Source organism: Pezoporus flaviventris, unplaced genomic scaffold, assembly GCF_033815535.1.
Source record: "Pezoporus flaviventris isolate CSIRO_AGI_PZ_B2104156 unplaced genomic scaffold, CSIRO_AGI_Pfla_v1 ptg000007l, whole genome shotgun sequence".
Classification (NCBI taxonomy): Eukaryota; Metazoa; Chordata; class Aves; order Psittaciformes; family Psittacidae; genus Pezoporus; species Pezoporus flaviventris.
In genome coordinates, this window is record NW_026892555.1 from 33,003,911 (window position 1) to 33,292,268 (window position 288,358).

A 288,358-nucleotide genomic window follows, 5' to 3' on the forward strand; every position below is an offset into this window, starting at 1 on the left:
GGAGAGTTAATACTAACTATAGCAGGCCTTCAATTAATTAAAAGCTGTACTCAAATTGTGCGATTCTTGCTAGATATGCCAATGCAAGCCTGAGTGACAAGGGCAGTGGAAGTGCTCTAACTTCTTAAAATGGATCTTAAATTAAGCAGATAGTTTCATTCTCTCAGGCTACAGACACAGGATCCAGTAGATAATGCTCAAGGTATAAGCACAGATCAAATCTCACTGCAACAGCAGTATACAAAGGAGGAGAAAATAAGCAGTCAAAAGCATGCTGACCATGCATTAAAGAAAAGGCACTTGAAAGCCCCCATTTACCCTCGTTTCAGCCGGGAGTACTGTTCTCAGCGTACAGGTGATGCAAAAATAACTCCTGAGGATTGCGTCAAGCATCCATCCACAGTATTTTAGATAAAGGTGAGCTGATGTGCTAGAGGTTAACTGCACTGTAGGCATGCCTGCAGTGCTCTGTGGAGTGAGGTATCCTGAGGTGTGTCTTGAGGCAGGGAAGAAAAAGTCATTACTTCCGCAAAATGGCACATCACCCAATCTAGTGAACTAGGATGCCCAGAATTTTGTAACACTGAGGTAGGTCTGGCTCAGGCACATCATATTGATTGATTGATGGTTTGGCATCACATCATATAGGCATTAGCTGTTCTACATATGCAACAGATGTCTGTAGTCCTAAAGAAAAATTCTTTCGCATGTAGTTACTGATAGTTTTACTAGATTAAAATCAGCCAGGTGTCTTACCTCACTGCTGACAGAGTTTTGCCCCCTGAATATGGAAGCAAACTCTTCCTTAATTAGAAATCCAGGAAGAATTTAGAGCAGCCTCAAACATAAAAGCTTGAGGACAGCTTTCACAGCAGCTGCCCTCAAGCTTTTATGGACATCAGTGAGACTGCACAGCTCTAGGTGAGGATAGATCACAGCTCTTGAACACTTGTTTATGGGAAGAGAGGGAGAATTTGTGAATATAACAGCGATGCTTGGCCTTTGCTAAAACAAATGTTCTCAATGGCTGAGGAGAACAACAAATCACAGAAGCGAGAATTTCTTCTGGAGAAATAAACATTTTTCAGTTGGGTGGGGGGTAATATTTTTTTTTTTTTAATCAACCTTTGAGAATCTTCTGGGTGCAGCAGCAAAACTGTCTACAGGAAAAAATAAATCACTGTCCTACAGTTTACACTCTGGCACAAACTTTTTAAACTTTGACTCTCTTTATTACGTTCTGAATTAAAACATTTCTGCTGAATGTAGTGATTTATTTATATTTTTGCTGTTTCTGTTGGCATTTTATGTTCAGACATTTTTTGAAGTACTTAACACAAAATAAACTCACATGCAGATAACTTTGGAGCAGCGCAGTACTTTAAAAACCACATGTTTACAATAAAAGAGTGAGAGCTTTGAAATCAAAGTTAAGCTCAGGGTAAAACTAGGAAGAAAGTTAGAGATGTTTTTGTGTTCATGAGTGTGATTCTTCCCAAGTAGGGCCAAAATTCTTTTCTCATCAAAAATGACTTAAATCTGGACTTTCCCCAGTAAGTCAGTGAAGATACTTCATGTACGGTCATCTCAAGAAAAGCAGAATCTGAGCCTCTGTTCCCACTCTTGGTTTAGGTAATGGAAAATCCCAAATGCTGAAGAAATTGAGCCCTATGGATAAAAGACAGCTACCTAAGACCCGAGGTTTTCATCTTTTCACTCAAAATGTGTTCACTGCCTCTATCCGTGATTTCTGTACATTCTGACTTTGTAGTATATTGCAAGGGAGTTTTGTAAGTGAAGGGAAACTTTAAATAAATGTCTTTTACCAGCTGCATTAAAAATGTGAAATACGTGATATCATATCAAGTCTAGGCTGATATGGAACAACATTTTTCCCCCTTACATTTTTGGCAGATTTGTATTATGTTTTCATGGTGGGAAAATGACTGATGAATGGTAAAAACAAAAACATCATTCATTGGTAGCCAGATCTTTTCTGGAAAAATATAAACTAAGCTAGTGTTCTCTGAAGATTTCATCTTGCTTTAATTATACCTTGAGAAAGTTAAAAAAGTTAGGCAGGTATCAGCTTTAAAGATGCCCCACATTTTTTAAACTCTGACCGAATAACTAAGAGGCATATTTAGTGTGTAACTCACCTCATTTGTAGTTACCCTCGTCTGGTTCGTTCCATTCAGAACTCAGTGACTGGAAGCTTTGCCTGCGTTTTCTGTTCTGGCCACTTGAGGGAATCAGTCTGTAGCTGTGGTCCATAATTCTTGTTTTTACACTAAGGAAGTAAGAAAAATTATATTTGTTGCAGAAGTTTTCCAACTTTACTTCAACATGAAAGACATCACAAAGCACCGGCTCAGAAATAAATTACTCCCTACATACTAAATATCCAGGAAGGGGGAAAAAAGGTTGATAAATGAGAGTCTTGGGAGTTGCTAAGTGAGGTCCCTGCACACAATTTATGATCATGCACTCTTGGACTTCAGAATGATTAATACAGCTAATTCTCAGTAGAATAAGAGCTGTTTTAGCCCAGGAGAGAACTGTACGCTGTTGTTTATAGAAGCAGATAACATCAAAGTGGCCCACTGCTTGTGTTAAGCAAATAGAGAATTCTGGGTCAGTGCAAATTAATCCTAAAGGAGTAAGAAAAAGTTCTTAATGACTGTTAGATCAGTGTGTTATCACTTTCCATACTACCAAAAATGGTAGAACTGTTAATGAGAATTACAAATGGCCTCACTCACCACAGTGTGCTGGCAGCCGTCTACTGGCATGGCCACCATCAAGTCATTTGGCAATCTGTACATATGACATTTGTTAATGAAGTGAAGACGATTTAGGCAATTTTCTGAGATATTTGAGCCACTGCAAAATGGTCTTTTGCAAGAAACATGCAGAGTGTTTTACGCTGCAATTATCTGGGTGAATTGAGACCCTTAAATCCCTTATCTTCTATTCGTACAGTAAGATCCTGTTTACAGAAATAAATTAATGGAATTTACACATGAAGTAACTGGGGGGGGGAAGTCTTGTTGGTTGTGTCTATTAAGCTGTGTTTTCTAGTTCAAAGGCAAGGGAAGCACAGAGTTTAGCTTTGTTTAGAAGAAATAGGTTGCATTTCACATACTGACAGTTCCACGGTTAACTACAAATTGCCTTGGAAGCATTATTTGGTTCCCTTAAAGTACAATTTAACAGCTAGACCACAAGAAGGTCTAGAAAATAAACTTCCTTTATTTGTTTTTAGCAGGTGGTTCGGGTTTTATTGGTAATAATTTGTGCACCTCTGAACATACCCCAGCACATCATAATTCTATTCCAGTCCCTCTGACGTGATCTACTTGCCACATTATGGGATGGGGCAGGGCTGTTGACAGGAAAAAAGTGGGAATAGTCTGTAAGGGTACCATGGCCTTGTAAGCTGTAACCTTGTTAGCTGTGCTGGTGGAATGAAAGGGCAAAAGTCTTCTCAGTCCCTGTTGGCAAATCCATGCCTGTTTACAAGTCACTATAGAACGCTATGAATACACATTAGGTGGGTGATTTAACTCTCCCACTTCAGTTACTGTACAATTATTTTTCCATTAAATTTGTTTTTAAATAAATTGTCTTGTTTCACACAGGATCATTATGCCAAGAAACTATTTACATAATTATTAGGTCCTCTGATATATTGTCCTCCTGTACAGTCATCATCACTCAGCAAAGTTCACAGATACATCTCAGTGCTTCTCGGAATACTTGGCCTCGAAAGCAAACACTTTTCAGAACTGCAAAAGGAGATGCCTCCCTTAACTTACATCTTTCCTGACTACCGCTTTATGCCTGGGGTGCATCTTTGGAGACAGAGACTTCTGCTGATGTAAACCAAGGATGTGAAACACCCCTGTGTGTACACAGTGGGAAAACGTTTGTCCTGCATAGGACACAACCTCTTTTTTTTCCTCTCATTGATACTCTTACTTTGGAGAGTTTTTTGCTCAGGGGATGCAACAAAGTACAGCTGTAGCAGTCTTGCTTTATTCTAGCATCAGACTTCCCCAAAGACCTCCAAGATCTTTTTGTACATATCTGAGTGGGGGGCAACCCAGATCCATACATATGTTGTCTGAAGTAAAAGAGCCAACTCTTTAGCAACACACAGAGGGGTTCGAGCTATTTGCCAAAAAAACTGGTTGGTGGGAAAAGCTGCCTACTTCTGAAATTAATAGTCTCCCAAAGGAGAGTCTATTAAGAAGGGAAGAAATGCCCCCCCCACAAAATGAAAATATATCTTTTTTTCCTCTTTTTAGTCCTTCTCACTTAGTTAGTTTGAGGAAGGTAAGCGGCTTTCCCTTTCACCCATGGTAAATCAGTCGCCTGACCTGGAGGGAGGTTACCTGAAATTACATGGGTAAAAACTGCACAGCCTGTGGCCTTTGTCCTAGGGAAAATGCCCGTAGGTGGTTCTAATGCCCACACCCCCATCATTGCTTAACCAAACCATTCCTATTTCATTTTTTTAATCTTCTCAGGGGAGTCTGTCCCTTCTGCCATTTAATCAGCCTTGAGGTTTCCCTCTGAACTCTCTCCAGTATGCCTACATTTTTTGCTGGTATGTATCTGGAACTAAACACAGTGTAATGAGCGCAGAACAGAGCTACAGTGTAATGGGCACACAGAAAAAAAACCTGTGTCTTTGGGCTTGGGTAACCACTGTCTAGCAGGGTTAATTTGTGAAGTTTGTGCTTGAAAAGGCAAACTGTGTTATTTTTCATTTGCAGATAAATTTCTGAAATCTTTCATCTCCACTCTAATTCCTAAGAAAGAGGGGAACAAAAGGAAACTACTGAGTGACTGCTTGTGTTTCGGCTCCATCTGCCTCTCAGAAGACTGTGTGCAGACCTAATAAAATGCTCTGTAGTCTTTCTTGGTGCCTGGCTTGTCCAGTTCACCCTTCCTAGCATCATACAAGTAATATGCTGTGCAACTGGCCACTCTGACAGCTTTCATGATGCCAAAGTTTATGGCAACTGTAAATCTATTAAGCCACAATTTGCACTTAATAAAATGAAACAGCAAGTAGTTAAATGAAAGCTCAATCCTAAACTGGAGAACATTTTTCAGGAAAAGTCATTGAGCCTGCTGTTGCTACTGCTGCCTTCCTTTGAGAAATTCAATAGTGCAGATTGAGGAAACCTGGAGAGAGCTGGCTATTCCTTCCTTCAGTTCGTAATTGCCCCATAGACCATTTAATCATCCGCAGATGAAACAAAGCCTGTGCTGTGGAGTCCCGGAAGGGCAGGCATGCGCTTATCAAACACTTCCTACCCACTGAGCAGAGCTGGGAGCTCATCCCGATGCCTCTGAGCAGCCCTGCTGTCAAAGCAAGGAGCTGAGAGCAGACTGGCTCTTCCTGCTGTCACTACACCAGCCTTCATACTTGCCTTGATTTTATCACACTAAAGTCTGTGCAAGGCAGTTTTTCAGGAATGGGGTTTGGAGAAGAGAAGGAAGCTCTTTTTGCGCAAGAAGGCAGGCAGACACGGAGACACCCACCAGGACAAGAGCTGCTTGATGCTGTCGTGACCAGAAGAGATAAGCACTGAAAGTTAAATAAGAGGAGAGATAACTTACTAGCTCTTGTAAAACACTTTCCTCTGTTAACTTTAAAATGTCATTCTTCATACCCCTGGCTCTGTCTCTGCTCCATACTGTGGCATTTCTGGGTGACCAAGTGGATGGCCCTGTTTCACAGATGAATAGTCTGGTCAGAAACCATATGCCCGGTTTCATTAACTTGAAGAAGTAAAAAAAAAAAGCCTGGCCAGGGGAGGCACTGAGAGCTCGAAAACCTGATCCATCATACTAATTGGTTTGGAATATTAGCCTTTAGTTGAGATTTGAAATCCGTTTCCTCCTGAATGTAGGCAATTTGCTTAACATCGCAGACACTATACATAACCACGTAGAGCTTGACACTCTGCTCTCAACTCCTAGCTCATATTTTCCAGAATACACCAAGAGAATGTGGCACTTGAAATAGAGTTACAAGAACTGGCTGTTCCTGGGAGGGCATCTCTGGGCATGTATCTTCCCCCATCCAAAACTTTTGTCTGGAAGAGTTATGAGGATTTTTAATTCACAGAAAAGGCTGAGTGCTGACTAATGCTTGCCAATTAAGTTCAGCCCATTGAATCAACAGTTTCCTGTTACCTGTTCCTTCAGGTAGAACAGCGGCTGATACCCCTGCCCTTTCCCAGGCTTCTGTGCAGGGACCTTTCCTGCCTGAAAACAGTGGGGACACCTGTTTTCCGAGCGTGGAAGGCCAGCACCTGAAATCCTAGGAATGGGCCTTCTATTGAGAAAAGGGTGCTTGATAAGGCAGCCACTGTGATAGGCAGCGGAAATTTGATGATGAAAGGAGATGCCTAATAGATTAATCTGGTGTGATTTGCCAAAACACAGGGTTTTCTGGAAGATTATCCACACTCGCAATAGGAAGCCCTTTGTTTTGTAAAAGTCCCCACTTATCTTGGTATTCTTTATCTCAACAAGAAACATAATGGTTTACTTGTTTACATGCATGGCAGATATATTCAGAGCTGGGCTTAGGAACTGTGAACTCCTTTTCATTCGAAATGGTTCCAGCAGGCAGGTTATTAGCTGAGGGGGAACAAGCAGTTGGACACACATAAAATTTAAATCTGCCTTGCTTAGATTGGCAAAAATGAATGTTATTTCATCCACTGGGAAAATGTTTTACTTCCTGCTCAAATACTTTTGGAAGAAAATCACAAGCTCATTTGTAGCCATCATATATGTATGTATATATTTTTTTAGAGTTAAGTGGTATGTCTACAGAAACGTATTTGTTACTGTATACCTGTTATTTTCCACTAATATTAATTATTTTATTACCTTGTCTTTACTTCTTCAATTTTACTTTGCTTACTATAAAATGTGACTGATGGCTTTACTTTATTTATCCTGAATGTGTGGCTGGAACCTAGCCCTTGATGTGCCTTGGATAGAACTACTTTGGTTTCTGGAATTGATTTTTAAATACCTTACACATCCGGGACTGCAGAACTACCAAAGCACTGTGCTCTTGAACTCTGAAAATAAACAAAAAATATCGTGTTAGAAAACAGCTTTATTAAAGCCTGTTTTAACAATCTTAAAGCAAAAAGGTTTTTCATAGAGTGCAATACTAAGCTTGCTGGACACACAACATACATGCTGTACAAAGGCATGTGCAGCAAGTATTAGAGGAGCTGGAGCAGGGGGTTTTGACAGGGTTATTTTTCTGTGCTCCTCAGCAGTAAGGATATTGTGTGTACCATACAGATTCTGAATCTCCTGCAAAGGCAGCCAGTTTCCATAGCATAATAAGTAAGTACAAGGCAGGGGCTCCCTTCAAACAAGACTAAAAGAAAGGGAAGGCAAGTAAGCAAGCTCCTCGCTCTGATGCCACTGGATTAGTTGTGTGGACCTACCTCAGCTACCCGCTGCAGCCAGTACAACACTAGGGAAGGAACAGAAACTATAACGAGGAGGGAAATGGGGCTGGAAATCTGATAAATCCATCAAAAAGAATAGATCTCCAAAGATTTGCCTGTCTAGACCAGTGGACGGCTGCGAATGGGAGTTAGTGGCTCATGCAAATGGATACAGTGTAATGAAAAATTACCATGGAGTAATGTTTGGCATAGACAAAGGATTTTATTTTACTTGTAGGACATATTTTATGGTTTATGAAGACATTGGAAATCTACTTTCTGTTTTCATCTTCCATAGTCATAGTTTACATTACTCATTTTACAATGTGTTCGGGCACACATTGTACTTCTTTCTGTCTGCTCCAAACCTTCCTATAGTTCACACTGCACTTAAAGCCAAGTCCTGAAATTCAGCATAGTCAGGGCACAGCTGAAACTGAGAAGTACAGGGAAGATCTTCAGAACTTGCTTGGAACTGGTGTGAAATCAGCATGATCTTTGCAAAATTTCTTCTTCAGGCTTGCAGTGTCCATAAAACCCCTAAGGTAGAATCAGCAAGCAGAATCAAATATGATTCCCCCCAGAAAAAGACAAAAGCTTTCTATTGTCATTTGTTAGTTAGCAGGACTGCTTTCAGAGGAAAGCCCTTAGCAAAACAAGGGCGACAGCTATACTCTTAACTGTAGCAGTAGAGACAAAAAATGGTTTCTTAATGTATTTCTTGGCACTTAGTTTTTTTCTTCACACTTCCTGAGCAATTGCACTTGCAGTACTTAAAAAAACATTAAAATTCAGGGTGGTGATTAAGACATTCTAGCAAAGGTGAGGTGATTAAACATCTCAATGTGCCTTTTAAAGCACAGTGCTTCCACTACAAAAATTAAAACATCTCTCATTAGGGTAAGTATGGTAGGCCTTATACTTCATACCACTTTTTCTCACTCCATTAACGTGAATATAATAGTATAGGTTTCTAAAAGGCTCCTTCATTTTTTTTGGGGGGGAGAGGGTGGGAGATATACCTTTAGAATTGGTTTGTTCATGGGGGGGGAGGGGGGAGGGAATATGTTAGCAAATGCATCACACCCATTTGTTTGTATTGAAATCTTATTGTTACATCACCAGACAGTAAAAATAGGGTATTTCGTTTTCTATAGATACTAAATATTATGTCTGACTACAGCTTCTGCTTAAAAAGTACCTTCTGGACTGGGCAAGTTTCTGCATGCACACTTGTAGATGACCCGTGGCATTGTAACCCAGCCTCAGGCATAAAATTTGCCTGGTGATGTTAGAATACTTTCATTATAAGATGAGTTCTACGAACAACATTTGGTTTTATTATGTTTGTTTTAATGTCAGAAGCAAAAGAGTCTATGCGCATCTCAGGTCTCCCGGAGGAACATGTCCTTCCTTGAGAAAAGGAAATACAATGCTAAACCAAAGAAGTGCTGCTGCACCATGAAGGATGTAGCCTTTCTGATGAGCCATGCTATAGCATGGTGCACTCCAGAGAAATCTACAGCAGTGTTTCAGATAAGACCAGAAGTGCATTTCTGAACAATTCTCCCGGTTGCTCCAATTTGCTATGCAAATCACTGTTCGCAGCACAGAGTGTCCTAAGACCATATTCGATAAGCATTTTTGGGGATGAAACTAAGCCAGATGTGCTCCAGGACTGCACCTAATGCACTCCAACAGCTAACAGGTAGCTAACAGTTCCCAGACCCAGGCACAAACTAGCCCAAAGCAAACCCCCTCTGGGACATGCCTGGTCCTCTGTACCAATGGGTTTGATCCACTAATCTGCTCATACCAGCCTGTACTACCTGCTACTGTATGCATAGCTTCTGTAACCAGCACTAATTTTGCCATATGGAAGAAAGTTTATGTGAGTGAAAACACAGCAGTGGATTTCAGAGCAGATTAAGATCTCCTGGCTCAAATAGAAGTGTTGGAGGCTGAACGGGTGGTTTGCTGAGGCGCAGGGCTTCAGCTGAACCGAAGCATCTTGGTAGACATATGGAGAAAGTCCTGAAGCTTCCACACAGGATTGTTTGCTTCACACTGCTACATCCCATCAAATCTGTCTCTTCTCATTACAACAGACATTTGTGGGTGTGACTGAACAAAAGAAAAGGCTCTGCCTCAAACCAGTACCCTGTGAATGTCCATCACAGTGAAATATCTCTTAAAACTGCACGGAAAGAATAGTGGGGAAAAAATGACATGTATAGCAATAAAGTAGCAGGCGATGGCACATTTCTGGGTAGTGACACAGGCCCTCAGCATTTCTGGTTCGCCATTAGAGAGGGGCAAGACAGTCATTTGCTTCTGGAAGCTCATGGGTTGCTTTTTTGCTTTGTTGCTCCAGTTAGACTAGTAAAAGATACCAGCTCTCCTTACAAGCCTTGAGTCGGCTGTAAACTTAGATCACCCAAGCTACAACAACAACAGGACAAACTCCGCATAGTGCAAATGTAATTTGCAGGGTCAGCATGAAACTGATACCAGCTCTTGGATGAAGACAGAGCTATATATGTTGGGTCACATCCATGGAGCTGCCAGCACCTGCTAAGAACCTTCAAGAGAAGCTGAAGCCAAAGTGAGCTGAGGTCACGCTTCAGGCATGCCAGGATGGATGAAGTCATTGTGTTCAACAACCCTGGCTAAATGTAGTGGCAATGTATACATATTGCAAAAGCACAGTCCTCTGTCCACCCTCTGTTCCAGTCATCCTTGGTCCTGCTTTATGGAGGGTATGCAGGAAAGGTAGACTTTTGGCTGTATGAAACAGCTACAAAGTTTAATTTTTTCTTGTTAGATTAAGTACAGACTTTGTATACATGGCCAGAATTTAGCCCATCATATTTCCAAGGTTTACCAGAAGATATTAAACATGTCTAAATTCACCTTTGAAACAGATGTGTGAAGTGTATGTTGCAACATGCATTTATTTCTACTGACCTCCCAAATGCAAAGACAAACATTGCAGAAATCTTTATGGAACAGACGGATGACTTTAGCATTGTCAGCTCTCCACCAGTGGATCTGAAGAAACAGAACGTTTATTGCTTTTGGGTTGCTGAGATTTTTTTGAAAGAAAATCTTGGATTTTTGGCAGCTGTAAATAAGCCTTCCATTCAGACAAAAGACTTGTTGTTTCTGGTACTCATCCAAAGGATTAAGTACAATATAAAAAGTAATATACTTCTGTCTGTACCTTAATGCCAATGAAGAGTGTATGCTCTAATTTTGTCCTGTTCATCTTTATTTCTGGATAGATTTGTCATCTTTTGCCTCTTTGCTGATCTTCCTTGCACCACAAGAGGACGTGGCACATGACATCTCTTCACTCTCTTATTTGGCTGTATGCATCCAGGAATTGGCACTGTAGCAAAAGGTCATGAGACCTATAAATTAGTGTGATCTTTGTGTAGAAACTCATACTCTTTCATGTTAGAGGGACAGCTTCCATTATCTAGTTAGGTGTCCAGCATACCATAGAAGCAAATGCAGCTGTTTCATTTTGGAGCCAGTAGACTGTTCCCATCATCAGTAGCAAAATGACAACTGTTGGATTTATCTATCTGCTTGTCTCCTCTTTCCTATCCCTGATTTACTGTCCTACCCATGGCTCATCACTACCTGTGAAACTGGATGGAACTATTTTCAGTTATTCTCTGCAGAGGAGTCACCTTCCTAGTTTCAGCCTTGTGAGACTCTTTACTTAAAGCCAAGTCACCACTGGACAAAGAGATCCCTCCGTCTCTTCTCTATCCTTCTATGCAATGCACATAGCAGAAGGATATCAGTTGTCTTCTGCCAGTTCAAACAAAGGCTGTTCAGGAGGAACGAGCATTCCTATTGCCATCTTTCTCTCCCACACAAATGACGATCATTTATAGCAATTTACAATTATACAGCTTTGGAAAATATATATTGGAGGAGAAAGTGTTGTTTTAAGAACTATGTGGAATTTTCAACATAAAACTAAGAAAAGCACAGGCAATTTTTAGTGGCAAAATGTTTAAATCCCTACATATTTGACAGATTATTCCACATGAATTACAATGATTTGTTGTAAACGTCACCATAGCAGCTACGTATAAATATATACAGTCTAGTCTGACTTCAGAATAAAGCAAGGTTTGTCTTTGTTACCTGGTACACCACCAAGACTAGAAACATCCCCTTTGTATTCTTGAGGAAGGAGACCCAAGGTTTGCTTTTCTTTCTCTCTTTTTCTTTCCTTTTTTTGAGGTAGGGTTGTTTGGGGTTTTTTATTCATTTTAATAGTGAGAAAATTGCCATGCAAGCTAGCCAGAGAATGTTGGCAGTTGCACATTGGATAAACTTGAGGGGTGAAATCTGAGAATGCCAGAAACAAAAAATAAGTATATTGTCAAAAACACAAACTTAGAATTGGTAGCCACCCTCCTACAGATGGCAAAAAAGGCCACTTCAATTATTTAGGTTGCCAAAGGATGAATTAGAAAAGGAGAAAGTGAGCAATGACAAAAGAAAACCTTAAGAAGACACTGAGGGGAAGAGAAGAGGCAGTGAAAGGAGCAGAGGAAAGGAAGTACCGAGCAGCTCCAGAAGCATTAGGAAATCAGAGGTGGACAGCAGAAGAGCAGTGATGGAGAAGCAGAGGGAGAAATTCCTTTGGAGAAGGTGGCAATCATCTTGATGAAAGCACTGCAGGAAAGATGATGCAGTTGGAAGCATATGAAGGGGCAGTCCCCAAGTCAGGGAGTGAAAGGGAGGTGGAAAAGACAGAGGCTGTATGGGAACCTTTCTGCTCTGCACATGGTCATCCCCACCTCTGCCTCTCTGTCACTGGCTGAATGGAGATGTCAGACTGCATGGCTGTTCATATAGCTGAGGTCTTAATCACACTCTTCCACAAAGAAATTATATTTCTTTAGGCACATCCCGAGAGCGAAAGAAACCTTTGTTTATATTATTGTGGCTGTTGATCGCATGCTGAAAGCAGCGTCTGAACAAGCTCCTCCTCCACTTAGGCTGTTAACACTATTCATCTGAAGGCATTTGAAGGTAGTGCCTTAGCTGGGGTTCAGGTCTCTCCAGCTCCCAAACAGTCAGTAGAACAAGAGAGGTTGCTTCAGGCAGCAATTCAAGGCTACCAGCACAAGCTTCTTGTCTTGACTTGCCTCAGAACACCACTTATTTTTCTCTCTGGCCTGTTTAGGGGACCTAAGGAGCCCAATCCCAAGAGGGGCCGTGCTCCACCACCAAGACTCCCAAGCCAGCTCCAGATCTCTTACACTGAAAGCAAAGCCTATAGGTAAAAAGAAGTTTAGAGCTTAACCTCGCATGTCTGTCAGGGTTCTTTTTTTTTCCCTTTTTCCTTTTTTGAATGACTCACTTCCTAAGCACTTTTCATTTGAATTAAAAATGGTGTGTACTTCAATCACCTGCAAATTTGAAAATTCTTAAAATACATGTGCAAAATAATAGGAAGAATTGTAAAGCTAACACATGCGTTCAGCAGTGAAGAATATGAACAGAAGTTTAACATGTTGTCCTTTGAAAGAAGTTAATATTGTATGCACTGGTGTGGAAATACCATAGATCCTGTTTCAGTTGAATGACTTCATTGAAAGAGCCATAGCATCAAGATCGAATGCTACTATTTATTGAAAGTGATAAATTATCCAAGGATTATAGTTCATAAACATAAGACTCCATGTCTAGGAAAAAATGTATTCCATGTTTAGGAAAAAAATCTAATAACTACTTTAGGTATATTTAAAAACAAGCTGTTCTGTGAGTAACAGAGCCTCATCCCCTGTATGGTTGTGTCTTATATCGTTTATATGTTACTGCTGTATTAGCCCTAATTCATCTCTCACGTCTCTACTTGATAATCCCTTTTGGCAAGAGGGAGAGCACAGCCTGAAACTATGGGTTTACTGGTGAGCACGCCCATACGTGGCCAGGAGCATATGTCCTGCATTGGGCCATTGCCAGGCAGAAGCAAAACTGGCTTTGCCAAACAGGGGCAACGCTACCTGGAAGAACAAACGTGTTTTTTTTCTTCCATCCAGCCACAAATTTTCATGGCAGTTATTGGAACTTAACAATGTTAGGAGTTCTCCTCCTCTGTCAAATGTGGTTGAAATTGGCCTGAATTTTTGTGGGGACAGGAGCAAGGAAGGGGGGGAGAAATAGAGAGTAAGAAAGAAAACAGGGCTAAAAATAACAATGTTTGGATTTTTCCAGGCCATTTATCCTGGAACATTAAAAAATGTAATGTGTAAAATAATACCTTTTTTTTTTTTCCATTAAAAATGCAGAGTAGCAGACATAAATTGATTATTTTTATTTTGATCCGGCAATATACTTTCATACACATTGACAGCTGCATTTTCTTCAATTCAGACTACATACACTTTGAGCTCTTTATTTTTCATCTCCCAGAAGGATGTACAACACCCTAGGGAGTCATTTGGCCAGTGGGGAGAAAAACATTTTCTAGTGTGTGGATTATTATGAAGATAAGCCCACAGCTGTGTGAGGAGCACATCGATAGAACCACATCTGTTTACATCAGCTGAGGATCTATCACTTATCTGTAGCAGTGTGCATCCCAAGATAGCTTAACTGATTTGGACTTAATACTTGATTACATGGTTATTTTAAGAACTCTGCAAGGACCCATAACAGAAATCTTAACTGTCTTCAGTAGTTTTGCCTAATATTTGCTGTAGGTCCCACAACTATTACTGATAGTATGTATTAACAAACTAAAAAGGCTGGTTTTAATACTCTGTGCCACTCTGTTCACACTACTCACCAGTGACATTTTAATTTTGGGGGAATTAAGACCCTTTCTCTAAAGTAAACAGGCTCAAAGGCTGGTCCTCAGGCATAACTGGCAGTGCCAGAAGTCGGAAGGATATTCAAGTGTTACATGCTAATGCCAAAACTAAGATTCAGGACAGCCCCCATTGCTTTTGGCATTCTGATGCCATGGCTAAACATCAGTTGTTATTTCTGAGAATATTATCCTCCCTTAAGTTCATATTTTCACACTAGTTTTGATTTGGCTTACTGCATCTTAATTACAATTCTGTTCTCTTTTCCATGTCTGTCTCTTTGCCTATCTCCATGGCATTCGATTAAATGCTAGAGAGGTGCAAGACACCAGAGCAGCATGTGGTGGATGAAATGCAGATGCTTCTAGTAAAGCTTTGCTGTTGTGTAGGTTGTAAGTTATAGTTTTCATCAAGTGTCACTCAAAGGAAATAGGGTTACCCATGTACACATTTATCTCTGACTTTCCTCTTGGACCTCCACCTTTCTTTCTTTTCTTTTTTTTTTCTGTCTCAGTGTATCTCTACTGTTCTGTTGCTCTTGATTCTTTACAGAGTGGCACCATTTTATATATTTAGTTATCTACAGTGAAAAAAGCAAAAGAAAATGGATCACTGTAAATACTCGTTTTGCAGAGACCTGTAATGGGCAAATGGCCAAGGAAATTCACTCCAAAGTCAGCAAAAAAACCAAAACTTTTAAATTTCAAGGCTTCCAATGCACATCCGTTTAATGTTAATTCCACCAGGAAAAACATGGATAACTTAGAAATCTAATTACATTGACTTTCAGGGGTGATTTTTAGTTGCTGTCACTCCAAAGCCAGCAATACATGCTCCCAGAATACAATCTTAATGCTCATAGTTCCTTGTTCTCATTTTTAAAAATTAATGACAGTGCATCTGCCCATAATCCACATCTCAAGATGCCAACATTTTCTCTTCTTTTTTCTTTTTTGTTCCCACAGGAATGTTGGTAGATGCATGGAGGGGGCTTAGAGTTTTGTTCAGATCAGCTTTTTACATAAATACTGTTTCATATTGAAAAAGAAGAATCATATGTATGAAGAATGAAGAATGAATATAGGGGAAAAAACTGTTTTGTCTGTTCTTAATTTATTACACATTCAGTTGCTTTCTGAATATATCATATGGGCTATTGTACTCCAAATACACTTTGCAGACATCTACCAACACAATAATCAGTTGTGTTTACATTACAATCAGACCTGACTCATGCCTGTAAAGTCATCCCATTTGATGTATTTACACACAGACTTTCTTCCTGCTCTTTCTCCAAAAGACCACATAAAATGCAAGGAATGGCTCATAAGTTCTGAAGTAATATCTGCAAAAGATGCAAAACATCAAGGTAAGGCTGCTGCTTAAGACGGAAGAATACTGGTAGTTAGGATTAGGAGGTGGTCATCTGTAATCTGACTCTAGAGGAAAAGATGGGGTACTCTTTAAGTGCATTTTAGCACTAGAAACAGGAGAGAAAATTGAGCAGTGACCCTCAGGCACCCCATGTCTCTTTCAAGGCTGTGAACCATGCACAGAAAAATGGGTTCTTAAGAAATTACAGAAGAGAGCAAGCTCCCACTGCTTTTATGTTTTTCATAGTGGTTTAAAATCACTGCAGACAAATGTAATGCTTGAATGTGCAGGAGCTGAAGCTACCTGTATTCCAAATGTCAGTCAGCTGGATTTCAACATGTGGAAATTATGACTGCAACTGCTGATCTGTGTGAACAGGTTTGCTCTTGTATGTCTTTCAAATATAGGAATTTTTGAACAGGAATTTTTCATGAAATTCAGATGAAATACCATTTCAATGAAAAACGGGATAAAGAGGCAAACAATGAAAACAAAATTACTTCAGGTACAGACAGCATCCAAAGCACTTAAATTGCCTGTCCCTAGTCCTGACACAGTACTTGTGTGGCTGATGTGGAGAAATTGGTATTTTTATTAGACAGCTCTAGAGCAGCCCTATTTAATGACTTGAAAACTGTGGAAAACGTCACCCCCTCAAACACTTCCCAGTCTACCTGGAAGGCCAAGTGACTTGACCCACATTCCAGCAGTGTACTAAAGAGCCTGTGCCATTTGAAGCACAAATGGTCCCCCTGATTTGACTTAAAGCACTAGGAAGAAAAATGAAACAGGCAAAGATCACAAGGGTTCACAGAAGTGTGAATTCAGTGAAAACTACCCAAAGGCTGGATTTAACTGGCAATCACAATGCTGTTTTGTCAAGTCCAATAGCGACTCACCATGCTAAAAATCTAAATGCAACAGTACAGCAAAAAAAAAAAGATGCGGTCAGGAAAAGCATCACCACAACCTCACAAGCAGATATCTGCCATGGAAGCGCTAAAATAAGCACTTTGCCAAATACTTGTTGGCAAAGACAACAAGTTTTCATTCAAGTTTATAAAATGAGGAAAAAAAATCACTAGGACCTATTATTTGTAGCTCTTTCCTCCATAAATTCTGCCTGTATGAATGGTACCATGCACATTGTTTATTAACATTTTCAATTTGTGAAGTTTAGATTTTCTTCCACTCTGATCCTGGAGCATACTCTGCATCAGAAATACTTTAGATGAAAAGTAAGCATACAGAGTTCAATAACAGAAACATCACAAAATTACAATTAATTTATGCAAAAAGCCATAATAAACGCACATCACAATATTGTAGTGTTGGGAAAAACTTAAAAAGAAACATAAAACAATAACACTCTTGCACAGATTGCCTTTTTTCTGTATTCTTTAAATGTTTCAATTTCAAATTTCAAAACGCTTTCCTATGTCAATGACAATCTTAATAAAGTCCAATTAGTTCCACAAGGCACTTTCTGATGCACAAGCCCCCAGCTTGATTGCGGTGAATGGTGGGTATTTCCTGTGTTTAAGTCCACATATGGATTGAGTAAGGCAGTGGCAGAGAGACTACTGTTTTCCTTCACTACATCTTCATTTCTTTTTCACAGGCTAAGCCTTTTTTGTTTTTCCTGGCTCTGTTGTGAAAACACTGACCAGAGTTTTGGCTCATAGTATTGGAATACAAGGCCAAAACAATCCTCTGGAAACCAGTGTGGCAAAATGTATTTTAAATCTATACATTCACCATTCAACCATGGGAGTAACCACGCCCACTGCCCCACTCTGTGGTTTAAAAACAACATGGGTTTGCCCCCAGAACAGTTTGATTTATTTGACAAGCTTTTTCAAGCTGGGTATATCAACATTTAAACTGTTCTGAGGCTTGGCTTCCTACGTCACATGTACAGCAAGTATTAAAACACACTCTAATCATTTTCTGCCTCTATTAAACTAGACAAGGTGAATGCTTTGTGCATTCTGTAGGATTTCTTTGAAAACCTGTCAGTCTCTCCAGACAAGCTACAGTGATCCTGTATTTTTTTCCCCTCAAAAACGTACCTCTGAGATGTTTTAAATATTATCCTTGTTACATCCTTTTTGGAAAATACATCATTATAATAAATCATAGAATTACAGAACGGTTTGGGTTGGAAGGGACCATGAAGATCACCCAGTTCCAAACCCCCTGCCATGGGCAGGGACACCTTCCACTAGACCAGGTTGCTCAAAGCTCCATCCAACCCTGGCCTTGAACATTCAAGGGATGGGGCAGCCACAGCTTCTCTGGGCAACCTGTGCCAGTTCTTCACCACCCACATGGCGAAGGAAAATGTGTAGAGCTAATTTCCATTCCTCACATACAGAAGTCCAACACAAAACAGTAAGAGATGACACTTTTTAAGGATTTCTTCCTAAACCATAGCATAATGCACAAGTACCCTGTGACGCTGCAAATTATTTTGCTACATTGTCAGGTCCCTGAAGGGATTCTCTTTCCTCAGGGTGAAGTAGGAATACAAACAACTCAGCTGTAAAACTGAAATCAGGACAACACCAATTTTGCACACATGATTGGGAAAATTAAAGTACAGAGATGGTGCGTGGTAGTTTAAATGATCTGTCAAAACACAATTTAATAGTTTAAGTATCAGGATGTAACTCCCCTGAACCAGAATTCCTGTATGATTTACTTCCAGCTTTTTTCATCCATTTTTTTGTATTGGGAACTACATCACTGAGCCAGGCCTCTGCTGGTGTATGTCGCATGGACATGATCTATAAAGCAGCCACCTACAGAAATATATGCACAGGCACACAACAATTCGGGGTAAGTGGCTCAAGTGGTTCAAGGTAGAACCACCTATAAATGATCTGTGTGACATTTGAACCAAATTTAAATATCCCACCTGGATTTACTCCCAGACTGCACAGCGGGAATCAAAGAGCAGGCCAGAAAGTGCCTTTCCTCGTTAAATAAAACATAAACTTCTCAGCCAAACCTGTTTCATTGTGCGTGCTGCAGAAAGCTTTACAAGGGGGAGGGGGGAATATATATGTTTGTGGATGTAGCGACACGTTTTACGGTTTCTCTTTTATCTCCCCCAGCCCAGGGCTCTCCTGCCCCTTTTTCCACCCGGGGTGAGAGGGAAGCGCGCCGGCCCTAATTGAAAGAAAAGCACAAGCAATTAGAGCTTGTGGGGGGGGTGGGGGGGCACCTCTCGCTTGATGGGCCGCTGCTGATGGATGTCGCACCGGCCCCGGAGGCCTCCGCCGCCCCGGCCCTGGCGCACGTCGGCGCCCGGGCCGGCGGCTCAGCGGGGAACGGGAGGTCCCTCCCGGGGTTGCTCACCTTGGCACGAAGCCTCCAGCCTCCTCGGGTTTTTTCCTCCTTCAACGTGTTCCCGTCGGCCTTCGCCATAGAAACTGTAAAACCCCGCTGGGGGGTTTCCAGTGGCTAAAATAAAACTTGGGGGGGGGGGGGGGAGGGGAAATTATATGACATTATGTAATATATACCATTTTCCCCCATATATATACACATATATAGGGGCGAGGAGGGATGATAGGAGTACCGTGAAGCAGCTTTTCGACAAACCCCGCAAAGCCGAGAAGCAAGTACTAGGGAGATGGGAAAGAGGGAAGGGCGGACGAGAAGTATCAGCGGGAGTAGCAAATACCTTGGTTTTTACTCCCAGACACCATAACTTGTTTTACGATTAGTGATCTGTTTAAAGATTTGTCCTGGAAGTACTTGATATTGGGTTACAAAAGGTTACGTTAATTGCCTTAAGCCATAATGACCCATGAAGGACTGAAAGGACTTATAAGGAAAACACGCTTCTTCCTCAAAGAAAATAAAAATAAACCAATAAACAATAAAATAATAAAAATGAAACATAATAAAAATAGAAAAGAAATCAAGAAAAAATAATAAAAATAAAGGATAGAGTAATTAATAAAATACAAATTTAAAATTCCATCATAACAATGAAAACAAAGTAAACTAATAAATAATAAATTTAAATAAAATAATATAAAATATTTTAATAGAATATAATCGATTAAAAAAAAAAAAAGAAAGAAAGAAAAGCAAAAGGTGGAGCGCAGCTGGGAGGGTGGCGCTGCCGAGGCTCCCAGAGGAGGCAGAGAGGGAGAAAGAAGGAGAGAGAGAAAGAAGGGAGGAGGCAGCACCCCAGTCCCAGTGCCCTCCCGGATGCTCCTGGCCCCCGCCTGGCAAGGCCACTCCGTGTGTCGGTCCCGGGAGCAGCTGCCCTTTTTATACATCGGGAATTAAATGTGTCTCCTAATAATCTATAGTCTCATTCGCCGGGGCAGAGCAGACAAACAAAATTGTCATTCCAAATGAAAAGAAAACAGGATTTCTTAACAGTGTTTAGGAGGGTGCACAGCGGGGCATATTTTCTTTCTTACTGGCAAGAGTTTGTAACTAGATCCTTTAACATTACTGAGAACTTGAAAACATGAAACAAAAGTATTGATCCAAGAATTCGCCGAAGAAAAGTATCAAAATACGCACTGGTTTGTTTGAATTTAAGGTTTTTTTTTCAGGTTATATCACACGTTTACGGGGGAAGGTGGAAGCTTGCAACACAGCCCTGGCATGCCCCATTCACACATACGTGGAGGAAAGTGTTATTTGTGTTGTTGAATTTACATTATGGTCCCTTTAATTGTATCAGCTGCCAGGTAGACCTAGGAATAATGGCATTTAAGAGGGAAATAGAAATCATCTTCAGAAGACTGCAACATAATGGAGGAACCTAATTAATTTAACCTTGCAGTCTTCCATAATGGCTGCACTTTATCATTTCCACAGATGGAGCTTGAAGGAATTACCACCGCTATTTATCCCAGCATACATCCCTGCTTGTGGTTAGCCGAGGGCAGATTTCCCACTGAAGATGCATTTCTCCACTTGAGGGAAGCGAACTCGAGCCCTGGCAATAGCGGTGAAACTTGCTGGTATTATATGGGGGGGGGGACGGGGACGACATTGCAGAAAATGCACAATATGTGTCTCTTTATGGTTTTATCAAGTGACACTGGAAGAAGACAGTGTTTCCTTGCTTACCAGAGCCAAGACTTTTCCAACACTATTTCAGTTTCTCTTCCTTAATTTCCTCCTCACTATGTTTTTTCTTTAACAGCGTATCTTGCTAACATTTCCTTTTCCCTTTCCTTTCTTTTTCCATTTCCTTTTCCTTCTATTTTCCTTCCCTTTTCCTTTCTTTTTCCTTTCCTTTTCTTTTCCTTCCCCTTTTCATTTTCTTTTTCTTTTCTTTAAAAACGCAATACATGCCTGTTTCTAGATCCGCAGAAATAAACCAAACACTTCTAGATGATTTGCAGTGTTTACAGACTTTTTATGCTGGGGAAACCTGAGCAGACTGGAGGTGAGCACGCCTCCACACACAAAACACAGCAAAAGCCGGATTATTTGGACAAGCTGATTGTTTATTATCTCAGGAAATAATGCATTTTCCACGCTGTAGGATGCTGGGGTGCACACAATCAAGTCAGTCGTGGATGTCGGACCGGAGTCGGGACGGGAGAAATCTGCTGTTTTGCGGCTCCGGGCTGTGAGGGAATCCCTTTATCCCCTTCAGTGAGTGGTACTAACCTAAGAATAAACTACGGCGATTAAATGCTCTGCACTTTTACCTGCATAGCCTGGATCTTTAAGAGTGTTGTTTGGACACTTTGAGGCGGATATTTCTCACCCCGAGCAGCCGGGACCCGAGGCGTTATCACACGAGTACATTTTCGGCATGGTTCTCTCTCCCGCTCTTATCCAAAGAGAAACTTGGTCGGTGGGGCGGGAACAAGGATAGTTCTGCTTTCGGTGTGCAGCAGCTGTGTGAGATGGACCCTAAATAGTATTGCCTTTTTTGCCTATTTTTAGGTTTATTGACATCTGGGGTTTACTGTTTGGGTTTGGGGATTTTTGCACACTTCCGAGTGCTTGGCAAACAAAACTCTCATCCTTACACCCAGACTTTGTCCCTGACCCAAATGATAACTTGATACCGTTCTTATACCCTGCTATAGAAAGTGTTTCTTCTATTCCTCTTCTGCATGGAGCAGAGTGCAAGAGAAGTCAAAGTACGCCCGGAGGAATGAGGGCTGCTCTTAGAATCCGTACCACTATTAGTTGCTACAAAGCGGTGAAGGCGAACGGCAGCCCCGGGCTGTTTGTGCCGTGTCAGTTTAGGAGGGTGGATTTGGATCCAAACTTCCATTTATAAACCTGGCAAGTATGAGCAGCATCAGCTAGCGGTGCGACACCGAATAGCTGTGCGGTACGGAGCCCTTGGGTGTGCTGTCGCCTCTCTCCCTGGCCCTTGGAGCCGGCCCGGAGCTGCACGGCGTCACTGAGAGAGCTGTGATTTGGGCTGATGACGTGCGCCGTGACGGTAACCCAGCTAATAGGGAGCTGATGATGCCGTTGCACTAAACAAAGGAGGTTAACCCTCTTGAAGTCCTAGTCATTGGCCACGCGGAAATAACCCTGTACATCTATGTGTGTATAGTCCCGTGGGACAAAAATATGGAACATGAGGAATAATCGGCACAGAAATTAGTGCAGAGGATTTCAGGCTGCGACGGGCAATAGCTGAAGCCTGGGATTCGGGCAAAAGAGCGAGGCGCAGCATCGCTATCTGCACGGCATGTTAATCTGTCAAAGCAGCTGAAAACGGAGGGAGGGGAATAAATAAAAGAAAAAATCAAAACCACAAACAAATCTAATAATAAAAAACAGAACAATCATGGTCGGTGAAGCCCGCAGAGTCACGGCAGCACCTGCTCCCTCCGCTGCAAACTAGCTCCGCAGCCGGTCCCGCGCGGCTCCACGTAGCCCCTCTCGCTATGGAGCCCGGGGCTGCAGACAGTCTGCCTGTGCCCCTGCGGCACTGGCGAGCAGAGGGAGATCCCTGCGGTGGCCCGGGGAGGCGACGGGGATGCCGACATCTTCTGATGTTAGTGATGCTGTCGCTGAGGAATTTCAAGTTTTGGTTGGTGACTCAGGGAAACGCACCTAAACAAATAAAGTTTTTAAACCAGCAAAGTGTCGCTACTAGAGAGATAGAACACAAACCCCAGAGGGAAGCCCGCACACTGCGGGGTCCCCCTTTCCCTTTCCCCTAGGAGATAAGGGAGGGCCCCCACCGCAGGGCAATGGGCAGGAGGAGAGCGGCCACCCCCTCGCTCCGTGTTCTCCCGCCTCGACCGCTCCTCCTCTCTCCGCATCGAGGAAATCTGTCGGGACCCAGCAAGGACTTTCCTGTTTACCTGGCCCCGGTGGCCTTCGCTGGTGCTGGCGCCCTTGGGAGTGGAAAAGGAGGGGGGGGGGGGCAGAGGACAGGGGAAAATGGTGGCTGTGAACCAGGAGACTGTAAAGCTGCAATTGCAGCTGCTGCAGTCAGGAGCCGGGCTGTGCTTGCCCTGCATCACGGGACAGCGCTGCTCCGCGGGTGCAGCAGCATCCTCCCTCCGCCTTGCGCCTCTCCGTCCTGAAACCCCCTGAGGCTGAAACCTCCTCGGTTCCCCTGCAGAGGTGACCTGCAGCCAAGGCGCGGGCGATGATGCTATCCCCAGACCCCTTTAGCTCCCAGGCCGCACTCAGGCTCATCTGGTCTCTGTTCCCATCACAAGCCGCTTATGCAGAGCGGCGGGGCCAGAGCAGGGTTGGCCTGGCCCCAGGTAGGGAGCGTTGTGGTGCAGAGCGGCTGCGGCTGCGGCAGCGCTGAAGCTGTGAACGTCTCCTCTGGTACTTCTCACCAGGCCAGGCCGGGACGGGCTGCCGCCTGGGATGGGCGCTCCGTCCGGAGGGTGGGCTCCGTTTGTATGGGGGAGATCCCCTAAATCTTCAGATCTCCTGTGAAAATTAATAAAAACGCACGAAATCCTAGACAGTCCATAGCAACTGATTTTTATCTACCGTTTTACGCGCTTCATTATCCACCTAAATATAACAAACCCGTGATTTAATGTAGTTTACGGAGACCACAGGCATTTTTGGCTTCCCTTAGCCTTTTCATTCTAGCACTGGCAATGGGCTGACTTCAGACTTCTCTCAACAGTTGAATATATCTGGGGGTTGGGATAAGACCAAGGAGGGAGAAAAAGGGCTGCGCTCAATGTAATTGTCTCGGTGCTTCTTCCAACCCACTCTGGGAGCCCCAAGCCCTACAGACCCCGTATTTTTGTGCATGTCCCCGGACCCTAGCTCTCGGTCACCGTTCCGCCCCGACGGACAGATTCCCTGGAAGCTGGAGACCGCGACCGGGCTCAGGGGAAGGCGGGAGTTGGCTTTAATCAGCGTTGTCAGAGAACCAGAATCAGGTGTGGATTTGTTTCAGGCCATGTTTACATCAATCAGTATTTTCGTTACAATCTTGTCAACAGTTTTAATTCAAAGCGTATGAGAAAGCCTGAGAAATTGAGCGGTATAAGGGAGAGCGTTATTTTTAGAAAAATATTATTAAACGTGGCTGAAATATTTTGATTGCACTGGAGGTTAAGTTTTTTCTCTTAGCTTTATCGGCAACGAGATGGCTCGGTGCGGGGCGTAAGGCCGGTCTGTGATTTTAGCGACCTTCCTCCTTGGCCTGCCGATACGGAGGAGCACACGGTCTCCGCCTGCCATTTCCCTCTAAATTCAAGTTAGGCGCAGACATAACCACCCGTTTTCCCCAGCACTGGCAGCGTCAACTCTTGCGCGCCTTGGGGTACCCCGCTTGCAACTCCCGGGGGACTCGCGGAACCCTGCGCTCACGCCGTCACCCCTGCGGAGAGGTGCGCAGAGGAGCGCAGAGGAGCGAAGAGTATCTCCGCGAAGCCGGCTCAGCTGCCCTGCTCGGAAGGTTAAATCCGCCGGATTAAAGGCTAACCCGAGAGACAAGCACTCCTACCTGTGCTGCGCTTTGGGTTTAGCTATTTGCGCGGGGCCGGGGAGGTGCGGCTGCGCGGCGCGGTGTGGTGCGCTGCGTGCGTCTCGCCGGCTCTTTTCGCTCCCGCTCTCCGGCATCCCCGGCTCACTTTTCACATCAAATAGGCCATTAACTTTTGATCCTGGCTGTTACATTTCAGGTTTCCCAGTGATGTTTCCTGCACACCGAGCCCCCTCCCCCCCTTCTGTCCCACTTCACGTTTAAACACGACCCGGTAGATCTGAATTTCTGTCGAAAATATAATTTTGAACATATGCACTCATTCGTCTCTTCGCGCTTGGCCTCACATCGAAATCCCCCTCGGAGGAAGGACCTAACGTTTTAGATGTCCCAGAAGAGGCTTGAATTTTTGGCTTGCTTACGTCTTTCAGCAAGCGAGTCAGAATGAGACCTATTAAAATACTGACTAATGCCTGCGAAGACAATTTCCATAACTTCAAAGTCCTTACGCGACTGTTGCCAATGGCTGCGATAAAGCCCTGGGAACAGCCAAAGGGGATCAGAGAGACGTTAGCTACTCGTGTTTAGGACGTTATTAGTGAGAGAAGTTGCTCCTGCTTTAATGCAGGATAGGTTTGGGGTTCTCCCCGCATTTGATCTCCCAGTTTCCTCTCTTGGCCGTAGGAAACAGCTGGAGTGACTGAATGTAGTGTCGAATGAGCGCCCAAATGTGCTACAAAAGGTCCCCTCTGCAAGACCATGGGATCAGCAAGGGTGGGTGGAAGGGGGTGTTTTCACACACGACTGCCCCCCCGGTTTCTGCCCACCAGTTGACTCCCCAAACCCCCGTTGCTGGGGGATGGGGCGCGGAACCCCGCTGTAAGTCCCTGGCACGTCCCTCGGAGTATCACTCCAGGACCATGTCCCCGGGGGGACCTCAAGCCGCGGAAGTCCTGTCAAAGCAGTCGGGGAGGGGAGAGTTCTAAACAGAGGCGAGTGGGCTGTGCTCACCACCGGCCTGGTGCAGCTTCGGGCCCGCGGCAGCGGCTGCGCGTCTGCGGAGCGGGGCGGGTGGAGGGCACCACTTCTCCCTCCTCCCTGGCTTGTCCCCAGCACGTCTGCGCGGTCAGATTTGATCGCGGGATAATATTTACTTAAAATTCGCCGTTTCATTAATTTTCTCGATAATAAATTTACTTTATGGAATATTTCCAGACATGTGCTCAGAAGAGGCCTGAACAAATTCGGCGAAGGTAATCTTAGGTTCAAACGTTTTCCCCGAGATATACAAGAACGTGTTTCGGTTTTTTTTTTCCCTTCCAGAAACATGTTGCAATGCCTTCATATCCTTTTGTTCATTAAAGGAATACTATTCTTTTATTTCTTTCATCCTTTCAGCAAGTGTTTCCCACCACACGAGTTGATTTCATTGAAGGCATTTGAACATCCTGTTACAAACACAATTCTTTCTAATATACCAAGTAATTTTTTCTACTGATCTTCATGAGGATATAGCAATGGCAGATAAGCAAGACTTACATTGTCAACAAAATGATTAAATTTGAGGAACCAGCCTCTCAGACTGCTAAGAGTTAAATCGAGCCACAGTATGTTACAGAGAATGAGGAACATCAAATATATACAAGTTTTCTGAGATCCCCAAACAAGACACCTTTGATTAAACTCCTCTGATAAACTGCAGTTCCAAATTTGCAACAGTGACTCTCCACTTCACTACTTCCACAAGTGGCCTAACGCAAAAACAATGCACAAGTTCGTGTTTGCAGTATATGACCTTAAACAAATGGATTGTCCCCCTGAATGGTTGAGCCTCCCACTAATAGCTGTGTTATATACACTGGCTTCTCCTTCCAGGCCTTTGCTGTTGAAGCACCTTGTTTACAGTTGTAGAAAGACCAAAGCTAAGGATAATATTCCATTTCACATGGAATTACTCAGTTTGGAGGTCTTAATGAACAAAGGCACAACACAAATTATTGGCGAGTTTAAAATATAAATAGGATTTCACTGATAATTTAGTTTATAATCTGGTTTTAGCCAGTTATTTCACGGACGAAACTTATGTAAATCTATGTATTCATAGTTATATCTGTGAGTAGTTTTAAAATTACAAACAGGAGTGCTTACATTCCTATTAGATCTTAGAAAGTATCAGAGGTGAATTTCCAGATACTGAAAAAAAGTTCTTAAAACTCCTTGGAAGTCAGAGGGACTTCTAACTCTGATCTGGGGAGCATGGGGAAAGTTTCTGTCTGCAGCCATGCAATTACCAGGTGATGAAGCTGGAAGATGATCTTTTTATCTGACCCACACCATGTTAAGTGGCTGCTTTTCCCACATCCCTCCATCTTTATCAGTTTTGGATAAAGATATTGACAATATAACGGAGTACCAGGGAGGTACTGATGAGCAGCATGGCAGAGGGAGAATTATTTAAAGTTTTATTTTCTATGTTAGCATATCATTTGCAAGGTGACAACAAACACTGGAGGTATTGAGAATATAAGTACTACAGATGAAAACAGTTTATTTTGGGAAGTCAAAAAAAAACATAACCAAGAGTTAGAAGATTAAACAGATTCACGTTTGAATGGACTATTTGTTACTTGTCCACTCATGGGATCTTCTAAAGGGGTAAGAGAAGGTCTTTTTTTACAGTGGCTCCCCAAGATGTGTTACAGGTGCCAGCTTGTACTGGATCCCAACAGCATCTGTCTCAGAAATGTTTCCATGTCCCATTAGAAACCATTACTGAAAACACTTTCTTTGAATGTGGTATTTTTATCTAGCAATACAAATTTTACTTTTAATGACATCTCGATGTAGCAGAGATGTAGCTCAATGGCAGCCAACTCTGGAACAGCAAAGCTCAAGTTTCATTTGTCCTTCTTTGTGTGGGTGAGTCAGATTTAGGGTCCTGGCAGTGCTTTTGTTCACAATGCTGTGCCCGAGCAACATCTAGCTTGTCTAGCACAGCTGTGTACATTGTGCAAGGGACTAGGGGCCACAATACTAAGAATGCCCATCTGGAACAGAATGAATCCCAAAAGACTCCAAAGCAGAATAGAGGATGTTTACTAAGGAGGTCCCGTTTTATACTCGCCTTCAAGGATGAAACTTCACTTAAGTAACATAATATTTTAGAGACTCAATGTATGCTTGCATCACTTCTAGACAGTTACAAACCACAGTATAGACTGAGTGCTGGATTGTTTCTTACTCATCAGGGCAAAGAAAGCAGCATGCTACAGTAAGACCTGACACAGAAGGAAAAAGCCATGCAGATAGGGCACAACAATGTCTCCTAATGAACTCAAATCCTCGAGTCTGTAAAACCACATTGTATTCTGGAGTGATGAATTTTGTATTTGGACCACTAACTCCATTGAAAGAAGTATAAAGACAGCTCCCTACCGGCAAAATATCTGAGGAGGTTACAGAATGCTGTTTATTCCAGCTAGCGTCTGAAATAAATTATGTTCCAGAAATTGGCTCCTGAGACTTCTATTTCAGATGAGAATTTGTAGAGTGTGCTAAATCCTAACACTTCTGGCTAGACTATAGCCTTCATAAGGATTTGCCATTCATCATACTTGCCAGGGGCTCTCAGATCTGGAAAGGTGCTTGTTTTGAGGAGTGAAAGAATAACAGAAAAGAAACTGCTTACCTTGGAGCTATTGTCAGTTCTCAAAGGCACTGGTATTCCAAATTTCAGGGCTCTGAGCTGTTAGTCCTACTATGTTTTCTTACTACTCTTACTGAAATTCGTTAGCTATACAAGGAAGACCCAAACTGGGTTTAGATAACACTATAGGTCATGTAAACCACTTAAAATCTGCTGCAGATAAGGAGATAATGGCAGCAGGTGATCTGACAGCTCTTGGGGTGGGAGGGAGATTTCACAACTTGCTTTTACTCCAGTGCCAATAGCTGATGCTTGACAACTCATGAGCCTGGACTCAAAGAGGTAAGATGGCAATCTGAATGCTGTTTTAAATGTTTTGTTCTATAAGCCATGTTTATTAATCACTCCTTTTGATTAATATGGTAATTATGTTAATGTTTTACTCAGTGCTTGAATATTATATAGGCTTTACTTGATTCTTCTCACATCAACAGCACAAAACCCTGCAGAAAGGGAAAGCCAACACAAACACTGCAAATCTAAGACAACCCAAATCACCCATCACTATGGTGTCCAGAGCTTCCTATAAGGTCTGCTCTTTTACTTCCACAACTAGGCTCAGGGCTCTCAGGAGAGCATAGTCCTCCTCGAGACTTTGTTGCCAGCATTCTCACATGCCTGTGCAACATTTACTCTCTGGAGCAGAGTTTATATTTTATTCTGAGGTATCAGCCACATACACCAGTATGGTTTCTGAATACCACTTGCTCAAAACCAGTAAATACCTAGGAAGTATAAATCTTCAATTTTTTACCAGGCAAGATCTCTAGGTGAAAAGGGAAAGAATTTGGAGATAGGCTTCGTCCTACACCTCACTTGGCTTCAAAGCAAAGGCTTCATCAAAGAGTGGATAGTGAGCCACCTGCCCAGTAAAAGACCATGAATTTCTGAAGCAACTGCTCTTGTACAATGTAGAATTTAGGCTGCACATATCTATTCCATGAATTCAAGGGAAAGTATGTTGCAGAGACCCTGTTTTCCTGTTTGTTTCCAGAGATTTTTATGGATCCACATGTGCTCTTCTCCCTTTCATATTGCACTAGAAGGGAGCAAGTGGACCTCTCTTGAGTCTTTCTTATAATCTGTGGACTACGATTTTTATAACCCATGGATCCCATTCTCCCCTCAAGTATGTTAGGACAATTTAATATGCTTCCTTGCAGTATAAAAATGCTCAGCTGTGGTAGTATAATCTGTTATTTCCCAATGTCATGGGTCAAGGTGAGTTTGGCTACTGAATTTAATGGGAATTAGAGTAAGCTCTGCTTAATATCCTAAAATTGTGTTGAACTAGAAATGGTCTAATAAAAATGAAATATATATAGACACGTACATAAATATTCCACAAATCAAAATACAGCCTAAAGGATCAATTTAGCTTCAAAAGGATGTGGAGTCCATTTCAGCTTGCCAGTTTGTATGTAGCCTTGTGCTTGACAGTTTAATTAACTCTCACCCTCTAATTTACAGGACTGTTACACCAGAGAAGAAACAAGTGTGTGTGTGGGGAAAGCCCTTAAAATTGTGAAAAAGCAAGAATGGATTCCAAGTGACTGGGATCCTTCAGGACAAACATCTAGATATTCTAGTGATTTAAGTGGGCTGAAGTACAGGATGTCTGTGGCATCACTGGTGTATCTATGGTTAAGGAAGATTGTTAAGTGCTTGTGGGAACATAACTGCCATTTCTCTAAAGGTAGGTATATTTTTTACTTTCTGAAACCAGCATACAGGCAGACTGTGAAGAGCTGGAAAGGGAAAATAGCAGAAAAGTACGTCCTGAAGACAAGTGTCCAAAATAATGGAAGAGCTTGAGGCAATGGCAACTTTCTTATTTTGACTTCTGGTTTAAGAAAGAAGAAAAGGAGGAGGAGGCCTGGACTACAATGTTCATCTTTACCATACAGGTAAAAAATCAGTGATCGTGCTGCTTCTGTGTTGGAGCAGCTTGACAAATTGAGCAGGGCACTCATTGTGTTACACTCAGGAAACCATGCTTCACACTTCATGCAGGGTCTAAGTTCAGACCTCCAGGGTGGGCAAGAAAAGAATGTTCTATCACTGTTTTGCACTGGCTCTGTACCTGAAGCATAACACACACGGAATCATACACATGCTTTCTCTCTTCATAGGTAATGAGGAGGGGATGACGTGCATACGCTCTGATTTTAGTGATGATCCGAGCTCCGTGGGGTCAGGTGCCATTCGCCTAGCACAGCGTCTCCCAGAGCAGCATCCCCATGCTGTCCTTGATGTCTTGACTCATTCTTTGCCCTCCCCATCAAGGGCAGCGCCGGATGACTCCCCACCGCGGTGAGCAGCGGTGTCAGATAACGCCCTGCGGCCGGGACTGCTGCAGGTATCCCCCGGCTGCCCGCCCTGCAGCCCCACGCTGCCGAGGAAGCGGCGGCGCTCCAGCCCGCGTCTTTAACCCGCAGACACCCCACGCATCCCCACAGCACTGCAGGAAGCCGGGATTCCTCAGGGACCATCCATCCCCCCTCCAGCAGTGCTGTCCCTCTTAAAAACAGATAATCTAAGTAAAGGACGGAGGGAAGCTGCCGGAAGAGGTCGGCGGCGCTCTCAGTGGGCCTCGGCGAGCCGGGCGGCGGGCGGTGCGGCCGGGCAGGCGCGGTGTTGCCTCCGGGCGAGGCGGCGGCGGGAGGAGGCGAGGCGGAGCAGGCGGGAGGGCGGGCGAGCGGGCGAGCCGCTCCGGGGAAGTTTCCTCGCCGCCGCCTCCCCGAAACCCCTCCCCGCCCAGCGCGGCTCCGCGCTCCTCGCAACTTACCGCCGGGCGCCGCTCCTGGGGAACCTCCGGGCCCGCGCCGCCGCGCCGGAGGCCCCGCGGAGTAAGTGCGCACGGTGCCGAGCCGGTGCCGGACACGTGGGTGCGGCGGGGACGCGCGGTTCAGCCCCGGGCGTTGCGCAACGGCGCTGGGCTTGAGGTAGAGGGAGGGAGGGGCGAGGCTGCGGGAGCGCCGGGGGTAGGGAAGGGAAGGGGCAGCAGAGCTCGGCTCGCAGGGTGCCGCGGGGTTCCCCTGTGCTGGCCGGGGAACGCCGGGCGCTACGGCTCGTCCTCGGCGGCCTCGGTGCGTCGGGTGTTTTGTGGCAGAGGGTATGAAAGTGCGAGCGCTGAGTGCGGCAAGTGTTCGGGAAGGTGTCCAGGGTCCCCGATGAGGAGCGGGCAGCTCTTCCTCTGATGGAGACAGGCGGCCGATGCCGGGGCACCGATAGCCATCCCAATCCCACTGCCAGCACAGCACTCCGGTGAGCCGGGCACGACCCCCTGGGGCAGCCGCCTCCCCGAAGGGAGCCCGCTGGCTGCTGCCTTCAGGGTGTCTAGGGTAGGCGGGAGGGATGGAGGGATGCGCTCTTCTTCGCACATTCCAGCACCTTGCTCGGGACAAGGAGGGCGCCGAGCATCGGCCGCAGGGAAGTAAGGGGCACACGCACAGGTGTGTGCCTCAGCTCGGCTCTGGGGTTTCCACTTTGCCCGCTGCCACCTAAGCCCTTCACAAGGATTATTTTTATGGCTAATTGTGAGATGATTTTTGTCTGTGTTGGTCTTGGAGGCAAAACTTTTCTGCTGGAAATACTCTGTTCTTTAAAACTGTAACTAAGTAGTCAGTTTTTCTATCACAAAGTCAAATACCAGAGTTTTGTTCAATTTTTAAAATATAATATTAGACTTCCCTTCGCCCCTTTCTTTCTTCTTTTGGGCTCTAAGGAACATAGCGTTGCATTTAAATTGCAGAGGAGTTCACACTGAGTCTTAGTAGCAGAGCACTTTCATGGTGACATATGCTTTAGCAAAATGCAGTATGAACCACAGCACTAGGCAGTTGCTACATTTGAAGGCTCACACTTTCCATAGTATTTTAAAATAAAAATATGGTTATATGAAGATAAATCAGTCATTCAGTGCTGTGAGAAGTTCTTAAAAAAAGAGACTGTGGTGTGTGGAAAGTCCCTATGAAACAATTCCAGATCAGAGCTGTTCATTCTCTGCCAAGAGCTGTGTAAGCATGAACCATAATGAGGGTAGTTGTAGGATCACAGAGTAGTCATGGAGCAGGTAGCCTGGCTGCATCAGAAAATAAAGAGACAGAAGAGCAATATGTATGGAAATGTCCCTAATTGAGGACTGCAGCTCATGGAGGTAGCTGGCATATCTTCTAGACTGGTCTGGATGCGGTGTGCCCCCCCCCCCGAGCTTTGTCCTAGCTTGCAAGCATCATATTCTAGCATAGATTTCTGTGTAAGGTAAAGTGCAAGTATCTGCATCCTTGAACAAACATTTAAAATTTATGGATTAGTCTTTCTGAATGGCTTGGCAATCTTCACAATGGTAGAATTTGTAATAGCATCAATAGAAATGCTTCCAACCCATCTAAGTAGACTCTAAGTCACTGGTTCCTCACAGCTGTTATTCCTCCCAGGCCTGATGTTTCATTCCTGATTTTCTTCTTTACCTACATCTTCCCATGAATTTAGTCATTAAAAGGGTAGGAAGAAGAAGGAGGAAGCAAGTTGCTGTTTTCCCTGTTTGTGTCCTGCTTGCGCTGCAAACCCTGTAGTTGTGGACAAGGTGAGGGATAGACCCTGGCAGGAGAATTTGAAAATCTTCAAAGGTCATTTGAACAGTTTCTCCAACTCAGTTGGAAACTGGGAGCCTCTTACATCCTGTGATTTTAGAGATTTGAGGCTATTTTCTTTGTTTCTTTAATTCAGTTACTTAATTACAGAATCCAAAAATACTATTGCTCAAAGTAACCTTTCCTTCTAGATTTAGAGAAAGAAAGGAAGAGCGATACACAATTGAGAGATTAAATTAAATTAAGAGGCTTGAGGATTTTTTCCTTCCTTTAATTTTTACTCCTTTTATCATTTAATCTAATACATTGACCATGATAAGATAATGATTTCTGAAATGTCTGGACACTTTTAATGCTCTTTCACTCTCTTTTTTTAACCTCTTTGTGATACAGCATCTTATCTCACTCTGTCTTGGAGTGCTAATCCTACTGCATGGCCATAGAAAGTAAAATGGGAATTTACTATTGAGTTCTATGATCCAGGCCACATTACAATGAAAAGGCTTTAGTGGTTGGACCAGGGAAGATTTGCCCAGATTTCATGGTGTGACAATGTACAGTGGCTTCCTGGGAGAGGCACCCACAGGAACAATTCTTAGGGAAGCCAGGGGTGCAGCTGCTGCCCATACCCAAGGCAAGACCTGGGTGGGTGCATGGGCCGTGCAGGCAGTACAGGCAGCCAGTGCTCCCTGCCGCAGCCTGCTGTGATGGGCTGCCCTGAACTCCCATCCCTGTGAGGTGGGTCTGCAGTTTTGCACCTCTCCCTATAATGAAATGAGCTAGGAGAAAGCTCTTTTTATTTATAAGAATGGAAATTGCGTGTAAAGTCCTTAAAAATCAAGGAGGCCACAGCTGTCTTTCCTGTGCTGTTTCCATAGCGAGTCGCCACTACAACTGGCCTAATTCCTGACTTTTCTGAATTTTAATTTCTCAGTTCAATAGCTTGAGCTCTTTATCATCTGAATATTGAAGGGGATCCTATAGTTCTGTGTGAATAAAATTTTTTTTTTGGCGTTTAGGTTATACTGTTCTCAAAAGAAAGTGAAACATTATGTTCAGAATATTAGTGGAGTTCACTCTTTATTATGAAATATTATTCATTATAACTTAGTTATAACTTTGACAAATGAAGCAATAATTCATCTTTTGTAAAAAATGAAAAAATAATGTTATATGGATAACATCTGTTGTCTGTTAGATTTTTCACACTTAATATTTTACTATAGCCAGTAATATATAACAATAATCATAGAATCATAGAATAGTTAGGGTTGGAAAGGACCTTAAGATCATCTAGTTCCAACCCCCTGCCATGGGCAGGGACACCCCACACTAAACCATGCCACCCAAGGATCTGTCCAACCTGGCCTTGAACACCGCCAGGTATGGAGCATTCACAACCTCCCTGGGCAACCAGTGCCTCATCACCCTAACAGTAAAGAACTTCCTCGTTATATCCAATCTAAACTTCCCCTGTTTAAGTTTCAACCCATTACCCCTTGTCCTGTCACTACAGCCCCTACAGTTTCATGTAATTACAGTTTCATGTTGAGTTGTGATGGTGAAAAAATATTACAAGAGTATTAGGATAAGCAAACTCATAAGAAACATGGCTGTTGCTAGAGGACAGGTTGATTTCGTAACTTCAACTGTGTTTTGCTCTTGTGGGTTTTGTTTGTGTCATAAATGTATATAAGAGTCATTCTCATTGGTGGATATGGTTTGGAGACATGGAGAATTGAAACTAAATACTGCTGTTTGACTAGGTGCATTTTTTGCTGACAAAGAACACATAATGCATCTTCGTGTAATTGTGTAAGCAGAACCTATTTATCAAGGTTCCCAATCCTGAAGTTTTCTGGTTTTAATATGTGAAAAATGTTGAGTTGCTGAATTCATTTTCATGAAAACAGAGTCTGGCAGAAATCAGAGGAAAAGAATGTCATCTGTCAAGCAAGAGATCTCACAAACCAGCATTTAAAAATGTTTTTTAGCATTGTTTTCCAAGGAACCAAGAGTCTTACAAATGCTCTTACAATCATTTCCCTCTCCTCCCCTATAATATTCACATCAATTGTCCAAATTTGGCAAAGATTTATTGGTGGGTTTTAGTTTCATAAGAAGTGACTGCTGGCTAGAGAAAAGAGGTCCTCGCCAGTGTCTCCTCCCTTGACCATCACAGAGTATGGATAGTGTCACAGGGAGCCAGGCACCACTGTCCCGGGGATTATACCCTGAGAGGCAAGAGTGTGAGGATGTAGCACAGGGACATGAAGGAAAGCTGGCATCATTGTTAAGTAAATTTAGTATCACTCATGGTTTAAAATTATCTTTCAATTAGTGAATTGTTATTTCTGGTCACCATGGGTCAGGCTTCCAAAGGTATTTAGGTGACTAAAGGTGCACCTGGGTGCTTGCTGTCATTCATAAGGGTGCTTGCAGTATAAACAAACAAAAAACAAATAAACAAATATGTGTAAATGGCTATAGATGTTTAACCTGATGTGGTGCCTTTAAATATCCCATTGGACCTCCCATTGATAGCTTTGACAGTTCAGTGATACAGCCTTCTGTTTTTCTCAGGCTTAGGACCATTCATTCTCTTTCATTTGGACTTTAACAGAGTTTGGGAGATAACTGATTCTCATAGATGAGTCCAAATGAAGAAAATAGACTACTTGCATCTACTAGTGAAACTCTCACACCTATGCAAGTAGGTACCTTTGCGTATGATGAGGAACAGAAGCATCTATAGATAGAAAATATGAGTTCTGGCATTTGATCTGCTGTAAGGATTGAAAATAAGATGCTCCTTATACCATGTGAATGTTGTGACTCATCAAAGAAAATTTTGGTTGACCTTAAGAGACGGGGAAGTTTTCATTGTATGGTAGGTAAATAAGCAAGCAGCACCCTTAGCCTTGTTGATGAGGAGGTGAGGAAGGTCACGTGTACACATATTCAGCTGGTGGTTGATCCATTGTGAATCCTGGAAGCACCACTCACGCAGACACACCAGAGCTCTGGCCGTGTGCCACACGAGTGCAGGCACACTGCCACAGCACCAAGGGCAGGGTGAGGCCAGAGGCAATTTGGTGTTTCTCATCAAGCGTGGGACCTCAGCTGACCCAAACACAGTGGTCAGGTTCCCCTGCACCGAGAGATGCCAAGACTTTGGCCTGTGAGTTTCCCAGCTGAGCGTTAGCTTTCAATAGCAAGGATGACTCACTTGGAACCATGCATTCTGTAGCTCATCCTATTTGGGTGTATTTTTCTGCTCTCTGGGATACTGTGGCTTCCCCTGCTGAAAATGCTGCTGGTAGAGCTTCTTACTTGAATGCTTTTACTAGCTTGCGGGAAGCCTAGGCATTAATGAAGGTTATTATAATTTCAGACTCAAACATATCTATTTTTTAATTAATGAAAGTTACAAAAAAACCCTGATTGAAATAAAACATAGTTTCACCTAGAGGAAAATTACTTATAATTGCTCTGTGTAAATTTTAAAACCTTTACATGTGACTTGTATTAATTCTACCTAACAAACTTTGGCTTGTTTGCACTGAATTGTGCAGAAGCAGTACAGTTGTTTGTTGTTAGGCCACAAACTTTTATAGACTGCATATATTTTACAAACTACTTTAAAAGCTCATGTAAAATAATAAGTAATACCTTACCTTTAATCTAAATTTATAATAGGTGTAGAAAGGCTTCCTAGAGCACATATATAATTATTACTCATTATAAATGTTGTATGGAATCACATGGGTTGAAAGTAAGCTTTTTGTAAAGCATCTTACACTTCTTTCCTGAGCTAAGTAAGTATACAGTTGCATGCTATGTTTTGTAGCTCAACATTTTTCTTTGATGCAGTTCATATACTTTATTAACCATGACACTTACTCTAACAGCGTTAACTTGTGGATCCCACATCTTTTGTGGTCTCTCTGATGCATGAAAAGCTAAATAAATTTAAAAAAAATGGCTGTTGCATTCTGGTTTTCTTCTCGTTATTCATGCTACATAAATAACCGAGGGAAACTGGGGATTCTTATAACTTTCAATAATAAAGATCCCATGGAATGCTAAGAGCAAAGCTGTATAATCCTTGGTTGAGGCACAAGAATTCACACTGTAAATGGTCATTTTATTAATTTTTGAAAGCGTAAGTTTCCCTTATGTTTTCACCTTAAAAATATTCTTTATTTTCTGTCCTTTCTTTGCTGAACAGTTTCAACCTATTTTAGATACAAATAAAGTTGATCACACTGGATAGTTTAAACTTCATTCTAATTTTGTAAGTCATTAAAAAAAAAAAAAAAAAGATGTTGGCAAGCAAGTTGCCAGTATAATTTTAATGATTTTAACGTTGTTCTACAGTTTGACTTCCATGTGTATTTAATATTTAATGAAAAATATGATCTTTTGCTATGTTTGGAGAGCTTTGCTTTTAGAATAACATTATTGCTCTAAAATTATATATAGAACCATAGAATAGTTAGGGTTGGAAAGGACCTAAAGACCGTCTAGTTCCAGCCCCCTTCCATGGGCAGGGACACGTCCCACTAGACCATGTAACCCAAGGCTCTGTCCAACCTGTCCTTGAAAGCTGCCAGCGATGGAGCATTCACCATGTCTTTGAGCAACTTGTTCCAGTGCCTCACTATGCGTGTGTGTCTCCCACTTTGGCCCTTCGTGGAGTTTCCTGACAGAGGCATCCAACTGGGTGCCTTTGCAAGGGAGATGAGCTCGGCAATCTGCCCATTGCTGGCAGCAGATTTCATACGTGATGCACATACTCGCCAGGACCTCATTCCTGTTCACATCTTAAACCATTTGTGACCATGGTAGGTCAAGGAAGCAACACAAAGACTTTACCAACACTGTTTCTGAACCAGTTACATTTCAGTTTTAGAACTTGCAAAAACAGTGATAAATTATTAGCTTAGTTTTTGCAGTTCTCCAGTATGAGAACTTAGCCCTTCTCAGATGCTTTGGGAGTTTTGATCATTACATTGTCAGGTTTCTTTTTCCACCTAAGGAGAGGTTTCTCTCTTTGCGTTTGACCAAGTTCCAAAACTGGGGGATCAGAGAGTTCTTCTGATCTTGCTGAGATTATCAGCTGTCAGACCCCCACTCTCTGATAAACATAGCAACAACTTTTTGCCTTTGTCTATTTCTTCAGGTTGGAATTTTCTGTTATTCTCATTCCACTTTCTTCAAGTGGCTTAGTCTGAATAATTGTGCTAATCAGGCACAAGCATTTTTCAAGGTTGCTTCCACTTGAATGGAAGATATTCCAGGTTAGCAATTTAAATTAGCAAATTGTTCATAAACAACTTGGAGAATGAGGTGAAGAGTAGTGAGGGCAGACCGTGAAGAACTGCACAAGGACCTTACCAGACAAGTCACTAGACAAGAAAATGACAAATGAAATTCTGCAGAGATAAATATAAACTGTTAAACCTTAACCAAATAGTTGTATCTGTACATGGGAAGTGATGGGCACTGAGATGATGCTCACCGTTCAGAAATGAAATCTCAGCATCAAAGAAAATTCCAAGAAAATTTGTTAAGTGCTCAGTAAAGCCCCCCAAAATCGATGTTCAGAATTCTTAGGAATCCCGGAAGTTTGCGTGGGTTCATAAGGAGGATGGACAAGTACTTGAGCGAGCTGTACTGAGGGTTGCTAGCCAGATGGACTCCATAAGTCTGAGGAAATCCTCTGAACTGAAACAGCAGGAAACTGGAAAGATACTGGGGAAATGGCATATGCTTGCTCTGTTCTTGCTCTTCTGTGTCCAGTCATGGCTGTCATTGGAGGCAGCACCAGGAGGCTTGTTGGTCTGAATCACTATTGTGGTCCTTATGTTCTCAGAGCCCCTTTTTTTCTTGTTAGATTTAATTGTATATGGGAGACCTAACACAAACTCTATTGTCACGTCATTTCTTCAAGACATACCTACACTTACAGTGTTGCAGCAATTTTGTAGATATAATCAGGATTCAAAAAGTAGAACAGATATGTTTCCCAGGTTGTCACCAATATTATTTGCTTGCGCTCTTTGCTTTTAAAGTGCTTCCTTCCATCCTTCTTTCTTCTTCCTTGTGCTCTTGAGTCTCCATTGTTGATCTTGTCCAGCACCTAGTGAGATCTCTGGGTAAGTAGAAGCACCTCATGTTTCTTTACCAGAAATACTAGTTTTCAGTGAAATTAAAAACATTAAGGAAACAGTTTAGGTTTAAATTGACTTTTTTTTTTTGTAATCTTTATTTTAAAGTTAAAAGTGATCACATAGCAAAAAAATCTAGATATTTAGTTTGTATTACTGACTTCAAAATAATGAGATTACTTTGTTGCTGACTTTGGTGAGTGTAGGTGCCATGGGTTTTACATATGTCTGTTGAAGACACTGGAGTCCTTGTCCTATATTTATATAAAGGAAAGCTTACCAATAAACCAATAAACTTAAAGTTTTTCAGCCCTCTCTCCCTCATGTTTACTCCAGCCACCAGTTCTGAGACTCCATGCATTTCTGCTCAGTCCTATTGGAAAAAAAATGGTCTGTTGAGGTGGATATGGATGTTTATGGTGATGCAGAAGTGTTGGCCAGTTGTGCAGAGTGCATTACCTGAAGGCTGTGTACGCACAGCAAGGTCTGGGGCTGGCACAGAGTCTGTGTTTAGGTCAGTGTCAGCACTGCAATTGGTGTGGGACATCTTCCAGCAGATGTGCATGTTAGGTCCTGCACATCTGGGCACCTAGCTGTTTTCTGGAGTCCCTGAGGCTTGCTGTAAGTCAGGATGTTGTACAGAATTTGCAGGCATTCCAGGCTGAATCAGAGGTGGTCTTCAGTCACAGAGCTGGAGTTAATTGCTTATAAAGCTGCTGAAAAGTCCCTTCTAAATTTAATTTAAAAAAAAAAAAAAAAGCCCACAACCCTCTTCCGTTTTATTTCCTTTCTCTTTTTTTCTTTCTTTTTTTTTTTTTCCTTACTTTCCCCATTTTGGTTTTTAGCTGTTACACTTGGCAAGTTTCTTTCCTAGCATTTGGAAATAATTGTTTTCTAAATGCTACCAGGTTATCTGCCAAATTTAACGCCTTAAAAAGGAGCGGGGGTGGGGGAACAAGAGACCTACCTGGGAATGGAGCAAATGTAGGGAGCTTTTAGCAAGTGCTACAAAGGAAACTTCCCAAATATAGCACCTGAAACCAAAACCATTGAGTTCCCTAATTTTAACTGTAAAATACCGCATGCTATCATCTATATGGTAAAAAGAGACCCTTTCACAGAGGGTCTCTTTCTTTCTTTCTCCACCAAATGATAAAGCACGTGTGGATTTTATGTTATTTTTTTTCTTCTAATGAATGTGCATGGTTTGGGGAGATACAGTTTTGTCCAGGTGTTATTAGAAAATCCTGTCAGTTCCTGAGAAAGTGTGGTCAGTCTGACAAACTTTTTTTTTTTTTTAAAAAGAAAGAAAAAGAAAATAAGAGCAAAGCCGTATCCCTTGTCTTGGAGATTTTGCAATGGCATCATCTACCGTGAGGTTCTAAGACAGAAACATTTTTGCTGGTGGCACAGGAACAGGAAAAATGTCTAATCCTTTCTTCTTGGTGATGGAAAGTGTAAAGTAGTGGAAGATATTGTTGTGTTCCTGCTGTTTCTGATCACGGTGAGCTTTTGCAGGGGCTCACTGCAACTGTGTGCTGCAGCAGCCCTGGGTTGGCTCAAAGATGTGGGTGTTAGTGGTAGAGTAGAGCTTGCATGAGAAATGCAAAGTTTTTATGGAGAACAGCTTGGCAAGTGAAAGAAATCTGGTTCCTTGTCCTTAAACATAGGTTGTAGGTGGAGGGAGCCAGCTATGGCCGGTTACTTGGTCACCCTTGGTCAGTACTGTCTATGAAAGAGACCACCGTCCGCTGTTGCCTCCCAGCCCTGAGAGATTATTTCACAGTGCCTCTGAATGCATTTAACATCCACTTCCCATGTAGTCAGACACTCACTTTTGTCAGGTTTTGAGGTGAGCACTCAGATGGGGACAGCCCTTACAGAAAAGGAGCTTACTGAAGTCCTAGCCACCTCCACAGACCGGCCAGGGAGTGGCTGGCAACTGCCCTGCACCTGGCTCCAAAGGCTCATGTTCAGATCCATGTGTGCAAGGAAAATTGTACGGTGTTGGATGACGTTTCAGAGAGAAGGGAATAAAATCCCCTGTAAACCACTTTCTGGACTTCTTTGGTCTTTGTGTTTTGTTCTTTTATTATTATTATTATTATTGCTATTATTTTAATTCTTTTTAAAATGGTAATAGCTGTTTAGAAAAGGGACTGCAGGTTATCATGCCTGACCCAGCAGCACTTCTTTAGCTGGTGGGACTCTAAGTGCTACCATAGTGTATTTAATAATAATAATATTTAACCAAGCAAATGACTTCCATAGAAGTAGAGGAAAATAAAAGGAGATATGTACTTTCATGACTTCCCCTCAATTTAGATCTTGTCTTTTTCAATCATTTGAAGTTTTTTCCCTCATATTCAATGGCATATTTTGCATATAACAAGTCCTCTGTAATAGATACTCTACGTAATGTAGATGTAATTTTTGATATATTAACAACTCAAGGGAATTCAATTAGTTTTTGTAAAGCTTTACTAAAAGTTAAAAATAACCTAAGATGACAATTATAATAAGGATAACTAAGTTGCTCTTGTTTAAAAGTTGAATTTTTCAAAATTAAAATTACTTAACTACATTGTAAATCAGCTGTTCTGTATTAGCATCTAAGCCCTCATGTTACTGCTAACTTGATTCTGCTGCCCGACATCTCTGGTGTCTGCTGAAGAAAAGTCTCTGCCCCTAACAGAGTGTGTGGGTATATATAGGGCCCCTTCTTAAATTTTTTTTGCAGTGACTTGGAGGGTGGATTATGTCAGAGCACAATATGCAATAGAGGGCTCTTTTGACGCTGGTGTGTTATAGGAATCTCTCCCAGAGAGAGAAAATGTTCGCTACAGCAGCTTTTGCAAGCTAGGATGCCTAATTACGGTTGAACTATGTTATACACTAAAACATATATGCTTTTTCCTTATGGGCTTTAGTAGAAAATGCTTTTTAAATGTAGACAATTACCAGTCTTGGTAAAGTTTTCTTTCCATTAGTAACAAGAGCACTGCTGATCTGAAAAGCTGTCAGGTCATCCACATACCAGCATTACATCAATTGACTTTTGAATATTTTTCCATTAGAAAAGGCTCCATTTTATTCCCTCGCTGAAGTGGCAGACTTTCAGCTTGTGCGGTTTTTCCATTTATTGAATTTTGCAATAAAAGAGTTTTTGAAACAGATGTCAGTCATTGCTTAGGAGTGGGGCATTGTTAGAGAACTATTTTCTTCTGCTTTTTGCTATTATTATTTTTCTTTCAGTGTTAGGAGAAATTCTTGTCCTTCCCCTCCCTAACTTTAATTATCACTTTTTAAAGCCTTAAATAATTTTCAAATATATAATCTGGTGTAAGCACAAATATGAGCACCAAACCCAGAGATTTCATAGAAACAGTTCAGATTGGCCATTGTTCTCAGCAGGAGTGGGACTGGATTTGATCTCTCAATTGTAAACCAGAAAGAAGGGAGTGGATGCATTACAGAAGCATGGTTCATATTAGCATCTTACTCAGGGTGTGGAGTGGACCTGTTAACACTTTCTTAATGTTTAGATTTTATAGAAGTAGCTGATGTGTACAATGAGTAGTGTCCAGTATGGATTTGTTGTGCACAGAGCAACAGGGCTTGAAGGGATTTTAATTTTTTTATTTCTTGCACGAATCCCATTCAGGTAGAAAGATACAGAATAAGATTTCAGGATCCCGATCCTAAAATATACGTGCTTCATATACACAGTGGTTTTAGAACAAATTATCTTCAGGCCATTAGATCTCCGCTTGTCATAGATAAGCAAAATGCTATTCACATTTTTAAGGGGGATGTGCGTATATATACACACACTCCCCCCTAAAATCAGGTTTACATTTTTAGTATTCTTTAGCAGCCTAACAGGTTTTCTAATGAGAATTTCAGTTGGGCTTGTTTGACTTATTTGAATGTTTAATTCTGAACTTTAAGACCATCACAACCTTTTATTCTAAAGAAAGTTGGCTATGTAAGGAAACCATATTTTGAACTGATGTCTGTTTGGGGGGGGGTAAACCTTTGTTAATTCATCTCGGCACTTCACTGTTATTTTTAACATCAAAGAACACCATTTTGGAAGGTGAGAGAGCACAAAGCATCCCATATTTATAATTTATAGGAACTAGGACTGTGACCTAATGTAAACTTGAAGAGATTTAATATAAAAATATCTTTAGCTTGAGGGCAACGGTTTGAAAACTTTGTGGATTTTCTTTTTTATCCTGGCTCAATCTACAATCAAATTTCTTTGTTGTTATTTCCTCTTAGCATTAAAGTACAATTGATGTTGATAGATATCAGGGAGAGGCTGAACTTCCCCCCACCCCCCCAAAAAAAAAAAGGGGAAAAAAAAAAGAAAGAAAAAAGAAAAAAAAAATTAAAGATGTGTTGTTGGCACAGAAAGCAGCGGTAGAAGAGTTTCTGGCTGCCTTTTATTCGTCTGCTGACAGCAAGCACAAGGATCTCGCTGCCTGCTTTTGGCTTGTGTGGATTTGCAATAAACAGCTCAACTATATATTTATTTTCAAGATTGATTCAATTCAGTGAAGATAACTGCTCCCGACTTGTGTATACTTGTTAGTTAATGGAAAATCACAGATGTAAAGATCAGCTCTTCATTTCATGCCAACAAATTAATACGGTGATGTGGTACTGTCTTTTCCACAGGTGTGTGTGTGCTAGGACTGTCTGAACCTCCCTGTAACTAGTACCCCATATATAATTTGGAAGAAGAAATCTTCAATGGAAGACCCCCAGGGAATAAATCAGAAGTCTGTAAGTAAACAACTTGTCAGTCCTGAGGAAAAAAGTCATGGTTTTTAAGTGGTAATGATTTTTGTTGAGACCAAGCAGCTGGAAAATCTTAGAAAACTACATGTGCTTTTAGTGATTTGAAGCAGTGAATGATGAAATTCATTGAGAGGTGGAGGTACTAAAGCTGCAGAAAATATGTATAGATTTAAAAATACTTGTCTTCATCAATTCATGTTACGAAAAGCTGGGTGTTGCTTTCTCCAAGATTCATTTGGCTTGCTGCATTTGTACTGTTAACATTTTGATCTGTTAGAAAGTTTTTGTCTCATTATTTGAAGTTATTTCTCTTTGCCTGTATGAATATATGCAAATATTGCTTCTAGGAGAAGGGGGTACAACTCCCAGCTGCAAAGTCTCATGAACGGTGGCAAAATTTGTGTTTCTTAAAAAAAGATATGTTTCCAGCATTGTTGTTTCTTGTAAATGCTTGTTTATAAAGTCAAAATAGAAGAAATTTTGAAAACTATCACACGTGGTTAATAATATTTTAAAATAATACTTCATGTTTGGTCAAATGATTAGTGTGTGTGCTATGGATTTTTTAGTTTTGTTTGTGATATCATTTTTGGCACTTGGTGAAAATCAAAATGCTACATGTATGTTTTTATTCTGGATTGTTTTAGCAGAAACAGTGCACAATGAAATTGCCTTTTTTTTTACCAGTTATAAAATAACTCCAAAAACTACTATTCAGTAAATTCGATTAGATTTATTTCCTGCATTTTCTTTCTTGTTTATTCTCTACATCTGACAGTATTCTGCATCATTTCAGTCTTCCCCTTGTATATCCAGTTTCCCCAGTGCTTGTGTTAGTTTTTCACATAGCAACAGAGTAGAAAGAACCAACCCACCTAATAATAAGCCTGTTGTGTTGCATGTTTTTCTTACACTTTTGGTCCAGTGTCTTTTTTAACTGTGTGAAGCAATATGGCTTTGATTATTTTCCAATGTTCATTTGTTCCACAGTCTGTCTCTATGTGTACATTTGGGTATTTATCCATTGCTGCTACAGCAATTTGTGGAAAGGACCAATTCACTCCTAGAGAAAGGGGTGGCCATGGTTACTGACTGGTGCTAAACAGGGATGGTCCTGTTTGCAGATGCAGTCCCAGAGCTTTCAGCACCACCCAAGCTCAGTCCTTCTTCTATTCAGGATCAGGCTTTCCTCTATGCATGAAACGCCTTTCCACAAAGCTGTTGGGATTTTCTGTGGCTTCCACTGCCATACTGCCTCTCTGTACACTCGGCATAGCCTGGGCTTCATGTGCTGCAGTGGGTTTGGGTCTGGTAATTGTATGCTGGAGCTGTATGTAATGACAAATGTAACTGTCATTTAACATAACGGGAGTATTAAGGGAAATATTTGTTCATGGTTTGGCACCACCAGCACTCCTGTTGGGGTTATTCACTCCATTCCTTCTTTTCACCACTTAGTCCAGAGAGCCTGTAAAACACTTCATCTGCTCAGAATTTCCCTTCACGTTACCCAAGTGGGTGGTAGTCATGGATGCTATCAGGATTGTAAAAATTTAAATCAGTAACTGCTGCATTGACAAGCACTCAGGCTTCTGTAACTCAGGCAAGGACTGAACAGCCGAAAGGTATATGACACAGGGCAGAAGTACTACTGTGGGGTATGACTCTTTTGATTGCTGTGTCATCAGATAGGTTTAAAATTGGGCTATTAAACTTGTGAATCAAATCCTGCAATTAGGCATCATTCATAACTGGACCAGTTGCTGTGTTTGCAATAGTGAATTGACCAACACGGGGATTTCGTAAAAGCAGTAGTCAGAAGGCAAAATAATCTCAGTGAAAATAAAGAAGATGGCATGAACACTGTTTTTATTTAGTCTGCTCCCTGTGTGCATACAAGAAAGAAAGAAAGAGAGGGTGAGAGAGAGATTAGCACTCTGCAATTACAACACAAAACCCAAAAGCTGTTTGGGATTTAGCAACTCCTAAAACCTGGAGGTTAGGACAAGAGAAAAACTTTTCTCTAAGTGCCAGCTACAAGGTACTTTTATTTTGGAAATGGCCAATGCAAACTATGCTGTGGAAGCAGTTTCAAGTACATGTGGGTAAGGGAGGACCTTTATTCAGCAGCTGAGAGTTGAAGGTGTATAATGTTTTAGGAAAACAGAGCTAGATGGACAACAGAGCAAGTACCAGGAGAAGGAGAAAGGGAAATAAAAAAAAAGTTTATCAGATAACACTATAAGAGAGTCGATGAGTATGTACATTGCCACGGTCTTTGGCCAAGACTTCTCTGTTGAGAAGGAGGATGATGTTTCACATGGGAATGCCTGTTAGTGTCTAGTATGGATTTATTGTGCACTGACAGCCCATCAGAGTTAACACATACAAAGGATACCATAATAAGCCCAGCAGGTAAACGTCTGCACTCCGTTACATTCATACAGCTAAGAGGGGATTTTAGCATCCAAGCAACACTTTCATCACCTGGAGAAATGGTCCAAATGGTGCTGTCACGTGTTTGGTTCACATTCTTTATGAACTGACTTGTAAACTGCTTGCAAACTTGAACACTGCATCTGCCCTCACCTTGCTTTACTGAGAAAAGAAGCATAACACAAATCTGAGGCTGGCTAGACAGAGGATATCAGTGTATTATCCTGCCTGAAAAAGTCACTGATGCTAACTTGCTTTCTTTCGAAGTCCAAAAAAAAAGGCTTTCAAGCTTGTTTTCTAATAATATGTGCACCTATTAAAGATGGTCCATTTGTGTTTTGTCAAACTAAAACAAGTGGTGGGTTATTTTGAACTTGTATTTCTTTATTAATAAATTGGTTGTTAATTTCAACCCAATTTGTCAGTGAAGCAGAGATCTCAGTGATAACAAAGAAGTTATAAATTCCTACAACTGGACTGTCTCAGTGTCTGGGCTGTCCCTTCTAAAAGACTATCAAAATGCCGTGCTGTTCACCTCACTGACCTTTCTGTGGAGGTACGTCTTCATTTGATTGACTTCGGAGCAAAAAACCCATGAAATAGTATTATTTGGCTTGCTGCTGAAATCTGCATGTCTGATACATAGCCAGCATGATTTCACTTTGAAATGCTATGCATAGGGTTGCATAGCTCATGCTCTGATTTCTGAGTTTGTGAACTCTTTTCTTCATCATCCTGAGGAGACTTCTCTGCCTTCTTCACTCATTTGCAATGAGTCCCACCTGTCACACATACCTGAAAAGAAAAAAACCCACATCTTTTAAAAAATATCTTTGAGGTGAAAATGTCAGTTTGGATGTTACAGAAATTCTGATTATAAGGAAACTGAGAATGGGTAGCACTACATCTTATATGAAATTGGTTTTAAGAACTTGGTGAAATTATTGTGGTTTATGTTTGTGGTAGGCTTAATCTCTGCCAGCCCCAAACTTGGCATTGTCATGACTGCATTGCCCTAGAAACCCTCTAGAAGGTTTCTTCATCTACAAACATGACAAACATTGATAATCAGAATATTCTGGTGTGATATGCTTGATGTACATAGTATGTCTGGGTTAGGGGTACCCTGATGACAAATTTTTACAAACCTCCAAAAGGACATTTTAGAGGTAAGCAGGTATTTTATTTAGTTTGATTTGCCTATTGATTTTTTAAAAAATGTATGGATTTTGATTTATTTGCAAGATTCAGCACAAGGAATTTTTCATAAATAAATACTAGGATGTTTTAAGCAATTACCCTCTGGGAATATTTTGGAGAGTATTCCTCCTCCATTAGTCTCTGTTTTGGTAGCAATGTTGGGTTATTATATAGCATAAAATATGTTTCATTTCTACCCTGACCAGGCTTCTAGTTGAAAATTCTCATTGCAAAATTGTACACCAAGAAGTATTTTTCAGCACCGAGTATTTCTGATGATGGACTTTGCCCATCTGGAAAAACAGAGCAAAGACTTTGAGGCCCTCAGCAGTCAAATTAGATCCAAACAGTGTGTACCCAATGAGCCAAGAAAGGATGTGCTCCTAGTCTGCTCCAGCAGTTAATCTTCTCCGATTCCCCCTGCAGTCCCCAAACCTCAGCCTTCGGTTGCCTCTCTGGGCAGCCTGGCTGCATACTTCCAACTTATTGCTCCTCCCAGCTGCCCGTGGGTCACAGCTCTCCTGCTTACCCCATGCCATGTATTGGAGAGCAGGGCTTGCACTGAAAAGTCACCTCATATCTAACGGGAAGATGCAGAGCGAGTAGCTGGTTTCAGCAAGAAAAGCAGGGGGGAGGTGGGGAGGAGAGGGGGAGGAACCAAACCAGAAAACATCCAGCACCTGGCTGCAGCAAAATAATGAATTTTGCAGCAAACATCCGAGATTCTGTGGAATCTTGGAAAAACGCCAGACTCCACGACCACAGAAATGCTGAGTCCATGGGGCCCAGACAGAGATGGCTGGGGCAGTTCACATCTCTCCCTCTTTGTTTCGAGCTCCTTGCAGTCTTAACTGAGGCATCAGGTTACACTCTTTTCACATTTTCAAGGTTATCTTCACTACCAGAAAGGGTAGAAAGTCCATTCTGTTTCGAGGCGAGCTGGGGTTCAGTGGTGTGGCTCTCCAGCCCAGGAGCCGTTTTAGAGGCCATCATGGCTATGCCCGTGGGCATGGCCAGTGACAGCCGGACACGACTTCCTGCTTTGAACAGTGACATCAATGGCATGTTTGTCATGCTGTCACATTATGTGTTTGTCACATCAGGGGACCAAGTCTATGAGGAAAATGGGTGAAAAAGCAAGCGTTTTACCTCTGGTGAAAACTCATAGCAACCTGTGAAAATCACCTATATTGGTGCTACCTCAGTTTCTCTCAAAGGCTGGCACAGCAGTGTACTCCCTCCTGTGTCCCCTTGCTATTCTAAAGAAATGTATAATGTGCTTCCTTTTTAGAAAGCTCTGCAAGGCAATAACCAACAAGCACCATGCAATTGCAATCTGTAACTCAGCCTGTAAAATGGAATTGTTGCACCCTTCCCACTCCCCTTCCCCTCTCTATCTGCAATTGGTAGGATATTGGAAACATAAGCCACAAAACCTTCTTACAACACTTGGTGTCAATAAGAGTGAAGAGGCAGAACTAGCTGATATATTTAAGATCCTCACATTGAAATGAGCTGTTGATAGGCAGTCTATAACTGCTTAATCAGTAACTATTACTAGATTTTTTTCTTTAAAGATATTTTAGTGAAAATATTCTGGAAAATTGTAAGCTGTTTGTGGACAGTTTGTTATTCACTACAAGCTATTCATTCAGCTGGGCTTGCAATAATACTACGGAGGAACTCTTGATACTTATAATGTGCTTTTCCTAATGGGTGGCAGAAACTGCAGTGCTGTAGGCAGTGATGCTTGCAGCACTGACAGAAGTATATCTATCCACAGCATATAGTGTTGGGCACATCAATCTTTGCAGAACCAGAGCCTTTAGGCATCATAGCTCTAATTTTTAATGAGTGTTTATAATTATCTGCCAGTGATTCTAACAACTAATCCTACCGCCAGCATAACTCTCAGTGCATTTTCCGCACACACCCATCTGCACTGGCCTTATGGTCCTGGCTTTAGGATTAGGGCAGAGACCTTGCAGGGATTTTGTTGGGGTCCAACAGATACCACCAATAACCTTATAGCTACAAATCCTCTTTGAGGTGAATCTTTGTCTTTGTTAGGGTGTGAGACATTTTTAGATCACCTTGTAAAATTGGGTGTATAAAAAATACACAGTCCGTCTGACTCTTTCCAGCCTCTATATATAGTTCTGCATGAAGTCTCATGTTGAAAGTCCTGATGAAGTTGTAGCTTAGCCCTTAACAGTAAAAAGCAAACTGCCAGTGAAGTTTATTTTCTTTTTTCTAGGTTTTCTGGACCATTGTTCCTCTCGAGGAGCCATGTTTGTTAGTTTTGGCTCCCTGACTTTTCTTCCTTGAGGATAAACTCTCCTTAGGCAGTTGTACAACTATGCACTAAAAGACTGCATAGCAGTTTATTCACAGCACAAGCTCCAGCAGAATTCTACTGTGTGACTTCCTGGCTTAATAGGGGGTGCATCTGTAATGTAAATGCCTACTTGATTTTGTGGAAAACCAGGAGGTTTTTTGTTTGTTCTTGTAAAAGATTCCTGCTGGAAGCTTGACTTTAAAGTTGGCATCCAGCCTTCTCTGCTGTGACTCGGATACTGATCTGATTTTGTGCTTTCATTGCCATTTTTATATTTTAAAATTTTTAATTCAACATTAGCTTTGCTTACAAGCTACAGAGCAGAATAAAATTGCATTACAAACATTGTAGTATTAGATTTTATCACCATTTATTTCTTCTTGTCTGCCCAGGGATTTCTACATGTTCGGTAGAACTAATTTGCAGTCAGACACTGAGGTCTTCTAGAAGGCCAGCAGGCTCCACAAACTAATTTATCCAAATAACCAATCCCTCATAGGCCAACCATAGAAGGACACCAAAATGGTCTAAGCAGGCAAAGCCCGCTTTTGAAGTCTGGAATGTTTTGACTGACTTGAAACAGGCGGCAGGAATGAAGGGATAATTTTCAGTGACCCGTGGGACTTTTTTGGCATTTTCAAATATTAGGTAAAACAAAGAGAAATTGCTTGTTCTAATTTAGAAAGACTTAGTGATCCGGAAGGTAACCAGACTCAGAATTGAGTACTAAGGTATAGAGCTGAAGTTTACTCAATACATTGAGGGTTTGCATCTGGGTATATAGTATTTACACACCCACACATACACACGCTGCTTTACTTATACATGCACATACCTAAACTGTTTTTTGAATTTCACTTTTATAACAAAGCTTGAGTACAGTGTATATCCATGCAATATTAAGTGAACTACCTGAAACACTGTTCTTATGTACATACTGTTTTTCTTGAAACAATCACTTCTAATTAGTAGGATGTGTTTCTGTTGCTGCCTCAAAAGCTGGGATACTCACTCAGGTGCCAAGACTTACATGCCATACCAGTTTTCTTACACCCCCTGTCCTGGTGCCATTTGAGTAAACGTAGAAATTAATATAATTTTTCAGTTTTCCAGTCTAACGTAGTCTTTCAGACCTGATGCATACAGGAACCCACAATTTTCTATGAACACTTCTAAGGAGAGAAAGAATATGAATAATTAGGAGCAAAATTAAAACGTTACAGATCGGGTTCTTCATATTCAGCTGCAGCTGCTTGAATGTGTGTCTTAAAGACAGTATGGAGCAATCATCTCATGTATTTCAGCAACTCCCTTAGAGACATGCTTTTGTATATTTTGTCTCAAAATTACCAAGCAGATTTATGTGATAGGTCCAATCCAGTAACAACACCAGTGCATCAGTACATCCAGTAGCAACACCAGTGACACAGACCACCTTCAGCTCTTTGCTTCTTCCCCATGATGTTGACTGACAGATAAATTGGAGCTTTCTAGCAGAAAGGACATTGTCTGTATGGAGGAATCACTAAGCCAGTAGTGATGCTTCCCTACCCATGCTTAATGGAAGTATGTTTCCTTAATGCAGTATTTTGACAAGGATTTTAGTCACCAGCTCACCCTTTTCCATTTGACATCCTTGGTGATTCTTGGGAGCTGTAAAGACACAAAGCACACAGTTAAGGGAGAGAGTAAATGCCATCTCGTGTGCACTCACAGCAGGGTTACAGGTTTAAGGGTCTGTAGAGATCTGTGGGGATCACGTGTGTGTCTTGTCAACTTTATGGATAGAAATTTTAAGCTGGCAGTTTAAAGTTGGCCCTTAAAGCACTGTGGTATTTAGTTAGCTATAGCTGCTGATGGTACTGCTCCTACAGACACATCAAACTCATGGATTTAGTTTGTCGTTTTACATGGGATGCTGAAATATAAGTTCCTCCTGATTTCAGATTTCTCTGAAGTATTTGTGCTTAGTATTGTCCTATGGCAATAGACAAATATGATAGGATGACAGAGAAATCCTGTTCAGTGCAGTTTTCAATCTTATATATGCTGACCTCAGATTAGTGGATTTCAGAAACATGATGTTTAAATTAATGTTATTTTGGTGTGAGTGTATATATGTGTGTCTGTGTGTGTCTGTGTGCATGGAATGTATTAGATTAAATTAAGTTATGTTCCAGCTTTTACTTGAGGAATATAATTTTGTTAGTAGTTAATAATGTTAATGCCACGATTTTCTCATATTATGTTTACATATATGGCTACAATAAAATCAAATTATATTTGCTGGGGGTAAGATTAGTCAGTCAAGGACCTATTTACAACAGGAGAAATTAAAATTCAAAGTTTGTAGGAAAGAGATTCTTCTCTCTTTCTGTCTGCCTTGCTTTAGCTGCATTGTCTAGACTGTCCTAGAAGTCATAGACTTGCTGGTTCTGCAATCTATGTGCGTGGCACAGCATCAGAGTCTGGCAGTGAGCGAGGAGGCTTCGTAGGCATTTCTCATCAATCACATAGAATTTGTCATTCTGACATTTTTGGCATTCAAAGCCTTATATTCTGCCATCAGCATTCACATAGGGTGAACTTTCTATTGTACCAACAATGCACCTAGACAACTGTGCAGGGCAGCAGATGGGAGAAAATTTCTTCCCAGCTCCTATGGTGATCAGCTCATACCCTGAAGCACAGGATCTGATTATCCTGATTTTTTTACAGAGCTATAAATGTTAATGGTCATAAGTCAACGAATGAAATTGCTTGAAGATAAAAAATAGCTAAGTTTTTTCCCAATCTGTTTTAAAATGAGCAAGTAGGAGAAAAAGCAATTTCAGGCACACTTGCACACTCCTTACACAGTGGAGTAATTTAAAAATATAATCTAAGTGTTAGATTTGATCAGAATGAATGGGGATTAAAAAAGAGAGAGCTTTTAGAGTAGGCAACCACTTTTAGGGTGCTTGTAGATTCAGGTATTGCTCTTGCTGAATGTGTGTTTTGTCCTGTAGATATTTTTAGGAAAGTAAGCATGATCTAGTTTTTATTTTATTTTTATTCTTAATAACTGGACATATTTTTCATGTTTGACCACCCTTTTAGGCCTGTAAATAATTTAAAAGATCTAAAAGTATCTCTGTATTCAGAATCAACGAGTTAAATGCTTGTATGCTTTGCTTTCACCTTCAGTTATTTGTACATGAAATAATAATCTAAATTTAGGGATGGCCTGTTTCACTTCTATTTTTCTACCCTTGTTTGAAGTATGTTTTGAGAACAAGGTATATTTAGTGGTAGGCTGATAGGTACATCAGATATGTCATTTGCAACATTTCTGAAAAGGAGAAGGTGTAAGATCTGTTTTATTTTTCTCTGGTTTTAGTAAGTCACTGTAAAAGCTAAGTGGCACATCAAGCAGGTTTATATAGTGCAGACATTGCATAAATCCTCTGCTCAGTCCCTGGAAGGGCTGTACGCTGCCATTATGCTTTCTATAAACAGAAGACAAACACACTGCCAAATCCTTGCAGCACTGGACACCAGCTCTTTCTGTTCTTAGCTTGTCTTGTTTATTGTTACTCAAAGACTCTTATTTGCCAGTACTGCATCTGCTTTTGGTCGTCAGGAGCAAAGAGTATCTTGCACTTCTTGGTACGTGGACTCTCCATCTTCTCAATTTCTTCTCCATCTGCACTTTTAAATAAAATAATTAGATAGTATTTTGGTCTGACTTTGGAGAGTTAAGGACAATAGCTACTCAGGAGCAAACAATTCTGTGGTTCTGGGGCTGGACAAGGAGACAGGAGCCTTGTATAAAAGCTTGGAGAACACTCAGATTTGGACTGGCAGAGAAGAGCAAGAGGTATGTGAATGTGGGTAAATTGAGTTAGACAACCTAGCTTGCTGTTCTGCATCTAACAGGGACCAGGAGCAGACATTTAAAGAGAGCAGGAGAAATAAAACAAATCCTGCTTTTGATAAGATGGAAGATATAGACAAACCGTTGTGTTTAATGCTATCCTTCATGAACTTGCTTTTATTTGGACATACTTATACTTTGAACCTTGGTGTTGATGAGTTCCACAAGCTAATTATGTGTTTTTTAAGGAAGTCTTTTTGTTGTTTTACACTTGCTGCCTGCAGTGAAAACATGGGTTTGTTAAGTTTTCCTGACATGAGAAATAATGAATTGTCAATCTCTGTTTGCTTCCTGCAGTCTCTTTCCTGATTCTGTAGACTTCTGTTGTTCTCATGACACAAAGGTGTCTCTTCCAAGCTGAAGAGCCTTTTTTTTTTTCCTGAGGCTGCTGGTGAGCTTTGTGTGAGAGATTCAAGATGTGAGCACTCTGGCTTTAGGGTGTTTTCTGTTTTACTCTGTCTTTCCTTCCTAAAAATGCTTAACACTATATGCACCCTTCTGATTGCCATTGGCCACTAAGCTGTTGTTTTTAGATAATTACTGGCAGCAATTCCGAAATCTTCTACCTTGGGAACAGGAGTTAATTTAGCACTTATCTGTGCACATCCTCAACTGGAGTTGTCTTTTACTTTGCATTTATTAACAGAGAATTTCTTGTAATTTTCTTGCACTTGTAATGTGTAGTCACCATAATATCAGTTCTTTGTAGGCAGCTTTACTTTGAGCTCACCCAAGTAGCTTAGCAAATTTATAAGCTTGCTGTTTGCCATCTTTTCCAGAGCATTTATGTTTAATAGAGCAGGTCGTTTCGGAATTCCACTGGTAACACTGTGAAAACTGCCCACTTACTCTGTTCCATCCTTTAAATAATAATTCATGACAGACCTTTTATTTTACCTTGTGACAAATTGTTTAAGAGCTTTTGGCTTGTGAGAGCTTTTCAGAAATCTAAATATACTACATTAACCAAATCATCCTTATCCAAATAATCATTAACTCTTTAGAGAAATGATAGTAATCTTGAAGTTATGGCTTCTCTTTACAAAGCCATGCTTTCTCTTCCCCATTACATCATATTCCCGTGTGCCCACCAATTCTTTTGTTTATTATAGCAGCTGATTTGATCATGCTTCCATTGTTTTAGAGCTCTTGAGTGAACTCTTTGGTCTGGATGTTTTGTGCCTCTTCATTTTGTTAATCTTCCCCAAAGCTTCCTCTGTTAATACTTTGGTTTAGAGTTGTCAAGGTTTCTCTTCTTGCATAGTAAGTATCATGCAAATAATTCATTCATTCTGCAATGGTCCTGTCTTTACTGAGCATTCCTTTATTGCCACAGGCAAATGTTGGCTTTTTGCATGTTTTCCATGAAGTCTACATTAATCTGAGCTAACAGCAAATGGTTCTTTAGGGTTTTTTGTTCGGTTGGTTGGTTGGTCGGGTTTTTTGGTTGGTTTGATTGTGGTTTCTTTTTTGTTCTGTTCTGTTTTGTTTTGTTTTTTCCTATCCTGCATTCTCATGGGTTAGCATTTGAATTTACAGAACATAAGCCTTTTCCAGTTTCAGGTATTTAGCTGTAATGTATGGTACTCGGCCTGTATAATGTCTTTGGACCCTCAGCATCTGCTCCAGCAAAGCCTGAGTCTTCTGCAGCTCTGCACATGTCAACTAGTCCTATGCAGGTGTCTAGGACATCTAAAATAGCACTGGAGGCTTTGTCTGAGCACCAGAATTGTTTGCTGTATCTTTTTATTTTATTAGTCTTGTAAAGTAATATTTAGTAAGTTTGTCTTTTTGTAGTCTTGTCATCTTTGCAGAGTACAGAATGAATTCAAGCTCTTACAAGGGTTCTTTGCTATTTTGTATCTATGTGACTTTATGTGTCTCTGCATGTAGACAGACTTTTTGAGGTTATTTCCTTACAGCATAGATAACTACAGAAATGAAGCTGCAAAACAAGCAGAGTACACTTTTTGTTATGATTTGAAGCAACAAGTTCTCTTTATGAATCTCCCTTATCTGTTTCCCAGTTTGTTGGGATTTTTTCTTTGTTGTTGCTGGTTTGGTTTGGTTTGGTTTGGTTTTCTCAGAAGTGTTCCGCTTGGGACCAGAGCATCCTGTGGTGATGTGTAAAGCTTTTGTATGATGTGTCAGTGAGAACATGTATGATGTGTCAGTGAGAACATGTATGATGTGTCAGTGAGAACATGTATGATGTGCCAATGAGAACATGTATGATGTTCTGTGAGAACAGAATTTACTACCCTGTGGTAATATTTTCAGTGGGAGATTTTATAACCTGTGCAGACAGGACAGTACCACACTAGGTGAGATCTGAGTAAAGCTTTTTGTTATTGTTAGGGTTGTTTGAATAGTTAACCCAAACAGACTGTCACCAGAAAGAGCTCCCTTCTCCAGGTGAGAACTGAGGTGACAAAAGTTTGCTTTTCACGCAGTGTGCAACACATTTGATGCATGAGCTGAGTAGCAGAGCTCATTACAGTGAGCAGTGGAAGTGTTGATATAGCTGTGGTGAACTAAAAGAGGTAAACGAGGTAAGATTTGCAGTAATCTTACTAAAAATAAAAGTGATGAATAAGAAGTTGGAAAATCAAAATCAATTTTAGGTGCAAAAGCGTTCAGAACTTTTCTCACTGAATGTATTCACTAAAAGGAAATGGCTTTGAAACTGAAACTCTGTGAATTTGTGTTGAATTTGGGTCAATAGTTTTGACCAAAAAAGCCCAGAAACTGAGGGTGCTGTCATCACTTGTTGCTTGGGAAGATGTGCTTCCATCCCCTCTTCACTCTGTTCTCTGGTAACAGTGCTTTGGGATGTGGTCATGACTTACAGTGTGTGTTGGAGCAGAGAGGAGAACGAACACCTTACCCTTGCAAGCGAGTGTCCTACCCACTTGACTGCAGGTATTCTGAGGGAAAGGTTTGAGAGCAACTTGTTCCAGCAAAACAAGAAGGAAGATGCTTTCATGGAGGAGTTCTAGCTCTAATCAGGCAGAAGTGGGGTTTGAGTCTTATTTTGCCTTATGCTTTATGCTTTAAAGAATAACGGTTTTAAGCTGAAAGAAGGTAGATTTAGATTAGGTATTAGGAAAAAATTCTTCACTGTTGGGTGGTGTGGCACTGGCACAGGTTGCCCAGAGAAGTTGTGGCTGCCCCATCCCCAGAAGTGTTCAAGGCCATGTTGAATAGGGTTTTGAACAACCTTGTCTTGTGAAGGCATCCCCTGCCCATAGCAGGAGTTTGTAACTAGATGGATCTTTAAAGTCTGCTCCAACCCAAGCCATTCTATTATTCTATGATTCTTTGGGTCGTAGGATAGTCAAGGATGTAAGAAACATGTGCTCCAGCTACCTGTTCACCCTTCTTTTGTGATCTAATCTTTTTGTTAAAATCTCTTTCTTCAAAATTTTATTCTCCCCTGGCTAGTGAAAAATTCTGTTAAAGTTCTGATTTTTGGAATGAAGGGTTTGACAGATAGGTTTTGGGAGAGTAAGGACATAGCCTTCCAGTAAAACTCTATTCTGAGCTGTTTATTTCACATTCTTTTTGGAACCTGTATCTCACTGGGAAATAAAAGTCAATTTTTGGAGACATTCCATTATTTATGTAATATTATTTTAAAGTCAGTAGTCTTGAGATTTAAATAAAAATATTTATTATTATCCTTTATATATAGGGAATGGTCAAAGACCCATTCTGAGGGGCACAAAGAGAAAGAGAAAAGCATGTTGCCACACAAAGAACTTGCAAATTTAGTTTATAGCAAGATATGATGGAAGAGTAAATGTTAGACTTGTAAGTCCATCTGTTCTAAAAGCAGCTTCTGAGAGCTGAATGACAATTTAAAAAAAAAAGATTAATATTTTTTATTAAAAATAAATATAATTAATACTGTTTAATAAGTAAGCCAGTGACTTTCTTTTCTTTTAGTTGAACAGATGTGCTAACTGAAGATTTGCTCTAATACAGGGCTTTATTCTGTTGTTAAAGATCATTAACCAGTAAGATCCCAGGTAGTTCAGCCACCCTGGCTTCAGTGTGCACTTGGAGCCAGTGCCTGCTGCAATGTTGCTGGATAAATCCTAGAGCCTGGGACAGAAAAGCAGAGTCTGCATCACCGTTCCTACCCTCTGTAGCTAGGTTCAAAGCAAATCACTTAGAGTGCAAGATACGGGGTTCTGCTCTTACCTTGTCCACTTTATTCCTTGTCTTTCCCATCTCTGTTGACTTCTGTTAAAAAAACCCATGTCCTAAATAACCAGCATGATTCTTTTAGCAAGTCATATATGAACCCTCAACTGCAAAGCTGCTAAAATCTAAGTCTTACATTATCTTTTGGTAGCATAGTTTGGTAGATCTGACAGTGGCAGATCATAAGATCAGCTTGGTCAGCAAATTACAATTAAAAGTGTGCAGCAGACACAGAAGGTGTTTTTATTTTAATTGTGGTTCCTTCTCCTTTTGTGTTTTCTTATTTTAGCTTGAAGAAGGGGAGACTAGACACCAGCAACACAGCAGCTCCAAATCCCTTTTCTGCCTCTTCCTGGGCTTTTTACAGAAAGGAGTTAATCCCATGACAGTTGGATTATAATGACACCACAAAAAGATTTTTTGTACCCACCCCTCTTGACCTCCCTGATGAAATGTTTTGGCATATAAGTGGGAAGAGAGTAAGAAGTGTTAGCAAAAGGAAAGCAGCATGTAGTATCTTAATATTTGTGTTAACTTTGCTTAAAGGTTTAGACAGTCTGTGTGGGGATTGATGTTGGGGCGGGGGTGTGTGATGGCTTCTCTGTCCTTGCAATGCCAAGATGTATTGACTGCTTGTCACTGTGTAGTGAGAAGGGTCACACTAACACCTTTGACTCCCTGCATCTACTACGTTTTACAGCTGTTATCTGCATGTTATGACATTCAAAGTGTTGTGCAGGACGAGGGTAGGGTGAGCAAGTTTTAAGGGGGAGGAGGAAGGTGGGAACTGCACTGTGTGGTGCAGTGGTTGAGTGGGTAGTAAAACGCTGTGGAAGAAGACTCCAAACTGTCAGAGAGGCAAATAAGTTTGGAAGAAAGTAGGACAAGTCATTTGCTTCTGCCTTTTACCTCTAGATGAAGGTGCTCCTCTACACACCTGCCTTTACTAGCCTTTGTCATCTATGTTTTCACATTTACTAGCACAGGACAGTAATTTTTTTTCAGTTGAGGTCAACATATGACCAAGGAATACACCAGCCAGTGCCTGGAAAGTTATTTATGCCTCTGAGCTCCCAACTCTTACACAAAAATGCATGTTAAGCATTTTCCCAGAATGACTTTGAGAGATATCAGTTATATACCCACCTTCTGCTGATGAGTCTTATATCTACTTGCTTTCTTCACCCCAATGTCAAATTTACACTGACGCTTTTTAGGTCATCCTAAATCCTTTCCTTAAGCACTGGTACACCTTTGGCTTTCTTCCCATTCACTGTCAGCTTGTGCTAATAATAATCTGTGGATCTCAGCTGTTTTTGTCAAAAGACCAGTGCTCTTTTGCCTTTTTTTTTTTCCTTTCTGCGCTCATTTTATTCAACTGCTGATGTTTTGTACTACTCTTGTCTCTCATTGTCAGTGGCTAAGTATGAAAATGTTATTCCCTCCAAAGTGTGCACATGGTGTTCAGCATTAGGGACAGCTGCTAGAAATAGAAGTTGTGTCCTTCTTGGTTTTGCTGAGCAGTTGTAGATAGTTCTGTGTCAAACAAACGCGGTGGGAGATTTTATGTAGTTGTTACTGCTGTTACCCAGAGAGGATTACAAACTTTTGTTATGTTTTTTATTACAGATGACATTTACTGTCACAGTGTTTTTGTCTTAATATTTTTTCTTTTTATGGGGTTTTACTTGGCAAATGTTTCACTCTTAAGTATCTTTAATCCCAGATCCTTGCATGATATTAATTTAGAGGTGTTAATATTCTGCCTGCAGTTCTTGCACCAGGCTGAGTAACTGTGACGGTTAAATTTATAAATCAAAAGGAACTGTCAGAAACAAGTGGTGCTGACAAATCCAATGTATTTTGTACTTTAACATTTGTTTTCTGCAAGTCATTTGTAGGTATAAAAGCAACATTTGAGTGAATTAAGTGCTAGGACCTCTTACACAGGACCTGTGTTAGTCTGCCAAGAAAAATAAACATGTCTGTGATGAAGTGTGTGATGGTGGTGTTAGCCGAGCAGTAGAGGCTCTTGGAGGGACGCTGAACAAGTACTGCTGGGATCACAAACAGACTGACCATGGGGAGCGCAGGGGCTGGGCTTCTGAACCAGATATTATCTTTATTAAGCGCAGCCTTTAATTTTAATGATTATAAAAGAGTTTAAAACATTGTTATTTTTAAAGAGTCCTGAATCTGTTGAAACTGAAGGACTAGATTAACTGGCTGTAACATCCAATGTGTTTAATCCCAAATCTTTGTTATCCCAGTGTGCCCAAACTGTCACTAGAGTTTCATGATTGCTCTGCTGGCACTTTTTAAAGATATAAGACTTCAGGGAGGAACAAATTAAAATTCTCTCTTTTTTTTTTTTTTTTTAATTGTCCTCGTCTATTTGGATACAATGTTTAGGTGGCAAGGAGAGTTTTGTCAGTAAGACCCTGACCTGACATTGGGATGTATGAATTCTCTCAATGGCTGTCCTGCAAGCTGTTTGCATGACTGCAATGATGTCATGTAGTCTGTCTCTGTCTATTCTTTATCTGCAAATCTGAATAGTAATGCTTTCCCTCTCGTCATATTTGGCTAATTAATTTGAGCTAGTTGTAGTAAACTTGTGTTAGGTATAGAAGTTGCACTAAATATTGTCTTGCAGTCCTGAGTATTGAATTTGTGTTTCCTTTTGAAAGTCAAGTGAGAGAGTGCCAGACATTAAAGATGAAGCTTTTGCTTTCAGTAACAAAAATGATGAAGCTAAAAATATTCCTATCGAAATCTCTGTGTAAATGCTTACAGTAACTATATTCCAGTGGACAAACCCAAAACACAAAGGGACTGACCCCTACGCGTTTGTAGTGAAAAAGATCTGAAGTCCAGATTTGAACACTGTATAATCTCTCCCTTTGAGGGGAGTGGGAGTTATGTGTGCACAGCTAAAGCTTGAATTTGATCCAGAATTTTCTCCTACACTCTGTAAATGCAGTAATTTCTCCAAAATCACATTCTTCTGTATGTTTTCTCCCTCTGTAAGTACACACCCATTTTATCATAAGAATGTTACATACAGTCTACAAAAAATGTATGCTTTTGAAGTATTTCAATTCTAGAGCAATAATTTTCTACAGCAGACTTCAACATTTTTAAATACTAAGTACATATTTAAATGGCACTGTTCAATGCTTTCACATTTCTTTGTTCTCATCTGGTCAGAATATAGAGTGGTAATATTTTGTGATAACCTAAACTGTAGAATATGTTTAGTAATTTTTAGTCTGTTGAGTAGCTCAATTAATTAATGTGACGTGGTACTGAGAGGCAAATGAAGGAAATGCCAGGATAAAAAAAGCAAATTTTGAACTTGTTCTTTAACTCTTTCTTTCTAACATAGGACAAAGTTAGGAGACTTAATTTTAGACATCTGCTCCTGCTACTGTGCACAGATGATACTGTATGAACAGAGAGTTACGTGATACAATTTTAATAGCAGCAAGAATCTTTTATCTTGTAACTTGATGGTTTTTTAAACAATGCAAATTTTAGATCAAATATTTTAAAGTGGTAAATATAAAGGTAGTTGCCACATGTATTTCTTATATTTATTTTATATTTAGCTGTGGTTCCTCTATTAATCTTTGTTTCAGACATTAAATGCCTTCCTCATGACAGCTGTCCATTCACTCGTACCATGACTACTGGCATGTTAAGTTCAAAGTGGAATGTCATGGAGAATGTGGATAATATATTTAGTTCCTGTCACCAGACAGCACAAGGCACCAGTGCGTCTCATTCTCAGAGGGGGAAGCCAGCTACTTTCACTGCAATATTTCCCTTCAGTTAATATAATTTGGGGTTTTCTTAGAGGAAGCAACAAGTCTATCAGCATTGTTTTTGCTGTAATCTTGTGTTATGAGTACCTGAAAGAAATGTTAAAAAAAAAAATAAATTTAAAAGCAGTGCCAGAAAGAATATGTACAAGAATGTATGTTTGTTTTTCAATGCTTTTGATATGTGCATGCCAAAAAATAAGCTGTAGCTGGAGCAGATGCAGGAGAACTCTGGGTCTGAATGATCAGAAGCAAGCCATTTTAAAACAAATTATAGAAGCTTATGGAAGAGAAAACTTTCCCAAGAGCATAGTGAAAGGCTTAATCCATATTTCTATAAAATTGCAGCTGTCAGGGTTTCTTTTATTACCCTAGAAAAATGCTGTGTCAGGTGTTACGAAGAAGTTTGGCCATGCATTCAGAAAATTAATAGCTTCCTTACATCAGATGTGTTAAATAGAAACATGTCTGGTTGTGTAGCCAGTTGTCACATTTTGATGTTCCTATTGAAAGTTATTTCTTTTACTGTATAATTTATGTTCAGTAATTAAGCTGTGAGGAAAGAGACATTTTATTGGAACAGTGATCTTCATGCACATAAAAAACATTTATAGGATGAGATCAATGTTTGCTATGCCAGTCTTGCTGTATATCATGTCAGGTGCCCCTGAGAGCAGTTGCCATTCAGTCACACAGAATTCCAGTGTGGAACAATAACAAATTGCAAATTTGCCTCAAAGAAAAAAAAATGGTATTGAGAAATTAATTTGTATCCCTGATAGATTGTCTTCATTTTGTCAGAAGAACAAAGGGGTCAGTAGAAATATCTTACACTTATGCTCTGAATTTCAGTAAGTTCTTCCATGTCCTAACATGCTTTCAAGCTTTCCAGAGCTTTCATCTAACCATTAGATGGTTACAATTTACATTAACAGCTTAAACCTCTGGTTTTATGGGGCTGGTTTCTTCATTCTCTGTTGTGATTAGCATACTGAAAGCTGGTGCTGCACTACTCTCACGGGGAAATATTTTTTCTCTTGTGTGTAATTTTCTATGCTGAACGTGGTGTTTGCTGTCTCTTATTCTGTCACTGCACACCTCCAAGGTGAATCAGGCTTCATCTTCTCCTTATCTTCCCACTAGGAAGACAAAAAGAGCAACGATTTCCTATTAGCCTTCTCCAGACTGATCGAACCCAGTTCTACCAGCCTCTCCTCATATAGCATGTGCCTCTAATTGTCTTGATAGCCTTCCTGTTGAGCTTATTCCAGTATATACTGGGACATCCAAAACTAGGCACAGTACTCAAGATGCATTCTCCCAAATGCCAAATAGAGGGGAAAAATATTCTCTGACCCACTGCTTGCACTTTTGCTAATACAGCCTGATATGCTTTAGTCTTACTTTTGCTGTTTTGTGTTCAAATGCTCCACCCAGTATCCCCATCTTTTTATGCAAATCTGCTATTCTCCCAGTCAGCCCCAACCTGTGCTGTCACATGGAGTTATTCTGTCCAGGCATGGGACTTGGCTTTTCCTTTTGTTGAACTCCACAAGGTTCCTGTAGGCCCGTATCTCCAGCCTGTCAGGGTCCCTCTGATGAATAGCAGCCCTGTCCTACCACTCTGGGGGGTTGCAAACCTGCGAACTTTGCAGTCTATAAGCTTGCTGAGGGTGCAATACCATCCATCTCCCTGCTTAGTAAAGATAACAAACAGTATTGGCTGTATTATCAATCCCTGACAGATGACATTGGCAACCGGCTGCCAGCTGGCCTTTATATGGCTGATCACAAACTTTAAACCCAAAGGTTCAGCCAGTTTTTCCACCTGCTTTATCTTCTACTTATTTGTCTGAAAGGATACAGTGGGAGACTTGTGGACTCTTGTCCACAGAGCCAGTCATTTCATCATGAAGGCAGTCATGTCAGTTAAGCACAAATTGCCCTTGCTAAAACCGTGCTGACTGTTCCTAATTATCTTCTTGTCCATTGTGTGCCTGGAAATGGCTTCTGAGATTTGTTCCATAATCTTTCTGGAGACTGAGGTTAGGCTGACTGGCCTGTATTTTCCAACAATCCCCTTGTTCTTCTTGAAGATGGTGTGACATTTGCCCTTTTCCAGTCTTCAGGAATCTTCTCTGATCATTATGACTTCTCAAAAATGGTCAGTGGTGCTGCTTTTCTAACTCTTCTGCAAACTTAGGCCATGCTTGTATTACTCCTCGTGAGTAGCCTGTCCCTGCCTTCACCCTCTATGTGCTTCATTTTTGTGGTTAAGCTTAATCAGGAGTGTCTTTTTCATCCATGCTGTCCTTCTGCCCTTCCTGCTCAGCTTCCTACATGTTGGAAAGGACGTTGCTTTGGGGATGTTGCCATGGAGGGTCAGCCAGCTTTCTTGGACCCTTCTACCCCTGTTGAATCATGCCGAGCAGGTCCCATCTACTGTTCTGAATGATAAGATTTGGATAGATGACAGAGTGGGCCTCAGTCATAGTCTGTAGGATGAAAGTGTTCACGGTAACTTCATGTTTGCTTCTTTGTGTGGGATAGGTCAGAAGAGAAGGGAGAAGATTGTAGATCTGGTCTCCAAGCTGGAAGTAACTGTGAGGGAATGTGGAGAGGAAGAAATGGAGGTACATGATTTTCATTGAGGATGACTATTGATGATAACAGCTGATGATGATATTAGCTAACGGTGTTAGCAAAATGAATTATAGAGCTGAGATTTGGACAATCAAACACAGAGAAAAGGGTTGCTACAAAGAGCACATGGGATTTATAATGTTTTTGAAAAGTCCTTTAGCACTGGAATCCACAGGCTCATAGATCAAATCTAAAAAAAGGTAATGATGAAAGATCTGCCAAAATGCCCCCTCCTCTTGTCTCTTTTCTTCAGAATAATTTATTCTGTAATACACCACAAAGACAAGAATGTATTGAGTTGTTATTAAGTTCTATATAACTAAGGTAATTGCATATTATAAAGCAGTAGCCTACATTATCGCTGTTAATTTCCTTACACAACGATGGCATACTAGACCCCAACATCAATTAATATTTCTAATCTGTCAATTCTTCATTCACATTACAACACTTCTTTAAAACAATCAAAAAACAACAGAGGAGTGTGTAGATACTCTTATGCTTATTCTATCAGTATTTTTGGAACAATATGTATATGATTTTTCCTCACTTTAATGTGATGCTGAATCCAAATGCATGTTTTCCTGTTTTCCATAGAGCAATATAGGATGGAAAGCTCTGGGTCTTCCAACAAAACAGGACCTCACATTATTTTTAATTTAGTGCTTAAATCAGGAGACACTCTAAGCTTTAGGAAGTAATGGGTTTGTTTCTCTGAGTGCAAACTGGCTCGGAAAACATTGCATTAGAGTCTAAAGACAATAACAGAAGAAACTGGAGTTTGTGTTTTAGTTACCGCTGTGGAATTATTATGTCAGGAAGAAAAGCAAAGAAGCATTTACAAGCACTATTTATGTTTTGACTATAATAGTATGCATTGTGAAAAATCTTCATATTTCATTTTTATACACTCCCTAATTTCCTGGTTTACCACATGCATAAGACTTGATTCTGGCAGCTCTTCTGAATGTGCAGCTATTTAGGCAGCTCTTCAGTTAGTAGCCTGAAGCTATTGTATCACAAGCTGAGGAAGAAAAAGGCTGTATACAAGGAATATTTGTAATAAGCAATCAAACTTTCTCAGTGTTAGGATAAATCCAGATTTATTGGAATCCGAAAGATCTCGTTAGAAAATGCAGTAATAGGGAACTGTTTGAGGTGCCAAAACAAATGGGAGCTACTCCAGAGAGCAGGCTGCACTACAGGTACAGAAGTACAACTGGGAAGAGCAGACGTGTGGCACTACGAATTGGAGGGGTCAGGTGTCTGTGAAAGTTGGAACCAGAGCAGTGAGGTGTAGCTCACCTGAACAGCCATGGTAGCCGTGATTTGGCTTTGCCATATTTTTGATCTTGTCCATAACTGTATGTTACCTGTCTCTGTCAAGAGACTCTATCAAGGCTGCACTGCATTCAAATCAGAGGGACACTCCCTACACTGCTAACAAGTTGAAGACATACTCCTTTCTCACAAGATGAGAACATACTTTCAAGGCCGTTTTTATCTGTAAGCTTCCAAGGAGATAGCTTTAAATAACTGGGCATTTGCATAGAAACTGACAATATTTAAAGCTGGGTGAGTGCCCATTTACATAGAAAAGAAATCAAATAGTAAAACATGAGCGTGGATTGCCATGTAAACCATGGCTGGTTAGGTTGAAAGAGGAAATTGATTTACATGTGCTTTTTAATTTTTTTTAATTTTTCTTACAGAAGAATGCAAAGTAATTATTATATTTTGAATGACTATTGTTTCCGTGTAATGCCGAAGGCATAAACACAGCCCTTGACTTCTGAGAGCATGATAGAATTTTATCAATTCCCGTGGGAAGTTCTCGCTTTTGAATGACTAGCAATTTTATGTCAGTTTATCTAATTGATAATGTTTATGCCTGTAGAGTATACAAAACAGAAAACCGCTTTTGTGGCAACTTTTGAAAGCTGAAGCTAGGCTACAAAATTTGATAACCACAAAAACTATTTAATGCATCTAAATGCCGGGGCCCAAATATTTTCCCATTATGTAGCGTACAAAACAAATTCAATACCCACAACATTACAACAGCGCTTTTCCCTACTTGCTGGGAGGCTTACAGTTCTCTGCCTTTTGAAGATTTTTTTAAGTACCCCATTTGTTGCCCTTGTCTGCAGAGAAGGAAAATAATCACTAAATGAGTAAATTTACTGGCAAATTGACAAAAAGCAGTTACTCTTCAGTAACTGTCAGTGGACTTATACATTGTGAAATGAGTTATAATGAGCAACATTGAGTTCATGATTGAAACTTGAAAAGATTGAGTGTCGAAGAGATTGAGTTATATAGATACAGAAGTTAAAATGGTAGCAGTTCCTCTGCCTTTTCCACCTTATAAACCTCAGTTTATGCTACTGAATGCTGAAGGCAACACAGTTAATTCTGAAATTGCTAGAGACTTCAAAAACAATTACCAGCAACTAGTTTAAATTCTGTAGTCCCTTCCGACTTGCAGTCAGGTTTCCGGCAAGTAAACTGCTGCCCTGCTGACCTTAAGCCTGGGGATATCCTTAACACAGAATGCTATTTGTACTAAGATATGAAATCTTAGTTTTATAATGTAGCTTGTGTTATCTCGGGACTAAATGGAGACCATCATAGATGCTTCCCTTAAGGTCCCAAATTTGTTGAACCTAGATGTTAAGTATCAAAATATCTTTTCCTTATTTTCTAAAACATACAGATAATAATAACAACAACAATAACAACAATAATAATACAGATAATAGGCCTGATGTTTATATGTATATACTGATGTGGTATAAATACAAGTATGTTATATATGTTAACTGAACTAGGAAGATGTATAGAAAGCTTTTCAGGAGTATTGTAAGTATAACTATCACCAGTTGTGAATGGATTTCAAGTTTACATACATGAAAAATGATCCGTTAAAGTACATTTTGTTCTAAATGCTAATTGGATTTTTTAAATATTTATATTTAATTCCTTCTGTATTTTCTTTTAATCTCTGCAGAAGCAAAATACTACAATCAGAAAAAATCTAAAAGTCTTGACTTAATAGATCACTTCTCCCAGAAGCAAACCTGTAAGAAGGAATTTTTTGCATAACTTTTCTAAGTATCTGATTGAAAGAAAATTATTGAGAAAACTCCGCTAGTGCCAAGGCTCATTTTTAAGGTAACTGACATTGCTGAACCCTGGCCAAGGTGATGATTAGGTGGGTCATTTGTCATGCTGTTTGATTTTCCATTGTTGGTTGATTTTTGATAGTGAACTTTCCAGTTCACAAGGAAGATCTTCAGTATGAACCAAGTGTAAGTAAGTAGAACATTTTGGTGCTACTATAATTAGTCCTACCAACAAAGAGTGCTTTTACAGACCTTCTGTTTCTATATTTATGAACTATTATTAGTTTGTCATAATACACACAAAATACAAATAGTGCACTATAGTGTCTAGGAGCCTAATCAGAGACTATGTATTCCTAGGTGAATGATGAAATACATAATTATTTTTAATGATTGGACATAATACAAAGATCATGAGAGAAACTATTACCATGTTGAAGTCAGCAAGAGGATTACCAGTGTTTTCAGGGGGACTAGCCTCCCATGCTTTTTGCAAGCGTAATTTTTTCTTACTTGAGAAAATTCCATGGACCAAATTCCTCCCTTTGTATAATGCCAGTTTCTACCAGTTGATAATTAGTCTGTAGTGGATTAGTCTATTAGTCTTTGGTGCATTTCAAAGACTGTTATTTTGAATTATATCAGATTAAAAGTAGACCTTTGGTGAAATTTATGAAGCTCAGTTTTCAGTAGCGGTCTCCTGTGTGGATTTTCTATCATCTAAAATCTGGCTGAGGTTATGAGGCAGTCTTTCCCTTTATCGGGAAAAGCTAATCAGGATCTCTCTTCTAGTTAGGCTTCTCTGACTGTTAGCACTGTAGGAGCTGCCCACTGTCCGATGGGTTCAAATGCTATCAAGCAAAGAGTGAGAGACACATGGCCTGCACAACAGTAAATACTTAGCATCTTTTATTTTTATGTGAAAATGGATTTTTATTTGCTGTGAGGGGAAAAAAAAACAAACCAAAATTAAAAAAAAAGGTAATTTTTAAGCATATCTTCACCTTTTGCTTATGTAAATATAAAATATAAATATTAGGTATGTCATTGTGCAAGGTAAACTCTTCAACATCATTGTGTGTTGAAAAATGCTTCCTAGTAAATTAAATTAGATGCCAAGTAGCATTCCGCAGGAATTTTTAAAAGTCAGCTCACATGTTAAAGTTTCAAATCTTTTGCACAGTCTTGTTATAAAACTGATAACTTGGATAACACATCTTGGGAAAGCAATTGGAAGTTATTTCAGATCCTGAAAGAAGTGAGATGGGGACTGTGGAGAAGACAAGTGTTAACTTCTACTTTTGACTCCTGTGTCCTACATGTTTTAGTACAAACTCATGTAGTTCGCTTATGGGTGCCACATCATCCGCTGGAAGTGAATTACCTATGTAATAGCTAGATAGTAGATGAAATTTCATGTTACTTGCTGAAAAGTGACTAAGAGCAGGACTACTCTTAATTGAAAAAAAAAAAAAAGGAAATAAAAAGAATAGGTCCTGGCCAACACAGAAATTGTACAGAACCATAAAACTTTTTATATGCCTTTTAATATTTGTTTCCCTTTTTGTTATACTAAAGAGTGCTAATAGACCAACACACTTTTAAAATTCATCTGCAAGTATCTATAACTCTCAGATGATTAAAACTGATCACACCTTATCCAGATATTTGTGAGCCATATTCTCACTTGTCAACTGCTGTGTTTCATCACATACATTCCTGAAAAGGAGTATACAATATGATTGATCTTGTTTGGTAATAGTTTATATTCCTTTATAAACACTCTCTTTGTATGTAAATGACAATGCAAAGTCAGAGGGACTTCGATGAATGAACCAGAGGGGACAGGCTGACTGTCTTTGAGGACTAGAAAAAGTTTCTATGTCTAGTCAAGACAGAAATTTAGAGGGATCAGTGACCTAATTAAAGAACATGAATTCTTCTAGTGTTGACGCCTAAAGTTCAGATGTTCTTTTTATACAGGAAACTCGCCTGCCTGGCTGCTACACAAATATTAAAACAACTCTGTGTGAGACAAGATTTTTCAGCATTTGGTCTGCAGCACCATGAGACAGTAACTAAATCTTTGCTATGCAAGACCTCCTCATCCATCTTAAGCCTAAACATAGTAGCCAGTGTAATACAATGTTTATTAGGGGAAACAAATCATTAACGTGTTGTGATAAGCACCTAACAGAGACCATATTCCTCCTGCAAGTTACTGTAAAATGACCACAGTGTTTTCTTCTTAACTATATTCCTTTCAGGAAGAGTGCATGTCTGCTAAAGTCATTTGTAGCCTTGTCCTCCATATAAATGAATGTCAAGGTTGAATAAGATAACTAATGAGTTGGACAACTTCATACTTGAACACCAGAAGAGAGGTAGCTCCAAGTTTCCTTCCTTTAATCCTTGGTGGGTCACTCTCATTCTCGTATTTTTTTCTCCTGGCAAACTTCTTACTCTGTGTTTCTGGAAAAAAAATACCGTATCTAGGGATTATCCAAATCACATCTACTTCATTACCATATTCACCTTGGGACGAAAGCCCTTAATGTGGGACAGGGGTAAAATATGAAAACAGCGGTCTCCAAGTGTTCTAAACCTTTACATTTTTATAACTAAATATTTTCGTGTCAAGAATGTAACTAATAAATTGAAGGCTTTCAAAATCACAACCAGGAGGTACACTGTACCCACAGCACATGTTTTAAAAAGGAAATGACTGAATAAATTAAAACATGGGAAGACAATCTGAGTTACATAATAGCTATATGTATTAAATCATTCAGGAGAAGTTGCAGCTGAACTAACACTCTGTAAAAATGAACTCTCTGTGGTGGACTCTTCACTCACTGAACTTATTTAAATGTAACAGAGAGGAGTGAATGGTTGTACAAAATGGAAAATTGCTGCCATGGAAGAGAGATGTTCAGATTTATTCCTTCCAGAGGAGAAGATGATGATTCAGTTACATACAAGGGAGAAGCTATTAACTATATCTTTCAGTTTAAATCTGATGCTTATTTGAAATGATGTTTAACCCCAAACCAATTCTGGCCCTCTTATCTAAATGCTCATCTATAAAAGAAAGAAGACATAATCTATTCATAGAGAAGACATCATGGATGTAATTAGAAATTGTTTACAGTCTGCATAAACACCAGGTCTAAATGCTTTCCCCATAAATGCTTATAAGCACCCCACTGACTATTTTTTTCTTAAGATGTTTAATCATGTTTTCACTTCAAGTACATGGCATAACTATAGCCTGGCTAAAATTAAAGTCTTAATAGCCTAATGTACAGTCCCTTACAGGGGGCCCCTTACAGACCAACCAGCCTTATGAATTCAGATCTTCCTGTTTTATCTAAATTAGGAGCCAATGAGCTGGAACATATAATTTAATTTTATGATGCACTGAAAATATTTCAGTAAGTAGTCATACCAGACTGCTATAAAACACAATCTCGCAGGGTATTTTACAGGTTGTCTCTATAATAGATTTTAAAGAACAGAAATTATCTTTTCAGCAAATATAGGAACATTTCTGATCTGTCAGAAGGGTGCCTTTATTGGTTTTTTAAAGAACTAAGTTTAAAGAATACTTTGGTATGTATCAGACCAAAATCCCGCAGTTAGTACGCGAATGAACTCTCTTCCTTTCTTCCATTGCTTTTTCAAAAACGGTTACTTGCCAGAGCTGCCTTCTAGTGATCTTCCTTTTGTAGCTGCTATGAAATCATCAGGTTTTAGTTTGTCAGAGAAAGAAGCATATACTTATAGCCAGCCCCCTATACTCATATCCTAAAAGCATTAGTATTTTGGTTTTGCACCTAGAACTTAACAGTTCAAGGGATTGTCTACTCATTCATCCTGGAAAAAGAGTGAATTCCCCCTTGAAGAAGCACACAACTGGTAACTTTATAATGTATAAAACTTTTGCTACAAAAATTATTTTAGCTAAATTTATTTATTTAGGAGAAATGCACAGAAAGCAGTAATATTATTTGAAAGAATGCCACTGTATTTCCTGGCATATTTTCTAATCAGTGCTTTAAATAAAATCAGAGAGATTGTGCTGAAATTTCAGGGAAGAATTTTATTATGTGAGAATGCTTCAGTCTTTTCTCAGCTGTATGCCACAGCAGCTTGGGCAACTGCAGTGAAAGAAGATAGCACAAATTCAGTGTGCTTCCTGTTGTCTTTGAAGAAGCAACTGATTTGAATCCCTTCTACTCAGGCTGGTGAGGACTTGGAAGTTGGTCAACTGTGAATACGTAAGTTCATTTCATTCAAGAGGTCTGCAAGTTTTAAACCATTGGTGAACATACATACCTCTTCACTCTAAAAGCCCCATCCTAAAGTCCCTGTAGACAAGAAGCTACGTGGGGTCCATCGCATGCTTAGGAAAATCAAGGATAGAAGAGCTTGATTTCCCAATAAAAAGTGACAGAAGAGTCCCTCTCCTCTGTAGAACTGACCTGCCTTTCTTCTGGGTCCCAAAGCATCTAAGGGATGTCATCTTTAGCAATCTGAACCTTCCTGGCTGTATGGTTTCCCTGGCAGCCTAAAACCTTGCTGCTGGCCTTTCTATTTAGCATCACTGTAAGGAAATCCCTTTGAACATCCACTTCTGCCTAGCACCACATTTTGGCCAGCCTTATCTGATTGCTTTAAGAATCTGAATCAGTTTAAATATTAACCTCAGGAGTAAATGGTCTCATTATAATCAGTGCAGCTACCAACAAGTTAAACTTATGGTTCATGATTTAGGACCCTCCATTTAGTAGATGAATAGAGTGGATTCTAGTGGTTCCATATGTCCACTCATTTTTCATTTATTAAAGGTACTGCACCAGCCACAACTCAGACCAAGCTGTTTTACAGCACAGTATTATAATCTATTTGGGAAGGGAGTATACAGCATGTAGTGAGGTTAGACACAAGCCTTGTTGATTTGAAAAGATACAGTTTGTATAGCAATGAAGTGAAAACATGTTCATTTCGTTTGAAACTCCTGTATAGTCCATTCAGGGATCACAGCTTATTTCTTCTGCTAAATTTCTGGGAGTTTATTCTATGAAAACCAGTGCTTGAAGCTGAGAGTTTCTAGAGTTCTAGAAGAATGTTTTTCAGAGACACTTACCAGGAATGGGACTACTCCAAGGAGGATAAAGTCCATAACAATACATTTGTCTAAGTGGTAATACTAAAAATGATGCAAGACAACTCCTACTCTTGTTATGAATAGTTGCTTTACCATTTATCTATAAAGAACATCTCTTTTACATACATGTATTTGAGGCCCCTTTGAGACTAATTTTCATTGATCTATGAATACGAATAAAATCAGCCTTTTTAAACTTTTAAGGGATTTTTTCTTTCCTGCTGGCATCTTTACTCATTGCATATCACCAAAATATTTTACATATATTGACTGTAAATTGAACAATGTAGTAGAAGCATAAAGGAGAGAGAACTTACTTCAACATACTGTTTCATCTGTCACCATCTCTGAAGCAGGATCAAACACCTTAATTACCACTGTACCAGTGAATGCTTATTTAACATAATGGTGGAGTTTGCTCCATTCCAGTTTTACAGAGGGTAATTCACTGCCTGGTTTGTGAGAGACTTCTAGGAATCAGTAGTGACTTAGCATACCCCTTCTCAATTTTGTCCTTTCTAGATCCACCAACAAAAGATCCACTAAACTCAGTTCTTATGTTTCCTTAATTTGAACATCTCTGTTGCTCCTTGAGGTTCAACATTTTTACTGTGGTATTACCTAAAAAGCTGAAGCTATATTGGAGTAGAGACGTGTGGGAGGATTACTTTGCATGTCTTGCATTTGACTTGCAGTTGATCTGTTACAATAGGATGAACAGTTTTGGGTTGGCTTTTTTTTTTTTTTCCCATAGTTTGCTTTGACTCATTTTGTGATCTGCTCCAAAGCCATTTCTCCAGAACTGCTATTTATCCAATAGTTTTTTTTCTCCTATCTGTTCAGCTGCCTGTTTAGATGCTGCAGTTGTTTCACATATTAAGTATCATTTTAGTTCATTATAATTAAAAGAAACTAAAAATACAGGCTTGTATTTTCTTGTCTCTCTGACAGGGAAGAGAATTCTAGAAACTTTCAGTGAGCATTTTTAATTCCAACTTTTGATTTTATTTCACTGATTTTTATATTTTAGCCTAACTGATCTTGAAGTTACTCTTCAGTACATATTAAATTAGAGCTAGAGTGAAATCAACTCGGTCTGTATTTCAGATGGTTAAAACTCATGGGTTTTTTAATTGTCAGGGTCTTTTAGCTATAATATTATCAGACCTTTTTTTCTTGAATTTTTAGTGCAAGTCTTGGAAGCACATTTATCTTTATTGGTAACTTCTGAAAAGTAACTTTTTATTTTTTTGTCAAGTGCTCAGACATAAACCGCTGGCTTTGATCCTGTAGTGCTGCTTTCCTAGACCATATCCTTGCAGAAGTGCATTTGCATGTAACTAATGTGGCTTAAGTTGAGGCATCTGCTTGCAGGGAATATACTTACACATGTGTTTACATCTTTTGAGTACTGAGTCTTTACTTTAAGGTCTTCAGGGAAGCAACTTAGTCTGCTTTCCTTCCTGGAGAGTGTCTCATGAATTATAATAACAGCAAATAGTATGAGAATAGGTATATTTTCTTATTCCAGCATACTCCTATACACAAAGAAAACTAGGTTCTTCCAATTTTTCAAATGCCTGCAGATTTCTTTTGCAAATACTTTTGTTGTCTGATGACCTTTCCTTCATTAGTATGAATTTCCCTTCAAGGCAGGCATTTTTCAATCAACAGTAATTTGCATATAATTTATCAAGAGAAAAGAAAAGCAAAATAATTTTATTTAAAGATTTCCCTTTGTTTTAAGTGTCATTAGCAGTTCTGACTAATCAGATTTTTACAATCTCATCAGGCGCTTTTAGAAAATCTCTATGAACTCATCTAGAGGATGCATTTATTCCTAAGTGTCCTGTATTGCATTACAGCACAGTAACGAGTCACTGACTGCTACAGATGTTTATGTGAAATGCAATTAACACTCTGCCAATTTAGTTTTTATAGGGACACAATCAATTTTTATTCATTTTAAAGCTAGAATGCTTTCTTTTATTGTGTGCTGCCTCTCTGCTGATTATATAGCTAAACAAATTATTCTTCTGTTTGTAGTAAATGGGAGTGTTTAAGCAGACAGTACCATGGCATATTGCATGGATCACATATAAGACAGGAATTAAATATCTGGATTATGTAGAACTTGGAAGAACTGAAAGCTAGCTTAAAAATATAGCTAAGTTTGGTTTATTTAAAAAATATCACATAAAAACGTGTTTGATTGTATTTACAGATGTTTGTTTAGTCACAAGCTTGGTCCTGTGATGTGCTTAGTGTCCACAGCAACTGCAGCTTTCATTATTAGGGGAATGGAAAACTTAACTTGTTTGGGATCTACTTTAATAATGTAATTTTCTTGGGTATTTGACTTAGTTAAAGTAATTGCAGTGAATAATCCTAAATTTTCATATTCTAATCTTTGCTGCATAAAGAGACCCTAAGTGGTATGTTCAAAAACCATAGGGATGCAATTGTAAGGGCTATTATTGTAAGGGCTGACAAAGACTTGAGAAGAACAGAGATTTCTGGATGGTCCCTGTTGAATAATGTTTTCTTGATATTAAGGATGATATTAATTTGAGTAAAAAGTAAGAAGGCAAAAAGAAGACTGGAGGTGGCATAAACGTGAAGTATTAGGAAAAAAATTGCTTAGAAGGAACCACCTTCTGCATTTAGCAAAATTATTGGTAAAATTGGCTTGTTCTTATACAGAAACCCTCTTTTTTTTTTTCCTCTAGGAAGTGGTGCCACCTTAAATAATTATCTATTATTCTGACTTGAATGACATGCAGAATCTTTAAATAGGGCTTCTGATCATTATTCTTTCTTCCTTTAGAAGCATGCCTATATAATTTCCTATCCCTTCCTTATGCATTTGTTTGTTCGATTTCCTGTCTTTTTTGATTGTTGGGCTATGTTTATCTGCTTTAATCAAAGCTTATCAGAGTTGCTCCCTGCCTGTCCTTAGCGTATATAACGGTATCATCAGGCTGGCGAGGGAAACACTTGTACGTGACTGCATATAGGCCATCTGCTGGCATCTTCTGTTTGGGAAGGCTGTGGTTGACCCCCATCCTGTTCTCCTGGAGTATTTTTTCTCCTGGAGTATATTTCATACTCCAGCAACAAGTCTCAGCACTGTCTGTCTGCCTGCCAATACTGATGTGGTGGGTACTTCTGGTCACTTTTCTTTCTCATGGGCTGTTCTAGTGATTGTTCCTGTGGTGTTCACACTTCTTTCCATCCTCCAAACCTTCCCCTGGTCCTGCATTGCTCCTTACATCCCTCCATCCCTTACATCCTCTCTCACCAGTCCTAGCTTTCTTCTTCCTCCCTTTGCTCCCCTCTCTGTCTATTCTACATGCTTTTCTCAGCCCCAGAGCTTCTTTTCTCTCTCATCTGCTCCTTCCCTGCATTTGAATCAATCTCTTTTTGGTTTTTGTGGGTACAATACAGCAAATAAAGAGAAGGAAAATATCACTGAAAAAAAGGAAGATAAAAAATACATTCACTCAGAACTCCCCAAAGCATGCTAAGTGTGGGCAGATTGGTCCATAGCATTCACCTGCTAAAATGTCTCATGGTCTCTTGCCATGATCTGCAGTTTTCCAAAGTCAGTTATTTTTCACCAGATTAATTTGCTGCTCTGAAAGAAATTTCATGTTCCTGATGTATATTTCATCTTTAAAAATAATATATTTTAAATGTAGGTGGAATTGGTTTCTCCTTTATCATTCTCGGAAACATCTGAACAATTTTGATCAACATTTTGTATCAATCAGCTTGATATCAGGGCACTGTACACTTGCCTGTCAAGTGTCATGAGTTCTTATAGTTTTGTTATCCTCACCAATGTTATTTTACTTAGGATGCAATTACAGTACACTGCTGAATTTTCTTGACCTCAAGCATTGAGACAGAAGCTTAACTTAAAGCCCGTAAGTAGCTTCCTTAAACTGTGACTATAAATAACTCAAACACTTTTGTGTAATGAAATAATTAATAATTCCCCCAAATCTAGTTATGAACTACTAAAGTTAAAATTAAGTTCAGAGTTCTATGAGATGCATCTAGTAACTTTATAGAGCAACACAACAGAAATCTAAAGACAATATCTAGAGAATAACAAACCCTTCCATTTTAAATTGATCATGTAAGGATTACCATGTATTCAAAGAAAATGTACAAAGTTTTTTTTTTATTTTTCAGATGCTTTTTACCTGATCTGGCTTTCTGTGGCAAGTAACAAAGTATTAGCACCTTTGGTGCTAATACTAATAACTCACGACCTAGTGCAGAGGCCTCCCTGCAGATAGTATGAGGGCTTCTTGTTTCACTGCTTAAAATTTATTAGTATTCAAGTTCAGGGAAGCCTAGATGAATAATTGCAGAAAATAAACACCCCTAGGAAGTATGAATAAGGTGAGCTATAGAAGCTGCTCTTACACTGAATTGAGATGAGATCCACATTTGGTTCTCTTTCATGTTTCTCTTGAGATATTTCAAAGGAAACGGTACAATGACAATGACCATTTTTAGTAACACGCCATAATTGCCACAGTGTTAGGACACAAAACATTGTGAAGCCAGGGAAAAAAGACTGGAAATGACCAGCAAGGACACTTTAATGAACACTTGAATGCACCTCAAATGAAAACCAGATGTTCTTTGTTAACTTCAGCAGTAAGCCTCCTGTTCTGATTGAGGAAACTGTACCTTCATCAAGGACAGAGAATAAGGACAGAGAGCTCTTTCCCACATATTTTTTTGTATGTTTAATAGATAATACTGCAGAGGTATGTTTCTTTACCCTTTTTAAACCTTTATAGCATTTTTGACATCACTGATACAAATAACAACCCATGGCGCCATAACTTTAGGATTTGAACAGTACAGTTCTTTCTTTAAGAAGCTCTATAACATAATTTGCTTAGCAAATGGAAAATATTTCTACAAAGTAACTACTGAAAACTACAAAGAAGAACTATTTTCTTACCATTTCATTGCACCAGAAGGAATGCTGCAAATAAAGTGATGCCATAAATAGATTTTCAGCACAGTTTTAATTTAATAAATCGTAAATACTATTTTTTAGCTATCCATTCTCTGAGTTCTAGTGGGACTGCCTAGGTCTGGCAAATCAACCGCTGACAGGAAACTAAAAATTCCTTGGAGAATTAGTCACAGAATTTATGTGCATATGTGTATTTATATCGATACATACCTAGACATTGCAGCGTTGTATATGAACTCTAGACCCTAAAACCATGTTGGCTTGTAGAACAGCTACAGGGGCTAATTCGGGTACCAAGTACTTCAGTTTCCCCTGTAGACCTGGCAGTTCTACTGCAAGTACAATTTCATGAACACTGCTGGTGTGTAGCAATGGTACTTTGTCTATTCAGACTTTAAGGAAAGGGTTTAATCAGAGATGCTCAGAACTAATTCTGGAAACCTATAACATTTTATAGGTTTAGCACTGATTTCTCCAGGTCATCAGGTTCTGCAGCACATGGTTTATAGCCAGCTGAATCCTTAGTATTTAGGTATCCTTAGGTATTGGTCAGCAGGTGGTGAGTACATTGTTTCTTCATCTTGCTTCATCTTTCTTGCCTCTTAGGGGGTTGCCCCCCCTCGTACAGAGGCAACTGATATTGGTATGAATTGGTCCTCTGGTTTAGCTGCAGTGATTATCACTGTGATTTGAGTAGCGACTGTACTTCTTGCTGGGGGTGGTGCAGCTGCTGTGCTTGGAGCTGGGGTAGCTGCACTGTCTGTTGCAGTCAAAGTTTGGGTAGCTGCTGTACTTGTCGCTGGGGGTGGTGTAGCTGCTGTGCTTGGAGCTGGAGTAGCTGCGCTGACTGTTGCTTTGCCCTCAGATCCAGGGACATTCTTTTCCTTTTGAAGGTGCTGGATAGTGTTGAACAAGGCCCTGTAAGCATAGGCCAAGCCCCAGCACGTTGCCATGATTTGTCCATCTCTGGTATGGCCAGAATGACCACACACCTCATTTAAGTGTTTTACTAATTCTGGATTTTGCAGTTGTTCGGTGGTGAAATTCCAAAGCACTGGAGGGGCCCACTGACCTAGATACTTGCCCATACTATCCCACACACCCTGCCACTCATGGCTGTCCAGCCTTGGAGAAAATCTCTTGGTCCTCCTATATTGTCACCTAACCTCAGAAAAGGCCCAAACCTGACTCTGCTTAACTCTCCAGACCAGATGAAATCAGTCGTGGGCAAAATACACTCTGTATGCGTGCTAACATGGTGATCCCCATCACAATCAGCAAACAGGTCTCAAGGGTATTTAAAGGCCATTCAAAACCTTCAGAACTCTCAAACAATGCTGTAAACGGTCTGGGGGAGGGGGTGCTGGGAGTGTAAGAGAATGTTTCCTTCACAGGTTGACCACCCGAGAAGGAGAAAAAAGATGTGTAATTGCTAAGCACTTCTATTATATACCTCCCAAAGTACAAAGTGGTGACCACACTGGGAACATAAGCCAGATCAGTTTCATTATCAATGATTCTATTGTATTACAAATCATTACCATAAAGTACAATGAGACAAGAACCTTAGCCCAAGCCCCACACTTCATAAACACTAACACAGCAAATACCGGCTGTAAGTAAGGTACAATACTGAAACTGTGAGATCAGGAACAACAACTTTGAGAGCCAATAAATCAGCATTGTGACGAGTGATTATTAATCCAAAACAATGAATGCTTATCACAAATATATTTAGACAAACTCTTGTCAGATCTGTCATTATCTCAATCCTCCGTGCCCCACACTGGGCACCAAAAAGAACTGTCATGGTTTAAGCCCAAGCCATAAGTCAATAAGTCAGCCACACAGCCCTCTCATTCAATCCCCCTCTTTCTTCCCCCCCCCCCCCCCCCCACCGAGGGATGGGGAGGAGAATCGAAAGAATGTAACTCCCATGGGTTGAGACAGGAACAGTCCAGTAACTAAGGCATAACACAAACCCACTATGGCTACTACCAATAATAATGATAAGGGAAATAACAAGGGAAGAGAATACAATACCACCCATCGATACCCAGCCTGACCGAGCAGTGAACCAGCCCTTCTGGGTAACTCTCAGTTACATCCTGGGCATGACGTGCTGTGGTATGGAATACCTCTTTGGCTAGTTTGGGTCAGGTGTCCTGTCTCTGCTTCCTCCTGGCTTCCCCTCCTCCCTGGCAGAGCATGAGACTCAGCAAGTCCTTGGTCAGACTAAACATCTGAGCAGTAACTAAAAACATCGGTGTTATCAGTTCTGTTCCCAGGTCGAAAGTAAAAAACACAGCACTGCACCAGCTACTAAGAAGGAATAAAAATGACTGCTACTGCTGAACCCAGGACAACTGTGAATTCTGTCTCTGCCCTGGAACGAATACATGTAATTTGCCATCTGTCCCCCTTCCTGCTGGGAGAAATGGAACTGGAGGCAGACAGGTCATAGTGTAGCTAGCTGCTCTGTGCTTCATCACTTATTATACTGTTAATAGAAGTACAGGTGGGCTCCTGTTTTATTTTTTTTTTTTTGCTGGAGGTAATGAATGCACAGGAATAGCCACCTTCTTGTAGCTGTCCCTCTCCACTATGTCTGAACATAGTTTTAGGATTATGTATATGGTGTTATTTCATGAATTACTAATGTAACATGAATCATTACAATTGGCCAAGTCAGGGCCTACTGAATGGAAATGTAATGTATCGTGCCAAGATCTACTTGGAGACAATTTAATTTATGGCTTATTGACTAAAATTAGTGACCATTTTTTACCGAGCTTTTAATATATGCTGCATAAGGATATATCAAGGCACTTGTTCTATAATAAGTGATGGAGGTGATCTGAAAGAATAGCATACACTGGCTAAATGCTAAGCAATACACTAGAGCTACAAGTTCTTTATGCATTAATTCTGCTGTAATTAATATTTAAATATTTAGCCATTTATCTCTTTAGATAGTAAATAAATTAGGATTATAGGAAAATTCATTTTGGAAGCAACCCAAGAGGTCCCTTGTCTAACCTCCTGCTCAAAACAGGATCACCTAAAAGGTCAGACCAGGTTGCTCAGAGCATTGCCTTGTCCAGTCCTGAAAACCTTCGAAGTTTTTCACTTCAGGGTGAAAAAGGTTTTCCTATTGTGCACTGTGAAACTCTTGTGTTTCAATTTATGCCAATTGTCCCTCATTCCCGCACCATTCACCACTGTAAAGAGCCTGGCTCTTGTCTTCTTGATGACCTCCTTGCAGGTACTGGAAGGCTGCTATTAGGTTCCCTTTAAACCTACTAAACTTGGTAGGGTTTGCCTGATTTAATCCACTGGCTGAGCCACATATTACTTTGAGGAAAAAAGGCTGGTTTTAACCTTTAAACAACTCCCAACAGCTCACTGTTGGCACATGTTTAGGTCCTTCAGACTTTTTGCCCTTGCCTTTGCCTATTAGTACTGTGCCTATCTGCTCAGTATGATTGCTGGTCTGACATCAGTGAGCAGCTGTGAGTGTTGTGCCCAGAGTTCCAGTGTGAGGAGAAGTAAAATGCTGGGGGGGATGTTTAGGGCGTGGATGCTCAGTATTCTTTGTTGGCTGCAGACAAGTTTTGGTTTCAAGTGCCTCTTCGCATAATAGGAGTAATGTGCTATTTACATTAGCCTCTCAAGGTTCCTCCAAAAGTCAGTGGATCTCTCCTCTCTTGTGCTGTTTCCACTTAATCTATTCAGAAGGACATACCTTCTTTGCAACCTTTTTGCTTTCTGCCCTTTTGTGGGGATTTTAAGCTCTAAAATGAAAGTCAGATCCACAAAGCTACTGGGAACACCAGTTCATCTTCAGAGAACTTCTGTTTAGCTCATCTACACCAGATTATATGACTATTTTACTACTCAGTATTTCATAAAACTCTTAGGACATCCACTCCTTTTCCTCTATTATCTGCTTTGCTCTGCATTTCTTTAGCACATTTAATTTTCAACACAGGGTGTTTGGAAATGTTCATACAATGAAAAGTTGTTAGTATGTTTTTATAAACAGCTTTTCTTTTACAAATGAATGAATCTCAGCTTCTGAGAATGTGCTTCGAAGTTGCCATTAGCTGTCTTCATTACTTTGCATTCAAAATTGTTTTGTTCCTGTGGCTGGATTGAGACTGGACAGGAGGGAGTAGGTGGGGATGTTCCCATATGTCCTCAAAGGGAATTCAAGGGTGTGTCTTACATTTGTTTCAAAGAAAAATGCCAAAATTGACCAAAAATAAGTATTGTCTATATCAATCCTGTTTTTCACATTTTCCATGTGAAAGAAGAAATCCTGCATATGCCTAGAGATAAAAGTGAAAATCTGTTACTGGCCAGCAGTTTAAGAGTACAGAACTGACTTGTACAGCTGTATTAACAAGTTTGCATACATCAGTTACAGCATACCAGAGATTACTGCATGTAAGATGTTGGAAAGACCAGATTCATAGATATTTTAGGAGTCTTGCTCATCTGTCACAACTTTCTGCTTGGCTCCAAAGTTTCTATCCTTCCAGGATTGCTTCAGACTTGTAGCTGGGTTGTGTGAAGCTGAAGTTTTCATAAAGCCTTAGTGAAGTATATCCAACAGGTTCTGAGCACAAACTGTTGGCAGGAAATATGAGAAATTCCTTGAAATTCTCTGATAGGTTTTTTTTTGTAGATTTTTTTTTTCTCCTCAATATGTAGTATTTCTAATGTAAAGTCTTAGTTTACTGTGGCTAGATGTAGAGGCAGAAAGCTTTTCTTTTTGATTTCTGCTTTCATGGAAATAATTGGCAGGTTAGCATTTTGCACTCATATTCAGAAGACTTGTAGATGTAATGCCACATGAGACTGGAGATACGTATGAGATGGATGGGTAGAAAAGCATGAGAAAGGAGGGGAACAGGTCACCAATATTCTGAATACCAGAAATTGTGATAATTCAGATTTGGTGATAGCTACTGATGAACAATATCTATGTATGGATAGATGCGCAGTTTGCTCTTTGTGCAGACTTTTTGACTTCTGTTTGATAGCATTGAAGGCTTTAGTTAGCAACATGTACCCAGTCCAAGTTCTACAGATTTTGACCGATTCTATCAGAGCATCCTTCCTATGCTGCAAGCAGGAAAAAATCTTAGTGTTTTTATTTCTTTCTATTTTAAGTAGACTTTTTCTTCAGTGTAACTGAAGTTTTGTTGTTCATTATGCCAACGGGATGTCTCATGGAGAACTGAGGTCATGGAAATCATCAGGGAAAGGACTTCACAGCAGCAGGAAGGAGTCCAGAAATGGCAGTAAAACTGGGTTTTTCATTTGGTTATTGAGGCCTATTAAATTTATGTTTAAGTGAGCAAACTTCTGAGATATGAATTGGTACCCTGAAAAGAAAAATTTGGGGTTCTTCCTGTATTTTGATCTTTAGCAACTGGAAGTATAAATTCAGGTGCTGTTGCTTGTTGTTTTGTGTAAAAGCCAGGCTTGGATGCCAGTTCATGTGATTTGTGAAAATGCTAAAAATATATACTTATTTGGGAAGTAATTTTCAGGTTTAATTTGTATATCGTGCATAGGTCTTGCAAAGTTTATCCCAATGTCATCATAAAATAGATTCACTCCTGCTTTAAGTGATAGTAGTACAACAAAGTTTTGTTTACAGAAGTAGATTTCAAAAGAAATACCAGGTAAACCAAATAATGGGCAAATGCACAATAACTTAGGTACAAATTCAGTTTTAAAAATGAGTTTGAGGATGCATTTAATAGGAAAAATATTACATGTATTTCTTCTCCTTCCTTCTAGTTCCTGTGCATTGAGAGTCAGTAATGCATGCAAAAAGCAGAGCTTTATGAAAGTATTAACTGGTATACTCAATGCCAGATACTGACTTTTTACTAGATGTTGGCATGTTAAAAGCATGTTTTCTACATTTCACTAGTTAGAAAAAAAATGGATTTTCAAGCTCAAGTTACAATATTTCCATACTATACTATGATGATTTTAGTGTTTTAGAATACATGGAGACACTATTCAGCCACATGGCAATGTTAAATTTTGCATAGCGTGGCTATTGCATGAAAACTCTTGATTGCCAAAGTTTGGAATTTCAGGTGTTTGATGGGAATTTCATGAAGAAGAGAAACTGTGAAAGAGGGAATTCTACTTGCTAGATGTACTTTTGGTTCCCACCCAAATATTTCCATGCTATTTTCTCATTTGAGTCTTTTATCCTCTCTTATGGCTTACTGGAATTTTCTCTTACAGTCTGGGAAAGCATTGTGAGAGGGAGTAGAAATCACAAGATTATAATTTAAATCTATGGTATGGTCTCTATTGCAGTGTTGGTTATAGCTGTCTGTTGAGGTTTTGGTATAATAATACTAGTTCCTGGGGGACAGCAGAAATACAGATTTTGTAACTTAATAGGAAAAATAAATAGAAGGTCCCACTCTTAAACAAACAAAGTCCTTCTGCCCCTAACCTCTTAAAGTTTGGACACCATTCAATGTAATTCAGAATTGAAGTTTTACTCCTACAAGCCATAGTGGAAATGCAACGTGCAAAAGGTAGAAATAAGAGTCTTATGTATTTGTCCTGTATTTTATATGAAGCAGGGAAAGTTTTTGTTTTATAATGCCTCATGTATATTTAGTTTCATTTAGCGGAGGTCTCCTTAGAGAAGCAGAGATGTGGATGGAGAACTTCATTAGTTCTTGAAGGACAGAAAAGATTATTGAATAATCAGCAGAGATCTTGCTTCCCAGCTGTATGAATTAAATAAGCTGTAATAAAATGTACACAAATCCTCAAAGAGATTTAAATAGATGACTGTGCCTGAGGAAGTTGAATTATAGAAAAGAATATCTTAATTTCAGTCCACTGTCCCTGAAGCTCATTTCATAGGCACTGAGAGTATTTAACTCTCATAGAAATCAGGCTATTGAATTCTGGGCACCCAAGTCAGAAAATACAGCTCCTTGTATTTTCCCAGGACTTGTAGGAAGAGTTTCTCTTATAAATATAAAAAAAAACCTTTGTAATAATTTTTCTTAGGATCCTTATGGTAATCCCCACTAGAATAAAAAACCCATCCAATTATTCCTTTTGTTAAAACCAAAACATTAATCAGTCAGGCTATTAAACTGTAAGAAGCTAAATATGATAGTGGAGAAGGGAAGAGGCACTACATTACTGTAGTGACAGGACAAGGGGTAACGGGTTAAAACTCAAACAGGGGAGGTTCAGATTGGCTATAAGGAGGAAATTCTTTCCTGTTAGGGTGGTGAGGCACTGGAATGGGTTGCCAGGGAGGCTGTGAATGCTCCATCCCTGGCAGTGTTCAAAGCCAGGTTGGATGAAGCCTTGGGTGACATGGTTTAGTGTGAGGTGCCCCTGCCCATGGCAGGGGGGTTGGAACTAGATGATCTTAAGGTCCTTTCCAACCCTAACTATTCTATGATTCTATTCTATCTCTGTAATGACTCATGAAGTATTCATTTATGTTAGTGTAAAATTGAACACCTACTTTTCATACAAGGTTGAGGAACTGTTTGTGTTTACAGTGCTGAAGGAGGTGATAAACCAAATAACAGAACAGCAGCAAGAAAGCCAAATGGCATTGTATTTGTTCAGCTTAAAAAAGGTTTGGTTAAAAAAATGAGTAGCAATACTGGAAAGCGTTGAGACATATTTTTGTATGAGGTAACCGGTGAGTGTGGAGGTGTAAATCCCTTGGAGAACATATATGAGACACAATGAGGCTTCCATGTTCTTCATGTGGGTCACTGAGACAGTGAGAAAAAGCAGACAGATATGGTTTATTTGGGTTGTCAAAAAACCTTTTGATTCTCACAAGAAGCAATTCAGGAAAGGCATTACTGCAAAATTTCTGTGTGGATTGAAAAGTAGCTGGTATAATAAAGAGCGTATAGAAATAAGGGGTTGATATTCATCATGCAAAAACTTCAGCAGCTATACTACAAGTATTTTTATAAATACACCTAAAAATAGGATGAGTCGAGCGATGGCAGATTTAAGACAAGATAATTTAGGTGAAGAAGACTGAAAAAGGCTGAAGAACTCCTGTGGGACCTGATATAACTGGCAAATATGTTGCAATCTATTTGAAAAGTCTGTGTGAGCTGCTGTAGCCAAATCTCCTAGAAAGATTCAAGCATCCTTTTGTGTAGCTCATTGCCACTTCTGCTCAGAGCATGACACCAATAAAAAATTAAAGTGGTTTCATTCATACTAGAAAATCTTTTCTTTGTGCAAGTAGTAAGCCTGTGCTATCCATTGAAGAAAAATTACTTTTTAAGTTCAGAAAGATTTAAAAGAATATTAATACAGATAACAAGAGCAATGATAAAAAGATTAATTTTTTTAATGCTACATAATCCTTATGCTTCAGAAGGCAAAACCATGGGCAACTGTATCCCTTTGTTATTGTTCTAGAAGAGCAATCGACATCTCTGATGAAAATGTCTGGTACCATCAGATGGGTGAGACCCTCTGGAAGGGACACACCACAAGGCTGCAACAGGATAGCAGTCATTGTCTTCAGAGTTCACCAGTAAAGAGAAAAGTTTCTAAATGAGAAAATGCTTGTGCGTGTACAGGTCATTAGAAAGCAGTTCAGACTGCAAACCCACTCCATTTAGCTTTTGGTTCTTGCACATTTACTGTGTGCAAGATGATGCTTTTGTCTTATCTGAAAAGATGAAACCTTCACTATTCATATTAATTCATGACTGATCACCTGCAAATGAGCTAACTACTTAGACTTGTATGGTTTTAGTATCCGAGCCTAGCTAAGTGCTTCTGGAGACTTAAAGCTCAAAAGTCAGCCCACTCAAAAAGCTTGTTAATAGGTCCCACATGACACAGCTATCAATTTTTTAGTATCAGATATACATGCTGTATCCATTATAACTTTCACTTAGGGGGAGGCTTGCCCTAACTGTATGGGAGCTTCTAAGGCTTTGCTCGTATTTTTTGGTCTGAAAGAAGAAAAAAATTAATAACATTAGATGAGGGTGAAACGGTGTAGTGCAAAACACAATCCTCACTATGTGTCTGGCAGAGGGAGGCCTTCTGCATTGCAAAGGGTTGCAAGATTCTCTCTGTTTTTAACATTTCCCAGGTTGTTTAAATGTGCATTGTAAGCAATGATAAAATGACAAGTTATCATTGATCTGTCCTTTCCTCCATCTCAGAGGGATTCATTAAATAATGCATGCACCCATGTGAATTACCCTTCTTCGCTATACTATCCCCAGACCATTAGCCAAATATAGCAACAGCAGCATCTTTCAACCCCTAGAAACCCTTTGGCTTTCATTTAATTAAATTATCCCATTATGAAAACTCTTATAATGAGATTAAATTTAATTATTTATTAGACACTTATTTGCACTGGGGAACCTATCAATTATGCATGGTTGTGCTAAACATTTTTCAATCCATCACCTTTTCTTTTCATGGAAGGTGCAATTTATTAAGTGCAACTGAAGTACTGTAACAGAAGAGCTCTAGCAGAAATGTGCCTGCCATCCTAGTTCAATTAATTGCAAAGGTAATAGGAAAACAGAAATATGAAAATTTATTCTCTCCCTTTGAAATGCAGCACACTGACAGAATTGAACGTTTTGCAGTTATTTGGTGCATCTCCTTTTTACGTCCTACCTAGTAAAGCTCATGGCCAGCCACTTTAATCCATAGTTTAATCCATAGACTAATATTCTCTTAACATAAATGAGTGGATCATAAAGATTAATTTTAGGTAAATTGTTAATGCATATAACCATAAAATGCCAGTCATACATCTTCTTGATAAGAATTTTGTTTTGAAGGCAAAAACATATAAACTACCAATAATTGTTTCCAGCAGAATGACATTTTCTGATGAATGTTAAGATGAAGATATAAACGTCAATACAGCTCTGAGCTATTCTTTTATAAGACCTTGTCAATATGTAATTAATTATTCAACTGGAGATCTGTGTGGCTCAGGGCAGCATTTCAAAGGTCTTTCTTTTATAAATTGCAAAGTCATCATAAGATTGCTTTTACGTTTTTCCTTTCCTTTTTTTCAAATTTAGAAATACTATGTGAAGAAAAGCTCATAGACACCTGCAAGGTGGAATATGCAGTGCAGAGATAAAGTGAGGAGCAGTAGGCTTTTTAGAAGCAGTAGGCTTTAGCAGATGCTTTAAATACATTACAAAAAATTCTCCCTTGCTTTAAATGTGATCATGTTTCATGTTCAGATGTGAATGGGGGTCAAATGGGAAGATTTATGTCCCTTTATTCCTCACTTATGCATGTAAGAGGATGTTTGCTTCATTAAGTTTGAAATTCACTGGCCAAATAGACTGCACATTTTGGAGGATTTAAGCAAATGTGCCCTGAAGTTCACACAAATTACTATAGATTATTTCAATCCGCAATTTGAAGGAATGAGACATGATGCATCTGTTAATACAAACAAAGGAGTACTGCTTGTTCTTGGCAAATCAGTTATATATTGTACTTACGGCTTTATCGATGTCACTGGATGTTGGACTGTTAATTAAATCTCAGTGTACCCTAGTGGGCTTGGTAGGACGGTTTTATTCCTGTAAGGGAGACTACATGCATTGGGACAGCTCTCCAGACGATATTCAGAACTGAAGTTTACTTTTTGGTATGCTGCTTCTGCCAGCCAAGAATCTAGCTCTCATTTTCCAGAATACCCACGGATCTTCCACTTGGGTAGATATATGTAATCCCCATATGTAAGATTTGTACATGGTCACACAAAAGTTATGTTTCTTCTATTGGAAGTTCCATGATCAGATATAAAGTGAGTGGTGGTATTCTAACTAGTAATTTTGGTCTCTGACACTTCCTCTGCAGAATCAAACCTCTGAGTGAAGCTAAAGAATAGTATCTAGACCAAAACCTTTGCAACATCATACTGCAATGAGATTACCATCTGCAAACTCTTGAATGGTGAAAGGGTGAGTTACATTCGAAATCTTCTCAGCCTAAACCCAGCAATTTAACATATTTTTCAGTAAGCTACAGCACGAACTTCATTTTGATTTTGGCAAAGATGCAATGATGCTGTATTTTTCATTCTGGAACCTCAGTGCTGCAGTTAGCTGTGGAGCAGTCCATCTTAGTTTGGTAAACTGGCAAGGGTTATTCTAATTTTTCCCATTGTATAACCAGTTGGCAGCTTTGACCTCTACTTTGAAATCTCCTTTAAGGATCATATAGGCTATATACTACAATATGTTAGCAAATAATTTTAAATGCATACTTGAGACATGAAAATGAGATTAAAATAAAAATGAAGATGAAAAAGTATGCTTGAGACATGATATCTGTCAGTCACCTGCTTACACGATAGCTATCCAGTGAGGCTAGATGCACTGGTAGGTGTACAAAATTTTTACACCTACATTACATGAAGGTTTCAGTGTTTGCAAATTGGCTGTGGGAGCAAGTCTCCATATGCTCCTCTCTTCTTTTTCCTTGTGATAATATCTTTTTTCCAAAGTGGTACAAGAAAGGTGAGCCTTCTAAAAGCTTCAGATGCAGAAACATTAAAGGAACTCTATCACCAGCTTATATTGTAGGGCAGGTTTCTGATACAGCTTTTCAATACTTTGGATAGAAATTTTGACAGTTTCATCTGGGCAAATACATGATCTATGAGGAAAACCAGAATGGCAGTGGTGATTTCATCACTGGTGTCAAAACTTGTAGGCAGGCTTTTCATTTACAGCTTGCTAACAGCTAGTTAACTTTCATTAACATCCTTTTGCTTTCTAATTTAATAAAAAACAACAATTAATAGGATACTGCATAGGTAAAAAAGCTATGTTAAAAAGCTATGTTAAAAAGCTACATGTTAAAAAGCTACTAATTTCAGCTGTGTACCTTCTGAGCTTTACTTTTAATTCCGATGGTGAAAACATGTGATGTGATCCAGTCTAACTTGTTATAATCTTTGGTCTCACATCTTTATTAATAAAGAACAGCATGAACTTTGTATGGTTCTGAATTAATAGGATTTAAGAATGTTTTAAAAAAAAAATACTGAGTTTAGTAACAATATTATAGAGAGGCATAGGGTTTCCACCTTTTTGCATGTTTATTGCTTTCCACTTCCAAAACTGCTTAACTAGAATCAGGTTTCTATGGAAGAATGAAAATAGGGGTGAAAATAATGTTGTATCAGGGAAATCATGTTAAAAAAGGAAAAGCTTGTTAAAAACGGAGGGAAGTGTGGGTTTTCAGAAAATTGCAGGATGCAGTAAAATTTTTTGGACACTTTAAATGCAAAGGTTTTTTTTTATTCTTAGAGTTTTTAAAATCTTTTCAGACAAGTGAGACTTCGTTTAGTTTCGGTGAAAAGGCCTCTGATTTGAGATTGGCTTGTTTCAGGAAAAGATTCCTTTTCACCAGAACATTGACAATTTTCTAAAAACAGATAACCAAGGCTGGAAATCATCAAGCTATCAGGTCATTAAGCCAGAGAGAAAGACTTGATTCCCCTATCCCTAATGCAAAGCTTTTTTCCCATCATGTGAGGCCCTCAGGTTACCAACGATTCCCTTTTCCCTCAAAACAAGCTGACATCCTAAGGCTTTCCAGCATGCTGTTGTAACAAAGCCCTTTCAAGACTTACTTGATGTAAAATCAGGTTCACCATGAGCTCATACATGGTGTCCATTCTTGTGGCTTTTACTTCTAGTGGTCTCATCCCTCACTACACTGCTATGCTGCCTTTGATATTATTTTCTGGTATTCATCAAAGCAGACCAAACAAATGCGCGGAAAAGGAAGATCCTTTTCCCTGATATCACTCTTACTCATGACCTGCCGCTGCATGGTGAAGAAGACAAAGTCAAGCTGGCCTATGCATGAAGTGGGGCAGTCCAGCTGTGTGCAGCATCAGGTCTGAGATGGAAAAAAGTTCAGGTGAACCATAATATGGAAGAAGTGACTTCTTGATCACAGCTGTAGCTGGGCTTTGATAGCAGGCAATGCACAACCAAACTGGGGAAGGATTTTGTGTCTGTAGTATTGTTTTCTTTCCTTCAGCAGCTCTATAGGGTGAACTTGATTTCTTGAGGTACAGCTTTGCTTGTATAGATAGGGACTGAAAGGATTTCCTGTGACAACTGACAGATCTCACCCTCTGGGGAACTGTCTTTCTACGTAAAATGAAGTTGCTTTGTCAGCAAAATAAAAAAGTTCATTAAAATAACTGAACAGAACTGTAAATGGAGTTTGGGCAGCTTCTTGTTATAACCTAGTTTCCTAAAGAAAAAAAAAGCTTTTGCAACCACATTCTTTGTACATGTCTGTCTAGCTGTATGTCTCCTAATAATAACTTTTCAATTTGCTGGGAAATCTCAATCAGTCTGACAGAGAGCTAGCGGCCTCAAAAATATCACACTCCTTCAAGTTTTATGAAAACAGGCAAATGGACTGTGGGGAATGTGTGTAGATGTCCTTGGCTGATGAAAGGCTACAGACAAATCTATCTTCAATAGGCACATCTGTACGGTAGGACTGCCAGGTACTGATGATGCCAAGGTTGGAGGGGTGTGGGTCTTCAGTACAGGCTAGCTGCCTTTTGGCCCTAGGGGGGCTGTTGGTGGGCGCAGCTAGTTGTGTGTCCCTCTCCCCAGGCTGGGGTTTTGGTAAGAGATGCATGCTTGGTCTGTGCCACCCCTAAGCCATACACTCATCCTCAGTGCTCCCAAGCCCAGAAACTGCACATTTAAGCAACTTGCACCCCAAAAGCCAGACCCTTTCCTCTTAGGAGCTACAGCAATCTCATCAGCAAACCTCCCCTTCTTCCCTGTCTCCCAATTCCTTTCACTTAAGCCACACGATAATCTTCTTTTCATGTTTTCCAGCATGGAGCCTTCCAACCCATTGTATCTGCTTCACCACTAGATTTCAGACTGTTTTAAGGTGCTGCTTTGAGCTAGTTGTGCTCCTACTGGCTGTCCATGTTCACTGCCCCCACTTCCATGGCTGCTGAATCTTTTGAGGTTATCTGTGTAGGGAAAAAAAGACTTCTCTTCCCCCACTCTTGGCTTCCCGTAGATGTAAAAAAAGCTGGTTAGCAGCAGCAACTGTGAAAAGTGAAGCCTATGAGCTATAAAACAGAGGGCATCTCTGGCAAGAGAGTAACTCTAAGCCTGTAATTCTCTCTCCTCACAGCCTTGCTTGAAAATACCCTGGCCGACCTTCTTGGCACACTGTGGGGAAAGTTCAAATCTAGTCAAATGACAAAAATCTTTCATTTATAACTTGCTGTCATTAGCTTCTGGGGGAGGAATGTCAAAGCGCAGTTTCTGGGACTGTTTGATGGGTTACCAGGTTGATTATGTCTTATTCTGGTTTTAGTGGTTCTTTTGATCCTATATTTTTTGGTAATTGTGCTTTTAATTATGTCAGAGGTTCCCAGGATATTAATTTTCTGTGTATCTAAATAGGCATTTCAGCAAAAGAATTAATGGAAGCATCTTTAGAGATGAGGATTGGGAGCAGCAAGAGGAGTTTAGTAACTGATTAGGCTGGAGACTTTTTCCTTTGGGTATAAAATGCCACCGGAGCATCCTGAAGTATCTATGTGAAAAGACTGCATGTCCCTTGTGTATTTATAGATTGTAGAGTGGGAGATGCAGACAGTGCATACTTGGAATTAGTTATGTCAGATGGTGGAAAGCAGGAGGGAAATTTTCAAATTAGAGTGTGAGAACGTAACCATGTGACTCTTATTAAAATTAATAGCAAGTGCATAGCGTGGTCTCTATGTACCACTTTGAAAATTTCCCTGGGTGTTTCTCTATGAATATTTATGCAATCAGTAATAATATGCAGACAATGAAGCAAAAGCCAGTATAAAAACAAAGTGATCACGTAATTTACATGGTTTTAATTATTGACATAAACTCTACATTTGTCCGGTAATAAAAAATGCATAGGAATGAAGAAAGTAGTTAAACACCAAAGAAAAGAGTTTCAGCAATTATTTAGAAAGGAAATACTTCTCTGATTTAGTTTCTAAAGAAGTCACTAAACCTGTTTTCACTTTTAACAAAGATGCTTAAAATCTGTAGTCCAGAATATGTTTAGGTGCTTTTTTAAAAAAAAACAGATGAGTGCATCACTCAAGAGGAGAGGTTTATGTCAATCAGATCACCAGGTATCAACCAACCTTCTAGTAGTGTACCAAGAGTCTTAATTTGATCTCACCATTGGGTTAAACTACTTTTTATTCTGAAGACTGTACCTGCACTGAAGGATATGGGAAAGGTGTAGGAGGTAAAAGGAAAGGGGTATGCATTTGCTTAAGAACCCACCTAGGTACAGTGCCTTCTGATCAATTACTACTGGCTTACTAAAAGACACATGGTGCTTATCTTTAATTAACTCATGAAGAGTGTAAATTTTACCATCCACTGATCTTTTAGTTAACAGCAGAAATTCAAAGCAAGGTTCATGGTTCCTGATCACCAGTTCAGGCAAAGAATGAAAGATGAAGCAGTTAGGTCTGAAAAAAATTATTGTATGGTGCCTGCACCCCATCCAAAACTCAAGACCCTCAGAACCAATTTCAGCTCTTAACGTTACTGTCCTACTGTTGCTTTTCCAAGACAGATGCAACAGATAAAAGAATAGCAACACCTGAAAGATAAGAATAATTCTGAATCAATAGAACCTTTAAAAAAACTGTCAGGAAAAGCAGATATTCTGCAGCTTTCTCTGTGCTTCACTGTCTGCCAAGTGTTTTCTACATTTTGAAGTCTTGTCAAGCCAAGCAGCAATCTTCTGCCAAACAATTCCATCACCAATTAGTCTGTCATAGGCTTTGTCAGTTTATCTTAATTTCTCTGCCCTATGGACAATACTGGATAGCAAACAAAGATCAAGAGAAAAGAAATGTTATACTTTCTGTCTGTAAAACACTGACTTAATCCAAGCATCCTCCTCCCCTGAATTTGTGAAGCAGTGAAATTCCAACCCAGGACCCCAATCTGAAAAAGGAAACAGTCACATCTCTGGTAGGACTGAGCTGCTCCCAGTGAGACATAGTGTAGGAAGAGTTAAAGGGTAGAAATATATAATAAAATTATCTGTATCAGTGATCCCTTATGTGTCACAAAAGAAAATATAAGCACCCTCTCTATCCTATGGAACATCTAAGAGATAGATTCCCATGGGAAATACATGTGGTTCTTCCAGAAGAGGAGAGTTCAACTGGCTTGTGTAAAGAAAGACAAATTGTGTAAACCAAAGGGTAAATTAAGAGAGGGCTGGAAAATCATTCTGAGTGAATGTGGGCATCCTCAGCTGTTGACAGCAGCTCAAGAACAGCTGGGTAGCAGAACCTGCTATGAAAAAATGCCAGCCAGCTTGTGTTGCCACAGGACTGTCCTTGCTGCCAATCTGATTCAGAATATCTGTGATTCCTACTTCAGTGGTTCAGATCAAGAGAGCTGATAGAGTGAACACAGAGATATAGTAAATACACGCACTCCCTTCTCTCATCTTCAAAGTCAAGAAAAGGGAAATAAGCTTCTGACACACAGTAAGGCAGTCACCCTTGTGTGGTTGAATGGACTCCTCAAAAGTATTTATAACGTGGTTAGGGGTGAGACTGGCATGTTGGGCAACACATTGGCTTCTCTGACAAACATTTTCTGAAAAGTAATTTCCAGAGCTAACAAGGAATTATGTAAATGGAGAAATAATCAGGTAAGGTGATAAAGACTGAAGAAATGAAGCACTCTCTCAGGGTGCAGTTATGAAAAGATTATTGCATTGCATTTAGGGGATTTCAGCTAATGAAGTCAGAGTTGTGATTGCAGGCAGGCGAGGAAGCTGATAGATTTGTAAATCATAAATCAGTATTTATGTTTTCTAGACTTGCAGGAAGTTGGAGTTTCATTTGTTTCAGCTCAAATGTTTGAAAAAAAAAAGGGAAATTTTGAAAATGCTCTTTTTAGGAATAGCTTTTTTTTTTTTTTCTGGGGGAGAGGGTTCCCTAAAAAAAATAGTTTTATTTTCACCATCAAGCCAAGCTGTTCTGCTGTGCTGCAAGAGATGAGGTGTCTGGCCCTGACAAATCTCATTTGCATAAGGGTGTGGGTGTTGTGATGTCTTCTGAATCTTGGCAGGCTTTAGGCAGCAGAGAATGGTAATCTTGATGCAGTGCTCAGCTCTTCGAGGGGAGAAATGGCACTCAGTAGGACAATTTAAGCACGAGTTCTTATCTGACATTATTAATCACTTAATTTGTCTTAGATGATGTCCAGCACAGTATTTGGGCAGTGTTGTAAGTTAGGTTGCAAGCTAAGGCCAGTTCATGGAGGTGGAAGGAGTCTGGGAATATTGGTGTTTTTTTTCAAGTAAACTAGAAAAAAATATTCCTTTCACTTTGTTGATCCAGGTCATAATTACCCAGGATATTTACACCAGAGTTTAGGTATTATAAACCAGTTTTAAAAGCTAAACATCAGTTTGAACATTTCGAAGCATACTTGTTTCTGTCAAGCTTTCATAAAAGGATTTTCAAAAGTCATTTTTTTAATTCTATTTTGGGAATTTGTACATTTCAGAAAGTAGGCAGAATAAGGAGTAAATTTTGGGGGATTTTCAAATCATGGAGCTAATCCAAGAGCCATTCAAGTGAACAAAATTTACTGGGTTTACTTCTTATTTCAGTAGAATTTACCCTATGGAGATGTTAGTTTGGACATCATTGCATTTGATGTTAGGCAGAAAAGGATGCTGTGGCTTATTAGTTCTTCTAGGGTGGGATGAAAGAAACACATTTTCATATGTTAAAGGAGATATTAAATGAGTTAGTCATTCTCCTGAGCAAATGGCACCTATGTTCTTGTGGCATGTTGATATGTGGAAATCTTATAAAGTCTGGATGTCAATATTTTTATTATTTATTAGGTTGTCCCATTTCTACTGATGTCTTCACATGTACTTTCATGTCTGTTGACTGTTAAATGACAGCACTGCTTTCTGATTGCCAATAGTTCTCATCACCATTAGCTCTCAGCTATTTGAAGAAAGGTTTATTGGTATTATCCACGGTTCTTTCCAGCAAGAGAAAAGCCATATCTTTGTTTAAACAGTGCTAACATTGGAAATTTGGCAAGTATCTTTAAGCTCTGCGGTGCAGTTTTACTAAAACAAAGATACTTATGTCTTTCAAAGTTATAAACAAACTTAGGAGAGTGTGAAGATTTATCAAATCACTGTCTCAAACCAATCTCTTAAATCACTGTGATTTATTTTTTTTTATTCATAGTCATGAATTTCTAAATCAACTGTAAACAGCACTCTTCAAATCTCTTATTCAGGGTCTCTAAAGTCCACTTTTCTCAATAGATTAATAGGAAACGTTTTTACTGTGTATTAACTTTCAGCTATTTTTCATTGTCATTCGCTTCAAGTCATTTTATGGTACGCATTCAAATTTTGAGACTCTGGTTTCATGGCAGACTTCAGTGCATCCAAACATGAAGAGATAACTGGATCTGGATCCTGCAACCTGGGCTGCGAGGATTGAGTAGACTCCAACATTGGTACACAGCCCTTTTCAGGTCAGAAGGACTATTAATGTGTACCACAGTCCTCCTTTGGACCAGACTGCAGGACGGTGGCCTGGGCTGAAACAGACCCCAGCACTGCCTGACAGGAACCTCATAACATAGGACCTGATGAAACATATTTCATCCTGCATGTTCATCATATGTCAAAAAGAATTTTATGCTGCCCCATGTTAGTTTGATGTAAAAAATAGTTGACCTACCAGTTGTTACTTTATGATGCATACTGCATAATTATTTACTATTATTTACTTACTGACCAGCAAAACCAAGAGCCAAATTTATCAACTAATAGAGAAAGATTTGTCTAAAGCTCCTGCTGTGCTTGGTATACCACATATGTCTGAGGCCAATTCCAAAAAAACAAACTTAACATGAAGTTAATCCTATTTAATTCAAGCTTTAGAGATGCATACACAATATTTTATAGTATTCTGGAGCTGAAAATATTAGTAATATTTTCTTATCTAAAAAAAAAAGGCTTAGAACTAACAATAATGGGGATTTTATGAGAGGGTAGACAGAAGGAAAGGGAAGAGAAATGCACTATAGGGATATTATTGTGGCAGCTTTCTGAGGTCTTACAAAGGAATGAAAGCTTTATAGTGCCCAAACTGTACACAACTGAGGGGCAGCCACTCTCCATGCCTTGGGTTTCCCCCTTCTCAACTGTAGGCAGCATGCAGTTCCTAAGACTCTTTCTGAATCCAAATGCCTTTCTAGACATGAATTAAGGTTCAGGAGGGGAAGCCTTTATTCTGGATGCTTGTTTTCCTTTGCAATGAGTGGAGAAGCAATTAATCAGTAACTGTAGGAGCTGGGGATGCTTTCCTGTATGGCCACAACCTGTTGCAGCTTGGTGGAGCAGGCAGCAGCACCACTGGTGTCCTCAGCCAGGGCAATGGAGCCCTTGTTTGTGTCTCAAACACCATAAGGCATCACCTGAAACATTCAGTCTCCAGCAGTATGATTTTGACTTTATTTCAATAAATAGTCATCTGTGATGGAGTACATTGGTGGAGAATGTTTCAAGCAAAATCTACCAAGTTTTCCTAGATGCCTCTAATTGCAGGTGCCTCTAATTGCTGCTTTCCAGAAGACCTATTAAAAATCAGCCTAGATACACAAAGGCACCCTGCTTATGAATATAAGGAAAGTGGCACCAGATGCACCCAAGATAAATATGCATTTCTTTACACATTCCTTATACTGATAGCTGCCAAATCACAATTTAAGAAAAGAAAATCAAATCATGAGCGTTAAAAACTCTTGATGAATCTCTGCTCACGCACCTCTGTTTTGAGTTCTTCATACTGTTGTCTTCTGTTGTCTGCATTTTTCTGTCCTCTTCTCCCTATGTTACTGCATTCTCCCAGTATCACTGTGTGAAAAGCATTCTGCCTCTGCTCAGTGCAGTAGCCGTGCTGCGTCTTTCAGCACATAATTTGGCAACCAGTGCAAGGTGTGTTTTCATTTGTCTGTGTCTAGTTTAGCAGCATTATTTAATGGAGGTTGTTGTGTATAGGGATTCCTGGATTATAAAAGGCAAGGCATCTTTAAAGACACATTTTCAGAACTTCATCAGGTGATTCACTCAGGTGGATATGAATGCTCCAGTCTTTTGTGCATGCAAATGTGGTACAAGACAGAAGGGTAAAGTATATGCTTTGGGTTTTTAGATACTGAAATAAAACTTTTGTTTGTTCCTAATTCTTGTGAGACCCTCTTGAAATCCTTATTTTAACCTATTTCCCCCTAAATTAATGACAGGTTTGACTGCCCTCTGTGATTTTTTTTCACCTTGAACCTAGGTTTTAAAGAGATCTGTCATCTTATGTTTGTGGGTTGAAAAGGTAGCTGTAATTATGAATAATTGGTTTAGGAATTAAATATTTCTTTGGGAAGGTAGATTGTTAAGCCAGAAATATATGTAGAAAATCTGTATAATGCACTTAATTAAAAAAAAAGTCTGTATTAGTAGCCTGGAAGTATCCAAGCAGCAAAAGGAGTTTAAGCTTTGTTTACATTTTGGCTGCAAGAGGTGCCTCTCTGTAAGTATTTAGATAAACAAACCAAAGCTGCTGCTTTCATTAGCATGTAACACAGAGCCCAGTTCCCTTACCTTGGAGAACATTAAACTAAAAGCAATTTGATCTCTTGCAAGTATGAGTCCTGGTAAACCTTACAGTATAGGAAAAAAAAGCCAACCAACCTTCAAATTTTGTACCTATTGACACTGCCTCATAAAAACATCTAGATCGCTGGTGCTTCTGGGTGTGTTTCCAATAGCAATGTGATTGCAAGGCTCTGTGGATAAAGTTACCAATCCTTTGAATTCTGACCTTCAGTCTAAAACAGCTTTAGAGGTTACTCTTTTTCCGATTTGTGAGATTGCAGAGAAAAAGTTAATGCTGCTGGAAGGAAGCGGGGGAGGGAGCTGGGCTCGGAGATGAGAACTGGGACTTTGAAGCCATCTGAGAAGTCTTCCCCTGGCCTTGATTTGTAACAACAAATATCGGCAGTCTGACTCTCTGGGTAATTACGCGAAGTTTCAAAATAGAGCATGCGGCAGTTGAAATTTCTGCGAATACAATTGCTATTGAGTCCTAATTGATTTTTAAGGGAAATTATATTGTTGGGTTCTGCAATGTTTGGATTTCTGGGGAAGCTGTAGCAATCAAAAGCTGGGAGCTACCTTGAGCACATCATCTGTGTCTATGTGGAGGGGAAACCTCAAAATCGAGCCCCCTCGAGACACATTGACTGCAGGTCTCCCTCCCTCAACTGAAGATGAGGGTTGGGATGATCATCTTAAGCTAAATGCTTAATTTTGAATGGTTACAGTTAGGTGAGAATCTAACCTCTGCTGAACAAATGAGGGCCATGGTATAATTACTGTAAGGTTCAAAAGAATTTATTGTAGTAAATTTTTAAAAACTGGTTTACAGGAAAAGCAATTAATGCAAATATAAAATAAATTGCCCTTGTAATGATTATTTTAACTCAGACTTCCGCTTTTTCCTTTTCATTACAAGGCCCAAAATGTGGAATGTTTATGAACTTCACTTTTAGAAGATACTTCACCCTTCCTGATCGTGACAATGTTTGAAGGTTAAGGACGTACATATTTACTGTATTCAACTAATGCAAGGTTTGTGATCTGAATGTGTGTTTATGAATCACATATATTAGTCATAAATGCAGGCTTACGTTAATTATTTGTCAAAATAATTGATAATTCTAAATGCTTTAACTAATAGTTATATATTGTTTTTTATTGGCCTGTTCAGTCCTACAAGTCAGCAGCTGAAAAATTATGCTATAATTGACACAAATAACTAAAATACAGTAATGTACCACTGCTCCATCTACTGTTGAACAGTAACGTGAATAATGCTCCAGGAAAAAAATATGGAACACATTTAGGAAATAATAACAAAATGGAGTTTGCAATAAATAAACCTATTGTTTCTGTGGTTAGCAAACAAACATATTTTTCTTGCAGAATTAAGAATTCTGAGTACAACTTTAATTCAGAACTGAAAAGCAAAGAGGAACTCCCTTTTCACCTTGGAGGTGCTGACAAAAGTGGTTTTGTTCATGTTAATGGAAAATACTTGGAGAAAAGACAGTCTAGTATTACTGAGCTGACTAATGTTATACAGTGCACTGTATTTATATCACCGGCAAAATGTAAGTTATTGCTGTGAAAAAAATTTGCAATGGTTTGTAAATTCTAACTTTTTTCTAGTAGCACTAAATGAAAGATGAGGAAGGATTAAGTAGTCATGGGAGGACGAATTACAGAAAGATGGTGTGTGTGTGAATTGCTGTGTTTTATAGTCTTTAAAGAACAACAGGACTTGATTATTTTGTCAGCTCCCTGGTAATTTCTCATTTGTACTACGTTCTTTGTGCAACTTCATCTTCTTAGGAACTACCAAGTATAGCTTTTATCGCCTGTTAAAAGTGCTAGCAAGCTGCTCATCATCATCCCTGGTGCCTTTGATTTGACTTCTTCATTTTTTGTAGGCAAATTATTATTCACACATCACAGCGAAGGATGATTATTTTCAGTTTTTAGGCAGTTATGTTTCCATGCTGAGCTGGAGTAAAAGCTTGAATGTAAATTAGAAAAATCAGCTCTTTCTCAAAGATGCTCACAGGTTGCAATTTACTCCTTTCATTTCACCCCCTATCTTGCAAACAGCTAATTCTCCAAATAACTTTGTTCGAAGATAATTACATTGCCTTCAGCAGGACTACTTTTATGAACAGTTACTAACATGTTTATGAATCTTCTGAGCTGAGGTTTTTATGGAAAAAAAAAAAAAAAGTGGCATTCTTACTGGTTCTTAGGTACCATAGACGGTATTAAAAAAAAACCCTTGTAAAACTATTGAACCTTATTAGAAAATGGAAAGTAATTTAAAGTCATTTAAATTTTAATAGTTAAGGCATTGCTTCAATGAAAGCTACTGTAGTTAGAAAAGCTACAACACTACTCTTAAATCAAGAGATCTTAGAGCTCTCTCTCCTCAGAGTGTCACAGACTGGTGGCTCAGTCTTTAGGGAAGAGGAACGCCATCACTTTTGGGTAGAGCATCTACTCCAGAAGGTCTGGACTCCTAAATATATCAGTATTCTTTGTGGTGATCATAAACATAATTAACTTCATAAGATTTCTAGAAGAGAAAAGTGATGTAGGAGGTTTTCAGTTGGGTCTTACAAAGTACCAAAAGAGAGGTGACAGTATTAGATGCATTTAAAACTTACCTTCATGTTGGAAATCTTCCCTTCACCTTCACCTCACCCAGTTTGGCTCCATAAGTGCCAAACTACATATTTATTTTGCAGTTTGAGTATTGAAAATATTTATATTTTACACTGTGTCTATAAACATATGTATATATGAAATATATTTTCTCCTGTTACATAATGCTCTTAAGATGCAATGAATGTACTGAAAACAACATGATTTGGTGAAAAACTGAGAAACTCTAAGGTATTTGCTAACAAACTAGACTTTGATCACCATATATATATATATAATCATAGAATCATAGAATCGTTATTTATATCACAGTTGTCAAGGGTGATTTCAGAACATATGAAGTTATGTGTTCTTTCAAAAAGCTAAAGCAGTATCTACTGAAGATTAATAAAGACTACTATTTTGAAGTATACAAAATGATCCTGAAGTTCATACTGAAGTTGCTGAGTAAAAACAAGTGCAATTGCACGTAAACTGGCAAGGAAGTCATTGGGGCCAGCAGTTTATACACATTTTGACTAAGGATGATGGTTAACAGCATGTACCTTTTCTTATAACGTATTACACATAGACCTTAATTCATTATTAATTTTATCCAGTGTATCTTAAAAGAACAGAATTAAACTGGCCTTTTCAATCACGCTAATAAACAAAGCAGGTAAAATGGTAGATTTCTGTCACTTTTTTTTTGGTTGTATCCACCAAGGTTTTTCTACTTTTGCTCACGTGAGCAGCATGAGACAATAAGGGCTCCTGTCAAATGCTGCAAACTTCTGCTCCAGCCAGGGATGTCTCTAGGCAACAGCTGCTGTGTGTAAGATAAAACTTGTGTGGAGACATAGGAGGGATATTGCCGGCTTCATAGAGTTCTGACGTTGCATTGCAGTTGTTACGGGAAGAGCCGGGGGTGGCTTTCGGGAGCTATGGGGTGCATCTTCTGCTTTAGTGAAGTGTGGTCTTTAGGACCTATTTCTAATGTTGAATATTTCAGTAGCATTTACTGTTTGGAGACAAATGTGCAAACAGTCTACTGTTCCATATCCGTCTTGTATCTATTTTTTCTTAATTGTTAGCACAACTGATAATAGTTGCATCTAAGCAGCCAGTAAATACTGTGTTCAAGATAGACACACTTTTCTTGTTCTACAGCAAGTGTGTGACACTGCACACAGAGTTAAAAAATATGTTGCATGAGTAATAGTTATAAAAATATACCCAATATCTTGTTGTGCATTTGATATTACATATTAGTCCTGTCCTTTTCTTCTTATGACTCTTGAGATGCCAGCAGCATCAGCAGGAATGCAGAATCAGGGCAGATTCAGGCATGACACTAACATATACAAATCCCACTGAAATCTCTGTTCCAAACCCAGTGTTAGTGCAATTGTGGTTTAAAATTGATGTTGGGTGCCAGTGATCAACAATGCAGACTTCACTGATTTGGTATGCAGTTTGTTGGAAGAACAAAACCAAAAAGCTAAGTAAACAAAGCTCTTTCAAACAGGTTTTAAATAGGTGCGGTGTTCAGCTGGCATTATTAGATTAGCTATTGAAATAAAAAAAAAACTGTACTCACTTAAACCAAACGAGGATCTGGTCCATGGTATCAGCTGTAGGATAAGTTCATAGGTTAGACCATACCATGGGGTAATGATATACACTAATCTGAAGTCCAATCTTCAGACATCAGATAAAGAACTTTAAGACACTGTTTGATGGCTGTATAAACACAGAGCACCCCACTTTATCTTATATCCCTTATCTGGATCATTTATATGGCTTCAGTTCCCATACTGCCTACATGCCATATTACAGAAGAGATTAAAAATTCAAAGCCGATTCTTTTCTTGCAATGCATCATCAACACCCTTTTCCTGATCATCTTAGCCTCTGTGTAATTTATCCTGTGTTTATCATCACATCATCAAGCCCTGTTATGTGTGTGGGGGGATCTGTTTTAGTTTAATTAAATACAGACTGGGCACACTCCTGAAGTTATTACTCAGACAAAACTGCCATTAGGGACTAAAACCTCTGACCAACAGTAAACCTGTTTCAGTAAGCTTTACATTTAAAACAAGAAAATTTATTCATCTATTTGTGCTATTTTTGGGTTGTTTTGGTTTGGGTGTTTTTTGTTTTTTTTTTTTTCAAATATGGAATGAAATAGGTTCCTGCAGGAATGCACATGCATCACTGGAAGTTGCAGTTATATTTTTTTAAAAGTCATTCTTTGATTTCCTTAGCATCATTTAAGTGTCACTGTTTTTGAGTGACACTTGAGAAAGTGTTTTGAGTTACAACAATATGATATTTTTCTATTTATTTTTTTTTTGAAAGAAATAGAGCTTCTGCTTCCTGAAATTATGTGCTTGATCTTTTTCATCTAACAGATGGGGCTTCTAAAGACAGTGAAGCAAGATATGTGTCTTTATCTAGGATTCAGTAGGGGTTTTAAAATGATCTTATTAACACTGGTAAAGACTTCAGTGGTAAGCATTTTCCAGAGGATCATGGCTATTCCAAAAAGCACATAGTTCAGAATGATTGCATCACCTTTTATTTCAGGATTTCAGTGAATTTTACCTGACAAAACTGCATGTCTTTGGAATGAGTAATTTATATTTCGTTCACAGTTTAATGTGGAACATCATAAATAGTTTTCTTGGTGCAAGACGTGGTCTGTGACTACAGAGAAGCAAAGGGATTGTGTTTGTGCCGGCGACGAGGACGGGCCCAATGGAAAGCTGTTTATTTTGACCCGGTCTCCCATATATGGTGTGTGGCTGTCCCGAGATCCCTTTTCTCCACTAAACAAGATGAAATCCTAGGTGTCTTTTTAGCTCGAGGTTCATTTGTAGCTTTGCAAACTGATCTGCTTTCCTGAAGTATTCCCCATGTACTTGCTACAAAATAATGTCTCGCTTACTGGGATGTAGTAGCCAGAAGACATTTCTCCTCTAGAAGTATTGCTTTCATTCACAGATTAGTTAATTGAAGGTAAGGATATACTAGTAGTGAATAACCACGGATTTTTGTAAAGAAAAAAAGTACTGTTTCAATCTATTTTTACAGTATTTTTTTCATTTAGTGCTGTAGATCTGGCATAGTATTAAGACTTCTTTTTTTTTTTTTTTGTACTGCAAACCATGATGCTGTTTTCCTCATCATATTTGTATTACGTATACTGAAAAAGTGTAGAAAAATCAGTGTTACATGAATTGAAAGATACTGCCTAGAGAGTGGAACTGCTCCAGAGAACCCTGGTCAAATTTAGCTATTGTGTACGTTAGGATGTTTTGTAGCATAATGTATATATCTTTAAAAGAGTTTTTTTTGAATTATGAGCAACTGAAAGTGCTGTAATAGAAATGTATCATAAACCCATTTCAGTTTAATGGTGTACTAATTAAATTACTTAATTACTTATTGATTCTTAAAAGCTAAGCTTTGAAGAGTTACTGTTACTTAATGCAACTGCTGCTGTCTTCTTTAGGAGTGTTTGGAAGGTCTGTGAAAAGGGCCTTTCCACAGTTATAAATTTGAAAACTTCAGTGGGTGTGTAGTAATAATTTAAAATGCAAATTTTACCATCTTTACAGTTGGTTTTAAGGGCACAGATACTTAACATATCTGCATGTTTTAAACCGTTTAAAAAGTTCCAGATACTTTATTTAATAAATAATTTAAATCGGAGAAGGCTGGCTTAAATTGTTTTAGCAGACCCTTTCTTTACAAAGTTGCAAGAATCTCAGATATTTAAGAACAAAACTGTTACATATCCAATCAAAACTGCGTGTCCGGACATGCATGCCGATTGTATGCCTAAGAGCCTCTGTGAGTATCCTTATTTAGATTCTCTCATTGATAGAATGTTGGTTTAATTCCAGTTATTCTGTTAGTACGGCTTTTGTTTAAACTCAGTTTTCTAGAGGGGACGCATCTACGCACAATTAAGCTTTTTAAATGAGGGAGGACCCGAGGGATTCATTAATTGTTCTGGGGTGAGGCTGAAGAAGGCGCAGAAAAACAGGGGGTTTTCCTTGCGGGCTGGGGGCAACTGGCGGCCAGGGGCGCTCAGCTCCCGCGCTGGTTCCGAGCCGCCGGCGGAGCGCGGCAGCGTTTAGCCCAAGCAGGAAGGTTGACTTCAGATCGCGCAAGCCTCATTGCAGTTGTTGATTTTAAGCCAATAAGGTTGGGACAAGAGAATAGCTGCGGTTTGCATTACAAAAACAAAAACAAAACCCAGAGAAGAAGGGGGGGTGGGGGGGAAGGAAAGGAGGAAAAAAAAGGCGAAGAAGGGGAGTGAGGAGCTGAGGCGCGGAGCGGCGGCGTGCCCCCAGGCGCTCCTGGTCAGACCCACGAGGCTGAGCGAACAGGCGGCGGGCTTGGGGGCAGCCTCCTCCGCCGCGGCTTTGTCTGCTCGCCCGCCCCGCTCCTCTCCGGCTCCGGCCCCAGTCCCGGCCCTCGCCCCGGGGCGCGCCTGCCCCGCCGCGACATGGGAGGCGCCGCCGCCGCCGCCCTGTGAGCCCGCGAGCGCGGAGACTGCGCGGCGCGGAGACGGCGCGCCCCGGCATCGTGAGTACAGGCGGGCGGCGCGGGGCAGAGGGAGAGGAGGACAGGGGAGGAAACGAGAAGGAAAAGCCCGGTGGCAGAACAGCCCCGAGCGGGTTCCGCAGCCGTAGGGACTCTCTGCCGTCCCAGTATAAATCAATGGGTGCAGGAGTTAATTTTGGCTGTGTTTCAGGCCGGGGTTTGCAGGCTTCCCACCAAGCAGACATTAGGCGTTTCTGCTTACTGTGATCAGCCGGGTTTGGGGATTCCTCCGGTTTGATTTCCTAGAGTGCTAATGGCTCGGCAGATAGGAGCGACGTGACGGTGAGATGTTAAATGGGGAACTGGAGCGGGGAGGAATAGGCACGTAGAGTCAGAAACCTTTCTGAAAGAGACAGGAGAGCGTGAGAAAAAGAAAGAAAAAATTGGGAGGAAGAATGCCCGACAGAGATTTTGACAGCGCTTTCTGAAGCAGGAAATCCTTTCGCTTAATATGTTTAAATTTCCCAAACACCAAGGAAAACACACAGATCCCCACAGGAGAACTCTTCAAGATGACAGAATAAACATCTATACAACTGAAATATTTGACGTTTATTGACATTTTAGGTGGCTTAGATAGAACGACGGTCTTAGAACGAGGAAGTTAAAGACCTTTTGAAATCACATTTACCTCTTGCTTTTGAGCAACCGAGCCCCACAGAACATCCCTACGTGTGTATTTCTCTCGGTGTTTCTGACAAAACACCAGCAAGAGCGAGGACTGTACCTTGCACCAAAGGGTTTGTTCTGGAGAAGTAAAGGTGTTAGTGCATTTAAAAGTGCTTCTTAGAAGGTGGTTGGGATTGTTAGTTTGTTTTTAATAAACATTTAATAACCAGGCAAGCAGAAGAAATAAAAATTTTCAGGGAAAAAAAAAAAACAACAAAAAGGATAGTGTATTTCATGTAGTTTGCTTCAATTTAGAAGTGACTACAGAGAGAAATTTGGGATAAGAAATGCCGTGCAGTGTACCACTGGAAGACTTTATCGTTAGATACCATGTATAACGAATCTTTTCCATGCCATACTGAGATGGTTTGCAAAGCATCTGCCGGAACATAGACTGCTGGGTTGGGGTGTAGAAGAGATTCATAATGCATAGATATATCTGAAAATATGTATATGTGTGCTTATAGACATTATATGCTTTTGTGTATATAAACAGACATGCACCCAGCATTTTACATGTTGCTCACAAACCCAAAGTATGTAGTCTTTAGCCAAGCACTTCGCTGCCGTCTGAGTTTTCCCAAGGCCTGGTAGGGTCTGGAAATGAGCAGCCATACTCTCTCAGCAATTCCATGCAGTGACAGGCAGCTGGAGTCATGCTCTGCCTTTGGAGAGCAGAGAGAAAAAAGAATGAGTAATCATTTTGTTTAAATTGCAATAAGTATTAAATATTTCTCGGGAGCCAAAAAAGTCTTGGAAAAGGAGAAAGACATTCTTAAATGGCTGGTCATAATAGGAGCATTGTCACATTGTAGTACTTCTTTCTTAAAGGGAAGAAAGTAGTGGGGTTTCGGAATGTTTCATTCATAAATGTATGAAATGAGCATGCAGGATAGCACTTTTAAAAGAATATAAACTAGTAATTAAAAATGAAATAACTGTAATTACCTGCTTCTGCTTTAATAAGTGCAATTTGTCTTTGATGTATTTAGTGAAAAAGCCCTACCTCTTCACTTAGAACCCAGCAGCAGGATTATTGGAAGAGTGAAAGTATTACGAAGTTTTATGTGTTGCCAGCAAGGTGCCTTTTTGTAGCCAATTTGCATTTTAGTTTTGTAACGTTTTGGCTGTTGAAGCCATTATGTCTGTAGATACTGATGGTAGGGCTTTTAAGGAGGCAAAGAGTGCTGCTCTAGGAGAAATTCCTTTTCTCTTGTTCCCTCCACCCCTTGCTAAAAATGACAGATATATATATATATATCTCCTAAGGAGAAACACTGATTTGAAAACTGCCATTGTCTTTGAAATGTGCTCCTTTAAAGTAGAACCGTACTTTAAGAAGAAGCGCGTGTGTTGGCTGTAGTTTTCTGGGTTAACTTCTTATTTTCACTTAGAAAATTTCTTTTCAGCTGGAAAAATGTTTTAAATTATAGCCATTAAAAAAAAAATAAAATTGCTCATAGCAAGCAAAAATGCTGTGGAAAACCTGTAATTTAGACAAGTACCTACATTTTATTTGCTTTGTGCTGCTGAAATTTAGAATCCCTTCCCATTTACAGTTTACTTTTCACAGAACATTATTAACTTTTTGGCTTCATACATGATCTTCTGTCAGATGCTTTTGATTTGTAATTTAGCAAAGTATAATAAACAGTGCAAAAGTCATGAATTTTCCTCCGCATCCTGAGCTCTGTGGTAGGGAAAATGTGATAAAATGTGTACCTTAAGTCTTGTTTGATGATCTCTCAAAGCAAGTTTGCCTTCTGGAAATAATTTCTGGGGTTGAAGAGCATGGTATTAACAGATTTAATGTGGCTATTCAATGGATTGGTGGAGTACTATGTGAGGTTTAACAAAATGAGAGAGACAAATTGAACATCAACAAAACCTACATCTGTGAAGAATTATAAATTTAATTAGGAAAAAGGCAAACTTAAAAGACCTCATTAACTAATCAGAATTTGATGTTACTGATTTAAGATTCTTAACTGGATGAATTTTAAGTAGCTTTGCTGTCATTGTCCTTTTTTTCTCGCCATGTAGTGCCCAGATTTGCAATATGTATTAAGGAGAATGATGGGAATGTTACTTACAACAATCAAATTATGCACAGTAATGTTTTTGAGGTATCAAGGAGAATGTGTATGTCATTTAGCATACAAAGCATTTCTTAGTTTTAGCAGAGTGCAGAGTATGAAGGGTGAGTGACAGCTCCTTTTTTCTCCTCTTGATTTTATTTATTTATTTATTTAATGTGCCCCTTTGGCTGACTGGGTAAGGCCATTTAATTTTATTTTTTTCTTTCATTTTTTTGTTTGATATGTGAGTTATGTTGCAGTTATCCAGAAATCTGTTGGCAAAGTGGGAGAGTATATGAGAGCAAGCACACGCCACCCAGAAATGTTTTTATTCTATGAACTGGTCGTCATAAGTGTGGTTCCTTACTATGTTGTAATTTTGCACTACACATAAAAAACTGAAAGCATGTGAAGTGTAGCATTTTGTAAACTGTAACTAATTTCACTCACATCTGTGTCTAATTGTTGTCTGCATTCGCATTCTTGAGAGTAGATTTATTTTTCCTGGACCACTCTGTGGATTCAGCTGACCAGCCTAAGTGAGGATTAGTTGTTTTAAAGTTATTTTGATTAAAGAGTCATTTTTAAATATGGTAACGTGCAACACATGGTTTAAATAATCCTTGAGACACAAAGGAATATATCTGAAGTATGTCTAATGAAAATGAAGATTGTGGATATGAACTTTCACAAATCATGGAGTGTTAGCAGACAAATAAGGTATATATTTAATTCACTTTGAATGAGCTGCATTATTTTTTTTTTGCCCTTTCCCATGAATCTGTAAATGAAATCTCTCTCATCATACACACACATGCACGTGTGTGTATATATATTTGTAAGTGTACAGAAGTTATTATTGGCTTTAATTTGGGTAAATAAAATAGGATTAAATGTATTTTAGGGGTTAGTGAAGAACAAATAAAACTGTAGGGTACTTTGGAAAATATCAATGAATTAAAGCTTCTATTTGAAAAAGGAAGATTTTTACTATCATAAAAGATATGTTTTTAAGGATCTTGTGCAAAAGGGAGTGAAGATAGCTCTGTAAGCAAACTTAGTTCTCACCTATAATTTTTTCCAGGTGTTTAGAAGTAGCAGCAGAAATATATCCTAAGGCACTCTGCTGCAGTTTCTGGGGTAAAGAACTGGGAAAAAAAAATCTTTAGAACAAAATGCACAGTTTTGAATGTATCTGCTCATCTAGTTTGATTTGGCATGCAATGATGTATTGAAAAGCATGTTATGCAGTACTTTAAGTACCCAGTTATAAAAAGATTGATGTTTTTCAGCATGCATTATTGTATGCTTCTTGACATCATTTGTAATGTTCTGCATTGCTTGGCTGCCCCTAGGAGTTGTTTACTCTTGCTAGTAGTAATTCTGTCTGTGATTAAAAATAACAAAAAAAAAAACCAACAAAAACCCTACAGACACATAAGTAGGATTTGCTTGGATGATTTTTATGGCACTTAAAATGCCTCATCTCTCTTGTCTTTGCTCTGTGATCATTTAGGAGATGTCAGTTCAGGTCGAATGCAAACGCACATGAAGGATTCTCAGTGCAGACATTAAGAGAATATATACCTTGCGTGGAGAAACTTTTGTGTGCTTTTAAGTTAACAGCGTCTAGCAGAGGACCTTTACCTGAATTTTATCATCTGCTGACAATCGTTACTGGGTACAGAGAAGAGTCTGTTAGCAAAGCAATGGTGTTTTTCTAATAGGATATGAAAATCTATTACTCACCTGAGTTATAAAAGGAGTCATTTTATTAAGCTGGAAAATTATTGCTGGGCTTCCCAGTGGAACCAGATTCCTTTCCTTGATGAGTGACCTCAGAGGTAAATGCTACAGCTTCCTCCTATTTATTTAGCCAGAAATGTTCTTTCAAGTCATTTTATCAGAAATCTCATTAGCGACTGGAATTTTTACAAGTACAACTTTGTGCAGTAATGTGTGGGGTTTTTGTTTTAATTCACCCCAGCTGGAGATGGGCTCATTTTGGAGATAATTGTGTAATACTGTTTGTCACAGATTGAAGATCTTTACCATAGGTAGATCTGCCCCTTGTTGTCCCCCCACCCCCCCAAATTAATGTCAGCCGCTCTGGCTTTCTTCACCCCTCACCTTTGGGGTGAGCTGACTTGTGGGTTCCCTGTTGCCCAGGTGCAGAGGACGGATGGCAAAGAGCGTAGGAAGAGGAAAGCCAATGAGATGAGGGCAAGAAGCTGTCAAGAGTTAAGGGGATGGGAGGAAAAGATAGCTAGCAATAGCAAAAGGCAAGAGGGGTGGAGGATGGTGGGGAGCTCAGGGCTGGAGTGGCGTGGTGGGGTTACCTTTGTGGGGGTGCGTGGCAGAGCCGTGCCGTGCCGTTCTGTGCCATGGGAGGAGTGAGCGCCTCTGCAGCTGTCACGGGCCCCTGATGAATCACTATCCCGTCACTTGGCCGCCGTCCCCCGGCACGGGGAGGAGGGAGAGAGACCTGCCGGGGAAACAACAGTTGAGCCTTCAATTTAAAGACAATATGCCTTTCACGGGCACTGCGCCCTCCTCCTCTCCTTTTGGCTTTAAAGGACAGAGTTGTCATCCGCAGTAATATCCTTCCTTTAAATTAAGTCCTCATAGTAAAGTGGAGTAATAGAGGCTTCTGTTTCTTTCCCTGGTTTACAGGTGCGGAAGTCCCAAACCAGTTCAGATGTTGCTGTTTCGACAAGCTGCAGGTAAGCATTTGATTGACATTTGCTATTTTTCTGCAAGGCTTTTGTTCCCTTTTTTAACTTCAGGTGACAAGTAAATATTTATCCATGTTTTCCACATTAAGCAGATGAGTAAGTGCTCGAGCTTCGCTTTTAGTCTGTAAACCTGGAGCACGTCCACTTCTTTACTAAATTGTTTGATTTTATGTTAGATACTGGCTTTTCAAAGTCATTGTGATATCATCCTTCTTTATGTGTAGGTTGGTTTAGGTAATTAAATGCAAAATGAAGGATTTGTGTGTAGAGCTTGTGATAAAATCTCAGAATGTGAAAGCTTCATAGCTGAAATGACACTTAGGCTTAAGGATATTTATACATTACGGTGGGAGGAATTTTTTTATATAATTTTATAGTCTTTAAAAGAGCCTAAGCATTTTTTTAAAAAATGAAAAATTACTGATTCAAATGCCTTGGAGGCAGAATAACCTATGAAACTTCTACAGGGAGCAATTACTTAGACTGAGTACATCAAATAACATTAGCAAAAGTTTTAGGTATAAAGAAATGAAAGGTTTGGGCACTTCAATCATAAGCTTCCCCAACATATGTCATGGTGGCCACGGCTCTGGGCTTTTTTATATAAGGCTGTTGAAAACACAAATCGGAAATATTCAGCTGTTTGTGTGCTTTATAAATGTGTAATTTTTGCTTTGAATCGGAATTGCTCTCTGACTAAGCGACAGCTGTAGAGATACAGCAGAGTGCTAAGGCATACTAACGCCTATATGGATCCACTGTATGTTGGTCATATCCCTTTTCAATTGGGCACGCTTTATGTAATCCACAAAGCAAACAAGTGAGCAGACATAATAATGTTTTAATGCTGCATTTGTTTCAACGGAAACAGAGGAACAATTAAGTAGTTTGCCAGAGTAAACACATACATCAGGAATATCTCATTCCCTGTCAGTAGATGATAGGTTTCCACAATTGCTTCAAGTGTTTTATTTGGTTTGGAGGCCCATTATATTGCCACTGAGTGGTTAATCTTGAAAAAGCAGAGTGTTAATTTGTTTTTAAGAGGATGTACGTCTTCATATATTGGTGATTCTGTCTTTTCACGTACCTTAAAAATACAAGGTGACACAACTGTTTAAAGTACAGTACTTCATATCTAAGGTTTATTCTGTTTGAAGCTGCAAAAATAATTATGGTAACTGGTCAGTCACATTTTGGAGGGCTACAAATGCGTTTTGCAGTAGAAATGACCAAGTTAAGAGAAGCTGTTCATTTTTTGCTGTTTTCAGGATGTTGATTAATAGCAAGCTGCATCTCATATAGGTAATTCATATTGAATATGTCACTAAAACTAGCTGCATATTATTTTCAGGTCTATGGAAATGCAGGATCTAGCCAGCCCACATAGACGACTAAGTGGTAGTAGTGAATCCCCCAGTGGTCCAAAACTTGATAACTCCCATATAAATAATAATTCCATGACACCCAATGGCACAGAAGGTGAGCCACCATTATTTTTAGTCTTTCATAGTTTATTTTTTCTTCTTGTTGCATTGATGTTCTTGCAGTAAGTAAGCTACATAGAGAAAATGTTTTACTATTTTAGGTGTTCTGTGCTTATGTAATATTGTGTGGAAAGCCGATGATCAATGTTTATCAGTAGTTACTCTTATCAAGTTTCAGCAATAGCTTTCATTCCAGGTTTATCTTCCTTCCATTTAGTTTGAATGGACTGAGCAGGTAGTATGTGCGGAGCTTGAAAAAACCTCCAAAAAAACCTGAAAGGGTAGCTTAGTCATGAGAAAAAAGAGCGTTTACAGTTGTACTACAAAACTCAGTCTTTCAGTGTTTTTCACTAGATGGGTATTTCTTGATGTTCTCCCTTTTTTCAAGCTCCTAAGGCTATGAAGTTTTCTCAAGTAGGCTAATAAAACTAAGTGTTGAAATTTCCTCGGGCTAGCTTGCTGCTCTGATGGAGTGGCCAAAATTCAAACAGGTGTAGTAATTCAATGGGTAAACTGATACCTATTTTTCAAGAAGCAGTCAGGCAGTTTATAAGTTATGTTTGTTCTCAATAGAATACTAACAGCAGAACAACCTAACAGCTTGGCCAGTAATACAATAGATATATAATACATACAATAATACATATAATGAAACACAGAAGGCTTTATATAATAAGCAGCAAAAAATACTCTTTCCTGTAACATTTCTATGGTTATAATAGGAAAGATTGTACATGACATTTAGATAGCTATGTCAATAGAGATTTTAATGCATTACGAGAAAAGTCACACAGCTTCAATATTACTGTTCAGTATAAATGTATAGTTAAACAACTGTTGTAGCAAAGATAGGCCTTTTTTTCCTAAGAACTGGGTCATATTAGTGCTGTCAGACTGTTTAGGATTATGGACATGCGTTGCATTCTTCCAGGAAAGGCACATGTCAATCAAACAGATGTCATCCCCCTTCAATTCCCCAAACATCTCTGTTATTCATTCTAATTGGAGTCCTCTGTAGTGAGGAGGGTTTATGGGTTATCAGATTAACAGGCATTTGTGCCAGTTGTGTATAATTTACTTTTTGTTATTGCTGTAAAAGTATTGCAGCAAGCAAATTTTAAGTCATTTTGGAAAAAAACAAAACAAAACACCAACCCCCAAAACTTGCTTTTTAAGGAATAAATAAAGTGTTTAATGTGTTAAGTAGTTCAAGCAAAACAATATTTCATCTCCTTAGATGAGTCTTCTTCCTTTTAAATACCCAGTTATATTACCATATTTTAATATTAAATTATCAGGGGTATACTATTTTGGTATAGGATAAAATTGCTTGACCCTTTCAAATTAAAATTCCTCTAGGTCACAAAAGCCTTTTGCTGTAAATTTGACCAGCTTTCGTACCTTCTGTGTTACTTGAAGGTTCTTTATTAGCATAGAAATAAGGAGTGTTCCTTGAAACACTGAAAGGCGCTCATCAACTGGCTTGACTTTGTTCTAAGTAGTTGTTGTGTGTAAGCATGCACCCTGAAAAATGGGGTGCTTAATATTAGATTGACAGGAAGCAAGCTGTATGTTGTATCTAGTCATTCACTGACCTCAGGTAGCAAATAATTTTGGAAGTAATATCCCAACTTCTAGGTGGGTATCAGAGTCTATTGAAGGAAGTAAATTAAGCCACAGTAACTAATTTATCTGACACAAGAATCTTAAAGTTCATGTTTATTAATTTGGAGTGAATTCTACCCAGAAAGCTGTAACTTGCAATCTGTGTTTCCCTTCTGAGTCGAAGCCAAACGGTTTTCTTTTGTTTGCAATTTTCCCTCAGGTGACATGACCCTCCTCAGCACTGCAGACTGGTTGCTAAGCCCTAGCACACAGAGCCCTGCAGGTTTGGGGGGCTGTGGTGGGCACAGCAGGCGTGGGCATTCAGCATGTGGTTTCAGATGTTGTCCAGATAGCGTTCTGAGAAATAGCTTGTGCTTGGCGATTCTGGTCTAAACTTTCTAAATTGAAAATTCCTGTCTCTGATTGCTCTTAAGTGGCAAATAAGGAAAAGTTTGTGAAAGAAACAGAATAATTTATTTCTGAATTAAATGTGTGCCAAGAGACAAAATTTGTGAGTGAAGCAGATGCCTAAGAATCTGAAGATGGAATTTTTACTGTTAATCTGTTTTATCTTAAGAAAATGCTTGGTTTGGGTTCCTTGAGCTGCTAAACAGGCTTAAGGAAAAATGGAGTGAATGAAGTAAGGGTTTCATGTATTTTTTTTAATGAAGGGTGAAGTAAATTTTTTTTTTTCTGAGATTCTTGAAGCAGAATCCTGCTGAGGCACAAGTGGCAGGTTGTAAGGATGCGGTTGTAAGGGCTTGCCAAGCACCTTTCTTAAAATGCTGCAGTGTGGTTTGCTTGCTTTTTGCATGTGGAGTGGAGATGTGGGTTGCTGAACATTCACATGTTAAATATAGTATGTGAAACTGGCTTCTAGTCTACTACGCGCTCATGCTCACTAACAGGAAAACCCTTCTTTTCTGGCATAAGGTACCTTCATGTGAACAAGAAATAGGGCCTCTAGGTATTTGCATGTTATAAATATCTTGTAAAGATATGTTAAATTTGATTTGACTATGGGTGTGATTTCGGCAGGTTTCCATACCCTGAAGTGCAGGATATGTTCACTAGATGAGGAGGAGGTAAAAAAGAAACAAGGAAGAAAAAAACAAAACCCTGTCCCAAAGTGAAATGGCCCTGTTTCAAACAAATGTTCATTAATTCCTCTAAGGCACATTTTCAGACTTGTCTCTTATTGATGTTCTGTGAGAGGATGTGGTTGGAAGATAGCTCACTGTTATTAGCTAATATTTTTAGCTTCACACTTAGTGGTAAATTTTCAAAGCACTGAATAGGGATTTAGTTGTGTGATTGAGTCTGAGTTTAATCTCTGCATGCAGCTTTTATATAATAACTCTTTGTGTGCTTAATTTCACTTTGGTAAGCAACATTCCTCTTCTCCGGGCCAGGCAGCATGGTCTTCAAACCAGTGATGGGGAAGTAACAACGAAATTATAGACCTTGACCAGTCGGAAATTTCCCAGGATCAAATGCAGAGTAATAACACTAAAATGTCTGGCTAAAGGCACTCAGAAAAATCAGTCCTGGCATGCCAAAGTGGTGCCAATGATACAAATACTGCAGTATTTGACTTTTCCATGTCCTTTTTAAGTGTTTTTCCACAAAATCCCCTCCTTTGTAGGGAGCAGCAGACACTGGACACCTTTAAAATATTGGTCCTGTATGACTTGCCTGAGAAAATATGTTAAAGTGAAAAAAAAATATATATATATATATATAATTGAAGTAGGGACCAAAATGTTCGTAGTCGTGCCTTATCTCTAATCTTCCTTTGTCAGAGAATTGCTGTGGTGGCTTGATGCTGAAGGAGTTAAAGAAACAATAACAACAGAAGCTAATAAAATTGTCATTCGTTAAGTTTTATCAGACAGCTAGTGGCTATTCCAATAACAGTGCCCACTTTGCTAGATATACTTCAGAGGTGAAAGGCTGAGAGTAATTAATAAATTTGAAAGGAGTAGCAAAGGTGTTTTCCATAGTGGACAACTGCATCCAGTTTCTGCCTACAGTGATCTTGCCTTTTATCTAAATAATGTAAATCAGTTCTGATGGAAACACAGAGTGAGAAACAGATGCCTGTGGCCCATCATGGTGATCTTTTATGCATCTGGAATGGAAAAGAATAGGTGAAGATGGGGAGAGAAGAAGCTGTGGTTTTCCAAGCAACTACTCTTCATTCATGTTAGGAGTAGGGAGCTACTTCTGCCCTCATTTTTGAGTGTTCAGAAGGAAGAAGAGAAGGCATTTTCTTACCAAGCAGTAAGGGAAAATGGATAACAAATTGAAGATCAGATTTTCAAAGATACGTAGGAAGGGAGGCTTCAAAGGGAGTTGGACATCAAAATTCCTTTGGGAAAAAGTTCTTGCTCTTTAAGTACGTGCTGCAACATGAGAATGAGATCCCACACAAAGGCAGTCAGAACTCCCCACTACATGACTATCTGATGGGTGGCCATTAGAAAGGCTGTTTAAAGTCTGGTGAACATAAATCCATCTTCAGGGTTTCAAAAGGCAGTGCTGTGTAGTATGTTTGCTGTCAGGCTGCAATATTATAGAATGAAGAAAAAGTTAGTTTCAGTATTTTCTGAAATAATGGTGGAGTAAAATGTTGAAACCTATAGAGAAAGTATGAGTTGGTCATTGTTATGGCGCATTATGTAGGTTTCTGTAAGTAAACGTTATGTTAAGAATTCATTGTAATTCTAACAATAAGTTATTTGTAGTTTTTAATATTCATAATTTTGTGTACTTTGGCGTAAGAAGTTGCAGTAGGTGATGGCAATCAGAATGATTCTCCTTTGGGAGATGTTTGGGTTCTGCTACTTTTAATTGCTCATTTCTGGAGTTTCTGCCAATTATGTATGCTGAAGTTTCTACACTTGTGTTTGTGATGAAGAGCTTGATGGTATGAATGTAACTGAGGTGGGGATGCCTCCATATTTACACATCCTCAAATAATAGTGCAGTAAAGTTGAATCTAGTATTTTCATTTCAGAAGGGTGTGAGTATCAATAACTATTGATGCTAACTTCTTTACTCAGCCCCAGAAGAGCACAAAAGGACAGTTGTGTGGCCAGAGGCAAAGAATGCATTGGTCCCAGGCCCCAGACTGGTAAAAGCAACCTGGGGCTCTGTAGGTCCTAGTAATAATCTTCAACCTGCTGCCACTTCTGGAGGATAAAAATCAGATACACATCACTGCCCATTTGTGTGAAGGCAAGGGGCTGACTTGGACTATTTTTTTCTTCTCTCCTCCTTACCTTTTTCTTCTTGCTGTATTACATTGGCTTCCTTCCAGACTCTTTGTCTTATCTGTGCTTTTATTCTCCTGCTTCCCCAAGAGTCGTTCTGTCTGTTCTGAGCACATGTAGCATAATGCTCTATTATTCCTCTTTCATAGGTTTCTGGCCACTGAAATAACTATTTGTCTACTCCTCTGTTGGCTCAGTTCAGCAACTCATGTTGCAAGGTCTTGAGGAGGAGACTGGCTAATAAACATTTCTGTATTTATTGTCTTTTCTGTGTGTTTGTGCATCTGTTTGTGAAAGCCTCACCATTTTGTTTTCTCCCACAACATTTTCCTGAAAGGACGGACCTCATTAAAGGGAAAAGTTAGTAGCAATACTAGTTCCCACAGACATTCAAGGGAAACAAAATACTGTAAATGACAAATGACTTAAAAAGAAAGGAACATCTTGGAAGCACCATTTATTTTAATACCACTTACTTTTGCAGCTTCTCATAACCCTTTTCACAGCGCATGCTGTTCCAGACCCTGGATGCAGAGCATGGTGTTGTGGAAGTACTCTCTGAGTGTGTCTGAGGGTCGCAGAGCCCTGCTGGCACAGTGGCTTTGCACAGGCTGTGGGATGTCAAGGACCTGTAAAGTTATACACTGCTTTACTGAAAACTGTAACTGCAACACTTCGTGCTAGGTGCAATGTCTCTCCAGTGGGACCAACCCGTTACGCACAATCTGCGTGTGTGCAATCGTGTGACTGCACTGCATAAGATAAAAATATCATGCACCTGGCCAGTAATACAAATGAAAAGGAAATCCAGCCCCTGCTGTCCATGTGCACCAGCAGAAACTCCAGGGAACAGGAGTAGAACATCTTGATCTAAATGCACACGTAAATAGACAATAGGGTGGTATTTGAAGAGCCTTTGCATCTTCAGAGACTTGTGAGTTGATGTTTTAGCACTTGTATTTGCATCTTGTAATCTTCAGAGGGGTTTTGCTTATCACAGGTAAATAAAAAAGCATAAAACTTGGTTACACTTCAGGGTTAGCAGTGTCTCCCTGGTCATTGAAGAAAGTACTTGTGCCACCTGGTTTGGTGAGACAAGCTGAGGAGTTTGCTGCTGCTGGGTGGAGGGGAGTGCAAGCTGCTTATCCCACTTTGTCCAGATGAATTTGACTTTAAGTCTGATGGTCCTGGAGTTCAGACCCTGGCCAAAAGTAAGGAATATTATTTCCCACTTGTGGAAGGTCCCACCCACTTTATCATTCTGCTTCTGTCTTCATGTCTTAGTCTTGTGTCTTGTACACCTTACTGACAGAGTGGGCTTGACTTCTCCACGATGCTCTCTGTTCACTTGAAGCCCTCCAAGTTCCCAGAAATAAGCTGAAGGCAACCTTTTTTTGCCGTCAGTATCTGGGGTTATGATGCTATGTGGTCATCCTGCCTGGCTTTAGTTAAAGAGTACAGATATTTCACACGGATGCCTTGCAGACTGTTGTACTGGGCAGTTACCATGGTCAGATTCCCAATCAAGGATCTAAGAAGAAAAAAAAAGGAAATAGTTCATAACATCTTAAATAGGAATGTTTCTGGATTCATGCTGCCTCTTTTGTGATAGAAGAGATACAATCATCAGGTATGAATTGACGAGTGAGTGTGAAGGGGTAAGAACATAAGTTTGACCCAGATATTCTCACCTTCAACTGCAATGAATGAGACTGTTTTAACCCATGACTGTACTTGTCAGGTGAATATCCAGGTTAAATCTTGATTACCAGCTACAGATACAATCAAAGCTTGACTCCACCCAACTAGTTTTGAATTTTCTTCCTGATTTTGCACTGTAGTGATGATGCCATTTCTTTGTAAATTCAAGGTTTTTACTGCTGGATGAGCAGGTTCAAGAATGTTAAAAGATTTTTCAGTTGTAATGCTTAACAGAAAAGGAGGATGAGGGTTGTGGGGTAACTGTGTATGCAGTGAAAGCTAGGCGTTAGTCACAGCCCCAATACTCAGAAGGTTTGAAGCCTCCTCACATCAGTGGAGGGGACAACAGGAAACAGTCTGGGCTTGAACTAGAATGTGCTGCTTTGAGCAGGGACTTTCTTTCAAAACAAAACATAAATTTAGGCTGGAAATTACCTTGTAGTGATTACCATCTGGTAATTTCCAGACAATGAGATTCAGAAAGTGTCCTCTGCTTTGAGAAGCAGGAGCAAGTAAGTTTATCAGGCTTCATGCTCATGAGCTAATGATTTGATAGTCTGATAAAAAAAGAGAATGTTCTGAATAGAAATTAGTGTAATTGAGTAACCTGTTTTATAAGTAGCTTGTAACCTTTATTACCTGTTTATATGTGCAAGATTCTTCAGTACAGAGGAGATATGGAAAATACCGTCAGCTTAGAGATTCAAGGTGGAATTTTTGTCCCATTGTTAATGACAATTGTCTTTGAACTTTCAGGGTGAGCTCTGTGCTTCTAGTGGGCAGAGAAAGAGCAACAGTGTATGAATAGTAATGGGTACGTAATCAAGATACCTACCTGGTGTTTAGCTGCTAACATTATTTTAAGGCATCACCTTGAGACAAACCAAAATAGGGCTAGAGATTGTATTTATGTATGTCTATAAAACTAACAGCCTTGCTTACTTTGTTCACTCTTTGTGTCCCATGGACACTGAAAGCTGTCAGCCACAAATGACTTCATTTTGCCCACTTAGTTATATAATACAAAGAATGTAATATTACAGTGTTATCTGTTATCCAGTCTTAAAACTGCAAAATTAAAAAATATGTTGTAAGTCAGCCATGCTTACAATATTTTTATTCTGATTTAATGTCTATGGCATAGCTGTTAACAAAGACTGTTCAGTAGATCAAGGCATATCTATTTTAGATAACGTAATTTTTAAAAGATATTTTAAAAACTTTTGCATGCTTGCAGTTGCAGTCTTTAAGAGGTTTTCATATGACTTTTGTATTAACAATGGCCAAATATTAGGTCTCTAAATCCATATTTAAGATAATCAGCATCTCATTCCTCATAGCACTCTTACTGCTATATACACCAGTGACTGCATGACAAGCTGTGAACTCGGGAAGTTGTTATTTGGCCAATGAACCACATGAACTTGTAGGTTCCAGTCTGAAGTTCTTTCTTTTCGTGGAGTTCTGAAACTGCCATTTAAGTCATTTTTAACCATGTTTTGTTTTATGGCTGACAAAACAAGGCACATTGCACTTGCAATCTCTGGGTGTCTTAGGAAGAAATATCTTGACAATTGATGTAACATTAGATCAGCAATTGTGCTATCTCAGAATTTTGTGCCTTTTTTTCTCAGTGCTAGCATGTGTGTTATCTGATAATTAATTTTTTTCTATTATTCTGTTGTGGGTTTTTTTCTTGCACATTTTCTTTTTAAATCTTGCTTTTAGAATCTCATAAATGACTAGACAAGAAAACGAGGGAGGAAAAATGTCTCTCTGTTGACATAGCTTCTTAAGCTCCTAGGTATATAAACCAAATCTGTATCAGTAATTCTAAATGTTGAATTTTTGCAGCATATTAGGAATATGTTAGATTTCTTCTTGAACTTCTTACTGGTAATCTGTTTTATTACATGAGTGATTTTGCTGGCACTAAAACTTAGCAGCATATTACTGAATCAGTCAGTCTCTATAATGTAAGTCTGATAATTCTGCACCTCAGTAAAAGTCTGTTTTGATAAAGGAGCAGCAGAAATGGGAACTCTCCCGTTTCTGCAGTCTCTGCCACGACTGAGCACGCTGTTGGTAGTTACAGACAAGCTTGCAACGTGTTCTGTGTAGATGTGTCAATATTCCTACTCATTGCCCAGTGTCATCCTGTGAAAGCTTAGGACATGTTGCAGAAATGTTAATTGTCACGGAAAATGCGGAGAGCTGAAATCCTGAGTATGCTGAAGGAGCTCGTGACAGGGTCAGATCCGTGACTGTCCAAAGCCTTGCTTCCTTGGACAGCTCCATATGCCTCTCATCATAGACATGGATTGCTGATGTGCTACTGCGATAGACTGGCAGACTTTTAACCTCAAGCAATCCCTTCACAGCTCTCTTTCCTGTGATTCTGGGGTGAAATATGCTCCACTGCGGGTCAGTTTTTGCCTTGGGAAAATTAAAGACATTCCTTTGTGGTGAGAATACACGTGGTAAATATTTCCAGTGGGTAAAACCATGGCTGTTCTCAGTTTATTTCTTTGTATAGCAAGCTTTCATTCTCTTGAAATATGTTTAGGCTCAGATACAAGAAAATATGCTGTCATTTTCTGCATTTTAATTCAAATGCATGGGTAATGGATGGCTTTTCAGTTCCTGTCCATCTTTAGTACATTCCCAACTAGCTCTGGTGCCAAGGTCCGTCAAAAACTTTAACTGTAACAAATGATGCTATAGGTCTTTATATTGTGTGAGGTGGCTCAGCATTGTCCTTGGCTGCTACTTTGCTATGATCCAAAAAATGATATTTTCTTTTTTTTTTAAGAATTATAGATAAATTGTTTCTCTGGAAAAGTGGGGAAATGTTTGGAGAAAGCATATACTGAAATCTTCCACCCTGTACCCCAAGTTAGTTTGATCTCTCTCATCTTCCTCTCTTTCCCTCCCCCACAGCTGTCAGCTATAGAAAAAAAGCATGTTTTCTTGGTCTTTCCAAATGTATAATTGCATTATGGAAATTAGGTTCAGAAGACTTGCATATTTTTGGGAAAGCTGGAGTAATCTACGAGGGAAATATTAGTCTGACTGTAAAATATAGCTGTGATAAACATCTAAGAAAAAGGAGAAGATAACGTAGGTGCTACAATTATTTGCATCTAGATTAACAAACTAGAATTTGATGTAAAAATCTGGTCATTTCTGGAATTACTTGAGATAGACACTGCAACAACTATTTTGTTGTATTCTGTGTGTTAGACATTCAGTATTTAGTTATAAAATGGATGTTGGATATGTTATATGCTGTGATTTTAAGAAATACGTTTGTATTGGAGTTGAAGTTCAGATCACGAGTGAACTTTTGAAGTGAACTTGCTGGCCACCCTTTCTTACCACACATAAATTCACATTGAATAAATTCACCTTGGAGTGGTTTCTCCATAATGGAGTCTCTCAGACTTCACTTCTTTCAGAAAAGGTGCTCTGCAGAGGTGCAGCTAATGTTCCCCAGCTGCTGATGGGTGCTCACTCCTTGGGCAAGTCTAAACGTAGCATGTGTAACCCCCCATAAAATGCCTAAACTGTGGATAGTGGATGCTCTGCACCAACCATTTCATTCCATGAAACTTCTTACTGTGCTGCGCTGCTTGCTAATACAGATGTAGCAGAGTTTTGTTTGGAGCTAGCATGGATCTGTGTAAGTGTGTGCAGACAGAGCACCCTGCATGAGAATCAAAAGAAAATAGTGGCTGATTAGGAAAGTCTTAAGAGGTTGCATATAAATCCTGTGGATGACATAGTGTGAAGGAAATACTTTGGCATGCAGAAATAAGAGTTTGGATTGACAAGGAAAGGAAAGGTCCTTTGTCAGAAGGGAAAAGTGCCTCTCCCTTGCCCTTTCTGAGCCTGGTACCAGGAGGGTTTCTGCTAGTGATGGTTGCAATTTGTGAACACACAAGTATAGTCAAACATACATACATTTATGTACACCTATGTCAAGATGACACTAAGGCTTTACATGTCAAATGAGGTATGGTTTACCTTAGTTATCTCCGACTCATGTTCTGCAGTGTTGCTGAATTGCCTTGCTGAAAGGTCAGGTACGCGCTAGTGCTGGTGCATGGGCAGTGGTGGCTGTGTGTGTCAATAGAAGCGAAAGTGGTGGGATGTTGGTAGTAAGATCAGCTCCATTGTTTTCTGAAACATCATCCTCCATTGCTTTTGGTGTGCTGTGACTCCAAAGGCTAGGGGTGTAAAAATGGGTTTGAGAAATTGCTGTACTGATCTGATAACTCTCTGGGAGTAGGTATTGTGCCTGTTTGCATCCATGCCAGGTCAGTCCCATCCTTATGCTGTGGATTGGAATACTGATGTTACTGACATTGTGCTGGAATAAGAAAGGGAAATCTGTTTATTTATTTCAGGCTTTATTAAAAGTTATTAATTAGTAATAAATTATGAAGCAGTATGAGCCAAGAGAGAATCTCTCATGCTTTTTTACTCTCTGACAGCCGTGTTGGGTTGCAGAGGAAATAAAATGTAAAAACATTCTCTGATGGATCTGGTTCAGGCTGTTTCCCCTTTGTTTATTCAGGGTTGATGAGTATAAAGTTGGTTTCCATTCTGAGAGGAGAAATTCACCACAAGGAAGGTGTTTTACTTCATCACAAATTCTTATTATTCCTCTGAAAAATTATTTGGATGGAAAAAAAATACTGAACAGCACTCAAAGAAACCCATTTGAAAATTATTTCCTTTTTTTGTCTTACTCAGATTGATGTCTTTCAAGCCTTTAAATGTCTGCATGATCTAATCTAAATGTGTACCCTTATTGTTGGGTCTGCAGGATTAAGAGGAATCAGGACAGGTGCAGCAAGTTGCATGGGGACTTCTGGTTTGTTACAGTGGCTCTTATTCCCTGGGGACAGAAATAACCCTCCCGATCATTTCATATGTATGTGTAAATCATAGCTGCCAGTAATTTGCATTGTTTGTATACAAAAATACATAAATGCAAAATGTTGATAGCCATGATTTAAAACATTTTTGGAAGACTTCTGTTTTATTGAATTTGTGGCTGTAGTGAGTGTGTGCATGTGTGTGCCAGAATATTAGGTGCATATAGAATATATTTTGTTTATATTTCTGTAGTTAAAACAGAACCAATGAACAGCAGTGAGATTGCTACTACTACTACCACAGACGGGTCTTTAGACAATTTCTCAGGATCAGGTAAGTAAAAAGCAAAGATTTAAAGCTCAGCTTTTTTTCATTTGCTATTTTCTTATCCCACGTGGTCTAAACCTGTGCACAGCTGTTAAAAAGCCTTGTGCACTTTGCAGTTTATGCCTCTTTCTGTTCATCTGATGCAGACAGTATAAGTCAATAGGCGTTTTCCCCAAGTAAGGAGAATTACAGCATCAGGCTTATTAATGTCCATTGGTGTCTTCAGTGGGAGTCTCACTGGGGAGTATTCTGGCCCAGAGTAATTACTATTTTGTTTTCTGTAAGTAAACATACCTGCCTCTGTGATTAGTGTTGCAATTGAGGGGTAGGTCTTCCTCATTTATTATAATTTATTATTACCAAGGTATGCATTCTTTTGTCAGGCTTTTTTTTTCTTTCTGGAAGCCAAACACAGCTTTTAACATACAGGAGACAAACACTGTGAGAAAAATCCTAGTATGTCTGCACTGTTTTGCGTACCTATGGGTTAACTGTGGTATTTCCAGCACATGGTTTTTATGGCGCAAATCAAATAAAAAAGGATCTCTGCCATGTCATGGGATTATATTTTCAGAGTAGCAAAATTCGACATCTCGCAACCAGTCAGGCTCCAAGTAGGCGACCCTTTTCTGGTCTTGTCACATCCTCCATTTTCTGCACACGCTGTTGAATATGCAAGTATCAAACTTGAAAGCCAAAAAGTTTCCAGAATATTTTAGATCTCTGAAAGAGGAAAAGGTAGTGTGTTTAATAGTAGCTTTATATGTCTGTGGTGGTCTCACTAAAAGTCAGACTAGTATTGGATGTATCTGCAGCCTCATGGGCCACAGGAAAGAAAAATTTATCAGGTGTGGAAGGCATGGAAAGGGATTCCCGGCTTCCCTCCACGCTTCACAAGTGCTCCTGGAGTGTAAAGATGATGGATTTTCCCTGTAGTTGGCCAGGAAAAGGGTAGCTGGTGAAGGGTAATTATCCGTGCCTTGTTTATTTCCAAGTACTTAGCAATAGGGCCTGTTGTTTCTCTGGCTGTCTGATTTTACAGTAGTCTCATAACCTGCCGCTGACCCCTTCCTGGCAGAGGCTTCAAAACCCACCTTGGGACGTAGAGAAGAAGTGGCACCCAAACGGTAACCAGAGAGGGAAGAGCTCCCGAACATAACCCCTAGAGCAGAGCATGCCAGCACATCTGCCACGCTCTCAGCAGCACCCAAAAATACCGAAAGAAATTGGTATGGATTGGCTTAAAGCTCTGTGTTAACAGTAGCTGGGCTGCAGGGGAGAAGCTCACTATTTAGCCTCCTAGGCTCCGTTGTTTCACTAAGACCATTTACACATTGGACATCCTTATGCAATGCTGACTGTTTTGACAGTCTGAAAGCATTTTAGAAAGCAGATAAGATGGGGCAAAAGAGAAGGAAGTGTAATATGTTAATACATCATCTGTATTATGGATAATTAAAAAAAAAAGGAAGCATGTGCTCTGAAGCTGGCCATATGTTTTCAATTGAGGCATGCATAAAGCTCCTTCATAAAATGTAGGTCTTAAAAGTTCTAAAAGTTAATAAAATGTTGCACTTGAGATATCAACAATCCTTTGAAAATATGAAGGGAAATGTTTCCATTCGGAAATAGGTTGTTTGCATTGAAAATGTTGTCTGAGTGTGAGCAAAGAATAAACTATTGCTCAGGAGTTGTACAAAGGGGCAATTTAGTATTTGAGATTTGTAATCAAGATTTTAATGTTAAGCATTCTTGCATAGTTCCTGATAAAATATTATTTTCTATCTAAGGTATCAATGATATTTGAATTTAATTAAAATCTTGTTAATACTCTGAAATTCTATTAGGAAGAATAATATTTATCTTTGGTGTGTGTATTTACACTTCTGTGTGCTTTCTTTTCTCCTTGGTGCAGCAATTGGAAGCAGTGGTTTCAGCCCAAGACAAACACACCAGTTCTCCCCACCACAGATTTACCCTTCCAAGTATGATATCTTTTAAAAATAATAATAGTAGTAATAATAATAACTGAAAAAAGCAGATTTTAACCTCATTTAAAACAATAATTGGGTCCATCTGTTAAGTCATAATTTAAACTACAGCAGCTTCTGGGGGGAAAAATATTTTTTTTTAAATGGTAAGAATGTATTTGAAAAATATTTTGAAAGTTCTTATTTTATTTATTCTTTTATTATTGATTTCTTATTGTTTTGTCTTTGAGAGGTTCTGCTGTTTAGCACAGGCTATAATTATGTGTTAATGAAGTAGTGGGATTATAATAAGGCTAAAAATAAGTACACAAATGTCCATCTAATGCAGCGTCTGTCTTATTTTCTGTCATTTGTAATCAATAGCAGAGCGTACCCTCATATTCTTCCTACCCCTTCTTCACAAACAATGGCTGCATATGGGCAGACACAGTTTACAACAGGGATGCAACAAGCTACAGCATATGCCACTTACCCGCAGCCAGGCCAACCCTATGGAATCCCTTCATATGGTAAGAAATCACATCCGTGTTATTTTATTCCTGAATTAAATGGTTTTTAGTTCAAGATTATGTGATCCTTGCATTACTGCTTAGTGGGACAGCTGTGCTCTCTAGTGTTTCTTGTGGAAGACTGGTAATTTCCCCATTGGAGACAGTAATGCTTATTTTATGTATTAAAGAGCTAAGAAGCTACTCAGGAGGATGACTCTGTTTTGGGATCAAGGGGAGAGATTCATTAGGATTTTAATGATAATGTTAAAAAAACAAAATGGGAAAAGAAGTCTAGAGACTTCCTTTACACAGGCACAGCTCCTGGTGACTTGCTGGGGAGCTCTGCTCTCCAGCAATGCAGTAGGGTACATTGGTACATAAAGCACTGAGTATCAGCTGATCCAAATTACTGAAACCCAAATGAACCAGTGAAGCTGTGCTGATTTTCAGCAGGTGAAAAACTGATTCACAAAGACCCCCTCAAAAGAGAAAATAAATCTGACTTCCAGTGTTTTGAAACTCCCTGGAGGTGAAAATTGAGGTAAATCGCCACTAAAGCCCTGTCTGCCTGATGAAGGAGATAGCACTAAGTAGAAAGATTTAAAAAAAAATTTAATTTAAAAACAAGTGTCTGTGGGTGAGACCATTTTGCTGCCAGACTGTCTGCTGGCAGACCACTGAGCAGTTCAGCAGCAAGGATGCATTATTAGAAAATAGGTCTTATATTCCTCTGGTGGAACATATTGAAAATATACAATCCACATGCTTTTAGCAGTATATTTTGTAAAGCTACATTCAGGTAATGTAAATTTTATACCAAAAGAACAGAACTTACGGTACAAGCTGTACCCCTAAAAATCATTAAGACTTTCCAAGTTCAAAACCGGTGAATCTTTCATCATGAAATCCACAGTTGAAACCAATGGGTCTCAAGTATATCCTACAGCAGGCTATTGTGAACAGTAGGTACAAGAAATAGATTATTATTCCCCCTTACTTTAAAAAAAGTGTTTCATTAGTATATCATCAATAATTACAATCCAAGGAAACATTCTTTCTGTGGCTACAGCCTTGATTATTTACTGCCAAAGGTATGGTTATAAACATGAATTGCATGTTTCAGTTTCACTTCAAATCCACATATTTTAGATGTAGAAAGTACTTTAAGGATATTCAAACTACATTTTCAAGGCTACAAAAATGGAGGTTCTTGCCCACACCCTCCCCTGCAAGCTCATGCTGCTGATGAGAGCTTCTCTGCTCTTTCCCGCTGGATCAGGTGGTGTGATAACAGACAACTCCTTTCCCCACCATGGTTTTCTTGACCTGTTTCTCCTGTGGACACCTCATGCTCATACTTGGCTGGCTGTGGTGGCTTGAGCAGCCCAAACAGTGACTTTTTGTTTTTTGCTTGGTTCCTCTGGATGAAATCCTGACCTCACTGAAGTCAACTATAAAATTCCCACTGACTTCAGCAAGGCCTTGATTTCAAGATTTCAGTACTTGAGTTCAGCTGTCTCACTGTCGTCTGAGCTATAATTGAGAGTTGTTTTACTTGGCAACTGCTCACCGGGGGTTAACATGCCTGCCTCCTCTTTTGTTTTGTTTTCTTGCCCGTCCATCCCTGTGCCTAGGACCTCAGGTAATTTTTGCCTAACTTTTTACTGCTTTTGAGCTGATTTTGACCACTGAAACCCCTAGCTCCTAAGCTAAGCGGATTTTAACATGTTTTGTTCTTTTCAGATAGTGTGTCATGACTGGGGCTAGGATGCTCCTTCCTGATGTGCTTTATAGGAGTCATATTTAAAAGTAAATAGCTATTAAAAAGTTTTGGGACCTAACACCATATATATTTTTATATAGTTAAGGCACATCATACAATCCGTGCTCCCAAAATAAATTACATGGGGAACACTGGAATGCTCATTTGCCACAGTCAAGCCTGTTTAGAGCCAAAATTCTCGTCTCTGGTCTGAATCTTAGACCCCATGTTCCATCTGCCTCTCCTTTCTCTCATCTAGGCAGAAAGCTTCCAGCAGGTATAAAGAGAGGAGGCTTATGACATATGTGAAAGGAAAAATTGAGTTGGAGTGGGAAACTTCTTTCTTTTTGTTTCTTTACTCTGGAGCTCACTGGAAGAGAAAATATTCATGAATTCCCGTATCAGCCTTCCTCAAGTTTTCTGTCTAGGGCAGAGTTTGGAAAGATGCTGTCTCAAACGCTCCTCTAGCCTTTTCATTTTTCCACTCCCCCAGGTCCACTGTGGTGCAGCCATGCAGGCAGGAAGGGGGGTGGAAGGGAATGCCACTGACAGCTGCCTCCCAGGGGCTTCTGGCCCTGGTTCATCTGCAAAGCCCCTGAGGAGGCTGGAGAATTTCCTGAAGCTCCTTCTTCCTGCCTGCTCCGGTACCAGCATCTAGCAAAAACTTTGCTTACCAACTTTTTTCTTCCCAGATTTTGGGAGTCCCCTTACGTTTTCTCACTGTCCCTTTCCACATCCTTGCATAAATTAGACTTGGGAGAAGAAGAAGGGAGCATCAGGGTATGATGAGTGAAGGCCTTCTGGATGAGAGCAGGTGGGAGGAGTAAGTCCTAGGAGATAAAAGGCTCTTCATAGCATGGAGGTTTGCAAACGGGCATGTTGGTGCCAAGTTGTCTTCACTCAAGTGGCATCCTCCTGCTGCTGCCTTTGATTGTCTCCTCCTGCTTTGTCTGAGATGGAGAGTTGAATCAGGCTGTTAAAACTGGACTAGAAATTTAATGCTTGATTTAGTTAACCTTTCTCTAAGCAATATTTAATCAGCATTTTAGAAGTCCTTAAACAGGACAAATAGAACACTGATACCAAAACATCCATAGCAGGAGTTTCCCCTTGGAAACGAGGTGTCAGATTCGTCACTGGGATTGTTTAATTGTAACATGAAACAGAAGAAGCAAGCAAACAGGGTCAGTCTGGCAGTTAGCAGGTCTGGCAGAAGGAATTAAGGGTAATTAATGACAGCAGTTGAAAAATAATGGTTTAAATGGCAGAAGAAAACATGCTGCCAGTTGTATACAGGGAGATATTGAAGCTCTGCAAACACAGTGACTTCTCAGACCTCTCCTACCTTCAAGCATTGAATATTGTTTAAAAAAATAATCCAACCAGGAAATGGACTTAGGTTAACAGTAATTTTCAAAGGAATGTTACTAATTCACACTTAGTTAATTCAGTTCAAATAACGGTGGTTTCTGAACAATGAGATATCACTGAATGCCACAGTGAAACCTAAGAGTATTGTATTACTTTTCCATTGCTTTGGCTATAATTATTTTTAAATGGTAGTTCATGTTGGGAAAACCTTATAATTAAAACTAAGAGACAGAGGCTGAATTGTGTGTGTTTCCTCAGTGTTTCGCTTGCTGATACTTACTTGCTTGTTGCCTTACAAATTGGGGGAAGAATCACTGAAGTTGGGAGGCAAGTCATTCATTTAGTCAGACTTTGGATTCTTTTATTACAAAATTTGGAAATGAGAGGGTAATGTGATGTGTAATGGATTTCCCTGTCAGTGCAGATTAATGACTCTCTGCTATGTTTTTCCCAGTTTGGGAGATCGCTTCAGGAATAGTTCCTCTCTATTACGTGTTTATTTGTTAAAAGACTGAATGCCTCCTATAGTGTTTAATTAGCTTTGAAAATCATCGTTATACTTTATACTGCTAGTTCTCTTTATCCACTTCCAATTCCTTAGAAAGCCTTTGCACTCACAGCCACGTAATTTTCATGTAGGAATATTACACAATGCAAAGCTCAGTTATGTCAGTAATGGGTAGATGGCAGGAGGGCTTGGCTATGCTATGCTTCATTAAAATCTTATAAAGTTGCTGATCTGCCTCTGTGAAATGTCATGAATATATGGAAAAGTTAGCCTCTGGCAGGAAAGGAAAAAAGGAATAATGCAACTTCCTGTTCATGTATAAATTTCTTTTGCAGTTATTGGAAACACAGTTTTGAATTTAACCTTTCCCTGGTGAACTTCAGTTTTATGTGTGCATTTAGACTGCCCTTACGCTGTTCATTTGTGTATGTTCTCGATATTTGTTCTGTCATGCATGCAATAATACTTAATATGTTAAAAATGCTGCTAATTAAGTGATTTTATTTTCCATCCCTGTTTGAATATGAACAAATAGATTTGCTGTCACTAACTGATTTAGGTGCATTGTGGGCAGGCATCAAGACAGAAGGTGGATTGGCACAGTCACAGTCACCTGGACAGACAGGATTTCTAAGCTATGGTGCCAGCTTTAGCACACCTCAACCTGGACAGGCTCCCTATAGCTACCAGATGCAAGGTCTGTATAAAAAGATATTACTGTTAATTAGATGTAGTTAATATGATGTTTGGGTTTTTTCCCTTATTTCTTTACATTCCTAGGATAAAAGTGAATGTTTGCTTGAGCACTTACCTCGAATGTTATTGCAGTTGGCATTGCAATGATTATTGCCTTTACTGAGAGCAGCGACGGGCCAGTTCTCAGTAATTTCAAAGATCACTCACTTCATTAATTTTTAAATAGTGAAGTATTGTAGTGTTATTACAGTAAAAATGTATCTCTGAATAGTAATAGTTCAACAAGTGAATGTGACAAAGGAAGCCCTGGAAAACGTGTCAGGATTATGAATTGAGGAAGTGCCAAATATAATTTGACACCTGAGTGTGTTTGGGGAGGGAGAGGAAGATAAAAATACTTACTGCAGCTGTGGAGGTAGCTAAATAATGATTGAAGTCTGTCTCTTTGAAGTCTATTTAAAAGCTGTAAGCCTCTGTATGTGCGGGCTATTATTATCAATTATATTTTGTAGCCTTACTTGCCTGTTTAGTTTACTTAATATCTTTTCACCTTATTCTCCCAATTCCTTTTTCCCCTTCTGTATCGGGAAGTCTCTGAGTGTGCTGGGTTTCCACCACTTAAAGGGATATTTTAAAAAAATCTTTGATTACTACAAATAGCTAATTTTGGGTGTCTGCTGCAGGACTTTTCACCCCTGAATTTGGCAGTTGAAATCAGGTGTATTTCAGATTTTAGGACTGTTGAAATACATGATCGCTCACAGAATCAGACCACATTTTTTAAAAAGTTCGGTCCTTCTCTTTATTGTTATCATGTTCCATTTAAACTGTGCACCATCATGTAAATGCTTCATGGTATGTCTTGAGGCAGAAGTGCTTTCAGAGACCAAATGAATGATGTTTTGCTTTTGTTACATGGATTTAGAGGTATATTGATCCAGTTCTTTGCTCAGATGGGAGATGTTTTTTGCTTGGGTTTGTTTGGGGTTTTTTTAATCCCTTTTTGAACTATGTGTGGAGTAGCTCCGTAGGGCAGAAGCTACCATCTGACATCTGAAGTGCTGCTTACTTCTAGTGTGTTCTGACAAGTGAGAGGAAGATAGTATGAGTAGTATGCAAACTTTCTTCTGCATGCCAAGTAGTGGTGATCTACTCATCAGAGTAAATATAACCCTAATCAGGTTATTGGTTTTGCTTTCTGCAGATAGCCACAATAAAAAAGCTAAACACACATATCCCCCTGTAAAACACAACCTGTCTGTAGGACAGAGCTCAGAATGCTTGCCAGGAGCAGCAGCTATGAGTAGCTTCTGAATCAACATTCCAGCTTTTAAGGAACTGATAATTCATGGTCGCTAGGAAATAGAGATATTGAAAAAATCGTATCTCTGTTGCCTATAATTTCTACTGCAGTAGTGCCTTCATGCCACAGTCATGTATCAGGATCTTGTTATGCCAATTTATACAGCCAAATGAAAATATAGTTCCCACAGAAGTTGGAGGCTAAAATAAAACACATGGGCTAAGAAAGCCTAATGTAACAATAAAGCTGACACTGTAGGCATAATAAACAGTCATCACCCCATACTGGTTATCTAGCAGCTCCAAAGGTGGGGGTTTTGTAAGATACAGAGCAGAGAGATGTCAATAAAAAGTGATTTTAGGGAGGACAATGAAGTAGTTTTGCATATGTCAATGGGAAACTTATTTGATGGAGGGAGGAAAGGGCAAACAGCATGGGGTAATGTGAGAGTGCTTGTTAGAAAATTTAAGTGAATTCTGGTATTAGTAGAGCAAAACTAGGGCTTGGTCAATGGACTACATAGAGGTCTGTCATAAAGGTTGTTGCTTTGTTTTCTGCAATATGCAAAATGTGCATAAGACTGGAATTGTCAAGGTCATGGCAGTTGTCAAGAAACGGAACAGTAAGATCTTGGAAAGCATTTCAGCTGCACACTGAAAGGCAAAGATCTAAAAATATTCTGCAAAAGAAATGTGTTAAAGATGACCCAGTTGTGAAGCTCTAATGAGAGAAGGGTCAGAGGCATTGATTTCACGACAGTATTGTCTACAGGGATGAGAGAGGAGGGGTTCTGAGCCTGGGTTCTGCTCCAGCTGTGATGTGCTTAGGCTGAGAGCTCCCCTCCCATGGAAGGCAGAAGAAGAGCTGTGCTTGGGCAGAAGAGACAGAGAGTTTGGGAATCTCTGTGGCGGCTATGTCATTTTTGTTGTGCTCAGAAACAGCATGTCGTGTGGATGAGGGAAGGATTGGTCTCCTACAGAAACCTTAGAGGCCATAAGTATGGAAATAAGGAGAATATTTCAAATTAAAAACAAGTTATTAGAAGCTAAGTAGAAAATAATCGCATTGCTGAACTTCTTGCAGTTGAATGTTGACAGTATATATCTATACTGTACATGAGAATAAATATCTTTTTAACGTTCTCATTGGGCTACATTTTGAATTTGAAACAACTTTAGATTAACTTAATTTTTCTGTTGGATTGAACAGATGTTAAAAGTAAACAGGAACATTTGTTTCCCTTTCCTCATTCAATTTTGGAAGGAGAACCTATTCATAGTTTCAACTATTATTTAAGGACGAAATTGATTCTCTTGACAGAAGACGGGGGTAGTGCTGCTGCCGTTCGCTGTTCAGTTGTTTGTGCAGAAACCTCCAAAGGGAAATGAGTTTATTCTCCCTTTCCCCTCCAGCACTAGATGGGCAGGCTGCAGCCTCAGCCTTGTCACAGCCTGCAATAGCCGTTCTTCATTTCCCGCGTGCGGCTGCTGAGCTGCTAAATGAGGATAATGGATCCCACAACCTCCTTCACAACCAAGCGTTACATGACAGTGTGCTTGGGGCCCTGCTGGCATTCCTGCTTGCAGTAGAGGGGATTTCCTAGCAGCCTTGCAGTTGCCATGGCTGTGCTTTCTGAGTGGGGTTACCTTGTGCTCCAAAGCCTAGGAGTCCTTCAGGTTCCTCTCCCTGGGGTGAATGTCTCCCTGCAATGTAAAGGCACTGCCTTGCAGTGCGTGTGCAGCCAATTAAACCAGCGCTTTTTCTGACCCTGCTAAAATTACAGTGTGATTAGTCACAAAACAATAGTGGAGGGAGAGACTGCCAACTTCTGAAAATGATGAGGAAAATTGCTGCCTGTGACTCCTTGCTAAGGTTATTCTGGTAATTGGATTTTTGTTTGTTCCAAATTTATAATTCCTATAACAGGGGGTGTGGAGAGGAGAGGGTGGGAAGAGGACCTAGATAGTTCTGCCACCCCATCTTCCCACTCCGTCCTCCCTTACTTTAATATGTTCCTTAAGATGTTTTTCATATAAGTTGCCTCATAGATGTTGAAAGACCACTTACATGGCTAACGGCTGTGGGAATGGGCCGTTGTTCCTATATTGGCAGAGGTGTAAGGGTTGCTCAGGGAGGATAAATGAAGTGGAGAAGGCCTTGGGGAAATGCCAATAGATGATCTCCATTTGCAACTCTCTTCTTGGGTATCCCTTGATTGTGATAGAAGTGTGGCTTTTACCCTGCACCCACCACTGGAAAGGTACTAGACCTGTGATGAGCACCAGCATTGTTTTAGTTACCACGACTCTGATGTTTGAGAATATACTAACCAATTGGTTTGGGAATTCTACCATTAAAAAGTAAATGTTAAGGTATTTAGTTATTATTATGCAGTATAAAAATATTGTGCTGGATGGCTAAGCAGTTACTAGGACAACAAGGGGGAGTTTGCCAAGGATTTTTAAACACTGTAAGTAAACGGAAGAAACCTTGAGCTTAAATAGCCCATCTGGCCGTCTTAGGCTTTCCCAGGAGAGCTGCACTAAACTTCTGCCACATACATTGTACCCTGATGATAGACATAGCCCATGGCAAGGAGTCTGAGCTAGAAAAGCAAATGGACTCTTGTGGCAAATACCCAGGGGAGGACCGCATCCCGCTCCTCACAGCAGCAAGGGGGCAAGCCCTGCGCCCTGATCCCAGCAGGGTCCGGCCATCTTCCAACACTGACTGGGATTCCCAGCTTTAATGTGAGTCTGCACTCTTTGCAAAATAGACCTTTGACCTGCAATTTACAGCTTTTATCACATTTTAAAGCTACGTAGCTGGCCAACTTGGGGCAATAAATCTTGTGCGTTTTGTAGAGGTTCTTATTTTTGTGTTTGCTCAGCTAAAGCAGGACAGCAGCCCTATGCTGCTCTGCGGCTGAGTATTTAAAAAACAAATGGCAAAATTGGAGTTTTTTAAAAACAGCTTTAGGCCAGTAGTTCTGGGTGGCCCACAGAGCTGCTTCATGTTTGTTACGGTCTAGGAGACCCCTACCCCTCCTCCATAGGAGCCAGTGCTGACCATGAGATGAAAGAGAGAGATCTGCATGTTAGTATGTGTGTGTCTTTGTCTGAGAGGGAGAGATGCTGGCTAGCATGTAATTACTTTTTTCATTTGCTCTTGCAAATTATTTGCCAGACTTTCTGTGGGAAGATAATGTATTCCTCAAAAAAAGTTGTGGTTTTTTTTGTTATTTTTTTAAGTCTTCTTACAAGAGGCCTGTTACATCTTTTTAGAATGGCTCAAACCGTGCACCTATAAAACCTGTCTTTGAATGCATTAGTGCGTCACTCAGAAATAACTATAGAAATAGACACAGTGACTTACATTCTTCCAGCCAAAGCACTATTAGAAATAAAATAGTATTTCAAAGTGTTGCAATTTAAAATATTTTCAGCTGTATTTTGGCTCTGGGGTTTGTTATAATAAAAAATAACATCTGTTTTCCAATTTTAAATTAAACTTAACATGTTTTTCTCATTAGTACTGTTTATCTGTGCTATCTGCTAAACTTGGATGTCAGCTCTTCTGCTGAAGTAATCTTATTTTAGTTCACAGGATTAGTGGCATCTATCAACAATCACAGAGCTTTTGCACTAATAGCAAATACAAGGGAAATGTTTACAGTCATTATCACACGTTAAGTTTAAGCTTCATCTTTTGCTCCCACTGCTGTTGGACTTCAAATCTACTTTTAGGCTTAACTTCTATGTGGTTTTGGTATCTTTTGCAATCAAATCATTTAAATATTTTTCCTTCTGACTTCTTATGGCTAGGATAACTATTGGTTTTGTTTAAAAATGTAAATAGCTCACAAATGCCCTTGAGGGGTTGTACTAAGCATGCAGCCCTGCCTGCATTCCTCACTGTTTGGAGCTGCAGGAAAAGTCACCTTTTCCTATGAGTAGTCACTGCATAGGATTTGGTTGTTAATTGGGTCATGTTGGGGATATCAGAGGATCAGTGCCTCTGCACCTAGCGCCCTGATGATTTCCATCCCTTCTTGCCTCCTCTGCTCACCTGCAAGTTTTTGCTCCCAAGGTCTATCTTTGCACGGAGGCAGGTTTCGGTGGTGAGGGAGGCTGTAAACATCCTGCGCGCTGGTGCTCTCCCGCTGGACGAGTTCAATAGGTTGCCTCATTACAGACTTTCTGGTGGCTTATGTAGCTTCACCCTGTGCATCCATATGTCTCAGCTGGTGGCTGTGTGACTCCCGGGTTATAACCAGCAAGGGAAAAACAGCTGAAAGGGGGTTGCTGCCCTTTTAGTGGAAGAGCTTCTCAGGTTAGGTATTAAACAAGAGCCCCATCTGTCTATTTTTGGTGGCTCATGAAGGGAGGGGGGAGCGAGGTGAAGGTGGTAATTCAGTCCCTGGGCTAAATTCAATCTGTCTTGGGTCTCCCTTCTCAGAGAGGTACTTCTTTCCCTTGTGTCATGCCCGGTAGACTATCAAAAAAGAAAAAGGTTTTCAGCCCAAGGTTGTCTATGATCAATTAGTGAATCCTAATGGCTTGGCAGTCTTGCTGAGCTTTGGAGTAGGAAGCTGTGGCTTTTGCCGTTCCTGTGAGGAGCAGGCTTGGGGAGAGGAGAGGACCCAATTCTCAAAGGTGGTAGGAGAAATGGATCCAGTGGGCTTCAGTGAGGGGAGATGGCATTCTCAAGACAAAGGCTCGCAGTTACTGTTCAACAGAAGCAGAAAGTAAAGAAACCCTCATTACTTCCAGTGATAGGTATTATTTTGAGGGTTGGGATAGCCTAATAATCAGATCTGAGTTAGCTGCAAATTCCTGTCTAAATTTCAAGTTTCTCTTTTTATTGCAATAATGAAGCACAGGGTATAGCAGCGATGAATTACCACTTTCCGTATATTAACATGTTACAGAGATGTTGACAACCAAATCGTTCAACATATGGGAAAAATTACAAATATGCCATATCCTTATGATATAATCACATGATGGAAGTTATTTTCTGATACTGTGTTTTAGTAATTCACATAATTTTTCATTTCATTTCAGGCAGCAGTTTTACAACATCATCAGGAATATATGCAGGAAATAATTCACTCACAAATTCTACTGGATTTAATAGTTCACAGCAGGTAAATTTGTAAATATGAGTTGAGGAAACTTAAAATTCTCAAACACTGAAAAAATTAAGCCCTTAAATAGCTTTTTGAAAGAAGTTAACATCCTTCCAAGTTAAACTAATGTTTATAAATGTTTTCCTTCAATTTGTCATCTTCCAGTAGAAGAACTAATTGTCTGGGGTTGATGTTCTTACTTATGTACCTTCTGCAATGTATCTAATAAACTATTTGCATGAGAAGATTACATGTAATTTAGATTTCATTTTTATGCCTCACAATTTTAGGACCTACAGCATCTAGTCCAGGAAGCATACGTGCTGAAAGTCTGACATGTGTTTGTAGTTATATTTTGGAATTTGTACTAAAAAGTAGCAAACCTTTGATGGACTATTCAGTTGCTTTTTTTTTTTTTTTTCATTCTTGCAGGAATATCCCTCTTATCCCAGTTTTGGCCAGGGCCAATATGCACAGTATTATAATAGCTCACCATATCCTTCACATTACATGACAAACAGCAACACCAGCCCAACGACACCCTCCACAAATGCAACATACCAGCTTCAAGAACCACCATCTGGCATCACCAGTCAAGCGGTTACAGATCCTGCAGCAGGTAATTACATAGATTTTATGGTCCCTATGAGGGACGTTTTTGTAAGTTAAAAGGGGATTGAATTGGATTTATTTTTTTTCGGTGTAGTCATTGATTTTTTTTTTTTAATTATTATTTCTTAATCCTGAGCCTGTGGCACATCTTGCACAGATTCTAACAGAAAATAGACTAAAGAAAAACCAGGATCAGTACCAGTTTTAAAGTTTGTGTGAAATACAAATTGTTTGTATTTTTTTGTAAAATGCTTGTGTTAAAAATTGCAAGATATGGGAAAGTCTTTACACTAAACTGAAACCTGGTGCTTTTAAGCTCTGTCATTATTAAGATAAACTCCCTCAGTAAGACTGAAATCAGGCAGCCTTCAGACCAGAGCCCAACTGTCCACTTGAAAGAGAACTTTTGTGCTTTTCACTTTCAGGGAACATAATAATCCTTGTAGTAGGGAGTTGAAATGGCACAAGTGTTTCCATTTTGAGGAAAGATTTTCAGTGGCTTGTCCTTTTTCCCAGTCATTTTACCTTTCTTGCTGGAATTTGGCAGTCCTTTACAAGTTGAGATATTTTTTGAACATTTATACCAAACTGCTCCAGCTGGTTTTGGAAATGAGGGGTGAAAAATACTTTTCCCATTATTAAAAAAAAACCATTTTTTAGCAGTTCAAGCATGTCAGTAGTTACTAGATGGCAGAAGTTTGAAATCTGTCAGAGAGAAAATCCAATGTTGCAGATATGTTTTTCAGTAATGCAGTAAAAAACAGCTATGATTTGGCAATGTTATCAGGAGGTTTTGTTTCGAAGTTTTGTTGGGGAAGGTTGTTTTCAGTTTTCTTAATGTACTTGATGGGATCAGTCTTGCATGTACAATGTGAGTTTAAATTTGCTAGGATTCTTGGTTTTCTGCATGTTTATACCTAAAGAAAATGTATGCAGTGTTGTCTCTTTTGATACATTTGCTGAAAGTAAGTAGGGAAAAAAATACAGTTGGTGTGTGTGTTTATATGGAGAAGATCACGTGTGTGCAATGTATTTGAGAAATGAATCTTTCTAAATATATAAGTGAATATTGGCGTGCAGCTTTTAGAATATATGGATGCATATTGGAGTCTACATAATTACTCTGCTTTTTACTTTGTTGTTAATTCTTTTTTTGTTTGTTTTCTTGTGGGTTTGTTTGCTTTTCGTTTTAAGTTGGAAACACTAAGTTCCTCTTACCCCCAAAACCAAACGCGATCAAGTTTTAGCTTTTAGGAAGATACTGAAGTTGCATCGTTGTGTCATCTGGGTCTTGATCTTTTGCAAAATCTCCGCGTATATTTTTTAAAAGTAGTTGATACTTGCTAAAAGCAATGGTAAACACACATACAAAGAAGAGAAGGTATATTTTTCCCAAGCTTAAACTGGGTGGCTTAAAGGCTGCTTTCCTGTTTAGATTTCTGCGCTCTATAAGCCTGGACAAAACGTTTCTATCAGTTCCTTTTAAAGAACTCTTTTTTTTTTTTTCCCCTTCAAATCTTCCACACTCTTATTAACAAAGTTTTGTCTAAACATTTGAAAGAGTCAGGTAGGCACCTTAGAATTTGTCTTGCACTAAGCCCTCTTCTAGTTTATGCTTTCATGTATTGAAAGCTACACATCCATGGTTCTGTTTCTTAGCCGTTCCTTCGACATGTCCTCCTGTGGCATTGCTGGGACAGTTGGCTCTTTCCGTGAGATATTTATGTTACTGATTTAACAGTTCTGAAAAAGTTAATTCAAATGGTTTGCAAATAAGAATTCAGTGTGGCTATGGGGTTATCTTGGGCTGGCTGCTTGTACTGCAGGCAGGGACACTTTTGGGAAAGTACCTACTGTGGGCCAGTCTTTATTAGAAGGAAGCCATCTTTCTGTTCCCCTTCACCAGCAAGGTCGCAGTTGGCAGAAGGTATAGAGCTAGACCTAGATTTCTCCATTTATCTTTATGCATTTGTCTTTATGCATTCAAGTTAGGATCAAGCCCATTTAGACTCCTCCTATATTGAGTGGAGAAGGATGAGTACCTCTGTTTAGTGTTCAGTTTAATACAGCCTTAATCCTGCTTGCCATTTCTCCTTGGACAGTGTAAATTTTTTTTATTTTCTTCTTTCTGAGGGGTATTGCAGAGCCTCAGTTGAGCTCATGCTTGGAAGACAGAGCAAGTTTGGGGTCAAAGCAAAGAGGGATCAGCATGGAAGAAGGGAATTCTGGTGGAGTGGGGACAAATGAAAGGCATATTAGAGAGAAGGAAATTCATAGTTGTGTCAAAAACATGGAACAAAGGTGCAAATTAACCAAATTTTAATTACAAGTAGTCAAATTTCTGTAGGGTATTTTGCCACATCTGGGCAAATTAGGTTGCTGATTCTCTACCACAAGAGGAACTTTGCATATGAGGGATGGTCAGGAGCAGTGCAGAGCCATCGTATTAGGCTACTTTACCCCTTTAGCAGGATGGACTCCAGCTGCTGGATTGCAGCTGTTCTTACTTGGATGTTCATATCCCTGCATATCTTCTATATTTAAAAACCTCATGTAATCCATGTGGTTCTGAACTATGCCAGGACAAGCACAGAAGAACCTTCAGACTTTATAAAGGCACCAGAATAATTTGAAAGATATAGGTGGTTCCTAAGAATTTGGGCCAGTGAGTGAAGCAGAAGAGTCTGGTAAGAAACGTGCGAAAAGAAAGTAATTAGGTGCTCTTGTAACATTTTTAGTAGAGTTTTGCAGACTTAAAAAGCTCAAATAATTCCACTTTAAAAATGCTGAATTCTTGTCTAAATATAAAATAACCCTCTTATAGTTTCCCACAGTTCCTAGTTACATAGGCAAGTTTTTTTTTCATGCAATCCAGGACATCCAGGGATTCTTGCAGAAGAAGCTAAGAATTTCCATGCTCAGTGTTTCTTCTTTCTCTTCCCTTCAGGGATCTGAAAAATTTCTTATAACAGTCTGACAAAACCTTTTGATTGAGCAGAGGCTGATAGTCCCAGTTTCCATAAAACAGACATGCAAATTAATGTTATTTTGTCGTTAATAGAAGGCTGTACTTTTCCTAGTGACATAATGAGAAAATTATTAAACAAACAAAAAAAAGTCAGTATGATATTTTAATTTTTTAATGTGCTTTGCTTCAGATTTAATTGGAAATTTTGTTTCAATTCAAAAGTAAGAATTTTTGAAGTTTGGTTTTGGTGTTTTTTTTTCCCATTTGTAGGATTCTGACACTTTACAGAAAACAATGTTTTTCATCAAAATAAGAACAGAATAGTAGGTTCCTTCTGGGATGAGCTTTCAGTTCATACATGAGTAGATATTCCAGGTATGAACAGCAAGTTGGCGATTTTTGTGAGCTGTATTATGTAAGAGAAGAAATAATAATTAAAATTATAAAAAAATAAAAAAAGTAGAGTAGTGAGCAAAAATTCATTCTCACTTCCAATATTCCAATTCATTGAAGCAGGGTCAGAGTGAACAAAAGGAAATATTTCTCTATGTTGCCTCTAGGTAAGCTGTGCAGCTCCTTCCTGCAGGATGTTGTGGATGCAAAAAGTTTATGCCAGTTCAAGCACTGCCTAGACAATCCCAAAGATTGGATTTACACAGACACCAACATCAGCTCAGGAAATTCTTGACATTAAAAAATTACTGGAGACAGTGGATGATTTAGCACTGTGCGTAGGTGTCCTTTTTACGCTCTCTCAACTGTTCACCTGCTGTTGGCCGGTACTGAAATTTATCCTGGACAGAAGGAGTTTTGCCCCAGTCAATTATGCCTACCCTGACGTTCTAAAATAACTACAGGAACATTCATAATATATTTCTTAGAGTTAATGTAGAAAAGGACTACTTTTTCTAAAGCTTTATTAATTTTCTCTTGCAGTATGTCAATTCTATCATCACAGCTGGAAAAAAGTCTTGATTTGTGCAGACTTTTGTTTAGAAATTCAGTCAGCAGAGTTGAATTTATCCTTCTATTTTATAAGATGCTGTATTTATAATTTATTAAGCAGTGTTTCTCACAAGAGAGACCTGCATTGTTCTTGAGATTTGATCTCTTTCAGTTTTCTTGGTTTCTGCAATAAGTATGTTTAAAATATTACTGGAAGAGATTTTTTTGTATTACTCATATACTTCACAATGCAGATTAAAAACCCCACAAGGACCGTGCTAGCCAAAAAAAATTGTTCTCAGCCATGGGTCACCATTTTGCTCTTAAAGACTAAACTTCTTTTTCCTTGAACACTATATCACATGTAGTATTGCAAAAGGCAAAGCCATTTTTACAGTTACTCCTTATCATATTTCATAACAGTAAATTAGACATAACTCTGAAAGCTGGAGAAAAAAAAAAACAGCCACTGCAGGGCTTATTAATATAGTTGTTGCCATACATAGTTAAGGTATACTATTATATGTAAGATACACTGCTAGTATGACATTTTGTCATTATTTTGAGTATACAGTCCTGAATCAAAAAGTCACCTAAGCCTTGAAATAAATAGGTATTTTTACCAATATTTTTAACAGACTGTTGAGGGTTTCTGCGTATAATAATATGGTTATGGTCATGTAAAGATAAACACTGGATTCGTTTTTCCTGTGAAGATTTTGACATTTTGTCAAAACAGCACTAAATACATCCATCTATGATCCTGTCAGCGGGCATTGTTGTACTTCTTGAAATATTTATTTAGCACTTTTACTTACTACTAATGGTGCAGTCATACTATTTTTAGGGGAATGTAAAGAAAAAAATAAATCTTCAACTACCTAAGTTATTCTGCTGCATTGTTTAATCATGGGACAGTTTTATGTAAACACTAAAAGGATAAGTTTGCATAGTGCTCATGGAATTTTGTGTTTAGCTTTATTTATGCAAAAGTAAACTTTATGCAAAAGTAAGAAAATCATAGCATGAGACTGACATATTCAAACTACTTGAATCTTATATTTTTATTTTGGTATACAGGAGTTGAAATAACACTGGCCTGAGGATCTAAGGTCTTTATTCAAACTTAAGTATAAGATTTGAGGGGAAACCTTTGCTCTTGGCACAATCTAAATGGAAAATATTTCTACATACCTGCTTGAACAGACATTTGACTATACTGGTCGTCCTCAGCCCATCTCATCCATGTGATTTACATTGTGACATGAGATATGATTACTTTGCTAATGTGTATTTACTCTTTTTTGCATACTCCTTCAACATAGTATGGAAAAAGTCTGTTGAAATTTGCAATGCCTTTGTCAACAGCAAGAGCTCTACCCACCACTCACCAGTTGGATTTACCTGGAAACAGACTTGATCTGGGGATTTCTGAGTTAGCTAGTTTTCCCCAGATTTGTCATTTGATACTGCTGCTGTATAGTACATTGAAATCTATAGTAAGAAAAATCAGTAATTACTTAGGGGGGAATTCCATAACAAACAAAAAGGAATTACAGAATATAGTGTTGCAAACAGTATATCTGTAGCTTTGTTGTCTATTCATAAGTAATCAAAGTATTTTTTTTTATGAGATGGCGAAAAATTGTCTACTGTGACAAAAGCATTGAAACTGCCCATAATAATGTAACAGGGAAGCATATGCTTACAAAATATTATGTCAAGTTCCAATAATACAGTGCCTTGAAGCACAGGGGGAAGGTCTGCTACAGTATAGTTCATGTATTTTAGGTAAACTAGAAAGTAAACATATTTTATTCCTTGCAGTTTTGTGTAGTTTTTATCTGTCTTAGTGTTACCATACACTACAGGGATACTACCAGGGGTCAGGAGCAGGAGGTACCAGTCACAACTGATGAAGGAGGCGTAAAATTATAGAATCTGAATTCAAAATATTTTTCTGATGATTGGGTCTGTTATGCTTGGTCAAGGTTTGAAGAAGTTGCGCAGAGTGTGTGAAGCAGAAACAAGCAGTGTTTTTTAATGAATGTCGAAAAAGAACTGTTGTTACATTAATGTAATTTTGTGAAGGCATATGCAACACACAGAAATGTCTGTAGTGGTCCTGACTGATGGATCAACTGGCCCCGTATCCTGCCTCCACAGTGGCTCTCAGCAGACACCTCAGGAGCAGGCTAAGTTTGGATAAGACTTGCCCTAAGCACTTTTCCAGTTTCCAGATATTTTCATCTCAGGTGATTTCCAAAGCTGATGTTGTTTGTGTGTTTGTATGTTGCATTAGCATTTTAATTTGGAGCAGGAGTCTTGATGAAAAGCTTTGGCTCAGCAGAGTGGTCCAAGAGCACCTGGCTGGAGTCCTTCCAGTCAAAACTGTCCTGCAAGATAGCTCCTAATTGTTCCAGGCCCCATTTGGGAAGATAAGAGACTAGATCAGGTGGGACATGCACTGAAATGACCTCCCAGAAACAGGCAGGGAAGTCTGGGGTCATTGCCACCACTTGTTTGGTCCCACAGAACCAACTTGACAATGTGGCAGGGCTGTAGCACTCCTAATGCTTTCCCCGTATCATCTTCCAGCAGTGTCTTCAGAATCCTCTTGAACCTTTGTAATCCTTTGAAAGCCTGGCATTTTCTGGCAAAATGTGCCACGATTCTTCTAGGTTTTATCTGAACTCTTCCTTTGTATGTTTAATATGGCTGCTGCCGGATTTCCTTTGGTGATCTTGCTGTAGTACTGGGACAAGCAGTGGAGAGCTCATCCTCACCCCCTTTTCCACTTACAGTTTTGTGGAGGGCTGGGTTTTCTCCTGTGCTTCCTTGTGTTTGTGATGCTCAAGAACAGGATAAAAATAAATTCAGTGATTTAGAAACAATAATTTCCCTTGCCTAATACTACAATATATCTGATACCATGAAGCCAGCTGAGGTTGAACAAATTGACCTCCTCGTATCAATGAATGTAGAATAATGGGTATAGCAATAACATGTTTTGTGGATATATAGCTTGACTTCATCAAGGCTTTTGCTGCCCTGACAGTTAAACCTTTTCACTTAACAACTGATAAACAAACTAGGCTAAAGCAGCCTAGCAGAAACTACAGCAGAATGATATAAAACTGTTTAGGAAACCATGTCCAGAGAGAAGTTAGTGAGAGCTCACTGTTAAAATAGAAAGATGGCTACAGAAACATTCCTCAGTGTCTGCCTTGGGCCTAGCACCAGACTGCATTTTCATTAATCATTTAGATGACGGAACAGAATGTGTTTGCCTATTAAATATGTAGATGACACCATGCTGAGAGGGGCTGTGAGTTCTTTGGAGACAGGATGAGAACTCAAAAAATGGAGATGTGATCTGAATAGGAGCAGGTGTGAGGTATAGATTTAGGCAGGAATGATGAACTGCACAAATGTGGGATGGGGAATGTTGGCAGCTCCTTCCAGGCTTTACCTTTCCCTGCAAACTGCTCTGAGTACTACAGATATTAGTGGCACACTGAGTACCCTCAGCCGCTGTTGTTTATCTTGCTTCAGAATTTGTCAGGGCTTGGGCTTGTCGAGGCGCAGGGCTCAGCTGGATACTGGATTCTTTAGTTAGGTTTCCTTATGAGGACCTGAGAGCAACCATTGGGCAGGGAGCTGGTAACCCAGCTGTGCACACAGAGCCTTAATCCAAAGAGTACATGCTATGGTTTCCTTTTACATACATGGAGTGAGTTTCTTGCACACGATGTCATGTTTTTCCCCATTGGTTGTTGCCATCTGTCACACTGTTCATAACTGACTGCTCTCCTGAGTAGGCTCAGAAGCTCCAGGTAGGCTCAGAAGCTCCAGGTATTAGCAATGTTGTGTATCCATGTGCAATATTTGGCCAGGTCTTTGAGAAATTACCACGTAGGTGTTGTTTCCTCCTCTGAAGATGGCCTAGGAATCCTGAAACTAGCATTTACTGGAAGTATTGTGAAAATGGATTGTCTTCTGCCAAGTGGTAGCCAGGAAGAGTAGGCTGTGGGACGTGGGAAATAAAGCTTTGCTCAACTTTGCTGTGTATTACTGTGTACAGTTAGGAGAGACTACAGAGAGCATTAATCATAACCTAGAAAGCAAGATCAACAGGGAGGGTTAACCTAGCAACAAAGAGTATCTAAGAACAGTCTTCGAATGCGTGCAGATACAACAAAGGGAATATTTTTGTCCTTCGCTTTCACAGATTTAAGTTATATTGCTGTAATGAATGCTGAAGTTGTGGGTTCTGTTTCTAGTGGCATGGCTGTTAAAACAGCCGAGTGGATTTCCTGAAAAGCACTACAGACAAATCTGGGAATGATGCAGGTACAGTGGTCCCAAAAAGGGTGGGCTAAGGTGTTGCACAGCCAACCTTGGGGTCCCGAAGTAGGGTTGGGAGTCTTTCTGTCAGGTGAGGGTCTGGCCTGTCCAAGTAGATGGTTTGCACACTTGAAGGAGGGAGAGAAATGAGCCTCCACTCAAACTTGTGGCCCTCTGTTTGAAATTTTGAATGCAGGATGCTTAAATGAAGGTGCTTCCAAAAAATGGAAGCTGGATGGCTCTTACAGACTTTCTTCCCTGCTCTCACCATGCTCTGCTCTGTGTGCTCACTCTTTTACATTTACCTGGTTTTATTCATCATGAAGTTTTCTATATACTTTTTCCATGCTCTCTGTTCCCTATTTCACTCAGCATTATTATTACTGTCTCAAATTAGTGCTTAAACTTTTTAGGCATATCATTTCTGTGAGAAGAATTTAAAAAAATGGTATGTAAAACCAAACTTGTAAAATCTTGTCAGGCATCAAGAGCAACCCTAATTTAAACTAGTCGATAGGAAATGCAATTTTTCATTACATCTGAATTTTAGAGCACATATTTGGAACATCATTGGGCAATATGCCAGTTGAAGAAATTCTGGTCTGTTTATTTTCCAAGTTACAATATATTTCAATACTTTTGTGTGTTTTGCTTTCTTTTCATGTTCCTTTTTTATAGGGTTTTTTTTGTTTGATTTTTTTTTCTTAAGGACTTTAATAATTAAATAATGTATAGCAGATAAACTCATTAAGTTTAAAAGATTAGGAAATTAGTACTAGTTGAGTTATGATTTCTTATCTGTGTTTAAGTACAGTAGGTGAAAGAGCAATCTGCATTCAAAGTTTAAATAGTTTAGATACATATACTGAAGAATACATTTTCATAGGAAAAATGCATATTGGAACATACATGAACTTCAACATTTAAAACTCTTTAGTTATGTAGGTTGATGTGGCCGAGTGGTTTTTGTTGTTAGGCACATACACAGAATCACTCTTTTATGTATCTGTTGAGTCTCTTTTGAAGATTCTTTATTTTACCTTGAGTTACATCTTAACTTGTTATTCTGCTTTGCTTAATGTAGCCTGAGATACTTAGGTAAAAGTACAATGTGAAAGATATAATATATACTGATTTCCATGAAGTGTAGATTTAAATGCTGAACATGAGAATTTGAAGGCATTTTTCTTTCATTCAGCACAAGCAACCTTATTATTTTGAGTAATTGTGCATATATGGTGTTACACAGATGTCCAGAGTCTCCTTCTTAATCTAACCTTTGACCTTTACAGGATGTTATTTTTAGGAGAAAGAATCACTTGTGTGAGAAGTATACCTGTCTGTTCAAACTGGAATGCCACAGTCTAGGCTGATTAAAAAGGAAATTAATATTGATAACAAATATCCACATCTAATGAACTCTAACAGCCGTTAATTTTGGTAGAATCAAGGACAGGCGGCCTGGGAAGGATACAGGGATGTTGTCCGTGAAGCTAGGGACCAGGTTAGGAAAGCTAAGGCCCAGTTAGAATACTATGATTTGAATGTTAACTGAGAAGTGAAATTGATAAATATATTGTATCCTGAAAATTTCAGCTGCCTTCACAAAAATAAGGGTTGGTTGTTTTTTTTTTTTTGTAAGAAAAAATCATCAGTAACCATCAAAATAAAAGTCTTTTCTCCGTGAACTTCAGATTGTGAAAGAAAGTCTTGAAAAGAGATTTTAAAATGTGTTGCATTTCTGAGGAATATGGTACTTCTAGTTAAATGACTTAGGAAGGATAGTCTCTGCTCAGTGTCTGCTTCGTTAATGTTCAAGCACTTAACTGTTACTAGGCCTATGAGTGTTAAGAATAGCAAAATATCTTCCAACTATCCTGTTTTTGGGAAAAATTGTATCTTGTCTGGAAGTTACACATTGGAAGAATTCAGCGTTGAGTAGGTCTTTGAAGAATACTATAAATTTATTCTTCATAGTTAATGCTTATTTAAAACTTCTTATTTTCCCAGGGTAAATTCAATTAATGACTCTATTTTATGCCATATTTAGAACTTCTGTTAATCTGGCTCAAATGCAGAGATCTAAGGAAACTGCCTGAAACCAGGCAATTTAGAAAAGTTTACAGTTTCTGTGTGTGGGTTTTTTTTCACACCTGGATGGTTTTTTTTCTTACCAGCCACCACAGTGGTTATCTCAAATCATGCTCAAATACTTAGAATTAGACCAATGTGCTTTAAAAAAGAGCTGGTATACCTTAAAATTGTTCATTTAGAGTTTAAGTTTCTCTATGAAGTGATACACTCTATGATTTGAAGGAATACACATAGAGTGTATTTGTTTAATGAAATAGTTTATAGCTCTGGTTTTGCATTTATCTTGATTGAATTAATTTCTGTATCAGTATTTCCGGTTATCATGTAGATTTAATTATTTTAGTTAGGACGCTTTAGTGAACATCCTGGGTTTAGTGTCACATGTCACATAAAAAGCAAGTAAGTTGAACATTTTTAAGTTTAAACTGGAAGTTAAAATTGTCGTTTCTTTACCACAGCAGAATACAGTACAATCCACAGTCCATCAACGCCCATTAAGGATTCAGATTCGGATAGATTGCGTCGTAGTTCAGATGGGAAATCACGTGGCCGTGGCAGAAGAAACAATAATCCTTCACCACCACCTGACTCTGATCTAGAGGTACATTATATTAGATGTCTTTGACCTGTTACAGACTATATTTTCATCTTTTTTTTTTTTTTGCACAGAGAAGTAATATTTACACATAAAAAATAAAGTAGCATTGTCACTCTCTTTTATTTTCTAATAGCATTTTTGTAGAAGATAGAGTTTTTCTTCTAAAGAACCTTCTCCATGAAGAGCACATACTTTGTCTGAAAAATACTGGGAGGTTCTTTCCCTTTTTTGGTCAAAAAAGATATGAAAAGGCAAGCTTTTCCCGTGTCAAAGGAAGGTTTGAGTTTCGACAGGAGACACTTCCAGCACAATAGTGGGTTTTATTCTCTCAAGCTATGTTCACATTCCTCCCAGTGGCCTATGCTTTATGTTGAGAGCACATCTTCAATGACACACCACAGCTATGAGTGTCTACACTGCATTACTTTTCCTTTCCAAAATCTTAGCCCACTTATCATCAGGGGAAATACAATCTCACCAGGACTTAAAGTACTTCTATTTGAACACTGTATTTTTTAGTAAAATATCATTTTGTGTGTGGTCAGAGGACAAATTTAAAACACATACATTCCATTGGTTGTAAGTGAAACAATTATTTACTGATACCATAAATTCTTACACATGCAGCATCTAAGTCTGTAATTTTCATTCTTCAGGTGCCTAAAAATCCATTAAAAATGAACATAGATAGGTTAAGGGGATTTAAGTGCTTAGCAGCAATTTGATTTATTTTGGTTTTAGAGGTAATTTCCAAGAGCAGTTATATTAACTTTGTTTTATAAGACTTGCAGAAATATAGAATTCAAACTCCAAAGATTTAATTTTCAGAGGCCTCTCTTTTATTTTCTGTTTCTATCTCACATCTGGCATTAAAATAATGCATTGTACAATCTCATTTTCTGTGTGTATTTAAAATAGCTATAATTCTATTCTAAAAAGAATAATTTGATATAATAGCAGCTGTAGTACAAACCTAACAGATTGTATTACCTTATTCTGGAAAAACTTGTTAGTTCTAAAAAAAAATAAATGAGGAAACAAAGGTTTTAATACATAACCATTTCAATACAATTTTCTCATTTGTGCACTTACTGATTCAGATTTTAACTTTCCATTTCAAGTATTGGCTTCACAAAAGAACACATTGATTTGATTCTCTTTTTACAGAGAGTATTCATTTGGGATTTGGATGAGACAATCATCATTTTCCATTCCTTGCTTACAGGGTCCTATGCTAACAGATACGGAAGGGTAAGTGTCACGAAAATGATGGAATTTCTCAATAATATTTGTTGGTTTACAGTTGATGCACAGAGAAACAGAACATTAGTTGATTTTCTAGAGGCAAAGTGGTACTGGTGTTTCAAGACAAAAAATCAAGGAGTAAGGCTGTTTCATGTGTCCATTCTTTGCACTTAGCTCTTATATTCAGTAAATAATTAAATTAAATACGTTGACCACTTGAGGTTTGGTTTGTAGGTACAGAGTGTCTGAAACCTGTTGATATCATCAAAATCTGCAAAGGTTTACCTCCCCTCAGAGAGTGAAGAACTTCCAAGAGTGATTGCTAAAATAACATTTTAGTTCTGAGCAATCAGCAATGAGCTGTGCTCTATATTGAGAAGGCAAGAGGAAGCATACTTTTGGACACAGACAGATTAGTCTAAATTTTTTTGTCTTAAGTTTTTTTAAGTCTACATATTGACTGATGTTTTTGAAAGTCTGTCTGTGAGTCAAATATTATGCACAGTCTGTAAATCATAACTGAACTAATGAATGTATCTACAGGCTGCGGGTTTCCTCAGTAACTCTCAGAAGAAAAACAGACTTAGGTGAATAAGAATAGTTTATGAATGGAATGCCCTTGTGAGATCAAACTTCATTTTTCCAGGATTGTATTTGAAAGCTAATGTCTCGGCTTGTGCTAAAATCTGTCATGCCATTTCATGTTCACCTCATGTGAGGCATAACTAGAATGTGAGGTTTTGGTAAACTTAAAGTCTACATACAAAGAATAACCAGGAGTTTTGTCTGGCTTTATGTAATCACTCTGTTTTCTTGTAAAGCTTATATTTATCGCTGAAAGATTTCATCCCACACCCAGTTAAGTGAAGAGCAAAGCTGCTACTGATTCAGTCCATGCCTGAGTCAGGTTCTGAATTCCTCATAACAGCTTTATGCACTGTGAAAGTCTAAAGCAGGACTGCTTGCAACCTTTCATGCTTGTTAAGGTGCAGTGTGTTTTCGGAAGTGTTTGCTGTAATAGCAGGTTACCTGTTTGAGGACTATAATTAGCTTTTCTTCATTATGTGGTAGAAAAGCAAGTTAATTCAGCAACCTTGGTTTCCTTGGTGTTATTAGTTTATATTTACCTTGTAAAAAGACACTAAAACTTTAAATGCTCCAACAATTATTGTATGGATAATATAGATGACAGCTTTATAAACATTCACTGAAAGTTATTTTCCTTTTTTTGGGCCAAAACCTGCTTTTGCATGGCATCCCAAAATGACCAAATCTATGACGGTTCAGTTCAGAATGAGGAGAACAAATCCCAGTGCTGACAAAAAGAACTCAGTGCCAACAGAATCTCACCACTTGCTTTTGGGCAGAAGAACCCTGCTGGAAAAACCTAATTAGTCATTGCTGTAGAAGTACTTGTGTGAGCATATTTTTTTCCCATTTGTTACTAGTTCCTTAGAATGGTTTCATTAATTGAGGCCTGAACATAAACCTTTCTTGCTGGATGCTTGAGGCTGAGGCAAGTGGCTAGTACTGAGCTGCAGGGAGATATAAATATGTATGCTGCCAGGAGGTGGGTGACTCTCGATGGTAGCGCCATCACTGCAGACACTGTTTACTTGAGATGTATCTTTCACCCAGCTGGCTTTTGTTGCATGGCATGCGGCAGGATACTTCTTCATTGCTAAATGACAATCAGCCGTTGCTCTTGAGAAGAATGACGGCATTACTGCTTATTCTCTGGATAAATATTAGATCTTTTTGGTGAGGGGTAGGATTGTGCATGTCTTTGGCTCTGAAAGTCATGGAAGTGTGCCATTTTTGCTTTATTTTCTTAAAAATTCATTCATATCGTGATTTTTCTTGGTTTATTGGTAGCTTCAGACAACAGTTAGCAATTTCCAGAGACATTAGAGAAAGATAGTGTCAAATGTTCAAAGCAGACATGCTAAAACCTGCATCTGTCATATGATAATTGTAGGGTTTATTTGCAGCAATGGGAGGTGCACAGTTTTCAAAAGAGTGTTTTCTAATGATTTCTGGCCTTAAAATCAGAAATCCAGATCATAAGCCAATCTGTAGAAAAAAAAATAGTTGTGGGGAATTTCTGTTCATTTCACCTGTATTCTGCTTTTTGAGCAGTCTGACATCACCTTCTCATACGTTTCTGCACTGTGATGAGGGCTAGAAATGCTCTTTTAAAAAATTAAATCTAAGCTTCTCACATAATCATTAAAATACAAAAGCTGAATCTTCAAACAAGCAAAAATATCCTCATTAAATAATAGAGGATTTGGCAACTTGGTGTTCATCTCTTTTCATAATGCCTGAGTGAGTTTCATGGTGAATGACTATGAATGATGAGCAGTCCTGCTGCTGAAGGGATTGATTTTCTTTTCCTTATTCTCTTTTTCCTCATAACTTCTTGCTTGTGCCACCCTTTTCTGTATATTCTTACTTTCTCATCTTTTTTTATCACCCGCTCTCCTTTTGCTGTTATTGTGCTCTGCTTTCTCCCTGCTTTTGTCCTTCAGCATTGTTGGAACAAAATCATGCCTCTGCTTTTCCTTTTGCACAGGCATGGTATAAACTGCTACATTTTTTTTTAAAGGTGATTTCATTTTTGTGAACATGAAATGTATGCAACCAGTATAGGAATATAATATGTCCTTCCAGAAGAAAAAAAATAAAGAAACAAAACTAATTTCCATTTGCATTTGGATTTTGTATTTGTTTATGTACAGTGAGAGACCTATTGATCAAATATAAAGTTATCTGTTACTTTAATTGGCATTAGGGCTTCTAAGACCTCAAAAAATATGTTTTGAGATAGATATCAAATGATTAAGTTTTAGAATTTGGAAAAAGTTGGAGCCCTTCTTTAGTCTCTTAGAGCAGGTGGAAATATGTCTCAGTATTGGCACTAGAATACTGTGGTCCTTATGTACATTTCCATTCTCCATGAAAGCATTTATATTCAGAGGCTTTAAAGGAATTTTCCTTTAAATTATAAGCTATTTTAATGTGGTTTAATATATTTTAGAGATTGATAAAAACAAAGCCTGGTTTCACTTAGCCCTTCATTTGTGACCTGTAGGCTTAAGTGGAAAATAAGCCTTGTACCCCAAAGTGAACTTTCCTGTTTTTCAGCTTCTTGTTTCTCCACAAAACAAAGAAATCAAGTGGGTAGAATTTAGAAATGACATACAGACAATGTTTTGGCTCCAGTACCAGTATTCAAAACAAAGGCCCGCTTAAGCAGTTTGACATTGGTATTTCTTTTCTTCAGCTAAACTGTACCTCCCTCAGAGATTTGTACCTAATTTTGACCATACCTGAAAAGACACTCCAACCGAACCTGCAAATCCCAATCAACAAGGAGAGATTGTTAGCTTTCCTCCTCATTGTGTGACACCTCACAATAATTAGTTAGCAATTAGTGGCTTAAAATTGCAAAAGAAGGTTCACTATGGGATTATTTTTAAAAAAAACTTATTCTAGCCTTGTCTTTTTTTTAAGTTTTCAGTCCCCACTGTAATGTCTGACATCAGGGTTTAATCTGCTGCAGTGCCTTAAACCCAAGCTCTTGTGCTTTTTACTAGGGCAGTTGCAAGTTTGTGACTATGCAGGCATTTATAACACTAATGCAAATAAGACTTTTGCCTCTGTTAAACATGTGGGTATCCAGAGCTGCAGCTTAACATGGTTTCTATGCTATGTGGAACTTTCTATAGAAAAAGATTGATTTCAGTCAAGTCAATTAAGTCAAGGAATTAAAAGCTACCTGTTTTGTTTCTTCTCTTAGCTCCTATGGTATTTAATCTGACATTTTCAGTAGGTGCCAATGATTTTCTTATTTGTTTTTCTCCCAAGTAAATTAACCTAATAAATGCATTATTTTAGCATTACTTCAGAGAAATACCCATTCTGTTTTGTCTGCCATTTAAAAAATACCTTGGAGTGAGATGGTTCACAGAAAGCTTTACAAAAAAACATTTTTTCAGACTCAGAAATGTGATTAAAAGTTTAATAAAAATATTTAAGTTGTGTGTACATTGAAACTTAGAATATATATTCACAGCCATCTCTTTAAAAATAACCATTTGGGTCATAACCAGTATCATGCTCCATCTGCCCATTTATTCTGCTTTTGAAAATGATGTTCGTATTTATGGATGGAAACTCAGAATGGGATTAGTTCTGCTCTGTTACATTAGCAGTTGATCATCAAGGTGTAGCTAGTGATCTTCATTTGCATCTTAGACCTTTAGTCCATCTAACTCCTTTTAATAACTAAAGCAGAGACTTTTGTGGGATGACTCCTGTTAGGGCTCAGGCACAAGAGGAATCATTGTCTGGTTTAAAACAAAAAGACTGATGAGCTATGAAGGATGGTGGGGTGGAAACTGGGAACAGAGATCAACAGGAATGTCAGAGGGAAAAGTAGCCTCAGGTCTAGCTGGAGAGCAAATCTCACCTGCTTTCCACCTCACATGCCTGCAAAAGTAAAAGAAAGGAAGACATAGGTCTACAAATAGACCAGTATTAAAACAGAGGGACAGAATACTTCTATTCATATTTTAAAGTCTTTCCATTTGAATTAGGAAGCCAACTATTCTTTTTTTGGCGTTGCCAGTTTAAATAGAAAGCTTATTTTTGAGGGCAAAGGTTATCAAAATAGTATGATGCAATTTTTCTTTCCCATTTTTTAGGGTTTTTTTTGGTGTTTTTTTTATATATATACTTGATTACCTATTTGCTTTTAAATGTATGTGAGTTCAAAAAAAAGATGTTTTGTCTGTTCTATGTAGCTTTGTTTCTAAATGCTTCTTTCCAAAATACTTTTTCTGGTTAGTTTTATTTGGGTTTTTACATTTCCAGAAAGCAAACAGGTTGCCAAATCACCATTCTTTTTGAGCTCTTTGCTACTGACACATTTTGGTTTTTAGCTAGTAGTTACAGAAAAAAAAGTTTTAAAGTTTCATGTTGAAACACCTATTAATTTTATTGAGAGGTGGAAAAAGAAACTAGGGACTAAATCTCTTGTTTTTTAACTTTGAGTTGTCATCAGGTTTAGAATATTAACTTATTTCAAGTAAAATATGAGTTGTCACTTCTGCAGTTCTATTTAAAATATAATTCCTAACAAACTAACATTGTTAATAGAGGGTGTCATGAGATGATGTAACGTGTTCTTTCAAACTGATGCTTCTGTGTGCTTGGATATACTTGGCATTATAAAGGAGAAACTCTATATCAAGTGTATATATCAGGCTTTCATTTCAATTTTTCAGGTTGAAAATATATAAAACATAAAAAAATCACAACAAGACAAACATCTGCAATGCGTTTGGTAACCACAATGCCGAACATGCTTTTTGAATTTATTAGCTCAGTAAGGAATAAGTTGTTATAGTAATTTCTGTAGAGAAGTTAAAGTGTGTTATGTATTAATAACAGACAATAGATTTGTTCACTCTGCATGGGTGGGCCAAGCTGAAAGCATAATTAAAGCATCTTTTTGTGGAGAATCAAGGAGTGTTTTTTAATATAATTGCCATTTGCAAATAAAACATTAACAGTGATTTGCTTTCAAGTCACTAGGTATTCCCAGGACTGAATCCTTTCACTTGTGACGAGGGAGAGTTTATTTTGAGTAACAATAGCATTATCATGCCCTTGGTTGATCGTAAAATTTGTAAACAACTGTAAAATCTGCAGAAATTTTAAGTGAAATCGATTTGGCCTTTCTGCACAGAGGGCAGAGAGCCCATGCCAGGGGTGCACACGGGTGACCACAGAGGTCCTGCTGCAGGATCATGGTATCACTCAAGTTAAATTTGTATTTTTGAGTGTTACTGGTAAGTGTTATAGTACAGGATTAGAGAGTTACTGATGTTAAACTGAAGAAGCAGATGTTGCATTTAATACATCATGTAATCTACCTTGAAAAATAGTTCCTTCAGTTTATATTCTGGTATGTATGTTAGGCATGGTATTGATGGTGTACTCAATTTCTTCTTTAAGGATCCACCCACTTCTGTGTCTCTTGGACTCCGAATGGAAGAGATGATTTTCAATTTGGCGGACACTCATCTATTCTTTAATGATTTAGAAGTAAGTGTTCATTTTTTTGAAAGACATAAAGGTGATTTAATATTTGTCTCTTTTTATGTGTTGTTAGATGGCTTGGCAGTTATTTTTGGTTTCACAGTTTTAATATGAAAACATTTAGAAAATATCTGTGTTGTTTTGTCATCAGGATATATAGTAATATTTACAATAAATGGCCGCACTGGCATTCAAAGGTTACAGTAGTTTAAATGGTGGAGTTTTGTCCTCACAGGTCTTAGTTTTCATGACCACAGTAGACAGGTTTGAGAAGTGGATGCACCAAATGCATCTATAAACTTTAGAATTCAGTAGTCTGCACAGGCCATTAAATATTAATCCTCAGCTTCTATAAACAGTTAATGGCTGGGTACAGATTTCTCACCTACATCATGCTGTGGGCAAGTATTACCTTAACCCCAAGGGAAGTCATCAATGTTGTATATGCTGTCTGTCTCCATGGGCTGTTTACTGGGGGTCCTCTGCCTTTTCTGGGGGCAGGTACTATTTGTTACGTGCTAGGGTTTCTCTGCTGTGTGTGCCTCAATCCTGCGGCATGTGGCAAGGAGCTGGTGTCATCTTGCCAAGGGTTTTTTCAGCCTATGCAGGCTCTAGTTTGGTAATGCTTGTGAGATGGTTCCAAAAGTATCCAAACTGCTGAAAGAGACTGTCACCATAATGCCTGGCTCTTTCATCTTAAAAGGGAAAAAAACATTTTCTGATCATATTTTAACAGCGCAAAAACATGAAAACAGTCAGATTTCTTTCCCATCATAGTGAAGACAGCTGTTTATTTAAAATCCAGCTGTTAAGCAAGCTTGTGGTGGGGCTGCCAACACACATTAATCATCAAGTTGTTGTTTTGCTGGATTTTAGAATAGTGTGTTATTCCAGACAGGCAAAAGAATCTAAAAGATTCAAATGCAACTTTTGCTGATCAAAGTTAATTGGCAGCAATTGGCCTTTAAATATTTCCTGATGTTTCCCTTTTCAAAATCAAGCAAAATACACCTTATTTAATAGATGAGCCAAAATCATTTGAAAAATACCAGTGTGTGATAGACCTCAAATGTGGTTTATCCAACATCTGTCCTATATTTTGATTTCTTTTCATCTAAAAAGAAACCACTCACAGATGATTTGGCATCTTAGAATGTAATGAAATTATTTAATGTGCTTTATTTTTTCTTCCATTCCTTAGTGGAGTATTTATTTTTTATACTTACAATAGAATAGAATATTTCTTTACATTTTAAAACAGCAGTTTCTTTCATTAAGGTAGCTATATGTAAAGATATCATTGTTTGGGATGTAAGAAGCGCCATCAGTGAGTTTCATGTATAGGACTGATTTTTCAGATTTTAGAAAAGTACAACAATGCTATTTATTTTCCAAATCTGTTTCTGATTTCTGGTTATATTTCATTTTCTCCAAAGCAGAAAGAGAAAGTACTACTGTATCTTACCAGCATATTCAACAGAGTTCTCTGTGTTCATTTGCTGTGTGTAGCCAGTAGACTTGTTGCTACTTCCTTATATGTTTGTCAGCGTCACTGACTTTAATGGAAGCTAAACAATTGACCACATTTTAGGGGTAGTAGATTATCTTCTGATAGTTGGCATGTTACAGCCTTAACAATACAGCATAGCAGTTTATTCACTGAAGAACTTTGAAGCTGTGTCTGAAAAAAATACTGATTCACATGGTTCATGAAAGCAGAGTAGCTCACTGGATTAACTTGGTTCTTTGCATTCCCCTATAACAAGCCGGTTTGTCTTGTGTCTTCAGACTCAAGTGTCACAGTATGTCTATACCCCTCTTCATACACAGAGGCATTTAGAAGTGAGCAGTTGTGTTCATGTTCTTGCATGAGTTTTGAGTCCTTATTTCTGAGGAACCCAAGCTCAAATCTGAAAGACCTTGCCCTGTCCAAGGGAGTGAAGAGCATGTTCAGTGTGCCAAGGAGTAGGTTTGTGCTTGTGGATTGCCAGTGAAATCTTCAGAGAAGTACACAGGGAAGGGGCATAAGAGAGCCTGTACTTTGTGGGAAGCAGCATGTAGGGACAGACTGATCTTTCAGTTCACCAGGAATGTCAGGGGTTTTGAAACGTATCACAGACACATACTGTTTTTGCAAGAATATGCCATCCTGGACCTGCAGTTGTTCTTGTGAGCATCACCATTATTAGCAGGGCCTCCCTGGTTCCCAAGGCTGCAACCTCAGGGCAGATTCCTTGCATTCGTCTCAGAAACCTAAAGTTCTTGCTTGGTGGTTTGGAAGATCAGGCTGGCCTGAAGCTTGACAGACTTCCATGAAAACTGTGGGCAATTTGGCTTGGCTGTGACTCAGGCTTAAAGCATCTGTTCTTGCCGATGCAGGACTGAGTCTGGAAGATCTAGTGGTGACCCTGCTCACTCATAAGCTTTCCAGTTCATGTGCACAAGCATCTGAGCTGTTAGGAATCATAAAGTTTGTGTGCAACATTTCCAGTGAGCCACAGAGCCTGGGCATCCTTGCCCAGAAATAGCACGAAGACAGGCAAAGCTGGACTTGGAGCTTGTCTAACCCACAGTGTAGACATGTCTTTGAGTCTAGGCATAATTCAAAGTGGGAAACTGAAAGCTGATGCTCTCTGGCTCACCCAGGCTCAGGGGGAACCCTTCCTGGCATAGAGAGAGGCTGGGTTTATGGGCAGGCAGTTGTCTGCTATAACTTTGGCATATGATGCACATTTTTCGAGATACCTCAAGTTAATGATTTTTAGTAAAAATCTTCTTTTCATCAGATGTGTTCCAGAAAGCTCTAATCAGAACAGCTCTCTTCCTACCCAAGTTAAGGAGAAAGTATTTTGTCCTCTTTTAAACTGCTGAAGACTGGTTTAACATTTTGAATGCAAAGGGAAGAGTTGCAACAGTGATCTCTGAAGCACTGCTTGAGCTCAACCTAGAGTTTTATTTAATGTTATTAGGTTAAATTCTAAATTTCAGCAGTTATTTTTTAGTCTGTATAAAGTGAATCAATGCCAGTGCATATCAGTTGCAAACTAGTTTACCCATTCTAATTTATTAGGGGACACAGCCAGGTAAACGAATCATCTAATTTTCTATTTGTTGCTCTTTATGTAATACTACTACTATTACTATTAATAATAGTAGTACTATTTGTAATTGACATTGTTCAAATTCAATGAAAAAAAATCAGGTCTTACTGTCTAGCTCTGAATGTGTGAACTCCACTTAGATTTACAGTTAGTTACTGCACCCTCAGTTTGTACTAGTTTTTAGTTTATTGTTTTGAGAAAAACTAGAAGAGATGCTTTATTTCCTTCACTTTACGCAGATTTATTTGAAGTAATTAATTCCAAACTGATATAATAGTAAATATCAGATCTTGAAGGAACATTTCTTAAACATCATGTTGAAGAGGCATGGCAGGTTTTTTAAAATCCTTAAAAGAAAATATTAATGTTTACTAACGTATAATTTGATCTAAGTGCCATCATAAAGAATATTTTCTTGTGTTAATAGTAATTTCATAATGAAATTATAGAAGTACACTAAGACAAATAGAAAATAGTGCAGTGATGTCAAAATTTAGATTCCAAAATCTAACTTCAAATTAGGAAGTATAGGTTTTCAGTATTGAAAATCTTCCTTTAAATATCTCATACTATGTTCTATGGTAGAAATTTAATTGCATCCAGGAGGGAATAGCTACACTGATGTAACGCTCTCAAGAGAGACAGTTATCTCATCAGAAAAGAATGCGTGATTTTACATGCTAATTATGTTGTGATAGGGATAATAAGGTATAATATTTTAATGGTATATATGGAGCAATTACACATATGAGGTATTTTAGGATGTATGCTCCAGTGTTTTAGGGAAATTAGCAACTTGATGATGTGACTGAAACATGACATTTACCTATCTCGTCACTTGCCAAGGCAATCAGCTCCAGTGCAGGTGCATTCCAGAGCACAGTGGGGGATTGCAGTGTACGTGGGTCATTCTTGAGCCAGGGAAACCCCAGGGGAGCACTGAGACCCACCAGGAGCCAGCAGCTCTCATGAGAGGGTGGGCAAGGCCATGAGTAACGGTAGCCACAAAGGCAGCCCTAGGGACTAGCGACGAGGAGCACTGTGACCAGGATGGAGAAACGTGGCATGGCACAGAAGTCCACGCAGGAGGGCACCTCTTCAAAGGGGATTCCACCAGGCAAGTGGAGAGACTTGAAGTCCAGTAACTTAGCAACTGGGCACCATTCTGTAACCATCTCCATAGGTCAAGGGCACTCATCCTACCTGACCCTAAGTCTGAATGGTGGACACTTGTCTAAGAGCAAAGGCTGCAGCTCCAGCTGGGGGGTCTGCACCATCTACCGCAGCAGTGGCTAATGCTTCTACCCAGACAGAGGTGCTGAAGGGAGAGGCTGCAGTCCAGACCTCAGGCAGCTAAGGTGGTGAAGAGAGCTTTAAACTAAAGTTGCAGGGGGAAGGGAACCTCAATCCATCCAGCTCCTACCAGTTTTATGCCAGTACCAGCAAGAGTTGCCCAGAGCCTGGAGAGGGGTTGCAGGTCAGGAGGAGAGCATCTGAGGGACAGCACAAATTAATTCCAGGCTTCATCAGGGGCCCAACTTAAATGCCTCTATGGAAACAAACATAGCATGGGGATAAACAAGAGGAGTTAGTGTGTACACATCTGCGGGGCTATGATCCAACTGACATCAGGGAGACTGGTGGGATGCCTCCTATGAGCGGAGTTTTGGAATGGAAGGATACAGGCTCTTTAGGAGAGGCAGGAGAGATGAGGAGGAAGTGTTGCCCTCTGTGTCAATGACCATCTGGAGTGCATGGAGCTCTGCCTGGGGGTGGATGGACTGGCTAAGCCACCATCCATCATATTTGAGAAGTCATGACAGTCCATTAAGGTTCCCATTAACTGCAAAAAGGGAAACATAATACCCATTTTTAAAAAGGGAAAAAAGGGAAGACCTGGGGAACTACAGGCCAGTCAGTCTCACCTCTCTGCCTGGCAAGATCATGGAGCAGATCCTCCTGGAAGCTGTGCTGAGTCACATGAGGAAAAAGGAAGTTATTGGTGACAGCCAATATGACTTCACTAGGGGCAAGTCATGCCTGACAAACTTGGTGTACTTCTATGATGGAGTTACAGCTTTGGTAGAAAGGGAAGAGTGACTGACATCGTCTGCCTGGACTTGTCGTGTTAAATGCTTTGTACATCTTTGTCTCTGATTTGGAGGAGCATAGATTTGACACAGACCACCTGGTGGATAAAGAATTGACTGGGTGGTCACACTTCAAGAATGGCAGTCAACAGCTCAATGTCCAAGAGGAGAGCAGTGACGAGTGGTGTTCCTCAGGGGCTGGTATTGGGATCAGGCCTCCCATGCTGAGGAGCAGCACAAGAGCAGCTGTCTGTGTTGCTCAAATTCTTCTGCCTCTTTACTCCGTTAAGTTAGAATAGAAAACATTTTACAAATCCCACACTTTACACATATGGGAACATACCTGGCTCTCATGAGGCATGAAGATACTGACTTACCTGTATGCATGTGTTCACAGTTTAAAGCAAAGAATAAACAGCGTTTACATCCTTGCACTCTCACACTCTATGTTTGCCCTGTAAACCTCCTTCTTTCACCCATATGGCAATAAATCCTTCCAGGACTCCTACAAGTCTGTAACTTCTGTAACTGCTTGCTTGGATTTACTCAGATCTAGAAGTTGATAGGGAGGAATTAACTGCCAGGTATTTTTTATGAAAACTGAGTTTTGTGGGTTGTTTCCTGCATCATTTACTATGTGAATGTGCCTGCTCTCCTTGTTTGTATCTCCCAGTCACTGGACCATCAGTATTTATCAACACTATGTCTCCCTCATATTCCCTTGCAATCTCAGGGCTGTGTGGAGGGCAGCTTTTCTACTTGAAATGTGACCAGGATGTCTGACACCCAGCGGTGTGCAGGGCCTTTCTGCTCTCTGAGGAAATATAAAGGACCTCTAAGATCCACATTGCAGTGCAGCCTCATGGCACTAAGGCACTTACTTATACCTTCTGTGCTAACACCAGGCACTAAAGGGATTGCTCCAAGAAGAGGTGTTCCTTCATAGTGAAAGCTCAGGCCTAAGAAAGGGAGCAACTAAAATCCAGCACAGCAACTGTGAAGCCTGATCACAGAGCAGAACTTCCTTAACATTAGTCCCTTTTTGGCCTTTGCCTTCAGTTCTTACAGGTGAAACTAGGCTGCCTCCCTGCTGCTGGAAGCAAATGCACCATATAAATCACTTCTAGGCCTCAAGGAGTGCTTTTCTTCATGACAGGGACACATATATTCTTCTTTTCATCAGCCTGAAAATTTTCTTCTTTGTAGGTATCAGTAACACCACAGGAGACTAAGTGACTTTCCTCCCAGGTCCTTCAGTGACCGTGCACACAGCTATGGCCCCAGCGAACCATGCAGTGCCCTTTAGGAATGCCTTTGAAGCAATACAGCCATATGTTCTGTTTCTTTAATCTGAAGGAGAAAGGGAAACTATTTCCCTTCAGACCTTAGTACTTTAATATGCCACAGACTCAGGCTGGTAACTTTTAGCACAGTAGCACTCTGAAGCATGATTTGGGATCATGGGCATTATCATAATACACATTATTGAATAATAACATTCAGCAGACTTACTGTGTGCAGGTTACTGCACATCTCAAAGAACCATGACCACTGTAGGGTAAAATGCTCCTCTTTCTGAAAGCACTACAGCACATCTGGTCCTAGAGTCAAGTAATCTAACAAATGAAGTGCTTGGATGCAAGCCAGCCCTTAAGTGCAGGCTTCAAGCAAGCTCCAGAGCAAGCTGGGAGAGCAGGTTGCCCACTCTTAGCAGTGTGGAAGTCCATCATTTATTCTCATACCTTGCGGAAATGTCATGGAGCCAGCTTTGGGCAGGTGTGACAGGTATGATGTTGCCTAGATTTAAACTTAGTTAAGTTGTATGAAGGTCCAGTCAGTGATGGATGTCGGGGGAGCTGCAGAGGCACAGCCAGGCAGACCAAGGGGTAGAGGAGGAAGACTGAAAATTAAATCACCAGAGAGAAAAGCTTGCTCAACTTCTCAGCATACTGAAAATTGGATTATTTTGTGTCTGAACCCTGCTTCAAGCTTTGAACATTTACAGGGTAAGCCTTTGCTGGCATTATGTACTAATCACTTTTCTAATGCATGTATTTTACAGGCATATTTGTGTTGACAAAATGACATAACAGCCCATATTTGTGATTGCCACTACTTTGTAATTCCTGATCACTTGCCTTAGTCCCCTTATCTACAGATAAGGATGGTAATGGTGAGAAGGATGATAATTCTATCATAAAGTACTCAAGAGGGAAAAGAGACAGCCAAATCTGGTGACTAGTAGTTGTTACTGTGTACAGCTGTAGTTGGCTTTTTAACAATGCTTCAGCTTGGTCTCTTGAATGTCTTAGTCCTCAGGAACACCCTGGCATGAATGTTCTCTCTGCTGACACAATTAGAAAATGTGTGTATTCAAACAAGTTTAAAAAATACTAGGACAAAAAAACCATTGCGAATAGTCATCCAAGAATACTTTCCAGTTTTCCATTGTATTTGTTACTTTGTTTTCTATTGGTTTTTGTTTTGTATTATTTTTGTAAATTGTAATTGTTCCAGTTTGAGTTACTCATACATTTCAAGTAAAGTCAGTTTTTTAAAACCACAGGTTAAAAAAACAATATAGCATTTAGAGCACAAGGGCATATCAGTCATCACAAATCATGGCAGTGTTTCAGATGTCTGTACTTGTGAACTAGTAACCAGTATGAACTCCACCCACTATTTTGCTCTTTGGTACCAGGGCTTCTGTTTGGGATGACTGGATTTTGCTTTAGTACAGGTGGGCCAAAGAGTAGGCTGGAATGATTTGTGAAGAAATACATTGACACACAAACTGCCCAGTGTAGTAAAGAGCATTTCATAGAATCATAGAATGTTTTGGGTTGAAAGGAACCTTAAAGACCATCTGGTTCCAACCCCCTGCCATGGGCAGGGAATCCTTCCACCAGACCAGGTTGCTCAAAGCCCCATCCAACCTGGCCTTGAACATTGACAGGGATGGAGCATCCACAGGTTCCCTGAGCAACCTGTTTAGTGTCTCACCAACCTCACAATAAAGAATTTCTTCCTCTTATCTAATGTAAATCTTTCCGTTCAGATCTGTTACCCATTGTCCTACTTCTACAGGCCTTAGTAAAAATGTCTGTCCCCATCTTTCTTCTAAACCCTCTTTACATATTGAAAAGTCACAATAAGGTCTTCCCAGAGTCTTCTTCAGGCTGAACAACCTCAATTCTCTCAGCCTTTCCTCATAGGAGAAGTTTTCCAACTCTCTGAGAATTTCTGTGGTCCTCTGGAGCTGCTCTGACAGATCCAAACCTTTCTTGTGCTGGTGACCCCAGTGCTAGATGCAGAACTCCAGGTCGGGTCTCAAGGGAGCAGAGTAGAGGGGTGGGATCACTTCCTTCAACCTGCTGGTCACGCTTCTTTTAATGCAGCCCAGGATACGGTTGGCATTCTGGGCTGGAAGAGTACATTGCTGGCTCATGTCCAATTATTTATCCACCAGTATGCCCAAGTCCTTCTTGGCAGGGCTGCTTGCAATCAATTCACCATCCAGCCTGTACTGATACAGGTGATTGTCCCAACCCAGGTGCAGAACCTTGCACTTGGCTTTATTGAACTTTATGAGGATCACACTGGCCACTCCTCAAGCCTCTCAAGGTCCCTCTGGATGGTATCCCATTTGTTCAGCGGCATGCATGCTAGCCAAAAAAGTTTTGTCATAGAAAGCAAGCTAACTGTTAGTCGTATTAAACCCATCTCAAAGATGGTACCCTAAAAGTAATTTCTATCAGTTACAAACATGTTTTGTCTACATACTCTCTCAAATTACACATTCAGAGGTATTCCTTCCAGTGACAGAATTAAAGTTCTTGTCCCCTTCCCAGGAAATAAAATGCCAAATGCTTACATATTTTTCACTAGAACAATTGTACCTGCCCGTTACCCCCAGGTTCTGCAGAGCCTGAAAAAACAGATTTAAGGATTGGCCAGTACAGAAGATAGTGTATTGAAGGGCAGCTTGTACCTGGAAGTCGTTGTAATATCTGCATTAAAGCAGTGTATAGACAGGGTCTGTTACTGGAATCACAGCTCTACACCAGGTATGGCAGCTTTAATTGCAACAGAAACCTCAGTGTTGTGCTGCCATGGCAGTCTCTGAAGGGTACCATAAAGACTGCTATATAATGAATTACATGAGACAGCACTTAAAAATTCTGTTATAAAGAATAATGAAACAATACAGTTATAAAAAAATTGTCTAAGGCTTGATGGAAATTAAGAGTTGCAAAACTGTAAGAAATATAACAGACTGAGAAGTTTGCAGTCTATTTTCGTACTTTTCCTGTCAATCCATTAACAGATTTCAAAATCCTGACTTACGTTATATTGCTGATGCATATAAACACCTGCCCTTAATGAATTTTTACTTATGAGGGTTTGCAAAGTCCATATATGTACCACAGAGCTCTTTCACCAATGCAGGTCATGTCCTAAGCACAGATGCAATACACTGTTTGATGGTTTAGCGTGTAAGGTCCAAACCTAGGTAATGATGTGATTCATCTTGAAGGCCTCTTAGTGCCAGAATTGTCATTTCAGATATGAATACGCCTTTTTTATTATTTCATCCAAGAAGTCTCAAATAATAGAACAGTGAGGCCAAATAGTTGAATAAATAATAATGTAAAAGCAGTTAATATTGCTATTAATTTATATACTGCTTTCCATTTATTCTTGCATATAGAGGCTTCTCTTTGGCTTTTGATATTTCACAGAACTGATGTGAAGAAAATTTTTTTATATTTTTTTTTAAATATTATGGTTGCCACTGAACAAAAGCCTATTTACTGCTACAGATGTCAATACTGTAGTTATGACATGTTCATAACACTTTCATAAGTTTCCTAAGCAGCCCCTTATTAGTTTATAACCTAAAAATCTGAAAAGTTTCACAAATTCAAACAGCATTCCCGAGCTGTAGATTTTGAGTTTTAGTCTCTGATTAAGCTGAGAGATGTGTAAAATCTCATACAGCCAGTGAAGTCTGTGGTGCAGCTACAAGTGGGAAAGAGTATAAGTTATTCCAGCTAAGATCAACATTAATTTACACTCAAATATCTTTCTCAACCCATCCTTTCTGTTCACACAATGCAGTTATTTTGTGCTGATTCCTCTGCTTTGAGGCAAACAATATTTTTTCTCACTGGACTCTTACAATGCAAACTGAAGAGAACACGATAGTCACTTTTAAAAAGTACTCTCTTTGTTGGTTTGGGTACCATCTTAAACTCAGATTTGCATTATTCAGGTTCGTGTTTTAAGTGGATTAGTCTCTGAAAATAATATACTTCTATTTTAGAAAAGCAAGTGAAACTAAGTGTTATCCTTACATGCTGTTTTGTAGGATGGGAGCACATTAGCTAGTCCTTGGGCAAGTACGAAGATTTTAAACCATAGTATAGATATCTTAGGAATATGCATGGTAGGTAATTTCTATCAGCTGCTTCAACCTAGGTTTCATTTTAGCATGAATTTACAATGTTATTATTTACAAGTTGTCTGGTATCTTCAGAGCCACCATGCAGTTTGTGCTCTTGTGGTTGAGTGCAATGATTGTAGCTTAAATTTTAAGAAAAGATGCATATGCATGCATTTTAAACAAATATGTTTATGCTGGGTTGTTTAGTTGGTTTGTTTTGGGTTTGTTTTTTTATTTTTGTAGGAATTATATTAAAATGTTGCTGCAGGGAGAAAAATTAAGAAGTGTCTTTCATTCATTTTCTTTTAAAAGCACGGAAGGAGTGCTTGAAGTTGGTTCCCAAAATGTTTGAGTTTCATGGTCTCGGGAGATTTCTACTGTTTCAGTCTGGTTACAATAAGGCCTCTATCTGAATTTCATCCAGTTCAATGGTCTAATGAGACTGTAAAGAAAGGGGGAGGGGGTTATGCCCTTTATTCATTGCTGTATCACTTTTATTTTTGTGTGGTTTAAAATAAATTTTGACTGCTGTTAGTTGCATTTTTAAAATTTTACTTTAGATACAGTCAAGAATCTGGGTGTTTCTGTAGCAGACTAAAGTGATCTTAATGTGTGCTGTTAAAACATGAGGTTTTAATGATTTTTTTTTAAAGTAAATTAAAAATTTAACAAAAAAATAACAATGAGGTATTGAAGGAATGGAGTATTTGTTTTAATTTATTTCCCCCTTCCCCCCCCAATATTCTTATTCTGTCAGAATATGGCAGTCCAGGCACTTCCTGAATGTTACCTGCAGTACTGTATAAGATGATAGTTCCTACACGTTCAGTGACAGCAAAGTACAGGCTGCTGACATGAGTGCTGAGCCCAGCTTAAATATTATTGTCACAGGAAAGATCAGCAATATCTAAGCAAGTGATCTCTTCTGAACTGTAGAAAATCATTTCAATCAGTTGAAAGAACTCCTCTTTTTCTTCTGCATATTTGTATACCTCACATTGCAAATGTGAAGTATGGATACCCAGGGGAATAATGACTTCCCTAACATTAGTAGGCAAAGGGAGAGCCAGTTGTAGCAGCAGTTATAACTCAAGTAAGAGGCTTACTAAGAATTTTCTTTGACTGAAAAGTTTAAAAATACAGGTCAAATATTTCAACTAATTTATTTTCTTTAAAAGTGTGTTTACAAGTCCAAAACTTCCATTATGGCCTTGGTCAAATGAATAAGGCATAAATCAAGCCATAATTACCCACAAGTAAAAGTTGATGAGCAGAGCAAAAATGGCAGAGAAAACATACCCTGACTTTTTTGTTTCATCACTTTAATAAATTCAGACAGAAATTTGAATACAAGCAACCTCTAACTCCCAAACTGTCAAGAGGCAAACTAATGTCTGTTTCCTGAATCTAATCTCCACTACTTTGGTCTTTAACAAAACAAATATAATGACTAACAGAAGTATCTTCCACAAAGCATCATAAAGCAAAAGGGATTTTTCTAATTGTTCTTTTACATTGTAAATTTATACATCTTTCTTTATCTTAGGAAGGTAGGAAAAATAGAGAGGAAAAATCTTTCATATGACTTTACATTTTTAGTTTATAATCAAAGCCACACTCAACCATCTGTACTAATGTGTTGTTGTATATATTGGGAAAGAGTCTGTAATTTTAAATGCAACATTCTAAATTATAAGGAAAAAAAATTATAAGAAAAAAACAACCAACCAAATACTGCTTGATTGATTCCAATTCAGTCTTTTTATTTTTCCTTTTTAGTTTAAAGAAGTACGGTGAAGAAATAAATCTAAAAACTTACAAATAACAAAAATGCCTTTGCTAAAGCATTAAATCAGCTGTGTGGTAATGCAAGTTTTATGTATAAACTTCATATGGTCATGCAAAGGGTTAAGCTATGTGATTTCAGGATAAAAGGTTTCCTGAGTTGACCATTATTCCTATAGTCTGCCAACAACTTTGCAATAAATGGAATGATTTTTATGGGAATGTGGTTATTCACAGCAAGACTACAGTTGGTGTCAGTATGAAAAATTCTTCTTTAGTAGATTCTCTCAGCAGGGATAACAGATCTGAAAGAAAGGGAAAAAGTAGTTACAGGGAACTCTGGCTGGTGTTGGTGACAAATTATGTTTACAAAATGATGGGGTAACCCGTTGAAAAAGAAGAAATCAGACAACAGTAAATCAGTCTTGCTCCTCCAAGTACTGCTGTTCCAAAACAAGTTACTTGTGATTGTGTATTATTTAATAGCTTCCGTTTCTCTTGTCCATAAAGCAAGTGATACTTTTAGGCTTTCAGCTGCAGGGGTGTGAAATAATGCTTCAGAAATCAGTATAATTACTGCAAAGGTATGTCATTGTCCTTGAGATAACATAAAACACTGATAGGTATGAATTAAAATAATTCAGGAGAAAAAAATTGTCCTTTTTTTAGATTTAAATATTATTTAAATAACATATATACTAGTTGTAATTGCAATCTTTATAAAATTTATTATTTCTTAGTATCACTTGTCTATTTTTTACTTTATGTTTTTTGAAGTAATATTATAAGGAAAATGTGGAGGAGAAAGCATTAAAATATCAATGAAATTAGTTGGTATTAACAGTAATTCCATCTAAGTTTGGTTTGTGATAAGCTGTCAGAATGCTTTAAACTACTGATTAAATCTGTATCACTGCCATTAGAGATGGTATTATCTTCCACTCAAGATGAGGAGAAAAATTGCATAGAATTTAACGATTATCCCCAAACCATACAGCAGCTTTATGGTTTTTAATTGTTTGATCTTTCATAAAGAAAGTTGTTGGAGGATGAAGGGGTTTTGTTACGATTTTGGTTGGGATTTCTTTTTTAAGCAATACCTAGTGGCTATTTAAACGTAAACACAGCAGGTTTGAGTGCTTCCTGCTCTTTGTTTTCCTCATGCACAATTAACCCAGCTCTATTTAAAACATTGCATTTGCAAACTTGTCTCAGAGCGCTGCAAGACCTCGGAGTAGCCTTGTGGCATCAATTTCCTTTGTTGTGCTGGGATCACCACTAATGTACCAGCAAGGAAGAAAAATCAACCTAGCTGTGTCAATGTCAGGAAAAAACACTGTTTGTCCAGATCAGAGCAATAGTGTTGTTGAGGTGAAGTGGTAGCTTTACTGACCCAAAAATAAATATTGACTAATATGATGCCAAAGAAAACAAAATCCTTAAGAACGTTACATTTTGTATTCTCTCAAACCAGAAAAATACCATGTGCATTCGTTGATATTCTAAGCAATATTTCTTCACTAGAAATATTTAAAAAGTAATCTATGAAATAAATGTTTTTTGTTTGAAAATAATTTTCAGAAGAGTGTGATACTTAAAGGTGCAGCTGAAAGCAGAATCAGCTCTCGGTGACTGTTGGATGTAATCATTCCTTTTAGCCATGTGAATGTTTATTGCTGGTGGTATAAAAAATGAGAATATATAAAATATAAGAGTATAAGATTTGGCTGTGTTTGGAGGATGGATCCTGGAAAGTCTTAGTGAACCTTTGGCCCTCTACATCCTAATTGGTTAGCTCGACATCAAATGAGAAACAACTGTAGTCACTTACAGCAAAAACAGGTAGAAAAATAGATTGATGGGCAATCAAACTAAAAAAAAAAAAAAAAAGCAATTATGTGAAAGGCTGCTGAATAAGCTTGTTGAATAAGAATCTCCCACACACTTCCAAATATCATAAGGATGGCAACTCAGCTAATCCCTGGTCACCCAGAGTAGAGTCATCCGTGCCCCAACAGAGGAATATCTATTCAAAAAATGCCTTTTCTCATTTGGCTGAAACAAGAGTTCCCCTGCTCTTGATGTTTGTAATGTCTGTAATGAGAACCTCCTGACCAGACTGTGGCTAAGGGTGCTTTAGGAAGAGCCTGTGATTCAACTTCTGATAGTTCACCTTCAACAACAGAGAGTTCTTGGAAAGCTGAACATGATTATTCCGAAATCATCAGTAGAGCCTTTTTTCTACAGCACTCATTTATTTGTAGATGTAAACCTAACTTTTAAGGTACTTTAAGTCCTATGAAGAGTTCAGTTTATAATGACCCATCAACAGATATGGACTCCCAGCAGGCATTGCAGCAGTCATCTTAGCACATTCAGACTGAGACACAAAGCCCATCTATTTGCATTTCGTTTTCCACAGTAGCAATCCAGGAACAGCTCAGTTCACTGCAGGAAGGAAGGAAAGAAAGGAAAGGAAATACAAATCATGGTAAGGAATTTTCCCTGATATGTACATGATGGAATGACTGGAAATAGTTTCTCATCTCCATGATACTACAACCATGGGTGACTTGCAGAAAGCCCATACAGTTCCACTTCATGAATGTGAGACTAAATTATGCTACATATAGTTGTAGGTATATGAACAGAAATGCAAAACAAAGTCTTCATTCATAGGCAGAACTGTGGCTTTGCTGGTGTGTGCAAAACCCAGCGAAAAGCTTTGACCCATCCAAAATGCATGATGCCTGACTGTTGTGGAATGTGCTACTGTGGTTCCGTGAGTCTTAGAGATACAAAAACTAATACCTCCTTAGTTTACTTGAGATCATTCCTATAGGCTTATGAAACTTATTAACCACTTAATTTCTTTCATGTTGCCAGTCATAAGTACCTTCAAACTAGGTGCTTCTGAAAATAGATCCTGTATGATTTCCTTTCTCAAGAAAATCAGATGGAGTAGTCTTTGTACACGTGCAGCTCAGCTGAAACACATGGGAGCCTACCAAGCTCATAGCATCACTAACACTATTTATCTTCCTGTTGCTTCCTCTTTCTCTAAATGTCAGGCTGTAAGGCACAAAAACTCTTGCCTATCCAGTTGGCACTGTCCTGCTTTCAGTTCCCAGAGCTCTGGCAAAGCAGGCAGTCTCCTCTGTTCCATCTGCGCAGGGCAGTGGTGCCTCAGCTCACTCCCTAGTTCTGCTACTGTGAAGTGGCAAAGGGGTCAACAACCACCCCACAACACTGAGGGGGGAAAGAAAAGGAAGGAGAAAAATGCAGTTGTGCAAAGGTCTACCCATAGGAGCAAACATTTTAGATGTCTGCATTGCCGAGGTTAGCAGAGAGAATTTTAATCCTTGTCTTCGCCCCATTAGCAGATAATTACAAGGATGGGAGACTTGGTAGCCCAAAGCACTGTAGTTTTCATTTAAACACATACATTTAGGAGATCATCAACAGCACCAAGGCAAGGCAAGTTTAAATTAATTGGTTGCACAGGACTGAAATACAGAGTTCACATCTTCTTGTGAAAATTTCCATGTGATCCTCTCATTTCCTGAGATGTGAGATGGTTTCAGGCTTTTGTGGAAAAATCATTCTTTTAATAAGTTTAATTTTGAAATTGTCTAAAATTTAAATATATTTGAACAACCTTTGGTATATAAATAAAATGTGTATGTTCTAAAAGTATACTTTCAAGTTAATACATTTGGGAATAATTCATTACATGCTGACCAGGTTCATGGCTTTTGTTACTTCTTTAAACACATTCGTATTTTATTTTCACTGGCTTTCATTAGTCATAGAATTTTTTTCTTTTTATGAAAGTATATATCCACAGATAACATGAATCATGTTGTAAAGAAGGTATTTACAATGTGAAGTGCTGAACTTTTAAAATAAAGTGAATTTGACATTTTGAACTTAACACTGTCCTTTCCAGGAGTGACACAGATTCTTTAAACAGATAAACTTGAGTCTTATTTAGCCATTTCTATCTATGGGCAAAATGCTTTCTCTGACACCCTCCTCTTCCATTCTCTTTTTCTGCAAACTATACAGAAATAGAACAACAAATTATTCTGTCAGAGCTATAGCAAGAATTGTTTGTTAGAGAGGCACTCTCTAACACTTCCCTGAGTAAGATTATACCTTACTGAAATAGAATAGTTTCATTTTTTATCTTTTCTGAACAACTGGAATGCAATGAGTGTATTTAGAACCACAGGGAGTATCTCTGAACTGGAACCTGAATAACTAATTTACACCCTAGATCAAGCAAGAAGGCTCTGGGGTTTGGAGCACTGCACTTACTGTGATTATCCTGAGCTTTTCTGACCCTTTTCTAGCAGTAGAGTTTTACATTTTCATCTTCCTTTTCAATAGAAAGATTTCAATGTATCAAGTAAAATATACCGAGACACTGTCGGTCCTTGAAATATCTGCTTCGTGACACTCACGAGGAAAAGAAAAGTAGAAAAAGAGAGTTTTCTTTTGCTGTGGGAATGTAACTGGCATGTTAAGGTGCAGCTGAAATGAAAATGTAAACCTTGATTTTGGTGCAGCTACTTCAATAAACAGAAGTTGCAGAATAAGAGCTGTGTTTATTTTGGAACAAACACTGTTTACTTTAGTAGTATCATATTTAATCCAAATGCACTTGTTCGTGTGACCAAACGAAATAGGATTTTAATCACTTTTTCTGTTAGAAAAGAATGGCATCCACTGAGCATTCTAAAAGCGTTATGTGTTCAGTGCAAGAGAGCACTCCAAAGTCATTTGCTATGAAAATGAGTTTGTTAAATAAATTCAGTTCTTAGTCCTCAGTGTTTATAATAGCTAATAGTATATATAACTAATAGCTTTAAATTGCCTTTTTAGTTTTGATGTGCTATTTTAACAGTAAAAGGTGGGGTTTGATTTTGGGAGGTGTTTTTTTTTTGTTTTGGGGCGGGGGGGACGTAATTTTTTTTTTTACACTATAAGCTTCACTTTATAGTCTTTAAGTTTAAAAAGGGAGTGTTTTGAAAGCCTTCACAGCCCGATTTAATTCCCTGACTGTTCATCCACAAATTGTCAGACAGAATGAAGTGGATTTCAAGAACCCTTTGTTCTTCATATCCTGTGCCTGACCCACAGGTAATCTGCACCTTTTTTCTTCAGTGCTGAATAATTGTGGTGGGAAAGAAGAGAAAATGTTAGGGTCACAAAGTGCAGGCTAGACAGAGATGACAGGTCCTGCCAATTGAGTGCCAGTGCTGAGAACCTGCGAACAGTAGTCTCTGCTCTTTCACATGGATTTGTGTTGTATTTTAACAGGCTCTGTGTGATGATGGGCTAGGAAGTTCAGAACTTCAGCATTTGTTTTCTTGGCTTGAAAGGAAGTGCAGAGGGTTTTGTATTTTTAGCAAGTACAGAAGTATAGTAGAAGAGCATTTGGCACAGGCCATACATGTATGTCTGTATACGTACACAGGATATAGGTGGGCTGTTGTTCTGTGTAGTTCAGTTTTCTAACCTGTACACATACCACAGATTTTGATACCCTTCTAGTCAAGTGAAAAACAGAGATTTATTTGTCAAGTTTAATGACTACTGTTAAATAATTTTGGAATCCTTGTATGTTATTTTTCTGCAATTAGAATAGTGAATAGTTGAAGCAGTCTGCTTTATATTTTGCAGCAAGATAATCCCAACTATAAGTAAAAATATGTAGAAAGCAGCAGATTTATAATCAAAAATGGTAATTCACAAATCGTCATTTCAGCTTTGGAATATATAATTTTTGCCTGGAAAACCAATCTCTGACAATCTGTAAGCCCATGCCTTCTGAAAAAGCACACTGCGGTGGCTTATAGAAGTGAAGAGTATTTGTGGAGTAGATACCTTAAAGGGTGCATATCTTATTTCTGGAAAAGACATAAACCGAGGTACTGCTGTCATAAAACTGCATTAAAAGCACAAAAGTGTACACTTCAGGATATTTTTATTTTTTTTTTTTAGTTACTTTTTTTTCAGATACATCACATTTATAAAGGATTGCAGCTTTGACTTGTTATGCCAGATCTGTTCTCACATGTACATGACCAGATTTCTCTACTGTTCAGTAGGGAAAATGAAGCAGTGGATATAATTGCATAATGACAGATATGAGAGGAACAGAGAATACCAGCAACCATTTCCTGAGAGTTGGCCAGCTTCCAGGCTGTCTCAATGGGCATGCTGATGTAAAGGCAAAATGAAATTAGCTTCTTCTAAAGGGTGGTTGTTGGTTGGGGGTGGGTTTCACTCCCATTTGGCTTTGCAGACTAAGGTATTGAAACAATTAGTTGACAGTGTAGTGTTAGTTTTCTCACGGTAAATTAGGATGATTAACCAAACGTGGAAATGTATTTTAGCTGTAGTCAGCAGATTTGGGACTGTATTACTTTGGCATCCTCCGAGGTTATGATCATAATATTATTCACGTTGTTCCTTTTCATAATGTGCAAACTTGTCCAGAGTTATCTTACAGTCAGTGATTATTCAAAGGCAGCAGAATTATTAGGTTTATTTTTGTTGGGTTTGTAACAAGAAATGTAGAGGATCAGCACGCTAGCCATTGCGTCACTCCACTTGGCATGTAGTATTGGCACAGATAAGAGGAACTCTTGTAGCAGCCTTAATATCTTTTTTTATTATTATTAATTTTCCTACAGTAAATTGAGTAGTGAGGCATATTTTACATAATTATGGCAGAAGTGCACAACTTGACGGATGGTAGTGAAGGAGCAAAGTAATATAAATATTTGTAGAACTTTTCTGCCATAACTTAATGCTTTGCATATGAATCTTTATGGAGATCTTAAGTTAGTTTAAAAGAATTATTCCAGAAGACTGCATAGGTCCAGGCATTTTAGGAGCTGTGAATGATGACTGTGGAGCATCTCTGGGAGTTTTTGTCTCGTTACACAAAAACAGAAATGAGAAGGAGGAAAAGTGAGCAGGAAGGATTTAGCAAATGCTTTGGGAATGGAGAAGGGAGAAGACACAAGCTTTCCATGTATAAGTCTTAAGCTAGACTCATCTAGTAATTCATTTTTGATTGTTGTTTTTCTTTGGCTTACTGCATTTCACTGGAGACATATTTTCACTTAGCAAAGGATTGCAGCAGTTTTAAGGAGCTCCTGCAAGCATTGTCTCCTGCTGCTTCAAGCCCCAGAGCAGAGCTGATGGGAGGGAACATAGCAACAAGTCTCAGTTAATCCATGCAATGTCTGTTGGTTTAATTGAGCTGCTGCAGGAGATTTGTTTCAAGCTAAGCTACCAGTTGTAGCACTGGAAGGTCTGAGGGACGCAAACACATGGATCCATGCAAGCCAGATGTGACAGATCTGCAAAGAACAGCATGGACACTAACTTCTTAAAGTATTGTAGGTAGGCTTGCTGACTTGTACGTGCTGACTCTCTCATTTTCCCTGAGGCAAATTGGCAAGTCCATAGACAACCCTCCGATATCACCATTAATAATGTTGCTCTAAGTATGCTTTGGGCATATTACTAATATTTTATATCACCTATATAATGTCCTGCCTCATCCAAACTTGTAATTTAAAATTATATAGGAGATGTCACCTTTCTCTCCCTTGACAATAGTTTTTGCTGGGGTCTCCCAGCTTTTAAATCCTCCTGCATTTCACAGCTTGCTCTCTTCCATGCTGCTGTTCCAAGACTCGCTCTCTCCCTTTGCAGAAGATGAATTTTCTCTCTGCCTCGAATTCTTTCTTAAAATGTAAATCCCCATGAAACCTTTTGAACAAACCTCCCCAGCTTCCAGACACCACTTATTTGACAGCTTTAGGGGTGCTGCCTTGGGCAGCTGCCAGGCTGCTGCCAGGAGAACCAGTCCCACTCCCATTGCTCAGCCCCATTCTCCTGTCGTTTCCCACAGCGCCTATCAAGCTAGTGTGCTGACTGTAGGAAACCCCAATTGATTCAGGTTTCTGACCAGCATGCCCTATGATATCTGGCCATGGCTGCAAGAGATCTGCAGCGGAGATCTGAAATAGAGCAGCGCCACTTCCCTGCCCTAAATTGCCCTTTGTGAATACTTGCCCTATCCTATGTGTGCCCCCATACACAGAACATGCATATGACACTATGAGGCCTTTTAAAACTTCTGTATGTTTTAGTAGCCTAACTCTCATTTTCAAATTAAAATTAAGCACTCTGGCAATGGTTTCATTAAAATCAGTGCAAATTAGGTAGACCTGTATGAGAACAGAATTTAGACATTTAAGATGCTTTGCCCTTCTGAAAGTACTGTCTCTGAACTATACCAAGTGCATTTTGCTTTCCAGGGATTGATCCCAAAGTGCAGAGCTGCATCTTAGCCTGTCTGACTGAAATCCAATCCTTCAGTACAAACATGTCATCACTTGTAGCCCCTCATGAAGGTTTCAAACTGGATATACTAAAGCTGCAAGGTCAACACCTTTAAGAGCAAAACACAGCTAGCTGCATAATCTTTATACATAAACCACAGGATATTTTGCTCCTTACTTGCCAATTCAGCCTATTTTAAAAAAGAATCCAGCAATTCTAATGTTCTTCTCTGGAGCTGACTGCTGAAAGATTCTATCATAATAAAATACACATGCATAAATAACATTTATTTATAGTGCTTCTACAGGGATTTTCAGTATTAATTTCAGGAATTGCTTTATCAAAGAAATTGGGGGGAAGATACCAGTACTGTATTTCCTATGAAAATTTTACAAAAATATCAAATATATCTGGTAAACCTGCTGTTTAGCTCTAAATTGGCTCTTGTCACAGCTTTTTAGGGAAGTACTTGAAGACTTTATGAGTCTTTATATTTTATTAAAATACATCTTTTCAAAAAGGTACTTGTTGAAGTGCATACTTTATTTGTTGGTCAAATTTCATTTTAGCATATCCCCGATTATGATGCATATTGAGTTAACTGCAATTTTAAAATGTTGAACACACGGGTGCTTGCTTATAGCTAATCAGGGGACTGAACAGTGTCTCAGGTAGTTTTTGCTCATAAACAAAACGCTGCACAAAAAGCAAGCAGGTAAAAACAAATATAAGGTGTTCTGAAGGAACATTGGACCAGGTCAATTAGTGGTGGGCAGGTAACTGGCTTCTTTGAAGAGTTATTTCTTAATAACTTTACTGCTAAAAGAGCAATTGCTAAATGAGTGGTTTTCCTTCCTGTGTTCAGGGTTAAAAAATGCACCCGTCACTCATTAGCCTAAAGTCTGAGTCAGCTAGACAGTGTGAAAAATACCTGGCACTCAGAGCTCGTATTTAGCCTCAAAGCTGTGTCCTGCCACTCAAGAAGAACAAAACAGCCGTGCACTGTTTGTGACCTTCCTTTAGTTGTAACATAGTGTCAATCACGTTGGTCTTTAATCCTTTCCAAATTATAATATGTATCTCCTATGCTTTAATTTTACCTCGTTCCCCTCCTCACTCGATTTTTAGTTCTTTTATTCCTGACAAAAGGGGATACTATCTCTTTCCATTATATTCAGTATTTCACCTGAGATTTGTGATGTTCGTGAGCTTTTCTTCACTTTGCTTGTTTCCTTTACACTATTTCTATACCTTTACCCACCAATATTTAGTCTCTGATTTCTCTTCTGGGTTTTTGTCTCCAAAATCCCTCTTTCTTTCACTACCATGATTTTTATTTCTAGTGTATCATTTCAGTTCTGGCTTTCTACCCACCAAGCAGATGGTTAGACAAAAGGGGAGGACGTCTGTGATGTCCCAGGGCTTGTGATGGTCACAAGACCTTACACTGTAAATTAAAGTTCTAAGTCCTCAGGTTGTCTTGAATTGTGGGATCTAAAATGTAGTGGTCTTATCCTCCCTGCCTCTGTCTTTTGCCTGAGAGAGTTAAATTTGGAATTTTGTTCAGAAGGTGAGCTTCTGCTCTTTGGGAAGATCAGCTTCTATTTCTTCCTTTAGTTTTGTGGTTACTAAACAAATTGTTTCTTTTTCCCAGATTTCTATTTTGAATCCTCTTCTGTAACATTTTTTTCCAGTTTTCATTCATAGTTTCCAAGCTGGGAAGAAGTCTATTGACTTGATAATTTTCACTGCTATATTGACAACTCGAGCTTAAGTTTTCTATCCATGAAGAATTTCAGAAGTCACTGAGCAGTGGAAAAAATAACTAGAGTGGAAACTCATTAGCTTATACTCAGTTCATATTTGAATTGTTAATTTTATAGGCATTTAGGTGGGCAGTTGCTTTCAGTTTTAAACAAAAAGAAAAAATTTCTGTGAATTTGATAACTTGCTGAAGAAGCTTCCATCTTTTTTCTTTTTTCGTCTTTTTTTTTTTTTTTTAGGTAAGTTGATTTTCAAAGCCTGGCAACATGTGTTCACACTTGTAGTTTCAGCTGTGTCTGTACATCTAATACATTTTGTCTGCCTGAGGAGGAAATTCACTATATGGTAGTTAAATATGAGCAAATGTAGTGTTGTCTTTCCTGTGCTGGTTGTCACTCTTACATCTCTTTCCAGCATAAGCTTCCTATGCATAAAACAGAAAAGAGTACATATTACAGTAAGAAGAACTATATGTGCAAAAGACTATACGCAATTATTCAAAGTATTAGAAAAGTTTCTGAGGTGTTTTTTGTAGACCTATGCTTTAAAAAAGCTAGAATCCACAGCCATCATGTGAGGCCAAAGAGACTTCTTCAGCTTTTTTCTTATCTGAGGTTGTTGACCTCAGGAGAGGAGGAGAAGGTTACAGGGTCAAAGTCTTTTCCTCCTTGGAGCTTGCTGCTTGCTGGGAGAGGGTTGGCTGGAAAATAGATGTTTTAGAAAAAGGGTTGAGGGTCATGATTTTAATTCTGTTTGGGAACAGCTGGTTTGAGTTTCTTTCCACTTCTGTCTTCCCTCCCTTCCTCACAAATCCATGGAGAGAGAAAAATTTGTTCAGAGGAAAGCAGTAACACAAAAATAAAGGATTGCAGTATTTTCATGTTTAAAATACATCATGTTTGTTATAGGACTTCAATTAAAAGAGAGAAGAGGAAATTATTAAAATAATTGAAATCCATTATTGTTTCAAGCACTGAATTGAGATTGATCTGGAGTGCCAGAGGTTTATTTGTTTTCCTGCCAAAAGTTAAATTGTTAATAGTAATGTTCTAATGGGGTTTTTCTTTTTTGTGGATAAACTGTGCATTACAATTTTTAATTTAATGACGGACAAAGCTAATTAGGAGTATGCTGTGTTAGACTGCATATAGTCACTGAAGAAAGAGGGTTTGATTTGGCTATTTCTGTACAGGTTTTCTTCATCTTGGCATGCTGCTTTCATGCACTAAGACCAAAGAGAGAGAAGGAAACTCACAACTCTCAAATGAATGGCAAACTAGGAACAGATTTTTCATCTGTGCTCCTCTGAAACACTGGCCTCAGGCTGTGTTGGTGTGTGGCTCAACAGCAATCAGAGGTCATAATTTCATTGGCGGTTAGCATCAGGTTTAATTTTTCTAATATGTTACATTTACCAAAATGTCTGGTTTCAGTTACACTTATGCACTGACTGAATCAGCTTTGAGCAGCATGATGTTTTAAGGTATCTGAAAGGCTACAAGAACGTTTATGGAACACATATGCTAATTGTTTTTAACCACTTTCCTTTCTAAACACAAAAATGTGTTTTTGGAAAGCCATTTAACAGTAGTAGCTAATGATGGTGTGCATTTATTCCAAGAAATGAGCACAAGGAATAGGTAAAATAGTTGTTTTAACAAGACTGCCATCTACTGATTTCCACAATTAAAAATATTCCTGATGAGTAGATTGTTCACAGTGTTTTATAGCTTTACTTTTGTGATTTGCAAGATCAAGAAAATTATAAAGTCTTTCTTTTGCCTTAGGAATGTGACCAGGTTCACATTGACGATGTGTCTTCAGACGACAACGGTCAAGATTTAAGGTACAAGAGAACTGAACAAGATAAAACATTGCTTTGCAAGTTCCTTCCTGGGAAAGTGATGAACTGCTGTAACACAGTAGCCCTCTCTCCTTTTAGCTGTCCTAGCCTTTGCAACCCAGCAAAGTGGTGGTTGCATATAGCTCGTTGCCTTTTGTTAATCTGGGGGTTTTCTTATCTCTGACTAGCACCTACAACTTTGGAACAGACGGCTTTCCTGCAGCTGCCACAAGTGCAAATTTGTGCCTTGCAACAGGGGTGCGTGGAGGAGTGGACTGGATGAGAAAATTGGCTTTCCGCTACAGACGAGTAAAAGAAATATATAATACCTACAAAAATAATGTTGGAGGCAAGTGACTCTGGAGTATCTAACAAATATGGAAGTAGCAAAAGGGAAGGACTTCTGCTTCCTGTTCCTTTTTTAACATGGTAGTATTCAGCAAGCTGTTTAGTTTGCAGTGTATGGAAAATTGTATATGAGCTAATGAAAGCAAAGTAAAATGACAGAATGTTACTTAATTTCAGTGCAGACATGCCCTTATCTACTCTACAGGTCTTCTTGGTCCAGCAAAAAGAGAGGCTTGGTTACAACTAAGAGCAGAAATTGAAGCTTTGACGGATTCTTGGTTAACACTTGCATTGAAAGCACTCACTCTTATTCATTCTAGGTGAGTACAAAGTGTACGGGGTAGTTAGGAAACTGTGGGATGTCTGATGATGATCTAGGAAAAGCTGCCTGGCCAGGTGGGCAAAATGCTGAACCTGAAGGACCTCCTAACTCCTTGTTCTAGTGTGGTCATGCCACTACCTTGCTTTCCTGTAAGATGGAAAAAAAATAACCTTCTTTGAAAGTGGAAGTAATAATAGTGAGGGTTTCTAATGGGAGGCATAAGGTTTTCCTTTTTCTCTTTTTGGTTTGGTTTGGCTTTTTTTCTGTGTTGCTTTGTTAAAAAAGGATGTTCCCTTTTTCTCTTCCATAGGACAAACTGTGTGAACATTCTTGTGACAACTACTCAGCTAATTCCAGCTCTGGCAAAAGTCTTGTTATATGGACTAGGGGTTGTATTTCCCATAGAGAATATTTACAGTGCAACTAAAATAGGTGAGCTATTTTTATAATGTGATACACTTGAAGCTATAATTCTAAATAAAAATATATTATAGTGTATGTTTATTTATTACATGCATTCATTTAGAGTTACTGACATTAGTAATACCTGATCTTAAGAAACACTTTTCATGCTAAAGCGTCCTAAAAGTACTTTTCAAATGTCTGTCATGATTCAGCACAGAAAGCTTCTATAGCTCTATTAACACTGATGCAGCACCTGTTAAGAGGAAGTATAATTGCTTTGTGTCATCATTTCTCAAAACTGGGAGGCTATGTAGCAGTTGAGAAGGCTTTTTAGTAGGCTGTAAGTACAGAACACTAAAGTCTGCCTGTATTAGCAGAAGAAATTCTATAAAGGTAAGCCCTGGCTCCATTTGTTGTCATGGGCTCTGGCACAAATTTTAGTAAACAATTTACCAGAAGCAGAAATGTTTTGCTGCAGAATGTGATTATTTAAGTTCATTCATACTGGCTCTAACAGGCTTCAGCCAGGCAAATGTTTATTTCTGTTTTCTGGTTCAATATAAAAGATGTTATTCTGAGTATGTAGAAGTACATAGGACCAGATGGCAATGGTGCTTGTAGTTCTTAACGTGATTATGACAAATCTGCTCTGTCTCGGATTCCCTCAAAACTGTGGGCTGCATGAAAACATTTTTCATGTGTTCTTAAGTGTCTACATACAGGAAGCTTAAATGGCTGAGAAAAAATGGTTGGTTATTTTGTTTGGTTTTGTTTGAAAAAAAGCCAACAAAACTTGGTTGGGAGTTTTATGTAGAAATTTGAAAGCAATACTATAAAAGATTTAAAACTGTACCCTGGATAGAAATATTATGGTACTGTCTGTCAAAACTTTAAATTAAAACTTTGAATTATAATACTCTAAATACACATTTTAATTAAAACGTATTTTAATAAATATTCACTTGTGACAGGATGACAGGTTTGTTTTTAAAAAAAAATGCATTCAATCACTAACCTTCACAGGAAATCATGAGAATTTTGTAACATGACATGATTCATAATTGTCAAGCACCTTTTCAACCTACTTAGTGTTTGAGGTTTCTTATGCCTGGCATTGTTATTAAAAGTTGTCATTTAGTAGTTTGACTTCTCTGCTGGCTCAAAACCTTTAATTTCCAGCCTATTTGCCCTTACACTGGTGTTGTTCTGTAGCTGAAATAACTACTTTGAAAAATGCAATTTTTCCCATCGGTTGCTGTAGGCACACAGGTAAGCATGTACCGTGACCACACTGAAGTGATCTTTCAGAATGGGGACGTTAGAGAAAACTCAACTGTAAGCATTTACTTTCCTTCTGGCTTACCAATACCTGAAGCTTACCAGTATCAATACCTGTGTGTAGAACTGGAGTACTGGGATCATTTCCCTAGGTTTGTGCAGTGAAGCAGCGAACTGCATTAATGGATCCCAGTGCAGTGACCATGTATTGGATTACAGGCATTTAAATCTAAATTTTTTGGGTGACATTCTAAGTCAGGATACTACTGTTTCAGGAGCTGTGATTAATCTTGTCACAGGTTGTGGAGAAAAAAGCTAGAATTTCAACTCAGATTCAATCAAATTCTCGGTTTGGGATACTGGCCGTAAACAGCGAGTACAGAATTCTCCTGGTATGGAAATTCCAGAAACCTGTCTCAGATTAGGGAAGGAGACAAGAAAGGTGATACTGTAGACCTCTAGTATGCTATGTCTACCGTAGCGTGTGTACTAAAGGGCCTCACGGAGCAGATTTTAAGGATGCTTATTTGTTGCTGTGGCAGCAGGAAAGCTTCAATCAGCCTTGATACACCATCCCATGGGAGAGGCTCTTCTCTCCCATTAGCTCTGCTTGTATATTCAAAGTGTTGGAGAGATCATGCTAAAAAGTGATTTATTTGATGTCATCCCATCACCACCTATCCTAAATAGCCTGATCTTTTTCTTTCAGGAAAGGAAAGTTGTTTTGAGCGAATAATTCAAAGATTTGGGAGAAAAGTAGTGTATGTCGTTATAGGGGATGGTGTCGAAGAAGAACAAGGCGCAAAAAAGGTAACAGCCCTTTTTCAGTGTGGGTTGATATCAAGAGTCTGAAAGCAAAATTGTCTTTTCTTTGATATAGGACAGTATGCATTGATTTGGGTTTTGTATCTTTGCTTTATGAAATATGTTTTGACTGGTAGAAAGCAGCATAAAAATGTAGATGATGATGTGCCCTGCTGTTCTCCGAAAGACACATTAAGCTAGCTATGTATGTTTGATGTATTTCAAAAAGGAGCCAGAAAATGGACCCCAGCTTTTGTGCCAAGAACTAGTGGTTCTGTTTTCATTGGCATCCCAAAATGCCATATAGGATGAGTGTAAGCAAAAAATGGCAGTTCTTACTGGTCAAAGGCAATATGCAAATTGACTATTCCGAAATATTTATATGCCGCACCTTGAAAAGATATGTAGGCCTGGAGTAGGTATACATGAATTTCAGTTTTCTTAGAATGATAGAGTAGTTAGGGTTGGAAAGGACCTTAAGATCATCTAGTTCCAACCCCCAAGTGGGTCAATAATTTGGATTCTGCATTGCGGTAACTACTTGTGGCTTGTCCTGTTCATAACCTTATTTAACTGAGCAGAGGATACTCTTTGACTATGTCTTCTTTATTTTTTTGCTTTCCTCCTGTAAGAAGGAAAAAATTCACTTTTTTATCCCAGTATGGTGTAAGCTTCATAAAAAGCTCCAGTAAACTCCACTACTTTCCACTTACGAATAGGCAGTATTCCTGGTCTTGCTTTTCTACCCAAGTACAGCAGATACAGACTCTGCTTGGAAGAATGAGGCATAATATTGGCTATGTGAACAGTAAGAGAAAGAAAATGGGCATTTCTGTTCTTGCTTCCTTTTACAGGTATTGCTTTCACACAGCTGCTTTTTTTACAATGAAATGCTCTGTGGTACTTCTATATCTGTTTCCACTATAACTTCCTAAATTGGAGAAGTGAAACTAATTAGTCTGCGTGGTGTTTTAACAACCATTGACTGGTTCTGCTTCACGAAATCTGGGTTTTGTGCCTCCGAAGCATTGTGGTTAGGTTCCCGGCTCGTCCCAGCACTTCATAGAGTCTCAGTTTCATATATCCCTTTGGCGGATTGAGGGGAACAGTTTGCTCCTTTCCCCTTCAGAAGTGCCTTTCATCTTTGTGGAGAAATGTTTTCCCGCTGTAAGTGATTACATTTTAAAAGCTGCATTTAAGATCAGGGAGGGGGGAAAATTCTTCTCTTTGTTCCTTTTCTGGTGGTCGGTGAAGTAGTGTTGTATATGATAACGGCAGGAGTAGTCCTTTCAGTAACATTATCTAATTCACTGCTTTTTTTCAACAGGAAACGTGATTCAGAAAAGCCTCTCCAGTTGCTAAGACAAGTGGCAGTATAGAAAGTTCCTTTGTGCCATTAGTTCTGTGTATTCTTACTCAGTGGAAGGAATTTTCAGATTCAAAGCATGTTAGATGCTCTGGATTAAATTATCTGCTGCAGCAATGCCAGAGAAGTCAATAAGTAGACCAGCAGCCCTGCCTTCCTGTAGAAACTATTAATGTGATTGAGGAAAATGCTTATTTGATTCTTGTCCTGCTCATTACTCCACTGAAAAAAGAAGCCACCCTATCACACTGTGAAAGCAGTATTTGCCTCTTAAATTTGGGCCTTGCATCTTGCAAGAGCAAGAACCACATGATGCCCTGCAGTTCTAGGAACTGCTCCCAACTCAGATGATGCCTTTTTGGTTGTCACCCCCTCAGGTTATTTTTAGAGTTATTAGGAGGAGTCAGCATGGGAATGCTCCTTAGTGTAGGCTGTGCTTCAGTTTAAAGATGTATGCCCTGTTTTAGGAATAAATTGTATTGGTGTATTAGAAAACAGTAAAAACCTAGACCTTCTGTGGAGAGTGTGCAAACAAAACAGGAAATTTCCCTCCCCAAAACCATGCAAACCCCAGCCATCCAAAGTGGTATGATGTACATATCCATTGCATTGCTTATCTCCTAATAAGCACTTTGCTGAAAGGATCTGGCCTGAGGTGAAGCTCTTAGTATATGTATGTTTCTTTACACTACTTAGTAAACAATGCACCCTTCTTTAAATAGCATTTCTTTGATAACATGTAAACTATAATGACTATTTTTAAGTGAGCATGTAAATTCAAGTGTATTTAATTTGAGATATTTTTTAATTCTGTGTTTGTGTAATAAAATGAGCTGAACTTCCAGCTTAGGAGGTAAGAAAGTTAAGGTTTGATATTTACCAATTATTTATCAGTTGCTTCATCATAAAACAAGATTTTCATTTATGTCCTTCATTCAGAGAAAGTCCTGATCAATACAACAGTAGGAAAAATAAAGAAAACATTTAAAATCTCCTTTTTTATTGGCATTATTGTAAAACTCAATAGTAGAACTTTTCAATAGCGTTTAATATCTCATTGATGTTTTGAGAAACATTTTCATGACAGACTGGGGTTTTGTCACAGAATGCCCCTTTTGATTGACGAAAGCAAATACAATCCACGGAGGAAACCACACGCTCTTACATTTCACATAGCACGGGACAAGCCATGGTATCAACACCTTTGTTTAACTGTTCACCGCCAGCAAAATATTTTATAAGACAATTAAAATTCTCAGGACGTTTGCGCTGTAGACTGAGGAATAATCGTACCCTTCTGGATCAGTTCAGCAACCAGCCAGCTTGGCTGTAATGCCAGGGTTCACACAGAGGTTGCTACCTTTGGATGAGCTTCCCTGGGAAAAGAGGGAGAGGAGGGGAGAGAGAAACTGGTGTGGGAGCCAAGTGGTGCTTGGGATGGCTGCCGACATCCCTGTGGGTGCTGTGTGGGTCAGAGCCACTGCATCTGAGTGCCACTGTGGTGAGACACAGCTATTAGCAGAATAAATTTCTGGTGTTTTCTGCCAGAGACTCCAATGTCTTGGCATTTTGTTTTGCCTTGTTTTGGTTTGTGTTTTGTGATTTTTTTGTTTTGTTTAGTTGTATTTTGTTTTGTTTAGTTGTGTTTTGTTTTGTTTAGTTGTGTTTTGTTTTGTTTTGTTTTGCTTTGTTTGAGCTCATCTTTTGCCTTTGCCTTTGGAGACACGGTAGGGAAATACTCATAAGGCAGAAAAACACCCCTCAACTCCTGAGTTTTTCTACTTAAGAGAATACTCCAAAGGATTTCTAATTTGCAAGAGGAGACAAAGAAGGAGGCTCTTTGCACTGAGAAGCTGGATTTTACATCAGGTGATTCAGGAGAGCCTGGGCAAATCGGTTTCTCCCTTTGTCTCCAAAATGGTCCTGCTGCCTAGGAGGGAAATTAGGAGGAAAAATCATAAATCTTTGTGGAGCAATAAATAGAATATAAATGGGTATCCAATATGCCACTGCTTTTAAGCTCACAGTCATACTGTGCTGGTCAGGTTTAGGGTAGGAAGTAAAGACGACCGCTCAGCACATCTGGCAGGAACACAACAAAAATACTGTGAAAGATGACAGAAACTGATGAGTTTTCTATTGAAATCCATCACAAATCTCAGGAGTAGAGTTTTTGTACAAATATGTATTCATTTAAGGGAAGGAGTATGGTCTGCACTTTTTGAAGTTGCTGTCAAAAAATGGCATTATTTTGTATCTGTAATTACAGAAACACTATTTTGTTGAAGAAAATAGTTGAAGTTTGGTTCTTTTAGTAATACACACTGAAAAATAATATTGCTTCTATGTCAGAAATAAAATATCTTATTTTCTGAGTTAATAATATTGCAGTTATTAGATTTATGAAATTAATAATTTCACTCTTCATGTTTTTTACACCAAACCCAAATTCAATCTTTTGCCACTATATTTCATTTCAAAATGCCATCACAATGAAATTGTTAAAAGTTTCATAAATATATTTATTACCAAGTATCATCTACAAAGCAATGAATGTTTTTTTTAAAGACAAAAGCTTCATATTTACTTGGAAGATATTAAGATAGTACACAATACCAGTCTAGATACATATTCCAATATGCAATAAGAAAAGCTTTCCTATAGTTTCATTAGATAGCATAGCATCCAGTTACACCACCTATTTGTTAGTGGTTAGCATTTGTCATCCATTCTCCCACAGCAGCAAATGAGATACTAGCATTTTTCAGTGTGCTCAGAAGACACACATTGTACATGACATGTGTGCTAAGTGCTGGCAGGCATGGCTTTCTAAAGGCAACATTAAATATATATACAAAGGAACTCTTGCCCAGTCACTCTGTAAGAAAAAATGTACTTATGTCCTTCTGTCTCATGGGTGTATTGCCACTTTTGACAGGGCTGAATACTTGTGGATACATGGAGCATGTTAATACAAGAATAATGTGTAAGGTTTATTATGATAATTTTGTTACTTTAAATGTTTTAGTTTTGTACAGTCAGATAAGGTGAAAATTACCTTATATGCCTCGTGAACATATATGCATATATATGGACATATACGTGTGTGAGACTGCACATACATACACAAACATATACATAAAGATATATATATAGATAGATCTGTACAAGTTTTTTATTTGTGAAGCTCCTTTTAGATATGAAGGCTGTGCTATAGGGTCAGACTGATAGAGATCTGAATCTGCTACGTTCAGCCATGCACAGAGCACCAGTGCAGATTCCAGCCCTGTGCAGCCACCGTGTTCCTGCCGTGCTTTGTTTCTCGGGAGTGTGCTGCTTGTCTTTTGACCTATATGCAGGAGAACTGAAAATAATTATGATCCTGAGTTTTACACAACCTCTTTGTTTTCATGGAACTCTCCAGAATCATTCCATACCTCACTCCTGTAACTGTATGGAGTAAGTGGACATATGCTCCTTTTCACAGATGGGCATAAATAAAGCAGAGGACACTTAAGTGAATTTGGAATAGAAAGATACAGCCAAAATAACAATCACTTAAAGTTTTGGTTTAAAATCTGACCATAAACAGCTGAAGGTAATCCAAAACTCGATATTGCATATGGCATCTAGCAAGAGTCACTGTAATTTGATTTAGCAGAAGCTAAACCTTCTGTTAAATCAATCAGGGTCTTTAACTGCCGTAGCTGCCTGGTGTGTGTATGCTCTGTGATGCTGAGGTTGTTACTAGGGAAGCAGTATAATGCTGGAGCTGCATGAAGTGGGAACTGGAAGCCAAGAATTTATTACTACAATTCTCCCTATTCATTAGTTTGCTGTATGACCTTGGAGGGCATCCATGTCATTGGCTCCTGGCTTCTGCAGACACATTATGCAATGGCAGGTGTCCACCAAACTCTTGACCACACCATGTCTTAGGCTGAATACACCTCTCTGACCCAGTGGTTGTGGCAGAGCTGGTGCCAAGCTGACTAGGAGAAGCAGGGAGCTATGGTTGGCTGGCAAGGGAGAACAGGTAGGTCCTACCTGGCTGGGGGCTTGTGAGAGAAGAAGGAAACTGCAGTGTGCAAGGAAGGGAGGCAGCACTGCCGAGCACTGCTGGCCAAGTGCAGTTGGCTGACAAACACTGCACGGACCTGCTGCAAGCACAAACCTGTGCCTGTTTGTCCTTGATGTAATACCCCTATCAGATGCTATAAATTGCGCCAGAGAGATCTCCCAGCCTAAATAAGAGATAGGTGCATAAAAGCTTTTGGAAAGTCTGGAGGACTTGAGGTATTTTTATTTTGCTTTGCTCTTGCTGTTTCGTTTCCTGATCATGGTGAGAGAAATTAATCTTTAGGAAAGATTTGAGTTGGAAAGCAGCAGTGTCTGACCTGACAGAGCACAGAGGATAAACTGTCTATAATGTAGCAGGGAAGAGACACTGGGACGTGGAGTTGTGAATGAGCTAATTGCATCTAGTTTCTTTTGCTGGTGAAGTGTAGAGACAGTACAATGGAAGTCTGTAGCAATTGTTGGTGTCATAGTCAGTGTTTAACACTTCCTTCGTAAGGAAAGGGTTATTCTGTAAAAGTGTTTTGGAAATATAAACTTTTTTTTTCAACAGCATCTGAATTGCCTCCGAATTTGTTTTGTTCTCTCCAGAAGCAGCTATTGCTCATGCATTTATCGTCAAGCTGAGATTTACTCATCTGTTTCTTAAGGCTTTGTAACAATCCAGAGTAAAGTGAAGCAGAACAGAAACTCTTCCAGAGATGCTTCCTTGTGGGTCATTTTATTTTATTCCTAAAGGAATTTCTTTGGTGTGAAAGCTTGGCATACTCTGAATGTGGGCATCTGTTGATGCATCAATGTTGCATTGTAATTTAGATCAGGAGTGTCATATCAAAGTGGACCTTCCAGTCATTCCCCCTCATTATCCTTTGATTAACGTCCTGGACTGGTTTTAGGGGAAAAACAAACAAAAACACAGATTTCTTTTGGATAGAACTAAAGAACAGTATACTGCCCAGGAGCTCATCAAATGCTCTCCAGCTGCTAATGGAAACTTTTTTCTATGTTGGCACACTAGAGCTATACTGAAGTGAAAGCCACTTCCTTCACTCTGCCATCCTTCTAATTGTGCAACTCTACTTGATAACATTTGTCCTTCACTGGGTGCACATTTTCCAGATTCCTTACAGCGCTCATTTGCTGATCATGTGTGACTCTTTTGTCTTGTTTATTAATAATTAATTCAGTAATATCTGCTCTGACTCTCACAAGAGCAACAGTTGATTATTGCACAGTTGCCGTTTGACTTCAGGGAGACTTGCCATTACTAAATGGTTGCATTTCTTTTTAAAATCTCTTCTTTATTCTATCAATTCAACCCAATTCATCATCACACCATTATCGGATAGAAGCAGCATTCTTCAAAATAATAGTTCTTTATAAACTGACAGTTGTTTACCTGAGTTTCTAAAGACAAATTTATGATAGCCTCTGTGCTAAGGTGTCTGCCTTCTGTGGTAAGTATAAGGTCATATTACAGGGCTTACAGTAAATATGCGGTTGGAAAGAGGGAGTTTCACATTGTTTTCAGATTTGTTCTCTAACTTAAAATTTGAGAAGACATGAGTAGAAAAAGGAGGTCAATGTCGAAGTGATAATTGGAAGAGATGGAGTTTTGCCACCAGTTTTAATAGAATTAGGAATTTACCCAGGAGGTGCTGAAGCAGGATGAAGAAAGCCTCACTGAGAAGTGGTAGATAAAATGTCTGGGGAACTCAGAACCTACTGTGGTAATACTGCTTGTGGTTTGCCTCCTGAAGATGCCAGGACACAAGCTGAACCAGTGAAAAGATTAACATGATAGTGCTAGCCTTCAGAACATTGTTGAATTGAAATGGTTTTCCCATGGGATTTATAGAATATTTTCCTGACGGAAGTTGATGGTTATCTTTTTTGTTATTATCACTTATGCGAAGTTCTTGCTGACACTATAATTCCTGGCTTAGAATATAAAAATGGTTCTTAATCAGATTTTTACCCTTCATGGATGAGGTGATTTGTGTTCTTTCCCAGTATTTGTGTTTTTGGTTTATTCAGGTTCTTTATGAACATCTTTGTGCTCCAGACATATTTTATTACAGCTATTAGGGGGAAAAAATGCATTTATTTTAAAATTATCCCATATGGAAAGTATATTTTAAGATCAGTGCTAACAATGAGCGATGTTATACAAACCACTCGGGTAAAATTCCTTTCAAAGTGATGTGAGCAACACATGAGCTATTCTGAATCACCATGGCTATGTTCTTAACTCACCTGCCAGGGATAGTTCCACAAGGAACAAACAGATTTTGATAGTAAATAATACTTTCTCTTCCTCTATTTTTTTAAGCAGGTTTTGTTCCCTTCCTCAAACTACCCACATGCTTCATGTATAGGTTATTTTTCTTCTCTTTTTCTAGAAACAGTATTTTCTTCTGCAACATGCTAAAATCTGTTTTTCCTATAAAGAGATGAGAACCCCCTCCCTTCCTTATGATTTCTTCACGTTTGCCATTGTACCTGTTGGTAAATAGATTTGCTGTTACTGAGAATTGATGCTGAGGGGGTGGGTCAAAGTAACCAGAGATAAATGTGAAGGGCTTGAGGGTTTTAAGAGCTCTTTATCTCTCCTTGCAGCATTCCCTTATACTTGTGAAAGACAATGGGTGGGTCTAAATACCAGAATGCTTGGGGTTATTTTTACATGTTGTCTGTGCTGTTCGCAGCATGCTATGCCATTTTGGAGGATCTCGAGCCACTCTGACCTTATGGCCCTTCACCATGCCTTGGAACTGGAGTACTTGTAGCAGCTCAGCAGCACTTTCAAACCTCAGAGCCTCCTTCTGCCCGTGGATGGGATGCCTGTGTCTTGTGTCAGCATTGGACTGCAGAACTTCGTGATTTCAACATGTTGACGTACAGCTGCAATTGGTCTTAACCCTTGCCCTTTCAGTAAATGGAGGAGCATGTCTTTTTCTTCAGAACAGCTGTTGACTCTGGTACTGCGAGTCCAACGAAAATAAGCCATGCGAGTGTTTGAACAACTCATCTTTACTGTATTTGCTACCAAAAAGAAATAGAGAAGGAAAGGAAAGAAAATAAAAAAAAAAGGAAATAAAAGGTTCATACCTGTGAAGAAAAAAAAATGACCTGCAAACGCCTTCTAGCTTTTAGACTTTTCAATGTGACACACACCGATTCTTCAACACAGCAAACTTGATTGCACAATGAAGACTGAGATTTCTCAGAAATACCAGTGGAGTAATTTTCTTGTAAAGAAGGTTTACTTTATGGTTTCTCATACCCAGGGTACTCTGTACATCTTTACTTATTTATGAACAGACTATATTTTGACATCATATAACTGAGGATATGTATAATAGGATTGAAGGCTATTATAAGCCTTCGCCTTATGGTACAGCAACTACTTTTGATTTTAGCACATTACAGAGTAGTTTAAAATATGTCTAATTTAAACTAATAGGTACATCACTGAGACAATCATGTACAGGAAGAATTTTTTGTGTAAATTTGTAATAATGATTCTTTTACATATTGTTAAGGTAAATGCTATTGAAAGATAGTAATGCCTTGTTGGTGAAGAATGAGGCCACATGTGCGCAAACTGTTGTGCAGTGCCTTATCAATGTGTTGGATATAAATATGTAGATAATGGATTTTTTTAGATAAATTTGTCAAGACCAAAAGCATGGATGTCAAGTGTCAATAGGAATTGGGTTTTGTTCTTTCAGCTGTTTCTCTACCTTTTTCTTCTCACCTACTCTGATTATTAAACGATTGATTTCTCCCCCCTAACCTTACCCCCCCAGCACAAAGGAAATACAGATAAAACACAACTGAAGAGAAGTCCTTTGCTGTCTTCTGTTTCCTCTTTTCAAGTTAACATATTAACCCTTTTTTAGAGTATTGAAAAGTGAATTAGGATATTCATTCCATAAAGAAAAAGAGAAAGAACACAGATATATTTTAAGATGTGACTTAAACTGGAATCTTGGTACTGATTAGTTTTTGTCTCATCAAAAATGAAGGGAACTATCATCATCATTATTTTTAGAAATTAAAAATTAAAATGTTTTGAAGAAATTGAACAAAAATACTTGTATAAATTTAAGTTTTTTAATCCTCTTCCACCAGGAGTCAGATTTTCCTAAGATATAACATCCATTGCCGGCAATGGAAATACTGAAATACTTATCTCCAAGGAGTTAAAATTTGCTTTTGTCTATACCTATTTACAGGACAAACCTAGACTCTGTCCGTGACTTGTGGCTTTCTAGTCTTCAAGGCCATGAGCTACTTGGTCAGATAAACTGTTAGTCTGACTTTTTGGTTTGAATTGTACCAATTCCCTTTGCCTGATTTAAATCTCTTCCTTATAAAGAAGCCTCAGCTTTGTTGGATCATTCTCCAGCTTTTCTTCTTGTTTTCTTTTGCTAAGAACACCAGCCTTGAAACAGCTACCTGCAAAGCTACAAAGCACCAACGTAGCTACAAAACAACACCCCTCTCTAATGGAGGAATCATATTGCTGCTAGAATTCAATGTTTGTGGATTGCTTTATTACTAACAGAGAGGTTTCTGCCCTGCCAAGACTTGCACATGTGCTTTACTTTACCCTGTATGAGTGCTGGAGTTCATGCAGTACTCACATACATGCATAAAGCACATTGTGGGTAGTTTTTAGAACTGAGAGTAAGATTAGTCTTTGTTTCCTCAAACAAAGTAGACAGTGATGGGGTGTTGGTTGTCTTTTTTTTTTTTTTTGGCTTTTTTCTATTTTTAGTCACTTGCGGACTGAAAAATCAAAGTTGATCTGGGCCTTATTGTACAAAAGTGTGTTGTGTCCACAATTGTGTACAGAATTCTTCTTCAGTAATTTCGTTTTAAATTAATAAAATTGATTTGTGAACGTATTAAATCTTGTCTTGTATGCAAGTCTGTGATATTTCTGCTCTCTAGGTCAGGAACAAGGAGACATCTCTCATCTCAGTGCTGTTCCAAGGCAGTTGTTCACCTGCTTGTGCTCAGCTGAGACATTCAATAGAATAAAAAGTATATCTAGTTTGTATCTATCTAGACTACAGAAGGCCCAGTTCGATGGGCAGCATTTGTTTTGCTTATCAGCAGGAGCTGGGTGAGATCAGTGCAGAACAGGGACTTGGTGCACAGTGTCCTACAAATGCGTGCCTAAGTGACTGAGAAGTAAATGCCTGAAAGTTAGGTACCTCTGAATGTCATCCAAAGCAATCCATGTGCTGAATGGATGAGTCCATCATTCTCTGGGCTACATGAATTCTCTCATCCTCTGAGGACCAAGAGGCTTGAACATCTCTGGGAACTGATGCACTGAGTGCAGTGCTGAGGTGTGTTCCTTGGCTGTCCGTAAAGAAACACTGATTATTCTACTGAAATAATTTTGGAGGTCTTGGTGTTTAGGCTGGTGGATGATGACCAGGATTTAGGGACATCCTCTTTCATCATTGCTTCTGATCTCAGAGCAGTCTCAAACCAAGAACAAGAAAGTGCAAGTTTTTCTTAGCTCCAAACATTTGCTTCCAGAACACTGGCAGGCCTGTAGCTAAACATTACCCTATGCTTATATTAGGCATGTAACCTAAATATGCTGCACTGTGAATCAGCTACTTTGATATGTGAACCTGTTTTAAAAAAAGTTGCCTCCAGTCCCTCATGTATTTTAAACTTTTGCATCTTAAAATGATTATATGTACAGTACTGTGGATGTTTTTGAGGTAAAAGAAGCCAGATGCAATATATTATTCTGCTGTAATCCATTAGAGCATTGAGTTTACAGTGGCAAATCACAATTACAGCTTTACAAACTTTTGCTTATACTGTGAAGATGAAATTGAGTTTTTTGTTTGTATTTCCATCCCTTTCTTTTAAAGCTGACCACCTAATAAATGGATGCAAAACAAGACCAAGAAACTGCTTTTATGTATGTGACACCACCATTGAAGTTGGATGCTCAGAGTTAAAATTATGTCTATATGTTTTTAGTACAGCACCAATGATGCTGGGAATTAGTCCAGTGAAGTAGTCGCTTAAATCCCTTCTGAAGTCTCTTAAGGCTCAGGAAACTAGTTATTTTTTAAGGAACTTCATATGAAGACCCTACTTAAATTGAAATCTTGTAAGAAAGCAGAGATCTCTGCAGAGTGAAGGGCATCATGTTATGATGTATGTACCTCATAAGCTTGGGGTCTGCTTTTTGGAACGTATCAGTACTCCTAGAAGTCTCCATTTCTCAGATGCTCACTTATAACAATGTTCAGCTATAATAGCTTTAGTTCTAAGAATATAATGCATCAAAATCATTAGACCTATGTAACTTTGAGGTAGTGACAAGAAAGTGAAATTAACAATTATTATTCATGGCTTTCATGACTGGAAATCACACTCAGTGAGTGGTATCTTTGCCTCAAAAATGCTTGCAATGCAAGCCAATAAAATATTGTTAGAAATTGTCCCTTGCCTTTTCCTTCAAATTTCTGCTTTTCTCAGTGTTGTGATTCTTGAATTCTTCCCTGCAACATGAGTAGAGGATGGGTGCCAAGAGGCGTGTTGCTTTGTGTCATATGTCAAGGGAGAGGCACAGTACTGCATGAGTCTTCCTCTGTTCTTTGACAATGGCAAGGATGCACAGCTGCCACTTTTGTTGTTCTCCTCTCAGCCAGGGACTGGCTCTAACAAAACCATCAAGTTCCTCTCTGTAGGAAAGGGCTAGAAGAAAAAGGGAAAAGGAAGAGGAAAACAGTGAGGTCCCAGGCTGAAAAAAAAGGGGAGAAGTGTGAGGGTTGCAAGTCTCCAAAGAGGATCTGTAGGTAATCAGGAAGGGTCACTGGGCAGATCATCCAGCACTCCCAGATGACCTCCCAGCAGCTGCCTAATGCTCTGCCCAGGCATGTGATGGGGCAAGGGACTGGTGAGAGACCCCACAGTCTCTTGGCTACTCCATCCCACCATCTTCATAGTGTGGATGGCCAGCATGGCCACAGCAAGGAGGACAACAGGGTGCTGTAACAGTGTGGGCCTGAGATGAGGATGGTATAAATCAAGAAGGGGCTGGTCACAATCCCTTTTCTGACTCCCCCTGAAAATCTTGTGCTGTCCCCATTACCTCTGCACAGTTGGGGTGCAGCCTCTCGGTGTGCCAGGAACACCACAGTAGAAAATGGAAATCTGGGGGGTACATGTCCTGGAGTCCCTCCACAGCCTGTTAACTGTATGAACCTCCCTGTAATATATATCTGTACACACACGCATATATATATGTTGCCAAGCTTGGTTATGACACCAGATTTTAAATGGTGTGTTATTGAGCCTGTTGCCTGCCTGACTTTAAAGCAAATGGTTTGCAATAGAAAATGCCCCTTACTCTCATTCTCCAGCAGAGCAGGGATAAATAAAACTCTTACATTTGACTACTCAAATCATCCATCTCTATAACTGTCTGTCAGCATTTCTTTTTGTGTCAGTGCAAATAAACTTTCATATTCAGATACATTAGGGAAAACTATATTTTTCATATTTTACTAATATTTTGCATTGCCATTTCTGGATTTTACGTGGCTATTAGTTCCTACTAATGGTGTTAGAATAACAGCAGAAGGAAAACAAAAGGTTTGGATTTATCCAAAGGAAAATACAGCTCTGCCAGCTCCCATGGAAGCCACACGATACTGCCAGCTAACACCTTGTGGAAGTCAGCCCAAGGCACAAGTATGTATGTTATTAGCGATCTGCCCTTTCCATTGCTTCACCGCCACTGGCGGGTTTTTTTTTCGCTGGGAAGAGGCGTTTGTGGCTTTGTTTCTCACCCACTCCTTGAAATATTTTGCATGGACTGCTGTCTACTGCTCCCTGAAGGGCTGGCCTTTGACACTGTGCTATTTCCAATCTCATGTATAGATGCAGCAGCATTTTCCAGAGTGGGAATTGAACCATTTGCAAAGGAAGCCCCAGTCTGCTTCATTTTCTTCATTGCCAACACATGTCAGAATTGACATGGAAGTGAGGTGAGAGTTAAAGATTGCATTAAACTGAGTCCCTGGGAGTGCAGAGACAGGAAAGATAATGCAGAGGAGGTAGGGAGTGGTTAGAAAGAGAAAGAAAAAATATGATTTGGTTTGAAAAATATGGGATAAAAAATCTTGGGTAAAATAATCCAAAGCAAGGAGTAAGGAAGAATGATGAGTTGTCCAGCATAGAGGGAATTGGCTTTATGTTTAGGAAACCAAATTTCACTTCTTGGCTCTGCCACAGAATGACCCAGGTACATTGCTAGAGCCCCATCCAGCAAAAGGCTTGGGCTCAGCAAAGCTGTGTCCCAGTGGCTGGCCACCATCCAGAGATTCAGCTGCTCATGTGTGCTCTCAATGAAGAGAGCTGGGAGCCTAAGAGAGTAGCTGCTGAAGCCAGCTGCCAGCACCAGAGCTGTGCATGATATCCTGCCCTCACCAAGAGCCTGGGTACCACCTCTCACCCTTTGGCTGACAACTGTGAGCCCTTTCCCATGCAGGAGCAGAGGCTGCCTGTCCTAAGACACATGGCGGGAGGTGCCCCGTGTCCTGCGCAGCTCCTGCTGCTCACTCCATCTGCAGAAACAGTGATTAGTGACCACTCGCACAGGATACCAGTGACTTTAAGCCAAGTTGGTTTTCAACCTTATCCAGATGTATATGTTCTACTCTTGGGAATCTGCCTGTTGTTAATACTCTCAGAGGGTCAGAGAAATTTTGTGGGAGCAGAAGATGGTAGAGAGGGAGCAAGTGAGCGAGCAGGCTGTCAGAGAAGCACACAAGGATTGTGTTTGCAGAGCAAGAATATTTTGCCTCTGTATAGCTGCTAAATGCAAAATAGAGAAGGTTCTGGGAGCTGGCACTGAAATCTGGGCTCCTGACCCTGAGGCATCACTCACACTGCAGAATTACAGTGGTGCACTTTGCTTAGCTCAGCAAAATCCGCTGAGTGGACTGAAACAGATTCAGCAGGAGAGAGAAACGATACCCGTTTTCCCTCCTGTTGTGGTTTAACCCCAGCTGGCAACTGTGCATCACACAGCCACTTCCTCACTTCCCCTGTGTCAGGATGAGGGAGAGAACTGGAAAGGTAAAAGTGAGAAAACTCAGGGGTTGAGATAAAGACAGTTAAACAGGTAAAGCAAAAGCTCCACACGCAAGCAAAGAAAATTAATTCATTCACCACTTCCCACCACAGCAGGTATAGAATACATATCCCTGTGGTCAGTTGGGGTCAGCTGTCCCAGCTGTGTCCCCTCCCAGCTCCTTGTGCACCCCCAGCCTACTTGCTATTGGGGTGGTTTGAGGGGCAGAAAAGGCTATGTCTCTGTGTAAGCACTGCTCAGCAGTACTGAACACCTCCCTGTGTTATCAACAGTTTTCAGCACACATCCAAAACGTAGCCCCACACCAGCTACTATGAAGAAAATTAACTCTACCCCAGCCAAAACCTGCACACCACCTCTCCAGAGTAAACAAATGCAGTTCTCGGTACAAAGATGAGCAACTGAATAGAAACAAAATCATGACATTCCCTTTTACCTCAGTAAATGCTGTCATTCCAGAAGGGATTATTAATTTTGCATTAAATTTATGTTCCAGCTCCTAAATCTATCTATGCAGTCATTATTTATATGTGACTCACTAAACATTGAGTAGAGCATCTGTCACAGATATCAGAGGTCTACTTACATGTCACTTGGTGCTTGTCATTAATTTGGGGTCACAGGAGGTTAGTCCAGTAATATCTCTGCTACACAGCACTCCACTACGCTACGCTGAGACACACTCTAGGACTTCTCCTGATGTTTTCTCATAAAACGAGAGTTTGAAGTTCAATTAAACAGGCACAGATTTATCCTCTGTAACAGCCTTCCTGAAGCATTTTTGTTTTAAGACAGAAAGTATTTGAATAGGAGTTGAAAAGAAAAACTAAACTGTACAGTTAGTTCTCCAAAAGACAAGGAAAATAAAATGAAATCAGAAGTAACCAAGAATGCAATATCCCTTTTAAATGGCAAATGCATGGGAAAAAAATAAACTATGTGATTGTTAGCAATTCTTTCTTGTGTTCCTACAGTCCAGTTGAAATCCACCTTTCCGTAAACTTTTGGTCCATCATTCTCAAACACTTGCTCTTGTGCCACCTGATTTCTCTCCCTATTGCTCCAGTTGCTGTGTGAACCAGCGGATTTTGTTGAGTGTCTTTGGGCATTTCCCTGCAGAAGACCAAAACCAGGAGATGCATGCGCAGAGCAGGTTAAGAGAGCCAATGTTAACATCTTCTTGGGAGGGAAGGTGTTCTTATTACCATTGGCTGTTCTTGCTTACCATAGGCAACAAGCTAATATATTTGCACATTAGATAACATCTGAGTAGTTCAGCTTTCGAACTGTTTTTTTGTGATTTTGTTTCTTACAGATAAGCAGAATTGGAATTCATTTATAATGCCTATAAATTCACTTCCATTGAAGTCAAAGACTAAATTTCCATCAAAACCTGAACATAAACTGACTATTACAAATCCCAGACATTGGGTCACCCATTGGTTTCTATAAAAGCTATGGGCATCTGTGCAGATCTGTAACTGTAGCAGATCCTGGAAGCTTATTGGTATTTTTGCTTAGTATTTGCTCTTTTTTCCACTGGGAATAGAAACAAGACAAACCTGATGATTGCTATGGCAACCCCGAACCAGAGATTTTTCTGAAGACTTCATTTTGGTTCTTGAACCTTGTTTTCCTTGGGAATGTGGTTTGATGTTATTTCCTCCTTCCTGCTGAGCAGTCCAAATCCTGAGCTGGGCTGCTGGGTGATGAGAGAAGACGCTGACCTCATGCTCCTTTTTATTTTATTTTTTTTTATTAACCATCTTTTCTCCCACATTTGTCTGTAAAGAACTGATCTTCTATGATCCTGTTCTTGCCACTTAAACTTCTTCCTACTGGGTGCAATATCCTCCTCCATATACTATGATACCCAATGTTTTAAACATCGACATCTGTGACAGAAGCTATTTAATGCTTCCATAATCGTATATAATACATTTCCTTCTGTTCCGAGTTGGAGGTTACCATACCTGAAATGTGCAGAAAAGTTACAGTTCAGATACTAATATTTTCCACAGGCTTCTAATTACTCTTTCATCTGTACCAAATATAGTCTGATGTTCAAACCTTGTGTAGAACTCTGGCAGGACTTTGAACGCTTATGTTGTCTCTGGTCAGGTTTCTAAAACCATTCTAGTAATTTTGAAAACATGCTGGCAAAAGGAGTCTGCTCCACAAGACACTGGTTTAATTCTTAGACAGTGGCTTTCTGCTGAATATTTGTGGCATCATTTTAAAGTGTGGAAGTACATGGGATTTCTAAACCCTCAGTTTCCTGGTGGGAATAGTTCTGGACAGATGGTTTTACTATCCAGATGACAAACTAATTGAGAGTAATTTTGTAGAAATAAAAATCATATTTGAAATTATGACCTAATTGTTATTGAAAAGAATAGACCATTGTAAATGTTTCATTGTGTAACATAAATCTAAAAATGAGTTATGAATGCTGCTTTCAAATCAATCTGTTAATTGCACTTTATTAAACTTGTAGGTGAGATTCAGGGGATTCTGTTCATTCAAAAGCATAAAATATAGTGAGATTTTGGCCCTCATATATGGAAAAAATAATTTAATCCACTCCTGTCTAACTGGAAATGGAAAGTAGACCCCCTTCAATCATACTTTGAATCAGAAAGGAGGGACAGCTGCAGTCTGAGATGAAATCAAATTATCCCCGCAATTCAGTAGAGATTGAGATTTGGATTTCATCCCTTTGATTTACAAATTCGCCTCAATAGCCAAATGACATTGCTTTTAATCTATAACAAGGTAAGTGAGAAAAGCTAACTAAAATGCAGTACGGCTGTGGCTGAACTGGTTCATGAACATGCTTAAACGCATTCAACGAGTATGCCCTAGATCTCTAATCCATGTGTTTCCATTCCCAGTCACTCAGATTTCACTTCCAGCATCAATTGCAGAGTTAGTGTGTGTATACAGAGTTCCCAAGTGGATCCAGGGCCACCATGTGTCCTTCCCACGCATCTTCAGAAAGACTGCTGTCAATCTGCATTTACGCAGAAACCAGTATTTTAGCCACCAACCACCTTCTTCTTCTATCATTTGTGTGATACCACAAATCGGGAAGCAGAGGCAGCATCTTATGGGTCCATGCCCATCTTACACTTTAACAGCCTCGGTACTGCATATGCAGGGACTGGTCTGCCATGGCTAGGTTCAAGCTATTCCATATACAACCCTATTTCATGTATCTACAGTGTAAATTCTTTAGCTGCTTTGGTCTTGGTCTTTTAGTATTACAAAGTAGTAATTTCCTGTGTTTCCAGTTAGTATAGTAATGCTGCAAGAATGTGAGTTGTGAAATGGGAAAGCTGTGACTTGTTGTCATGGAATATTGGCTCTTCTGTACAGGTTGGATTTCTGTTTATTGTATGCAAGTCAAGTCACTGAGTCACATGTCAGGTCCTCGTGTCTCACTCATACTTTCACTTGAAAGAGAATTTTCTGGTTTATCTTAAGTTCAGGGTTTTCCAAAGGAGGCCTGTTTAAAATAAACAGAATATCAGGTATTTATGTCTATAGCTAGAAGAAAGGCTTTGTTTCAAACTCATCACAACACTCTTTAACAACAGTGGGCAAAATGTAAGCCCATCTAAAAAATGCCAGGAGGAAACAACTGCATTAATTGCATAAATAAAATTGATCACTGGTTTTCCAAAACACAGATTAAGCATGCTGTGATATAGCCCATGAAAAAATAAACTATGGAACCGTAGTGGTCAGACTATAACATAGTCTGTCATCCTTATATATTCTTGTAAACCTACAGTGGTTTATAGTTTTCTTTGCTGCAAAGAGGAAGGCAAACAAATATAAACCAAAAGGCAGTGCTATGATTCAAAATTACCCAGTCAAAAGTTGAGCCTATGCAACTGTGTCATTTTATTTATCCATCAGCACTGATGTTGTGTTGTGCCAGAACTCCCGAAATCCTCACTCTGTAGCAGACAGTAAATCCTAAAGAACCATGTTTTAGTAGCATTAATTGGCACAGCTGCTGAAAAGACCAAAGACCCAAAAAAAACCAAATAGGATAATGGTAAAAGCCTCTGCCCACAAACCTAGCTTGTGGTCTCTGCAACTTTTCCACAGCATTTCAGCTTACCAGATGCTGGCTGCATCAGTCTGCAAATACTCTGCTATTCCTGCAAATACTGTACTATTCCTTCATTTAAGAGCTGATGAGAAGGCTTGATCGATAACAACCATTCTGGATCTTTAAAAATAAAAGGTTAGAATAGGATAGGATTAAAAACAGAAAAATAAATTAATTGTTTTGATTGAATAATACAACTGATGGAAAAACAGTAATCATTTATCTCCCAGAAACTAAAAGACAGGCAGCAATTTGGGAGAAATGATAAGCCAGGCTAGGAGAAATTATTTGGCTTAGAGAGCATGCTGCATGACATGCCAGCACCTGTGGTTAATTTTAGAGTTCATGTTAGATGAAATATCTTTTAATAGTTTGGCTGGGGCTTAACCCACCTCTTTCCATAGTGGGAAGGAGAGCAGGAAGTGCTGCACAGTGGGAGCAGCTGGGCCTCCTGGTCAGGGATCTTCACTTGTGCCTTTGTTGCACTTGTAGGGGCAGCTGAGCCCCTTCAGAGCTACACCTACGATAATGAGCACTGTGAAGAGTTCTACAGCATGTGCATCCTCCAGACACTGCCTTAAGTCCCATAGGAAAGCAAAGCATGAATATGCCCAGCAGCAAAAAGCCCCTATCCTTGTCAACTGTTGTCTTCCAACCAATGCACATAATGGAACTACACTTTCCAGGCTGACACCTTTCATGAGCCAACAGTAGTTTATTGGAAGGAGAATGAGCACTGATGAAGCTCTAGTATCTAAGTTGGCTGGGTTATATCTTCTGATTCCCCATGTCATACTAAGTAAGTGACTTACTAACTCTATCTAACAGCTCTTAGCTCTTAGTAAAGAAAATACCATACGCAAAGTAGTTGCTGGAGCACTGGCATGATTGTGAAACATTGTGTCCTCTGACATACAAAAAGGTCAAATGTTTTCAGTGATGTCAGTATTTTATTGTATGTACATTTCCATTTTAATGATAGTGTTTTTTCTATTTCAATTGTTTTATTTCCTTTACTACCCACAGATCCCAGTGGATCAATCAGATGTCTTAAAGTTTATGAGACAGTCCACCTCCTTCTCTTCCTCTCCTGCTGTATTTTTGAGATCCTTGGGCGTGTGCCATTGTGGCCTGGCTCTGTCTTGCCATGTTGTGTTTAGGGTGCAGTAATAGGTAGAGAAAATGGTCATCCTTGGTGATCACACAGGAAAAATACCACATGGACATGAGATTTCCTGCTCTCCCTCCCCCTAGGCTAGCGGCTCTGCAGGGAGGAACTTCATCTCTTGTTGAATTTGGTAAGATATTCGTAGGAAAAATCCTCCTACAAGCAAAGCTTGTAATTCCACCTCTGCCCCTGGCTGTGGCTCCCACGTTGGCTAGTCAAGGTGTGCGTGCCAGACAATTACAGCCCAGTGGCTTTTCACATTTCATGAAATTTGAACTGGAATTGAATCCTAAAGTTACTGTGCCAGCTAAATGTAAGGGTGTTGTGAAATGTTTGCTTTTGTCTGAAGAAAATGACCTGAGCGTGGTGGACAAATTAAAAAATAATTATACAGAAATAGCTGCTTCAATTCCACTATCCATCATCTTCATAAATGTCTTTTTCTTCCTCATATTTTTCATGCCTTATTGGCTACCCAGTAATTAGGATTGCTGGACAAGGAGTGGTGGAGCTGATTCCCCCCCCCAGTATTTGTTATTTTACAAACCATGAGGTGAAGTGGGAAGGAAGCCTTGACAATATGAGCATTTGATGAAACGATTGTTAGAAATAATATGTAAACAGTTTTCCGTAATATTTGTTCTAAAATATAGTATCTAGCAAGTCAGCTACTTCCAAAGCTGTGAGTCTTAGTGATGTATATCAGCAAGAGCTAGTGCTTTGGAGGTTCTTCTGAATGATGCAAACTTGCTTAATAAGGGATTTATTCATTAAATAAATGTAAACCTTTAAAGACCAGCCAGGAGCCAGCAGAGATTACAAACTCCATGAGCAAAAGGGAAGACGTTACCCCTTCTACCAGCTGACCTCCATGTGTTGAAGGATATGCTGCCAGAGCAGCAGTGTCTAAGGAAAAGATTTATTTAGAAATTCTTCTCTCTCTTGGTTTTATTGTCAGATTATTTGTGTGTGCAACACAGCGTGGGTCTTTCAAGGAGGCTGGGATGACAATACCTGTTTCACTCAGGATGATGTTTATCCAATTGTCTAATGCCTATTCTGCCTATGAAATTTCCAATAGTTTCAGTTTAAATCACACATTTAATTTTATTTTGTTAAATGTAATATTCCTATGCTATTCCTACACTATTTTGCTTCTTACACTTCAGGAGTCCAAGTTCTTCTGCTTGCTGTAGAACTTAATTCTACTGGTATCTACACTTTTCAGCTGGGGAAAACAAAATGCCTCCTATACCAGGTGAAATTTTGCATTCCCATCTACTCACCTGCTCTAGGTGCCTGCAGTCACTGTCTGTCACTGCCCATCATACCTCTACTAGTCCCACTTTTCTCTAGGCAAGCTCTTGCCCACCCCAGATGCTGCTTTGGTGCATCCCTTCTTTCAGAGCATTCACGAGCAGCAGCAAGGGGAGAAGCTCTTGGTCTGTTGTTTGCACCTGTGGTAGGGTACTAGGAATGCATTTTTGGTTTTGGAAAGCATCTAGTCAAGCTAAATCATGTCAGCTATTTTAATTTATACTCAGAAATTGATGATTTTTAGAAGGAAAGCACATAAATCAGGTGGAAGTTGCTAGAAATGTTTTATTCTTATCAGCATGAAGTAAGAAAATTTGTGGCCTGATGTTGACAGAACATGGCTTTCCTGAGTTAAAATACACATTTACCTCTGCTACTGGTTTAGAAATGCTTTAGGAATACACAAAGGATTTTTAAAAATAAAAGCGTGGTACCTCAGGGAGTACCGCTAGTTTAAATAACACATGAAAAATATTTATGAGCCTTTTTTTATGAGGTGGTCAAAGCAAAGACCATTCAGCATGTAACATAAGACTGGCTAAAGAAGAAAGGTTTTTCAAAACCACATTGGAAGGTTGAGCATGAATGGAATTTTATTTCAGTCTCTATTGCTTATTTAAATAAATGATGTTTTCAGGTGGAGTCTAAATGATAATACAGATCAAAGTGAGTTTTGCCAGGGAGCTGGACACTAGTCTATTGTTCAAAGAATGTTACTGACTAATGTTGAAATAATCCTGAACAGATAATAGGTTTAGTGAAAGGAAACTTTTAAATAGTTTCAAACATTTTCAAATGTACTGGAATCATGTCAACCCATTCTTTAGCAATGGAGATTAGCACTCCTGAATACATACCTTAACAGCAGATCTCCCAGTATTTATCCAGCTTGTCCAACCACAGCAAAAGGCAAAATAAAGGTCATTCTATCTTCTTTGGTCAGGCAGTATGACCTCAGTAGCTCCTGCTGTGTTGTTTTAAAGTTAATAAGGTCTTCCCTACTACAGGAAGAAGCTCCCGTGCATCCCCATGTCAAAGGATCATCTCCAGGTTTAATTCCTGAGATGTACCAAACCCTGGCCCATTTCATGGGGCTCACAAAGAGTTTTAAAGTGCCACAGATCTGGAGTGGTCTCTCACACACTTTCCTTCCACTTTGTACACACTCGCACTCTGGTTCCAACTTTTGTCTTCCTGTCCCTAACTTTCTTACAGATCTCTGAGCTAGAACACCGGTTACAGAAACTTGCCATCCCAGGTGTTTTCTGAGGCGTTAAAAATCTAAGGTACCTACTGACCAAACACACCAATCTCAGTAAGATGAGCTTTATACTTCTTGAACTATACCTCACTAACCAGGGAGACTGTGCCACCTTCACGTTATTCCTTGATTCTGCATTAAGCTTCACTGCAACTGTGCAAGTACTTAAAAGGATTTTGAGAATGGCTTGATGAGGAAAACTGGTGAATGGACATCTTTTGTTTCTGCCTTAACTATGCATGTACATATTTAGCTAATTAGGACATTCATTTGCAATTATTTTTGCAACAGCTATGCTAGTAAGTAGGGCAGAATTCAAGAAGGTTGATTACTATGGAACTAGCCTTAACTGCTTAAAGTAAAACATGGACATAATGCCTCAGCGTATCCAGAACAGACTTTATCTGAAAAAAATTGAGACTTTCTAGCATGTTACTTTTGTGATTTCATTGTGAATAAGATTGGTTTACCCATTTGGGTGCAAAATAAGATACAAAAAAATATTTTTTACCATGTTTTCTATTCTTCCTTTTAGCTGGGGAAACTTCTATAAAGCTGGCATCACTGTTGACCATTTTGTAACTTCAAACCACAGCCTCCTACAGGAAATGTAAATAAATCCTGCCAAGGGTGGCATGGAACTTCAATAACCTTAAACCATTTTACACCTAAATGAGAGCATCTGTGAAAGGGATTAGCATGCTGTAATTTATGTGCAGTGACTTCCCAGCTTGTCTTAACTTTCCCCTGTGTTCCTAGTCAGATAAGCAGGCATGGAAAGAACCTGGGCTGTGCTGGTTCAGTCACTTCATGGAATGATTGCATGGATCTGTGTGTTTGAAAGCAATCCTGCACGGAGACTCCTTGATTTTGGTGGAGTAGCTTCACTGGATAGACTCGCAAGGCTCATGGCAACATTGCAGCTGAATAGGTTTTTCAGCAATTTATCCTTAGTGATGAGGACAGTATGTCTGTCTTGGTAACTATTGTTGCTCAAGAGCATGCTGTTGGCTATGGTAATGGAGATTAAAAGCATCTTAAGATGAAACAGCTGCAGTCTCTCAGTTGTTATTCATTAACATTTCATTGTTCAATCTGTTTTATTGATTTTCATAGTACATAAAATACACAAAATGTGCAGAAAATCCGATATGAAATGAAAGAGCTATGCATAGAGGGAATCATGCAGTCTAAGGAATGGGTACAGTGAAACAGGCAGTCTGAAACAGGCTGAGCATGAATTCACTGAAGGAAGTAGACTAAGCTGCCACCCTTCATTTAAAAAGGCTGAAAAAACTATTAAGCGCCTCTGTGGAAGTATGTATCTGAAATGGTAGCAGCCTCCTAAACCTCAGCACAAGCCTGTGCCTTCAGTCAAAGAGATGTAAAGTCCTGCTCAAAAATGTAAACCGTTTGGACAGAAAGACCTTGGCCCAGCATTAAGCGGGGTGTCACTGGACACACACATGGACTTGTGTGTGTGTGCTCCTTGTAGAAAGGGCTGTGCCTAGGCAGGAAGCTCGAAAGCAGAAAGGAAGCTGAAGAATGGCCTGATCCAGTAGAGTCATCAAGAGGAAAAAGAGCTTTTGTGGAGAAGCTGCCCTAAAAATTTTGCTGCTTAAACCACATTTGTCTCCCATTGCTTAATATTACCTGAGTTCAAGAACACAGGGCTTGTAGCCAGAGACAGCTATATACAAGACTCCCTCATAAATTTCTCTTCTTAAAGAGAATAACCTTCAAGTCTCCAGCTTTTTGGCATAGCTACTCAAGTTGAAAAGGGTAACAGTATAATCTGAATGAACAGTACAAACTGTGCCTGGTGGTCAGGGAGCCAAACTGGCATCATCCAAATCCTAGGGAGGCCAATGGAATGACTCTGATTTCACCCAAAATGTGCTTTGGGTCGAGTCCAGCAGTAGCATATGTATTGCCTAAGTGTATATTGCTTCCCTTGCAGGGTAGCCATTGTTTTAAGTGGTTACGAAACAGCAGCACTCTGATAGAAAAATGTTACCCTGTCGCTATGCTGGTAGTTAGAGAAGATGTTTTATATCAGTGAAGCACTTTATCCTGTCAAGGACCACTCCTGCTTTGCAAAGCAGAGGTTGTATCCAGGTCAGGGCCATGAATGTACACAGACAGCATGTGCCCCAACAGGGATGGGAGCATCTAAGGCCTCCGGGCAAACCTCATGAAGTTCCATAATGTGATTCCCAGATCATTTTGGACACTCTTTTCCCTTGGACTTCATGCACAACAAAGCCATAATGGGATTCTCAGTGTGCCTGGGCTCAGTGCCACATGAACAGCAGTTGTATCCTGGCAAAGGAGTTGTCTAGCCCTGGGCATTGCTTTTCTGTACTTTGGGAGTATTTCAGGTCTGGCACCTTCATGAAATTGGTCAGAGAATAAGATTTGGCTAGGTCACCCTTGCTGAACACATTAATTAACATTCTTGTTAAAGTGCCTGACTTTTTCTGTAGCCATGCATTGTTAGTTGCAATAAAGACTATCAGCTTTTCTGTATGGGAGCGAAACTCTGACCCTCTTCTATTTCATTCTCCTGGAGCCCTTTTTGCTGTGATTTTCATTTATGCTGCTAAATACTCCAAGCATACATAGGCAACTATCTGTCTCTCTCTAGAATACAACAGGCACTTATCTGGCACTATAAATCTAACAATGATATTAACAGAGTTTTCTCTAAGTGTTTATTTGAACACACCTGGTAAAACCAAAGGAAAGGCTGAATGCAGCAACTTATTTCATTAAAAGACAACTGATATTTTATTTAACTCAATAATTAAAAGTTTTACAAAGATCACCTCAGGGTTTTTTATTTTAATAGCTAGGTTTCAATTGAATGCCCAAATCAACAGGTACATAATTGTCCAAGAGAATAATTTTAATATAAGCAATAAAGTTTCTTAGAGATTCAGATGCTTCCCTTAGGTGTTTCTATAGAGATTATGATTACAGTATAAATTAGTCCATCATTCTTCTGAGCACAAACTAAGGCTCCCAAATCATTTGAATAGACAGTTTACTGCAGCAGGTCAGTAATGATATGGAGCTGTAAACCAATGGTACTCATCTGGTTTAGCTCCCATTCAGAGAGGATTTTTGCCTATTGGAAGGGCAATACGTTGCTTAAAGTAGAACATGGAAAGGAAAGAAATGCCAGCTGCACAGCTGTCAGATTGCTTTTCTTGTTTTTTCTTTTTAAATAAGTTAATTTTTACAAACTGAGGATATTTGGAGGGACACCAGAAAATAAGTTAGCTTAGGGCAATGCCTTGGGAGCAGTTAGCTCTTGAGAACATAACATGAAAGAGGGATTAAACTCTCTCTTTTTCTTGATGGAATAGATGCTAGCTCCTGCATGGTCTATTCCCAGCCTAGTGCAGAAGCTTGACAGCTCTTCTCATGCTGCCCCTCCCATTTCTGGCATTAACTTTTCCCCTCCCAATCTTAGCTTTTTTTCCCCCTCCATGCTGCTATTTTCTAGATTAAATAGTTCTTATGCCTTTTGTGGCAAAATCACTTCTCCTTTCTGTATCCCTAAGGGAAGAACGAGTTGTTATGGTGGGGCCCATTTCTCTTATGCATGACACATTTACCTTGCAAACCTTGTGGTGCCAGAAGATGTTATTCACCATGACAGATGTTTTCCATGCCAACAGAGCCTTAGCAGTAAACATGGCACATGTTTCCTGATCCATTTCAGCACAGGGTTAGTGGATTAGCTCAAACCATACCGAGTTTTGAAGTTTATCTGGCCACATTTACCCTGAGCAACCTGGATAACATGGAGATGAAGTCTAGGAGAAAGCCCAGTGATCTGGCAATGGAGAAATGAGGATGGTTAGGTCTTCGGGTGCTCTGGTTTGATCTGGCAGAAGACACTGTTCCGTGCCCCAAACTTAACTTTACAAGCAAACCTTGATCGCTTAATATTTTATGCCTCATCTTGTATATATTTAAGTATGGCTTAAAATAACTGCAAGGCAGGGATCTCATGTAAGTAAATGAGCTCCACGTGGCATCAGTTACACCAGTATTGACCGAGTAAGAGCTTTTGTAATTTAGACATGTGTGATGATATACATATGTTAGTGACTACATGTGAACACTGCAGGGTAAAGGGGAGCAATCATAACCTTAGTAAAATATGAACATGGATTGTTACAGAATTACCATAATAGTGTTTATAGTAGTAGGTATAAATGGTACCATGAGGCTGATTAAAGCTAAAGAGCTACTTTTCCTGCTTGCTGATTACAATTAGCTCTTCGCTAAGCTGCTTGCCAAAGGACTCCATTAAACTACAGTCAATTGACCTTACAGGCTGTATTTTTAGTATGCTTTGAATGTACAGCTGAAGTTTTTCACAAGGAGAACTACACATACTCTGACCACAAGTATAGTGACACGAGTGGAATAATCTACCTGCAACAGCAGAAATAGATGAGGCTTTGTACATATTGTTATGTTACACATTTATGAGCATGCATGTGCTTTTAAAAGTCCAAATCTATCAACTGTTTAGCTTGTGGATAAGTCCCTGTCACTCTGCTCTCTTATTTAGGTATGTCATAGGATTACATTTCAGGAGTTTGAGGGGAGGGAATAATTTCTGTATCCCTAAGGGACACCAATTGAAAATGTGATCTGGGTGTCCAGATTCTGAAAGCTCATACGCTACTCATGGTAATTTTTAAGACACTGTACTTGTACTTGATCAGTCCTTATTTTCAGTATAAGATCAGAGCCTTTCACCTCACAAGTCTCACTTTCTCTGCTTCTCTCCTCCAAACAAAACCTCCTCCCCCCATTCCAGTAACAAACCCCAATACTGTAGCTGATATATAGCCAGCTCTGCACTTTGCTGGTATCTGCTTTTGCTTTTGTAACTCAGCAGGGTCTACTGCTATCTCCTAGCTCCACCTAAACTTAACATAAATTTTCACACCTCCTCTTTGTTTTAGTATTTGATACTCCTCAAAACGGTCTTCTCTGCTGATTTCCTTAAAGAACCATGAAGGCTGATTTTGATCTTGCTGTGAATCTGACCAAATAAGATTAGCATTTAATAAAAAACTCTTTTAGAAACAAAACCCTCAAGACTAAATGCAATCATGCTCATTCTGAGAGCTGCAGTCATTTGTCCTTGGCTTGTTTTTCCCAGAAATGGCTGGCACAGTCATATTTTTTCATAAGGGTAGTTGGCTCTGCTCTCACTTGGCTGGTCTTGGGAGATGATTTCAGTTACCGTTTCATCTGCCAAGTCCCATATTCCCTCGTGACCTAGTTTGGATTTTAGTTTTCCAGCTAGGCCACCTGCCTAGTGTTAATTAGTTATGGTTTCCTTTTTATATGCAAAATTGTTTTAACTTCATGAGTTGGCACAGATTTGCATGGGTTTCCCTCCTAGTCCTACTGTACAAGCAGCACTGCCTGCCTAGTCCTGTCATCTGCATTATAAAATCAGCCAGGCTCAATCAGATATGACAAATTGTTCAAGGGGAATGTGTAGGAGAGGAGAAGCAGCAATTAACTTTTGTGTTTCCCACTTTGAGGCTGTTGTGCTCTCTGGTCTTAGAAAATCCTCATCTGACTGAGTTGCTGGTCTTTCTTCTAAAAAGTTGCCAGTTTTAATCCAAAACTGAAGGAGAGGTAAAATATCTTTAATATGCACTAGAAGTCCATGTGCCCAGCTATTTATAATCAAGCTATACAGCACTGGCAGGGCTGTTCTTTCACACCCAGACTCTTTGCTGTCTACTTGTTACTATATCAGGCTGGACCGATTATCCTGTTTCTCTGATAGGTAGTCCCAGCAATCTGTGCATCTTTCCCAATCTGTCCCTGTTGTAACTGGTGTTATGGGAACTGTTACAGGCACACACCATGGAAGAACCCTCCCAGACAAGCTGCATGTTACTGAGGCTAGCCACCAGCCTGGTCCTCACAAGGATGCTACACAGGATTCTGGGTTTACTCTGATCTGAATAAACAGCCAGACTCTCATTTTCTCAGTGTCTTTTTCTTGGCATTGCTTTACTGTCTGTTCTCCCTTCATAGCAGCCTTTTGCCTCTGGATCTGACCAACAGATTTCCCTACAGGTTATACAGAACTTATTTCCCTGGATTTTGTTTCTCCACTTTTCGGACTCAAGATTTACAATTCACTTGTTCAAGGTTTGTCATTGTTGGTAAATGGTGGTAAAGGTGGTAAAAAAGTGTTTATCTTTTTTAATGTCCTGTCAGCTTCCTCAAATGCCTTCTAATTCATCCTAGCAGAAAATGCCTCTTTCTTGGTCAGAGCTGTACTACTTAGTTATTTCAGTTAGTGCATGTTTACCCTGAGTCTGCTAGAATCGTCACCGCATCCAGAGTCTCATGTGAATAACTAATCATCAAAGCTCTGTTATATACCTGGGAAACCCTTTGTGTTATGGCAAAGTTTCTGCTAACACTTCTTGCAAGCAGCGACAAAGGGAACCAAGACCCGCACTGAAAACAACATTGTTTAAGCTGTTTGGCACAAATGCTGTTTAATACCAAATGATACCATGTCATATACTGATGCTGAATATGTACCTTTGGATTCTGGTAGCAACAAACATGCATATATGTGTGCATAGTATACCTATTTATGTGTCTTTCTTGTTTCATTCAGTGCATGTGGTCTCTGCAAAATTTCATTAGCCAGTAGCTTAGAAACCCAGAGGTACTGTTAAGTTCCACTCCTATGAACCACACAGTTTCACTGAATAACTCCAGACTCATTATATCTAACTGAAACAACAACTGTTTTCAGAAAGATATTCAAATCCTCACATAAGGATTTAAAGTAGAATTTACTTCTAGCTATGTAAGAGTCAGATCCGTATGGTACAACAACCTCAAGGTATACTCAAAAGCTTTCCATTTTAAGACCACTTTTTGAGTTACTAAAACTTCCCTTAAGTGTACTTTGTTTCTCAAATGAAACCTAAGCTAGGTTAGATTAGAGATCTAGTTTTCACATGGTTAAAATGAAGTGAAACAAATTTTCTCTCAGTGCAAATGTACTACCTTTTCTGGTTTATCATTTAAGATGGAAATGACAAATGTCAGTTTCGAGTCAGCTATGTTAGTCTTCATCTATATGGGCCCTGTCCCTAAACTGTGCAGTTTTGAAGATGTTAATTTGGGTGAATGTCATCAGTCTGCTGGGACAGGTGACAGCAAGGCACCAACTGATGCCTTTTTTTTCTTCCATACTGTGCAAGTTAGATCTAGAGTAACAGTACAGGTGGCCAGAAACCAAGTGTTTCACTGTAGAGAGAGCAGTTGTACTACAAAGGGCCTCATTTCTGAATTTGGGTTAAATTTGTCTTGGTTTTCCTCAGATACTTTTCACGTTGTAACAAGAGACCATCCTGTGAAGAACCAAAGTCAGTAAGGCCAGACAGTTCAAAGCTTACACACTTTAAGCTCCAACCCAGAGATGTGACAAGGATGGAGCTGACCTCAAGAGTATGAGTTACACTGCTGACTGTCACAGAACTACTTACTTGGTTAAGTGTCCTGATACATCAAAGTGTCTGTAGGTCCATTAACAGTTCCCTTGAAATGAGAGGGGTATTTTATAGGTCCTTCAAATATCAAAGAGGTAGAGGTCCCCCAATACCGCTCAAATTGTGTCTGAACTAATAAACTAAACATGCTTGGAACCACTCTCTGGCAGTGAACACAACTGGCACATGGGTTCACATTGTCACACTTTTGGCCTCCAAAGCAGGGTCTGTGCATTTAGCTTGACCACTGGGAAGACTTTCTGTCCCCTGCTCACCCTCAGACCATGCCTGGCTATTGTTCAGGAGACTGTTATCTGACATGAGCCAAAATCATCCCTGGGATCCTCTTAAAAATTTAGGAGTACAGGCAATTGAAGCCCAGGGCCTGGGAACATTCCTTGCCACTTTTTAATTTACTAGAATAGTTGTAGCCTCAGAGGCTGAACGCTCTTCTCAGGTTACTTACACAAGCATGAACAGAGGCAGGAGAAAATTGAGAGGCAGATAGTTAGGAAAACAATTGTGCTTTCTACAAAAGCCACATATACTTAACTGTGATAATCTGGACAAAAGAAAATAGACTTTTGCTAGGTTGTTGAAATGCTGAAAGATTTCAGGCCATGGAAGTATCTGTGTGCCAAATTTAAATCTTTGCCTAAAAAGTACTTAGAAGCTACAGATATTGGGGGAAAAAAAAAGGCAATATTTCTTATAAAATTAAAAATTGTGCACTTAAAAATTAATAAAGCACATTTTGTAAAATAACAGAAAAAGGATAAATTAATGGTTGCAAAATGAAACAAAAAAAAAAAAACACAATAAACCAAAGCAAAACAGCCCTTCAGGAGTCTACTTCAGCTTGGAAGGTGAAAAGAAAAAGGAGAAAATTCCTAGGCAGCTGTAGGGGCCTGTTAAATCAGTAGCATTACTGCTCTTATCATATAGCATTGACAATACACCCACTTCCATGGGGTTACAACTGTACGATCATGAAGGAAGACCATCTGCACTGAAGACCCTCCATTCTAAACAGATCAAGTGAATCATCTTTCTTCAAAGGCAGCAAATCCCTGCAAACAATTTACTGTAGGGTACACAACAAGCCAAACTGCAGGCTGTGAAACCTGTACAACTTACTCTTTGCAGAGCACCTCAGAGAGCAGAATACGACCAGTTTCAGCATATGGCCTCATTTTTGAATTTTCACAGAAACAGTGTCCTTGTTCTAAAATTATGGCTTCCCTTCTCCATCAGTTCTCTCATTGCGCTTTCAGGCAGTATAAATAATTTGCTGATGTGAAAGCTACAAACACAGCCCTGCTACCTGCTGGCCCTGAGGCCGTTGCCTGAGTCTTTGCTCTTTTCAATCAATTTACGTATGCTTTTGTGAAACTCAATACATTCATCTGTACATGCTCTAAGAGTACCAGTTCTTTTGAAAACTGCTCAGAAAAGACACCGGAGCTGATGTACCTTACAGTATATGACTCTATTGAGAATAAATGAAGGGGGAGTAAAGAAGGGAAGGAGGATAGCTGGGAGTCCCAGCAACAGCAGAAAGCTGCAGGAAGTGGCTAATGAAACCTAATCCGACAGCAGCTGTGCTGTGTTGCATACGGTGTCTAGCAAAGATTTCACTGGACTGTCCAGAGCATAATAGGAGGATGTACAGCCTGGCATGCACATTACAGTTTGCAATTAAAAAACAGTTACAGAACTTTTCTTAAAGGGACTACTCCACTGGAAAAAAAAAAAAACACAACAAAACAGAAAAAAAAACCAAAAAACACCCTCAAAGCAACAAACAAACAAAAAAACCCAAGGTGACAAGGTTTGTTTGAAAAAAGTAAGCATCTACTTGCAATTTGTGCAAGTTCTGGTAGGGCATTTTCAATAAAGATCTTTTCAGAAGGGTTTCCCCTTCTCAGTATTCATGCTGACACAGAAGATATTCAGTTGGTATGGTTGAATTATGAGAAATGTAGTTACATTATTTTACCAGCTAAGATCAAATAAGTTATCTTTGAAATTCCAGAAGCGGTGAAAACAATCTGAGGTATACTTCAGGAATTAAAAGTGGGGAACAGTGTGACTTTCAAAACTGACCAGTTCTTGAGAGTTACCAAACTATCACGTGAACAGGATAGGCTTTGAAATGGTTTCCAGGTCTCTGGGTTGAAAAGGAGGAATTTTTCACAAAGAAAAGTAAAATGAAACCTGTAGTGTAAAGAGCAACCATTCCACTTTCTAATTCATCATACATAAAAGCCAAGCGCTGGCCACAAATTGAGCTGGGATTACTGTGGGTCTTTTAATAAACTACAGCCTTTCTAGGGCAAAGTCTTTGTCAAAGGCTATCTGGAGCCTCATTTGGGGCTGACAGGGAGAAAGATCATGCACATTTCATTACTATGTAGGTAACTTGTGTGTTACAGCCTTAGGTTTTGAGTAGCTACTGGATACTGCTGTGGGTGCAGCCCTATTTGAATGGAGTGCTGGCTTGAGAATTTGTTATTTTTTCTTTATTAAGACAGGTTTTTCAGCTTCAGCTGAGCTCCTTTCTGCTGTAGCTACTTGCTAATGTTCTCTAAGATAACTAAAGACAATGTGGCCATGTTTATGCCACGTTTCCTTTTTAAAAGCCAGTGTAGCCATGTTTGTACCATATTTTCCTTTAAAAGTCCAATTTCTTTCCTTAGATTTTAACCATCCGATGTTAGCTTGTTTAATCTAGCCATCTGGGGTAGGGCAGCTTGACTCTAAACAGAGACCTAATGGCTATAATGGGAATGGCAAATATGGCAGGGATCATGGGGGGCAGAAAGTCTCCTGTCCTGCTGCAAGTTTAAAATTAATAAGGGGGTCTAAGATTCATACAAAGGAGGAAGACATATCCCAGGTGAATCCCTTGCAGGGCATTCACTAGTGTTACCAGATTCTGGACAAGATAAAAGCTTTCTCAGATCCCTGGATATCCCAGACCAACCCCTATAGCCTGGCTGTCCTAATCTGTGCTTTCATCATCATCCAGAGACACAGATTCAGATGAGCTGCTCTGAAAGCACCTAAGACAGAGAAACTTCTTTCTAGAGGTGCTTGTTGCTTTTCTATACCAAAGGGACCTTAGCTCATGAGCTAGGTCAACCTCATAACATTTAGCTGGGTAGAGGTATGTGAACTCATTCCAGTGTAATTAAACACTTCCAGTTCATTGTTGCAACAAGCTAAAGCCAGTTGTAGGCAAATTAAGTCAACTACTACTGATGCCCAGCTGCTTGTTCTTACCCTCCTCCCTGAGGCTATTGCCTCCCCAGTTCTGCTGATGTTACTAGCTGTCAGTGAACCTAGGGTTTGTGAAAGAACCAGGGGTAAAAATGGCTGGACAGAGTGACCTGGAGTGCAAACCACACAATGTGAATCAGCAGCAGCTGGGCTACATCATCTATCCGTTACTGAAGCTTTAATTCTGTGGGCTTGAGCCTCAGCCCTGCATGGCCAAGTAGTATTTTGTATATTGTGGAGGTCTTCTTTTCTAAGGAAAGAGGGAGAACATTTCTCTCCTGCATGTTAGTGCACAAGAGAAGTAGAGAAAGCTGGTGGTAGCTTCTCAGGCAGGCAGCAGGAAACAGTGACCCCGTAAGGGTTCTTCAATGGCAAATCTGAGAAATCAGTTGTGTGGCCACACCGATGACTCTGCGCAACATGGTAACAAAAGGCTGGGCTAAACAATTTTTAATTCCAGCTAGTTGTGTGGTGACAGATTTCCAGAAATATCTTCCTCTCATCGGTAGAGAAAATGCTCAGTGGTAGGTCATGAAAGAAAAGCAGTATATGTGCATATTCAGCTTCAGCTGAACAGCTCTTATTTTTTTACTAGGTTCTTCCATACACAAGATGCTACAAGTAATATTCAGATGATATTATGTCACTCCTGGTCCCCCGAATCCCTCGTGGGTTAAAAGCTGTAAGCTCTGTTCAATTACATCCCCTGGAAGAACTATAGTAATATGCAAATGGCTCATGTCATCACTAATTCAGGGGAACGATAGAGAAAATATACAAAAAGTTTAATGAACGGAAGAAGAAAGAGAAGTGGTAACTGACATTTCTAGCTAGGGAATATGACAATCAACAGCAGGACTACCAGCCAAATCCTCTTATAGGCCCGAAAATGCTAAAAGCTTTAGCTGAGTGTAAACAAATGCCATGTTCAGCGAAAAGCAGTCTTGAGGGACAGATCTGTTAACTATCAGTGGGCATGTTTTCATCTCACCGCTCCTTTCGAGCCAGTTAAAGGGAGCTTTGTGTACCTGCCTACAGACAGGAGCTGTGGCTCTGTAATGCAGGAAACCATTGCCTTCCCCTTAGGCCTAAAAGTGGAGACTGTAGCTGCTGCCTACATATATAAAATATAATACAGACCATTTATAAACACAGAATTCTTCAAACGCCTTCCCTTAGGCTACCACTTTGCAATATATACACAAAGAGAACAAGGGAAATGTCAAATTCAGATGAAAACTGAGGACAGATTTATTTTTTATTTTGTGTATATAGTGATCCTGTCTTGTTATATTAGCCTGCAATAGCATGAAGTATTGCTTAGTGTTTAAAAAGTTGAACCATATCTCTGCCTTAAAAATCTGCCTTAAAATCATGACTTAAAAATCTGTGCAAGGTAAAGCACAAACCCAGGAAAGCATTTAACTGTTGGTTTCACCCTCAGCTCGGGAGCAGTACCTCTGAAGTCAATGGCTCTCCTCAGGTAGTTGATACCCTGCCCATGCTTTGACGTACCTTTGCCTCAGGCCTCAATGACCTTCCTTCATAAGAGAAGCCAGTCTTCCCCCTTTTGAGTAAATATGTTCTTCATGCCTGCACAAGCCAAAAGTTAAGTCATTCAGATCATCCCGAGTTTCCAAAAGGTTTATTCAATTGTCACTTGTTTATAGTCAGTGAGCTGTTCAGCTGGGAATCAAAGCATCTCAAAGCAGATATTTACAGAAAGGGACAGTGAAGTCTGACTTGCAGGGGAGGCTGGACTTTTGCTCCCTACAACTGCCTGAAAGGAGGTTGTAGTGAGGTGGATGTCAGTCTCTTCTCCTAAGTAACAAGCAATAGGGCAAGAGGAAATGGCCTCAAGTTACAGCAGGGGAGATTCAGATTGGACGTTAGGAAAAACTTCTTCGCCAAAAGAGTTGTCAATCATTGGAATAGGGAAGTGGTTGAGCCACCATCTCTGGAGGCATGTAGATGTGTAGATGTGGTGCTTAGGCACATGGTTTAATGGTGGACTTGGCAGTGATAGGTTAACAGTTGAACTAAACAATTTTAAAGGTCTTTTCCAACCTAAATAATCCTATGATTCTATAACTTGGCAATCTCCAGAGAGGTCCCTTCCAACCTCAGCTATTTCGTGAACCTCTAAAAAAAAAATATGAAAAAAGCTGCAGCAATGGTAAGAATCTCTCACGAGGAATTGCTCAGACTGTGCTTGCTCTCGTAGGAAGTCTCCTTCCTGAAGAAGAAACTCACTGGGATTGACCCACTGCCATGGAGCCCTACTACATCAGTAGGGACCCACATAGGCACAGAGGTCAAGCAACAGGAAGTGGTTTGTTGTGGCATTACTTTACTGTAGTGAAGGGAGCTTCCTGGCTGCAAACCAGTTCCAGGGATAGCAGAATCCACTGGAAGCTGATGCTCTTGATTTACTTGCTTATCACAGTAATAAATCTGTCATTAACCTAGTGGTGTTAAATGTTAAAAAAAATTGCAATTTGATGAATAAACTCCTGAAAAACTGTTTTCAGCAAGAAAAGATATGATTGAAAAATAACACAGTGATACAGACAGGTCAAACTGATTTAATTTTCTGAGGCTGTCTGGCAATGCTAAAGAGGTACAGGAGTCACACAGAGCCATTCTTTAATTTTTACACTGTAATTTGAGTGGAGCTCTTCATAGCTGTGCTTTTATTCAACCAAAAGGTGAGTTTGGGGATATCTCACCTGCAGACTAGGAGTGTTCACAGGTATTTGCCAATTTATTTTTCTCTTGATAATTTCCCAGCACTAAAAAACTAACCTTGCTAATTCTTCTCTACAGTGGAAAATTTTCGTGTAATACCTAAAGGTAGTACATTAATTATTACTGACATAATCTGTGCCCTGAAACACAATCTCTGCTGATATTTACTGCTTGAAGAAATCATTTTATACTTTTTAATCTCAGCCAGTTGTGTCGTAAGGATATATCTGTGGGTTACCCACAAGGCAGAGCTACTTACCTAAGAAGTTGCCCAGATGGATGAATTTAAATCAAACCGTCAGTGGTGGTCTGTGTCTGCAGGGTCTTTGACCTTGCTGCCGCATAGTCAGCAGTCCCTGGGTGGGATTCCCAGGTTGTTGCATCCCGGTCCTAAGCACATGCTGCTTCCCACCTTCCCACAGCACAACCTTACCTTTTTACCAAATCTTACGCCTTCTGGGGCAGGAGATGTGTGAGCCATCACTGCTTCTTGCCAGAAAAACAAAAATGCAGTGCTTTCCTGGCTCAGCCTAGCTGGAATAGGTGCATTTTTTCCTGCTGAGCATCCTTCAGGAGAATTACACTGGGCCTCTGTTACAAAAATAAAAATGAAAACCCAGCCCCACCTGCCTAACCTCCACCCAAACCCAAGTAGCCCTACTACAGGTATTTTCTTACATGAAAGCCATGAGTTCGTCTTCCTTTTCTGTTTGACAGGACTCTGAAATCAGGCCAAACGAATTTACTTTCAGAGTCATATCCACATGCAGAAGAAGTGATTCAGGTTTAAGGTGTTATCACCTATAAACATACATTTACTTTGTTAAGTTTTAGACCTACCTCAGGGATAAAGTACAGTTTGGATCAGTTATAACCTTGGTTACATCCACTAACCTGTCTTTTCTAAAACTCCTTTTAACAACTGAAACCACTCTGAGAAATTTCAAACAAACTTTTTCATGTACAAGAATGATTAAGTGGCCAAAAGAGGCATCTCTCCTTTCACCTTCAGAGCTGAACTTTTGGTATAGCAACACAGGCATAAGCCCTCTGGTCCCACTGAACATCTGGCATAACACTATGCATGGGATGTCACGCAACTGTATGGGCAGTTTCTGGAATGGGTGGGGTGGTAACAAACTATTATGCATGCACAGTCCAGTGACTGTAGACATTCCAGTGACATTCAAGAAAAGTTCTGAGGTATATCAGTAGTGTGAATAATGTTGCAATTTTTCTTTCCTATATAAAAGCTCAGGAGCTCTAGAGACTTGATATGAATTGCATTGCATTACAGTAATAGCCAGGGGATGTAGGACAGTAGTGACACAAATATTCAGTGAATCGAAAAGTGGCAAGGCAAGGTATGAGACCTAAAGAATTTGGGAAACTGTCATGAGCTCTGATACTTGACTGGACTCAAGTTCTGATTGTAGGTGCCAAACTTGAATAAGACATAACCAATACCTGTAGTCCAAGGGACTACATTCCAAATTATGAAGTGATCCTAAAAAGAAATATTTATTTCAGCAGAGCTCTGCTTTAAAAGCTGTAAAGGAAAATACAATATATGTTGGCAAATTGTCATGAAATGCGTACAAGTATGAACTGGCTTTTCTCTGCATACTTTCCAAGTACCTTATGCTTTCAGCAATCATTCTTGGAATGTATTGTTAGATTAAAACTATGTATTTAACAAACAGAATAAGTATTTGAAGATGTCTGTCAAATGTAAGGAAATATCTAAGAGTCCATAGCCAAAAGGAAAGCACTTGCCTGTTGTTCAGTAATAGGTGTGTATGGGATTCAAAATATATCATTAAGGTAACACAATACCATACAGCATATGACTTGCAAAACCATAGAATTAAACTGCTACTGGTCTAGTTATAATCATAGAATAGTTAGGGTTGGAAAGGACCTTAAGATCATCTAGTTCCAACCTCCTTGCCATGGGCAGGAACACCTCACACTAAACCATGCCACCCAAGGATCTGTCCAACCTGCCCTTGAACACTGCCAGGGATGGAGCATTCACAACTTCCTTGGACAACCCATTCCAGTGCCTCACCACCCTTACAGTAAAGAACTTCTTCCTTATATCCAATCTATACTTCCCCTGTTTAAGTTTTAACCCATTACCCCTTGTCCTATCACTACAGTCTCTAATGAAGAGTCCCTCTCCAGCATCCCTATAGGCCCCCTTCAGACACTGGAAGGCTGCTATGAGGTCTCCACACAGACTTCTCTTCTCCAGGCTGAACAGCCCCAACTTTCTCAGCCTATCTTCATACAGGAGGTGCTCCAGTGCCCTGATCATCTTCGTGGCCCTCCTCTGGACTTGTTCCAACAGTTCCATGTCCTTTTTATGTTGAGGACACCAGAACTGTACACAATACTCCAGGTGAGGTCTCACAAGAGCAGAGTAGAGGGGCAGGATCACCTCCTTCGACCTGCTGGTCACGCTCCTTTTGATGCAGCCCAGGATATGGCTGGCTTTCTGGGCTGCAAGCGCACACTGCCAGACCATGTTCATTTTCTCATCAACCAACACCCCCAAGTCCTTCTCCGCAGGGCTGATCTGAATCTCTTTCTGCCCAGCCTGTAGCTGTCCCTGGCATTGCTATGACCCATGTGTAGGACCTTGCACTTGTCATGGTTGAACTTCATAAGGCTGGCATCAACCCACCTCACAAGCATGTCAAGGTCCCTCTGGATGGCATTCCTTCCCTCCAGGGTATCAACCGAACCACACAGCTTGGTGTCATCGGCAAACTTGCTGAGGGCGCACTCAATCCCACTCTCCGTGTCACCAACAAAGTGTTGAACAAGACCAGTCCCAACACCGATCCCTGAGGGACACCACTCATTACTGGTCTCCAGCTGGACATTGAGCCATTGACCACAACTCTTTGCATGCGGCCGTCCAGCTAGTTCTTTACCCACCGAGTGGTCCATCCATCAAATTGATGTCTCTCCAATTTAGAGACAAGGATATCGTGTGGGACAGTGTCAAATGCTTTGCACAAGTCCAGGTAGATGACATCAACTGCTCCACCCCTGTTCACCAGTTCTGTAGCCCCACCATAGACGGCCACCAAATTGGTCAGGCAGGATTTCCCCTTTGTGAAGCCATGCTGGCTGTCACCAAGCACCTTGTTGTTTTTCATGTGCCTTAGCATGCCATCCAGGAGAATCTGCTCCAAGATTTTGCCAGGCACAGAGGTGAGACTGACTGGTCTGTAATTCCCTGGGTCATCCATTTTCCCCTTCTTGAAAATGGGGGTTATATTTCCCTTTTTCCACTCATCTGGAACTTCACCTGACTGCCATGATTCTTCAAATATGATGGACAGTGGCTTAGCAACCTCATTTGCCAGCTCCTTCAGGCCCTGCAGATGGATTTCATCCGGTCCCACGGACTTGTGCACGTTCAGGTTCTTAAGATGGTCTCAAACCAGCTCCTCTCCTACAGTGGGCCTAAGGTCTTCATTCTCACAGTCCCTGTGTCTGCCTTCCAAGACTTATCTCTTGTTTCCTGGCCACCTGGAAACAACAGTTCTGCTGTACTTTCTGTTCTTTCCCATCCCAGTAGATGGGCGAACAGGAACTGCAAAGCTAAAATTATTGTTGAATTTAGGATTTCTGAAGGCAATGCTGAAGACTTAAGTTTTATTAGCAATTGACACATATGCAAATTATTCTCATTGTGTTACAGTAATTAAGTGTCTTGCCAGACAGAGCGATAATGGATACCAACCCTCAGTACTTTTCTGTGGTGATCCTGTAAACTGATGACTCCTGAGGCACTGTCAAGTCCGAGAACTTAATCAGATTACCTTAAAGGACGCCTGGAGGCATGATAAATGAAGGTAATTAGTCACTGTCCTTGCAGGTCTGCCTGGTTTGTGAAGTGTAGGACAGTCTGCTGCTCCTGCAAATGGGAAATTACAGGGAATCCCAGCCTCCTGCAAATGGGGCTTTTAATGCATCACCTACAAAATTAAACATCATCAGGGCAACACTGAGAATAGATGAGGGAGAAATAAGGAGAAACATTTTAATGCCTTAATATTTTTCCTCATTCAGAAAAACACATTTTCTTTCAACACAGGCAATTTAGTTTATTTTTTTTCTAAATAACACCTACCTATGCCCTTGATTTTTCCATACAGCATGCACAGAGGCAGACGAAGATGGAAATAGGCCTGACCTATTGGCTTAGACTGATGACTGGATCCACCTCTTTCAGAGTTTTGGGGTGTTCAGACTGATCCCATTGCTAATAGCTATATTATTACAAAGGTACTTACAAAGCCACTGCTGGTATAAGACATGTATACCCACAGTTATAAGCTTATACATAAAGGAACATTTCCCATAGATCAAGTTACAATTGCGAATTGTACATGCTTTTCTATATATTTAAATTCCTGCTAACTGGGAGGTGAGAGTAAGCAGTAACCACTCTGCTGATCCAGCTGTCCCTTTATGGTTATCAAGCCATAAAGTTCTCACATGAAAAAGGTGTCAGTATACCTAAAGACAGCAAATCATGTGGAGGTGTGGAAGAAGGTGAAGATTTACTGCAGGCATATGCAGCTGGGCACTAACTTGGCTGGAAGTCACTGGTGCCGTTGAAGGAGAAAGGATTTCCTTGTCCCACAGGCTGTGGTATTTTACGCATTTTCCAACATACATTTTCATAGCAGAAAACCATATGTAAATCTCCCTAAAAAACACAGTAAACATAACTGCGGCTATTCATTCTAGCCTAAAAAGGGATAGTTGGAGGCTATCCCCTCACCTGTGATTTTATTTTGGATCAAGATGTTAGAGCAAATTGTAAGCCCTGGTGCTTTCCTTTCCCTTCTGTCCCTGGGAGAGAAGTTGCTCTGAAAGAGAGGACATGTGTTTGCCCAGGGAGGGCAAAAGTTTATGAATGAGCTAGCAGCTCTTTTCTGTCTCTGTGAAGTTGTGCCAGAGTTTCAGTGACACCATCACCAGTTCCTTTACAAGGTCCCTGACACTGCAGGGAGGTGCAGGGAGGAAAAGTGGTCCCTTGTCTGCAGTTAATAATTTAATGCTGAAAATGGCTGGAAAATGAACAAATCAGGACAACAAAGTGCCTTGTGATCCCCACTAAAATGCCTTCCCATTGCCCTGCACATGTCTTAGAGGTGCAGGAAAGCTCTAAGGGGCAGGATGCAAGATGCTTGCACAATCACCCCAATGGGATGGTGTGGTGTTGGAGAGAAGTTGGGTGATGATTTTGTCCAGGGACAGAGATGGTTACACAAAGAGACTGTAGAGCAGAGCAGATAGAGGTTTTCAAGCCCTTTGCAGATGAACCGTGGCTGCAAAAACGCAGCAATGCTCCTCCCAGTCTCTGAAGGGTTCAGGTGTAAGCAAAACCCAAAGGAGTTCTGAACCTCCGGCAGCAGAGATCTCCCTGTGTCATAAGTAAGGTGGTTTAGACATGTTACGTGATCTGATAAATTAATACATGGGGAGGCTGGAAGAGTTCAGATTTGAGATTTATAACTTACGTATGTAGATATAGCAAAGAAGCTCAGGCAAATGTTTCTCTTTCTTAGTAATAGTGTAAATCCTTATGAACTCCCTGGAAGTCAGTGAATCTTGTTCCAGACTTGTGCAGGCTTGTCCCACTATGCTTGTTAATGTATTTAATCAAATATTGTTCTAGTTTGAGTAACATACCATGCTGGAAAATTATAATGAAAGCTAGCCACAGAGTTATAGATATGCAGTTACTAGGCACAGAATAAGCCCAAATTGGCATCTCATTTTGTGGGAAATGTGCTAAATGCAAAGTTTTCAGCCAATCCATTTGCTCCACAGAATACAGTGCTTTGCTGAAATGAAAAATACTAGGAAAATGAAATTTACTAGGAAATACTGAAACTCATAATGTTTAAATGGTGTTTTTACTGAGCAAATTCAAGACAATATGTTCTGTTTGCAACTAAAGGTTTGAATTACAATATTTTAAGTCAATGTTAACCAAAATGTGGTCTTAATATAAATTTGAGATGTGATATTTGTATATCACAGAATCACAGACTGGCTTGTGTTGGAAGAGACCTCAAAGATCATGTAGTTCAGCCCCTCTGCGATGGCCAGGGACACCTTCTACTAGACCAAGTTCCTCAGAGCCTTGTCCAACCTGGCCTTGAACATTTTCCACCGGTGGGGCATCCACAGCTTCTCTGAGCAACCTGTGCCAGTGCCTCACCACCATCACAGTGAAGAACTTCTTAATACCTAATATAAATCTCCCTCTGTCAGTTTAAAGCCATTTCTCCTTGTCTTATTTCTACATGCCCTTGGAAAAAGTCCCTCTCCAGATTTCTTGTAGGTAGACAAAACAGTCAGGAGACCATAATGTCCAGCACTTTTTATACCATTAAATACTTCAGGTACTTATTGTCCAGCAACAAATAATGAGATATCACTAATGAACCTGTTGTAACAAACAGGTAAATATTACCTCTCTCCACTCTGGTCGTGGCATGCTCAGAATCAAAGCGAGCTGCATGTGTACTATAGGAAAAGTAGAGCATTAGAGCACAGTTTATGTTACTTATTTCTACAAGTAACTGAGCATTTATCACTGAGCATTTATCACTGTAGTTTTGGATTTCCTCTCATAAAAGATGGTACAGAGTATATTTCATTCCAAAAAAATCCATGATGCCTGTTTCTTTTTCCTCTCAATATTTTTAGGTGAAAATAACATTCCTGACATATTTTTTTGCATTTCACTAATGCCACCTATTTTAATAAATCCTTTATGTAAAAACACATCAGTGGTACTGAGGGAAAGTAATACCCACACCAATTTAGATATAGTCAAATCAAAACCATTTTAACAAATGAGTAGCAGAATTTTGCATTTGGTTTACATGATTGGATATATTTGTTTTTGTTACTCAGCTGTTCATAATGAGTAAATTTGTTTAGACTATGGGGAACTTAAAATAATTGTAAATATTTTCTGGCTGGATATTGAAAGAACTCGAATACTTTTCTGCATTGATATATAAAAATAATAGCAGTCTTTATTTTTTCTTTTCTATAGGCTCCAATATATATGAATATCACATGTTTTTTGTAAACCAAACCTCCAGGGCTTTTCTGTAGAAGCCCCAGTTGAAGACAAAGGATATAGCTGGAAAATCTGTGAGCAACTCTGATCCACCATTCTAGCTTCCAGCTCAGTCTGGACACAGGAACTCAGGGATTATTTCAACATATTCCGGAGACAGTAAGTAAGTTTTATAAGGAATTTCCAGCAGTTGTGAGGATGAAGTTGTCTTGGCCTGGTCCTGTTTTCTCATCTTGTAATGAATGTAGCTTCATAGGACTGAATCTAATTTATTTGCCACAACAAAATTATCACACGCACAAAATCTGTCAGACCGGTTTTCAAACCTTTACTCAGATGTAATTAGACAAAATCCTAGCTCTAATTAGAAAAAATATCACATACTCCCAATTCACCTACAATACTTCACAAAGAACAAAATTATGTTCTTCAGTGGAAATAAATTTTAGTCTTCTACTGCAAATACGAAAACCCACCATGTGAAAGGTGATCTGTTGAAATGAAGAACTCTTCAAACTATTTGAGTTTTAAACTAACACAAATATTCTCAATATTAGATTTTATGTAAGAAGTAAGATTTCTAAACTGTTTAACTAAGAGCATATGCCTGAGAATTCTTGTGGTTATACACCATATTTCTGATGCTTGTCCTATCCACCAGGTTTCCCATTAATTTCATTGGAACCAGGATTTCCCTGGTAGTACCCTTTGTGGTACTTAGCCAGTTTCACTAAGTTCACCTCCCAGTTTTGCAGCATGTCACATTCATTCATAACAAATCTAATAAAAACTCAAGTCTCAATTTTTGCTAATACTCGTCCACTATGCCTATAAAAATTATCTCATTGAAATTAATTGAAGTGCTCGTATGAGTAAAAATTTGGCCTCCAGATTTGTGTCAGATGTGCAGAAGATGACCTCAACCTTTCTTCACTCTTGTCATTTAATAAAATTTTCTATATGCTGAAAAGAAAAGGATGAAGACAAGAGATTCCTCTGACAGACTGCAGAATCTTAGAGCAAGTGTACGGATTTAGACTGAAGAAACACACAGGCACTTGTGCCATGCTTCAGTTCATCTGGTATGTGCAAGGAACCATAATTACAAACACAGGAATGTCTGACATGTACTTGCCCACATAGCACTCTTGTATCTCTGCCAGAAGAGGCAGTAAATATATCACTGTAGAGTTACAGTAGAGATAATATGAAAACAATTATCATGGGTAATTTCAGGCACTTCTGCAGGGCAGTCATGTTTGCTAGCCTGTATCAACTCATTTTCCCCAAATTCAAACCAATTCAAACATGGTGGGTTTGAAAATTTAGCTTAAACACAAATATCCCATTTTTCTGCTGCTGAGGAATGATTAAAAGAAGAGAGGGATGAAGAAAAAAAGGGAATAATACAGATTGTTAATCAGAAATTTGCTACAACTGTAAGTCTGTAAGTCGGCTTCAGTTGATTGAAAACTTTTTCAAAGGAGCTAAGCTATACCACAGGAAAAATGAGCTGGAGAGCCATTCATTGCATTATTAAACAGCCACTACAGAAATAAAGCTCACCAATTTGTGTGAGCTCACCCCTGTTTTTCTGAAAACTGGAAGAATGTTATCCTATCACAAAACCATGACATAGGCTTCGTCTGAGTTAGAAATCCATCTTCTTCACTGGAAGTGAATTGCCATGAGTAATGAACAGCACAAGATGTTGTCAAATCTGAGGTATGGTGGGAGGATGGAAGGTTTGTAAAACTTTCTAGCTTATTGAAGTTATGAAGAAACACATAAAAGTTCTCAAATATAAAGTTCCAAGGCCCTTGACTTATCTTAATACTCACCCTTCACATGCACATAAAAGTTAATATTCAGAATACTCACCAGTGCAAATCTAAATGAGAAAGCTGCTGAATAATTGCAGCTGTCTCTCCAAATATACGAGCATATACATAGACAGAATTGTATGTTACCACCACCACAGCAGTAACTAGCTAGAAAATACCCCCCAAAAATGGGGGAGGGAGAGAAGCCTTCCTCTTTTCACAAGATTAAGAAGTACTAGCATACGGTTTACAGTAACTGAGCATCAGTACTCAGTATTCAATCCTCAATACTGGCTACTCTAGATTCAGAGGATGATTGAAAAATACACATATCTGAAATTCATACATGTGTTCTGGGTAGTAAACTGCCTCCTATAAGAAACTTTTTGGGAATATTTATGGCTACAATCAAATTATGCTGTCAGTAGCCTGGCCCACTTTTCAGCACGTGATTGCAAAACCTGAGTTATTTGATGCAGAAGTGTGAACCTTTATGCACCTTGTACTGAAAAGTAACACAGTGAGTGCAGCTCTAAAATCACCATGTAGTCAATTCTTTTCCAACTTTATTGAACAGAGATTTAAGGTTTGTGGCACTAGTCAGTTTGGTGGCCATTTCTCGCATCCTCTGCATAGTTACTGAACAGAGTGAGTAATACGCATGTATATACATATATATATAAATTATTTAAATACGTCGGGTTTTGAGGCATTACAGATAAACCGCCAGAGATAAGCAGACCTGAAAAGATGAGTGCTAGTGTAGGTTTTTCCATGAAGCCACCACTGCCATGCAACAGTCACTTGCAGCAGCAGGGTGGGGTGCAGCGGAAGATCTCCAGTTATGCAGCAGCACTTGCCCTGGGAGAGTGGGTGGCACGCAGCCCCCACGGGGCTCTTCTGGCACCCGGCAGCTGCAGCAGAGTGTGGTGGGGTGAGGGGAGTCACCTCTCCCAAGAGGGAGACACTGGCCATGCTAGCCGCCTGCTCGGCTGGCGCTATTGAAGAGCTGAAACGAGTGGTGTCCCTCAGGGATCGGTGTTGTGACCGATCTTGTTTAACGTCTTCGTTGCTGACATGGAGAGTGGGATTGAGTGCGCCCTCAGCAAGTTTGCCGATGACACGAAGCTGTGTGGTTCGGTTGATACCCTGGAGGGAAGGAATGCCATCCAGAGGGACCTCGACACGCCTGTGAGGTGGGCTGGTGCCAACCTCATGAAGTTTAACCATGCCAAGTGCAAGGTCCTGCACCTGAGCCGGAGCAATCCCAGGCACAGCTACAGGTTGGGCAGAAAGAGATTCAGATCAGCCCTGTGGAGAAGGACCTGGGGGTGTTGGTTGATGAGAAAATGAACATGAGCCAGCTGCAGTGTGCGCTTGCAGCCCAGAAAGCCAACTGTATCCTGGGCTGCAACAAAAGGAGAGTGACCAGCAGGTCGAAGGAGGTGATCCTGCCCCTCTACTCTGCTCTCGTGAGACCTCACTTGGAGTATTGTGTACAGTTCTGGTGTCCTCAACATAAAAAGGACATGGAACTGTTGGAACAAGTCCAGAGAAGGGCCACGAGGATGATCAAGGGACTGGAGCACTTCCCGTATGAAGACAGGCTGAGAAAGCTGGGGCTGTTCAGCCTGGAGAAGAGAAGGCTGCGTGGAGACCTCATAGCAGCCTTCCAGTGTCTGAAGGGGGCCTATAGGGATGCTGGAGAGGGGCTCTTCATTAGGGACTGCAGTGATAGGATAAGGGGTAACGGGTTAAAACTTAAACAGGGAAGTTTAGATTGGATATAAGAAGGAAATTCTTTCCTGTTAGGGTGATGAGGCACTGGAATGGGCTGCCCAGGGAGGTTGTGAATGCTCCATCCCTGGCGGTGTTCAAGACCAGCTTGGATGAGGCCTTGGGTGATATGATTTAGTGTAAAGTGTCCCTGCCCATGGCAAGGGGGGGTGGAACTTGATGATCTTAAGGTCCTTTCCAACCCTAACTATTCTATGATTCTATGAAAAGTGACCTGAAATTAGTCTTTCCAATACTTTTGTTTAATTTTCTGTTCAAAGCATATTGCCGAGCAGATGCAAGAATACGCACTGTGATCCATATTTTCAGCTGTTTCGGGATCTGCTGCTGGATGCAGAAGCTCATGTTCAGACACACAGGTTTTTACAAAAGCTCAAAGAAGCCTACAGCCCTGCCATACCATGTTTGCACTTGGGCTGTCACATGAACTCAGCATACAACACACCCTCTTCCTTGGGGGTGCAGAATGGAAACTGCTTTATTGAAAATTGTCCCCCTGTGGATAGCAGGATAGGAGAAGGAGGAAGGCATACTGCAGCCAAGAACTGACCATGAAGAAATACGTGTGCATAGGCTGTTAAGTACTGTGTGAAGGAGCATACTGTTTTAAATAAGCATCATACACATAATATGTGCACATGTGCAATAGGTCTAATGTGACATAGAAGTATTAGATTTACCGTGTACATGCTGTAAAGCTCATCTATGTGCATGGAGTGGAAATGTTTGGCATTTGGGCAGCAGAACTTGGAGAAAGAACTGAGGCTGGGAAAGCAAGTCTAGAAGAAAAGCAAGGGCAAAACCGGGAACACACAGCCCTCGTGTCAAACCTTTCCGTGACCCAAGTAGCAAAAAATACCCACTGAAAATCTAAATACTCTGCTTGCTCCTAACTACCAGATGGATCCCACCAGGGCAGTCATTCTATAAATGGAGGTTGTTAGAAGCTTTTAGAAGGAAATACGACACCTTAATAGCACCTCCCATACTGAAGGATATATCACTACCGCAGTGATTAAACACTCCCAGGGTTGACAGTGACAGTTGACAACTCTGTTGAAACTAACCCCAATTGTCTTTCTGGCATAGACATGTCTGTTCACACTGGAAATGGCTTTTCCGTTTCCTTCTCCTCTATTTGGCAAAAAACATTTTTTTTTTTTTTAGCATACTTTTCAAGTTTGGGATAATTAGAGCATTGATCCTGAAATCTGAGACATTGTGGGGTGAATACAGGGCTGTAGTTTGTGTAGAACCTTGTTGAGTTTCAGGCTTCATACCCCCAGATGTGTTTGGAGATTTGGGACCTTTTATTGCAAGTTCACACAAGAATAATCATTTGGGGAAAATCATAACAAATGCTAGCAAATACTTTCACATTTTATAAGGAAGGGAAGATTCCTATTTTTATCAGCTGCAGTCCAGATTATAAAACTCTGCCTGATGTACACACCAGCAAAAAAAATGGAAATCTGGCTTCCAGGGGAATTGTTGTACCCTCTGTAGTTGCCTTTTGAACTGGGGATTGCTTGCAGTTCCCTCCAAGATACTGTAATTCAAGAACGGAAGAGAATCCAGGAAAGCACACACAGAAATCATATTACAGGCAACGTTTGCTTCCCAAATTTATTTTCCTTCACAAATTCATATAACTGTGCAAAACTGGTACATGACCTATGATATGTGAAAAGCAACACACCACATCTTTGCTTATGTTTGTTTTTTTTTCAATGGATGGTCTTTCTATAAGTTGCTGTTTTACTCATAAGCAAATGATTTCTGCAAAAGGAACTGTTTCAATTCATCAATCATAAATATTGTATATGATTTTTGGTCCACTGCATTTAAAAACCTGACACCTTTGTCAAAATAGTTTGACACATTCCTGTACATTAAGGGTGAGTGGATTCCTACAGCTCACATGAATAATCTGGATTAAGTAAGAGGAAGAAAACTGATGCAAAATGGACTGTGTAGGACACAGGGTGTGAGCTGAAAAGGCCAAGCAAGTCTGAGTGCATTTATTTTGGGGTTTGGTTCTGCAGACTGCTAAAGTGAATTTGGAGGTGAAGGACAAGGTCATGAAACATCCTGACCAGTATGTGCTTTTGGGTGTTGAGTCTGCAGCAAGAGATACAATTCTGTTCATGTAAGTCAGACCATACTTAGGAATTCAGAACAAAATGTGACTGTAAACTCACAAAATATTTACCCCTAAATATATGTGATTTGGCTTTCAATGGGTAAACCTTAGAGGGGAAAAACAATGCACAAACTGAAACGTAAGAGTAAATTTTGCCTTCATGACAGAATTGCTTTTCAGATGAAAATTTAACAAAAGGGATACGTAAAACAAAAGCTTCTACAAGTCATCTTGCTCAGAGCTATTAAGTTTTTGCCTGGGGCATCCCCATCAAAGGCAGATTTAATAGCTGTTGGAGACAACTCTTCTTTATAAGATTTCATTTATACAATCTATATACATCTGACATCCTACCTGTGACTTATTCACAGGAAACTGTCTTAAGTACTATGGAAGTACCTCAGAAAATGGAACTGGGAAATCTAGGATAGATTTTGAGGCTGCTTTGAACATGCAAAATCACTGCTGGAAGTTGCACTGCAGTCATATGGGGTGAGTCTCTGTGGGTGCTTATTTAGTGGATCAGGCTCTGCACTGATCAAGTAACTTTGAATACCCTAAAATTTATAGAAATTTTCTTTTTTAATTGAAAACTTCCTATAGCGTAGGCATGTTTTTCAAAACAGTGTTCATTTTTGCATGGGAAAATGTTGGTAAAAGCTTCAGTCAATTAGCAAGGTCATAACAAGAGTGATTCTGGGCTTGCAAAATCTCATCAGCTGAATTGCTTCAAAACCAGAAGCTGAGCCAGCTTGTCACAAGACACCACATCTCTGCATCTTACTGCTCAGATTGCAAACAGGCTGTAAAACATTTGGGGTTTGGTGAGGCTCCAGCTAGCATTTCCAACACAAAGCTTACCAACCATGCAATTTTGACGCACCTGGAGTCCCCTAATTTATTTCACTAAGTAGCAGCTATGCTGAGATGTAGCAGCAAGTCCTGAGAGGCCTGAAACATGGAGCACTCCCCAAATCCAGCTCTATGGGTTTACCCGGGCTGTGGTGAGCAGAGAAACATTAGGCTGTGGTGGATCAGATTTGCTGGCAGTGCTGGTACCCTCCTGAGAAAAGCTGGAGCTATTTTGTCTGCCCAGCACCCTCTGCCACTGCAAAGGCTTCAAACCATCCCTGAGCTCTTCCTTAAAAACCAGAGCTGCCCCAAAGCTACCAGTTTGCCATACCTGGAGTGTAATTGACCCTCTGGCACCAGAAGCTGCAGCTGGAGTTTAAAGAACTTGTAGGAGGCCTAATCCCTTCCTTGTAGTCATGCAGCACACCTGTGGAGTGTTCCCTCTCAAAGTCGCAGTTCCCACAAGTGCAGCTCTTTGAATACATCCAGTTTTTAGGATGAGGGATGTAGAGTCTCGGAACAGGCCGGTGCAGCCATTTTATTTCACACTTCCCCACCTCTATGACTGTCTTCATACCACTGAAATCCCTTCTGAAAATGTCTCCTTTTTTCACTGTTCAAGCACTCTTCTTCCAGCATACCCTCTGTTAGGTCTGCTCATTGCTAATTTGGTTCTTACACACAGTTATTTCCAGGTTTCTGCGCCCTCTGCCCACCAAAATATAGTGAAGGTATTCAAGACATTCCCATTACCCTTGACACCCAATTTCCTTCAAAACTCAACTCATATTCTTTCCTTTTGCTCTCAAACCTAATTCAGACGTGCTGACCAAATAGGTCAAAAGTAAAGAAAACAACTGGCCCACAAAATCCAGCAGCTGAAATGAACTTTCCACCTTTCCACAATAAAGCATTCATACGCATGGTAGCTAGATACTCCCATTATTAATGATTCACCAGCAGCGTATTCATTAGTAATAAGCACTAGTGTCATGTCAACAGTGCATCTAAATTGAGCTAATTACATTACCTGATGCCTCATATTTTATGCGTATAATTTCTTCCCCATGGGATAAACCCTTGGCTTTTCTCCAAAGTCAGCCAAATAGGCCTGGCAGTTTACTCACCATTGGAACAAGAACAGAGAAAAACCCTTTATACTCCATCTTGGTCGGCACCCTCAGGTCTGTCCCATGGCCCACAGTTTGCTGGAGCTGTGACATTTCCCAGCTTTAATGTGCACAGGGCTGTGAATGATGCTTTTTTCCTCATGTTTGCTCTGTGCCCTCACTCCTTAGCTTGAATCTCTGTGGGAGCTGCAAGCCATGGCATCTCACCCTCAGTGGGAGAGAGGCCACCACACACATGCCATTTGCCCCAAACACCTCTGGGAGGGAGGTAGTATTGCTCTTGCTTAGTATTTCTGGGTTGCTTTAATATTACCCTAGGTCTCTGCAAGCTGGTGTACCCTTTGAAGGGTTTCCAGGCATTCAAAAACATATGAAACTTTCTGAGGTGTCATCCTGCTTTGGGTTAACCCCAAGCCTTTTCATGTCCTCAGTAAATTGAAGTTTCCAGAAGCAACACACAATTTCCAGAAGCAATGTCCTTCTCTAGGGAGTATGAAGAAATTGCTCCCAGTAGGGAAGATCTTCAAAACATTTTCAAAAGATTTTTTTATTAAAAATAGGGGCATGCCCCTTTGTAAATATTTTGTCTTAATTTCTTCACTCTTTGACCAGATATGATTGCTTGTGTCTTTTCATCCCCATCTGCTAGTTACCCACTTTTAGTAGTCAAATTAAGATAAGAAACATGGGATATAGAGACTGTCATACTGTCTCTAAGTTCAGGAACCTAACTTTAGTGAATAATTTATCCCAGACAATTACCCTAGACTTTTTCTGTTGTCTGTGGAAAAAGATACTTCCAGGCGTATATTCAAATCACTTAAATCAGGTTCCTAAGGTGACACATCAGATGCAACCTTCTTATTTGCATTTGAGGCGGTGGTTTGCTTTCAAAGGAAAATTGAGAGATCACATGTACACAAACATCCTTGTGCATAGTTTGACTTTTTTTTTTTTCTACAGTGCCTTGACAGATATAAGTCTTAACAGAGTACCCTTTGCTTAGTTTATTAAAAATGGTTCATTTACTATAAAACTATGGACTTGCATTTCTGGAAACATGCAACATCACATGCCCCAAATAGAAATACATACTCCAGAGAGCATAATATGACATAGCTGTGAGGATTTCAGGGCTAGCCATGTAGCTAGGAGATCACTTAGAGTTTATCCATCTCCTGCCGGCACAGCTTTTGAAAAGGGCTCCTGTGAAGCAGTATGTCCACGTAGACAGAAGACTACATTTGCCTAAAGGCTCCTTTCTCCCCACCTATTTCTGCAGATCTCTTAACTACATGACAGAACTGTTCTGATTTACCACACATGTATTGAACTTTCATTGGTGAAGCTCTCCTGGGGCTCTGAGTGGGACTTTATGCTCTCCTGAATTAGCAGAAACTCTGTGAGGGACAAATTGCTCATCAAGGCAGGGTGATGATTAGACGCTTGGAAATTCAGCTATGCTAAAAGGAATGAATCCTGGGAACAGATAATACTGTGTGACTCAGACACCTGGGTATTTTGCAAGTGTTCAAGAAACACCCTCCTCAGTAGCATGCTTTGTGATACAAACATCAACTTCAGTAGTGGAAAGAACATCAAAGGGCAAATTTCCTCAGTTGCTGCCAGCTGCCTACTGCACATTCCAGAAGTTTATACTCTTGAGCCCTGAAAACTAAGGGGGTTTTGGTGTTGTCTACAGTGAGTGTCCTCTCCTCTTGGGTTATGCTTCTCCAAGTGCTGGAAACAAAGGTACAAAGTACTTAGAGTAAGTGACTCAACACACAGGAGAGGTTCAATCAGCAGCCAATCTATGGAAAAAATCCGAAGGAAGCCTTGACATAAACCAAATCCAATACCTATCCCTACCAGGGTCTCATATTACAGTTGTACTGACTGACATACTAGAGCTGGCAAAGACTAGTGCTACTGTAAAAAAATCCATGATGTTAGTTTTACAGTGCAAATGCTCATAAAAATGATTTTGAAAACCTTTCTGTTCAAATTTGACTACAAACAATATAATTAAATTAATACTTATTTTTACTTTAAAATATTATCACCATTCTAGAAGTGAATAAATTACTTTTCCACTTTAATTGAAATAATAGCAAAATTCCTAAACTGGGGAATAAAAGCATATTGTTGCAAAATTCCTAAACTGGGGAATAAAAGCATATTGTTGTAGAGAAACAGCTTCAAATATAGTTTAATTGTGTCTGTTTTGCTGTCAATTTAGCAACTTTTGAGACCTCATAATAAAAATATTGTATGTGATTTATTCATTCTACTTGAGACTGCGAATCTTGAGTTAATACTGCAAGGTCAAGGAAGTTTAGGAATCCAATGGTCTCAAATGAATGTCAGCTAAGTAAGAGGTGCACAAGGAGAGTCTATTAATAATGAAAGCTCCAGGCAAATGTATAATGCAAGCCCTTCAGATCACAATACAGAGTTCATATTCTCTTGAGAGTCATCTGCAGAAGAAATGTTTTGTTATAATGAACAATATAATATACAGTAACAGAAAGAACAATCTATATTGTTCATTCTATGTGTGTGATTTTATGTGACAGTATAGCTATTGCTACATAAATAATAGCAAGAGGGACCCATAACAACAGAGATAGCGAAGAGTTTGAAAAAAATCACCATTTTCTAATCTGCATATTTTAATATTTTAAAATAGCGAAACATAGAAAAAAGAAATAGATGTTGTAGGTTTGGTCAATATCTAAATACAGAAAATACAGTTTCATTACAGCCTAATCCTTCATCTGAGTTGTATCAAAACTGACTTCCAAAGGAGGCATAAATATAAGTGCTTAATCACCAGTGTAATAAGCTCAAAGCAATTTATAAACATTTAAGAATAGCCCTTGTGGTTTTACTAGTTAGGAAAATAAAAAAAAAAAAAATGTATTTTCTGTATTTTATGAATGCAGTGTATCAGAGTAACATCACAAATTACTAGGATAGTAGGATTAAAGTACAGGGTTTGCTGGTTCCTAAGCCAACACTCAGACTAGTGTCAAATTATTACATTCATTTAGGATGAATATCAAGAAATGAAGTGTTTTTCGTTTAAGGACATGCAACTCTGCACTTTCTCAAGACCCCTGTTTTCCAAGACCATGGATGGGTCCTCTAACTGCTTGACTAGACTGAGCCAACTATGGCCACAGGTACAGAACAAATTCAACCAGGGTTGTATACAGAGGCAGCTCCCACATTCCAAGGATGTGGTGGACTGTACTCCTTCCCTTCCCCTCCTGGGGAGATGCTTCTGTTTTACATGCAGGGTGAATGGCACAGGTGTGCAGTGTGGTCAGCACCTAAAGGCTTGCCCATGATACCAGGCTGAGCTCAGGAGTAATCATTGCTGGTGGAAGTAGGCTTAGGCTGCCATGGTTGAGGGATTTAAATAGTGTGGATTAATGGGGATGAGACCTTGGCAGACATGTCAGTTCTCACGTTTTATGCATCCAGCTCACACATCTGACCCTTATTTCCACCAGCTGCATCTGGTGTGTGGGCTTCAGGAGCAGGAGGATGGCTGCAGTGCTCAGCTGTAGCCCAGGACCATGCACAACTTTTTGGTCGTGGCCCAGCACCTGAGCTGGCATGGGCCAGCATACCTGTTTCTTGTGGCACATTGTGCAGGGATAAATGCATCTGTGTTGCGTAAGAAAACTGCAGCTGTCATGATGTTCAGAGCAGTCATCCCTCCTCTGTCTTCTCCCATCATTTCCACAGGTCACTTTGCTCTGTGGGTCACATCAGTTACATCATCTTTGCCTGTGACAAACTGATTTTTTTTCCTGGGGCCCTGCTGAAAGTTTGGTTGGTTTTGCAGTATGAAGGAGGGGTGTAATGATCACTTTTGGCAAAAAACTGTTAAGTTCCGTCATTTGTATCCCAAGATAAGAATGCATTTTTCGTTCTCTGTGCCAACTTTCAAGAAGGCTGAGAGGTACTTTAGGTGAAGATCTGAATATGCTCAGAGAAATTGGGCAAATCCATTTGGGTGTTTTTCAGAAAAATTGTATTGCATGTGAACACTTATCATTTCATTTTCCAAATACACCAAATAGTAAAAGCATTTCTTAAGTACTAAGCAACAAATATTTGTTATTATTATTTCCTATTACTCTTTTTAATAAAAATCCCCAAGAAGAAAGAGTGCTAGTTACTAAGGATGCTGTTCGTCAAAACAAGTTATCTTAAGTCAGTCAGAATTACTTAAGTCTCACTTCAGTTCTTGCCCTGGACTTCTGAACCCACACAGCATTTTCTTGGGCAACAGTTAAAACTTTCTATTTAGAAAGTTACACCCGTCTCCTATCTTATCAACTTAGTATGTTAAGCAGAGAAAGTCATGGATATATCTTTTAAGACAATCCTAAGAGCTTTTAGCCCTGTACAGGAAAGGATGCTGAGAGGCTGTATTTGACAAAGCACAGGAAGGGTCACCTTCTCAAGCCCCATGTGATTTGTCTGCTGGCTGGCCTTTAAAGAAAGGCTGCAGTCCTGGTTTTAGGAAAAATAAAGTGTTTCTCTCCTGGGATCTAGTAAGGGGCTCATGATACGTTTATGTCACAGGGATCAGAACAAAGCAAAGAACAAATGTTTTTAGCCTGGATCAAATGCTTGGGGAACATCCAGACCAGCAAGATATCCAAGAAAGACTGCTTTGAAAGCTATATCTTTTCCTTTACCAGCTTGTGGAAGAAGGCCAAACATTTGTCATCTAACTTTGTATGATATTTTAAGATTTTTATGCTGTTAGTTATTAGAGCCGGTCTTAACATGAACTTGTGAGATCGGACTTCATCTAGGCATGGCAGCTGGGGAACGTACCTGTCAGCTTACATCTGCTGTTACAGAAACCATGGTTTCTATAAAAGCAAAAATACAATATAACCATAATCCTAGTCAAGGGCCTATGTAAGTGCACAAAATCTAGCATAGAGAGACTACATAGACAAGAGGTCCATGTAAATCTGCAGGATTATGAGGTTTTCATAGAACATGGTAATATATTTACTTCATTAACAGTAGTGACAGTGTCAGCCAGACCCTTGCACCTGATTTGTCCTGACAATCAAATGGATTACAGCTGTCAAAATGCCGACAGTACTGATAAACAACTGATTTGGATGTTGCAATGTTCTAAGGAAACTGGTTAAATTGGCATCTCACAGCATTTGGGATTATAATTTACTTCTTCCCTACCTCATTTCAAAACTCTTGAGGCTTTCACCTACTAATCCCTCGTGTACACTTTGAATCTGATGGCATGTGCGCTATCGGAAAGTACTAAAGGTTTAGTCATTTGCTAGTAAGGCTGTGGAAAGGCAGTTCTTTGTTTGAAATGCAACATGGTTTTTGGAAGTGTTTAATGTTCCTGCTTGCAGCCGTTAAAAGTTTTAAATGTCATACTTCAATTATGACTGCTCTGGGGGACCCCAGGAGCACTTCCATGATCTGAATGCTTTGGGCTGCATGTGGCAAATCCATTTCAGAAGATCTGAGCAGATATAAACCTTCTTCCCATGTCCTGATCTTCACAGGTGCTGAGCCCAGAAGGGACCTCCATCAATTTCCTATGTGCTCTGCAGCCTTCACTGGAGCCGATTAAGGAACCTGCCACAGACTGTCTCTTCCTCACAGACTAGATCAGCCTTCAAAACATTCTAAAACACAAGATTTTTAAGACAACTCTGATTTTTTTTCCCCTTGAGGCAGAGATAAGACAATTCAGAACTCATTGAAGCATGCTGACAGGATGTTTACAAAGTGTATTGTGGGGAGACAATATTTCACATACCACCATGGACATGTCATGTAAATTGTATAAGGAAGTTCTTCATCACTTTTAATGGGGAAAAAAAAAAAAGCAATTTGCCTGGTTTTTTTCCCACTTGTATCTTGACCCCTAGCTCAAAGAGAGAGTTTGGATCTAGGAATCAAAACTGCATGTTTACAAATAAGCACTATAAAACCCACATTACCTTTGGTATCAGATATGGTTTTGCTGTCCATATTCCTCTATCTGTTCTAAAAATATAACATCATTAATAATTCAATAATTAACATTAAGCAAAAGAAAATTCCAAATGTAAAAGCTTCGCTAAAGATGCTTACTGAAGCTCTGTTGCTGCAATTGCCTTTGGCTATATTACAGCCATTGCTTGTTTTGCAGAGCTTGAATGTCTGTAGTCTGAAAAATGGTGCTGACAGGAAAACTTAAATGTAGCAAATGTCATATAAAAAAAAGGCTAACTCTGTAATGGCCATTGTCTTGTTTCCACTGTGACTTGAAATGAGAAATGAGAAGGAGGTTTAGGTTGGGGTTTAGTGAGAGATTCTTCACTTAAAAACTTAATTAGGGTATTGAAAAGTCTAACAAAAGATGAAGATTCAAACAGCATGGAGTTGAGCAGCAGTGAGTGGAGAGCACTCTGGAGCATGGCTAATGAATAGCAGTCCAAAGAAAAAGAATGGATTAGGAAGACAGATAGTTCTCTTCATACTAATTTCCCAAATTTCTGTATACTCTTTGAAATAGAGATCATTATTAATTAGGCTCATGGAGCTCCTTTTGAATTCTTATGTCATTGTATTAGAAATGTGGCATTATTAAGATTGCTTTTTAGGCCATGCTGCACATGTGTACCTATGCTGAAGTCCTTAAGAATTGTTAAAAATGCAAACTAATTGGACATTTGATTTAACCTTTCCCCTAAATCATTAGAACTCCTTTGTTTCTGCTTAAATTCCTCTCATCCTAGGGGCAAGGAGAAAGAAAGACAAGTAGCCAGCACTGCAGACCAAATGCTCTCAAACTGGAGTTGTAAGGGTAAGAGCACAGTGTAGATTTAGGGGGAGTAAGATACACTCTACAGAAGAATGGTGCCATGAGTCAGTAGGTCTCAACCTGTATTAGTCTGCTAGTAACTAGTAGTGTCAGCCTGTGCAGTGCCTCTGGTCTCCCAGGTCTTCACTTCTCCTTCCTCCATGCTCAAACAAAACAAACAAAAAAAGTAGTAAAGGAACGTAAGTTATATCTGTATGGAAAAGAGCCAAACTCCCAAATGTATTTGGAGTCTGGTCACCTTTCTCTGCACTCTGATTTCAATCAGCTTTCTTATACCTTTGCTCCCATACCATGACTGGGTTTGAATGGGTTTAGCACCCTGGGACACAGTGGTAGCCTTGCTCTGGAGTATGTCTATGTTGGCAGTAACCTGATTCAGACTGTCATAGGGGTTTCTTCAAACAATATTTTTAACTGAAGATACGGCCTCATTTTAACCTCAAATACCAGCACTGGAATTTGTAAAAACCAGTGGAAGTATTTCCAAAATCCTTTATTACATTAGCATAAAGGAAAAAAAGATCAGGCTAGAATATAAATCACTGAAAATGGACAATTGCTCTTCTTTCCTTCTATAACCCACTCTAAGAGTGGAATAAAAGACTTCTCTGGACTGGAATGCAGAACTTTAAAATATACTGGCATGAAGCATTTCTAGACAAGATTAGTGGCTCGCTTACAGCAGATTGTAGCCGCCATAAGTGTTTAAATCTTGACGTTAAAAACATTTTATAAGTGAATGTCTAAGTGCAACACCTAACACTTCAGCTGCAGATATTCAAATCAATGAATAACTACTTATATTTCAATGCCAAAATTGGAGGAGTAGGAGCCAAAATTAATTCACTCAGGTTTTATTATCTGTAGTTCAGACTCCAATCCCTAGCTAAGCTTTACATAGAAGAGAAAAGAAGAAAAAAAAAAAAAAAAGCTGAAACCTGAGCCAAATCTGATTCATTTGGAATTTTCTTGCACCTAGTGTTATTAACAGATGGATAATAATTGGAATGAGAAACTGAAGTGGAGATTGAGAAAATGACTCGGAGCAGAGCGTGAGAAATTAAGTATGAAGAAGAGAGTGAAAGGATGAAGACAAAGGAAACAAGATCAAATGGGATAAGGTCTGGGAGAAAAATCCTTTCTGGCCAGACCTGTGGAAACTGAAGGCATAGTGATTATAATTTTGTTTGTAGATTGTCTCTGAACCACTGCCAACATCAGATAATTTAGCCATGGTTGGAGTTTAGGAATGACTTACCTTTTTCCTCTGTGGAAGGAAAAACACTTTACGATACATTTTGTAGAGCCTTTCATTAGATTCAAGCTTGTAGCTGAAGTTGACACTTGATAATAGAGAAATTAGTTCTTGGGCTCTGGCCACAACACAAAGAAATCAAAAGAATTAGCAGAAAGATATACGGATTCAGAAAGTCTAATTTTCAACACACACTCATGCAAATATAAAGATGCCACTCATATCATCAGGATTCAGAAAAAAAAAAAGGGGACGTGTGAATGTACAGGTCGTTTTTGAAATATTCCAGGAAGACTTGAACAAACAGAAGCAAGCATAAGAAGTAAAACAAGGAAACAAAAAGCTCCATTATGCAAAATAAATAGGAGTGCAGGACTATTTTGACAGCCTCTTTGGAAAGAAATGGTGTACTGTATACTGAAGAGTAAAACATGAGTTGTTTAAGTAGGCACTTAGTGTAGGGTTTGTTAGGTTTGTTGTGTTAGTAGTCATTGTCTTCCATCACAAACAAAAAATCTGACTCTGCCTGAGAGTGGGAAAAGCATCATGCCTCAGGGTACTGATGAGAGCTGATTGGGACAACTTCATTTCAGTTAGTTTATGACAACTTGATGCATGCAGGTGAAAGGAATCAAAAGGGTCACAAGCTCAGCCATAAAGAGTCACACTGCTGGAAAAGCTCTCTTGTGTCATGTGGAGTTTGGGAGAGTTATGTTGGAAAACATAGGTAGAAGCATACTCAGTGAGATGAGCGCTAAACCCATGTTCAGCCTGTATATTCTACAGCACTGTATTTCTGCAACTGTAGGGAAGCTGCTGTCCCTCACTGTGAGAGGCATCTCTTTCTTTAGACATCAAGCCCCAGAGGTCTCTGTCTCACTTGCATCTCTGTAGATGATTTCTTTCTAAAATAATATTGAATTTTAAATGGCAGGTGACCTTTTTACAATGCTGATGCAATTTATTCCAATTTGGCTCATGCTATTGTACTTCTCTCTGTGCCCTGTCTCTTATGTCCAAACTGAGCACAACGTTTCAGCACTGGGAAGCTGAAGTAGACAGTGCAAGTAAAGAAAATGAGAAACTATTATTGTTTCAAACACATCACAAAAACCACCTTGGAAAACATCCCAGGCTGTTCCAGCTCTGCTTCTTCAGTCAGTGGAAATGCAGGCCAACAAAGAACAAGAAAGAAAAAAGGTCTGTGCTTCTGGGATCTGTATGATCGCCATCTCTGCCATCACCTTGTGCCCTCTTCACTCACACTTAACGCCAGACGGAGGGCTCTCTGAGACCATCACCTGCTTTGACCCTTGTCTTCAGTTCCCTCTGAACACAATATTACAGCAGCCTGGCACAGAGTGCTTTGTATAGATGCAGCAGTTTCACAGATGTATACAGTACCTTGATTTTCTAAAAATAACCAAGGACAGGAAATGCTGAGCTTAATTTCTTCCCCTCTGTATAGCATAGCATCCAGTGGCAGAAATGAAAATGAGAGTCTTAAAGCAATATCTTTGATACAGATGCTCAGGGGAGTGGTTTAGTAATATATACCATATTTTTTATTTGGTAAGAAATCCACATTTCTTAATGTCCTGGTACATATCTGAAGTGTTATGTGCACATGCCTGAACAATTTGTTTAAGTCTATACATCATGCTGTTTCATCACTTACTTAAAGTCAGTGAATTATTTCCCTGCCGGATTCTACTTTCAGATGCACCCAGCCACCTGTGTGAGGGGCAAAGCAAAAGAAACTTGTCTCTTCTCTTTCCTCATTTCAAACATGGAAAAAAGCAGTTTCATAACTGAAACCAAAATACCTTTCTTCTTGGTGCTTTTGTCATGTAATATATTCCCATGCAGTTTGTTTAACTAAAACCAAATTTGAGATCTCATGGTGATTCCTGTTGCCTAAATGTGTGACCCAGAAAACAGAGAAAAGTGAAAATCTGCTATAGCCAACTAAAGAAATATCTTTTGTCTTGCTAAAACTAATCAGGAAGGGATGCTAGACTGCGTCTGCAGAGTTAGTTTTTACAGGAAGACATTTTATAACATTTGTGGACCATATCAGTGTACCTGGCACTCAGTAACAGCCAGCTAAGATAACAAATGACAGCAGAGGGAAATCCTGCTGTGAATTATAGACACTTTGCACTGCTTCAGCACTCCCAAGGCTAGTGTCACCAGCTAACGTGTTCTTTTTTCGTGTATTACTACATCTAGATAAGGACTTTTCCAATGTGTTTGAATCCCTGTGTAAGTCATAGGAGCACTGCTGGAAAACAGGCATATTCCCTGCCTTCTCTAACGTGTTTTTGAAATATTTACTGCTTGGTTATTGTTTCCAGCAAAAGAAGGGTAAAAGGATGTGGTACAGTCTTTCCAAAGCACATGGACAGAGATATAAGTAAGAAGACAAAAAAGCCCAAACAATCAGAAAAATTCATGAAGAAGCGCAGAGATTTGAGAAGAAGTTTGAATGCTGTTCTAACAAAGTAGTAATTGCAGTTCTGGGAGGTCCAGAGGTGCTGATGGGAGCTCTTTTAAATTGCACATATGAGCAAATGGTAGAGCATAACACATATGCAGGAGGGCTAACCTGAATCAGGAGGTAACTTGTTATATCTGTATTTTCATACCAGCTGCAAAAATTACATCAGCAGATGATACAAATTATAACAATAGCAGTTTTTCTCCTCTGTATATAACACTGATCACCCTTTCATGCCTTCACATTTTACAGCTACTGTGTTTCCAGTTTACCTTCTTGGCAATCAAAACAGGGCGCTTTATAACATCTGCATGCAATTTTTATAGACACTAGTGATTCATAAACTTTGATTTCAAAGACATTTCCTACAAGTCTTCTTGCTCCACAGGACCACATGAGTTTCCCCACAAAAATCCTTGACTTGTTTCCAGAGTTTATCTCACAATTTCTGTTTTCTTGGGGATGAAGTGGTTTCATTATAGCTCAGTCATTGAGAGCTATTAACTCAGCAGGCTCAAACAAATTCCTTAGCCAGGAAGAGGTCCTTTAACCATTTCTGTTCAGACCTTTTGTTGCTTTTGCTAAATACTTCTAGATTGCAAAAATAGAGTAAAAATCTAATAATAATTTTAATAATGTAGTTTGAACCATACCCATGTTGTTTTCATGATAGATACAGAAAAGATATACTAAGATAACGTGGTAACAAGTGATAAAAGAAAGTTGTAGTGGGTTGTAATAAATAAATTGGAACAAAGGTTTTCCTACCTATAACTGGAATAGGTAAATATGCAAATAATGAAATGTTGATCTTGACAAAACCATACATTAAAACGCTGTCTGGGTCGAGGCCACATATTGGTAATTTGAAGCTTAAACGTGTTATGGAACTCTCTTAAACATTGCACATGTAATTTTGTAATGTCTGCTGACAAAAACATTCTGGGAACCCCTAAACCAGGTGGCTTGTTTGGAACAACTGTTTTGCTGAAGTTGAATTGCAGATAGGAGCTTGTCTCATTTATGTTGAATGCAGTCATCCTTACTACAACATCAGAGTTATGGCTTAGAAGTAAAAAGATGTGGAGAGAATTTCTAGCAGCAAGTATTGCTATGGGCTTGTAGCAGGATCTAGTTTGTGCTCTGGACTAAATATTTCTTAAAAACCAGCAACAGATAAAGTCTGTGTCCATGGTGGCAAGATGTGTAATTCCAGTAATTGTTGGCTTCAGGAAAATGTTACAGGATAAGGAGATATTGTGGACTCTGAGTTTTTATTGGAGCAGTTTCAGGCATTGCTGTATATTTAAATGGAGTGCAATAAAAATATTTGAAAGCATGAGGAAAAGGAAACTGCTCTCTAAATGCAACAGAGATGTGGGATTTATTTGGTGGGGTAAGGCAAGTTCAGGTACAGTCCTATAGACATCTTTGTGGTTACCGTTTTGAAGAAGACTTTTATGGTATTAAACAAGCATAGCTACATTTTCAACCAGTTGTGGGGTCTCACTCACAGTTCAAGTTATTTAAAGACCCAAATTCAGTACCAGGACTGTTTGGCTTGAAGTAAGCTGATGCATCTTAAAGATCCTGCCTTTTGTCACCGGGGCGCCTGACCCGGGCTAGCCGGGGAGGTATTCCTATTTTTTAAATATAAATCTCAAATTAGTCTTTTCTAGCAGAGCTAGAGTTGTAGTCTGAGTTACCTGACTGGGTTTAAACCACGACAGCAAGTTAGACTGAGAGTTAGCACTTTCACCTAAATTTTTTCAAATCTGTTCTTTAAGAGCACAAGTAGAAGTGGATGCAAAATATGGGAATAGGAGTGTTATCAGGGTAAGAGTTCTGGATTTAGCTTGTGTGATTCATCTAGGACCTCTGCAACATTACTAGAGAAGTTATCTCCTGATGTGCCTCCAGCTTGCATATGAGGCTGGCAGAGAATTTGGTGCACACTGACCATTTCCAGAATGAACTGATGAACTTGCAGATAGTTGTGATAAGATTAAGCATGTCAGTTGGAAACAGGATCCAAAGAAATGTGAGCTTTTTCAGGAAGAGGTCACCTACCTCAGGTGCATGCTCAACACAAGGAATTTACACCAACAAGAGAAAATGTCAGCAGTATAAATTTGTTTAAATCCCCGTTCATATTCAGACTTGAAACTTTACCAGGCTAAATTAGTAGTACAGAAGGTGGCTTTCCATCTTCCAAAAATTATTACATGGTTTGGATGGAAAACTCCCTGTGTAGGGAACACAGAGGAATAAAAATAGCTTGAAAAACACCTAAAGAACTTGAGCTACATTTTGCAACTCAGTTCATATTTGATGCAGAAGTGAAGGGGTGCTGGAAATAAGAATACTGAAGACCGGGATGAGTCAGTCTTTGACACAAACAACTATTTAAATGTCTGAAATAATATTGCTGTGGACTTATTTTTAATTTAACAGTATCAGACAAAATTGTACTCAAAATGGAGCATACATTTTAAAAAATCCTTGCTTGTGGCAGTGCTACACCTTCACAGGCAGACGTATAGTCTCTGGAAGGCACATGTGGTCTGTACAGGTGGCCTTATAGGAACAACATCTGCAAACACTGCCTCTTCCTAGAACAGGGTACTGCTTGCTCAGAGGGATTTGTTCCCAAGGGTTTTTACATGCTCGCAGTTCTTATTTCTTCTGCTAGGACAATGGAGAAGAGTGTTGCTGGAATGTAGCCCAGAGCAAAACCATTGCTCAAACAAAGGATCTCGATGTTAAAATTGCGTGTTACTGAAATTTTGGTTGGTAGTTGCCGACATCTTGGAACAGCTCAACCTTTGATATACTATTGAAATTGTTTTAAGTGGGGACATCTGGAATACAAAGATTTTATATTGTTAAAGAGAAATCCCATGGAACGATGGAAGAAGGTATCACTTTATTATATAATGTGACAGGGTGGTCTCCTTAAGGAATACTATGATGGGGATGGGGGTGAATGAATGAAGTATGCATAATATGGAAGATTATTATTCCTTTTTATGCCTTATTCTTTTTTTACTATTGTGCCTACATGTGGCTGTTACCTAAGCACTATATAGTCTGTATAAGAAAAAGCCAAATGGGTTGTGTGGGTTACCCTTAAAAACAAAGGGCAATTGCTTAAATATCCTTGGAAGCCAACCTGAGGAAGCTGCAACCATTACCCAGTTCCTGTTTTGTGGAGAGACCCACTGAGAAAAGGGACTGGTACTTCAAAACAGAGAAATGCGTGTTTTGGTAGGATGTCTTTTTCTTTCTTCTTTGGTATAAGGGTAGCTTAGAAAAATTATGGTAGAACAGATATTTTAATAAGCCAGAACTGTTTCTCCACTTGGCCTGATGACATACCACATATGTTTAGAACATATAATAACGATATTATTGTAAGTGTTGGACATCTCAGGGTTGTGACCTAGGGGAAATCTTCTGATACACAGAAATGGTACAGGAAATATAGTGTCTTATTTTCGGGGATCTTGACTTCTTTGGCTATTATTTACACTAAGGGGAGTTATCTAATTGTTCATTTAAACAGTGTAATCAGTTCAATTAAACTGCAGGCTATCTGGGAGCACAGGACTGTTACACCCATGGCTATCTGAAGGCATTTGATGGAGTATCTGAAAAACACAGGCTCAATGTGGTCAAAAATTACTGGTTTGAGCAGAGGGTTTCCCTTGGTAAAATGGAATCTCTTTCTGGGGACAGGTAAGAGACAGATGAAAGGTGTGTAGAGAGCAAAAAGCATTATTTGGAAGGTCAGAGGAAAAGGAAATGTCTTCCCCCCAAAAAATATGACAGTGTCGTAGCTGAAATTTCTGCTAGTAGGACTATGCTGGTTATGGTGAGTTGTGCCACCCCTTTCAAAATAGAATGGGTCTATGTCCACTTTGCAAATCAATAAGTGATCCTAGAAAATGACTTACTTTCTCTGCTATATATGCCACAAATTGGTGCACTCTCCTCCACTGGATGATGGCAAACAATATGGAACAGCCACACATGGGCAGGAAAACAAAATGGTCCATTTAAGTTTTTTTTCCCATTGCAGTTTAGGTGAAAATGCTAGATTATGTCAACCCCAGCAGCTTCCCAGGAGAAAGAGTAGGCTAGTTGTACAGTGCTTCCATTTCTGTGCAAGGTTTTATAATCATTACCTTGAAGCAGGCTGGCTTTCAAGTTCCTAAGAGGAGCTCAGGAGAGAGTGTGATATTTAAGCCTAGACATCTTTTCTCATCTGGGTTTCTTGTCACAATGCCAGTGCCTGTGTGCGCAAAGTTCTGGCAGCCTGAAATACTTTGATATATTTTTTTCCCAGGCTTCAAAAGAAAAGGTAAACAATGGGCTTGTGACTCCAGGGCGAGCATCGGTAGCCGAGAGTTTATGAGGCAGCTCATCTTCTTTATGTTTCTGGCATGACTTTAAATATTTTGCTGTGTATAAGGGATGAGTGAAAGAAAAAGAAATTCATTTAGTGGTTTTTGAGGCTGCAGGTTTGATGCCTAGAGGTGATTTCTGGTCCACACAGGTTTTCTGCTTTTGCCACAGGTAAAGCAGAGGGCAACTCTGCATCAAAGACTTAAAATGTCTATTTAAAATCAAAAGTAATGTCTGATTTTTAGAAGATCCTTGAAAGATATTTGGATTTCTTTGACAATGCAAATAACATCTAAGTAAAAAAAATGGCTGGGAAGGTGTTCAGCTTAATAGGGCTTTGGGTATTTATTTTAAATGTTTTAGACTCACTAACAGGGCAGACAGAAGTTCAATATGCATATACTCTGTTTGCTTATTTTGTGTTATAATACTGTTACATATTCTACTAAACATAATCCTGAAGCTGGTGAGACCTACACACAAGAACAAATATTTAAAAATTGATTTTGTGTTGTTTAGCTTGTTCAGCTTGTCTGAGTTACATCATGAATTTCATGTATTCTTTTGCTCCAGGTTCTTAGAAGTTTAAATAGTTTTAAAAGACAAACTTGATCTCTCTAACTACAATTATTGTAGAGATTTAAATTTGTTGCATTTTACAATATTTTCACGTTCCATTAACATCATTTTAAGGTGGAAAATATTGCCCAGAAAAATCATCTATGGCATCAAGCGTCTAAAGCCTCACTGTGTGGAGTAAGCCCTTCTTCGCTCCAGGCTACTAACTTCTTCAGTTCCCTTGACTTATATAGCCAGGGAACTCTTGTATTTCACTTGAGATGACTGCATAATACATTCCATTACAATCATATTTCCATGCTCACTTTCTTTAGTGCCAAGCAATGAAAAATGCTGGCATTCAGCTCACTGGTGTTTTCATTTGTTTTCTTGAGTATTTATGTAGAACTTCCACCTCAGAACAGACATTCAGGCAAAGTGAACTGAGGCTAATGCCAAAGTCTCCAGTCCTACCATTAAGTCTGTATTTGCAAACATGTTTGCATGCACAAAAATAAAGTCTCAATGCAGTCAAAATGTGTAAGACTGCATCAGCTTTGAAAGTCTGTGAGGAATTTGACAGGGAGTAAAGTAAAATTATACAGTTCCCAGAAAGCTGCTGCTGCATCTAATTTGTTACACAAGGTTTGGGGATGTAGTAGTTAAGAGCCTTCCTAAATTAATCAGCTAGCAGACACTAGGATGTGTGCAGTGTATGCAGCCTGCTGAAGAGAGCGGATCACTTTTGCTCAAAATCTCATGCTCACAAAATTTCACGTGTCAGTTTTAAGTGCAAAATGAGTCTCCTGAGATTCTGAGTTTTGACATATTTGTGTAGATGTATAGGCACTTTCACACAGCTTTATCTCAGCACTATAAAATTCCCATGGTTTCTCCTGAATGCTCTGTAACTGTTTAAAACCCTGAAACAGTTGAGAAGGATACAGATCAGCCTGCTGTTGTAATGGGGGCAGTTCAGACTGCATCTGCTCTAAAAAAAAATAAATAAATCAATATACAAATGTAGTGGATCTGTTAGCCATTTTCCTCGGCTAAATATAGCATAGTGAGCCTGTCAGTCATTAGCCTGAGGTTTCTTCAGCTTTTTGGGGGGACTCTCTTTCCTTCAAAGGACTTTTTAGTCCTTTTTAGTACCTCTTAAGTAACCATCTCTCAGGCTATTTTTTTGCTGTCTGGTCACGCTATTACTGAAAAAGAGTTTAATCAGCAGCTGAAGCTCCTTCTGCTTCTCCCTTCTTGAGATTTATGCATCAAAGAGCACTGTGCTCCAGGGGTAAAGGTCACTTTCACAGATATATTTCCCCATATATCTCCAACTGTTTCTGCACTTCCAGAGAGCAGTGGGTACCCTCATATTGGCTCCACTTTCATGACCATGTTAAAAAAAAGTAAATAATAATATTTCAAAAAAGGCACTCAGTCCATTTGGCTCTTTTGAAGGTTTTTATAGTCAGTATTGATTTTTCTTCAGCTTTTGCTACTTATTTGACATGTATTGTGTGCTATTCTAAAGGCTTCTGCCATGTTCAGGATCCCAGTGTTGTAGACACTGAATGAAACTTGATACTGTCTTTACAGTTGAAGCTTTACCTTCTCTGGAGGTCAAGCCAAGGAGGAGATAGAAAAGACTGAGGTGCTCCAGGAGCAGCTGGCTAGCCTCTATCATCAGCGTGAGTAAGCACTGGGAGAGAAAATGGAAAAGTTCTTGTAGAAACTAGGGTGGTAACTAAGCAAGAGAATAAAGCAGGTCAAGGGGGCAGAAAAGTATCAGGTAGAGCTGAGACTTACAGAAGACAGATGAAAAGTCTGAGAAGAAATTACTACTTCTGCTGCCAAACTTAAAATTATCAAGTGTTAAACTAATTCAAGCTGAAACATTGATTATTTGTGCTCAAAACTGCTGCTATGCCTGTTTTCATAGTCAAGTCTTATAGACACAAATACTTGAAGAAATCAAGTTCTAAGTCCTGCCTGTGGCAAAGTTTGCATAGATCAAATCTGTTGATCCCTGATGATTTGCCTGGAATAATTCAAATCAGTGTGACAAAATCTGACCTATCTTTTTTACACGCCCACGCGACTGGTCTGTGAAAATGAGATAATAAAAGATACCCTTTTACACTTTCACTATTCATCCTGACATCTACCCACATTTCTAAGAGGTATGTCCTTGGAATGGCCCACTGGATACAGAGCAGAAGGGTTTTTAACTTGCTAGAAGCCACTAACCGTAACAAATCCTGTGTCCTAAACCATCTTTTCCACTGGACACCACTGAAGATCCTGACAGGAACACCATTTATTTAATTATTTAAAAATTGGTGCAAGATTTTCTTAGTAAGACAGTTTTTTACTCTCTGATTAGTCACAGAAAAATCAGTCAACAAAAGCAAAGAGCAATCTGCCAGCCCTTCAATAATCAGCAAGAGTTAACTTCTATCCAAAATGTTATTCGGTGTGAATTGTAAGTTTATCTTCAATCAAATGTTAATTATTTTTTTTTCAACAGAAATATTTTCAGGCATGTCTAGTTCCTCATTAAATGAGCAAGAAGCACAAGCCAAAATAATTCTGGTATGACTTTGTCCTCCCCATTTCAATGACCTCTGAGGGTATTCTGGCTTTCATTTTCCATGTGTATATTGGCTTGGTAGCCTGCAGATATATATATACAATTGAAGATATACATATATGATATATTTCCCCTCTATTTTAAAGACATGGTTTCATTTTCTTCTCCTTTTATTGACAGACTTGCCATTGATTCTGATGTTCATAAGAGCAATGATGACAGATAGATGTCTTAAACTGAAAAACTCACGGTGGAGTTCACTTGTTCTAGTAGGTGTTTCTTTTCTGCTTTTTTCCACTTACTTTGTTTCCCTTTCTCCAGAGCAAGTGTATGTAGGGATTTATGATTATATTCACTGACCAGATGTCAAAAATACAGAATTTTAATGGGCAACAGAATTTCCCATTAGCTTTTACTTCCCTCCTCCATAAATTCACACTTGTTTGACTTTGCTGAAATTAATTAATTAACTGATGTCACATTTTCTTTATTTAATATTCTTCTGTTTTGTAAGGGAGGATATAACGTGTTGCTGTCTTCTTAAGAGCTCATAACCATCTCTGTCATCAGCCAATGTAGAATGCTAGCTGTTCCACATTAACCAGTTCTCTATTTTATCTGACGCTCATCATGATGCTTGAAAACTCTTACTTCCAGTTCTTAAACTGAGCTCTATGAAACACAGAATTGCAAAAGCCACCAGTGAGGGTAAGCTGGTTGTGGGAAGAGGAACAGCAACCATAGTGTTAAAGTGGGGAGGCTCTTGGTGACAAAGCTGGAGCTTTCTAAAACAAAATGCAAGTTGGCAGTTTGTGAGGCAGTTTGTAGAAGAACTGAGGTTTGAAGCAGGACTTGGAAAGAAGTTCAGGTGCTTTTCCAAGTGTTTGAATCAAATATGTCATCTGGAGTGATTTCACCTGTCAGCACGGACAGTTCAGGGAAATGCTGAGCCCTCTTTCTGTCCATTTTTTCAATTTAGAGTACACCCAAATTAACACATAAAATTTGCTGTTCCCTCCAGCCACCACCCTTTTCCTTTCCCCCTGTTTTATATGTCTAGCAGTTGCCAGCAGGGATCAGACAGTAGGAACAGTGCAGTCAGCACCTTTTTCTGGGACACAAACATCGGACCAGAATTTATTGGTTTCGTTCGCTGCAGGGAAGATCACTACATCCAAGAAAGAGCTTCTCCTGCAGGGTAGCCATGGTTTGCCACCAGCCCAGTCAGCCGGCTCCAACTGCGGTTTTAAATTTTGTTTCATGCCTCTCAGGCTGAGAAAAGCCTTCCTCTTCTGGAATGTTAACCATCCTTTCGGAGCCGGATGCCTCCATTTCATCGGACAATAAATTAGAGAGCTCACATTGGACTGGAAGTGACCGTTTCACCTAGCTTGAGATGGGGATAAAAAGACATGGTTGAGCTCCGATTTAAAAGAACGGCCAAGAGTCATATTTATCAGGCAGATCTCTATCCATCTTCTGGGTGGAAAACGGTAGCTGAAGCACTTCCCCTGTCGATGCACACTTTATAAAGCCATGGGGGTGGGGGGGGGGTGGGGGGGGGAGTGGGGGGGTGTAGGGAAGGGGGGTGCTGAGAACAGGAGGTGTGGGGGCTGCTTTTGTGGAGCAGCCTGCAGTGACATGGCAACCCAGACATATGGTGTCATTATTCAGCCGACACAAATTTGACACTCAGTGAATTTATTATATTTTGGTTTGCTCCTGGTGCCTGAAAGGCTTTGCAACTGTCTCTTCATAGGGCATGTCACAGATGTTGATGTATTTTCCTCCTCCACAGCCAGGTTTTACTGTGGAAACTGATACAACTTCACGATAGAATTTCTGGATGAATTATTCACGCATTGCATGGTTTCTGCACATAGGGGGTTGGAAGAAATCCATCCTATTCAATAAACGGTCTCTTTAATCCCCTTTAACAGAGCATTTTCCCTGAGTTTAAAACATTTTTATTATCACCTTTGTGATCCTAATGTTTTGGATAACATATTTGCAGTTAATAGCTTTGTTAAATTTTTCACTGTATTTCACCTTAACGTGCAATTAAATTGTCCAGACACAGTGATGAAACTGATACATTGAAGAGACAATAAACCATATGTCCCAGATTCTAACCATCTTAACTTCTAGAAGCCCTTTTTTTTTAATCCTACAGATCATACCATGTCCAGTGATTTATAGGGTAATTCCTGAAATATCTCAATATTTGTTGTTGTAGACAGAATGGGCTGCTGCTAATCCCAGTGCCATCTGTGGAGATGATTTTTTAATTGAAAAGAACTTTCAGGCTTGAGAGTAGAGACTCGTTACTGAACTCATCACTGCCCCCTGAGAGAAGATTAATGAAATGAAAACATTTCGTACCCCTTTAATACCTGGAGAAGTAATAAGGATGCATCAAGAGACAATAAAAAGCATGGTGCGTGGGGGTAAATTGCTTTAACATAACATGAAAAGCCTATCCAAGAATTAAGAATTGCATTTGCAGTTCAAAAACTACTGAAGCATTAGTTCTTTGTATTAAAACTCCTGATTCCATTTTCTTCCTGACTTCTAAATCCAGAAGCAGAGTTCAGATTCTGATTATCTTGCTCCTGACCCCACATGCAATAATTTGTACTCCCAAAATAACCCCATTTAATTTAATATTAAATAGTTATATACCTATAAGAAAGTTTTGACATCAAATGGATATTAATCCTATGCTAAACTTTTGAAAAACACAATCAAGTAAAATACAGTAAATTGATATTCACTATCTAAAATACAAAAGTGTTACTTTTGTTTTAGTAGAAAGCTTACAGTGCCTTGACAAGAATTTAAAGCCTAATACATTTTTTCCCAAATTACTGTTGCATATTACTAATACAGCCTGTATTGCTCAGTTACCAGTTGTTAAAATGGGATTTGTATACATATTTTGGAAAATTGACTTTCTCCATAAAGTTCTGTGCATTAAGAGGTCATTCTTCTACCTTCATCGTAGTATTCAGTATGAAGGATATTGAAACTGCTTGGCCTCCACCCTAGTGTTGTGTAGAAAGATTATTAATATGCATTTAATATATTATTAATAAACATTTACCAAAGTGTCTCAGTTCCCACAATAACTTTGAATGGGTTTAGTAAAAAAACTTACGAGTTTTCTTTCTTAGTTTTTTCCCGAAAACAATTGCATATTATTCATAAAATTATTGCATTAAAAAAAAGATACTTTGACAAAATTATGTCATTCCTACATCATGTTTCTGCGAAAAGAGAAACGTGATAACTTTTGATTATTTTGAAAAACAAAAACAAAACCAAACCACTTTTTTCCAACAGCTGATAACTTTCTCATTCTAAGTACAGCAGGAGATTTTTTTTTCTAAAAATGGATCAACCTGAACTGGACAGACACCATCATCATTTCATCACCCAAGCCCCAAGCTCCAGTTTCTCCTAGTCAGGACAGGAGGTCTAATCAAATATGCAAATGAAAACAGAACACAGCATTCCAGAAAATAAGTACTGGTGAGATCATAAATGGCTCATCAATGAACCAAAAACTGGATCAAATATAGAATTCAAGTATTTATTTATCTTTGCTTTTTTTGACATTAATACATACACAGAAATCCAGTGAACTGCCGGTTATTTGGGTATAATCTTTGGAAACTAATTTCTGGAGCAGAGAAATAAAAGTGTAAGATATTAAACTCACCCTCTCTGAAACACATAGTGTTCTTACTACATCACTTCTGTTATGGGATAGTTATGTTTCCTGAGTGAGGTTTCTCTGCTCTTCTAGTCCCTGAATGTGTTCCCACGCTGCACTAAATGTTGAGAGAAGAAAGGAGATGGGGTTATTTAAAAGAAACCATCTAAAATGATGGTGGCAAAGACAGCAGTAGATTTAGTTTCTTCATTCAGACTGGTTACAGCTTTGCAACTGTCTGACACGGCTATACCTTTAACAAAAAGATGTGCTTATATATTTCTATTTCAGTGCTGTGAAGAATTGTATAGGCCTACCTTTCCCTTACCTCCTTTGGTTGGCATACCCTACTCTTAGCATGCTGCTTGTCATGCAAGCACTTTTCTAATAGAAAAAAAAAACAAAAAGGAAAAAAATAAAAGTAACCACTCAGTTGCTCCATTACAAGCAATGATTGCTCTTGGCCCAAACAAATAACGATTACTCAGCCAACAAAAGTTATATAAGATTGGGGGTGTTTGGTTGTTTGGTTTTTTTTTTCCCCTGAAGATACTGGCCCAGCTGGGATTGCAATGGAAAAGCTCAGATGTGCGGCTGAATTTGGGAATCCCAAAATTAGTGTTTCCTAGGGTGGATGATTGTCCCTTTTCACCTGATGCCATTTATTTTGCCTTTATGCACTTGCTGCTCATATTCAGGAAATGCCTTTGAGGTGCAGAGGCTGTGAGCAATTTCAATACAGCACTGGTGGAACAGTAGCCAGGAGCTGCTGTTAAAAAGACAGCCACAGTGATTTGCTGACATACATCTTTGCTTCATCTGACAAAAAAGTTCTCCATCTCCGGTTTCCAGGCTGTGCGCGTATGTGCCACAGGTACGAAGATCAATGAACCAGAGGACCGGTGCCAGACCTTATGCCTGGGAAGTCTCTTCAAGCCTGTAACCTTTCCCCTCCTTCAAGTCCCTCCTGAAAACTCATCTCTCACTAACACGTGTATTAAATTACAGGCCGATAACAGCCCGGCAGGTTGAGAGCTGTCTAGGAACGGCATGCATCGGGGCTGCTCAGCTAGAAGATCACAGTGGCAGCACTCTGCACCAGTTCCCCCTTCAATGCATACCCTGAATACGTGTGACGTCTTTTATGGCTCTGAGCTGAGTCTCTGCCATATAGTTGTGCTTCCTGATAAAAGCATGACCAGCCCTCAGGAGCTGGAAAGCCCTGTGCTATGATATTAGTACAAGAGCCCATTCGATCCCATGCTTTCCCTGCCCTGGTTTGCCCTGCCATCCTGCTATTCACTGCTTTCCAGGCTGAAATCTTACCAGACTGAACCAAAGAACAACAGTTCCCTGTAGCTTCTAGCACAGCAGTGCCAAATCTCTCAGAAAGCACTGCATCAGTACAGAATAACAATCAGGCGAGCATATATTAAAGGAGAGCTAATTACAAGATCCCAAAGAGGGATTTTTTTTCTCCCTTTTCCCACTTGCATGATTCCCAGCACTTAATCTCTTCCAAAGCTTTTGGTGAGCTACCTGCAGTCCACAGCCATTGGAAGTAGTTCAGCCGCCAGTGCCACTACTACTCAAACAAGGGTGAAAGGAATAGTATGAACAATCCATAGAAATAATCCTTTTGTCCACCATAAATGTTGAACAACAGCTTAAATGACGAAGCAAAAATACTTTAGTAGACATGAAGTTTTGCTGGTCATAAATATTTCAGCCTTTAGCCTTCTATGCAGACCACCTTTAAAAGCCTATAATGTTCTGCAATCTGATTCTACCATGAATTTGGGGGCTTCAAATGGCAAATAGTGCAACTATTGCAGTAAATATAATTCTGTGAGGCTAAATAAAGAAATGCAGGTGACAGGTCTTTAAAGGCTGCTATTCATTGCTAACCATTCTTCTGGAAAACATGGCTCTAAATTTATTTCACTTCTCAGTTATCTAGAGGAGAACAGCAATGGGGAAAGGAAGAGGGAAGGAACTGAAAACATTACCAGGGAATTACTCAATTTTACTGAGTTGTTGTTCTGTGTTTTACTTAACAAGCCAACTCCAAACTTATAGGTGGCCTAGAAATGGATGATGTGATACAATGGGAAATTGTTCAAATTCAACACAGCTGAAGGATACTCTGTTACTTGGCAGGTATTCTGGCATTTATAAATACTTTTCCCCCTGACTTTTTCTTATGCAATATTTAATCTCCTTGTAACTTTATTCCCACTTCATTCTGCTTGTCATTGCCACCTTGCCAGTTGTGTTTTTGGAGACTGCAGGTTTTTATATTTGGAATTTTGGAAGTAAATATTATTTTTTTTTTAATACGGATGAGGGTAACTAGACTTTAAAATCTTCCACTCACCTTAGAGAATTTACTTTATTTTTATGTCTGGTTTATATGTGCAAGAGCAGATGGACAGAATAACAAATACATCAGGTGATAAATACTGCCAGGTTTTGCTATTCAGAATAGTGGATTATATAAATTTCTTGGCTTTTTTTTCATATATGATAATTTTCATATATGATAATAATAAAGAATTTGGAAGGCAGACTCTTAAAGTACTTTCATTTTAAGACGAAAAGGAAGAAAGGATGAAGCTCGCAGGAAGGATACTCACTGACATTTCCGCATAAGCAAGAGCAGTCTCATAATATTTTGTGAAAATAAATTAACCTGGCTTTGTCAGCATTCAGTGTACACTTTATGTCTGTCCTGGGTTCAGCAGTAGCAGTCATTTTTCTCCTTCTTGGTAGCTGGTGCAGTGCAGTGTTTTGACTTTCAGCTCAGGAACAGAGCTGATAACAATGATGTTTTGGTTTAGCCAAGGACTTTGTGAGCCTCATGCTCTGCCAGGGAGGAGGGAAAGCCAGGAGGAAGCAGAGACAGGACACCTGACCCAAACTGACCAAAGAGGTATTCCATACCACAGCACGTCATGCCCAGGATGTAACTGGGAGTTACCCAGAAGGGGTGGGAGACTGCAGGGTTGGAGGAGGTATGGGTCAGAGCTTGGTCGAGCTGGGGGTGCGAATTATCGGTTGGCTGGTGGTGAGGTGATGTATTCTCTTCCCTTGTTATTTCCTTTATCATTATTATCATGGTGGTAGCAGTAGTGATCTGTGTAATACCTTAGTTACTAAACTGTTCTTATCTCAACCTGTGGGAGTTGCATTCTTTTTGATTCTCCTCTCTGTCCCTCCAGGAGTAGGGGGAGGGAAAGAAGGGGGGGAAGTGAGTGAACAAGCTGTCTGACTGGGTTTAAACCACGACAATGTCCCCCATTTACCCAAAGACAGATGTGTGCTTTAATAAACTTTAGCTATATAAGCAGAAAATTTGAACCTTCAATCTAGCCAGGAACTTACCTCCCACTTTTGTTATTCCAGTAGCTTCTTTTAGTGTTTTGGGGAAAAGAGAAAAAAAAAAAAAGTGAACTCTTTCACAATCTCTATTTTGAAATTCATGCCTCTGTCATCCTCAGCCAATTATCTCTACATTAGTCTCTAGTCATCCCAGTATTCTGGTCTTTCGGTTATGTTTGTTTCTTTCTGACTGAAAACAGACTGAAGTTGATCTGATTAAAAGACATTTTGGGAACCTTTAAACCTTTAAAGGCTGTCTAAGACAGCTCTTTGGATCTTCTACTAACTTCTGACCTCAAAGGAAATGAGGTGAAACAAACAGTATCTGAAGGGGGCCTATAGGGATGGTTGGGATGGACTCTTCATTAGGGACTGTAGTGATAGGACAAGGGGTAACGGGTTAAAACTTAAACAGGGGAAGTATAGATTGGGTATAAGGAGGAAATTCTTTCCTGTTAGGGTGGTGAGGCACTGGAATAGGCTGCCCAGGGAGGTTGTGAATGCTCCATCCCTGGCAGTGCACAAGACCAGGTTGGACGTAGCCTTGGGTGATATGGTTTATTGTGAGGTGTCCCTGCCCATGGCAGGGGGGTTGGAACTAGATGATCTTAAGGTCCTTTCCAACCCTAACTATTCTATGATTCTATGATTAATGTAGGTTTCAATGTTTTTTCTGAAGCTTCTGCTACCAACTTTGCTAAAGACCTCTGCGTTGGTCCACTATAAATACAGCATTGTAGGATGGGGAGAGCAGCATCTGTGGGGAGAAGAGGAATGGCTGTTCAATTTTACTGGCTATGGTTTTTGGGCTTGTTTAGTGACTTTGACCTAGCCAAATCACAGCATTTTAAATGGCTTAACTCAGGAGTTTTCTAATGTTTACAGCTATATGAAAATCAAACTCATTTTTAAAATGTTTAGATATCAGCACACAGAGTTGATGACTACTGAAGTAATCTTTTATTTTTGATACTCAATAATGTGGTCAGCAGTGAATAATCAGAAAATTGATGCTTTTTACAAATCTGCTAGAAAGGCAAATAATACCTTGTGTGTTAGCAGAGTCTGAGGTGATTCAGGAAGCAGCTAGAGGTCACCGAAAAGCTTTGGAAGAGGTTTTAATGAATTTTCTTGGGAAATCAGCAGTCTCTATGACAGCCAGGTCTGTTGAAAAATAACAACTATTTACCTTTAGGGTTCTCAAAACATAAGCCAAGTTTTTGGTCTCTGACTTTAAGCATGCATATATACAGCAATATTTTCCTTTTAAATGGAAAAATCTGCAAACATTAAGTATATCTAGTTTTGATTGCATGATGCACTTCAAAGTGATCTGGGATGCATTTTAGGAAGAGGAAGACATTCTGTAGCATCCATAGTGGCCAGTGAGATGCTTCCAGTAGCATTGGAGAGATCACAGTGGATATGACAAAACATCAAGCAAGGAAGGGGGAACTCATTTTATGTAGGAAATTATAATTTTTGCCTCTCAGAGCAGCCTTATGTACAACAATTCTTTCTCTAAATAAAGTCATTTAATCTGTTACATACTTTTAGTGATTCTTCTTATTCACTCACAATCTTTTACAACTCCCAGATTAAAAAAAATAATAATAATAATCTGTGAAAAATAGAAACTTTAGTTCTATTTTGATTGTTTCATGAAGAAAATACTGGAAAGAAGCTTTGGGGAAAAAAAAAAAGGAAAAAAAACCCAACCTTTTGAGGATAAATGACACTCTATACCCTAGAAGTCTGCATCAGAATATTCACAGATTTAGAAAGCTTGGATCTCAGTAGGGATTTTTCTTGTACTTGGAATATGTTTACCAAAGTACTATCAGAAAAAAAATTATTTGCTCCCAACAAAAGTTAATCAAAGAAGATTCTATGCAAACCAAGCAAACATGGTGTGAAGCAGAAAATAAATTAAATACAACCTTTTGAGTTCTGAAGAGCTGTCAGCACTGGTAACATCTGGGCAGATCAAGCTTACTGTAAATTCACTTTGTGCTACATTTGCAAACTGTGCAAATGAATGTTTAGAAGGACAAGCTAAAGGGAAACTGTTTGACATCCCATGAACATCCAGATGAGACATATTCTGGAACATCAAGCAGAGATCACATTCCTGCTTTGTGGTAAGAAGCTGTTGTTATCTAGAGTCATGATGTAAATCAGCTGCAGTGCTGTACTGGGATCTTCCCCATTGCAAGTACAGAGTAAGAGCCCCATTGGCCAAATGCTGATTTAGCACATCATAACAATGCATCTTTTTAAGATGTTTCTGCCCTTCTGTCTCCAGACTAAGGGGAGCTGGAGAGGAAGCTTGTAACAGGTCAATTAGTGAAAGTTTTCCACCTAAAACCCTATTTGGAGCATTTTAAAACATTAAAAAAGCAGTGTAGCTCTGGCTGCGCCACAAACAAGATAAATGACCAAGGAGGTACAAGGTGAAAAAGGAAATGGCGAACTACAGAAATGCAATAAGCAACCTGGTGAAATAGTATCACATTGCTCCCTTGAACAGTGTTTTATTACTTAGTTGAGATACAAAAAGTCATCACCAATATATAACTTCTTTTAGCAGTTTATGTGCACCTGTATTTGAAAGTACCTATTTTTCAGAAAATTAAAAATGGATGATACAAGCTTTTAGCGTATGTTTCAGTGTATAACAAAAGAGAAAAGAGCTCCCTAATATTAGAAAATTTAGAAAACAGGCTCTGTGTACTGGAAGAAACATTTAGTCACAGTTTCCAGCTAAATGAATAGCAGTTATTACTATCTAAACTACCGTTACTTAAAGTAAGGGTATTCTAAGTGCATAAATAATCAATCACTGAAAACTGATAATCAGATTAATCAACTTCTTCCCCATTCAAAAGCAATTAAGCTAATGTTTTAATTTGCTGTGCAGATGCAACTTTTGTGGGGTGCTGTATTGTTATGTGGGTTTTTTTCCTCTTGACAGCCTGAACCCTTTTTTAGTGTCCTGCTCCTAGGTCAGATGACTATTTGAGACTTTCAACCTTCATTTAAAAGAAACAGTGACTTTTAAATGCTTCTGGTGTTGAAGACTGTCTCAGAGATGTACTCCAACCATATCTCTAAGAAATCAGGAACAAACAGATGAAAGATTCTTCAGTTATTTATTTATGAATCTCTTGAGATTTTGTACTGTAAGTTTGAACTTTTGCTATGAAAGCCATTTGACTCTGAAGGAAGTCCGGATTTTCCAACACTTTGGAGTTGATAACTTCCTTAAAAATACTTCAAATCCAGAAATAGCCAGTGTAAAACACCAGCCTTCAATGTTGTAATGATAACATTATGCAGTGGATCTTGAAGAAACTTGTGCTGGCTTCAGAGGGCTTTGTTACCTAAGAAATATATTGACCATAGATCTTATATGCTGGTGATAGAAGTTGTGTTTTGATTCATGTATAATGACTGAGAGAGTCAGGCCAGGACACTGTTTTCTGGATTTGGTATAATAGATATATATAGCTTGAGGGGACCTCTCTTTCCAACCAGTGTTTCTGTGTTGTTAATATATTACCAGTGCTGAAGGAAGCCTGTCCAATTCTCTTCAAAACACATAGGAACCAAAAGAGAAAGATGTGCTGTGAGAGATTGGGTCTTTGAGGATATGGCAGACCTGCTCCTGTAAGTGGTGAAGGAGCAATTGCTGAGAAGATCAGGGCTGGAGATGTCAGTTGAACTGGTGCCCAGCATTGGTTTTCGGCAGCTGACATGAGCTCTGACCCCATGCTGTGTGTTCGCTTATGGCTGCTCCAGTTGATGGATGCTAGAGTAGTTGCAGAGTAGGCAACAATAAAAGTCAAGGTCCAAGCCAGCATCTGCTGCTGAAAAACACACTTTAAGAGGGCTTGAGTAGCACATTTTGTAGTCTCTCTAGTCAAGATTACCATGTGCCATCCCTTTCCCCCAGCAGAGACTGATCTGCTGGAATTTCCACAGCACATTGATAGCACATAGGGGATTAGCGCTGTGGAGGAAAAGCCCTGTACAGATTCGAGCCATCTGTTCTGTTGGCTCTGGACTGCTAGACAATCCTCTGTAGTGGGACAGATGGGTTCCATGTGATGCCAGAAGAGTAAGATCTTACTGTAGGCAAGCACTCCAAGCCACTAGAAGCAAGACTCTCTTGCTGGGATCACAAGATCCCTGCAATTAGGATTCACATCACTTCCACAGTCTTTACTAACTCTGCCACTTCTAGTGACACAAACCAGTCTTTTATTTCAGCTTTCCCTCTCTCTTTCAGATGTTTCTTCAATATGTCTGCAACTTCAATAATTATATTCCTGTTAGAATCATAGAATAGTTAGGGTTGGAAAGGATCTTAAGATCATCTAGTTCCAACTCCTCTGACATGGGCAGGGACACCTCACACTAAACCATATCACCCAAGGATCTGTCCAACCTGCCCTTGAGCACCGCCAGGGATGGAGCATTCACAACTTCCCTGGACAACCCATTCCAGTGCCTCACCACCCTTACAGTAAAGAACTTCTTCCTTATACCCAATCTATACTTCCCCTGTTTAAATTTTAACCTGTTACCCCTTGTCCTATCACTACAGTCCCTAATGAAGAGTCCCTCTCCAGCATCCCTATAGGCCCCCTTCAGACACTGGAAGGCTGCTATGAGGTCTCCACACAGACTTCTCTTCTACAGGCCCCAACTTTCTCAGCCTATCTTCATACGGGAGGTGCTCCAGTGCCCTGATCATCCTCGTGGCCCTCCTCTGGACTTGTTCCAACAGTTCCATGTCCTTTTTATGTTGAGGACACCAGAACTGCACACAATACTCCAGGTGAGGTCTCACAAGAGCAGAGTAGAGGGGCAGGATCACCTCCTTCGACCTGCTGGTCACACTCCTTTTGATGCAGTTCAGGATACAGTTGGCTTTCTGGGCTGCGAGCGCACACTGCAGCTGGCTCATGTTCATTTTCTCGTCAACCAACACCCCCAAGCCCTTCTCCGCAGGGCTGCTCTGAATCTCTTCTCTGCCCAACCTGTAGCTTGTGCCTGGCATTGCCCTGACACATGTGTAGGACCTTGCACTTGGCATGGTTAAACTTCATGAGGTTGCCATCAGCCCACCTCACAAGCGTGTCAAGGTCCCTCTGGATGGCATTCCTTCCCGCCAGGGTATCAACCAAACCACACAGCTTGGTGTCATCGGCAAACTTGATGACGGCGCACTCAATCCCACTGTCCATATCACCAACAAAGTGTTGAACAAGAGTGGTCCCAACACCGATCCTTGAGGGACACCACTCGTTACTGGTCTCCAGCTGAACATTGAGCCATTGATCACAACTCTTTGTGTGCGGCCATCCAGCCGGTTCTTTATCCACCGAGTGGTCCATCCATCAAATTGATGTCTCTCCAATTTAGAGACAAGGATGTCGTGTGGGGCAGTGTCAAATGCTTTACACGAGTCCAGGTAGATGACATCAACTGCTCTACCCCTGTCCATCAGTTCCATAGGCCCGTCGTAGAAGGCCACCAAATTGGTCAGGCAGGATTTCCCCTCAGTGAAGCCATGCTGGCTGGCACCAAGCACCTTGTTGTTTTTCATGTGCCTTAGCATGCCTTCCAGCAGAATCTGCTCCAAGATTTTGCCAGGCACAGAGGTGAGACTGACTGGTCTGTAATTCCCCGTGTCATCCATTTTCCCCTTTTTGAAAATGGGGGTTATATTTCACTTTTTCCAGTTGTTGGGAACTTCACCTGACTGCCATGATTTTTCAAATATGATGGACAGTGTCTTAGCAACCTCATTTGCCAGCTTCTTCAGGCCCCGCAGATGGATTTCATCAGGTCCCATGGACTTGTGCACATTCAGGTTCTTAAGATGGTCTTGAACCATATCCTCTCCTACAGTGGGCCCAAGGTCTTCATTCTCACAGTCCCTGCATCTGCCTTCCAATACTTGGGTGGTGTGGTCAGAGCCTTTGCCAGTGAAGACCGAGGCAAAGAAGTCATTAAGAACCTCAGCCTTCTCCAAATCCAGGAAAGCCAGTTCTCCCGACAGCTTCCAGAGGGGGCCTACCTTGTCCCTAGTCTGTCTTTTATTCGCTACATACCTATAGAATCCATTTGTGTTATCTTTAATATCCCTAGCCAAGTTTAATTCTAACTGGGCCTTAGCTGTCCTAACCTGGTCCCTATCTTCCCAGACAACATCCCTGTACTCTTCCCAGGCTGCCTGTCCTTGCTTCCACCTTTTATATGCCTCTTTTTTCCTTCGAAGTTTCCTCCTCCTCCATGCAAGGAGGTCTCCTGGCCCTCCTGCTGCACTTCCTTCTGGTTGGGGTGCAGCACTCCTGAGCTTGTAGCAGGTGATCCTTGAACATCAACCAACAGTTTTGGGCCTCCCTGCCCTCTAGGGCTATATCCCATGGAACCTTACTAAGCAGGTTCCTGAAGAGGCTGGTTTGCTCTCTTGAAGCCCAGAGCAGTGAGCTTGCTGCATGCTCTTCTCACTGTCCTGAGGATCTCGAACTTGACCATCTCATGATTGCTTCAACCAAGGCTGCCCTGGAGCATCACATTTCCAACCAGCCTTCTCTGTTGGTGAGCACAAGGTCAGGCATGGCACCTCTCCTTGTTGGCTCCTCTTTTACTTGCAGAAGGAAGTTGTCTTCCACATAATCGAGGAACCTCCTGGATTGCTTGTGCTGGGCTGTACCATCCAACAAATATCAGGTTGGTTGAAGTCCCCATGAGGACAAGGTTCTGCGAGCATGAAGCCGTTCCTATCTGTCTACAGAGCGCTTCATCCACAGAGTCCTCTTGATCAGTTTATGATTTTCTTTCTTGTATGCAGAAACAGTGTGTTATTTCTCTCCTCTCTTCTTCTTTTCTCTCCCCTCCTTTCCTCTTCTGTCCTCTTTTCTTTTTCCAAAATTCCAGTCTTTTTCTTCTTGGTACAGATACCACAGATGTATCACAACAATCAAAATTCCACCAGAAATCTTATCAATGGTACTTGCACTTGTAGTGCATTTTCAAAAAAAAGAAAAAAGCTTCTCACATTATTGTGATATCTATTCTTGCTAAAGGAAATAGTCTCAGATAATTTCAAGCTTTAATGATTGAAATACACTACTTGCATAATATATCTTTAAAGAATAGTGTTCAAGAAGAAGTCCCATGTTTGTTAGTAACTGGATTTGGTTGCAGTTTACAAATTTCTAACATCAGACCTCCATTGAAAACCATTTGTTTAGTGAAGTGTTGAAGTCCATGACAGAGTAAGCAAGATGGTCCAATAGCTGACTTCCAATCTGGGTTTGGTACATCAGCTGGTCAGTCCCGTAAGGAAGGACTTTCCACAGCACTGACAAGAACACCTTCAGGAGACTTCACAAAGATTTATACATGTATATTTGAAATAATTGCAAGCGATGGACCTACTGTTAAATTTCTCAAATTGGTAGGGTCTCCTAACAGTGTAAAAGTATTAGAGCTGACATGAAATTCTCTTGTCTTCTCTGACTCCTGACTGCCGCAGGAGGGAAGCAAATATAACTGTATTGCTTGTCTCTGAGCAGCACCCAGAGAGAGTTTGTAATCTTCCCAAATGCCATGCTATTTCTACACTGCATCTTGTGCACATTTTGCAGTAAAAGGGCTTGCTGTATTGTAAGTTCCTCCATCTGCCTTATTAAAGGAAAAAATCTTCTAATAAAAACACAGAGATCTGTATATTTAATATAATAAACAGATGGTAGTCTCTCATGGCAAAGTATTTTTGTTCAGTAGTTGTCAAATATGAGTTTTACAGAAAGTTCCTGTCTACAAAGGTTTGGGTTTAGTGGTTGCATTTCTGTAGATTAAATGGTTATTCAAAAAAGCTTTATAAGCCATAGGATCCCATTAGAAACTTACTGCTTTGAAATGGGTTATTGTCATTTTAATGTAACAATGGAGTATGTGTCAATATCTTCTTTTATTTTAAATTCTCCTGAACAATGAAAACAGGAGACTTGGGCTTTGGAGGACCATTTTTATTTCTTTTTTAAAGTGCATTTGCAAATTCCTGGGCTATGTAGGGGGTTGGGGTTTCTTTCCAAACTTCCTATCTTTCTTATGCATAAACGAGTTTCTACTTCCTTCTTCTCTTCTACCCAGACTAGAAAACAGTACTTATGATAATATGTGACTGTCTAAAATACCTCACGAAACTGCCAGCACCATTTTTTGACCCAGCACAGAGAGGAATTATTTTCTATTCCTGTAGTTTGGTTGCTATTCTATGTGTCTTGGGTTCTGCAGGTAATTCAGATATGACAAAAGTCAAAAGATGAGCAGCAGTAATGAAGACCTACTGTCTTTGACTCAGTATGCTGCAGTGCTACATAGGTTGCAACACTTCTCCACTACTCAACCTTTTTCATGAAATATCTAGGCAACAGATTTTGGTTTTCATGTATTAAATATGTGATTAGGCAAGCTAAGAGAGCTAGTCCAGTGGCATCTATGCTTAAGGTCAACAGCCATGTAGCTCTGTACTTCAGGGACCTGCCAGAATACAAGACCTGCTCCTGTAAAATGAGCAATTCTGTTTGGAAGAAGGAGGATGAGAAATTTCACACATAATCTGAAATTAATACCATGACTCATTCTCATGAATAGGCCTCAAATTAGGATGTAGATTGCATCATTTTCTGGGTCTGTGGAAGGAACTGATAAATCCTGCCATGAGGCTTGGAGGGAAAAGGCTGCTAACACATTCCTTGCTGGAAATGGGGGGGGGGGGGGGGGGGGGGGGGGAATGGGGAAAGACTTGAAAAACAGATCAGCATTTGTGAGTAACAGCTGCTGGCTTCTCTGCCAGCCTTCTGTCTCCATCTTCCATTGCATTTTTCAAAATGCCTGTACCAAAGGCAGGTCTACTACAGGGCTGCTCATGTGTGTAAATGAACAATATAAAACTTCTAGAAGCTATGTCTAGAGGAAGTAAAAGCCATTTGTTAAAACTTCTTCTTCAGACCATTTTGCCAGCAGCTAACTGAGAATTCCTTCTTCAGTTTTGCTCTCCAGCCTTGGAGGACACAGGCAATTATCAAAATTGCCTGACAAATAAAAAGAATGAGAAATCAGGTTTAGAGGTGGTTTTCAAAAGTAATAAGGGCAGCTGACTAACCAAGTCCAATTTAAAACCCCAAAAGAATGAGTTCTTAATTTCTCTTTGTTTTAATAAAGAAAAAAAATCATTTTATAAGTTCAGGTGACCAACGTCACAATCATTACCACCGCAGTTCTATTTGAGTAACTTGGGAACATTTTATACTTTCATTCCTTTCCTTTTTGTTTAAATATTAGTTGTGGTGCACAGTCACTGTTTTAATCAAGAATTGTGCATTTTAAATATTTGTGTTCATTGTAGCCAAGAAGTCTGCGGAGTCAGTGTTTTGGCCAATTAAGCTTTAATCAGGACAGAATGTTTCAATGTTAAAATATACAAAATTGCATCTGATTCACTGGCATATGCTACCTATCTTGTTATGGCACTCAGTCTTTTTTCTTAATCTAAATGGTTCAGCTACAGCCTTTCATTTTTAAGTAACAACATGAGCCTCCAATTGCCAACAGAGCTGTTACAACACCAGAGTGAATGTTGTCTTTATAGCACATCAGCTGTGTAACAGAACAGCTAGCGGGTAGTCTCATGAGTCTTTATTGTCATGGTTTAAGCCCATCCAGTAACTCAGAACCATGCACCCATTCACTCACACTCCACTTTCCACCCCAGCTCCGGGCAGGATGAGGAGGAGAATCAAAAGAATGTAAAGCCCATGGGTTAAGAACAGTCCAATAACTAAAGTATAATAATATTATAATAATAATGATGGAAATAACAAAAGGAGAGACTATAAAACTAAAAAAGGAAAGGAAAAAAGAAACAATAAGCACAAGTGATGCGCAATGCAATTGCTCACCACCCACCGATACCCAGCCCAACCCAAGAAGTGATCTGGACCTTCCAGGTAATTCCCCCCAGTATATATACTGGGCATGACATGCTGTGGTATGGAATACCTCTTTGGCTAGTTTGGATCAGGTGCCCTGTTCTCTGCTCCCTACTGGTTTCTTGTGCTCCTCCTCACTGGCAGAACATGAGACTGAAAAGTCCTTGATATGGGTAAGTGCTACTGAGCAACAACTAAAACATCATTGTGTTATCAGCATTGTTCTCAGATTAAGGCAAAACCATAGCACTGCACCAGCTACTAGGAAGCAGAAAAATAACTGTTATAGCTGAAATCAGGTCATTTATGAATTTAATTGCCATCTCTCTTCTTTACCCTGTATTTGAAATTTTCTGTTGTTTATGTTCTGTAATGGAAAATGCATGGGCATTGTTTTGGTATGCTGGGGACAGGATGGGTTGTCATAGCTCGAGGCACATTGAAAGGGCACAGGAATTACTGGATGTTCTATTTGTCTCAGGCTGAAAGTCTTAATTCTCCAAAACCATGCATGCAACTACATCCTCTGAGAGTTAAATTCACTGTACCTCTCCTGCCCCTTTGCTTATGAAAAGGAGTTTCAGTAAAGGCCAGAGGTAATTGATTAAGGCCAACATACAACCTCAAGGAAGGCTGATAATCTCAGATGCCATTAATTTCTCAAAACTATGAATCCTTGCTAATTTTCTCATTTGTGCAAATTTCTAAACATGGATTGAACATAACCAGTGGCATGGCCTCGTGTTCACTTGTGCTGGCTTCAGGAGATGTAAAGCCACCTCCTCTCCCTTCTGTTTCTTGACATTTCTGCTACCCAGGTTTCTGCTGTTAATTGTGTATTTCAGATTACATTCTCTTTGGCTTTCACAGCATGCATATTCTCAAGTCAGATCTTATTTTATCCTTCTGGGTAAGGTTGCTAATTTCTCTTGACTTAGAGAAATTCTGCTTATCTTGCCCATATTTTTAAATCTTCTAAGTTTGGTAGTGTCCTGGAATTTCCTTTACAGTGAGCCTTGCTTTTATTTCTTCAACCTTATGTCACTGTACTGTATCCGATCCTCAGAAAACACCATTAGAGAATTTCATTTTATTTGCTATTTTGACATTTAGGGTGAACTCAATTTACAGTGTTCTATAAACCATCTTCAGTCCATTCAACAATTTTCCTTTCACATTTCCTTTTCAAACCAATTTGGGTTAATTTTGAACTGTATTATGCAACTCACAAAAATAGTCCTTTGCAACTAGCAGAACTCTTCACATGAGCAAGCATTTATCAGAGTAAAATTTCCACCATCTATCCCTCAGAGGCTTCTCTTTTTTTTTGGCATCTCATTCATTGAATATACAATATATATCCTTGCCAAAAAAATCTGACTAACCTACTTCTTAGATTTTAATAAAAGGAATAGAGATTATAATTTTTCCTACTAGTTTTTTCCTGCCTTTCTGGCGCCTATCCACAACTACAAAGAAAGTGCCAAAATAGCACAAGGATGATTGTTACCTGACCATTAAGATTCAGAATGGTTTGAATAAGCCTCACCAAAATTTTTCTTAGGATGCACCCACCATTTGTGTTTAGTCAGGTTAGAAGTGTCTGTTTCCCTGTATTATCCCTGAGAACCCATTTCTGAGTAGACAACACAATCATCTGTTGTTACTTATAAGGAGGCACACACATAATTTATTGGTTTCACTGAAAAATTGATATGCAGTTTACAACACTCTAACCTAACAACGAATGTAGAGAACACCTTCTTATAAATCATATTTTGTGCATTTAAAGTTGTTGTGGTGAGGTGGGACAGAGGGAAACAAGGGACAAAGCTTTGATCACTTTGATCAAGCACAGACCACCTATCAGGCTCCTGGGTGCCACTGTGTGTCATGCACATTTTCAAATTTTTGCCATAATAGCTACCAGTCATTGTAGCTAAGATAAAAAAGGGGGCGGTGATTACACATGTGATTGAATCCAGACATTTTAATCATACCCCTTCTATCTATGTTTGCAAAACAGGCTGCTTGTTTTCCCAGCAGTCCACATGAATAGCCCAGGGATGACAATTTGCATGCTAACTGAATTCATGTACCACACTGATTGTATGGAACATCTGTTGCTGATTGTTTTGGTTCTCTGCTTTTCAAACTAATATATGAAAATGCAGAAGGTAAAAGGCAAATTATCATGCCAAGGGTAGAGAGCAGATTGTTCCTTTTCTTTTTGCTAGAACTCTATGTTGTAGTTATTGATAAATGTCACTACACTCCTGCTGTCCCCTTGGACTTGCACTAAAATACTGTGCTTTAAATTGCTGCAATTTTCCAGATGCTTTTTTTCTTCTAATTTTGGCGAAGCTAGCTTAGATGTGGTCAGAAAAAAGCCTTTCCCCCATCATCTTTCCCAGCCCACATACCCACCACTGAACATCTAGAACTGACATTTCTGTTCTGCTCTAGGTAGATGTAAAGGAAGAAGGCTACCCAGCAGCTCTTCTTGTCCCTAAAGTCCCCCTTTGCTCAAAAAGGAGACTATTAATCATCTCAGGACTGACATTTTCCACCTTAATAGTGGAAAATTGAGACAATTCCTAATATTGGTTAAGGAAGTTGTTCCAGCATGAAGAATTTTGCTGTCAGGATAGCCCTAAAATAACAGTGAGTCTCAATTGAGAGAAATCAAGCCATACTTCTAGACCCATGTTTTCAAAATAGGAATTTGAATGCAATTGAGTGAGAAAATTATTGAGGAACTATATTCCTTCAAAAGGAAATTTAATTTCACCCTACATGCACTTATGTTACTATTTAGCAAGTGGTTTCGCCTAATATATAGGACATAGGGTGCTTTTTCACCATAGGAGGAAGAGAGTCTGTGTTTGAAGAAGTTCAGTATATGGGTTGAGTGTTTTAATTTTTAGTCTGCATGGAAGAAGAGAAAAGTCTCGAAACAACCACTGAGAATATGTTCCATTAATCAATCACTGGCTGTCAATTCACAATGCAACTGGCTATAAAGATTTGTTTCATGTTGTTGATTGCCATAGGGACAGCTCTAGATTACATCACTCCAACTCTTTTACAGTCTGGCTGCACTGGAGCTCACCTTTTCTACTCTGCATGTGAATGCTGAATTTGTCTTTTCAAGTTTCCAGTATCTAGGTTGATTCTACCAAATATGCATGTGTGTAAATTCCCTAGTGATTCAGCCTCTTGATTATTATATGGCTTCTTGGTTTTTATTTTTTCTTTTTGTGTTTATTTGTCCTTCAGCAGGGTTCATTGTGAAAGAGAAATTGTTATTGTAGCATATATGAATGAGCATGGTCTTTGTGGGAAAGCAGGGTCAGACCTCTGTAGAATCTTTCACACTGAGTCTTCATCCATCAGCCCACACAATGAAGAGAAAAAAACAAACAGGAAAAAGATCTATTAAAAAATTGCAGCTGGGCTGAAGTCAATTCAAGCAACAATGACCTATACGATTTTAGTCATGCCTTCCATTGCCAGAATCAATTGACAGGCATCTTTACACTAATGAGAAATTTAGACAAAAATTCTGCTGCTCCAGATATTGTTGTACTTGATTTACTTCACTAAATTTGGCATGGGCTGAAAATTAATTTTCCATAGACTTTAGTGTGAACTAGAGCACTTACAAGAGTGAGTATGACATGAGAGTAGAAAAAGACATTCAAGTGCTGTGAATCGCAACTCATTTGTAATTCACTGAAATGTGCTTATTGCTATTCTGACAAATCTTTAAATCTTTTTAGTACTGAACTGAAGGAGTAAGGATGTTTAAAAAAAGAAAGTTTTTTCTTGCAAGTGTTGGGGCTTTTTTTTGTGTGTGATTCAAATTATTAATTAAATGATCAGAATTTTGATTGTGTCACATTAACAAAAATTCGCTATACTTTCAGTTAATTCCAATTGTTGGGGTCCGTTTGAAGATGACAAAATAGCAGTTAGGCTTCTTGAAGGCTTTCAGGAAAAATAGGACTGGATTTAAACTACTGATGTAAAATGGAGGAAAAAATATTTCTGACAAAATCTTCAGGCTACCTTTGCATATCACAGTGAAGGCAAACAGAAATAAATCTCTATTGATCTATACATCATATATCGCCTCAGACATTTATTATAGCTTTAATACTTGTTTTTATTTTAAAACTGATAAAATCACTGCATATAAATGGGAAGGAAGTGAGGATGATAAAACATATGCTCAGGAAGGAACAAAAATATTCATTAGAATACTAATAACAGATACGTTCTCCTAGTGCAGAACACAATTTAAAATTTAAAATACAACATGGTAGAAGCCAAGATGGGACTGCCAAGCAAGCTGTTTCCTCACATTCTCTTTGTAGGGCTTTTTCTCTTGAAATTTATGACAGATGAGAAGAGCCAGACTTCAGGGTTGGAGGGCTGTAATCTTCTCAGCTTCTCATTCTTCTCCTGAATTAAATCTCAAATAATATGCACAGTGGTAGATGCCACAATCTTCAGCTTTTGTCGGGATTGTCCCACAAATCATGGTCTCTGCTTTCCAGACAGCACCACAAGATGTAGGATTTCTGTAACTTAAATGTCTGCTCCCTATAATAAGAAGTGACTGGTGGTTGGTTGCAGTGGTTTGCACCAAGTTGTTCATACTGTTGAGGCAAGGCCACAGCAAGGTCTGGAATCCCTGTTACTTTTCCATTAAGTTAGTTTGACAAGTCAAATTCTTTGATACCATAAATAACATTAAACCATAAATATGCAAACAAAAGAACTTGATTCATGTGCTCCTGTGATTGTTGCATAATTTAGTAAGAATGGCAACCTCCAAAAATGACTATTCCTTTATAGCCACAAACTGCTATTCCATAGCCAAAACTTTTTTGTCTCAAGTCTGGATCAAAAGAATGCCCCCCAGCAACATCCCATCCTCTAATTCTGCTGGTGTAATTATGAATTTAGTGGTGGAATGTCAGTGTCAGACATCCCAGCAATGTTGAGCATGTTTGTTAACCAGTGGTGCTTCTGAACTCTGAACAGGATATTGCACCCAGAAAAGCTAACTTGGCATGACAGATGAGCTAACTTTTTGCTCTCTGCAAAAACTATAGAAAGGTCAGAAACTCCCATTTTGGCCCAGATATATAAGACTCCCATTTATTAAACCATCTCTGTCCAGAATCACCACTCATGATATTCAAGATGATTGTGTTCAGTGCTTGAGAATAATATATACCCATATTTCTGCTTTATTTGTTCTTAATAAAAAACAAAAAATAACAATTTAAAAAGTGCCAGATATTACTGGGAGGCTTAAGCTATGCAACATTAAGCATCTGAAGCATGAGGTTGCCCATAGAGTGAATGGAGGGTAGACACTGGAAATCCTTCTACCAACACCCCCAAGTCCTTCTCCGCAGGGCTGCTCTGAATCTCTTCTTTGGCCAATCCGTAGCTGTGCCTGGCATTGCCCTGACCCATGTGTAGGACCTTGCACTTGGCATGGTTGAACTTCATGAGGTTGCCATCAGCCCACCTCACAAGCGTGTCGAGGTCCCTCTGGATGGCATTCCTTCCCTCCAGGGTATCAACCGAACCACACAGCTTCGTGTCATTGGCAAACTTGCTGAGGGCGCACTCAATCCCACTGTCCATGTCACCAACAAAGATGTTGAACAAGACCGGTCCCAACACCGATCCTTGAGGGCCACCACTCGTTACTGGTCTCCAGCTGGACACTGAGCCATTGACCACAACTCTTTGTGTGCTGCCATCCAGCCAGTTCTTTATCCACCGAGTGGTCAAACTGATGTCTCTACAACTTAGAGACAAGGATGTTGTGTGGGACAGTGTCAAATACTTTGCACAAGTCCAGGTAGATTTCCCCTTAGTGAAGCCATGCTGGCTGTCACCAACCACCTTGTTATTTGTCATGTGCCTTAGCGTGTCTTCCAGGAGAATCTGCTCCAAGGTTTTGCTAGCCACAAAGGTGAGACTGTCTGGTCTGTAATTCACTGGGTCACCCATTTTCCCCATCTTGAAAATGGGGGTTATATTTCCCTTTTTCCAGTTGTTGGGAACTTCACCTGACTGCCATGATTTTTCAAATATGATGGACAGTGGCGTAGCAACTTCATTTGCCAGCTCCTTCAGTCCCCACAGATGGATTTCATCAGGTCCCATGGACTTGTGCACGTTCAGGTTCTTAAGATGGTCTCAAACCAGATCCTCTCCTACAGTGGGCCTAAGGTCTTCATTCTCACAGTCCCTGTGTCTGCCTTCCAAGACTTATCTCTTGTTTCCTGGCCACCTGGAAACAACAGTTCTGCTGTACTTTCTGTTCTTTTCCATCCCAGTAGATGAGGGAACAGGAACTGCAAAGCTAAAATTATTGTTGAATTTAGGATTTCTGAAGGTAACGCTGAAGACTTAAGCTTTATGGTGTGCTGAAGCCAATGGAGGGATGTGGATTGACCCTGGTGGACAACTCAGCCCACCTAGCCACTCCTTTTTACTCCCCTGGTTGGGTGGGGGAGAGAATTGAAAGGGTAAAAGTGCAAAAGCTCATGGGTTGAGATAAAGACAGTTCAATAGGTAAAGCAAAAGCTGCACATTCAAGCAAAGCAAAATAGGGGATTAATTCACTGATTCCCATCAGCAAGAAAGCATTTAGTCATTTCCAAGAAAGCAGGGCTCCATCACCTGTAACAGTTACTTGGGAATACCATAACTCTGAACTTTTCCCCTTTCTCATCATTGCGTGTGGGATATCCCTTTGGTCAGTTGGGGTCAGCTGTCCCACATGTCCCCTGCCAAATCTCTGTGGGCTCCCAGCCTCCTTACTGGTGTGATGAGGAGCAGAAAAGGCCTTGATACTGTGTAATATCTGCTCAGCAAGAACTAAAACATCTCTATGTGATCAACACTCTTTTGAGCACAAATTAAAACAGCACCATACAACTACTATGAAAAAAATTAAATCTTTCCTAGCCAAAAGCAGTACATGGGGCGATCAGCACAGACCAGGGGCATTATCTCAGAGTCTCTGGTAGCCACCTACAGAAAATTTCTACTTGAGACTTGTCCTTTCAACAAGACACATTCCATCACAGGTTCTCCTGAATTCCCGCAAACTCTGAGCTCTTATGTTAAATCTGAAACATTAAATCTGAAAGCATTAAATCTGAAACATAATTAGCATTAAATCTCACTCTGATTATCCTTGCTAAGGAGGACAAACATACTCTGTCTTTTTTTGGTGGATCAAATACTGAAGCTGATACAGAGTAAGTCCTTAAAATACACTGAAAGTAGATATGACCCAATGCTCATTCAAGTTACATGACTATTGGACTCTCCTAATATTTCTCACATCTTCATATAGCTTTTTAGATTGAGTTGGGCACCATGATAGCTTGGCCCTGTAGGCTCAGCCATGTGCACAGTAAATTTATTTTTATCCACTATATCGTGTTTTGTGGATATTTGCTTCCCACCTACCCTCCCTGTGCAAGGGAGCCTGGAATACCCCAAGACAAGATCTGTCTCTCTGGAAACCATGCAGTGTTTCCAGTGGCCAGAATCAATTCCAGATGTCAATAAGACAGGAGCATTTTAAGGCTGGATGCTGTGAAAACAGAACTGCTGATGTCAAATCTGTCAGATATCATCACTGCAGCTGAAACAAGAAAAAGCCAAGGAAACCATGCCCTAACTGATGATCTCAACCTGCACCCTCAACCGTTCATCCTTGAACTGTCTGTGATTTCCCTTTCAGGTGGGCTGTAAGTGCATTGTTAATCTGTCTCTTTTTTTATGCAGGATTCCTCTTATTTTTTTCTCTTATTTACAAGTAAGTAATGGACTAGTCTAGTGTGATAATTAATGACTGAACACTTGAACTGAAATGGCTTGCAAGCACTGTGCAGGATCAGTACTCTTTGACCGTGTCAAACTTCACTCTTCTCTCTCTACTTATATAGCAATAAATAATGGTGTACAAGATTTAAAATGAGCAAATATAAAGCTAAATAAATGTCAGGAAGAAAGATAATATTATTTTGCCAAAGGAAATTATCACTGTTACCAAAAAGGACTCTCCCATAATATCCTACTCTGACACACAGTTCCAGTTTTTCTGAAACAAGAAAAAAAATATTAATGAAAATTTCTTTCCATTTCAGTGATATGGAGTAGCTAAATTTTTAATTGTTTTCTAAAAGTCCCACTGTAGGAAGAGAGTCATAATGAATAACAAAGGCCAGGCAACATTGCTCCTTTGACTTAAAGTACTTGGTATTTATTGGCTTCCAAGGAAGTGTGTGGTTTTATACAAACCAGTAAAACAAGCCTTGCTTAGAAACAGTAGACCACATCTTGGACTAGGACTTAAGTTTTGATGGGATGGTGCTGTGGGGGTAATCACACAACAGCTTGGCTTGTATGACAAGCAGAAGGGAGACACATTAATTTCTGAACATTTTGTAAGGGACATGCATACAAGCAGCTCCAGTGTAGTTCATCGTCTGGTCCCAGGGCTTAGAGCTTAGGATATCTGCACTTTGCTTTTTCTTTTATGTTCTTTTCCACAGAAGCAGCACATAACACTCCATGTGAACAAAGCAATGCCAGCTGATTAACATCTGTTGGTTTGATTAAAGTCATATAGATGGCAAAATTTCTGCACTTGTAACAAAGACAAACATTGTGTAACAAGCTGCCTTTGCTGTAGCTGCTCATATGCTTTAGATTCACATTTCACACCTGAAAAAGGGGACCCAGGCTGCCTGAACTGGTTATGTGAATTACTTTTTATGTTCAACCACTAAAAGATATTAGTAAGCATTCCAGCTACTGTCCTTACTACACAATAATGTGGTAGGAATTTTAGACTTCAGTTTGTATTGGGTGAGTGAGATGTAGGCAGAGTATGTTGGGATTTCTTCGCTGGTATTCAGCTGCTCCTAATATGGATGTAATTGCGTTGGTAACTGCATCACAAATGGCTGCAGTTACCTTAGAGCAAATTTTGTATCAAAAGAGGTGTTAGAGCAGAGATGCCAAAGAGGGCAGGGGTATATATAGGTATCCTCTGCACATTTCAAACAGGTTCTCATGTCTTTATGGACTAGTCTAGAAGTTTGTCCTGAGAAAAAAAGACAATGTTCTTTATCAGCAAGCCTGTGTCTGTGGTAGCTGTTTCCTCTGGCATGAGTTAGGTACCAATTAGGTTAGCTTTGTCACTGGTTAACTTCTACCACCACTGTTCAGATTTTGAAGGCTCTTAGAACAAACAGGACTTCAAACAAGGCCAACTGTTTTATCTGTACAGCATCTGTATGTCCAAAAGCATGAGACATGAGTGAGAGGATCACAGCTTATTCCATCAACAATTTTTGACATAGGAGGAAACTTTTCCTGGAAGGATATTGATAATCTCTGAGAAAAAAAATTAAATTGGCTGATGTCTCTTTGCTGAGCATGTCAGCCTTCAGTATGGTGTAGGAACATACACTATATCAGCTTCAGTGTAGCCCAAGTGCTACAGCCAGACTCTCAAACATCTGTGCATACTCTGCCCTTCCTATGTGCTACATGGAAATGAAAGTAAATGGCACCCTCAAAGCGCTTAAGGCCCTGATGGGTCCACAGGTCTTAGGCCAATTGGCCCATGGAAAAGAGTGTCTTCTAGTTGAAATATGGAGAAGAAGGGCTCACTGGTGAGTAAGAATTTCAAGACCTACAGCTTTCTACCCAAGTGAGAAAGAAATGATAAGGCTAAAATGAATACACTAAACCACTGATGCAGTAGCAAAGTTAGAGATTTTTACTGGTCCTTCTGTTTACATCAGAAGAAAAGCCAAGCTGGACACAGATACATCTGCCTGAGCAAAGCCCAGCATTAGTAGCTTGTGATACAGACTGATTGGTCTTTCAATAACAACAAAGACTATTCATAACATAATACATTTTCCTTCGAAACAGTGCAGTGGGAAACTGGGCTGACACCAGGTCAGTGTGCGATGAGATGCAATTTTCACTGTGAAGATGCAAGTTTATCTTTACCCATTTTCACCAGCTGCTGAAAATATCTTTGCTGAAGTTTGTTCCATGCACTACTGCAGTATGTCATGGAGCCTGCGGCTATGTTAGGCGATCAGGAGGACAGGCGATCAGGTACTGTAGTCCAAAATAAAAAATGTGGCTCCAGCTAAACTTTCTGATGCATCCTAAAGACACTCTGATCAGTCTTGTGCGTTGCCTTTGATAACTTTCAGGATAGCTAAGGTGAAATTGTCTCTGCAGGTCCATTTTGCTGAAATCACTGGGTGATGGTGGCAAGAGATAACATCAGCTGATAAATGTGTTTCTCAGATACTTGAAATCTTTGTTAAAACCCACCACTCTTCCTGAAGCACATTATCATCACCAGGCTAATTATACCCAAAGCTGATATCCTGAAGGAGTTCAGGGTTTTCCTTTTATATAAGAAAGTGAGATGATTAAATGCCTTTCAGTGTCTGTTTCTTTCAACAAGTGAATTTTTGCAGAACTGTTACAGTCTGAAATGTCCCAGATGGTGCTTTCCAGTTGCACTGGAGCATGTATTTTCTGGTAATTGCACAGCTTACCTAATTCCCTTGATCCTGAAGTCTATTCTCTTGTAACAAACTTTTTTAAAGGGAAGCATCTGTTTTATGCAAAACCACACTTACCATGTTGAAGGGTTTGGGATGTGAAGGATATAAGAAGCATGATTTTGAAGGCTTGAAGTGACTGTAGGGACCCATCTGGAAATTATAAGTAAAAGGTAAAACTTGTAAAAAAATTCTAAGTAAATGATAAAACTTGAAAGACACTGAAAGCCAAGATTAGCCTAGGATATAGGAAGATGATTTGTAAATCAGGTCTTTGTACACTGTGCCATCTTATCTTGTCTTCCTCAAATTACTCATTATTTTGTTCACAAATCTATATTAACTTTTTTTTTTTTTTTTAATCACAGCAAAGTGTCATGCGCCATAAGAATCTATTTAACACTTCATTAAGGATTTTGTGAGCAATTACTACATATGGCTAAACGCTTAATCATGTATGTGGAGTGAAAAAAGACTTAAAGATACAACTGTTCTAGTGCTATGTTGATAAAATTAACCACTAGTAGCAGAGGCACTACTCTGTACCTGAACACAAAATCTTCAAGAAAGAGACCAAGTTAAGCCCTGTGACTAAATTGTAAATACTTTTTGCCTAAATAAGATCGTCAGAGACTACTGAGGCTTATGCAGGGGAAAGGGAGTTTGCATTTTCCTGGGAACAGGGGCAGCTCTAAGGAATTATCCTAGAAAATTATCTTCACAGATAACTTCACTGAACAAATTCCTTTCCAGTAAGAATAGCCTTGTGCACTGACAAAACTCTCAGTGACTCCTGGTCTCTTCTGAGGCTGCATAGTAGTTTTAAAGCTTTTGAATCTTTAGGATTTTCCCTGTACTAGAGTCTTTGCATTTGCTGTTGAGCATGGAGGGACTGAGTGTGGGAGAGGAGGGGGTTGTGCCAGAGACATGTAGACAGCAGGGTGAGTGTCAGCCAGATATACCTGCACTGAACAGCTATTTCTGGCTGCTCAGGACAAGGACACCTGGACTTCAGCATAAAAAAGAAAATAAAGGAATAGAGTTGAATGGATGGAAACCCTTTTCCAAAGATATTGACAAAGACCCGATCCACCCTATTTGTACTCTTCAGTGACACATGAATACAATATCACACTGGTAGCTGGCATTAGGCTATCCCAGAACAAGCTATAAGTTAATGAAGTGACATTGTGAATTTTTTTAATCAAAAGCTGAGTGACAAATAGCCAGCAGAATCAAATTGTTTCTCCATGCATTTTATTACTTTACACTCTGAATAATATAGAAGGGAGGCATAATGTTTTGCTTGAAAATGAATGTGTATTATCTGGCCATTGACAATTCAATACTTTGATCTGAATACTGATATAACAAGTATTGATGAGTATTTTCCTCATTAATGAAATAACTGACTTCACTGAAAAAGAAGTCTAGCACCATTAAAATAAAATGCCACATGCTTATCTTTTTGTTGTTGCTCTTGTTTTTTCAAATTAAAAAGAAAAAGTATCAAACTAACTAAAATTATAAATCAAAGTCAAGTTTTCCTGCAGCCACACAAATGCTATATTGTCTGTTTTCCTTATCAGAACCAAACTGGACAAAGCTGCTTTTGTCCACCCATCAAGATATGCAGTGACAACAGACACGGAGATCAGTTTAAGAATCAGGTCACAGTTCTGTGTTTCTTTTGTGTTATTTACCCTGTGTTCTCCACCATCACAAATGGCACATTAAGGAGTAACATGGTCTTCATCACACAACCCATAATTCAGAAAAGCTTCTGCCAAGACTGCCCTGAGGACTCCAAACCAAATGTCAGACCCAGTACCCAACAAATACCTTCCTTCACCCTTGAAAAAAAATCAGGTTCATTGTACTGGAGGTCCATATGCATGCACATAGAGAAACAGCAAGCCAGCAATGCTGGAAATTCTGTGATGTGCATGCTTCTGTGATTCCTAGCAACTCGCCTCACAGACACTTCTGTCCTAACTAACTCTGTGGGTCACGCAACTTGTCCACCCATCCCATAGCCCACACCGCAGTGTCTGCACATCTGAACAGCAGCCATGTTTCTGAAGTCTGCAGAAACTGCAAGCAGGCATCTCAGAGCATTCCTCTGTAACTTCACATGAGTAGAGTCTTGCAACTTGACCTGCTGCTAGGCTCTCTGTACATCAGGCTGTTGGCTGAGAATGTTCTCATGCCCTGAAAGTGTGCCAAAACTTGCAGCAATGTGGCCAAGGTAACACCTTCAGCATCTAACGGACAGGTATTGGCTAAATAGTAGCCCTAGCTCATGGCTTTGGCTTGCTAGGGAAGATCTGGCTGCTTTTACAGTACACAGACATGCATCCAAATTCCCTTAGAACTGCTGAAGCCCTTCTGATTTCATCTGGTTTTGAATACCTCGGGTGCAAAAATATTGCTCCTTGTGTAAACATCCATTAACCCAAATGCATGTCTGGACATGCCCCAGCTTCCTGAATCACAAGCTCAGAAAGCATGAAGAAGGAAAACATGATAAAATCTGCTTTAAATTAAACTGACTCCGCCTCCACAACTGCATAAGACAGAAACTGAGGCACCTCAAAATATCATTGAGGCCAACTTTTGCTCTAGATTCAACTTCACATCTAGGCCATGCTGGCAGGTGACACTTGGGCTTCCATAGATGCAGGTTACCTTTTCATAAGGTGATCCTGCCCCTCTACTCCGCTCTCGTGAGACCTCACCTGGAGTATTGTGTACAGTTCACAGTATCACAGTATGCTAGAGATTGGAAGGGACCTCGAAAGATCATCTAGTCCAATCCCCCTGCCGGAGCAGGAACACCTAGATAATGTTACACAGGAATGTGTCCAGGCGGGTTTTGAATGTCTCCAGGGAAGGAGACTCCACAACCTCCCTGGGCAGCCTGTTCCAGTGTTCCGTCACCCTCACTGAGAAGTTTCTTCTCAAGTTTAAGTGGAACCTCTTGTGTTCCAGTTTGTACCCATTACCCCTTGTGCTATCATTGTTTGCCACTGAGTAGAGCCTGGCTCCATCCTCGTGATACTCCCCCTTTATATATTTATAGACACTTATAAGGTCACCAGGTTCTGGTGTCCTCAACATAAAAAGGACATGGAACTGTTGGAACAAGTCCAGAGAAGGGCCACGAGGATGATCAGGGGACTGGAGCACCTCCCATATGAAGACAGGCTGAGAAAGTTGGGGCTGTTCAGCCTGTAGAAGAGAAGCCTGTGTGGAGACCTCATAGCAGCCTTCCAGTATCTGAAGGGGGCCTATAAGGGTGCTGGGTGTAGACTCTTCATTAGGGACTGTAGTGATAGGACAAGGGGTAACGGGTTAAAACTTAAACAGGGAAAGTTTAGATTGGATATAAGGAGGAAATTCTTTCCTGTTAGGGTGGTGAGGCACAGGAATTCCCAGAGAAGTTGTGAATGCTCCATCCCTGGTGGTGTTCAAGGGCAGGTTGGACAGAGGCTTGGGTGATATGGTTTATTGTGTGGTGTCCCTGCCCATGGCAGGGGCTTGGAATTAGATGATCTTAAGGGTTTTTCCATCACTAACTATTCTATGATTCTATGATTCTATATCTTTACTAATTAATGATTCTATGATTCTATAACTTAATGTGTCCTGTGGCTTACGCTTTATAAAGCTCTTTTGCTCTTGCAATTTTGGACTGCCTCTAATTGATCTGCACCTTTTTTGAAAGGAGGTGTGACAATATGGAAACATCGGTCCAGAGAAAGCCTAATAAAAGCCAAATAAAATACTTTTTCTTCAATTCTAGCTAGAATGTTTTTGACACTATAAACCAGAGCTGTATTTCCCTTTGGTTCTTGTTTTGTGTATTTATTACTATCTCAACCAATTATTCTGCACACTGAAGAGGTCTTATTTTTAATTTCTTTTGCACTTTTTGCCATGTAATTCAATTAATTGATTTCTGACTTTCTCAACTTTTCAAAGGCATTTTAAATGTTGATCACTTTATTATGCTAATAAACCTTCACAGTTTTTTGCTATTTGTCTAGTTTGCAAACACGTTCTCTAATCTACCAGCCAAGTCAATATTGAAAGTGTTGAACGTTATTCACTGAAGACATCCTTCAAGAATCCTACTAATATACATAACAAAAAATCAGAAGTAACTATGGTTTGGGTACAGGTTTTCAAACAGTTCTGTATCTACTGATCCTGACCTAGCTTTGACCTAAGAAAATAAAAATAGTATTTTCCCGTTCTTTATGGATATGGGACATGGAGATTGTATTTTTAAAAACTTTCCTAGAGGCAAAATATGTCACTATTATTGTTTCCTGCCTATCCATCACACTGCTTATTCAGCAAGGAGGAATATTAGATTTGGAGCTAGCTCTGACTCAATCTGCTTTTGGCAATCAGTTCTGACTGCTTCTCATCATAGTATTATTTATTATTTTTTCATTAATGTTTCTCATTACTTTATTGCTTACAATTTTGTTTTGTGTAAGGGAGTGTTTCTGTATCTTCCTAGGGCCATGAGGTTAAGCTTGACTGATTCATAATTCTCCAGAATGTCACACATAAAGGGTCCATTTAGTCCAGGGAAACCTTTCTGGCTGAACAACAGTGATAGGCATGACCAGAGACATTAGTTCTGTGATTTATGTTATGTTAGTGAGTTATGTTAAAAGCAGTCCAATATATGATGGTAATCCATGCTGATGCTTCAAACAGGTATACTTTTCAGGACACAGAAGAAAATGAGGATTTCTAGCCCAAGATTTATAACCTCTTTCATATTGAGACTACTCAAGTCCATATTCTAGCTATAACAGGTTTTCTGAAGCCCCTATCAAAGATAAACTTGCTCAGATATGCAAAATATCCTTTTACATTCCTGGCTGCAGTCACGCTTTTTCCTTTGAAACTTCTGTTCTAATTCCACATAGACAGAGCTGTGGCTCGTTTCTGCAGTTCACTTGCCAAGATCCAACTTTATACAAAGCTTGTACAAACTATTAAAAAAAACTTAAAACAGAAGGCTATCATCCAAAACTATAATCACACCTCTTGCAATATCCTAGCATTTAACCTTACTCATCCTCTCTCTATGCCTATCCAAGTAAATCTGTGGAAAAAGATAACCTTGAAGAAACTGTGTAACAGTACCTTGAATATGACAAACTCAATGGAAAAAGTGTCTTTCAGATTACTTTTTCCTTTTTTATTTAGTCCTCTCAAGGCAATCCTTTTCAGGAAGGATTTTATGACAGATCAGAAAGCACAGTTATCCACCACCCTTATAATCAGAAAAGCTGTGTATATTCGAGCACATCATGAGTTAAAGGAGAGATGACAAAAAGAGCAGCTCAACCTCCAGGATATTTTAGGATAAAGAAAAGATGAAACATGAAGAAATGTTTGCATGAGAGCCCCAAGCTAATAAAACATATGTAAGCAAGCATTTACATTTTTCCAAGAAGACATACAGGACATTGGGAATCTACTCGTTTCAGTGAACAATACACCTGAAGTGGACTGCAGACTTCCCAATCAAACTTCTCCACAGTACTTGTATGGATAGGAACAAAATTCTGATTTTTTTGGAAGTGTAAATAGCTTCTCCTATGACAATTCATCTGAAATAATTAGAAACTGTGGCAGAAGGCGTGAATATCACTCATGTATACACCATGTATCATCCATATCATACCTTTGAACTGATGAGGGTCCTGAGAGGTGAGAGAGAAACTGAAAATCATTAAAATCACGTCTAGATATGCAAGTTCATATTTACAGCAATAGGAAAGGGGTACTTCTTTCTGTTTGAAACTATGTTGAATCTGTTCATAGAAAACATTCATATGAACTACAAATCTGCTTAGAGTGAGGAAATTGCTGAAGGGGACGTAAGATACGGCCAGGGGAAATCCCAGGGACCAGGACACACTGAAAAGGCAAACTGTGAGAGTGACTAGGAGGCTACGGAAGGAAATGTGGGGCTCAACCAAATAGAGATCAGGTTCCATAGACTGGGATTGTGGTAAAGGAGGATGTGAAGAAAGGAGAGGAAGATAAAGGCAAATTAGTAGGTTATGGGAGCAGAGTATCTATCTCATCCTAGGGTCTGCAATAACCAGCTGAATGGATTCAGACAGAGACAAACAAAATCCAGCACAAGACTACATAGGAAAGTTCAAAACCAGAAAAACATCTGAATATTTTTTAATCTTTTTCATATAGCTGTTTTGGGTGTAACATACTTGATTTAAAAAAAAGAAAAAACCAAACAAAACCAAAAACCTAGTGACATTATAAACTGTAGTGCATTGTAAACCAGAAATAATTTGTGCTGTAAAGTATTTTTAATGACCTGTCCCAAGAAGAGGTTAGGTTGAAAATGTAAACTTATAATCAGGAAATCAATCTGTAGGGATGTGGGGAATTAGCTGTGTCGCTTTCTTGATTACTACATTCTGGCAAAGGCCCTTCAGTAGGAAGAATCTGAATGAACAGGGCAAGAAGATCAATTACGATGTATGACTTCCAGACACATTATTATTTAATCTTTGCACTTTTCAGTTGGCTTTCATTATCAGTTAACAAAAAATTTTTCGTCATCATCTGTTTGCTATTTACAAATCTAACTCAGTTATCATCTCAGAATCCAGAAATCCAGGTCTCCTTGCGCTCCTTCCTTTCCTGCCAACAATCTACAAAACAGGAAAAAAATGGAAAGCTTTGGCCAGTGAACAAGACATAGCTGTAATATCTTCTGTTTCCACACACAGTAGATAAAACCACTACGCCTACTGAGATCTCTTTGATGGTATCATCAGGGGCAATAACTGTGCTTGCGCTTTATTTCAGTGTGATATTCATTTTACTGAGACTCTAGAATCACTTAGACATTGTATCTACAGAAAAACTACTGAAGACAGATTGGAAAAATATATTATCAAATTTACCATTTACCCTACATGAAAAAAAAATTGTCTTTGTGCCTAGAATGGATTCAGTCTTCCTCTGGATGGAGACTGCATGACACAGTAGTACCTATTTTATTGTTTCAGGCAGCACAAAAGAAGAGCAAGGCAGTCCTCAGTCTTCCTTTTTCCTCCCTTCTTTGTACAAAATTCTTTAGAAATGTTACTTTGATGCCATTCCAG

The 288,358-nt window shown here is 39.4% G+C and overlaps 1 protein-coding gene across 1 annotated transcript; it reads left to right on the top strand.

The window, feature by feature from the left end:
• Nucleotides 1–31,074: 31,074 nt before the first annotated feature.
• EYA1 (EYA transcriptional coactivator and phosphatase 1) lies at nucleotides 31,075–194,682 on the top strand. Its single transcript, XM_061448299.1, has 20 exons — nucleotides 31,075–31,199; nucleotides 43,805–43,912; nucleotides 111,240–111,289; nucleotides 112,656–112,783; nucleotides 114,614–114,676; nucleotides 124,506–124,586; nucleotides 126,496–126,565; nucleotides 126,935–127,080; nucleotides 131,263–131,400; nucleotides 137,769–137,851; nucleotides 138,266–138,452; nucleotides 149,258–149,400; nucleotides 150,565–150,648; nucleotides 156,667–156,756; nucleotides 181,094–181,152; nucleotides 181,338–181,498; nucleotides 181,703–181,817; nucleotides 182,130–182,251; nucleotides 184,212–184,312; nucleotides 192,458–194,682. The coding sequence occupies exons 2-20, from the start codon at nucleotides 43,880–43,882 to the stop codon at nucleotides 192,536–192,538; spliced, it is 1,935 nt and encodes a 644-aa protein (XP_061304283.1). The 5' UTR covers nucleotides 31,075–31,199; nucleotides 43,805–43,879; the 3' UTR covers nucleotides 192,539–194,682.
• Nucleotides 194,683–288,358: the final 93,676 nt, after the last annotated feature.

What these genes read in the sequence shown, in the direction of transcription:
- EYA1 (XM_061448299.1), top strand. Translation starts at nt 43,880, where the DNA reads ATGGAAGACCCCCAGGGAATAAATCAGAAGTCT. An exon ending in GGTTACAGATCCTGCAGCAG is followed by an intron (nt 138,453 to 149,257) that starts GTAATTACATAG and finishes TCTTTACCACAG; the next exon opens with CAGAATACAGTACAATCCAC. An exon ending in CACCTGACTCTGATCTAGAG is followed by an intron (nt 149,401 to 150,564) that starts GTACATTATATT and finishes CTCTTTTTACAG; the next exon opens with AGAGTATTCATTTGGGATTT.